The 228,058-nt window shown below is 37.3% G+C and overlaps 3 protein-coding genes, 2 non-coding genes and 1 pseudogene across 12 annotated transcripts; 4 read left to right on the forward strand and 2 right to left on the reverse strand.

Annotated features, from left to right (window-relative positions):
- Nucleotides 1-21,624: 21,624 nt before the first annotated feature.
- DPH5 (diphthamide biosynthesis 5) lies at nt 21,625-67,495 on the forward strand. Of its 5 annotated transcripts, none has more exons than XM_019956970.2 (8): nt 21,625-21,715; nt 22,021-22,178; nt 25,529-25,653; nt 30,106-30,214; nt 42,697-42,817; nt 56,759-56,798; nt 58,743-58,846; nt 60,480-67,495. In XM_019956970.2, exons 2-8 carry the CDS (start codon nt 22,044-22,046, stop codon nt 60,701-60,703), a joined length of 858 nt encoding a protein of 285 aa, XP_019812529.1. In that variant the 5' UTR covers nt 21,625-21,715; nt 22,021-22,043; the 3' UTR covers nt 60,704-67,495. The 5 variants fall into 5 exon arrangements, with proteins under 5 accessions (XP_019812529.1, XP_019812527.1, XP_019812528.1 ...); XM_019956968.2 differs by having other exon boundaries at nt 21,643-21,715; nt 21,963-22,178; XM_019956969.2 differs by having other exon boundaries at nt 21,691-21,806.
- Nucleotides 67,496-73,022: 5,527 nt separating this feature from the next.
- Nucleotides 73,023-172,736, reverse strand: SLC30A7 (solute carrier family 30 member 7). Of its 2 annotated transcripts, none has more exons than XM_019956971.2 (11): nt 172,462-172,735; nt 172,142-172,243; nt 157,872-157,985; nt 153,721-153,808; nt 152,943-153,069; nt 144,407-144,550; nt 139,682-139,732; nt 135,814-135,949; nt 94,104-94,194; nt 87,751-87,900; nt 73,023-79,539 (listed from the first exon to the last, which is right to left on the reverse strand). In XM_019956971.2, exons 1-11 carry the CDS (start codon nt 172,539-172,541, stop codon nt 79,492-79,494), a joined length of 1,131 nt encoding a protein of 376 aa, XP_019812530.1. In that variant the 5' UTR covers nt 172,542-172,735; the 3' UTR covers nt 73,023-79,491. The 2 variants fall into 2 exon arrangements, with proteins under 2 accessions (XP_019812530.1, XP_070642123.1); XM_070786022.1 differs by lacking the exon at nt 73,023-79,539 and adding an exon at nt 79,546-83,962 and having other exon boundaries at nt 172,462-172,736.
- Nucleotides 89,658-89,763, forward strand: LOC139182356 (U6 spliceosomal RNA). The gene has a single exon (XR_011566027.1). It is a non-coding gene; the product is annotated as a U6 spliceosomal RNA (small nuclear RNA).
- Nucleotides 117,701-117,771, forward strand: TRNAC-GCA (transfer RNA cysteine (anticodon GCA)). Its single transcript has one exon. It is a non-coding gene; the product is annotated as a tRNA-Cys (tRNA).
- Nucleotides 172,737-173,312: 576 nt separating the features above from the next.
- Nucleotides 173,313-191,545, forward strand: EXTL2 (exostosin like glycosyltransferase 2). Of its 3 annotated transcripts, XM_070786023.1 has the most exons (7): nt 173,313-173,590; nt 173,803-173,971; nt 174,626-174,770; nt 176,205-176,283; nt 185,514-185,941; nt 186,587-186,657; nt 189,406-191,545. In XM_070786023.1, the coding sequence occupies exons 4-7, from the start codon at nt 176,279-176,281 to the stop codon at nt 189,892-189,894; spliced, it is 993 nt and encodes a 330-aa protein (XP_070642124.1). In that variant the 5' UTR covers nt 173,313-173,590; nt 173,803-173,971; nt 174,626-174,770; nt 176,205-176,278; the 3' UTR covers nt 189,895-191,545. The 3 variants fall into 3 exon arrangements, with proteins under 3 accessions (XP_070642124.1, XP_019812532.1, XP_019812533.1); XM_019956973.2 differs by lacking the exon at nt 174,626-174,770; XM_019956974.2 differs by lacking the exons at nt 173,313-173,590; nt 174,626-174,770 and having other exon boundaries at nt 173,620-173,971.
- An 8,669-nt stretch (nt 191,546-200,214) lies between these two features.
- Nucleotides 200,215-201,584, reverse strand: LOC109556010 (large ribosomal subunit protein uL6 pseudogene; annotated as a pseudogene).
- Between the last annotated feature and the right edge of the window lie 26,474 nt (nt 201,585-228,058).

Consider the following 228,058-nt stretch of genomic DNA (forward strand, 5'->3'; position numbering starts at 1 on the left):
TACCAGCCTCAAATATACAAACACTGTCATAAATAAGCTGTCCCTTATTCTTATTTCCCATTTAAAAGTAAAAGATACAATATTAAATGAAATAAAACTACTTTAAAAAAGGAAGAGAAAGATTTTTTTTTTAAAGCAATAAGAAGAACAAACACTATCTAGGAGCACAGCTCAGTTCAGTAAAGTCACTCAGTTGTGTCCGACTCTTTGCGACCCCATGAATCGCAGCACGCCAGGCCTCCCTGTCCATCACCAACTCCCGGAGTTCACCCAGACTCATGTCCATCGAGTCAGTGACGCCATCCAGCCATCTCATCCTCTGTCGTCCCCTTCTCCTCCTGCCCCCAATCCCTCCCCAATCAGAGGCTTTTCCAATGAGTCAACTCTTCACATGAGGTGGCCAAAGTACTGGAGTTTCAGCTTTAGCATCATTTCTTCCAAAGAAATCCCAGGGTTGAGCTCCTTCAGAATGGACTGGTTGGATCTCTTGTAGTCCAAGGGACTCTCAAGAGTCTTCTCCAACACCACAGTTCAAAAGCATCAATTCTTCAGCACTCAGTTTTCTTCACAGTCCAACTCTCACATCCATACATGACCACAGGAAAAACCATGGCCTTGACTAGCTGCACCTTTGTTGGCAAAGTAATGTCTCTGCTTTTGAATATGCTATCTAGGTTGGTCATAACTTTCCTTCCAAGGAGTAAGCGTCTTTTAATTTCATGGCTGCAGTCACCATCTGCAGTGATTTTGGAGCCCCAAAAAATCAAGTCTGACACTGTTTCCACTGTTTCCCCATCTATTTCCCATGAAGTGATGGGACCAGATGCCATGATCTTCATTTTCTGAATGTTGAGGGCAAATGCCCCTGTAATAAAGAACAACATGTCACCTTATCAAGTGGAAAGTTGGAGGAATAATGCAGGAAGAGTTTGTAAATCACAGACAAAAGTTTCTGAAGTTTTCACCAACAGAAAAACTAAGACTTGGCCTTTGAAGGACTTATATGGGAATTGTTACTCCCGGTCCCCAGTGCTCATTCCCGCTTGCCGGGTGCCCTGGTAGGCAGCATCAACTGTCCTTCCTTTCTTCATCCATTGTCATCAGCACCAGCTGCAGACCCCTGGGCTCTGAAAGGTCACTCTTCATTTTTTTTTTTTTTCTTTTTGGCTGCGGCACGTGGCTTCTAGGACCTTAGTTCCCCAATCAGGGATCAAACCCCAGGGCCCATAGCAATGAAACCCCCGAGTCCTAACCACTGAACCCCCAGGGAATTCCCTGAAAGTTCACTCTTAACCTCAGACTTTAATTATTATCAGTTCCTCTATGTTAAACAGATGGGTTTACATAAAAGCTTTGAGTATAGGGTTTTTGTTTTTTTTTTACCAAGCAGAATTGATCATTGTTGAGCCTTTTCTCCCCATAGTGACTCAAAAGTTACGGAATATGTATCATGCAGAATACTGTGCTAAATACAGTAAAAAGAGGTGACATGATCAGCAAAGTGGAAAAAATAGAATATAAGCCCTTTCCTTAAGAAGATTATTCATTTGTTTTGTTTCTTTGCTTGAATTAAGTCAGGTCTAAAATGTGCTGGGATTGGAGATAAAGAGAAAACTAAGAGACTAATCAAGTCCTCTGGTTTCCAAGGATTCACAGCTAACTCAACATCTGTTTACTGATCTGACTAGGAATAGAATATAGTAAGGCAGATTAAAGCTGAAGGACCACAGACAGGTTGGGTAACATAGTGGTTAAAATCTTTGAGCCAAATGGAGTCAAGGTACAACTTCAGACCTAAACACTCTTTTTTCAGTTTCCTCATTTAAAAGACAGGGACTATCACATGAATCTCATAAGGCTGTTGTGCCAATTAAATGAGAAAACTGATTTCAAAGCAACTAGCATGGTACCTAGCCTATGACAGAATATTTTTAAAAGTTAGTGATTATTATTAAACATCTAAATTTCTCATTTAGTAGATGAAACTGCTGGAACTCAAAAAGAATATCTAAGGCAAGTGAACATACAAGTTAGATGTAAAGCTAAAGCTAGTGATCAGACAAGTTAGGAGTAAAATCCAGAATTATTTCACAGAGGGGACCAAGCTTCACTCTGAGAACAAAGCCAGAAATCCTACTAAACCTTATTTTGTAATAGTAATGTAAAAGCATTCAAAATTTTTAATCAGATAATTCTTTTGCTAAAACAAGGCACAATTTTCTTTACTATCTTTTCAGGACCTGCACAAATATCAATTATTTCCTTCAATGCCAGGAACTAACAAAATTCTTTCCTATATTTTCACTAGAATATAGTTTTTTTAAAATCTAAACATACCTGTTTCAGTATACTTACAATTGCCTTTGAGTTCTTTTTTTTCTCCTCTGCTATTCTTTACAATATAGGGACACAGTCCTTTGTCCTGCTTCTGAAGAATATACGGCACTACCTTTCATTCATTCTTCTCTTTGGTGCTTCTCTATTTTTAATATTGATGAATTGCATTGGTAGAAATGTAACTGAACTACTGATCAGTCTGTGACTTACGTAGTATGTAAGGACACAGACGAACTGTAGAGATTACTTGGGGGCCTGGGTCAGGGAGTGGAAGAGACTTCTGAAGCAGTAGCCAAGAAGTCAGGATGCTTAGGCCTCACTGGAATGATAAAGCCACTGGACCCTACTGTATTCCAGCCTGCAAATCTTAACTGTGCTGCTTCTTCCATCCTTTCCTTTCTGAAATCTGGAACAGTGGGTAAAATGAAAAGAGTTTAAGTTTTGGAGTCAGTTGAATTAAGCTCAAATCTGGGTTCCAAGACTTACTAGCTTTGTATCTTTTAGCTATTCAGTCTTCCTAAATCTTAACATACTTATCTGTGAAATGGACTTTAGACTTCTTTACCAGGATTATAGTAAAGGTAACTGAAATAATGAACTTGCTACATCTAACTTGTAGCAAGAGTTTAGCAAGACTCCTCCTGCAATCCTGATTTTGATTTGAAGTCTGATACTGTAGTCTTTGTTTTTTATAACTCATTTAAAGATAGGCTTTTAATTTAGCATGAAGGAACCGACATGTGGCTTTCCATTTGGAAAAGAAATGATTTTAGATTTTATCAAATATTACAAAATAAAATATCATTTTGAAAAATACTGTAGTATGTTCAATGGTTTACAGAGGTACTAGTAAGTAGTGTTGCAAGAGATTTGCTTGGATTGGCTTCAGAAATGTTTTCACTGCAAGTTATACGTGTGCTTATATTTTGTTTTTTTTTCCTAGTACATTTATATACAGTGAAATACACAATCTTAAGTGTAAAATAAGGTCTTGACAAATGTATAAATTCGTGTAACCAACAACCAGTTAATATATCACCTCAGAAAGTTCTATAGAGCACCTTTCCAGGCAAGTGCCACTCCCCATAGGCACCATGGATGAGTTTTGCCCAGTTTTTAGTTTCACTTAAATGAGAGCAATATGTATTCCTTTATGTCTAACTTCTTTTGATCAATATGTTTCTGATATTCACCCATCTTGCTGTGTGATCAGTAGTTCATTTTTAGTTGCTTATGGTATAGTATTCCATTGTATGACTGTATCACAATTTTTAAAAATCCATTTGACTTTTGATGGACATTTGGATTGTTTCCAATTTGTTGCAGATACAAATAAAACTGCTACAAAAACTTGTACAAGTCATTTTTGTGAGCATTTGTATTCATTTCCCTTGGATAAATACTGGGAGTTAAGTGGGTTATGTCATAGAATAGTTGCCTGCTTAATTGAAAAACAGGTCTCCAAAGTCCTTTTACCATTTTACATTCTACTAGAGAATTACAGTGCTCCACATTCTTGCAAACATTTCTTGGTGTTAGTTTTTAATGTTTTAGCCATTCTAATGGGTGTAAAGTGTTTCATTGTTAATATTAATATGCATTTCCCTAATAACTAATTATGCTGAGTACTTTTTCCTATGCATAACAGCTATCAATAAATCTTCTGATGATATGTCATTCATGTCATTTTTAAAAACTAGATAATCTTGTATTTGAACGTTAGCATGAAATAATAAGAAAATACATAAATATTTGTGTCTGCTCCTAGTTCTTGACACAGAACTCTTAAAATCCTTGTAAATAGGGGTGCTAGGAGAATTTTTTTCTAATAGTCTTTGACCAGAGTTCCTGATGCAGAGATGCTAAGAACTTGGTAATTTCCTGAGTGATATTGAGTGTCTTTTGTTCTAACAAGATGACTCTTGATGGCTTCCAGATGGGACTGGTCACCAAAGATTGTCATAATCTTGGAACCTTCAGCTTCTCTCCACTCCCTCCTCTTGAATGTAATCATCAGTCATGCCTATATAGAGCCTCTGTAAATATCCAAATGGAGATTTGGAGAGGCTCTAAAAATGGAGTTAATAATCAATCATTCCTTTAAGTTGAAGCCTCCATAAAAACCCCAACAGTATAAGCTTCAGAGAGTTTCTGAGTAAGTGAACACACCTCTGTGCCATGAGGGTGGCTCACCCCAGTTCCACGGGGACAGAAGCTCCTGTGCTTGGGACACTGCCAGGTGATGCTCTATGCATCACTTCATCTGGCTATTCATGTGTATCCTTTAACATATCCTTTATTGTACAATAAGCTGGTAAACATGTGTTCCTGTGTCCTGTAGTTGTTCTAGATGATCCAATGCAAGGAGGGGGTCATGGGAACATCTGATTTGCAGCCAAGCCAGACAGAAGTTGTGGGAAATGCTGTGATACTGGGCTTTATAGTAAGAAATACATTAATTGATCTCTGCCCACTGTTCCTTGCACATAGCTTATAAAACCTTGCAATTCCTTTTATAAGACCTGTAGAGGCATCTTTTGCTATATTTGGCCTTCTGTCATTGATTCCTGAAATAGCTCCAGAGCCATAAAGGTGAAAGGAATGCCTAGTTATTCACAAGCCCCTTTCAACTATACCTGAATTTATGTTAATGAGATGACTTTTGAAAATCTTCTAAGGATTGGGGCTAATTTTCAGGGAAACTAACCATGATTAAGCAATTGGAACTTTCAGTCCTACCACCTGAGCACTGGAGAAGGGAGAGGGGCTTGTGGTTGGATCAATCACCAATGGCCAATGATTTAATTAATCGTGCCTCTTTAATGGAGCCTCTGCTGAACTGCTGCTTAGTCACTTCAGTAGTGTTCAACTCTGTGCGACCCCACAGACTGTTATCCACCAGGCTTCTGTGTCCATGGGATTCACCAGGCAAGAATACTGTAGTGGGTTGCCATGCATTCCTCCAAGGGATCTTCCTGACCCAGAGATGGAACCTGGGTCTCCAGCATTGCAGGAGGATTCTTTACCGCTTGGTCACCAGGGAAGCCCAATGGAGCATCTACGGAAACTCAAAAGGAGGGGACTTGGAGAGCCTCTGGGTTTGTGAACAAGTGGCAATGGTGGGAGAATAGTGAGCCGAGAACATGGAAGCTCAGTACCCTTTCCACATGTCTTGCCCTCTGCATCTCTTCCATCTGGCTGTTACTGAGTTATTTTTGTAATAAACCAGTGATGTGTTTGGAGAAGGAGATGGCATTCCACTCCAGTACTCTTGCCTGGAAAACCCCATGGACGGAGGCGCCTGGTGGGTTGCAGTCCATGGGGTCGCTAAGAGTCCAACACGACTGAGCGACTTCACTTTCACTTTTCACTTTCATGTATTGGAGAAGGAAATGGCAACCCATTCCAGTGTTCTTACCTGGAAAATCCCAGGGACGGGGGAGCCTGGTAAGCTGCATCTATGGGGTCACACAGAGTCAGACATGACTGAAGTGACTTAGCAGCATCAGCAGCAGTGATGTGGTAGTTCTATGAGCTACTATATCAAATTGATCAAGCCCAAAGAGAAGGTGGTGATACTCTCCAACCTATAGTCACTTGGTCAGCAGCACATGTAACACTGGAATTATGACTGGCACCTGAAGTGGGGGCAGTCTTGTGGGATTGAGCTCTTAACCTATGGGATCTTACACTATCTCCAGGTAGATAAAGCCAGAACTGAGTTAAATTTGTGGGACCAAGTAAGAGAAATAGAAAATTGTTTGGTGTTGGAAAAAAAAAAAAAGTTATACCTGGGCATCTACTACTTGTGATTGGCATCTGAAGTTGGGGGGCAGTCTTGTGAGACTGAGCCCTTAACCTGTGGAGTGTGTACTAACTCTGGTTAGTTTCAGAATTGAATTAAATTGTAAGCACTGAGCTGGTGCTGTGGGAAACCCCCTACATCTGGTGTCAGAAGTAGTATTGTAACAGTACAGTAGAAACAAAGAGTTCTATCTCTTTGTAGGACTTATTTATCCAGATATATATAGATAGATATCTATATATAGAGAGAGAATATCTTCTCTCAATCTGTGGCATCACTTTTTATTTTCTTAATGATGTCTCTGGATGAGCAGAATAATTTTGAATTTTCAGTTTATCAATTGCTTTTAGGTTAGAGTTAGCACTTTGGGGGCCTTTTATAAGGAAATATAATCACAAGTCATTTTTATTCACACTATCTAAAACCAATGTGCTGTTTTATCCTCTGTAAATTTTTCAGAGTTTTGGAGGTTAAAGTCATAGAGAGATTTTCAGATTTCTTCCTATGAGTTATACTTCAGTCCAGCCTAACAGCTCTTAAGAAAGACTGCCAATATTGGTAAAATAGATTTAACATTGTCTGGTTACTTAAGGTAAATTTAATGCAGGTGGAAATCTTAATCAAGATTTAATTTGTTTATAAATAAAATTTTGATATATTATAAATGGTAAAAATATTAAATCAGTAAGAAATACCAAATTGAGGAAATAAATCTTTTCTAGGGAAGATAACTTTATCTATTCAATTTAATTTGTTTAATGCAGGACCTAACAAGATTTCATAGGTCATCAGCTTTATAAGAAGGAATATCCAAGTTTTATTCTCTTTAAATGCTCTTAATATTTGCATTAGCACAATTTCTGAAACATATTCTCTAAGTGAAGTTGGTATAACCTAACTCAGAAGTAGTTCTTAATTCTGATAAATTTTTCTCCTCTGGACAGCCTCTAACAGACTTTGCCAAATGGAAATTTATGCTATCAATTCAGTTTTTTAAGTGCCATTAAGACTTTTAAACTGTACATGAATGTCAAATTCCTTGCCCCACCCCATTTAAGAACATTTAAAGTCCACTGTCTTAGCAAATTTCAATTATACAATACAGTGTCATACACTATAGTCACCATGTTATATATCAAATCCTCAGACTTCATCGTTTCATAGCTGAAGTTTGTAACCTTTTATAACTTCTCCATATTTCCCACCACCCCCAGACCCTGGAAACCACTTTTTAACAACTTTTTAAAAGATTATACATATAAGTGATACCATGCAGAATTTGTTTGTGTCTGGCTTATTTCACTTTGTTTATTATCTTCAAGGTCCATCCATGTTGTTCAAATGGCAGGATTTCCTTCCTTGTCATGCCTGAATATTCCACTATGTATGTGCACATATACATGTATATGTGTGTGTACACACACACACACTCTGCATCTTCTTTATCTCTTCATTTGTTGATGGACACTTAGGTTGCTTCCATATCTTGGCTAATGTGAATGCTGTTACAATAAACACAAAAGTGCAAATCTCTCTTTGATATTGTTTTCATTTCCTTTAGACCACGGTCCTTTTTGGCATGATTAAAAAAGACAAATGAAGACAAATTCTAGGCTACCAATATAATTTAGGCTTTACCTAAGTTTCAATTCTGGTGGCCAGACTGTTTTAATTGTAGATGGTCTACTACTGGCTAGAGAATATAGCTGGTTTCTGTCCCCAGTTCCTGTGAGGTAGCCTTCTAAAGCCTTGGGCTTTTGCCAGTGATAGGAGTGGCTCTATTATTCACGGTGGGCTTCTAGAGTTTATACTAGTGAGATTCAGAATGGGGGAGAGACATGCTAGAAAGAGCAATCACGAGATTATAAGACAGGGACCTTAAGCACACAATATCAGTACAACCTTTGTGGAGGGGAGGGAGGATGGAGATTGAGTTCAACCTATGGCCAGTGATTTCTGGGGTTTCCCAGGTAGTTCAGTGGTGAAGAATCCTCCTTCCAGTGCAGGAGATGTGGGTTCAATCCCTGGATGGGGAAGATCCCCTGGAGGAGGGCATGGCTACCCATTCCAGTATTCTTGCCTGGAGAATTCCAGGGATGGAAGAACCTAGCAGGCTACAGTCCATAGGATTGCAAAGAGCTGGACACGACTGAGCAACTAAGCTCACATGCATGCATGAACAGTTATTTGTCAGTCAAACTTACATAATGAATCCCAATAAAAACTCTGGACACTGAAGCTCAGATCTGCTTCCCTGGTTCAGTTCATTTCAGTCACTCAGTGATGTCTCTTTGCAACCCCATGAATTGCAGCACACCAGGCCTCCCTGTCCATCATCAACTCCTGGAGTTTAACCAAACCCATGTCCATTGAGTCAGTGATGCCATCCAACCATCTCATCCTCTGTCGTCCCCTTCTCCTCCTGCCCTCAATCTTTCCCAGCATCAGGGTCTTTTCCAATGAGTCAATTCTTCACACGAGGTGGCCAAAGTACTGGAGTTTCAGCTTCAGTATCAGTCCTTCCAATGAACACCCAGGACTGATCTCCTTTAGGATAGACTGGTTGGATCTCCTTGCAGTCCAAGGGACTCTCAAGAGTCTTCTCCAACACCACAGTTCAAAAGCATCAATTCTTCGGTGCTCAGCTTTCCTCACAGTCCAACTCTCACATCCATGACCACTGGAAAAACCATAGCCTTGACTAGATGGACCTTTGTTGGCAAAGTCATGTCTCTGCTTTTCAATATGCTATCTAGGTTAGTGATACACTAATTATTGTCACACGTCAAATGTGAAGCAGGTAGCTGACTCCATGAGGAAAGGACACAGAAACTTCACACACCGGGCCCTTCCAGACATCACCCTATAAGTCTCTTCTTTTGACTGGTTCCGACTTGAATCTTCTGTGCCTAATAAAACTGTAATTTATATTTAGTGCTTTCCTGAATTCTGTGAATTCTTCTAGTGAATAATCAAACCTGAGTGGGTCAAGGAAACCTCCCAAACTTATAAGCAGCTGGTCAGAAGTGAGGGTAGCTCTGGGAAATCATAAGCTTGTAGCTGGTGAATGAAATGTAGCTGGTGAACTGCCCTCAGGCAGTCTTGTGGAAGACCGTGCCCTTAACCTATGAAATTCGGCCCATGGGTAGACTCAGAATGGCATTGCAAAGGCTCTACATATTTACTGCCACCTGTATTCCTGAGCTACCTTCTTTAACCTCTAAGTTCTTTGGTTCAGAGAGGAATTTTGACCATTTTTAAAGAATAAGCTTGTTATACATTATATAATTTAATTGCAAGTGTAACAGTAGTGATTATTTCTGATGTAAATCAGACTCAGAGATTTTTTTCCCCAACAAACTTTTATTAAGGATATCCCATAGGTACGTTCTAGATGGCATGATACAGAGATAATACACAATTCCTGCTGCCAGGGAGTTTTGGTCTAGGAAAGACTCAGATAAACCATTACAGCAGAATTAATTAGTGTGATAAAAGAAACATGACATAGGAAACATGGCAATGCCAAATGAGTAAGTGAGAAAGAAAAGCAGAGGCCTGGAAGAAATGCTGTTAGAAGTAGGCGAGATGGGCAGGATAAGAAGGAGAAAGAGGACAGTGTGGAAGGTGAAGAATGGAGTGCCCTCTGGGACCTGATACAAAGTTGACTTGTACATAGGAGAGGTAAGAGGTGCAGCAAGAGAGAAACATTGGGCCCAGAACATAAAATATCTTACAGACACTATGCTAAGAAGTGGGAGTGTACCTTGAATGTAGTTGGGAAGCACAGAAGGATTTCAAGCAGGAGAATAAAGTAAAAGATGTGTTTCAGAAAAAAAAAACAAAATAGAACAGTGTTATAAATAGATTAAATATCAGATGAGATTGGAATCAGTCTTAAGAAGTGACGAGGTAATTCCAGACAAAAACAGTAAGCTTTGGAATTGGAAAGATGGAGTCAGAAACAAGAGATATAAAGAGGTAAAATGGGAATGTACTTTTTTGATTTTGAAGGGGTCGGCACTTAGGGATGCATCAGGGTTTGGTCTGGATGGTGCTTCTTGTCACTAAATGGAATCCAGGAAGAAAAGCATCCATGGTGGGAAGAGTAGAGTTCAGTCCTGTATGTACTGAGATGCTGTGAAACAACTAAGTATAGCAGACATATGGCTGAACATGTGAGATGGCAGTTCGTGTAAGTTATTGCAAGTGAAAATGCAGACACGAGGCTCATAACTTTAACAATGATTCTGGAATTATAGGAATGAATAAGGTATCAAATTGGAGTTTGTAGAGCAAGGAAAGAATGAATAAGACCAAGAAAAGAATCCCCCCAAACGCCAACGTTTGAAAAGTAGAGGGAATGAGAACATAGAAATTGAAGAGAAATGGTGTCACAAACCAAGGAAGAATCTGCAAAGCTGCAAAGATCCAGCAGCAGAATTTAACGCAGGTCATTAGAGACCATGGTTTCACTGTAGAAGGGATGAAAATCAGATTAAAGAACAGCAGGATTAACAAAATAGCAGGAAGGAGGAATTTGAGATGACCTCTGGTTTTTGTTCAAAACATGATATGTGAGGGGAAGAAGTATCGGGTAATAGCTAGGTGGGGTAACAATTAGAGGAAGGTTGTTCGATTATTTCTAAGATGGGTACACTCTAATATGCTGAAGGTAAAAAGCCAGCAGTGAGGGAGTAAGTGAAATTAGGGAAGAGGATAATGGTCTTCCCTGGTAGCTCAGTCAGTAAAGAAACTGCCTCAGTGCAGGAGACCTGGGTTCAATTCCTGGGTCAGGAAGATCCCCTGGAAAAGGAAATGGCAACCCACTGCAGTATTCTTGCCTGGGGAATCCCATGGACAGAGGAGCCTGGCAGGCTACAAGGGGGTCCATGGGGTTGCAAGACTCAGACACAACCTAGTGACTAAATCACCACCATAATGGATGAAGCGACGGCTCTGTGAACATGGGAGAACAGAGTAACAGAATGGGTAGAGAGATACATGTTCAACAAACAATCTGAGGAATACCTTGCGGTGAGCAGAAAAGAAAAAACAATGGTAGGGATGCCACTACGAAGAGAAAACTTAAATTACAACTCAAACTACTTACAAGGACAGGGCATTCCTTTACAATGGAAATCCTATTGAGCCTGCTGTTCTTTGAAAATGATACAAAATAGGCAATGACTTATATACGTCCTCTATAGAGGAATGCCATACATAATATCAGGCCCAAATATCCCTTCCACACCATGGTTTCCTTTTCCTGAAGAAGCCAGGAATTAACTACTGAAGTAGATACATAAGTGGACACTCTGTTTCTGCTGAGTAGGCAGAAGGCATGACTATATTGTGGAGGTATATTTATAACATTTTAAACTAGCAATCACTAGTACTCATTTTTCTATGAAAACAGTTTCATAAAAATAGACCACAAAAACTTCATTCATCCTATAACAAATTTTTCAATATGACTTCAGCAGTTTTCATGGAAAAAACAAAACACTCTGAAATGATGGTGTACTTAGCTGTCTGGAATCCTTAAAAGGTGAGTCACTCATTTATGAATACCAACCCCACAGGGCAACCAATTCAAATTTATGTCCAGGAAACAGACTTCTGAAGGGGAACTTATAAAAATGGGGCTCTCAAGAATCCCATTAGCCTGCATGCTGTGTGGAAGACTGATATTTCCTTATGTTTTCCCAGAATCTAGGTAATAATATTCACTTTCCTGTAAGATTGTATGGTCATCAAGTAACCTTCAAGTTGGTATCTGAAAGAAGGAATGTCTAAATTAGGAATACACACCCCCTACCTCTCCCCAAACACTAATAAAGTTGACAAAATGATGCCCAGATTTTTGTATGGCAGAAACAGGAAAATATAGTTAGTATTAGTCCATTGCTACGACACTGGTATTCTGGGTAACCTGGAAAATCTAGTTAACATGTTTGTAAGGCTGAAGTTTATCTGCAACTAAGTAGTTCATCTGCAATATAGTTCCCCCCTCCAAACTGTGACATAAACAAACTGGTTATCTGGTGATCAGTCGAATATCCAGTTTCCTTGTGTTACCTAGATATTATAAAAAGAACAGAATTAGATCAAGCTATTAGAGCATTATCCAGTTTAATTAATCCCCTTTTCACTCTCTTCTCCCACTATACACTGCCTGTACCTTTATTATTGCATGTATTGCTGCCTATTATCATATTATCAGTATGGAACACAGCTACTGATGCTGTTTTTCCCACCTGAATATAATTTCTAGAGGGCATAGATAGTAATTTATGCTTTTCTTTTTCCCTAAAAATACAGGGCACATAGCATTACATACAAGACACTCGATAAATATTTATTGTGTTGAACCAGGGACAATTAAGGTCAATAGGTATTATAGGGCTTCAAATTAGTTGTGAAAGGAATTAAGTTAAATCTCTACATGTGATGGACACTCACAGATATGCAAGAATATGTCAAAAATGCGGTGTTCCAGAAATTTGTATGTCTAGCTCTCAGGGCTTTTGGGGAGAAAGGCATAAAAAAGTATTCCAAGTAATTTGCAGAAATGAGTAATAGTCTCAACTCTCACTCTATTTATTCCTGTATCGAGCTGGTTACAAGAGTGGGGGGGAGAAATCCCATAGCTCACTCTAGTTTTGTTGAATTTCACAAAAAAAACTGGATTTCATGTTTAAAATAATCAAATGTCATGACACCCTGGAAAGACTGAGAGTTTTTTAATGCTACATTTCTTTGTGGTTTTAAACATTACTAAAGTGAATGAAGAATATCATTAACTTAGGTCTGAATTTACTTTTATTCTCCTGACATTTGATATAAACTTCTAAAAGTAAGTTTAGAAATTTGTATTGAAACAGGTTCCAGTTTGGATTCACATCAGATTTTAATCAATCCTTGTCTTCCCTTCCTCCATTTAATTATGTTTCTGATCATCCACACTGATTTATATAATTAATGCATCTCAACTTATTTTGCCCAGTAGATTCAAGATTGATTATTACTTCAAACACAAGTCACTCTAATAGTTTATCAAATTACTTCCCTCTGTTTAGTCTCTCCCTTCTCAGTTCAGCATATCTACTTGATAGCTCTTGTTAAGCAGCAGTCTCACCAAGTCACTCTACAAATATTGAGCATCTATTACGAGCAAAGCACTGATACAGACATTACAGAGAAGATAAAAACAGGTAAAACACTGCCCTTGTCCTTCAAATCCACAGTATAACTAAAGAAATAACAGGCAATAGTAATAAAACATTAAAGGAAATGAGAAGTGGAAGAAAGGAAAGAGATTGAAGCTCAGGTGAGATACTATAGTATACATTTAAAATATACTATATTTTAAACTAGAGTTTAAAATTTAAGATGCCTATGGAATAGAGGTGTATTCCAGGTGGATGTAACAATACTAAGCAATGAGTGGCTGTGAAAGTTAAAATAACTGGAAGTAATATACAAAGCTTAGCCTCTCAGTCATGTCCAACTCTTTGCCACCCCATGGACTATAGCCCGCCAGGCTCCTCTGTCCATAGGGATTCTCCAGGCAAGAATACTGGAGTGGGTTTCTGTGCCTTCCTCCAGGGGATCTTCCCAACCCAGGCATCAAACCCAGGTCTCCTGCATTGCAGGCAGATTCTTTACCGTCTGATCCACCAGTGAATCCCAATATACAAAGAAGATGAGATAAAATAATTTGGGCTCAGCTAGTAAAGAACCCACCTACAATGTGGGAGACCTGCGTTCGATCCCTGGGTTGGGAAGATCCCCTGGAGAAGAAAACGGCTACCCACTCCAGTATTCTGGCCTGGAGAACTCCATGGGCTGTGTAGTCCATAAGGTCACAAAGAGTCAGACACAACTGAGCTACTTTCATTTTCACAAACCTGAGCAGCAATCTTATTACATGCTGTCTAATGAAGACTACTCTTTAAAAGTGCTACTCTAGTACACAATGATACAGCACATAATATTACCTTAAAATAAAAACAAACAAAAATCAAGTAACACAAGATCCAGGGTATGTACTCAAGAAAGAGCATAGCAGGTGAACAAGTTTAAGAAACTGAAAACTGGTCATTGGGCCGGCAGGTGCAGCTGGGCAGGCTGTGTGCAGTCTATGTGAATGGCACTTTTGGTGCACTACCTGTTCAAAGGTACTCAGTAACCCTCAGGGTTTCAGACAGGTGAGTATTTAACTTTGTGGGGTCTCGCTTTGCAAAAGGGAGCTCACTCAGGGGGAGATGCATTTGAAGGCAAGAAATGGAAGTCAAAAGACTGAAATCGGTTGTATGGTTCGGTCTCTTGAAACAACAGGACAGAGATGCTGGTCCTTAGGAACTAGGCATAAGCAAGGAATCAAGATTAGTATGACTTCTGAGTGTAATTTCTATGTAAGATTATTACAGCTTCTTTAAGAAAAGGACTGGCCCCAGACAACACAATGCCATAATCCCCTCAAATATCCCCAACTTACTGATGGAGTTTAATTGGTCATAGACCAAAATTATTAGGACAGGAAATAATTGGAAGGAAATGTCATTGTATCATTATTAAAGGAAAAACATGTCTTTTTTTAATAGTGATTAATACCACATTTGCTTCCTTTCATTATAAATAACATTTCAGCTACATTATAATTTTTAAAAGCTTTGTGCTTTAGCTTAGAAATCTGTACATTTTCTGAGTATAAATATACTAATGGCAAGTTCACTTTTTGGGTGAGGGGAGAAGAGAGAATGGTCCCAAAGTACAGCTTTAGTTAGACACAGAGAAATCTTGTAGAAACCAACTGATCAAAAAAAATCTTTGTTTGGTAATATATCAACTAATGTTAATTGTGTAGCACACTGAAGGCCTTTTGATACACACTTTACATACATTACTACATTTAATCCTCAGAAAACATCTAAAGGTAGTAATATTTATAATGGCAGCTAAGAACTGAATGATTACTTAGTACAAGACACTGTTCAGAGCAATTCCTATGCAGTATTACTGCCTGTAATCCACAAGACAGTCCTATGAGGCAAATACCTTTATTATTTGCATTTTACAGATAATATATCTAAGGATTCAGGAATGTTCCTAAGGTCACACTTTTAGCACGGAGGGCCAGAATTCAAGTCTATTAGTCTGACTTCAAAGCCCAGGTCCTTAATCACAGCTTTCTACTGCTTCTGCAATTGGTATTCATGGCATAAACATTATCTTTGAGACTCAGACCCCTGCAGACCCCGGCGTCGTTAGTCCCCGCCCTATCGACGTCGCGCATGTGTCCTGGGTCGGTCCGATAGCTCTGAGGCGGAGCGAAAGGACAGATTTTCTTCTTATTCCCGCCCCTCTTCGTTCCCCACCTGCCACGTACTGGGCCCGAGCTCTCGCTAGGCTTGGTGGGTCAGTGCGATTGGTCGGGGCCCGCGCGAGTCTGCCAAATTTATTAAAAAAAATAATAATAATAAACAGTATCTTTGATACTACTGTTGCATTTTATCAAGTGCCTATTTAACGAATTAAATATTATTATTTATTTAATAATAATATTATTATTTAATGAATGTTCAAAGAGAAGCAATAATCAGAAGTGAAGATAAGATTAAAATAGATTCTATTAGAGTCTGGATACCAATAAGCCATTATTTTCATAAAATGTAATGAACTTGGAAAGTGAGGTGCTGAAAATTGCTGGAAAGAAATAATGCTACTCAGTTACAGCAGAAAACTTTACTGTAAATCAAGCAAAAAAAATCAAATCAAATAAAATAAAGTGCAAGGAAATAAGGTTAAGATGAATCATGCCCTATGCCTGCCTGGCATTTAGAAAATGAAAACCAAATCCACTCCAGGAAAATTAAGTTTGTGGAAATTCTGCAACTTGATATAGACAGGGGTTTAATTTTGGTTAAAAGGGTTTCTAGATTTACCACAGGAAAAAAACTGGCCTCTAAGTAACATAAGTGACCATATTATCTGAATAACTCAATGTCTACAGAGTTTATTAGTGTACATATTTAATAATGACAAGAACTTACATGGTTTAAAAAAAAATTTATATTCTGGTTATGCTAAAAAAAAGTACTCTTTTAGTCATCCATATTGAGATTCTGAGATTCATCCAGGCTGTTTTATGTAGCAGTAGTTCACCTTTTTAATTGCTATATAGTATTGTATTGTAGAATGGACTACAATTTTCTTTTTAATTGTTGCTGAGCACCTAAAATTCTAAAAAATTAATTGTTTACAACCCAAGTGAACATTTTCTCTGCTCGTCGGATTTTGTTTAGTAGAATACAAACAAAGTTCACCTGCATGCTAGCTTTCTTCTACTTTGAATATTAACATATTGGTAGGCAACACATATTTGGTGCCAATCAAGTCTACAGTGTAAAAGTCAATGACAGAATGATAGAAGCAAAGTTTTTCTCAGAAAAAGTACCTCAGAGTATAATAATAATGTTTGCTTAAGATGACTCTTGTGAATCAATAACATAGTCCACCTAGAGGTCTAATTGAATGATGTCAAGATTTCAGAGAACTATAGTGAATGAGGAAAAGAATGAGAACTAATCTTGGTGGAAGATGAGTCTGATTCTCATAATCTGATAGACATTGTAGATTACCATAAAATTAATTTCAAACCCCATATCTGCCATTATTGATTGAGTCTTTACTAAATGCCTAATACTGTACTAAGCCCTTAATATGTATTCTTTCATTTAACCTCATAATAATCCTATGAAGGATGGTATTATTACCTCTATTTCACAGATGAGACAACTGAAGTTTAGAAAGGGAATGCGCTACTGAAACCATATACAAGTCCCTTTGTCCCTGTCTTTTGAAATAAAACACTTCCCTCGTGGCTCAGATGGTAAAGAACCTGCCTGAAATGAGGGAGATCTGGGTTTGATCCCTGGGTCAGGAAGATCCCTGGAGAAGGGAATGGCAAACCACTCCAGTATTTGTGCCTGGAGAATTGCATGGACAGAGGAGCCTGGTGGGCTAGTCTATGGGGTTGCAAAGAGTAGGACACAACTGAGTGACTAACACACAACCAGTTTCCACTGAGTCTCCAAAGACTCGCTCAGTAGTTAATGATTAGGAAACGTGAAGGTACAGAAACAAAGAATAGACATTGGCTTGGGAAACTGGTAACAATTTAGACTACAGATTGTTATCAGTAATCAGTTACTATAGATTCTTTCACATGGCAGAATCACTGATCTCACAGTTCCCTAAAAGATATAAAGGCCTGACACACATTCTTAAGCTGTCTTTAGAGGATGCAGACCCCCACCAGATGAAAACAATGCCCACAAGCACACAGACCCTAGACCTGTTGAGACCCAAAGGTTGATGAAGCTTGAAACTTCACCTTGATGTCAACCAATCTGAGAACTATGCATAAACTGATCATGTCTCCTCCCTTACAATGCCTTTAAAACCCCCTTTCCTAAGCACCTATATAAATGCCAATAAAAATTAATTAAAAACAACAACAAACACTCACCTGAAAGCCACTGGGGAGTCTGGGTCTTTTGAATATGAGCTACCCACTCCCCTTGCTTGGTGCCCTGCAATAAATGCTGTACTTTCCTTCACCACAACTCAGTGTCAGTAGATTGGCTTTACTGTGCACAGGCAAGCAGACCCAAGTTTGGTTCATTAACACTACTGGGCAGAAACGCCTAAATTTAAACCAAGCTCTGAATGCTATCAAAATCTGAGTTTTTAATCATCATCCAAACTTCTCTCTGCATAATTCTTCCCTTACACATAATATATTTATAATACATTACTATATGTAGATGTGTACTCATTCATTCAACATATATCTACTGAGCATACATGCCAAACACTGTTCTAGTTTCTTTCACATTAGTAAACCAAATGGAACAACAAATTCTTGACTTTCTTGTGCTTATATTCTAGGATGGCACAGACAATAAACAATAAATTAGTAAATTAAACAGTTATGTTAGAACGTAAATATGTGCTCTGGGGGAAACAGCAGATGAAGTGACTGAAACTGTCAGTTTTATACAGGTTAGGCCTCACAGAGGAGGTAAAACTGGGGCAAAGACTTCAAGGAAGTGCAGCCAGGAACAAACAGATATCTGTGGGGTGGTGGTGTGGAGAACACCAGGAGGTGAGGCCAGAGAAACAGAAGAGCAGTAAAATGCAATCACATATGTACTTATGTAACTCCGGTAGAAATGCAACAAAATAATAACATAAGTTGACAGCTGAGTGGATGGATAAATATGTGATTGAACACATATAGTGAAATGTTAAAACTGTAAAACCTAGGAGGTAGCTATCTGGATATTTATTGTAAAACTGTTTTAACTTTTCTATATGTTTGAAACTTTTAATGATAAATTGTTGATGGAAATGCAGTCATACTTGAAACCTGTTTTAAATGGCAAGACAGAAATCAAACACACAGAAACATTCTGCAAAAGAAAAATAACACCAATTTTTTTCTGCTTATATTTGCTGAGGTGGGGAAGAAAAAAGACTGCCATAACATGTTTACTTTATCTACCTCCAGAAAAGTCCTCCAAATCCACACTCCTTTTGAGAAATGAAGGCAGGCAGAAAGGTGTGTTTAAGAATTCTATAGTGAAAGTAAGTTCCTTTGACTGAATTTTGAAAACTAAAACATGAATTACTTCTGTATTTAAAAATACAGTATTTCTTTACCAACTCAGAATAACTTCACTTTCAATATAAATCTCCTGAAAATAGATAAAGTATACCTTCCTTTGGATTACAAATTATTCTTTATGGCAATGTTCTTTCCCTGTGAAGCTACCTTAAATCACTCAAGGAAAATCTGAAAACTGAAACATGCTAGAAATGATCAGTACATTGGAAAATTTACCTACTCAATAGTGAGCATATAAAGTATACATGATATGTCAGGAGCCTTTCAACATAAATGACTTCCTAAAGTATCATAAGCAAGGCATGTTTATGTTTGATAATTTCACCAATGATTTTTGACCGTCATCAAAATATCACTCTCTGCATTTCATAAAGACTGAAAAAGAAATCATTGTAACAAAGAAATTGCTCAGCTAGTAGTGAATAATGACCTATTTAACAAACATTTATTGAATACCTACCATGTACCAGACACTGTGATATGCCTTAGGGATGAGAATATAAATAAAATATGGCCCCTGATTTAATGAAATTTATGGTTTGATAAAGAAGATACACAACTACAAAACACCTAAATTGACCAGTAAGTATGTGTAAGGAGTGTTATTGTAACAAAAAGGAGATACCTAACCTAGTTTCAGGATCTCTGGGACTACTTCTTTGATTTAGTCTTAAAGAATGAGTAGCAGGGATTTAGGCAGGAGAAAATGGCCAAGGGTATTCCATGCTGAGGTGGCTGCCTGACTAAAGACAGAAAGGCACAGAGCAGCATGTTTTGGGCACAGAACTAGACAGCTAGAGAAAAAGCTCATGGTAAGTAGTGGAGGCTATAGAGGTAGAGACTATGGAGGCTATAGAGGTAGACAACTGTCACATCATGGTTGATCTTGTGGGACATGTTAAGGAGACTGGACTTTCTCTTGGCCTCAAAAGCATTTAGAAGGGGAGTGACACTGTCAGATTGTATCTTAGCTCAATCTCCTTGGCTCTTGAGAGAAGGATGAATGTGAAGGAGACGTGGTGACCAGCTGCAGGAGTGGCATAATGAGGACCTGAATCAAGATTGTGATGGTAGCCATGGTTTCTATTGAGAAAGACCAGCAGATTGTCAGATTAAAATGTGAGGTGACTTCCAGGTGTCTGGCTTCGATAAGAGTCTATAGATGGCAATGTCTTCCAATCAAAGCAGACAATACAGAAGGAAAAACTAAGTTGAAAGCTGATGGGTTCAGCTTTGGATGTGTTAGATTTGACATGCCTCTGGGTCACTCAGATGATTTCCAGAAAAAAGTTAAATACAGGATGCTGAGGAAGAGGTCTGAATGAGAGGTGAAAATTTGAGTCTGCAAAACATAAGAGATAACCTGAAATCATGGTAATGAATATTACGGATTTTGTTTCTTAATGTAGCCATTCTAATAGGTGTGCAACAGTAGGAATGGTTTTTAATAATTTCCCTAATGTCTAATGATGTTTGGCATCTTTTCAAATGTGTATTTGCTACTCAGGTAACTTCTTTGGGGATGTGTCCATATTTAATTTTTTCCTATTTTTAAAATTGTTTTCTTACTATTGTGTTTTGACAGTTCTTTGTATATTCTCAATATAAGTCCTATATTGGATATATGCTTTGCAAATATTTCCTCCCAATGTGTGACTTCAATGTTTTCTGAAGACCATCGTTTTTATTTTGCTGAAATACAATTTTTTTTTCTTTTCTCTATCATACTTCATGTGTTGCACCTAAGAAATCTTTGCCTAAATAAGTCACAAACCTTTTTCTCCAGTTTTCCCTCGGAAACTTGAAGTTTTCCACTTACATCTATGAGTGAATTTATTTTTGTTTATTATATGAGGAATGAATCTAACAGTGACAGTGGATAGAACCAATCATTAAGAGTGTACAGAATGAGAAGGCCAAAGCCTGGATGAAATTCAGAGTGAAAAGATAGTCAAGGCTAAAGGAAGCAGAATTGAGCAAAAAAGCACTGTCAGAGAAGCATAATGAAAATTCTGAATAATCAACATTGCCTGCTGAGATGTGCAATGGAAATTGTCTTTTTAACTTGGATGAGGTCATTAGTGACCTTAGGAAGAACATATTCAGTCATAACAAATCATCTCGGCATTGGAACTACATTTAACCAACTTTAAGAATTCCCCCTGTGGAAGCGTTGTGGCGAGGTCTGAAATCCGTGAGCATTCTTAAAGGTCACTTCTCGGGGCACAGGAGGGTTTTGGGCTTCCCGACACTGACGATGACTGAGGCAGATTCCAGTCACACACTCCTTGGGGCACTCCAGAATAAGGTTTCAGGGACAAACCCGAGGAATCACGGCCCCGCTAGGAAATCAGAACCAACATTCATCACCAGTTTTGCCAAAATGACAGCTCGACAGGAAAGCAGCTGGTTAAATTACAGCCGAAAGAAAAGGCGAGGATGGGAAATGTGTGCATTAGGGCTATCTGGGGCAGACTAGGGAAACCCCTTCCACTCGCCACCCTCTGGTCTTTCTGGGGGAAAGAAGGAAGGCGTGGAGCTCCTTGGTCCAACCTCGCGGCTGGCTTTCCTCGCTGGCGAAAAGCTCTTGCACTTACCTGGTTCCAGGCTGGGATGTTTATAAAATTAGGGGATCGTGGGCAGGCCTCGTCCCTTCCCAAAGGCCATGCTGGGGAACTGGTCGGACTCCCCTGAACGGGTGAACTTTCGCCTCCCAGCCCCAGCACCCCGTGGGTCAACCTTAGTGGCGGTGGGACCCGGGTGCCCCAGCCCGGAGCCTGCAGAAGCCACCCCTTTCAGCTAGTCGTGAAATGCCGTAAAGCGGAGGCGCTTTGCGGCATCGTAGGTGAGGCCGGCGGCGTGGATCCTTTCTCCGGGTAAATCCTCCGCTTGGGCAACTACTTCTGGGGAACGGCGGCAGATAGGAATTTGGGGAGAACAGGGATTCAACTGTCGTTTTCTCAGCGGGTAATTGTCTACTCCTAGCGTTGTGTAATAAGAGAGAAAGCGGGTAGAGCTATTTAAAAACACTCCAGTCCTTATTTAAAAGGCGGGAAGTTCTTAAATCTCCCGCTGACATGCCGTCCCTCCTCGTGTTATTTTGGTTTTCGTTTTCATTACTAGATTTTAGGTATCCCCGGTGTAGCTGACACTTGATTTTCATATCCATTTCGTCGTGCAGTCACCCTCCCCCTGTTATTTGAGATGCTTTACATGATTGGTTTGGGCCTGGGAGATGCCAAGGACATCACAGTCAAGGGCCTGGAAGTTGTCAGACGCTGCAGTCGAGTGTATCTGGAAACCTATACGTCAGTTCTGACTGTAGGGAAAGAAGTTCTGGTAAGTGCTTAAGGCTTTCCAGCCTCCTGGGAAGACGGATATTTAACAGCTGATTCTTTTTACACTAAGCTGAATCGAATTTTTCAGGTCTCCTGGTTCAAACCCTTTAAAATACATCCCTTTCTCATGAAGAATCTGAGGAGTACAAGAATGGCAATCATACACTAACCATGTGACTTGGAAAATGAAAGCGTGCTTTTTCTTACAAGTCTAATTGTGTAGCTTTCTCCATTAAATAGGAAAGGAAAGTTATTTTACACTCCTGGGGATAGTCATCAGAATCCCTTATTTCGTGAGATAGCCAAGAAATCCTTTCTGAGTTGGGTGCTAATGAGGTGCTAACACAGCCTTAATGAGTTGGTTATGTATTCAGGGACCAAACTGAAGGCTTCGCCCTTTGAAGTATTTCCATAGGGAATGGTAATCACCTTTCTGTCTGTGTCATATCCAGAGAGATCTAACCTTTAAATAGGCTGTTCCCAGTCAAGCTTATACCCATACACTTGAATGGGTTAAGTGAGCCAGGAACTTGGTAACCATAGAATTTGCTAGCATATCATGCATTTAGCTGGGTTTGGTTAAAGGCTCAGTAAATTTTGAAAGAGGGGTCAGATTCAGGTTCATCGTCAAGTTTCAAATGGAATGTAGATTAAGATGCAAAAACTGATGGCTATATTACAGGAGGAGGGAGAAGATTTTAGGATTGTCTGGTCTATCAAGTCATCCAAAGAAAAAGGTGACCTAGAGAATTTCCAGTCTTCTGGCCTCTCAGATTAACAGCCCAGGGAATTCTGAAGGTCTCACAGTTACTTTAAAACCTGAAGAAGGACTGCTAACTTGAATTAGCCATACTTTGAAATGAAAGGTGTGTCTAATGACCAGCTTTGATTTGTTGGCTTCAATTTAATAGGATGGAGCCACAGTCTCCAGCTCAAGATGATAGAAATATTCCTTTCTAATTAGTTATCAGGGGCATTTAGAATGAACTTAAAATCTTCTTAGAGAATATAGACAAATAACAAGTCAGTAGTTTTAAAGAACTGGGCCTGGTTTTATGTTCTGTCACATGTTAACATGTGACCTTAGACAAGCCCTTTAACTTTTGTTTCTTACTTTGTAAAAAGAGGATAGAAATGCCTGCCTTACAGGATTTTAGCATAGTGGACGGCACATTTCCAAACATCTCCACATGTCAATTCCTTCATTTGTCAAATGGAGATAATAACCAGTTGGAAGGCTGTTAAGATTCTATCATTTATTAGTGTATTTGAAACTGCTTTGCAAATTTAAGTGCTAGCTAAATGTTAATTTTAGTTGCTATGATTTTTAGAGTTTTTCCCACAAAAACATTTGAACAAGTATTACTTATAGGGTGAAGATCTGGGCCTGGAAGGGGGATGGAAAGTGAGGGAAGCATGGATTAAGAGTTTGGGATAGAGAATGGATAAACAATAAGGTCTTACTCCACAGCAGTAAGTGAACTATAGTCAATATCCTTTGATAAACCACGATGGAAAAGAACATGACACTAGATATTATGCTTCTTAGAGCAGAGGTTGGGTATGTCCACACTGTTTGCAACATCATGCATAGAGCTTGGCATGGAGGTTGTACACAAATATTTTTCAAATGAGTGAATGAACAAATTCATAAATGGTTATGTTAAAAATAATGTAGTATCTGTCTATTTCTGCTTTAGCGGTTTCTTCCCTTTTTTAAGTATTCTTTTTAAAGAGGATCAACCATTTGATTATATTGAGGTATTAATGTGTATTTCTCTTTGAGGATTTTTTTTTAATATTCTGTTGTCTCAATTAGATAATGAAATATATCTTGAGTTAGGATAAGTGATAAATATGGAGTAAACATGATAGAAGTCTTAAGGAGAGAATGGGTTTTCTGTTGTTAAGTCATTTATAAAAGATTGTATCAGATTACTGCCAGCATTAAGCTAGTAACATGTGATTCCTTGATCTTTAAGGAATCTTAGAAGCTCAGAAAAGAACATCATTTCTTTCAGCTTTCATTAATCATATGTGTGTTCTCTTACATATGTGACTATAAATGTTCTGCAACTATTAAGTTTACTGGGCTCACAAAATTAAAATAAGGTATATAAAGTGAGTGATTAAGAAAAGGTACGTGGTAAGAGGGAAAATAAAACACTTTTCATCCATGAAAACGTTGTCATTGGGAACTTCTGGAACATTATCTCTAAGAAGATGTGCAATGAAAAGGAAAGGATCTTTTTTCACAATTGAGAAACTGATTGTAGTTAAGTATTAGGAAATAATTATCACTTGGAACTATTTAGCCTTTATCTTCAAATGCTTAATGATTTGTTCATTTGCTTGACAAATATTACTGAGTAGCTGACACTTTTCCATTATAGCAATCTTATAACTTTTGACATATGATATAATCCTTAATGACTAAAATAAATTTATTAGCATGTAAGAAATAGTATTTATCTATGCATCCACTTTTACTGTATTTGAGTTATATATTACTCCACAGGAAATCAGTTATAAGATTTGTGATCTTGCGTAATAGGTTGTAACCACTACCCCATGACCCCTAGCTCAGTCTTACATGCTGCCATTCCAGTTAAGGTCAGCCTCTTAGGTTTATGCATTGGGGTTGAACTTCTGGGGATTTGTTCACAAGCAGTTGGTATGGAGATTTCCTATATATTTAGAATTCTTTTTTTTCTCCTGCAACTCTGCCTTTTTTTTTTTTTTTTTACCAGAAACTAGGAAGTACAGTTTTAAATTAGTCTTTCCTGCAATTATGTAGGAATGATTGCTGGTTTTGTAAACAACTAAATCATAATTTTTTACTATTTCTCATTGAAATTATCTTTTATTTTCATCAGGGTCTCATAGATTTTCCCAAGGAAATTTTAATAAAACCCAACTACCATATATGTATGGTAAACATATGTTAAATAAACATATATTATTGTTTAATATATTTATTCTGTAGTATTGTGTTTCTGAAGCAAGTAAGGCTCATGCATACATATTTTCTATTTAAAGTACAATGTTTGGCCTGGTCTATTAGACCCAAATTTAGAGGTTAATTTAAAATGCAAAAAGCCTCAGATGTTAGGAAGTCTACCTCCTCTTGGGATATTAAGATAGCCCCAAAGACAGAATTTAATTGCAACATGATACAGGGTACTAGTTCATTGATGAGTTGTATTCAGGGATCAGTGTTTGGATGGTTGCCAGGATTTGCACCAGCCACAGACAAAGATTGTTTTGTGTGTGTGAGAGTGTGTATGTGTGTTTGTATGTGTTGAAATGGTCACCTGCTATCTCATTTTTATATTGAATTTAAATCTATAGGAAGAGTTTTATGAGAGAAAATTGATTCTTGCTGATAGAGAAGAAGTGGAACAGGAGGCAGATAATATTTTAAAGGATGCTGATATCAGTGATGTTGCATTCCTTGTAGTTGGTGATCCATTTGGGTAAGTCAAAGCAGATACTTTGACTTTTAATTTATTTACTTTTTTCATCACTAAGAATTATTATATTTAGAACTTTGTCTTCCAGGTGCTGATAGGAGACTCTGTTTACATAGGCTCTGTCTAAAATTTTATAGTTTAAACTTTGGTTATCTTTGAGATTAATGAAGAAAATTTACTTGGGAAAGATGGCATCATGTATCACTTACACTGGTTATCAGGTGTCAAGTTTATGTTGTTGCTTCTGCTTTCGTTTAGAAAGTCACTTAGGACATCAAGTAACAAAGTAGTATATTGTTATTAAATAAGTATATTGCATTATCAAGAGTCATACATGCCATTTATTTTGCAGGTAAGTGCAAGTGTCTTCTGCTTGCTTTGTCTTAGACTCCCCCCATTCCCGCCCCATTTTAATCATCTGCTATTTAGTGGTACTGCTATCACTTTACTTGCCTTGAATTTATCATTTATGAAGCCTCAGCTTTCAATTTCTTATATCCACTGGAAGCTCTGTTCTTGCCCACATTACTGCAAAGATGGGCTTGTACTTGTCTAGTCAAGCATCATCAATCTCTAATGTCAAGCCAAATAGAACAATTCTTTTTCTCCAGCTGGTGACCCAAAATTTATGTCACAGATTTAAGGAGCATAAGGACAATTAAATCACTTTGAGCCCACCACCAAGGATAGTTTTCAAAACAATGGAGTTATATGTACATGTGTCTGTCAAAAAGAAAATAATTTATATCAATATGAGGTTTCAGAGATTATGTATCATTATTATATTTGGTTGCAAATGGTATCCAGTCACTGACAAAGTCCAGGAAACCAATGCTACTTGAAGTAAGATTTGCAGACTGTTACCAGCCTATAAACTTACCAGTCCATGATGAGATAAGTACAGAAATTGAAGGTAAGCATTTAGATACTTTTATAGCAGTTTCACAAAATAATTTTATCTCTGCTGAAACTAATAATAAAGTAATAAAAATAAGCAGCAAATAATCACAATCTCATTGATATTCTTAAAAGATCACTAAATGTGTGGGTGAATGGACTTTAGGGAAGCAAAGTAGCCCTGGTGCAAGAGAGAAAAAAGACAAATTGGGGAAAATTTAGAAGGAAAAAATGCTCAGATGTATGTAATAGATGAGGAAAGGAAAGAAGTAAGTAAGTATTCTGGCTTTAGTAACTGAGTAGTTGATGCTGCCATTTTTTGAAATGATGAAAACCAGCAAGGAAGAGGGCTGGGGGAAACAGGAATTGGTCCTGGAAACGTTTTCACTTTCATGATACCTGCTAATGGAGCTCAGGGGAGAATCTATCCTGGTTATATGACTTTTAAAACCATCCATATCTAGATATTTAAAACCAGAGGAATGGGTGGAATTACTCTAGGCAAGAATAAGAGCAAGAAAAGAAGACCTAGGATGGGTCAGTCCCTAGGATGCTGGCATTTCATGGTCTCTCAAGAGCAGAGGAAGATGAAAACCATTAGAGTTGTGCTAAAGCAGAAGCCAAGGAAAGAGAATGTTTTAGAAAAGAAAGAGTGGTCAACTTTGATGTACTGCTGAAATGTTGAGTAGAAGACAAGGATAGAAAAGTCTGTGTAATTTAAAGACTTCATGGAGGAGTTGGTGCTGGGGGAAGGTCTGGTTTAACAGTTGAAGATTGTGAGGTAGGATGGTGGGGAGTTGGGGAGAAAGGGAAATTTCAGTATAAATGAAAAAACCTGAAGTCCAGAGAAAGTACTGCCGTGCTACTCAGAATCCTTCAGTGACTTCATGGCCTTAAGTCTTTTAACAGTTTATCTACTTTTTCCAAAAAGAGGCTGCTCCTCTTTTTGACTGTGGTAGAACCAAGCTATTTTGTAAATGTTTCAAGTATTCATTTTCTGTTTCTTTGCTCATACTGTTTCCTTAAAACATACTGTTCTTCCCAGTTTCTATTTAGTAAAATAATAGATTCTTTGAGACCCAGCTTAGATGCCACCTCTTCTAAGAATCTTCCCATATTTTATTCAGGAGTAAATGCTTTTTTTTTTTTTAACTTCTAGCGAATTAATTTTCCTTATGTCAGTGACTAGTCATATCTAACATTGTTTTCATATTTATGTGGTATTTACTGTACTGTAGTTGTTTTTCATTTACCCACTGGATTACTATTCAGATATATTAGTCATTGGAGATAAGATGATAAGGAAGGTATAAATTTTAATTGGGCCGTGAAAAATTTGAATTTAAATTAATTAAATGGATAAACCAGGAGTGGAATACAAAATGTAACAACGCACTGAAATGCTTCCTTATATGTGACCAAAAAATGTACTGTGTTTAAGTTTAAGCCCCTTTCTACTTTTTGAATAAAAAATTCAAAAAGAAGGGAAAATTGTTTACTCAATCTTAAATTATTTTTTGTAATTTTTTAAAAATTTCAAATATTTATAAATTTATAAAATTTATCATTTTAACCATTTTTGAGTGTACAGTTCAGTAGCATTAAGAACATTCATATCACTGTGCATCTATCGGCACCATCCATCTCCAGCAATCTTAAATTCATGAAGAAGGTACTTGAAAGTCAGTTAAGTCAGTTGGCGTAGTTCTCATCTTTGCCCTTTTATCTAGGTTGTTTAAAGGAATGTGGAAGTTAATCACATAACGAATGTAAATGACTTTAAAATATACTGCATCAGTAGATCTAAGTCATGTGAGAGATGACAGTGCTAAACTTTCTATCCCCGTAAAGAGCAGTTGAACAAGGTTGTCATTAAACGGATTCTTTCTAAAGATAGTTCTGTTTTTATTCCATTCTGTATTTTAATGTGCTCTGTAACTATATGTATTTTCTAATAAATGAACACGTAATTTTTTATCTTTATGTTGTGTGCCATTTCCTTCGTGGCATGCACGTGTATGCACGGACACACACACACACACACACACACACACACACACACACACACAAATCTACCTTTCTTTGCCTGTCTCCTGTGTACCTTAATGTGAGTCATTTGATTGTTTCCATTCTGCAAATTAATGTTATTATAAAGTAAAATGTAAAATAAACATACTAAGCCTTATATATTCAAATTGATTTTGGTTAGAGCCACACATGCCCAGAAATAGTAATAAATTTGTCTTTACACACAGCAGTGCACATATGCATGTACACACCCACTCACACACACACACACACAGCCTTTCTCAGTCTACTATAGTGAAATATTTTCATGAGCCACAGACTGAGGAATGCCTGGTATGAAGGTGTTAAACATGCAGTTCATTCCAGTTTTTTTCTTTTTTTTTTTAATGAAGCAATATAATCTAGGTAATTGTAATAAAATAACAGTTTTACCACAGTTTTTCATAGCAGAAATCTGAGAAGCTCATTTAATCACATTTATAGCAGTTTCACAAAATCAAATCACTTTGCCAGGTCATTAAATCTTCATAGTATACCAACCACATCTGGTCATTTTAAATGAACTTGTGAAAAGGAGAATAATTCCAAACCAGTTTTTCTTTCTGCTCATCTATTTAAATAACTCACCAAGTAACTAATTTCATTTTCCCATATCTTAGTGTTAACTAGTGAAATTCTGTTTGAAAGGGATATTAAAAACATTCTTTACAATGGGCATTTGTATTTTTTTAAAAAGCTTATTCTAAGTCAAATTAATGATTATTTTTATAGTAGCTGTTGTTTCATTTTATGTGTGTGATTAAAAACAGACTTCCCTGGTGGGCATTTGTTAATCTGTTTCTGACTGCCTCCTGGGGTAAAAGCCCTTGATCTTGCTACTTGGTATGCGCTGACCAGTTGACAGGTTCTGCTTGTTTGTGTGTAGTTTCTCAAACATGCTAATGTTGCTTTCCCCAGTTGGGCCTGGAGTTTTCATCAAGGGGGAAACAAGCTGTTAATAATGCAGTTCTAAATTGATTTGGGGTTAAGTTTCACAGTATCCATATTTATGTTTACATGTATTCTCCCTTTACCCTGAGAAACAAAGCCTTCAAAATAGAGCAGAAATTAAGAAGTAGTCTGGTTGTGCTATAATTTGAACCTTTGTCACAGAAATTATAAGAGATTAGAGGTCAAAATATTTGAGAATTGCTTCTCAAGTTCAGTTGCTGAGTAATATTCACAGATGTCTTTTGTAGGTATTAACAGAATAAAAAGAGCAAGTTAAAAGTTCCCTTTTTTCTGTAGCTGCCAAGGCTGCTTTAAGAGTGTTAAAGGCATAATTTAACATTGTACAGGGTCTGTGTAAACTTATACACTTGCCAGAATTCCCGGATGACAGCTTAAGCAGGTGCTTTGAAATATTTGAGGGAGAACAGTGTCCTTGACTGATTCTTCTTGACGATTTGGGCTCATGAAATGTTGTAGATTTACTGTCTTAAAAAGTCAGTTTTTGTTAGTTTAACCCAACCTGATCTTTTCTCACTACAGGGCTACAACACACAGTGATCTTATTCTGAGAGCAACAAAACTGGGGATCCCTTATAGAGTTATTCACAATGCATCCATAATGAATGCTGTAGGCTGCTGCGGTTTGCAGGTAATACTACAAAAGAACGGTTTTCTTAGTGGTATTTAGCAAAAATGTTTTTGTTTTCTGCAAATTCCCATAGATTTTATTATATTTCATGAGTTATAAGACAATATTATTTTATATAAGACTGTGTATTAAGTTTTTTAATACTAGATATTTTATACTAATTTTCCTCTATCTTAGATTTTCCCCCCTCCCCCTTAGAATAGATCATTGAAATTTATCTAAAGAAAGATTTTAATTCTGTATCCAATTGGTACATACAAAAAAGGGACTATAACTCAATTGGTTAAGTATTCCTAAAACCTTTTTACATTATTCCAAATGACTTACTCTGCATTGCTGAGGGCCATGTTTTTCCACACTGGTATTGTTTTCTGTGTGGTCAAGAGCACTATGATGGAGCACTTCTTAAAATAATACATAAAAGAGCTAAATGCCAGTGATACTAGGCTTTTAAGCCAACTTTGCAGTTACTGATATGCAAAGTTAGTTGTTTTTAACCCAGAAATCTTGGTTCTGAGGAGTTAAAGGAGTGTTCTGTAGCTGCGTTTAAGATTTTCTATTTCAAAGTTGGAACACGAATGCCAGGAACATTCATGTTCCAAGTTTGAAATTTGTGTTCTGATGTTCACATGTATGTAATCCATGACAGTTGTGACTGCTTATGGCCAATAGTAGTCTTAAGACTCCATTGATTGTTAAGACATAGTCCTATTTCAGATATAATAGGAAAGAGAATTTGCACCTTACAACCTGTGAAATAAATTATGTATTCTTCCTGGAATACATAATTTAAAATAACTTTGCAAAGTAAGGGACAACATGAGCTGAGAACTGTTGGCCTGTATTACTTGGTTTCCTCTCTGTGAATATGAAATAGACATTTTATTTTCATGAAATCTTAAATATTTCGTTTATATATGTGGAATATTCTCAAAATCAAATAAAAGAAAAAATAGTTATTCTTTGGGGAATCATTTATGTATTTCCAGTATCTTGGGAGGTATAAAGATAGCTTGATCCTTTCTGCACATTTATTTTAAAGGAAATATAATCATATAAAACTTAATTAATACTTGTATGCTTTAGTGAAGCCCATGGGTAAAAGCTGCTGTTAGTTATGAAGTAGTGGCATGATTATTCTGATAAATGCAGTTTAAAATTTTCTACACACTAGTTAGATGTCCCAGATGCATTACCACATAGAATAAGAGCTACTAATTATTAGGCACAAAGAGACGACTCACAGCCAGTGGATCACCTAGCTTCTGAATTCAGTGCTAGCTGTATATATGGGAAATCTCAGAAAACACTTTTTCTTTTATTCTGAGGGTCAATAAAATTCTATCTAATAATTCATCTGTTAAAAAAAAAAAATAGCTGTTTACAGCAAGAAGCTACATTACCCTTGGAACTCGGTGCTGTCTCTGGGGCTTTAGAGGGACCTATATTTTTTGTATTACCTAGGAAGAGTAGTTCACTTTAATTGACTAGTCCTGGCCAGTCATCCCAGAAATACTGCTTTTGGTTCTGAAGAACCAGAGAAAAAGTATAAATTATTTACCTTTCAGTATTCATTACTTGCTCTTGGTTATAATTATGTCCAAATTGGTAAAGAACTTTGCTGTCTGTTTTGTCTCCTAACAAAATGCATACTTAAAAAAGCCTTGCCAACTCAAGTCTTTTTTTTTTTACACTTAAAATTCTTTCTGAACATTTCTGTGTTGGAGTAAATTGAATTCTTGATGCTCAGATTCTTGAGTGATTCTCAGTCTAATATGCTTTCCTCTGGATAATGCTGCCTTTCAATCACTTAAGAGTGATTGCCAGGAGAAAGGAAAAAAGAGAGGGCAAAATTTTTCATGTGTTAGACAAAAATATGTGAATCTTAAGCTAATTGACTATATGTATGTTTTCATATTGGTTTTGTTTTTATATCTGAAGAAGGTTAGTTAGTCCCTTTCCATCATATTTTGCTCTAAATTATCTCATGATAATCTATTATTTAGAGTTTTTAAGCCTAAATTTTTAAAAAGATCCTTGTCTTTATTACATAAATCTGTTATCCAGACTGGTTAAAGTTAGACTTGTCCCTCTGATCCTCTGCATTGATAAAGAAGTGCAGAGTTATTTTTCTTATGTTTAAAATGAATGAAGGTATTTGAGAAGGTATTTACTAAGAGAATTGAAGTTTCTATACATATAAGCCCTCAAGATCATATCCACATTTACATATATTATTATTATTTTTAAGTGTAACTTTCAGTTTTACGTGAGATTTCCCTAAGCAGCCACAAAGTATTGTTTCCTCATCTTAGTTCTGTTCTCTAATCTGGATATGAAATGACTTACTGCTTGTGTGAAAAACAGAAGATAGCTTTCTGTTTTCTGGTTTACATATTTATGAAATCTCTATGAAAGTATAATTCTTGTTCCATGCAAGGTATTCATATGCCAGGAGAAGGAGGGATTGATGCCTTAAGTATTGATGCCTTTGTATAGTTTTCTAAGATAAAAAACATGGAAAAATAATTGTATGCATGGCATGCTTAAATTTTAAAATAAACATCTATCAGTATCCTGCATAATGTAAAAATTCTGGCAAAGTCTCCTTCCTTATATTAGCTGGTCTTTTTCTCTTTACTATTTTGACTAGCATTTATGGAAAAGACAGTAACCTGTACCAGTGGTCCTCTGTCTTTAGTGTTCATCAGAATTACCTAGAGGGACTATTAAAGAGTTTGCTGGGCCTTTCCTTAAGATTTTCTGATACAGTATATATCTGGGGTAAGGGTCTGAAAATTTGCATTTCTAACAAATTCTCAGGTGATACTGAAGCTGCTGGTTATAGGCACCACACCTTGAGAATCACCAACATAGATAAAACATTTCTTAGAAAGTTAAAAACTGTACTGTCATTCTTTTAGTATGATAGAGTTGGAAAAGTCGATCTTAGTTCCCAGAAATATGTTTGCTAAATGTAGAATGTTACCTTGCTGTGCTCTCTTGCTCAATTTCCTAAAAGGGAAGTGGGCACCACTTTCGAAAGGCATTCTGTCATCTCTGTGAAAGAGCTTTCCTATGAATTCAAAAACAGCCATCAAGTTATGGAAGAGAAGTGCTACTCTGGGTAAGGGGACAGGCCTGGACCACATGTACTTTCCAACACCTTTCCCTTAGGTTAAGGAAGAGTGGTATGAAATTCCTTACCTGAAAATGGGTGCAGTATTTTTCAGCTATCACTTATTATCCTTCCAAACTGTCTTTTTTGTTGTTTTTAAAAGCAGCATAGAGAGCTCAGAATCAACCATCGAGTATTTTTTAATTAACTTTGTAGTTTATTAACCAACAGGAGACTCTTAATTATTAGTATCAGTGAAGGTAAATAGTTGCATAGGCTAACACTTCTACTCACACACACAGACAGTTGCTATGTGTTTTATTACAGTATGCCATAAATACAGTTCTTTACCACAAATCACATATACCTAATGAAATTTTTGTTGTTGTTAAATGGAAAGTATATTAGAGGTTGCCAAGTTAGACATCATTAAGAGGAATAGTTATCTGTTTATTCAGCAAATACCGTTTGCCTTCTTATTGGGTTTTCAGATGGTGAAGAATTGGCCTGCAATGCAGGAGACCTGGGTTCAATCCCTGTGTTGGGAAGATCCCGTGGAGGATAAATGACAACCTATGCCAGTATTCTTGCCTAGAGAATTCCAGGGACAGAGGAGCCTGGTGGGTTATAGTCCATGGGGTCATAAACAGTCAGACTTGACTGGATGACTTTTACTTTCTTATCGTTTGCCTATTGAGTTTCTTTCAATATGGTAATAAACCTGACCAAGAAGGTCTCTGCTCTCAAAGAGCTTACATTCTAGTAGGACAGAGAAGCGATAACAAAATAAATGTCAGGTAGTGGTAAGTATAAGAAATTCAAGAAGTCTGCTAGGTTAGAGAGTGACTAGATCACTCCTGTTGTTGGGTGGTCAGGAGAGGTCTCTCAGGGTGCTAACATTTAAGATTAGATAGGAATCAGGAAGGGACAACCATATCCCAAAGTTTGGACAAAGACTCTAAAGTGGAAATGAGCTTGGCTTCTTAAAAGAAACAAAGGAAGGCTTGCTGGAGAGTTAGCAGGCACAGGGGAGAGTGATCTGAGGCTGGATAGGTGGGTGGACTTGGATCACTAGGCTGTCTAATACACTATCAGGAGTTTGGATTGTATTCTAAGTGATATAGACTAACTGCCTTTAGAGGGCTTTAAGCAGAGCAAATACTTGATCTGATAAGTGTGTTAAAAAGATATCTCTAGTTGGTATGTGGAGATAGAATTGGTACCAGGCAAGACTAGAAGTGAGGAAATCAGTTAGTAAGTTTATTGTATTCCTTTAGAGGAGAGATGATGGGGGCTTAGATCGCATGGAGAGGGTGGGGTATAATAGATGATAAGTTCTAATATCCTATATATTGGAAGCTAAAAAGTTGGCCTGTTTTCCAACTTATTTTTTTATTTATTTATAAAATATTTATTTGGCTGTGGTATCATGCGGGATCTTTCTTTGCATCATGCAGGCTTCCCTCTAGTTGTAGTGTGCAGGCTTAGTTGCTCCTTAGTATGTGGGATCTTAGTTCCCCTACCAGGAATTGAACTTGAGTCTCATGCATTGTACGGCAGGCTCTTAACCCCTGGACCACCAGTGAAGTCCGTTTGCCAACTTTAGGCAAAGGTTCCCTAGATTTTCACTGAGTTAACTTTGAGATTTTTCATAATTAAAATGTTAGTTACAAACATGTACTTTAAAATCATGTTGTTTTAAATACCTAGGCAACAGGTAACACATTATTTGTATTCTGAGGATTTTTCTAGTCAAAGAAAAATCTATTTATTTATCAAGAGCCAGACATATTTATACTTAAATTTATATTTAAACTTTCCTGGTAATGAAAAATCAAGGATTTTTCTAAGTATACAAAAGACAAGAGGAACAAGTCCTCTTTTTCTTGAAATCTTCAAGTTAAACATTTAGCAGTGTAATCATGCTCTGCTTTTGAAGAGTCATTTTGTGATTTTTTTCTTGATAATAAATGACATATATACTCAAAAAATTGGAAAAATACAGTAAGTATAAAGAAAATAAAAGCATCTATTGTCTCACCTCCTAAAGGTAAACACAGTTATCATTTTGGTATATTTTCTTTCAGTCTTTTTACTTAGCACTTACTGTGTGTACATTCTCCTGAATCTCACAAACTAAAGAACTATGTAATAATGAAATGCGCTTTTTTTGGCCTAGTATTTATTTATAAATAATAAGTTTATTTATTATAAATAACAAATTTATTTAGAATTTATTATTAGCAATTTGTGTGATAGAATGTATTAATTCCTGTAAAAGTTTGATGACTGAAATAATTTTGAGATATTTAAAGGAAATGTAAATAAAATGGTTTGATGAAACCAGGTAGCAATGATTTCTGCATAAAAACTTCCTTATCAGTTGTGGCTGACTTCAGGGAAAAAGGCTGTATAAAAGCATTTCATCATTATGAAATGCTTCCACTTTCTCTGACTGTTGCATGAGTGACCTTGATTATTGCCATATGTTCCCCTGTTTATATAATACCTTTCTACTTTGGGAAAAATATATATTACTTTCAAAAAGTAAGAACTCATTTCCTTCCTTTTGTAAAATAACATTCATTGTGATAGTCAACATTTTTGACCTTGTCCTAGTTCTTACTGTTAGTTTTCAGAAGCATTAAATTGGTTTCATTGTTGTCCAGGCACTATTGTAGAAATGATAAAACCTAATGAGTACAAAGAACACCAGATTAGGTAATAAGGGTATCAGAGCTCTGCATTACTATTGTAACCTTAGAAAATCTTAGAAAAACTCATCCAGTAAGTTCTCTTTTCTTTTAGAAACTTCAGAATTATTTTTGACCACCTGTTAAATCATGAGTACATTAAATTTTTTCCCCTTCCTTTTCATTTCCTTTTTTTTAGTCACTGTTTTAATAGCCATCTTACCATCATTCTCTTACAGTTTATAGTTTTCTGCTTAAATTGTAGGTCTGATTATGCCATTCTTCTATTCAAACAGTCCTGGTAAATCTCCATCCTAAAAGAGAGTTCAGTTACTTGTGTATGTTTATGTGCTCATCGTATTACAAACTCCTTAATTTACTCATCTTCACATCTTCCTTGCTACTTTATTGCAGTGTCATGCATGTAATCAATGTGCAACAAATATTTGCTGAGTTGCATTGCTTATTTATTTATCCCCCCCTGCTTGCCCCCTACCCCAAGTGAATCTTGTCTTTGGAATTGTATGCTTTAAATTGTGATTCTTTCACTTAATTTGTATGTGGGCTCTCTTATTTATATGTGAAAATATAAATCTTAAAGCTCTTCTGTCTACATAGTCATTCAACTTTATCTGTGTATCTACTTCTGTTTGGACTAAGGTTCATGACATTGTACAGGAGACAGGGATCAAGACCATCCCCATGGAAAAGAAATGCAAAAAAGCAAAATGGCTGTCTGGGGAGGCCTTACAAATAGCTGTGAAAAGAAGAAAAGCGAAAAGCAAAGGAGAAAAGGAAAGATATAAGCATCTGAATGCAGAGTTCCAAAGAATAGCAAGGAGAGATAAGAAAGCCTTCCTCAGCGATCAGTGCAAAGAAATAGAGGAAAACAACAGAATGGGAAAGACTAGAGATCTCTTCAAGAAAATGAGAGATACCAAGGGAACGTTTCATGCAAAGATGGGCTCAATAAAGGACAGAAATGATATGGACCTAACAGAAGCAGAAGATGTTAAGAAGAGGTGGCAAGAATACACAGAAGAACTGTACAAAAAAGATATTCACGGCCAAGATGATCACAATGGTGTGATCACTCACCTAGATCCAGACATCCTGGAATGTGAAGTCAAGTGGGCCTTAGAAAGCATCACTACGATCAAAGCCAGTGGAGGTGATGGAATTTCAGTTGAGCTATTTCAAATCCTGAAAGATGATGCTGTGAAAGTGCTACACTCAATATGCCAGCACATTTGGAAAACTCAGCAGTGGCCACAGGAATGGAAAAGGTCAGTTTTCATTCCAATCCCAAAGAAAGGCAATGCCAAAGAATGTTCAAACTACTGCACAGTTGCACTCATCTCACACGCTAGTAAAGTAATGCTCAAAATTCTCCAAGCCAAGCTTCAGCAATACGTGAACCATGAACTTCCAGATGTTCAAGCTGGTTTTAGAAAAGGCAGAGGAACCAGAGAGATCAAATTGCCAACATCCACTGGATCATCGAAAAAGCAAGAGAGTTCCAGAAAAACATCTATTTCTGCTTTATTGACTATGCCAAAGCCTTTGACTGTGTGGATCACAATAAACTGTGGAAAATTCTTCAGGAGATGGGAATACCAGACCACCTGACCTGCCTCTTGAGAAACCTATATGCAGGTCAGGAAGCAACAGTTAGAACTGGACATGGAACAACAGACTGGTTCCAAATAGGAAAAGGAGTATGTCAAGGGTGTGTACTGTCACCCTGCTTATTTAACTTCTATGCAGAGTACATAATGAGAATTGCTGGGCTGGAAGAAGCACAAGCTGGAATCAAGATTGCCGGGAGAAATATCAATAACCTCAGATATGCAGATGACACCACCCTTACGGCAGAAAGTGAAGAGGAACTCAAAAGCCTCTTGATGAAAGTGAAAGAGGAGAGTGAAAAAGTGGACTTAAAGCTCAACCTTCAGAAAATGAAGATCATGGCATCTGGGCCCATCACTTCATGGGAAATAGATGGGGAAACAGTGGAAACAGTATCAGACTTTATTTTTGGGAACTCCAAAATCACTGCAGATGGTGACTGCAGCCATGAAATTAAAAGACCCTTACTCCTTGGAAGAAAAGTTATGACCAACCTAGATAGCATATTCAAAAGCAGAGACGTTACTTTGCCAACAAAGGTCTGGCTAGTCAAGGCTATGGTTTTTCCACTGGTCATGTATGGATGTGAGAGTTGGACTGTGAAGAAAGCTGAGCACTGAAGAATTGATGCTTTTGAACTGTGCTGTTGGAGAAGACTCTTGATAGTCCCTTGGACTGCAAGGAGATCCAACCAGTCCATTCTAAAGGAGATCAGTCCTGGGTGTTCTTTGGAAGGAATGATACTAAAACTGAAACTCCAGTACTTTGGCCACCTCATGTGAAGAGTTGACTCATTGGAAAAGAGTCTGATGCTGGGAGGGATTGGGGGCAGGAGGAGAAGGGGACGACAGAGGATGAGATGGCTGGATGGTATCACTGACTCGATGGACATGAGTCTGAGTGAACTCCGGGAATTGGTGCTGGACAGGGAGGCCTGGCGTGCTGCGATTCATGGGGTCTCAAAGAGTCGGACGCAACTGAGCGACTGAACTGAACTGAACTGAACTTCTGTGTATAATCTTTCTTACTGTTAGCAAAAATCAGTGTGGTATCAGTGTTAAGCAAAATGCATGTGAAGATTAAAAACAAAAACAAGTATTCTATATAAAAAAGAAAACTAGTAACTCTTGATTAAATGGTTTTGTGGTACATTTTTGGACAGCCCTGCTGGCTCAGCTTTCTTTTACATCACAAATTTAAGTGATCTGGTTAGGATATACATACATAAAATGATATATGTAGGGCTCGCTAAAGTTCTTAGCAAGTTAAATTTTCTAATTTTTCCATATCCAAAAAAGATACTTTTTAACTTAAAAATCACAAAATATTTTCATTTGAATATAAAATGTGTGTGCATTCTCAGTTATGTCTAACTCTTTGTGACCCCATGGATGGTAGCCCTCCAGGCTCCTCTGTCCATGGGATTTTCCAGGCACGAACACTGGAATGGGCTGCCATTTCCTTCTCCAGGGGTTCTTCCCAACCCACGGGACTGACCGCGGGTCTCCTGCAATGCAAGCAGATTCTTTACCATCTGAGCCACCAGGGAAGCCCTTGAATATAAAATACCAAAGCATTAAAATCTAATTATAAAATGGAGTTTACAAAGCATCTGTGCTTCTGAAAGAAAGGAAATATCAGCAGTGAGATGAACAATAAGACTATTAAGGTCATTCAGGCAAGTGGTATTGAGAATTCAAACTAAGGTAGAGAGAAAAGAAATGAATAGTCTCTGGGTAAACTATAGAGCAAGAATTGACAGGAATTGGTGCATAATAAGATGTCAGGAATTAGACATGTTAGAGGCAAGTCAGGCAGTACTTACTTCTAGATAGTTGCTTAATGTCACTCTCAGTATTGCCCAAGATTTCCTGCCTCTGATCCTTTGTTTACATCATCTCGTTCTGCATGTTCAGCTTCCCTAGGCTAAATCTTACCCATCCTCTAAGGTCCAGCTTGTATTCTGTCTATTCAAAAGTTACCTTCAGGTGCTCTCTAGGTGGGGGAAACGCTAAACTCATAATCTATATCAAATTTTTTATTATTGTTTATTACCTCATATTTGTCTTATGCATTTTTTCACTCTTAACTAGTGCCTTATATATGATTAAATATTTCATTTTGAATTGAGTTTTTATCTTCAATAGATTAAAAAAAATCATTATTCAGTATCAAGTTAGATAAACTGCTTTCCCTATAACTTACTCTCGGTTAAAATAAAAAAAGCCTGTATTTACCTCATGTTTTTGAAAACTGCTCTTTTTATAATCTTTAAATGTAGACCTGCATCAGTAATGGTTTGAAGGGAAATGATCATAAGAACAAATGCTTACATTTTTAGAATAGTAGGTACACAGGCCTCGGCAACCTCAGTTCTCGTCAACTGTATGATTTTGTTCCAGTTTCCTTTTGTACTTTACTGGTAAGTCCTTGAATTGTGAAACACAAAGGGACTGGTCCTTCTGTTCTTTGAGGTACTGACATCTAAATGGTGAAACTGTTTGCATAATGTTCCAGAATTCATTGAAGAAGTTTGTACCACAGCCATGGAAATGGTTACAGTCTATAAATCAGGGTCCTAGAAAGCAGTGCTTATGTGAGGTTTTCTTTAATCGCCCAAATTAGACAGTTCAGAGAAGCTTTTACACAAAGTGTTTCAGCTAGTGTTTACATGTGACTAGCATCTCAATGCTTTTTTAAATGAACTGTTCCTTGCTTTTTGAATGAAGAATTTATGTCCATGACTATATTTCTGTGACTCTTAAAATATTGAAAACTTGTTTATTTATTTATGGTGACATATGTAATTTTCTTTAATGGTTTTACCTTAAGGTTTTTTTAAGTAGAGTAATGTTAATATTCCAAAATCTGATCAGAGATGCCAAAAATCCTTTTCAAAATGTAAACGATTGAACTTGTCAGATTAAGTCATAAGCATAGTTTCAAATATTTGGTAATATTTGAGCTCATTCCAATAAGGAAAGCAGTTGGATTATAGTGTAACACAGCATTTTAGAGCATCTTCATTATAAACATTATCATTGTTAGATTATCACATCCCTAACATTTATTAAGTCTTTACTATAGCACTGGGCGCTACATACAGTATATCAGTTAATCCTTAACAAAACAGATTGTTAGGTTTATAATTATTGTATCGAATTGGCAGGGGAGTTCCTCCTGGAAGTCACCCAGCTAGTCACCATGATCATCCAGGTAGTAGGAACCAGAGCAATGCTTGCTCCACAGCGTTTGCTTGCTCCACAGCGTTTGCTTGCTGTGTGAGGTATTAGTAAGACTGCATATTTCCTGAGAGCTGGAGCTCTGTTTGCTTCTCACTTTATACCCATGCATAATGTAATGCCTGGCACATTGTGGATGATTCATAGTAAATATTTGTTAGATACGTTTGCCTCTCATAGAACAATAGCAGTGACAGAAACCCCCAACAGAGCAAGGCTTATTCCTTGTAGCCTACCTGAATGAATTCCAAAGATCTCACATTGAAACTCTACAGTTTTTTTACAGAGAAATCATATTAGGTATGGCTGGAAGGTTTATGATTTCATTCTGAGAGTTATATAGGTCTTTGTAAACTAATCTGTGAGTTTGACTGCCCTTGAATAGCATGGCTTCAATGCCTCTTTAGACAATTTTCAAATGGACTTTGGGAATAAAGCCTACTGGTAAGTAGGTTGGAGGTTGTGACCATGTGAGGAATATGATGAAATGAACCTTCTCTTGGTAGCTCAGAGTCATCATTATGAGTGTGAGTGATAGATTTTAAGCCCTCCATGTATAAACATCCAGAAGGGTCGAGCTTCTTTAGGCATGTAGAGATGGGGGACTCTGAACATGCCTCTTGCAGCAGCATTGTTCAAATGAAGAACTTTAGGCTTAGAAAAGTTAGGTGATCTCGTGAAGTCATACAGCTGTTTCAACCGAACAGCTAATTTGTGGCAGAGGACTAGGTGTGATTTTCAGCATTTAGTGCTTTCCAGCTGTATTAAACATTATTTTAGGCACTCTTTAAATTGAATAGTTAAGATCTTTATGTAACAGCTTTAGTATTAGGTTTTACAATATATTAAGTCTTTGAAAATAAAGTCCATTGTGCAATACCTAGATAAGAATTAATATAAGAATATCATTCACAGTTTAAATAACTTTTTACGTGTTATTTGGTTCACACAACTCTGTGGGTAGGAAGGGCATGTGTTATCACTGTTCCTATTATAGAGATTAAGACTTGGAAAGAAAGAGTAATGTCACCCAGCTAACAAGTTGCAGAACCAAAGCTCAAAACTAGATTTTCTCAACATAAGATTTGGAGTTGGATTCATTTAAGTGAGATGTGTGGCTAGCCTGGAAGCAAGTTGGAACAAAGACGCTTCTTGGTTGTGTGATGATCATATGGAGTAGATGGGCCACCGTAGGGGGAAAGAAGGAGGTTTGGGAAAAGGCCCTTATCATTGAACTCTAGAGTCAGGGAATAAAGAGTGGGGAAAGTAAGGGCGTAGGTTTTGAGATGTGACGACAGTGAGTATGCAGTGTATGAATTTTACTGAGCTGGCATGGTGGAAAGGAGCTCTCCCTCAGACCCAGGTTTGAGTTTCTTCTTACTAAGTAGCTGTGTGACCTTAGGCAAGCCAGTTCATCTTTCTGAGCCTTGGTGGACTCCTCCATAAAATGAGGGTAATAGGAACCTTGTGAATACTGCTCTGACTGCTCACATGTCTTTTTTTTTGGCTTCCTTCTGGGTTCTCTATATTTCAGTATTTTTAGCAGCTACCTAGCTAAATCATGAACTAGTTACATGTGTTCCTGTACTGAATACAGAAATACTAGAAGCCTCCTACCGAAAGGGCATCAGAATGACACCAGCTGCTATGGAGCAAAGGGAATTTTTATTACTTTTTTTGATGACAGAGTTGATCCCCAGTCCATCTCAAGTTTGGGTCTCACTTTTTATTTTGGTTGTTATCTATGAGACAGTAGTTAGTGAATTGTTACATCATTAACTAATGTTTTATTTCTTCTAGTTGTATAAGTTTGGAGAGACAGTGTCTATTGTTTTCTGGACAGACACTTGGAGACCAGAAAGCTTCTTTGACAAAGTGAAGAAGAACAGACAAAATGGCATGCACACATTATGCCTACTAGGTAAGTGCTCTGCAGTTTCTCTAGGGTCACAGTATGGAGTTGTCATATTGTTCTTGTTTTGATTTTGTATGAAGTTAAAACCGTTCTGTGTGATGTGGTCTAGCTACTCTGTGCATGGTGTGCCCTCCCCCATATTCTTGTGGAGAAGTGAATTTTCATTCCAAATAAGAATTAAGAGCCTGTCCTCATCAATTTACAGCAACTCAGAAGACTTATACTGAACATTTACTCTTACCAAGTTCCATCCTATCTTTCTTGAGGTGTCCTTTGAATACTGCAGTCGTGATGCTATCAGAATCACAGAATTGTAGATCTGAGAGAGACTCTGGAGATCATCTTCAGTGAAATTGAGGCCCAGAGACATTGGATCATTTTCCCACTTATTGGTTGCAGAATTGGTAGAATCTACAGAGCTTGTAATTCACAGCTCTTTTCACAGTATTATGCTGCCAAATTGTATTTCCTACCTAGTGTGGAAAGAGTTGGGGTGGCTGTCTTTGTGTACAAAGATGATGGCACTGATAGAGCTTCAGGAGTTTCAGCTACTGCATTTGCCAGCAGAGGTACTGGAATTATAATGATTCACATTCATTTTCAGTTCCTTTTCTACAGTATGTGTTGTAAAAATACTGTAATCAGAGCTTTAATCTGTGGCTGGTCAACAGAAGAGAAATAACTGTCGTCTTTGATAACTTGGAAGTGACACTTGTACTTGACATCAGAAGACAAAATCTGAGTGCTACTCTGTACTAGCTAGAGAGTATTTTGAACAGTCCATACCTTTGCCTTCTTTTTTATCAAATAGTAATAACCTTTTTCTTGTCTTTTGGAAGTGTTTAGATCAGTATATATGTGTGTGTGTGTATGCACATTCACATATATAAAATAAATACATAAAAATAAATGCATTTTATTTATTTACTTTAAAGTTTCTAGTCTTTTGTGTTGAAGTCAGATTACTATAACACTGTAATACTGTAAACACTGATTCACACTCTTGTAGTTTTTTTTTTTTTTTTTTTTTTTTATCATTTGTTGGGAACAAAATGCTCACATATTGGCATCAGTCCCTGGATCATACACTGAATTGCACTGTTTTGATTCTACTGTGTGTGAAGTTATCCAGTAGAAGGATGTCTGCCATGGAGCACAGAATCAGGGCAAAGAAAGAACCCATAATTTTGACCTCTGTAGTAAGTATAGATATTCAGAACATTAGAAGAGATTCCTATTTGCCAAAGACATTTAGGTTGTCTTGAGGGGCGGTCCTAAGATGGCGGAAGAATAGGATGGGGAGACCACTTTCTCCCCCACAAATCATCAAAAGAACATTTAAATGCTGAGTAAATTCCACAAAACAACTTCTGAATGCTGGCAGAGGACATCAAGCACCCAGAAAAGCAGCCCATTGTCTTTGGAGATAGGAAAAAATATAAAAGGTAAAAAGAGAGACAAAAGAGGTAGGGTTGGAGATCCGTCTCGGGAAGGGAGTCTTTAAAAAGAGAGAAGTTTCCAAACACCAGGAAACACTCTCACTGGCGAGTCTGTGGCGAGCCTTGGAACCTCAGAGGGCAACATAACCAGGAGAAAAAATAAATAAATAATTAAACCCCACAGATTACATGCCCAATGGTAGCTGTCAGTGGAGAAGCAGCGTAGATGCTCGCATCCACTACTAGCAAGTGAGGGATGGGCAGGGAGGTGCGGGCTGCATTGCTTAGGGTAAGGACCAGGCCTGAATGCCCTGAGGGCAATCTGAGGGAACTAACTTGAGATAGCAAACCAGACTGTGGGATAGCTATCCCACCAAAAGCCCTAACCTAAGACACCACCAGGCCCACTCACAGAACAAAGGACTGAGCAGAGCTAGCCAGCTGTGGATCAGCCCATCCCCTGCTGGAGACAGGCAGGCGAAGGGAGCCAGAGACGGAAGGGCGCAATCACGGCCCCAAAGAGGCACCATCTACCAAACTGCGAGCAGGCTTCATTGCTAACCAAGACTTCTTGGGATTCTGGACAATCAACGTCCGCCAGGAGGGTCGCAGCCAGAGATCAGCTCCGCAGAAGAGACACATGGCACACCTGAGAAGATGTGCTGGTTGTACACCCAGAAAACTGAGTGGCAGGGATGGGGGAGGTGATAAGTTGCAGCCTTCAACTGGGGGCAACCGCGCTCACCAAGCACCCGGTCACCTGAGCTGCTAGGACCTCGGAAGGGCACAAAACACAGGCCCAACTGAGTCTGTGCCTTTGTGGAGTACTCGAGTACCTGAACCTGTGTGGCTTAGACCTGGAAAGTGCATACAACCCAGGGCTGGCCTCAGACAGTTCCCGGCAGAGGAACCCAGAGCCTAAGCAGTGTAGACTGGGAAAGCACACACACTGTGAGTGGGGGCAAACCCAGTGTGGCTGAGACACTGCAAGCACACACCAGTGTTATTTGTTTGCAGTGTTCCTCCCTCCCCACAGCATGACTGAACAAGTGAGGCCTAAAAAAGTGACTACCGCCCCCTGGCATCAGGGCGGAAATTAGACACTGAAGAGACCAGCAAACAGAAGAAGCTAAAACAGAGGGAACCACCTTGGAAGTGACAGGTGCAATAGATTAAAACCCTGTAGTTAGCACCAGGAGAAGGCAATGGCAACCCACTCCAGTACTCTTGCCTGGAAAATCCCATAGATGGAGGAGCCTGGTGGGCTGCAGTCCATGGGGTCGCTAAGAGTCGGGCATGACTGAGTGACTTTACTTTCACTTTTCACTTTCATGCATTGGAGAAGGAAATGGCAACCTACTCCAGTATTCTTGCCTGGAGAATCCCAGGGACAGAGGAGCCTAGTGGGCTGCCATCTATGGGGTCGCACAGAGTCGGACACGACTGAAGTGACTTAGCAGCAGCAGTTAGCACCAACTACATAAGAAGGGGCCTACAGATCTTGAGAAGTGTAAGCCAGATCAAGGAACTATCTGAAAATGAACTGACCCCACACTGTTCACAACAACATCAGAGAAAGTCCTAGATATATTTTTACTATTATCATTTTTTAAATTAAAAAAAAAAATTTAAGTCCTCTATTACTCCTTTAATTTTCATTTTTATAACCTACTATTACTTTGCAAAAAAGAGACCCTATTTTTTAAAGCAAACTTCATATATTTATATTTAATAATTTTTGTGACTTTGTTTTTTTCTTTAATATTGTATTTTTGAGAATCCAACCTCTACTCTAGATTTTTAATCTTTGCTTTTTGGTATTTGTTATTAATTTTGTACCTTTAAGAACCCAATCTTCAGTACCTATTTTTACTTGGGAACGAGATTACTGGCTTGACTGCTCTCTCCCCCTTTGGACTCTCCTTTCTCTCCACTAGGTCACCTCTATCTCCTTCCTCCCTCTTCTCTTCTCTACCCAACACTGTGAATCTCTTTGTGTGTTCCGGACTGTGGAGAACACTTAAGGAACTGATTACTGGCTGGATCTGTCTTGCTCTTTTTGATTCCCCCTCTTTTCCTCCTGGTCACCTCTGTCTCCTTCCTCCCTCTTCTCTTCTCTGTATAACTCCGTGAATATCTGTGAGCGGTCCAGACTGTGGAGAGCACATAAGGAAGTGATTACTGGCTAGCTTGCTCTCTCCCCTTTTGATTCCCCATCTTATCCTCCTGGTCACCTCTATCTCCCTCTTCCCCCTTCTCTTCTCCCTGTAACTCTGTGAACTTCTCTGGGTGTCCCTCACTGTGGAGAAATTTTTCATCTTTAACCTAGATGTTTTATCATCAGTGCTGTATAGATGGGGAAGTCTTGAGGCTACTGTAAGAATAAGATTGAAAACCAGAGGCAGGAGGCTTAAGTCCAAATCCTGAGGACACCAGAGAACTCCTGACTCCAGGGAGCATTAATCAATAGGGGCTCATCAAAGCCTCCATACCTACACTGAAACCAAGCACCCCAAGGGCCAAAAAGTTCCAGAGCAAGACATAGCATGCAAATTCTCCAGCAACACAGTAACATAGCCCTGAGCTTCAATATACAGGTTGCCCAAAGTCACACCAAACCCATTGACATCTCAAAACTCATTACTGGACACTTCATTGTACTCCAGAGAGAAGAAATCCAGCTCCACCCACCAGAATATGGACACAAGCTTCCCTAACCAGGAAACCTTGACAAGCCACCCATCCAACCCCACCCACAGTGAGCAAACTCCACAATGAAGAGAACTCCACAAACGACCAGAATACGGAAAGGCCACCCCAAACACAGCAATATAAACAAGATGAAAAGGCAGAGAAATACCCAGTAGGTAAAGGAACAGGATAAATGCCCACCAAACCAAACAAAAGAGGAAGAGATAGGGAATCTACCTGATAAAGAATTCTGAATAATGATAGTAAAAATGATCCAAAATCTTGAAAACAAAATGGAGTTACAGATAAATAGCTGGGAGACAAGGATTGAGAAGATGCAAGAAAGGTTTAACAAGGACCTAGAAGAAATAAAAAAGAGTCAATATATAATGAATAATGCAATAAATGAGATCAAAAACACTCTGGAGGGAACCAGCAGTAGAATAACAGAGGCAGAAGATAGGATAAGTGAGGTAGAAGATAGAATGGTAGAAATAAATGAAACAGAGAGGAAAAAAGAAAAATGAATTAAAGAAATGAGGACCTCAGAGATCTCTGGGACAATGTTAAACGCCCAACATGCGAATCATAGGTGTCCCAGAAGAAGACAAAAAGAAAGACCATGAGAAAATACTTGAGGAGATAATAGTTGAAAACTTCCCTAAAATGGGGAAGGAAGTAAGCACCCAAGTCCAAGAAACCCAGAAAGTCCCTAACAGGATAAACCCAAGGTGAAACACCCCAGGACACATATTAATCAAATTAGCAAAGATCAAAAACACAAAGAACAAATATTAAAAGCAGCAAGGGAAAAACAACAAATAACACACAAGGGGATTCCCATAAGGATAACAGCTGATCTTTCAATAAGAACTCTTCAGGCCAGGAGGGAATGACAGGACATACTTAAAGTGATGAAAGAAAATAACCTGCAGCCCAGATTACTATACCCAGCAAGGATCTCATTCAAATATGAAGGAGAAATCAAAAGCTTTACAGACAAGCAAAAGCTGAGAGAATTCAGCACCACCAAACCAGCTCTCCAACAGATGCTAAAGGATCTTCTCTAGACAGGAAACACAGAAAGGATGTATAAACTCAAACCCAAAACAATAAAGTAAATGGCAACGGGATCATCCTTATCAATAATTACCTTAAATGTAAATGGTTGAATGCCCCAACCAAAAGACAAAGACTGGCTGAATGGATACAAAAACAAGACCCCTATATATGTTCTCTACAGGAGACCCACCTCAAAACAAGGTACACATACAGACTAAAAGTGAAGGGCTGGAAAAAGATATTCCATGCAAATAGAGACCAAAAGAAAGCAGGAGTAGCAATACTCATATCAGATGACATAGAATTTAAAACAAAGGCTGTGAAAAGAGACAAAAAAGGACACTACATAATGATCAAAGGATCAATCCAAGAAGAAGAGATAACAATTATATATGCACCCAACGTAGGAACACCGCAATATGTAAGAGAAATGCTAACAAGTATGAAGCAACAGTTAGAACTGGACATGGAACAACAGACTGGTTCCAAATAGGAAAAGGGGTACGTCAAGGCTGTATATTGACCCCCTGCTTATTTAACTTATACACAGAGTACATCATGAGAAACGCTGGGCTGGGGAAGCACAAGCTGGAATCAAGATTGCCGCGAGAAATATCAATAACCTCAGATATGCAGATGACACCACCCTTATGGCAGAAAGTGAAGAGGAACTAAAAAGCCTCTTGATTAAAGTGAAACAGGAGAGTGAAAAAGTTGGCTTAAAGCTCAACATTCAGAAAACAAAGATCATGCCATCCGGTCCCATCACTTCATGGGAAATAGATGGGGAAACAGTGGAAACAGTGTCAGACTTTATTTTTTTGGGCTCCAAAATCACTGCAAGATGGTGATTGCAGCCATGAAATTAAAAGACGCTTACTCCTTGGAAGAAAAGTTATGACCAACCTAGATAGCATATTGAAAAGCAGAGACATTACTTTGCCAACAAAGGTCCGTCTAGTCAAGGCTATGGTTTTTCCTGTGGTCATGTTGGACTGTGAAGAAAGCTGAGCACTGAAGAATTGATGCTTTTGAACCGTGGTGTTGGAGAAGACTCTTGAGAGTCCCTTAGACTGCAAGGAGATCCAACCAGTCCATTCTGAAGGAGATCAGCCCTGGGATTTCTTTGGAGGGAATGATGCTAAAGCTGAAACTCCAGTACTTTGGCCACCTCATGTGACGAGTTGACTTATTGGAAAAGTCTCTGATGCTGGGAGGGATTGGGGGCAGGAGGAGAAGGGGACGACAGAGGATGAGATGGCTGGGTGGCATCACTGACTCGATGGACGTGAGTCTGAGTGAACTTCAGGAGTTGGTGATGGACAGGGAGGCCTGGCATGCTGCGATTCATGGGGTCGCAAAGAATTGGACACAACTGAGCGACTGAACTGAACTGAACAAGTATGTAAGGGGAAATTAACAATAACACAATAATAGTGGGAGACTTTAATACCCCACTCACACCTATGGATAGATCAACTAAACAGAAAATTAACAAGGAAACACAAACTTTAAATCATACGATAGACCAGTTAGACCTAATTGATATCTATAGGACATTTCACCCCAAAACAATGAATTTCACCTTTTTCTCAAGCGCACACACAACCTTCTCCAGGATAGATCACATCCTGGGCCATAAATCTAGCCTTGGTAAATTCAAAAAAATTGAAATCATTCCAAGCATCTTTTCTGATCACAATACAGTATGATTAGATCTCAATTACAGGAGAAAAACTTAAAAATTCCAACATATGGAGGCTGAACAACACGCTGCTGAATAACCAATGAATCACAGAATATATCAAAAAAGGAATCAAAATATGCATAGAAATGAATGAAAATGAAAACACAACAACTCAAAACCTGTGGGACACTGTAAAAGCAGTGCTAAGGGGAAGGTTCATAGCAATACAGGCATACCTCAAGAAACAAGAAAAAAAATCAAATAAATAACCTAACTCTACACCTAAAACAAGTAGAAAAGGAAGAAATGAAGAACACCAGGGTTAGTAGAAGGAAAGAAATCTTAAAAAATTAGGGCAGAAATAAATGCAAAAGAAACAAAAGAGACCATAGCAAAAATCAGCAAAGCCAAAAATTGGTTCTTTGAGAAGATAAATAAAATTGACAAACCATTAGCTAGATTCATCAAGAAACAAAGGGAGGAAAATCAAATCAATAAAATTAGAAAAGAAAACGGAGAGATCACAACAAACAACACAGAAATACAAAGGATTGTAAGAGACTACTGTCAGCAACTATATGCCAATAAACTGAACAACGTGGAAGAAGTGGACGAATTCTTAGAAAAGTACAACTTTCCAAAACTGAACCAGGAAGAAACAGAAAATCTTAATAGACCCATCACAAGCACAGAAATTGAAAGTGTAATCTGAAATCTTCCTGCAAACAAAAGCCCAGGACCAGATGGCTTCACAGCTGAATTCTACCAAAAATTTAGAGAAGAGCTAACACCTATCCTACTCAAACTCTTCCAGAAAATTGCAGAGGAAGGTAAACTTCCAAACTCATTCTATGAGGCCACCATCACCCTAATACCAAAACCTGACAAAGATGCCACAAAAAAAGAAAACTTCAGGCCAGTATCACTGATGAACATAGATGCAAAAATCCTTAACAAAATTCTAGCAAACAGACTCCAACAGCATATTAAAAAGATCATACATCATGACCAAGTGGGCTTTATCCCAGGGATGCAAGGATTCTTCAATATCGGCAAATCAATGTAATACACCACATTAGTAAATTGACAAATAAAAACCATATGATTATCTCAATAGATGCAGAGAAAGCCTTTGACAAAATTCAACATCCATTTATGATAAAAACCCTCCAGAAAGCAGACATAGAAGGAACATACCTCAACATAATAAAAGCTATTTATGACAAACCCTCAGCAAACATTATCCTCAATGGTGAAAAATTGAAAGCATCCCTAAAGTCAGGAACAAAACAAGGGTGCCCCCTCTCACCACTACTGTTCAACATAGTTTTGGAAGTTTTGGCCACAGCAATCAGAGCAGAAAAAGAAATAAAAGGAATCCAGATTGGAAAAGAAGAAGTAAAACTCTCACTGTTTGCAGATGACATGATCCTCTACATAGAAAACTGTAAAGACTCCACCAGAAAATTACTAGAGCTAATCAATGAATATAGTAAAGTTGCAGGATATAAAATCAACACACAGAAATCCCTTGCATTCCTATACACTAATAATGAGAAAATAGAGAAATTAAGGAAACAATTCCATTCACCACTGCAATGAAAAGAATAAAATACTTAGGAATATATCTACCTAAAGAAACAAAAGACCTATATATAGAAAACTATAAAACACTGGTGAAAGAAATCAAAGAGGACACTAATAGGTGGAGAAATATACCATGTTCATGGATTGGAAGAATCAATATAGTGAAAATGAGTATACTTCCCAAAGCAATCTATAGATTCAGTGCAATCCCTATCAAGCTACCAATGGTATTTTTCACGGAGCTAGAACAAATAATTTCACAATTTGTATAGAAATACAAAAAGCCTCAAATAGCCAAAGCAATCTTGAGAAAGAAGAATGGAACTGGAGGAATCAACCTGCCTGACTTCAGGCTCTACTGCAAAGCCACAGTCATCAAGACAGTATGGTACTGGCACAAAGACAGAAATATAGATCAATGGAACAAAATAGAAAGCCCAGAGATAAATCCACCCACCCATGGACACCTTATCTTTGACAAAGGAGGCAAGAATATATAATGGAAAAAAGACAATCTCTAACAAGTGGTGCTGGGAAAACTGGTCAACCACTTGTAAAAGAATGAAACTAGAACACTTTCTATCACCATACACAAAAATAAACTCAAAATGGATTAAAGATCTAAACGTAAGACCAGAAACTATAAAACTCCTAGAGGAGAACATAGGCAAAACACTCTCCGACATACATCACAGCAGGATCCTCTATGACCCACCTCCCAGAATATTGGAAATAAAAGCAAAAATAAACAAATAGGACCTAATTAAACTTAAAAGCTTCTGCACAACAAAGGAAACTATAAGCAAGGTGAAAAGACAACCTTCAGAATGGGAGAAAATAATTGCAAATGAAGCAGCTGACAAAGAAGTAATCTCAAAAATATACAAGCAACTCCTGCAGCTCAATTCCAGAAAAATAAATGACCCAATCAAAAGATGGGCCAAAGAACTAAACAGACATTTCCCCAAAGAAGACATACAGATGACACAAACACATGAAAAGGTGCTCAACATCACTCATTATCAGAGAAATGCAAATCAAAACCACAATGAGGTACCATTTCACGCCAGTCAGAATGGCTGCTATCCAAAAGTCTACAAGCAATAAATGCTGGAGAGGGTGTGGAGAAAAGGGAACCAACCCTCTTACACTGTTGGTGGGAATGCAAACTAGTACAGCTACTATCGAGAACAGTGTGGAAAAACTGGAAATAGAACTGCCATATGACCCATCAATCCCACTGCTGGGCATACACACCAAGGAAACCATAATTGAAAGAGACACATGTACCCCAATGTTCATCACAGCACTGTTTATAATAGCCAGGACATGGAAGCAACCTAGATGTCCATCAGCAGACGAATGGATAAGAAAGCTGTGGTACATATACACAATGGAGTATTACTCAGTCATTAAAAAGAATACATTTGAATCCATTCTAATGAGGTGGATGAAACTGGAGCCTATTATACAGAGTGAAGTGATCCAGAAAGAAAAACAGCAATACAGTATAATAACGCATATATATGGAATTTAGAAAGATGGTAATGATAACTCTATATGTGAAACAGCAAAAGAGACACAGATATGTAGAACAGTCTTTTGGACTCTGTGGGAGAGGGCGAGGGTGGGATGATTTGGGAGAATGGCATTGAAACACGTATATTATCATATGTGAAACGAATTGCCAGTCCAGGTTCAATGCATGATACAGGGTGCTCAGGGCTGGTGCACTGCGATGACCCAGAGGGATGGGATGGGTATGGAGGTAGGGAGGGGGGTTCAGGATGGGGAACACATGTACATCTGTGGCAGATTCATGTCAATGTATGGCAAAACCAATACAATATTGTAAAGTAAAAAAAAAAAAAAAAGACATTTAGGTTGTCTCATGTACAAAGTTCTCTATTATTCAATAATATATAAATTTGTACATTATCAGAACCCCAATCAATATGTCTCTTTAAAAGAGAAGACTGTAGAAAAGTTTTACTAATGGTTAGCATTTCTTATAGGGTAGAATTTGGAAATTATGTAGAGCAAAGGTTAGCAAACCACCTCTGCTGGATCAGATATAGGCTACCACCTGTTTCATAAAGTTTAATTGGAACACAGCCACGCTACTTCATTTATGTATTATCTATGTCTGTTTCATGCTACAATGGCAGCAATAAGTAGTTTTGACAGAGACCTTGTGGCCTTCAGAACCTAAAATATTTACTACCTGGTTCTTTACAGAAACATTTACTGACTCCTGATCTAAAGTAAAATTCTGCCTAATGTAATGTACACCCTGTATTCCCCAGTGATTTTCTTTCCCATTACCTTGTGTAACTTCTTGTATTACCATTCATGTGAATTGTTTTATTAACTCGTTGGTTTTCTTCTTTACTTTGTAAGAGCAGGGAGTTTGTTTTACTGATTCCTCTCTTTCTAATGTCTAGAAGTGTAGCACAGTGTAGCTGTCCAACAGATATGTAATAGAAGTTAATTGGTTAACATTTACTTTTAGTTTCAGACTTGATCTTATTACCCATTGTCACAGAAAATCTTTAATTCTTGCTAGTTCATTCAGTTCCAGCTAGATTACATTCCTTTTTTACTGCAGTAAGAGTGATACCTAATTAGTTCTAGATCTAGATCAGGCCATGCATGCTTCTCTGGTATTTTTTTTGGCTTATGCCTGAATCCCACAATTTACTGGTATGATAATGCTTTCTTATTTTAGTTAATTATCAGTGTAATTTAGTAATTCATTATTAGCTAATTAGCTTTATAGTTTTGTGTTTGGATTTTCCATGTGGAAAGATACTAGTCTCCCTCTTTAGTAGTTCTTATTGGCAGAACTTATTTTGTGGTTCTTGTTAATTCGTGTGGAATATGCCATTAAAGGTATCCATCATGTTATCTTAAACTTAGAGCCAATTAAGGCCAGCGCTATGTAGAAAGTCAAAGGAGAATGATGCAAGAGGTACAGGCATTTAAAAAAGCTTTTATTAAAGGCAGAGGTAGAAATATATGCAACTGAGGGATGACAAATAGGGATTCATTGGAGCTCCGATATGAAGTGTGTGTGTGTGTGTGTGTGTGTGTGTTTAAACAACAGAACTGAGTTTTTAAAACAGAATGAGGATAAAAGTAGTCTTAAGAGGCAAGCTACCTGTGATAACATCTTCATGTATCACGAAAAAAAAAATATAGGAAAGGGGGGAAAATTGGAATTATCTTTTGGAAGCTTTGAAAGGGCAGTTAGAAATTCAGCTCACAGTATTTATTAAGTATTTATGCCCACTGTGGAGTTAGGTTCTTCTGGAATACCAAGGAAGTATTAGACCTGGGTCCTGCTCTCAGGATTTTGAAATCTAGTTGGAACTAATGTGCTGTGTACCTGAAAGTTGAGAGAACAATTAAGTTCTATTGTATCGAGGCAGGAAGGACAAACCAGAACTTTGGCTCTTGAACTTTCTCTAAGAGCTGCTGCCTCTTTTCTTGGCTTTCCTGGGAAAAGACAAACAAGGTTAAACAATATATCTTCCTTGCTCCATTAACAAAAACAGGAACAAGGTGTGAAGTATAAGATATCATGATTCTGACTTCGCAAACCATAGATCTCATCATTTAATCACCTGGAGTTCTCATTATTTTTAATTAGTATGTATTTATTGAATGGCTGCTCTTATGGGCCATACCCTGTAAGGATTAGTGAGAATATGTCATGGTAAGAAACCATAGAGAATTTAAAATTTACTTGGAAAGGCAAGACTAATATATATGATGTAATTGGAGATTAACAAAATATAGCACTAATTGTATGTCTGTCTCAAAGGACAAAGAGCCTTTGGGAGGAAGTCTATAAAGGTTTCTGAAGGAGTTGGGACTTTTACTCTACTTAAGAGGTAGATAGTTTAAATTAGCTGTCATAGTAGAGCCACATGAACAAATTTATTCAGTAGAATTTATGGTGTATCTGCTAGGTACTCTACATTATGCTAGATGCTGGTACTAAAATGAATAAGAGAAGCTTACATTCTAGAAAGTAGAAAGGAATAAATATGGCCTGTGTAAATACAAGGTAAGATGAGTCTGGCTTGAATTTATTCACTAATACACACTTACATTAGTGAAGAAGCATTTGCCCATAAAAATTCTCCCCAGCCCTCTTCATTTTTAAAATAAAATTCTATAGAATGTATCATTTAAAAAGTGAAAAAATGGAAATATTAAAAACTTAACTATCACAAATAACATTTCAGAAGCTCAAGGTGAATGCATTAATAAATGTTTACTTTTTAAAAATGATTACAGCTATTAGGTAGAGGAGATCTAAGTTGATGTTTATATCATTAATTGTATTGCAGGCCATATTTCAATAACAGGTATACATATTTCCTATATGTGCCATACAATGAAAATGCCTAAATAATGAATTTCAAACCTGAAAAATATATTCATTGCTGGTTCTAAGAACATTTAGAATATATGTAAGGGATTATCTCTAGAGCATTTTCCAAGCAAATACTTAGTATTCTTTGTAAGAAAAACTTTTATAATCATTCGAGAAAGTTTATAATCACTAGAGAAAGTTGTCAAAGTCTATCAAAAAGACCACTCAGTTACACTCTATTTATTTTTGCAGTAACAAACTTTGGCCGAACCATTTGTTTTTAGCATGTAGAACAGGAAGCAGCTGTTGCTCTTGCTGTTGTGTACTGAGTTCCTGTGAGGATGTAGAGTGATTCTGCTCTTTTACCTTCTACCAGATTGTTTAGCTGAGCATCAGTGATTACAAAGCATAAAGAATCAAATCTTTGTGATGTTTGCATCATCAAGCTTTATGAGAGCAAGGGCTATATGTGTTTTGGCTGTTGTGGCTACCAGTCCATGCTTGGGAAATCCCCATTAAAGTATGAATATTTGGTATTAAAATGTTTCATAAGTTACTGGCATATCTTACCATTCACAGAAAAGCGAAAGTCTCTTCAATACGTGGTAAGAATTTTCTTTTATTTACATTACATGCATTTAAGCTTATATTCTAGTGCCTGAAAAATAGGTAAGAATAGGAACATGTTAACAAGAACTTTCCAGTTGGATCTGTGCAGTTACCAGCTAATAGAAATGAACACAAAGATTTTGATTAGCTGTTAGATAGTGTATATGCCAATATTTGTCTAACTCTTTCCTGTCTTCTTTTCCAAGAGGAAATTCAGTCCATTCAGGATGGTCTCAGGGCCAACCTCATGTTTGTTTTCTAACTAATGATCTTTATACAACCACAAGCTTCCATTCTTCTTTATATTTCCTTAAAAATGTGGCCAGATACAAGTGTGAGGGAAGATTGTCACAGACTCTCAAATTAGCATTTTAGAGACTTGAGAATAATATTTACCAAAAATTTAGGTGTTTCAGCTGAAGTTTACATGTAGGATTTTGGGTAAAGTACTTAATTAAAATAGAACTATCTGTTTTTGCTTCCTACAGACATCAAAGTAAAGGAGCAGTCTTTGGAAAATCTAATCAAGTAAGTTCGTATTCTGAGAATGCTTAATTCTATTTTAATTCCATGGACTATAAATTCTACTTAAATGACATAAGTTCTAAAGATTGTTGAAAATCAGTTTTCAGTAACAGTGCAAAATTTAACACTTTCAATCTTATGAAATGTTAAGCAGTATGATAGAATAGAAATAGCAGTAAATTTCATGGGTTCAGTATTGAGAACAGTGGTTGGCACCTAATAGGCACTCAGTAAATATATGTGGAATGAGTTAACTGAGAGTCAGAAAACATGGGTTTGAGTCATGAGTTGGACTCTGGTTATGTGCTCTTGGGAAAGTTACTTGCATTTCTGAGCCGTATTGTCTTCAATTGTATATTGGGGGAAATAACCCCTTTTTACTTATAGATGCAGTAGCTGCTACCCATATATAACTAACGAGAGCTTTAAATACATATGACTAATGTAACTGAGGAATGGAATTTATAATTTAGTTTTAATTAATTTAAAACTAATACTCAACTAAGTAACTAGATAACATTTAAGTATATTTAGAACAATTCAATATGTAAATCTACTTTTACAACCATGAATTTTATGATCTGAATACGGATCAAGTATTTCCAGTGAAAATTTAACATTTGAATTAAGATGTACTAAAATATAGAATACATTCCAGATTTCAAAGACTTAGTACAAAAATGATGTATAATAATTTGTATAGGAATAAATGTTGAAATATAACATTCTGGATATATTGGGCTAAATAAATACATTATTAAAATTAATTTTGTCTCTTTTTTTTACTTTTGTTATTGTAGATACTATTGAAAATTTTAAATTCTATTTGTGGCTTGCATTATATTTCTCTTAGACCTGAGTTACAGAATTGTTTTGAGAGTCAACAAAATAATCTATATGAATTTTTTTGTAAACTGCAAAAGCAATATTTTGACCATTGAGCACATTTGATAGGCTTTTGAGGCATATGGAAGTAAACATATCTTATCCTCTAAGACTTTGAGATTTTTATTGCTGTAGTTTACTTTTCTTAGAGGAAGATATGAAAAGAGGAATATGTGGTTTAAACATGGTAATAAAAATGAACCCTATAAAATCTGATTAGAGTATAGAACAAATTTCTACTGATTAGAGTATAGAACAAATTTCTACTTATTTTGAATTATTTTTGCCTAAAGAACCACTTTGAATAAGAGTAAGTAGAGACATTACTTTGCCAACAAAGGTCCGTCTAGTCAAGGCTATGGTTTTTCCTGTGGTCATGTATGGATGTGAGAGTTGGACTGTGAAGAAGGCTGAGCGCCGAAGAATTGATGCTTTTGAACTGTGGTGTTGGAGAAGACTCTTGAGAGTCCCTTGGACTGCAAGGAGATCCAACCAGTCCATTCTGAAGGAGATCAGCCCTGGGATTTCTTTGGAGGGAATGATGCTGAAGCTGAAACTCCAGTACTTTGGCCACCTCATGCGAAGAGTTGACTCATTGGAAAAGACTCTGATGCTGGGAGGGATTTGGGGCAGGAGGAGAAGGGGACGACAGAAGATGGGATGGCTGGATGGCATCACTGACTCGATGGACGAGAGTCTGAGTGAACTCTGGGAGTTGGTGATGGACAGGGAGGCCTGGCGTGCTGCGATTCATGGGGTCGCAAAGAGTCGGACACGACTGAGCGACTGAACTGAACTGAACTTTGATTTAAGCATTTATCTTTAAGTTGTTGCACTTATTTCTGCCAACATTTCAGTGAGATGAGAGAGCATTTGAAATAGGACAATGAAGAAAGCTTAAGAAACTAAAGGTAAATGATTTACTTAAAGTGAGTAACAAGTGGCAGCTTCAAACAGAACATAGAATGTGGTAATTGACTATACCTGGGGGAATAATTACATTAAAAATGTATTATGTAATTTCATGGCTAAGAACAGTGGCATCTACTTTTACACTTACAGGGGAAGAAAGATCTATGAACCTCCTCGGTATATGAGTGTCAACCAAGCAGCCCAGCAACTTCTGGAGATTGTTCAGAATCAGCGAATACGAGGAGAAGAACCAGGTACTCAGGAATCTTCAAAGGGCTCTCATATTCCCCTCATGCTGCATTGAGATGAGTATGTAACATCTGAAACACACACATGCATTACCAACACCACTAAAGTGAGTCAGTGTGTTTGCATTCATTTTTTTCTTATCATTTTTTTCATCTTTCCCTTAAATCTCATAGGCTGAAAGTTCTACTCAAAAGTAATGGATTTCTTTCTAGTAATGGAAATGGATTCTTTCTAGTAATATTAATATCATTCTAGAAAGTAAGGATTTTTTTTTCAAATTAAATATAAATCAGATTTTATGTAAATAGGTTAGTATAAATATTTTGGTGAAATACAGAACCTCCATTTTAGCCCAAGTCTATATTAAGCTCTATCCTGCAAAAGTATACTGAGACCAGGTATAGTTGTTTTTTCAGGATAAAGACCAGAGAATTTACCCTTGCATTCTTAATATCTAGACACAATAGATGTGCTATATAATAAAATGTTCATTGTCAATAGATTTTTATTGAGAGGTTCTTAAATAAATCTGTCATTATATTCTATTACAAGGTGCTGACTGGCATTGAACACATATTTCTTGATGGGAAAGATACACAAAAAGATTCTTTAATAACCATTGGCCTCAGTAGGCCTTGTTAAAACCATGAAACAAAGAACCTGCAGGGGTGCTGTATGCCCGTACCTTTGTACAGAGTTCCTTACTTTCCTGCTCGTCCTTGGAGAAGTCATTTGCCCCATTTTGGTCATTTGTCAATCAGGACAGCTTTTCCAACTAAAGAAAATCACAAGAGGGTCTGCTAAAGAGCAGACACACTGGAATGAATAATGAAGTTCACTAATGTATGTTATTTCGAACTTAAAAGCTTAAGTAATGTCATAATGTCTATTATTTCTTCAGGGCTGTGTAGTTTACTAAGTACTTTCATATCTATTATCTTAGTCCTTAAACCACCCTTTATGAAGGATAGTTTTCCCACAAAAAAGAAGAAACTGAAGGTTTGTCATATAGCGGAATGGTCAAGCACAGACTCAAATCTATGTATTTATCTCATAATCTTCTGCTTTTTCCAGTATATCTTGGTCAATGTGAAAATATCTCAAACATTTTATTTACAGTATAATCATGTAATAAACACTGTCCACTCAGAACCTAGTTAAAGACAAATGCTATGTGATAGAGTATGGATACAGGTAATTATTCATCAAGTCCTAAAATTTTAAACTAAAGTAAGTCTTTGGAATTCCGAAATGGTAAAGTTAGGAAGTACTACTTTACTTTAAATGTTAGGTAGTGCAAATGGAAATGGCAACCCACTCCAGTGTTCTTGCCTGGAGAATCCCAGGGACGGGATCCTGGTGGGCTGCCGTCTCTGGGGTTGCACACGACTGGGGTTGCACAGTCGGACACGACTGAAGCGACTTAGCAGCAGCAGCAGCAGTGCAAATAATTTAGAAAAGCCTTAGATAAATCAGCAGATAGTATGTCTATAATGAGTGACTAAAGGAGATTTAATATATTTGCGACTTATTTGGGACTTCTTTAAATGTATTTTTAGTACTAGTGTTAGTTTGAGTGGATTCAGGATAATGCATTTACTGAATTGAATGGTGGCATCTTTGTTTTTCTTTTAATAGCAGTCACCGAGGAGACACTCTGTGTTGGCTTAGCCAGGGTTGGCGCTGAGGACCAGAAAATTGCAGCAGGCACTTTGCAGCAGATGTCTACTGTGGACTTGGGAGGACCATTGCATTCCTTGATTATCACTGGAGGCAGCTTGCATCCACTGGAGATGGAGATGCTAAGTCTGTTTACCATACCAGAAAATAGCTCAGAAGCCCAAAGCATTGGTGGACTCTGAATACAGGCATCTTCTATTGTGAGATGTTAATTTCAGTCATATATACACATACATGTATTTGTGTAACAAATCCAATAGGTCTTTTGGTTTACCTAATAAGTATAAATTGAGTGACCAAGAAGAAAGATACTCCAACAGTGCTTGGTTTCCTGTGTCAATGAGTTTTTACCCTGTGATATCATCAGTTGTTGCTGCTAATTTGGCAGTTTTTCAGGATGAACATAAGTGGAACAGACCAAACTGGAGAACTTACAGCTAGATAGCCATAGACAGAATCATTTAAAGGCAATGTCTGTTTATGAAACCAGTTTATACAAGATAGAACTTTCTTCTCTCTTAAAAAGTCTGATGTCCTGACTGCAAGATACATTGTCCTGACAGCATGTGGTATTAATACATATAAACAGAGATGAGAAGAATATGTTACCAGCCAACAGTCCCACTTACTTAGGGCTCAGCTGAGCACACGCCACAGAATGACATCCTTTTGCATTGCTTTGTGTTGTTTAGCTGACGTCCTAATTATGTGCCTCGTATTCTGCTGTATTTTGGAGGTTATATAATTATTGAATTATAAATGTTCAGGCAGCCATGAACAGTTGCTGTTTGGTTTTAAATAGCATCTTTCACATCCATGCTGAAAAGTGGAAAATTTGCTGACTACAAAATAAAATTTTTAAAAATTTAAGCTTGAAGACAGCAATAGATTGGTCAAGATTTGTCATATCACTTAACAGTTAATATGCCTCCCTATGTATGCAAGTAGCCACATTCTTCTTCCTAGTTGTAAATCACACTCCATTTATTATGTTTCATGACTATGAAGTGTTACACTTTTTGTCAGTTCAAAATAGAAATAGCCTTGCTCCATGGCCTTGCTTCAGTTGGTCTAACTGATTTCAGTTGACCCTTGAACAACACAGGTTTGAACTGTGTAGGTCCACAAAATACATACTGAGTACTGCACAGTCCGGTCGGTTGAATCTGCAGTTGGTTGAATCCATGGACATGGAACCACAGATGTTTTCAACTGCATGGAAGGGTCAGTTCCCCTAACTCCTATATTGTTCAAGGTCAGTCAACTCTGTTTCCATGGCCTAATCAGTTTATCTGACCTCTTTGCTCAATAGATTCACTAAAGTTCATCAACTACTTCCCTCTTTTCTGGGAGCAACAATTAATAGGAGATTATTTTGAGTTACTTCATTTGAGATAAAAGATATTTTAATATATGTGAACCATTCTATTTTCAATCTGTCAGATGCAAAATAAGAGAGACCCAAGGACATTTAAGTAACAGTTCTGTATTTTTTTTCTAAAGCATTAAATTAAACAGTGAAGAATTATAAAATGAAGGACTTCTGATTTGGGTAGTGGTGGAATAGGTTGCAATGTACAAACTCTCCCAATGATAAACTCTGGGAAAATATAACAAATAACTGTCTAAAGGCACCAAGGAGTGACCAGAAGTAGTAAGAGAACTATACTTACATGATTTTTCCCTCAGGGAATTTACCAGTCAGTCTGGTGAGTGGGAGGCTAGAATGGAAGAGAAAGTTTAAGTCTTAATGACTTGAGTTGTTGGAATTGGCTGCTGCTGGAGGAGCTGTATACTGAAGGAGAAAATTCTAGAAATGAAGGTGGCACTGAGGGAGGAGACTTCTAATCTGCATGATCTCCTCTTAAATCTTTGGCTAACTCTGGCATTGTGCATGTGCAGGGAAGACTCCAGTGAACCTGATGGAAAGCTGTAGCTGGGAGACTGAAAAAGCTAAGCAGAGATTGTTGCTCTCTGTTGCAAGAGAACTCAAGAGTTTGAATCCCAACAAGTTAGAAAGCTTGTACCTTAGACTTTGCATCAAATCCCTAGAATGGTTGTTTATTAGCAGTAAAGGCTGTGCCTAGGGCTAAGGATTTGTGCTAAAACTAAAGACAGAATCTTTAACATAATGTGAAATCAAGCCTCCATAAAATCAAAGTGACTAGCCAATAATTACCTGCCTGCTAGAACAAAGCTTATCATTTCCAGAGCATAATAACAAAATGAATCAATCTATCAACAATGCCTCGAATGCTATAAAATATTATGAGGCATGCAATGAAATAGGAAAATATGACTTAAGGTCAAAAAGAGAAAAACACACAGTAAAAAGAGATCCTACCAACCCAGATATTGGAATTAGCCAACAAGGATTTCAAAGCAGCTCAGAACTGTGTTCAAGTATGAAAAGGAAAAGTGGTTGTAGTGAATTAATGTAACTGAGTACTCTTAGCAGAGTAATGGAAACAAAGAGAAAACCCCAAATGGTTGAAGTTAACAACAGAGTGCAGATGATGAACAGAAATTTTCTGAGGAAAAAAGGTTGGAGGGAAGAATAAAAGAGCACAGAACCTCAATGCCATGTGAGGCAGTATCAAGCAATTCAACATATATGTGATTGGGTCCCCAGAAGCAGAACAGAAAACAAATAGGACAGAAAAATACAAATTAAACAATCTTCATGAAAGCAGAATTAGTCACCAGCAGACGCACACTACAAGGAAAGCTGAGGGAAGTGTTTTGGGTTGAAGGTAAATGACAGCTGAAAGAAAGGAAATAATAAAATGTAAGTATAAATGACTATCAGATTTTCTTTGCTTTATGTTTTTAAAAGCTATTGGGCTTTCCTGATAGCTCAGTTGATAAAGAATCTGCCTGCAGTGCTGGAGATCCCAGTTCGATTCCTGGCTTGGGAAGAGCTAGTATTCTTGGGCTTCCCTGGTGGCTCAGCTGATAAAGAATCCGCCTGCAATGCGGGAGTCCTGGGTTCAATCCCTGGGTTGGGGAGATCCCCCGGAGAAGGGAATGGCTACCCACTCCAGTATCCTGGCTTGGAGAAGTCCATGGACTGTATAGTCCATGGGGTTGCAAAGAGTAGGACACAACTGAGCGACTTTCCCTTTTAAAAGACAACTGACAATTTAACATAGTATTGTGGCATGTATTTAGCTATAAAATATGTGCAAACAATAACACAAGTTGCAGGGGGAAAGGGAATTATACAGTTTCAGGATTATTACATTTTATTTGAAGTAGTAGAATAATAACTGTAGGTAGACTGTGTTAAGGATATATATTCTAATCCTTTGGCAACTACTACCAAAAAAAAAAAAAAAGCACACACACACACACACACACTTGGCAGAAGTTAAAAAAAATGAGAAGAATTAAATACTGAAAGACATATAATTAACCAAAAGAGGACAGGAAAGGAGGAAATAAACATTAAAAAACATAGGACAAAGAACAAGCAAATAGTGGAATGGAAGACTTAAATCCAGCCAAATCAATAATTGCTTATTGGTATCACAGTTGTAAATTAAGTAGTCCAACCAAAAGGAGTAGTTTTTTTTTCAAAGGCTCAACTATATGTTGTCTACAAGAGTTAAACTTTATATATAAAGACTCTGGATGAAAGTAGAAGAATAGGGAAAAAATAAACAATACAAACAGTAAGCATAAGAAAACAAGTGGCTGTATCAGCATAAGACAAAATAGACTTAAAAAGAAGGAGTATACTAGAGATATACTTTTCATAAAGAAAATGGGCAGTTCATCAAGAAGACAATCCTGCATGTGTATGCATTGAATACCAGCTTGAAAATACATAAGGCAAAAATTGGCAAAATTGAACGAAGATGCAGACAAATCCACAAAGTTGGGGATTTTAACAACCTTCTGTCAGCAACTGATAGAAGTAAACAATATCAGTAAAAGTATTGATTTGAACAAACCAACCATTTAGGTCAAATTGTTAGGTCACTACAGTCAACAGTGGTAGAATAGATATTTTCAAGCACACATGAAACACTTATGAAAGTAGACCGTAAGCTTGGCTATTGACCACACTGAAATTAAATAAAAATTGCTGGCAAAAAAAAAAAAATATCTCTAAAAGTCCCAAAATTTGGAGATAAAAGAATGTATTTCTGAGTAAAAACATAAACAAAATGTGAAAATTTGTGGGATTCAGATAAAGTAGTATTTAGAAATTTACTGCTTTAGAAAAGAAGAAAGTTTTAAAATCAGTGATCCAATTCTGGAAAAGCAGAGTGTATTAAATTTTAAGTAATTAGAAGGAAGCATCCTGGAATGCAAAATCAAGTGAGCCTTAGGAAACATCACTACGAACAAAGCTAGTGAAGGTGATGGGATTCCTGTTGAGCTATTTGAAATCCTAAAAGACGATGAGCTGAAAGTGCTGCACTCAGTATGCCAGCAAATTTGGAAAACTCAGCAGTGGCCACAGGACTGGAAAATGTCAGTTTTCATTCCAATCCCAAAGGCAATGCCAAAGAATGCTCAAACTACTGCACAATTGCACTCATCTCACACACTAGCAAAGTAATGCTCAAAATTCTCCAAGCCAGGCTTCAACAGTATGTGAACTGTGAACTTCCACATGTTCAAGCTGGATTTAGAAAAGACAGAGGAACCAGAGATCAAATTGCCAATATCTGCTGGATCATCGAAAAAGCATGAGAGTTCCAGGAAAACATCTGCTTTATTGAGTACACCAAAGCCTTTGTATGAATCACAACAAACTGTGGAATATTCTTAAAGAACTGGGAATACCAGACCCCTGACCTGCCTCCTGAGAAATCTGTATTCAGGTCAAGAAGCAACAGTTACAACTGGACATAGAACAGCAGACTGGTTCCAAATCGGGAAAGGAGTATGTCAAGGCTGTATATTGTCACCCTGCTTATTTAACTTACATGCAGAGTACATCATGTGAAATGCCAGGCTGGATGAAGCACAAGCTGGAATCAAGATTTCCGGGAGAAATATCAATAACCGCAGATACTCAGATGTCCCCACTCTTGTGGCAGAAAGCGAAGAAGAACTAAAGAGCTTCTTGATTAAAGTGAAAGAAGAGAGTGAAAAAGTTGGCTTAAAACTCAACATTAAGAAAACTAAGATCATGGCATCCAGTCCCATCACTTCATGGCAAATAGATAGGGAAACAGTGGAAACAGTGAGAGACTATATCTTTGGGCTTCAAAATCACTGCAGGTGATGACTGCAGCCATGAAATTAAAAGACACTTGTTCCTTGGAAGAAAAGCCATGACCAACTTAGACAGCATATTAAAAAGCAAAGACATCACTTTACCAACAAAGGTCCATCTAGTCAAAGCTATGGTTTTTCCAGTAGTCATGTATGGATATGAGAGTTGGACCATAAAGAAAGCTGAGTGCCGAAGAATTGATGCTTTTGCACTGTGGTGTTGGAGAAGACTCTTGAGAGTCCCTTGGACTGCAAGGAGATCCATCCTAAAGGAAGTCAGTCCTGAATATTCATTCGAAGGGCTGATGCTGCAGCTGAAACTCCAATACTTTGGCCACCTGATGTGAAGAACTGACTCACTGGAAAAGACCCTGATGCTGCGAAAGATTGAAGGCAGGAGGAGAAGGGAATGACAGAGGATGAGATGGTTGGGTGGCATCACCGACTCGATGGACATGAGTTTCAGTATGCTCCAGGAGTTGGTGATGGACAGGGAAGCCTGTCGTGCATGGGGTCACAAAGAGTCAGACACAACTGAGCAACTGAACTGACTGAGAAGGAAGCAAATACTTCACATAAGAGCAAAAACTGGTAAAATAGAAAATGGACAAATAGTAAAGAAAAGCCAATAGAATGTCAAAAATATTAAGTTGCCAGGGGATGTAATAACTGAAAATCTCATTACTGGTAGGTATATAAATTGGTACAACTACTTTGGAAACTAGCAGTTTCATATAAATTAAACATACAACTGCCCCATGAAGTTTCAAAGCCAGTCCTATGTATTTACTGAAAAGAAATGAAAACCTACTGACAAAAATAGTCCATGAATGTTTATAACTTTGTATCTTTATTCATTCATAGCCCCAAACTGGAACCAAGCCATGTGTCCTTTACAGGACAATGGACTTAAAAATTGTAGTATGTTTTGCAATGGAATATTACTTTACCGTAAAACAGAATGAACCACTGCTGACACAAAAAACCTGAGTGAATTTTAAAAACAGGTGAAAGAAACCAGACATAAAAGGGTACACTTCCATTTATATGAATTATAGCAACAGGCAAAACAGTGCTTGAAAACAGTTGTTACGGAGAGAGTAAGAGTGACTAGAAGAAGAGAGAGAGTGAGGAGTGACGAGTGACTAGGAGACAGAAAGGCACTGTGGTCATGGAAAGCTTCTGTATCTTGACCTGGTGTTGATTGTATGCGTATAAATATTTACCAAAATTCATTAAGTTGTATAAATTCAGGATCTGTGCATTTTTCTGTTATGTTTTCCAGATAAAATAGGCTTATGCATTTAAGCTGAATTTCAGGTCAACAACTTTTTAAAATACGTTTATGTTCCATTCAATATTTGGGACACTTAAGAAAATATTTATTTGAAATTGAATTGAGTGCCTGTGTTTTTATTTGCTCATTTTGCCAAATCTAATCTTTATGTAATCTAACCTCAATAAATGAAATTGTAAAATGAAAAATGTGCACTATTCATCAAATAGTTTAATGCTATTTTAAACTATTACACAGTGAAACTGCTTTCATAATCTAGACACAGACTAGTTCTCTCTCTCACAAACACACCTTCACCCTTTCCCTTTATGTTCGCCCCTTCTACCCACCTATAATGCCTGGCAACCATTGATCTGATTTCTCTGTAGTTCTGTCCTTTTGAGAATATCATGTAAATGAGACTGGCTTCTTTCAATAAAATGCTGTTTAAGATGCATCCAAGTTATTGTTATGTGTCAGAAGTTCATTTTTTTTAAATTGCTAAGTAGCAGTCTCATATAGACACAATATTCTTTATCCATTAACTATTTGAAAGAGATTTGGGTTTTTTTCAGTTTTTAGCAGTTATACATATAGTTGTTAAAATAGTCACATACTGTTATTTGTATGAATGTAGATTTTTATTTCTCTAGAATAGACACCCCACAGTGCAATTGCTGCATCATATGATAAATGTACATTTAAGCTTATAAAAAACTGCCAAAATGATTTCCAGAGTGCCTATGTCATTTTGCTTTCTTGCAAGCAATGTGAGAGTTCCCATTGCTGTGTATCTTTGTCAGCACTTCATATTGACAGTTTTTTTATTTTAGCTCTTCTAATAGGTGTGTTGTGGTATATCATCATAATTTTAATTTGCATTTTCCTGGTGGCTAATAATGTTGAACATCTTTTCATGTATTTATTTACCATTTTTATACCCTGCTTAATGAAACATCTGTTCATGCCTTCTGCCCGTTTTTAATTTGAATTTTCTTATGGTTAAATTTTGATTATTCTTTATCTATTTTGGATATAGAGCTTCCCAGGTGGCACTAGTGGTAAAGAACCTGCCTGCCATCGCAGGAAACCTAAGAGACACAGATTCGATCCCTGGGTCAGGAAGATCCCCTGGAGGAGGGCATGGTAACCCACGCTAGCATTCTTGCCTGGGAAATTTCATGGACAGAGGAACCTGGCAGTCTGCAGTCCATAGGGTCGCGAAGAATCGGACATGACTGAAGCGACTTAGCACACATACCTACTGGATATAAGTTCTTTGTCAGATTGTGATTTGTAAATATTTTCTCCTAATCTGTAGCTTGTCCTTTTATTTCCTTAACTATGTCTTTGCAAAGCACAAGTTTTTCATTTTGATGAAATCCAGTTTATTAACTTTTTCTTGATCATGTTTCTGTTACATTGTATAAGAACCAATAAGCAAACTCAAGGACATGTAGATTTTATCCTATGTTTTCTTCTAACATTTTTTACAGTTTTGTAGTTTACACTTACCTGTAGTATATTTTGTTAATTTTTATCTGAAGTGTGAGTTTTAGATGAAAGTTGTTTTTTTCTTTTTTTGCATGGAGATATTCAATTGCTTCAACACTGTTTGTTTAAAAAGACTATCATTATTGAACTGTTTCTGTGCTGTTGTCAAAATCCGTTTGCCATAATTATGTTGACCGTATTTGTGTGGATCTATTTCTGAACCCTTTGCTATTCTGTCGGTCTGTGTCTCTCTCCCTTCTGTAATAGCACACTGTCTTGATTTCTTTAGCTTTATGGTAAATCTTAAAAGCAGCTAGTATAATTCCTCTAGTTTTCTCTTTTTTCAAAATTGTATCTAGTTTAGTTCCTTTGCCTTTTTATATGAATGTCAGAATGAACTTAACATTTATGTAAAGCTTGTGAATTTTGATTGTAATTATCTGATCATGTTGCATTTCATGTGGATATTTTAGCATTTATCCTTTGGGCATTTGCTTAGCTTCCTGTATCTTAGCTTTATGTCACCAAATTTGGGAAGTTACCAGCCATTGTTTCTTCAAATATTTTTTTCAGCACTTCTGCTTCATCATTGTATGTAGAGTCCTCTCCTTCTGGGCATCTGATAACAAAAGTGTTAAGACATTTCTTATTGTCCCACAGGTCTCTGAGCTCTGTTTTGTTTTGTTTTGTTTTTCTTCCAATCTATTTTCTCTGTTATTTAGTATGGATCATTTTTATTGATATATTTTCAAGTTCACTGACTTCTCTGTCTTCATTCTGCTGTTGACTTGATTTTAATTTTGGATACTGTTTTAAAATTTCCATTTGGTTCTTTTTATATCTGCAGTTTTCTGTTTTAACTTTTGTTGCAAGATAAGTGATTGCTTGTTCAAGCATTTTTGTAATAGTTGCTTTAAAGTCTTTGTCCAATAATTCCAACTTTGGTATCATCTCAGCCATGGTATCTGTTGATTGTTTTTCATCTGGAAGTTGAAATTTTCGTGGCACTTTGCCAATTTGGATTGTAGCTTGAACATGTTGAATATTATGAGATTCTGGTTCTTGTTTAGATTCTGTGGTTTGTGTTTTAGCAGGCAATGAGCCTGGTTAGGTGCAGGATGCAATTACTAGTCCACCTTCTATGGATTGAGGTTCCAGTGTCAGTTGGGTTTTCAAGGACTGCAGTTCTTTTTTGATCTATCTCAAGTTTATGTGACCCAGGCTGGGACCTAGACAGTTGGATAATTTAGTCTTTTGGTATGCCAGGTAGGATCAGATACAAGCCTTACTGACTTGAGTGTGAAACTTGGGGTTGATCATTGACTCCTCCAAGTTGCTTTCCTGAGCTCCTCTTCATGATCTCGCTACTTCCCTGTTCCCTAGGTTTTTTTTTTTTTTTGGTGCTCTGTTCAGAAACTTGGAGTTCCGTTTATTCTGTTGCTCTGTGACTCTTTCATGATTGGGCTTACATTCTGACCCATGTGCAGAGGCGGACAGAGGAAGAAAGCAACAGGGAGATACACTACCCTTTTGAAATCATAACTCAAATAGAAAAATTCTTCTCTCAGTTGTTGTTCTTGTGGGTTTCCTTAGTTGGTGGCCACCACTACCAGATTGTCTTTGGAAGCCAACGGGAAGTCTTTGCTCTGATTTAACTACAAATGTAGTGACTTTGTCTTGTTTTGAAGCTCTGAGGAAATCAATATGAACTGTGTACAAATTATTGCTTAAAGGGAAGTAGTATGATGCACATACAAGACAGATAACCTCTGTGAACTTGAACAACAATCTGATCTAACAATGCTTAGAGTAGAAAAACACCGTAATGGCTAATCAGACAGACCTTATTATTATAGTTTTAGAAGCAGTTGCAATGTTTTCAAAAGTCCGGGTCAAATGGCAGGGTTCTAATTGCACTGAAACCGTACCTATGCTTTCCTGACTTACCTAAAGTCAGGAAATATTTTGGGGAATGCTTTTGTTTTCATATTATTTTGTTTTTCTTCTGGCTTTAGCAGTGACTCCCCTACAAAGAATACAGTTCACTTTGCCTATCCATATAGTACTATTTTTCAAAGAGGTGCTAAACTTTATATTAAAAGCAAAATTCACCCATTTTTTTCAATAAATTTTGATTGCTTAAACTGTGCCAGAGTATTGTTATACTATTATACCAACTGCTATTGGTTATAGGACTTTATTAAAGCCTGAACTTCATGGTAAATTATCTTTAAAGTGTAGAAGTAGAGCTGGATGAGCTGACAGAGTATTTGAATGAGCTAGAATCCTATTAAAATGGTGTTGTCTTTTTCTCTTTTTCATGCAGAATGAAAAATAGTAAATTACTGTCATTCTGTCTAATCTGTTAAACCTGCTTGCTTCTTCTCCCTTTCTTTCCTGTTTCTTTGGTCTAGAGTAATGCAAAGTTTGCTTATTCCATATCATGAGTAATGAGATTGAATAAGGAGGGAAAGAAAAGCATTACAAGTTGCTGAAATTATTCAGAGGAATTTGTATTTGATGAGCATTTAAGACAACCACTCAAGATTCTTGAGCTAAAGGAATTAAAAGTGGAAACTGGGTAGCTTACTTCATTAGTATAACACAAGTTGGCTTCTGGGGGAAGGAAGCAAAAACTCAAAGATTGGGTAATGAACTGTTATAGTAAATAATTTGCCTAAACATGTATGTAAACAGAAAGGGCTGCTCTAATGGGCTGTTGACAGACCACTGTAGACTTCCCTTAGGCCAGAGGCTGCTTCCAGAGAGCACAGGAAAAGCAGGGCAGGGCATCCCTGGCAGGTGCTTCAGCTCTAGGAGGTCAAAGTCCACTATGCAAAAGGGCCAGCAGAAGGTAGTCAGGAAACCAGGATAGGGGATATGTTTGAAAAGAACTTAGGCGTCTGATTCAGCAGAAATTCCGTGTACTTCCTGGCTAAGGCCAGAATTGTTTTTGTGGTGTGTTGAGGCTGTTTGTGCATGTGTGCTGAAATGGAGGTGGCTAGAGTCGGACACGGAGAAGGCAATGGCAACCCACTCCAGCACTCTTGCCTGGAAAATCCCATGGACGAAGGAGCCTGGTAGGCTGCAGTCCATGGGGTCGCTAAGAGTTGGACGTGACTGAGCAACTTCACTTTCTTTTCACTTTCATGCATTGGAGAAGGAAATGGCAACCCACTCCAGTGTTCTTGCCTGGAGAATCCCAGGGACGGGGGAGCCTGGTGGGCTGCCGTCTATGGGGTCGCACAGAGTCGGACATGACTGAAGTGACTCAGCAGCAGCAGCAGCAGAGTCGGACACTATTTGAATAGGAGAGAAATCAGACAATTCCACATTGTGACTCTGCACACAGCAATGAAGTACTAGACAGGGCAGTGGGAATGCAAAGGTGAGTTTAAAAGATTCCCAATCAATGAGGATTTTTTGATAGGGGATTCAGGATATGGAAGGTGGCAAAGGCAGTATTTAGATTTCTAAGAATTTTGGCAAAGGCAGTATTTAGATTTCTAAGAATTCTTTAAGGAATTCTGAACAGAAATGGTAGTTGAAGAGATTTGAGTGGGGAAAGTAAAATTAGAGATGCTGGTAGTCCTGCCAGGGCGTGACAAGAAGTAAGCCACTGATGGCTTCTGATTACCTCTACAAACTAGGAAGGAGTGAAGCCGTATTACTAAGCACCACAGAAATGGTTAGAGAGCAAGCAGAAGTGCATATAGACACGTGAGATACTTGACAACACACACACTGAGGATAAAGCCCTCACTGTATAGCATAGATTGATGGTAAGGAAGAGACTGCTTGGATAAGAGTATGTTTGAGAAGATGGGATGAGTGGGATCTGGGGTTTTGCGAAGTTAGTTTAAAAAAGAATTTCTTCTGATTAGAGGGAAAAATTTGGAAGGATAATGGTCAGATGTTTTTGGTCTTCATTTCCTGTACGCTGAGATGATAGAGAACAAGGTGAGAAAATAATTTGAGGTTAAATATCTGGAGATACTTTGAGATTTGTTTATGAGGTAAAATAATGAGTAGGAGGATTTACAGTGAGGAGCTTCAGTGTCGAGACATTTCCAAGTCTCCTGCTAGCTCCTCTCTCCTGATCAGTTTTGCTGTCCCTGGGCCCTGAGAATCATTCTTTCCCTTACATTCCCTAAGCCCTCCAGAATCTGTTCCGGTAACTTAAATTCACAGTGGTCTTTTCAGTTCATCAAACTAATAGACAACGCAGGTTGTTGTTGTTCACTCACTCAGTTGTGTCCAACTCTTTGCAACCCCTTGGACTGCAGCACACCAGGCTTCCCTGTCCTTCATCTCTCAGAATTTGCTCAAACTCATGTCCATTGAGTTGATGATGCCAAGCAACCATGTCATCCTCTGTTGCCCCCTTCTCCTCCTGCCCTCAATCTTTCCCAGCATCAGGGTCTTTTCCAATGAGGCAACTCCACATCAGGTGGCCAAAGTATTGGAGCTTCATCAAATGAATAGACAATCCAGGTAAAGACTTTTTAACAGAAATTTTATTGGAAGAATTTTGATAACAATCATTTATTATTATTTTTAAATATATCTGAGGTTAAACAAAATACATGAATGTCTTCAAGTAGAAAAAAGTGAAATACACATTTGGAATTTGTTGTTCTTAGGCAAATCAAAATTGCTCACTCTAGTATATTCAAACCAAATTACAATATAGTCTTTGACATTCCAACCTAGCCTTGTGCTCAAATGTTTATTTAGAAATGTTTTGATGATGTACTCTTCACCAAAGGAATCAAACCCAAATCAAACTTGGCCATATGTTTAAACCATTAAAGACAGGGAGGTAAAGTGTTGTAGGGGTATTTAAAATATACCAAGAAGGGATTTGGCAGCTTTTCATTCACAGTATTTCTGATATAGAAGACTCATTCTGTTTGTTGATCAGACTCACAAATGTTGGGGCAAAATATCACTTGGGCAGATATATCACTAAATTTGTTGCTGTTAGAGGAAGCGATGAGACTACACAACAAGCTCTTGACAGGATATGTTTAGTTCAAAACAGAATACTGAGTCTAACTGACATATGATACATAAAATTCATATACATTCAAAACAAAGATTTTTAAGAGAAGTTTTACATTGGCAGCAGTAATGAAAAGAGACAAAATAAGAAACAGAAGCTCTACTAAAATTTAGTATTTAGAGGGGCAAAAGAAGATATAAACTACCGTAGGAATATTTAAATCAGTTCATGAATACATGTAGTGTTGCTTTTATAGAAGCACTTTGAAGATAGACATTTGAAAGAGTTTTGGATGAAAATGCATCTGGGATAAATGAAATAGAATGTTATACACAGGCCCTTAAAGTGTTGGATAATAGGAATATGGCAATTTCCTATAAAAAGAGAGACTGTGGTTTCTCATTCAAAATACACAAAATACAAACTCAGGTGATCCAGGCTCCACTGTCCCAGTTCTACCAAATTGCTGTCCTAACACAGCTTGCAAAATGGAAAACATCTCTGTATTCCCACTGTTCCTGTATTAAAATGAAGGAGTAGCTTACAGGGTGACTTTAAAAAAAAAAAAAAAAGGCCATAGTGAATATAAAGTCACTTATCAGTGCAAAAATGCCAAAGAAAAGTTAAGATGTCTTCTGTAATAAACAGTAAATTACTGGTTTTACCTTACTTGTGTATCCACTGCTGCCTACAATAGTTACTCACTGGTTAACCAAACATTTAACTGAACATGTAAGTGTAAATTCATGCTAAATTTGGTGATAATAGGATGTATGAGACAAAGACATTCTTTTTTTTTACAGACTTTCCACCATGATCAAAGTTACAAATATTAAAATTTTCAAAGCCATGGGAAGAGTTCACAGTTAAATATTAAGTTTAAGCATAGATTAATACTAATTATGAAATATATTTCTTCCTTTTGAAGAGCTATAAAGTCTATAAAATGTAATGTAAATCAAATTGTACAAATCCCTCTCATGCAGTGCAAAATCATCTGTACTTCTTAGAAGACAACTTCCTACCAATTAATTTAATGTCTCTTGGCCAGGAGGTGTTCCTCTTCACTCACACTGGCACTGACACTTGAGTCAGTCCCTTTTAAGCAGTTAACTCTGTATCAAGAAAACATTTTACATTTTTCAAAAAAATGGTCTCAAAAGTGCTTAAAGGACCTCTGATTATTCATTTTAGTCTGCAGAGTTTAAGTTAAATGGCAAAGGTAGTAAGCGTAGGAGAGGATCCAAAGAAGGAATGAGTCTAAACAAACGCTTTGTGCTGTGCTTAGTCACTCAGTCGTGTCCAACTCTTTGCGGCCCCATGGACTGTGCGATTTCCCAGCAAAAATGCTGGAGTGGGTTGCCATTTCCTTCCCCAGGGATCAAACCTGCATCTCCTGCTTGACAGGCGGATTTTTTACCACTGAGCCAGCTGGGAAGCCTCATAATTGTATGGGAGAGTGTATTTAAGTCTGATATAACTTCCTGGATCTTTAAATCACTATAGAATGACATACAAAAAACAGAGTAGTTGTCACTAAAAAGTACTCGATCTAGAATCAGTACTCTACTACTGGCCATTCCCCAGTCAGTTCATTTACATTCTCTCAAAACAGCCTCCTCATCTGTAAAATGGAGTTATGAATTTCTTCCTCATAAGCATATTAGGAGAATCAGAAAATAAAATACATTTGAAAAAGATCTATCAATCAAAATCATGCAACATTTTTTTTTAATGAAAATATAAGGGTTTTACATGTGATAACATGAAAGAGGCCATACAGAGAGCCTGATACATAAATACTTAACAAAAGGGTGTTCTTTCTGTATAATCTGTAGTTAGGAAACGGTGAAACATAAACCAAAGATACCCTCGTCAAAGATACATTGATTTATAGTAAATAAAACTACGCTTATCTGCAAATACTTTTTTGCCATAATTTTTCATTGTCTTGATTCTGTGGTAGAGATTTTGGGGGATCATGTCTTCAAACAATCTTCTCTGAATAAAACTTACATTGAATGTTCTTCGACGAATAAAATAATTTCCTTTTTTTTGCCAAAGTTCTTGTGAATTGAAAAATAATTTGTTTTGAAGACAGTGACAAAAAGAAAAACAAAGTTTAACTTTCTCAAGGTAATGCTTTTAATGAAGAGTTGAACGTTGCAATTTAGCATTTGGGATTCTCTGTAAGACTTCAAAATTCTACCCTGTTAAAATTTTTGTTTTGTTCTATACAACATTTAATGCCCAATTTTGTGTGGCTCTGAGAATAATGTTAAGAATTCAAGATCCCTCCAGTGGCTGAAAATTTAAAGTAATATAAGAATGAAATGATATGACCTGTGAATTAGCCTGGTTTCTAAAAAGCATCAATTCACAGAACATAAACAAAATAAACTAAGCAGGCCTTAAATTGGATTTAGTCTTGAGCAATAAACAGAAAAATTTACTCACAAGTTAAAAGTATCCAATGGAGAGATGTCACTATTTAAAAAAAAAAAAAAAAATCAGGAACTGGTTACACAAGAGTAGAAAAGTAAAAAAGAGTAAAAAATTAATTATATCTTTCATACAGAATACTATGGAAATAATATTCTAAACCTCATAATTTGCTATGAAAAATAAGACAGTAAAACTCCATTTATAAAGTGCCTTAATGTACCAAAAATGGAGGTCAGATGTCTTTTATTTAAAAATGCTTCTTCATCACATTTACATGAAGGCAAATATTATTACACTGGAGACACAGCACAGAAGAGTAGAAAGAACTCTTGACTTGGAGTCAGAAAACCTGGATTCTGGTCTTGACTGTGCCACTATAATTATCTCTGTGACCTGGAGCAAATGACAGCATTTCTGGGCTTCAGTTTTCTCATCTGTAAAATGAGAGGTAGAACAAGACTGCTTCTACGGACAGTCTCCTTGGATGTAAAATTCTAAAATTCTATGTTCAGCGATGAATTATTTTTATTCTTAAGCCCCAGAATTATGTAAGAGGATGCTACCATATTAATAATATCTATTAAATTGATTATTCTGTAGGAGGTTAAAAAAATTATAGAACTCTGATCAACTGCATCTGGAGTCAGTGATTTGGCTGTTTAACAAAGGTGCACAAAAGTCACAGTATTTTGGCTACTGGTGTACACAAACAGGCTTTGAAGAATGCTGGAGCATTCCAGGTATACGGGAAATGCCAGTTCCATCTGTTTCCACTTCCTCGTGTCTCTGCGGAAGAGGCTGTGGGGATATGAGGAACACTGAGCTACAGATAAGCTAGACGCTGTCATTCAACAGAGCACATGAGGAGCCCACAAAAGAAAGGAGCTGTGAATAGGGTGAGCCCTTCATCTCGATCAATGTATTCTTAGATGCAAAAACACAAAACTAGTTTAGGTATATTTCTATTCAGGGAAGTTTACTTGGCAAGGTAAACATTCCCTGAACAATACAAATTTGTTCTCCAGAGTATATTTTGGTTCTTAAAATATTAGCAAAATTATATCTCAGATTTCCCCCCCCCAAATTAGCCCAACATTAGAATCTCCAATAGGGACATTCTAAATATATTTTATAAGAATAGTCAAGTAGTATTTCTCAGTGAAATTATCTACTTTAGCAATACATCTGTGCCAAGAAAACTGAGAAGACAAAAGTATTTCCTAAGAGTAAGAAAAAAAAAATTGTTTTCCTGTTGTACACACAGGTTTAAGAACATTTAATTAAATCATAAATGTTAATGCCAATCTGCTAAATGATATGAATTGGAGATCTCTTATAACAGGTGCAAAATAAAGAGTTTCATCTTGGTCAAATGTCCTAAAAACCACACTCACGCACTTGTGTACTGAGAGTGTAAAAGTTAAAGTGATGCATATTTTGACAGAAAACTTCACTTGGAACGGAGGACTCAGTGAAGGGCAGACGTGGATCTTCAGTGTGCGCTGGTAAATTTTATAGGCCAATGCAAATATTACCTCTGTATGCTAAGTAGCAGTACAGTTTCACATAATTAGTTTTTAAAGGCACACATCAAAGTCCCTCCCTTGATACAAACCCGTCACTCTCCACAATATGCCAAAACCTAAAGAATGTCTCAGGCTTGGCAGTGGATGCAAACTTCCAAGTGACTCCTTATACTTACAGTGAAAAAGCAGTACCGTTATCAGCACATTTCCTTTTATATTTCCCTCTTGAAACATCTTAACAACTGTTTAGTTAAAAGCATTCTGTTGACAGGAATTTTAAGCTTCAGAACTGCCTGGCAGTATGTAAAAATACTTTGAAAATACTACGCAATCTGCAGAAAAAGGAGACTATTGATAGTTCATGGCAATCTGCAGTGGTTTAGAAAAGCAAGAAGCAAGTAGTCTGTAGTTTACAGTGTATTTCATAAACTGTAGGTCAGAAGTAGGGCAATAGGTACTCTGAAACTTAAGACAAAACCAACAGTGATTTCTGCCACATTAGTGAAAAAGTGCTTATTACTTATCTTCACTCTAAACATTCATTTCCATCCTGCAGGGTTCCCCCTCCAAAAAATTAAAATATTAAAAAAATTTTTCCCTTTCAGTTAAAGGGGAATGTACATTATGAGAAAATGAAGTACAGTGGGAAAATATCTATGCAGATCAATTTCTTCGTAAAACACAGAAATATTTAAGTAGAGTGTTCAAGCACTTATCTCAAATTGCAATTTTATTTTTCAAATAAACAAGAACCTAGAAATCAACTTATTTATGAACTTCCAAGATACTTGTGTTAGGAGTTCTATATTACCACATTTACTCCATACCTTCAATACTTCAAACTCAGTAAAATGCCACTTTAGGATTCCTGAAAGCAACTGTATTTTTGCAATGCTTGCATAGGAAAACAAATTATAGGACTTGGCATTTGAAGAACGAAAAAGCAAATCAACATTGTCACAACCTTTTCTGCTTTCACTCTACATGCTTTTCCCTTTCACTAAGATAATCTTTAAAAACAGCAAAGAAATACAGGAAAGTTTATCATAGACACAGTAGCTTTTTAGAAATTTGAAATTTAGCAAATGTGATAATTCAAAACACCTGTCTGTATAACAGAAGCATCTGCAAAGTTCTGAAAACAGTCCATAAAATAATTTAATAACCAAATTTGATTTAAAAAGCAAAATAACACCTTTTATTTTTTGATGAGAGAGCAATAAAAGGCAAATTTTTCTGTATCTAAATCTATGCTTTAAGTACACAAAAAGACATCTGTATATGTTACTAACAAGAGTCTTATTTTGTACAGAATACCCATTAAAAAAAAAAAAAAAACATACATGACCTTTGATGGAACATTTCTATGCTGGCAAATACATTTTCTGATACAAAGGCACTTTGAAAACCCAATATGGTTTGGTTCATAAGTTTGCAAGGTACAAACAATTTCACAAACATATGATTATATTGAAAAACGTCAACAACTGTGACATTACATATAAAACAGATTTCCATTTCTTATTTTTTTTTTCTTTTTTAAAATAACACTGGTTTTGTGGGAATGAAAGCAGTGGTTTCCAGCAGCTTCAGTGAAGACATTCCAGATGATTAGAGACCCACAGTCTGAATTTCTTACTGGCTAGGATGAGGGGTGGGAGTGAGGGCATTTGAAATGAAAAAAAAAAAAAAAAGGAAACAACAATACCGAGGAAACAATACCCTGGAACAAAACTAGAAACCTCAGAAATCAAAATGGTTTGGTGAGAAGAGCACAAAGACAAGACCAGAAGTCCAGGAGAGATCCTCTTACTTCTGACCCCTTAGCTGTAAACTCCTGGCAGAGCACGAACGGTGGACTCTGCCTGGTCTACTTGGCGCTGGGGAGGTGTAGTGACGATTTCTCTTTTTAGAAAGCTAGGTACAATGTTTAGGATTGTACAGTACCAGAAAAATTAGGTCCCCCCAAAAAGCATGGTTTCTTTTCACTCATTACATGGCCGCAAAGTCAATCTGTACATAAAGCTGTCTCACTCCGGCCTGAAAAGTTAAAAAAAAAAAAAAAAAAAGAGAGAGAGAAAATTAAACAAATTATAACAGACTACATATTTCTGAAAAGTAGTAGGAAACATTTTTTTTCTTTCTTTTTGAAAAAGGGAAGAATTATTTTTCTCTTCTGTCTTTGGGAAAGAATTCTCCATTTTTTATCATAAAGTGCCAATAATTTTATTTTAGAAACAAGTATATTAATAAGTTACAAAAACAAACAAAAAGGTTCTGCATATAGCTCTACAAAAGAAAGCTGTGCTAATTAATTACATGCCTTGCCCAAGTGAATTTTGGAAAAATGAGGTTACCCATCTACCTGTATTCTCCTAGAGAGAACACCACAGTGATTGATAAGTTGGCTATTAAAATCAGAAGTTAATGCCATCTAAATCTTCCTATGATGAATGATTTGTAAACACTGAAATAAGTAAAACCATCTATTAGTTATTGATTCCTTGACACTCCAACTCCTCCCTTCAATTTTGGATATAAACTTGCTATTCAAGGACACTGCTCTCAAAATTGCCCCCATCTCTTCTGTATCAATTTTTCTATATTTGCTGTCTACAATTCCTTTACTCTCTTCCCTCTTGAACCCATTTCAACCAAACTTTTGCTGCCAACCACTTCCCCTAAATAGCTCAGACCAGTGCTCAATTCTCAGTCCTCATCTTAGTAACCAGTCTACACAGGGGATCAGTTCCTCCTGCTGAAACACTTTTCCCACTCTTAGCTTCCACAGAATACTCACTGGTTGCCCTTTACCTCACATATCAGTCTTTCTCAGTCTCCTTTGCAGGTTCTGCCTCCTGTCTTTGAACACTAAACACTCAAATACCCGAAGACTCAATCCTCAGATCCCTTCTTTTTTGGTACTTCCTTCTAGATGGTCTTACCCAATATTCAGACTTTGAGTACCGTCTACAGTCTCACACTTTTTGTAGGCTGAAACCTACCTATCACCTACTTGACACCGAAACACAGCTAAGCTGATCACTATCTCCTCCCCTCAAACCTGTTGATCAAGTATCTTCTCCATCTCAATTCCTCCCTCAATGTTGCAAACGCCTTTCTTTCTCTCACTCCCAACCCATTATTTGCAAAACCTGTTTGCCTCACCTCCAAAATAATGCAAATCCAGAGTCTGATCACTTTACCGCACCTCCACTGCTATCCCCTGGCCTGAGTCACTATCGTCTCTTACCTGTATTTTGTAACGGCCTACGATCTGGTTTTCACCCTTTTACCTTTGCACTCCTTTGGTCTGTTTCCAGCAGAGCAGCTATGGTCCTGTCGCTATCACTCAAACCCAACAACAGTTTAATCTCCCTTTAGTCCTTCAGTCTGAGTCCTTACAGTGGCCTTTAAAGCCCTCCCATGATCTGGTCCCTGATTCCCTCTCTTGTTTTATTTTGTACTCTTCTCCCTTTGGTCACTCTGTTCCAGCCACAACTGGCCCTTCTGCCTGGAACAATGGTCCTCAAGCCTGCCACGTGACATATTCCCTCTCTTGTCATATCTCTACTCATATGTCAGTAAGGCTTACCCTGACCATCCTATATCAAATGCAGTCAATTCATTCATCCAACAAATACATTTTGTGCATCTCTTAGATTCCTGGTACTGTTCTGTCCCCTGGGAATACAATAGCCAACAAAACAGGTATAAAATACCTTGTGCTCATGGAGTTTATAAGCTATTGGGAACTAGGAAGGAGAGGGAGATTATAAACAATCAAGTATATATAGTATGTCAGATGAGGTGATGAGATAGAGATCATCTATCTATACATCTATCCATCCATAAAGAAAAAAAAATACAAAGCTTGGTGCAAGAAATGGTAAATGCTTCAGCACCTCTGGTCTCCCTACTCTGCTCTTCTTATCTTTAACACTTATCACTTTCTAATATATCATAAAACTTCTTTGCTGTGATACTGTTTATTGTCACTCTCCATTGATAACAGACTCTCTCTGAAATAAAAAGATTGTCTATTTTTTCACTGCTGACTCCCAGGACCTCAAGTAGTGCCCACCACACAGTAAGTGATTAACAAACATTTGTTGGATGAAGTGAAATTGTACAAATTTCCTTCTTTCAAATAAACAACTTGAAAAACATTAAAGCATACAATCAGTTACAATAAGCACTCTGTCAGTAACACAGAATGAAAAGTAAATTAGAACATTTAAAACAAAGGAAAATCCAGAGTGGGGGGATAAAATAATGCTACCTTTTCATAGGAATTTCTGGGCTCCTCAAAGCATTGCTTCTAGCATGGCTTTCTTTCCCTCTAGCATTCAAGTTGGAGGGCTCTGCCCAACACTATAAATGCCCAAAGAGGCAGGAGCTGCTCAAATGAAATAAAAAGCCCGATAACACCCCAGTGCCTTTCCAGCACAGAAAACATGCTAGCTTTTTTTTTTGTCTCATTAAAAAGGAAAAAAAAAATCCTTGCTGTGGTAAAGTTAAAGTTCTCTGAAAATGCATTTAATAGCACGTACTCCTTAAAGAGGTCTGTGGCAGAAAAAAGATAGAACTTAGTATCTTATGACTTTAAGCTAAAAACTGAAACAGAATCTCAGTGTTTCTAATTTTAGAATTGTGGATAAATATCAATCCTACCTATCTCACAAAACTGTTGTGTATTCACCCAGTATTTGACATTTAATAACCCTTGTTACGTAACAGGCACTATTGTAAGGATCATGTGTGAATATATGAGAAAGATTTTACATGCTATAAAAAACTTATGATTGATTATATTTGATTTACTCAACCCAGATGGGCCCCAAAATAACTGTACTTAGGAAACCCTTTTGCAAATTTCTTGTATATCTAACCTCAAGTTGTTGTTCAGTGGTCAAGTCGTATCTAACTCTTTATTGCCCAAATAAACTGGCTTAATTTCTTTTCAACAAACTTGTTAATGAAAGTTAAATGGACAAAATAAGTTGGTCTCCCATTATTATTTCTGCCACTTTCCTAAATCCTGGCCCAAATACAGTGAAGACGGTAATAAGAAATGAGGTAGCCCAAGGCAATAAAAAAAAAAAGGAGAAAAACAAAGAGGCTAGGTAAATTGATCTTTGCATAATCATGAGTTAATTACTCAAGCTGGTCACTGTTTCATACAAAAGCTCTGTCTAACAGGAAAAGTGATGTGTTTCATCCATCTGGCTGGATGGGCACAGCTCTGTCTCCCAGGTTCCCATTTTCCTTTCTCAATTTCCTTCAAAGTAGAGAGAAAAAGCGAAATTTTCAAAGACTCCTTATAGTATGTCACCTACTTTCTGAACACAAACTAGGTTTCCTATACCGTTTATTCTCATGACAAATACTCCAGGAGATCAAAATGGTGCTTGGTTCCCTTAAATATTCTACTACAGGGATGACATTAGCACTCAGAGGCCTGCTGAGGGTTGTCCTTCAAAAAAGTGAAAACCATAGAATACTTGTATCTTATATCCTGAGAATCAGGTACAAACCATAAAAAAAATCAGTTAAAACTTTTTAAAATAGGAAAGACAGTTATTTTTAACACCTATGCTTCTAAGAAAATAACTGTTAACATTATGTCATAGACTTAGAATATTTGCCATAAATATTCATTGCTGTGGCAAGGAAAATAAATCAGCAATAAAAATTTAGAAAAATAAACAAGAATATGGCTATAGAAAATTACTGAGTGTTTGTATTTCTCTACCAATTCTCAAAAACTACAGAAACTTTCTACTTTAGTTTTTGACTGAATGTATTATATTAATCTTTACCCCATAAAAATGAATTTTTTAAAAACTGCCTTAGTCTTTCATGTGAAAACAAAATCATCTCAGAATTCATGAAATAGTGACTGAATATGATGAAATTACAAGTCATGAAGAATCAAGTGGGTCTGGGCTCCTTTTTCTATAAACTGGGGCTAATACCCCACCTGTCTTATAAGGATAGACTAACACATTAGGCACCCATCGCAGTGCTTGGCATGTGGGGGGCTCTCAATAAGGCTCGCTGCTGATGCTGTTGTTATTTCTACCACCATCAACAAATGAGCACTTAAACCCTGTGGATTAATGAAAAACAACCAATACTTACAAAAGATTAACAGCCCCCCACAAACAGGAAAGGGTGGAAAAAACAGCTCACCACCTGGAAGGCTGGATAGCTTTTTCCTCCTTTCTACTCTCACCTCCCAGGAGACACAACAAGGTGGGGTGATGTCTGCTGTCAGAAACACTGAAGGGATTATGCATGCAGGAGAGTGGTGGAGGTGGGAGGTTCTGAATCTTGGGGACCTCTCAACTGGGCTAGTGAAGAGGCTCTTCAGCTTCCTTCTGGGTATCAGTGTGAACTTCTCTTTTGAGCCTAGAGACTAGAGCATAGAAGGCTGAAGCAGGAAGCTGAGGAGTTAGGACTTAACAGGCAGAAACAGGCCAGAAGAGAAGAAAAAATGGAAAATATCAAGATACAGGTTCTGTTGAAGAGTAAATAACATGCATTAAGTTAAACTGTCTTTTCTGCTTTGTGGAGCTGAGGAGGGTTATGAGCCCAAGCATATTCTAGATTTTTCTTCTAACTTTATTTCTAAACAAAAGTGTGTCTAAAAAATTAACCGATGATGTCAGCCAGTTCAAAACGAGAAACATAAAATGATAACTGCCTTCCTCATCCAGTTCCCACGTCCACATCCTGTTCAGATACTAAATGTAAATAATGTTTTCTAGTTCATCAATTCCTTAAAAATACATCATTTTTAAAAAGTTAGTGCATGCAATGAGGAGAATGGACTTCTTCAATGTCAACAAAAATCTTGTAGTTTAAAACTGGATTATCACTTAACTAATAATCCCAAAGAAATATAAGAGACTTCTACCAGTTCACTTGTGTTATTCTACATTCGTGACAGCAACCCAGCTGCCTTAACCATTCATGATTAAATTATAACTATGGAAAATGAGAATAAAAAGACATGCTTAATGTACAGTTCCAAAAAGAGTCACAAAGCTTACAGATTTATAAACAAAACAAAAAGCTACAGTTCTCAAATTTAATGTTAACCTCAAAGTTATCTCCATACAAATTTTAACAAGAACAACTTAAAAAAAATTTTTTTAATCAATTTAAGATCAGCTCTAAGAAAAATATTTTAAAATATCATAGAAGCACCAGGTATTGAGAAAATTCTTCTTTTGGTCTTTTGGAACTAAGGCCACCAGTATTTAAAGTCTTTCTACAAGAAAACTACTTAAAGCATTAGTGTTATTTTTTTCTAAAAAATGAAGCAATCTGAGTTTTATTACTTTTGGTAAGTAAAATCTATGATTAAGATATAGTTTAAATATTTTAAAAATGTAAAAAAACTTAAATTTCAATTCACGAATTGAAAATGTTACTGCAAGCCCTAGGATATACTCATAGCATAATGAATATGTGTGATGAGGGCATAAGCAGAAAAGGAAAATAATTTAAAAAAAAAAACCCTTCAATTTCACATATTTCAAAACCAAAATAACTATCACACATCAACTTACAATTATTAAATGTGTGTAATGAAAGTTATGAGTAGGGTGACTTCACTCTCCCCACTGGGAAAAATGTGTTGAACCATTTTCACTGAAAGCCTAAGACAGTCTCTGGTCTTTGCAAGGAATGAAATCAAGCTGGTTTGACCTTAGCTGATAAAAAGACTTAAATATGTTTTAGAGCTGAAAATTTTCAAAACCCAAATACAGCTTCCAAAACCAAAGCAGCAGCTGAGTAAACTTTCAATTTCAGCCATTTTCAAAGCCAAGATTTCTACAGTTACCAGAAGAACCTCCCTCCACATACTTCAATTACAACTTCAGCAGTTCTTAGCATAGACACCACTGCTTGTGCATCTCTAAACCTGTAAATCACACTCCTTTCTCAGAGGGAGAACTGTGACTTAAGTGCCAAAGTTTTAGGACAGCATGAGGCATTCTAGAGCTGGACAGACGGCCATGCTGTGAGGGTGGAAGGTCATGGTACAACTAGGAGAAGATTGATAGACTGAAGGAAAGAATCATGATCTAGAAATGGCAGTGGAAAGCAAGGTTGTTGAAGGCTACTGAAGGCTAGCCACGCTCTCCTTTTTGCCTCTGAAAAAGGGAGGAAGTGTGAGAAGGATTCTGACTTACTGTGAAGGTGCATTATGAAACTCATAATAGTATAGATTTCTTACCGCATCTGCTAAGAAAAGACTTGGTTCTTCAAAGTCTAGGGTAAATAAATGGTACCAGTGTATTGTTTTGCAGTAGGTAAGTCTTGCTGTTGCCTTCGTTATAAGACCATTTCATTAATTATTCCAAAGGCACATAACCATACATCTCTCTTTTATTAGACAAGAGAGATCACTTAATTTAAGCTAAGGTCCTGAATTTAAACTGTCCATCTGTCCCTCTCTCTATTTCTCATTTGTATATGAGGCTTAGAAGGGTCTTTAAGGCTTTAGAGAGAAAGTAACAATTGAATTGGACCTTTACATTAGAGTAGGATTTTTGTCTCATACAGATAAGTAGATAGTCTAGTGAGGCTGGAGTATGAAGTACATGGCAGTGAATAATAGCAGTAGAGAAGCTGAAAAGTTAATTGGGTCATGCTAGAAAGTTTAGGCTTTATCCTGGTGGTAATGAGGAGCCACCGAAATTTTATTTTTTAACTTTTTATTTTGAAAAGACTTAAGACAAAAGAATAGCACAACAAATACCTATCTACCCATCACTTATATAAAACAATCACTAACATTTTGCCATATTTGCTTTTTTTTCTGTATGTGTATTTATTTGTAATCCTTTTCACTTTTGCTGAAGCACTGGAAAGTTAGACATCCTGATGCTCTGCCACTAAAGCTTTCGGCATGTATCTCCTAAGAACATGAGTATTCTTCTATAGCCACAATACTATATCATACCCAAGAAGTTTAACACCTACACAATTATGTGAACTATTATGTATCTATATTTCAATTTCCTGATTACCCAGCAGTTTCTTTTGTGATGTTTCTCCCCAGTTTAAGGTCCAATCAGGCACCACACACTGCATTTAATTGTGAAAGTGAGTGAAAGTGAAGTCACTCAGCCGTGTCCGACTCTTTGCGACCCCATGGACTGTAGCCTATCAGGCTCCTCCATCCATGGGATTTTCCAGGCAAGAGTGCTGGAGTGGATTGCCATTTCCTTCTCCACTTTAAAGTCTTCACTTTAATTGTGAAGTCTCCTCTAATTTAGAAAAAGCCCCTATAATTCCTTTTATTCCTTTCATGACACCTTTTAAGAATCCAGGGTGACAGGCCACAAGCTGGGTTTGTCTGGTTGTTTACTAGTGACTGGATTTACATTAACCGTTTCTGGCAAGAGTACCACACAGGTCATGTATACTTCCCACTGCATCACATCAGGAGGCTTGGGTCAGTTTTTAAGCACAGACTTTTATGGCATGGAATCAGTTTCCACATTAGATTTATGTTAGATAAATCTGGCAGCAGTGTCAACATCTACATTTTCTGACAAATATTTCCAGCAAACCAGACCCCCCTCCAAAAAAAAAAAATCTGTGGTCTCTCTCTCCTCAGATACTCTTGACATGATGTGCTTATTTTCCCAGTACGTTCAGAATAACCTAATAATCACTTTTAGTTTATCGGTCACTATGTCAACTCATGATGGCATAAACATTACCTCATATAATTTGGTTGCAGCCATGAACTAACTAATTCATGATTCCATATAAAGAATTAAGAAAAACTCAAGAGCATCTTAAGTTATTAAATCACAAAGAAGGAGCAGTGGCTTTGCTATTGACAAAAATGTTAAGAGAGTTTGCTTTAAGTTAAAGCGACTGACCAGGCATTATTCTTATTCCAAATACTATCTTAGAATTCCTAGCTTCAAACAGCATTTAACATGTCTTATAAGGAGTATACAGTAAGGGAGAATCTATTTTTTCATAAAGGACCTCAAATCAGCTCAATGATGAATAAACAGGACTATCTTCATTAAGAGTATTCACTAAAGCAAGGATCTCCCAAATTTAACTCTGTGATTGAAAAAATCTTTTATATGTACCTCACAGTGTAGAATATATATATATATATATTTAATATGTTAAATAGTAAATATTTTTAAAACTAGTAGATACAATAAATTCTTAGACCCTTAAAAGAGGTTAGTAAAAATATCATACCTGAGTAAAAATGTTATGTGTTTGGCTTAAAATCCACCTGGCATCAGCATCAGGCGCTACTACTAATTTCAAGGTCCCAACATAAACATCAGAACATAAGGTCCAGAAATGCTGTTCTTGTAAACTGTAAACTCCTTGCAACTGCTGCACCTAAAATATGAAGAGCAGATATTAACATGAAATCAAATATAAGTGGATGCAACTTAAATCATTACACATCAGTAAACATGGATTCTACCCTCTAAAGAAAAACGTGGGCTGGTGGGGTGGGTTTGAACTGATTAACAAATACCTATTGAATACTTACTATGTGCTGGTACTATGACACATAGTAAGGAAATATAAATGAACACCTACCAAAATTTGTAGGGCATAGGTGAGAGAGTGCCTAGGGGAAATTTACATTTTCAAATACAGCTGACGGGAGAACAGTGCAGGGGAAGGGACACCAGCCTGCCTCTCAGTCAAAAATCTGAGGATGCAACCAACCATGGATCATGTAGTACTGTGGTATTTACTACTGAAAAAAAAGAAAAAAAATTTCATGTGTAAGTAGATCGTGCAGTTCAAACCTGTGTTGTTCAAGAGTCAACCATACATCAATCAGAGGATAAACATAATTACAAATGAGCTAAGAAATTAGGAAAAGAACAACAAAGTCAACTTAAGAAATAAAAAGGAAAGAAATAAAGGATGGGAAGCAGAAATGTGGAAATGATGGAATTCTCAATGTCAAAACACTACTTCTTTGAAAAAAATCAGTGAGCTAGAGAGTCAGTGTTTTATACACAGTGGGGACATATTTTAGACAGGATGAGTCTTCATTGTGTACAACTGTCAGAAACTACAGGATCTTTGCACTCCCAGGACCCAGGAAACTAAATGCCAACATATACCCTTCCCCAACTCATGTGACAACCAAAAACTGGAGGGATGGCTCTAAGTCTTTCCAATGGCTCCTTAAGTGTTCCTCGCCCTGAGGTTGAGAACCAGTGACAAGACAAACTCTGATGGAGTTAAAAAAATAAAAATAAATATGTAATTAAACAAAGTACAAAATGAAAAAGAAAACTACCAATAACTGATTTAAAAAACCATAAAAGGGAATACTATATGAATGTATCAACATATGTGTATACAATATATTACAACTGAGCAGAATCCTAATCCTTCTCACCATCTCTAATGCTATCAGTCCAGTTAAAGCCACTCTAGTTTGATTAAGCGGTCTCCCTATTGCTAGCCTTGCATCTACCTCTTCATCTAGTCTCAAAGTAGGAGCCCAAGTGAGATTCTGTTGCTTTAAGTCAGATGCTTTCATTCTGCTCAAAATCCTCAGTAGAGTCCCATCTTACTCTGAACCAAAACCAATGCTTCCACAATAACTCACATGGACCCATGTGATGTGGCCGCTTGTTATTTACCACACTTACGTCATCTCCTCCTCCTCCTCCCCTCCTTGCTTCCTCTTCCCCTGCTATAGCAGCATTCTCACCACTCTTTGAAGAATCTGAAACACTCCTGTCTCGGGGTATTTGCTATTCCCTCTGCTTGGAGTGTCCTTCCTTCCACAATAATGACTGGTCTACTTTATGTGGGCCTTTACTCAAACGCCAAGGTCTCAGGAAGCCTTTCTACTGTTATCCTAGCTAAAACAACATTTTCATTTTTACATTTCTCTGCTTTGTTTTACTTTTCAGCAGCTAATGACACACGCCACATTACTCATGTTATTTATATTGTTTATTGCCTGTCTACTCTGACAGAACTCAAGCTCCATAAGAGCAGGGATTTATTTTTGAGTTTTATGTTTGTATCCTGAACACCTAAAATTATAAGCATCTAAGCTTGGCGTGCTCAGTAAACAGTATATGCATGTATATAAAATGAATAAACACTCAATTTTGGTGTTTGTTTTGGCAGCACATATACTAAAATTAGAATGACACAGAGAAGATGAACTTGGCCCTCGTCCAAGAATGACATGCAATTTGTGAAGTGTTCCCTATTTTTGTGGTGGTCATTTCACAATGTACATGTATATCAAAACATCAAATTGTACACTTTAAATATATATAATTTTAATTCATCAATTTTACCTCACTAAACCTGGAAAAAAAAATAAATAATAAAACCAGAAAAACAACAAAAAACACAATTTTAAGAAACTAGACAAAAATGAATAAATTTTGGGAAATCATTTCAGAAAATACAGAAAATCCCGTAATATAAGAAAAAAACCCCAGAAAATATGAATGGACCATTAAAAACTGAACAGGTAATAAAAGTTCTCTTTCATAAAGCCCCCTCAGCCCTGCCAAGTCCCAGAGGAAAAACTTTTAAGTAACCACTTAGTTTTGCCAGAAAATAAAAAAGAGGCACTACCTCATATAAGTAAAAATAATCTTGATCCCCAACCAGATAAAGACAGTAACATATAAGCTGAATTCTCTTATGAATTAAGTAAGCTAAATCCAACAGTATATTAAAAAAATAATGTATCATGACTAAGTTAGGTTTATCCCAAGAGGGAAACAATAAACATCAGAAATTCTATTACCGTTATTCTTTAATTAATGAAGCAAAGGAGAAAAATCACACAATCATTTTAATAAAAGAATTGCAATTACTTAATAAAATTCAACCCCTATTTATGCTTAGAAGGACACTTCCTTAACTTACTAAAAGCTATCTACCAAAAATGCATAGAAAACACTTAAGGAAAAAAACATTAGATATATTCCACTGAAGATCAGGAAAATCCTTACAAAGATGCCCAAACTACTGCTATTGTTCAATATCTCTGTAAATAATAGATCTGGAAGAGATGAACTAAGATCAGAACTCAGAAGTTAAAAGAGGCTCAATGTAAAAAGATCTTTATAACAATTAGATCAACTTAAAAGAGAAAGAGGTTACTCTGTGAAGAGATTAACCACTGGTTCCTGGAAATGGTCAAGAAGCTGGATGACCAACTAAATGTTGCAGAGGAGATCAAGTGAATAATAAGATCTTTTCAAATTCTGAGACTCTCTGATTCTTAAGTAATCTATTTGGGATGTTAACTAAGAAAAGGTTGAACTTTTTATCAAAATATTTATTTTTATCAGAATCTGATGCATATAGGATTACCTTCTATGAGCTCCAAGACTCCCGGTGGGAAACTGAGACAATACCCACTGTGCCCGTTAAAAAAAAACAAAACTGCTTTTACTGGTGGACTTTCTCTTCCTCTTTCAGGACTCCAATGACAGAGCAGTGTGAAGTTGATATCCTCTACATTTTTCTAAAGAGCATCCTCACAAATGGTGTGCTGCTGCTGCTGCTGCTAAGTCGCTTCAGTCGTGTCCGACTCTGTGTGACCCCATAGACAGCAGCCCACCAGGCTCCCCCGTCCCTGGGATTCTCCAGGCAAGAACACTGGAGTGGGTTGCCATTTCCTTCTCCAATGCATGAAGGTGAAAGTGAAGTTGCTCAGTCGTGTCCGACTCTTCGAGACCCCATGGACTGCAGCCTACCAGGCTCTCCTCTGTCCATGGGATTTTCTAGGCAAGAGGACTGGAGTGGGGTGCCATTGCCTTCTCCCACGAATGGTGTAGTGAAACACCAATGCTAGTGAAACAACACGTTGACTGAAGAGATTTCTTCTACCTCCATAGAAATAGCAGCACAAGTACATTCTTGCAAGTTATTCTAAAGCATAAGTTAAGAAATGACTCTTATAGAAATTGGCATTAACTTTCCTCAAATTAAAAATGTGCAAAAGTGTAGTTACAGATGAAAGTCTATGTTGCTCTTCTTGTTCTGACAGTGTGGTGTAACAAAAAGAGCAGGAGCTTCTAAAGCCAGAATTACATGGATTAGAATCCTGATTCAGCCGCTACCATCTGTGACCTTTGAGTTATTTAAATCTTCTGAGCCTCAATTTTACTCAATTTTCCTAGGGAAAGGAATAGGAAACTTAGCCTTCATGGTTAATTTGAAGAACAGAAACAATATATGTACATCACTTAGTATAGGGGCCAGCTTAGAGTAGGCATTCACTAAATTGCCCCTTTCTCTTCCACAATTATGCTGACTGGTCCTCCCTTAAAATCATAAAACCACAAAAGTCAAATGGGCAGCATTTCACTTTCCCTATTTCAAAAAGAACTATTCTACACCTTCTCTTTTTGCCTCTGGTCTTCTCATTTCTCTGTATGATTACACTGCCCTGTAAGTCAGAGAAAAAATAGAGGCATACAGAAAAGCTCTTCTGACCCTCCAAATCTACCAGTCAACCCTCATCTATTTCAGCATTCTCTGCCTTGCCTTGTGGGATACAGTACCTCTGGCTCCTAGCTACAATTAATTCCTCCCTAATGCTTTGGATCCTATCCCTTCTCATCTTCTCAAGAACTTGATTCCTTCATTAAATTAATTTGCTTCACTACCATATCATCAATTTCTTCCTCTCAGTTGGCATGTTCCCATTAGCAACACACATGCTCCCAAACTGAACTGTGCAATACAGAAGTCACTCGACACATGTGACTAAATACATGAAAATGTAATGAAATCTAAAAACTAGTTGCACTAGCTCAAAATTATTAAGCTTCAAATGCTCAACAGCCACAGATTCCTCGTGACTTCCATACTGGACAAGGTAATTATTGAACATCTCCATTACTGGGTAATGTTCTATGGGATGCTGTTTTAACTAATTCTCTTCCCCTTCTTACTATATCCATAGCCAAGCTTTCAGCTCATTTTTCTACTCCCTTTAACAACACTTCTTAAAAGAAATGACTGTAACCACTATCTCTACTTCCCCCATTCATTTCCACCCTAATCTACTATATCAAGCTTTCACCAAATCTACTGAAAATGTTTTTATCAAAACCATTAATGCTGTTCATGATGCCAATCAACGGTCACTTCTTTGTTTCTATTAGAATTGCCTCACAGAAACATCTGGCACAGTTGATTACTTCCTCCTTCTTCAACTTCTGGGTTTTCCAGCTTCCTTTCTATCTATGCTCTAAATCTGGAGTTGAAACTTTAGCTAAAGAATAGAGCTGAACCCTTCCATGGTAATCTCATACAATCCTAATGTTTTAAAGGCTATTTATATGTTGATGAATCAAAACTCCTAGTTCTAATCAGTCCTTAAAATTCCAGATTTGCCCATCCAAGCACTTCAGTGACATTTCACTTAGAAGTATAGTAGGCATTTCAGTCTTAACATATCCAGAATAGAACTCTTGATATGGGAGGATTTTCCACCCTCACACCTGTATCAACCTCAACAAATAGTATTAGGGTCCAGGCTAGTTGCAATTCAACACTTTTTCTCCCCACTGCTAATATAATCTATCTCTAAAAACTTATCCAAAATATCTACTTAGCTCCACTGTCATTGCTACCACTGTAGTCCAAGCCATAACTTTTCAAGTTAAATGATAATAGCTTCTTAATTGGTTTTCTTTGATTTCATTCTTCCTAGCATTTATTCTCTAATAGCAAGCAGAATAAGCTTTTAAAATTTAAGTTCTGTGACACTCTCCCTGCATAAAAGCTTTCTAATGCTTCCCACAAAATCAGAATTAAATCTAAACCTCTTAGTAGACCAACACTTCTGTATCATCTGTCCCCTGTCATTCTCTCCAGCCTTTCCAGCCACTCTTCCCTCTATCTATTATGCTTCAGCCACAGTGGCTTTTCCTCACTGTTTTTCAAATACACTAAATTAGTTCCAGCCATAGAACTTTTTGCATTAGCATTTTCCTTTGCTTGAAACACTCTTCTCCAAGATTTTCATATGTCTGGCTCCTTCTAATCAACAAGATTTCAGCTTCCTTGAATATGACATTCTCAATAAATTTGATGTCGCCATCCATGTCTACCACCTCACTTTGTTTCACTTCTATTATAGTAATCATCACTGATATTTCCTTATTTATTTCTTGTTTAGTGCCTGTGTTTCCCTGCCAGACCATAAATACTTGGATAGACCCTGTCTATCTTGTTTACCATTACACCCCTAGGACCTTAGAAGAATACATGGCATAAAAGATGGGGGGTTCACAAAATACATGTTGAAGAAATGCTTATACCATCTGCTATTCATATTTATATTTTAAAAGAGCTGCTGGATTTCTAGACTAGATGAGGACAATTTCTACCACATTTCTTTAGTGAAGCTCAATATTTTCCAATGATTTTATTCTGGTTTAAGTGGCATTCATGGTCAGCTTTTAATCTTGTAAGAAATATAAAATTATACACACATGCTACCCATATTTATAAAAGTTGAAACCCCCAACAATTTGGAAACAATTAAAACCCAATGGTTTGGAAGCACTGAAACTTACCCTCTGATAGCACTGAGGTAAAGTATTTTCCAAAAGCGGAGGAGTTCTTTGCATTAATATTCCAACAGACTCTCTTAAGAGAGGAATAACACTGTAGAAAAGGAAGACAACAAACTTATTAGAGCCACATTCTGACCATCCTATCCTGCAAGAAAGTAATAATATACCTCCTGACAGTAGAATATAACAAAGATTTATCAGAATAACATGAGGAAAAAAAATCCAGTCACTGTTCCAAATTTTTCATGGGACAAAAAAGTTATTATTTAAGGTAAAAGTAGAAGAGTTAAATGAAATATATCAGTGTATGAAAAAAGAGTTAAATGAAATACTTCAGTGTATGAAATATTAGTATAATACTAATATTATACTACTGAATAGTACTAGAGCATCTAAAAATCTAAACACAAGCAGTCATTCAACTGCCATTTAAAATATGACTTCAAAGGGCTAGACTCTTCCAAGATAATCTATAAAGCATATCATGGCTGACTGGTCCTTAACATTTATCAAACATCTACATGCATTTATCTGAACAGTTCTGTTAAGGAAAATACAAAAACAAAATTAACACAGTATATTAGTTTCATTCATCCAATGGTTTCCCAATCTGATTATGTATCAATCTTCTTTGATTATTAAAAAAAACAGAAGCCTGGATATCACCACAGATCTAGTGAAGAATCAGCACCTTTAGTGATAGGGCCCAAAAGACCGTATGAATTGATGTAATTAGTCTGTAACTGGTATTTGGAAATTAAAGCTTTAGGCTATTTAGATGGTTGAAAGTGAAAGTGAAGTCGCTCAGTCGTGTCTGACTCTTTGCAACCCCAAGGACTGTAGCCCACCAGGCTCCTCCGTCCATGGGATTCTCTAGGCAAGAATACTGGAGTGGGTTGCCATTTCCTTCTCCAAGGGATCTTCCCAACCCATGGATCGAACCCAGGTCTCCCACATTGTAGGTAGACGCTTTAACCTCTGAGCCACCAGGGAAGCTCTATTTAGATGGTTAAATGCACACAAAACAGTTAATGGTGAGGGTGACTCTACTGCAACAGTTTTCTAAACTAGCAACACATCAAATTTACCTTAAGAGTGTGGTTTCTTTTCATTCCTAACATACTGAATGAGAATCTATGAGGAAAAGGTGAAGTATAAATATTTTTAGAAAGCCCTCCAGGGGGAGTCCAGTAAGTTACTGGAGTGAGAAGACAGTCACTGCTCTAATGCTTGATGCTGATTGAAAGGCAAGGTCAGGAATAGCTTCATTACATTTAATAGCTGAAGCCAGTGCTTTGTTTTAAACTTATAGAATCTCAATGTTTCTAGAGTAAAACCCCTCCTGATTATAGCTAAAGGTTGTGTGCATGCTCAATGTTGCCCAACTCTTTGCAACTCCATGGACTGTGGCCCGCCAGGCTCCTCTGTCCATGGAATTCTTTAGGCAAGAATACTGGAGTGAGTAGCCATTTCCTACTCCAGGGGATCTTCCCGACCCAGGGATCAAACTCGTGTCTCCTGCATTGGCAGGTGGACTCTTTACAACTGAACCACTTGGGAAACCCCAGAAACCCCATAGCTATAGGAGATAAAGAGAAAACAAAACAAAACACACACCTTTTAAGGAAGGTAGAAGGTGAAGTGGATAACTTAAAAGATTAGTGTTATTTTTGACAGACAGAAAAGAAAGAGAGGATATTAATGATCAGAGGAATAGGGACAATGCTTGTCTTGCTGTTATATTCCCAAGGAGGCCCAGTAAAGTGCTGGTCACAAAGTGGGCCCACAATACTTGTTGGTTAAATGAAAGATAAATGTATGTAGCAATTAGATGTTTTAGAATCTAGATTAAAGAAAGGAAAGGCCTCAGAGAAGAAATTAAGAAATTGTTTCCACACTTTGTGTACAGAGATAAGTAGCTGGGTTAGGAGGGTAGAAGTAGGAACAGAGACAAATAGGAAAATTAAACAGACACTGAGAGATATTGAGATATTGAGAAACTGGAGTCCAGGGAAGCAACACCAAGGGCAAGTTTAAAAATCTAAAAAGTTTGGAGAGAATAGCAGTAATGCATATAAAAGCACAACATGGACAGGAGTTGAAGACACATTCAAGTGAAAATATTCTTCAGTCAGATAGTGATTTGCTAGCCAAGAACAATTAGATGCCACCTTTAATTGCTTCTTTTCCCTTAAAACCTTTATGCTCTAAATCACCAAGTTCTCATGACTTAACCTGCTAAGCATTTCTTGCCTCCATCCCCCTCCTTCATTCTATTACATACGTCTGCAATAATCTCCGTATCATTTCACCTGGATTATCAAATAGCCTCCTAAGTGGTCCCTTTGCCTCTAGTCTTATTTTCTTAAGTCCACTGTGACAGGCGGCTTCAAAGATGGATCCCAGAGACCCCTGCCTCCCTAGTGTGTGTGCTCTTGTGTCATCCCCTCCCCTTGATCCAGTGACTTGCTCCTAATGCATCAAGTATGGCAAAAGTGATGCTTCTAAGGTAAAAGACTCTGGCTTCTATCTTTTCCACCCTCCTCTCTTGCTCTCTTGCTTGTTCAAAGCTGCCACACTGTGAGCTGCCCTAGGCAGAGGCCCAAGGCAACGGGAACTAAGAGATGCTTCTGGAGAGGAAACGAGACCCTCAGTCCAAGAGCCCCAAAGAAACTCAATACTCAGTGAGACTGGAAGTAGATTCTCCCCGAGACGAGCATTAGAATGACTACAGCCCTGGCTGACACCTTGACTTCACCGTGTGAGGGAGCCTGAGCCAGGGAGCCCAGTTAGCCATGCTCAAGTTCCTGAACCAAGGCAAAGATAATAATGTGTGTCATTTTAGCTATGCTCTTTTTGTGTAAGTTGTTATCTTACCATCGACAACTAATAGAACCATTCTGTATAAAGCTATTAGACTAATCTAACTAAAATCAGAATCTGACTCTATATTTCCCTCAAAAAAAAGGAAAATCCATTAGCAGCTCCCTACTGACTGGTGTGTTGCAGTCCTTGGGGTTGCAAAGAGTCAGACACGACTGAGCGACTGAACTGAACTGCCTGGGGAATTAGATGTAAACTCTAGCTTCACTTCCTATCATTCTTGCTTCACATTTTACGCTCTCTAAAACGTAAACACACTGTACTTCACTTTCGGCTGTTTCTTCCTTTCACGCTTTGTCTCATGCTGTAACCTCTCTAAACGTCCCTAAACTGTCCTTTAATCTGGCTTCTAGTCCTTCTTTAAAATCTCAGTGTCACCCCTTGCAGGGGATATTCCCTGATCCCAAACTGTCCTCCAAACTCTATGAAGTTCTTCTCTGTGCTCTTACAAAAAATTTGTGATATCTATAGTAAGGCTGGAGGTTAAATGGGTGGATAACAACTAGAATTGGGGTTAAGGATCTTGACAGTGAAAGAACAGTGGTTATCCTTTCATTCAACCTGAACAGTAATGTCTGTTTCTATTCACTGTGCTGTTATTAAAAAGGTGAAGGTTCCCTGGATATACCAAAAAGGCAAAAAAAACCATCATAGTAGAATAACAAGGCATAATTCAATTATGACATTCTTCTTTCCTCTCTCCATCCTCATTTCTCAGGAAAAAGAAAGGATCCATAACTAAATGCTTTTATATATCTAACTTAAACAATTTTTGTTTTCCTACTTTCCTTATTGTACTTCTCAGGAGATGAGGTACAAAAGTAGTTCCCCCAGAACAACTGTTTGAGAATAGGAAAAAAGTATTTTTTTCACATGCCCACTAACTTTAGCTATTTTGATAACTTCTTCTTCAATCCTTATCTCAAGAAACTGCTAATAATGCCTGGAGATACCTGATGTGGAAAAAAATCACTCAAGTGTAAATCATACAACCTAGGTTCTAACTCTGCCATTAAACAGGTTTAGACAAGTAGTATAACCTTCCAAAACATCAGTTTTCTCATCTATAAAATAAAGGAATAGATTAAATTTCTTGGTAATTTCTTCCATCTTTATTTTCATTCAGTAAGAAAAAAAATGGTCAAAGTACAAGGAATACTAGAGAGAGAATATATTTGGAAATGAAATATAAGTTGCCTTTGTATACTAAAAAGCAACAACATGCCGGTATCATCAACTGAGGTATACTTTGCAAACCAATCTCATCCATTACTAATTAGGTAAGTCTGCAAATAGATTTTATTATGCAATCAATACAAATAAACAATAAGTACTACATGCTTTGCTTGGCATCAGATCTTCTAGAATCAGATGGAATCTTACTCTAGAGTTGTGGAAATGGAGACCTAGTGTACCAAAGTAACTTGCTTAAGGTTAAAGCTAGTGAATGGGACAGCTAGAATAATAACAGGTCTTCTGACTACAAAATCAATTTTGAACAGTTCAAGTCTACAAACATTTACTGCTTCTTTACCATGTGCCAGGCATGTGCTAGGCACCAGAAATAAAAAGATAAATAATTCACAATGCCTTACTTCAAAGGAACTCAACAGTATTGAAAAAGCCTGTAGAGATCAATGGAAACTACAAAACAAACATTTGTTGGATTGACTCACCATTTGGAAAAAGACACACATGAATAAAAAACAACTGTAGATTAAAAGCCTGTATCCGTTTTCACTTCCCAGGAACTTCTGGCAAATGGTTTTTTAATTAGTATGTTGATAACTTACTCTTAAACATACCTTTAAAAATAAAAACTACATCTTTCCGACTTCCCTGGTGGTGCAGTGGATAAGGATCTGCCTGCCAATGCAGGGAACAAGGGTTTGACCCCTGATCCAGGAAGATTCCACATGCTTCAGAGCAACTAAGCCCATGCGCCACAACGACTGAGCCCGTGTGCCACAACTACTGAAGCCCATGCACCTCGAGCCTGTGCTCCACAGCGAGAGAAGCCACTATAATGAAAGCCTGCCACAACTAGAGAGAGCCTGCAAAAAGGCAACAGAGACCAGGTGCAGCCAAAAATTAATTAAAAAACTATACCCTTTATAACAATGTGAGGAAGAAAGGAAGAGAAGAGAACATGGATTTTACTGTAATAAAAGGCATGCAATATGAGCAGTGATATTACTTAAGCAATAGTTATAAAATATAATCTTGCAAAAAACTTTTAAAATCTTTGTCTTAGTATACCTAAGGCTAGTTTAAGACTTTCCCCCAAAAGAGCTAAAGCACAATTAATACAAGAGAGTTAAGTCCAATCTAGATTAATCCTTAAGGAAATCAGTTTTAAAACAGCAAAGACATTTCTTTAATACAGTCTCCTAATAAGTCACCAAATACATGAAACAGTGACAGACTTGATTTTCTGGGGCTCCAAAATCACTGCAGATGGTGACTGCAGCCATGAAATTAAAAGACACTTACTCCTTGGAAGGAAAGTCATGACTAACCTAGATAGCATATTCAAAAGCAGAGACATTACTTTGCCAACAAAGGTCCGTCTAGTCAAGGATATGGTTTTTCCAGTGGTCATGTATGGATGTGAGAGTTGGACTGTGAAGAAAGCTGAGTGCCGAAGAATTGATGCTTTTGAACTGTGATGTTGGAGAAGACTCTTGAGAGTCCCTTGGACTGCAAGGAGATCCAACCAGTCCATCCTAAAGGAGATCAGTCCCGGGTGTTCTTTGGAAGGACTGATGCTAAAGCTGAAACTCCAATACTTTGGCCACCTCATGCGAAGAGCTGACTCACTGGAAAAGCCTCTGATGCTGGGAGGGATTGGGGGGAGGAGGAGAAGGGGACGACAGAGGATGAGATAGCTGGATGGCATCACCGACTCAATGGACATGAGTTTGGGTGAACTCCGGGAGTTGGTGATGGACAGGGAGGCCTGGTGTGCTGCAATTCATGGGGTCGGAAAGAGTCAGACACAACTGAGCGACTGAACTGAACTGAACTGTTGGAGAAGACTCTTGAGAGTCCCTTGGACTGCAAGGAGATCCAACCAGTCCATCCTAAAAGAGATCAGTCCTGAGTATTCAATGGAAGGACTGATGTTGAAGCTGAAACTCCAATACTTTAGCTACCTGATGTGAAGAACTGACTCGTTGGAAAAGACCCTGATGCTGGGAAAGATTGAAGGCAGGAGAAGAAGGGGACGACAGAGGATGAGATGTTTGGATGGCATCACCAGCTCAATGGACATGAGTTTGAGTAAACTCTGGGAGTTGGTGATGGACAGGGAGGCCTGGCGTGCTGCAGTCCACGGGGTCGCAAAGAGTTGGACATGATTGAGTGACTGAACTGAATTGAATAAGTCACCAAGAACAACCATCTACAAATTTATCCAAATCTTTGTTCAAATGTGTACGTGTATAATCCATGGTGTTGCCTCTCAAAGTCTGCTACTCTCTCTGTAAAAACAACAACAGTGAACAACAACTAGTACTTCTCTTTTTCTCCTAAAATTTACTTTCACATGTGGCCCTTAGTTTGAGGATTCTAGAACCGGTGAAGATCCATGATCACAGATAACACAGTATTAGAATTAACAGAATTTAGAGATCCCCCATTTTAACACAATTCAAAAACCATAATGCAAACACTTTAATAAAATTAATATTAGAAGCCAGCATCTATTTTAAAATAATTAAATGAAAGCTATAACTGATATAAGATAATAATATATAGAGAGTGTACCAATGAGGTTTTTACTGACTTTGCTACACTATAAAATTTCAAATGGTGGTCTACTTAGGTAGAATTTTAATAAAATGTTTACATTCAAGAGCAGCAAGCATTTCACCAAAGCACATGGAAACATCAGGCTAATTTTCTCCAATAATAATATTAAAATATTGTTAAGAATTTCAGCTGTAGGAGCTATAACTAGGTCATGAAACTGGGGTGGGGAGAAAAAAGTACTTGCTAAATCAAGTGTGGTGATAAGCAATTTAAAATCAAAGTCAATTTCTATAATAATCTCAAAGGTTATAAAAATGTAAAAGAAACCTGCAGAAACTCTATTTTTGTTTTTTAAAATTGTGTTTAGCTCAGGAGTTTGTGCCCATATTTTTCTGATTAACTACTGTAATAGGGAATCATAAAACAGATTTTAGCATGGATCTATCTAGCCATAATGAAAGGATATGGGGAAAAAGACAAACTTAGCAAATTCCTGACTGAGCTAAGACTTAGAGCTGCATCCAAACCCAAAAAGTAAGCATTTGGAAACAATTAGAGGTTCACTTCTGGTTGACTAACTCAATTCCAGCTTTAACAATGAAATACCATTTTCCTAGCATATATAAAAAGAATGACTCATTAGGTACATGAGTTTACCAGTAAAACATGCTAATATTTTTATTCCTCAAAAGCTAAGTCAAATTTACAGTCATATAATCAGAAATTTACAATTAATATGAAAGTTTACATGAGAGCAGATTAAATAAGCAACAGTTAGCTATTACTCTTTATTGCCAGTAACTCTGCAAATGAAAATTTTACTTCAAAAGCATTTAGTGAAAGTCTCACCATTTCAACAGTAAATAAAATTGTCTAGCAATAATTATAAATAAATCAAAGAAAAGGATATACATTATGAAAACTTGAAGAACAATCAGACTAGCAATAATCATAATCCTTAACAATAAAGAATTCTAGAGAGTTGAAACCATCACTTAAATCTGAGAACAAATACCTATTAATAATAATTAAAACATAATTACTGATTCAACTTTTTTGAACTGGCTAATGGACTAAGTCTTCCTGCATATTATCAGTGGTTTTTATAACCCACAAACATAAACATATAGGCTCATTTATAAAAGAGCCTATAAATTTGAAGTATTTTCTAGCATATGTCATATACTCAAAATGTTTAGTGGACAAAAGAAGCCAAAGAAAACTGGCCCTGAAAAGCAATGTATTCTACATTTAGGCATGGTGATCTTGTTGATAAGCTATAAATATACAGTCATATTTGCACAAACACAATTATTCCACTGTAAAAAACAATTATCTATAAACCCAGAATTTCATAAGCCTAATACAGAACAGAAAACCTAAAACCACAGGCATTGTGATTTACCTTATAATTATACTGAGCTTCTGAAATCTATTGTTTAAATCAGTGCATATTTACAGAGTACCTATTTTACTCAATAAGAGAGACAGTATGATATCCTAAAATACCCCTAGAACTTGGAGCCAACATCATGAAAAAGTTACTCTTTTCTCTAAAGTTCTTGAACTTAGTTATAACACTTAATGCATCTATCTGGTCTCTGGACCAAAAGCATTTGTAAATAATGTCAAATTAGCAGATAATAATGTCTTTGTTTAAACAAAACTTAATAGTTTCTTTAAGTACTATTAATAAAGTACTTTAAGTACTTTAATAAATTTTTTTCCAATTTGATCCTCACAATTTAAGTAGCTTTAAGAAAATGAATTTGTTTCCAATTGGATCCTCATAACAATTTAAGTAACGTTAAGAAAATGTTGGAATAAGAGATACACACAAGATCATAAGAGCTTATTTAGACCAAGTCCTTCATTTTATAGAAGAAAAAACCATCTCAGAGAGATTAAGACAACTCGCTCTTTGCTACATATTGGTAAGCAGCAGAACTGGAGGTAATAACTCCAACACTAAAGCTTTCTTCTCGACACTGCAGTGTCTCATGAAGACTGAGTGCTCTGGGGTCAGAGACCAGGTTGTGTTCTTTTTATTCCCAGTGCCATGCACAGTGCATGGAACATAGTAAGTGCTGGACACACGTCTGCTGAATGTACAGTCTATTGCAAAATTTCAAACACTAGTGGAAGATTATTAAAATGTCAAACAGCCCTTGTTTGATATGACTTTCAACACTTCACAATAACAGCTAAATAACAAAGCAGTAAAAAGGCCCTTAAAAGAATCATCCTCCCAAAAGAATCTCTAATAAATAGAAGCAGAAGTATCTTATCCTCTATTCAAGTATAGGTGACAAAGAATTAATTATACTTAGGCAGGATCAATCCGCATTCCCAACTCTTAACATGCAACTTGTTATCTTAATAAAGGCTTTTCATTCTCTTGAAAAAGAATATTCTCATGAATAAAAAACTAAAATCACACCAACAATATAAACAGAAAATAAAAGTGATAACATATGTATCCATGAAGCACAAAGGTGCAAATAAATATGAAAAATGAATGAGAACTCATGCTAATATCCTCTCAAGAGGGCAGGAAATGGGGAGAGACAATGGAATAGAAGTAAGAGGGCAAAAAACACCACAAGATACAGTTTTGAGAGAAGACTGGAATAAATCTTATTATTCGTATTAAATATGGTAACATTTGCATCTAAAAGCTAATGAGAACTGGAGGCACCTCTCTACTCCCTCTGTGACCCATTGAAAGCGGTGGCTACGCTAACATGGACAAAGGCAGGAGATGAAGCTCTTTAAGGAAATCTGCCATTTAAAAAATGGTGAAGAGACAGGACTTTATTTCAAAAACCAGATGAGACGGCAAGAAATATTTATATATTAATACTATCAAAACCGACTTATTATTAAATGGCTTCAGCAATTGCAAGTTTTAACTCAAAACAAAAAGGCCTTAAGATCAGTGAGAAAAATCTTAAAAGGAATGGGACCAGGGTGTTGATCAATACCTAGGTTCAATAAGGCTATTAGTAATCTGAGCTAAACTGTGTCTAGCTACTTCCAGGTTAAGCAGTTAACACTTACACAATGCCTGCCAAGTGGCAGGGCTGGTCTAGACTTAATGTATCTTAACTTAGTCCACATATAACAAGTTATGAGGTAAACGTTAACTGTCATTTCCACTTTCAAGATTAAAAACTGAGGTTAAGTGACTTGCCCAAGGTCACACAGACAAAAGGTCGAAACAGGATTTGAACCCAGGCAGCTATGCTCAGAAGTAAACACTCTCAACTGCTCGGTAAGACTTCTAATTAAGTCATCAAGGTGGCTCTGTTAGTGCTCCCAAGGCACCTCTACCTAAAGGAGAGCTCTGACTTTTGGAGAAGCTGGCCTTCAAAGTGTATTGAAGGCCTGGATCATAAAAAGAAATTTAAGCTCAGGAAAAGATGAATGGTAATAAAAATATGAAAGTCTTCTGCCATCTGAGAGGTGACTGGTACAGTCAAAAGCTGAACAGAAGCAAACCCTGACACCTACTTTCTGTTCTGTGCCCATACTCAATGATAACTTTCAAAGTCAGATGTCTGTGGGAAGCAAATCTAACATAGGAAATGAAAAGCAAAGGAAAAAGTACCTTTATTTGCTTATCCAAATTACACCTAAAATATCACCGTGGGAGTATATTAAATATCTCAAAGTAGATTTCTAATTGCTACACTGCTACACTGGAGGCTGACTACTTTAAAATATTTAGCTGCTGAGGTAGGAGTAGAAATCATGTTTTCAAAGGATAAATTAAGCGAGAGAACAGAGCAACTTAAGTGCAGGCCATACCTAGTGGTGGAGAATTTCAAAGTAATTACACGTAAATTAACAATGAACATTGAAAATGTATAATCAAAAGGGAGTAATATTTTTTCTTTTGGTAGGTATAAATTAAGAGTTAAAAAAACTCAACGTACTTTCAACCTTTTAAAATTTACTTTTTTAAAGGCTAAAAATGTCTATGATTCCAAAGTCAAAAGTATATTAAACATATAAGCCTCATTTCTAATCCCTTCCTCAGTCTAGAGGTAACTATATTTCTTATATTCGTTTTCAATTTGTTCTGTGAACATGCAGATTATATATGCATCTTTCCTTATGGAAAAGATAAAGTGCTACATTTAACCTGTCTTATGCTGTACTCTTATATATCAGGTGCTACATATCAAATGCTATTTTGTTTTCTTAACAGTATAGCTTGAAAACAATGCCTCATTACCAAAGCTAGTGGTGGTGATGGAATTCCTGTTGATCTATTTGAAATCCTAAAAGATGATGCTATGAAAGTGCTGCACTCAATATGCCAGCACATTTGGAAAACTCAGCAGTGGCCACAGGACTGGAAAGGTCAGTTTTCATTCTAATCCCAAAGAAAGGCAATGCCAAAGAATGCTCAAACTACCGCAAACTGCACTCATCTCACAGGCTACCAATGTAATGCTCAAAATTCTTCAAGCCAGACTTCAACAATATGTGAACTGTGAACTTCCAGATGTTCAAGCTGGATTTAGAAAAGGCAGAGGAACCAGAGATTAAATTGCCAACATTCACTGGATCATTGAAAAAGCAAGAGAATTCCAGAAAAACAACTACTTCTATTTTATTGACTACGCCAAAGCCTTTGACTGCGTGGATCACAACAAACTGTGGAAAATTCTTAAAGAAATGGGAATACCAGACCATCTGACCTGCCTCCTGAGAAATCTGTATGCAGGTCAAGAAGCAACAGTTAAAACTGGACATGGAACAACAGACTGGTTCCAAATAGGAAAGGAATATGTCAAGGCTGTATATTGTCACCCTGATTATTTAACTTATATGCAGAGTACATCATGCAAAATGCCAGGCTGGATGAAACACAAGCTGGAATCAAAATTATCAGGAGAAATATTAATAACCTCAGATAACGCAGATGACATGACCCTTATGGCAGAAAGCAAAGAAGAACTAAAGAGCCTCTTGATTGAAAGTGAAAGAGGAGACTGAAAAAGTTGCCTTAAAACTCAGCATTCAGAAAACTAAGATCATGACTTTCAGTCCAATCACTTCATGGCAAATAGATGGGGAAACTATGGGGGAAACAGTGAGAGACTTTATATCTTTGGGTTCTAAAATCACTGCAGATTGTGACTGCAGCCATGATATTAAAAGACGCTTGCTCCTTGGAAGCAAAGTTAAGACAAACCTAGACAGCGTATTAAAAAGCAGACATTACTTTACCAACAAAGGTTCATCTAGTCAAAGCTATGGTTTTTCCAGTAGTCGTGTATGGATGTGAGAATTGGACTATAAAGAAAGATGAGCACTGAAGAATTGATGCTTTTGAACTGTGGTATTGGAGAAGACTCGAGAGTCTCCTGGACTGCAAGGAGATCAAACCAATCCATCCTAAAGGAAATCAGCCATGAATATTCACTGGAAGGACTGATGTTGAAGCTGAAACTCTAATACTTTAGCCATCTGATGCAAAGAACTGTCTCATTGGAAAAGACCTTGATGCTGGGAAAGATTGAAGGCGGGAGGAGAAGGGTACAGCAGATGAGACGGTTGGATGGTATCATCTACTTGATGAACATGAGTTTGAACAAGCTCCAGGAGTTGGAGATGGACAGGGAAGCCTGGTGTGCTGCAGTCCATGGGGTCACAAAGAGTTGGACACAACTGAGAGACTGAACTGAACTGAATCATATAGAGATCTTCCTTATTCTTTTTTGTTATAGTGTCAAGTAACACTGTCGTACAAAAGATCTCTAGAACTTTTTTCATGTTGCAACACTAAAACTCTTTACCCATTAAACACTATATTTCCCATCCCTCCTGCTCCCAACCCTTGGCAACATCCTTCTACTCTGTTTCCATATTTCTGACTACTTTATATATGTCAATATAATTCGACTCATACAATATTTGCTCTTTGTGACTGGCTTATTTAGTTTAATGTCCTGAAGTTTCATGATGACGTGTATGACAGAATCTCCTTCTTTTTAAAGGCTTATAATATTATACTATATGTATATACCACATGTTCTTTATACATTCATCTGTTGATGGAGATGTGGGTTACTTCTACCTCTTATCTATTGTGAATAATGCTGCAATGAACACGGGCATGAGTATCTCTTTGCAATCCTCCTCTGAGTTCTTTTGGACATGTACCCAGAAATGGAATTGCTAGGTTATATGATAACTCTACTTTCAACTTTCTGAAGAACATGGATACTAATTTCTACAATGGCTGCACCATTTTACATTCCTTCCAAAAGTAAACAAAGGCTCCAAATTCTCCACATCCTTGCCTACAGGTATTATTTATTCTTTTGATAGGGGACAACCTGATGGGTGGGCTTCCATGGTAGCTCAACTGGTAAAGAATCCACCTGTAATGCAGGATTCCCCAGTTTGATTCCTGGGTCAGGAAAATCCCCTGGACAAGGGATAGGCTACCCACTCCAGTATTCATGGGTTTCCCTGGTGGCTCAGAAGGTAGAGAATCCACCTGCATTGTGGGAGACTTGGGTTGAATCCCTGGGTTGGGAAGATCCTCTAGAGGAGGGCATGGCAACTCACTCTAGTATTCTTGCTTGGAGAATCCCCATGGACTGTAGCCCAGCAGGGTCCTCTGTCCATGGGGTCACAAAGAGTCGGACAGGACTGAGCAACTAAGCACAGCATGGCATCCTGATGGGTGTAAGGTGATGTCTTGTCATTTGGATTTGCATTTCCCTATTTATTAGCAATATTGAGCATCTTTTCACGGGCTTATTGGCAGGTATAAATCTTTAGAGAAATGTCTATTAAAATCCTTTGCTTCTTTTTAAATTGGTTTACTTTGCTGTTCAGTTGTAGACCTTCTTATATAGTCTGAATATTAACATCTTACAAGATATATGATTTGCAATTGTTTGCTTCAATTCCATAAACTGACTTTGACAGTTCCAAAAATTACTCTGCCAAATGTTTCTTTTGAAGAGCAGAAGTTCTTAAGTTAGGTAAAGTCCAACTTGTCTATTTTTTATTTTGTTGCCTGTCTTCTTTGGTTTCCATCAAAAAAAAAAAAAAAAAATCACTCCAAACACCAATATCCTAAAACTTTTCTATGTTTTTGCCTAGAGTTTTAATAGTTTTAGATCATATGTTTGAAGTCTTTAATCCATTTTGAGTTTAATTTTTTATTGTGGTGTAAAGGTCCAATTTCATTTTTTGCGTGTTGATATCCAGTTTTTCCAAAACCATTTGTTGAAAAGACTGCTTTATCCCCATTGTGTAGTCTAGGCACTCTTAGCAAAAATCATTTGGCTATTTATATGCAAACATTTATTACTGGGCTCTCTATTCACCTTACTGCTCTCCATCTCTGTCTTTATGCCAGGCCACACCATCTCAATCACTGTTGCTTTGGTGTACATTTTGAAATCAGGGACTGGGAGGCCTCCAACTTTGTTCTTCTCTCTTGAGGTTGTTTTGGCTATTCACAGTCTCTCCTTATTCCACACAAGTTTTAGGATTTTAAAAAATCTAGTTCTGCAAAAAGATACCATAGATCTGATAGTCAGAGTGCCTGATGAACTATGGAATGAGGTTCGTGACACTGTACAGGAGCCAGGGATCAAGACTATCCCCATGGAAAAGAAATGCAAAAAAGCAAAATGGCTGTCTGAGGAGGCCTTACAAATAGCTGTGCAAAGAAGAGAAGCAAAAAGCAAAGGAGAAAAGGAAAGATATAAGTATCTGAATGCAGAGTTCCAAAGAATAGCAAGGAGAGAGAAGAAAGCCTTCCTCAGCAATCAATGCAAACAAATAGAAGAGAACAACAGAATGGGAAAGACTAGCGATCTCTTCAAGAAAATTAGAGATACCACGGGAACATTTCTTCAAAGATGGGCTTTTTAAAGGACAGAAAGGGTATGGTCCTAACAGAAGCAGAAGATATTAAGAAGAGGTGGCAAGAATACACAGAAGAACTGTACAAAAAAGATCTTCATGACCCAGATAATCACGATGGTGTGATCACTCACCTAGAGCCATACATCCTGGAATGTGAAGTCAAGTGGGCCTTAGAAAGCATCATTATGAACAAAGCTAGTGGAGGTGATGGAATTCCAGTTGAGCTATTTCAAATCCTAAAAGATGATGCTGTGAAAGTGCTGCCCTCAATATGCCAGCAAATTTGGAAAACTCAGCAGTGGCCACAGGACTGGAAAAGGTCAGTTTTCATTCTAATCCCAAAGAAAGGCAATGCCAAAGAATGCTCAAACTACTGCACAATTGCACTCATCTCACACGCTAGTAAAGTAATGCTCAAAATTCTCCAAGCCAGGCTTCAGCAATACGTGAACCATGAACTTCCAGATGTTTAAGCTGGTTTTAGAAAAGGCAGAGGAACCAGAGATCAAATTGCCAACATCCACTGGATCATGGAAAAAGCAAGAGAGTTCCAGAAAAACATCTATTTCTGCTTTACTGACTATGCCAAAGCCTTTGACTGTGTGGATCACAATAAACTGTGGAAAATTCTGAAAGAGATGGGAATACTAGAGCACCTGATCTGCTTCTTGAGAAATTTGTATGCAGGTCAGGAAGCAACAGTTAGAACTGGACATGGAACAACAGACTGGTTCCAAATAGGAAAAGGAGTACGTCAAGGCTGTATATTGTCACCCTGCTTATTTAACTTATATGCAGAGTACATCATGAGAAACGCTGGGCTGGAAGAAACACAAGCTGGAATCAAGATTGCCGGAAGAAATATCAATAACCTCAAATATGCAGATGACACCACCCTTATGGCAGAAAGTGAAGAGGAACTCAAAAGCCTCTTGATGAAAGTGAAAGTGGAGAGTGAAAAAGTTGGCTTAAAGCTCAACATTCAGAAAACAAAGATCATGGCATCCGGTCCCACCACTTCATGGGAAATAGATGGGGAAACAGTGTCAGACTTTATTTTGGGGGGCTCCAAAATCACGGTAGATGGTGACTGCAGCCATGAAATTAAAAGATGCTTACTCCTTGGAAGGAAAGTTAAGACCAACCTAGGTAGCATATTCAAAAGCAGAGACACTACTTTGCCAACAAAGGTCCATCTATCAAGGCTATGGTTTTTCCAGTGGTCATGTATGGATGTGAGAGTTGGACTGTGAAGAAAGCTGAGCGCCGAAGAATTGATGCTTTTGAACTGTGGTGTTGGAGAAGACTCTTGAGAATTCCTTGGACTGCAAGGAGATCCAACCAGTCCATCCTAAAGGAGATCAGTCCTGGGTGTTCTTTGGAAGGACAGATGCTAAAGCTGAAACTCCAATACTTTGGCCACCTGATGCAAAGAGTTGACTCATTGGAAAAGACCCTGATGCTGGGAGGGATTGGGGGCAGGAGGAGAAGGGATGATGGAGGATGACATGGCTGGATGGCATCACCGACTGAATGGACATGAGTTTGAGTAGACTCTGGGAGTTGGTGATGGACAGGGAGGCCTGGCGTGCTGCTATTCATGGGGTCGCAAAGAGTCAGGCACGACTGAGTGACTGAACCAACCAAGTGGGAAAATTGGGCATCCTTGCCTTGTTCGTGATCTTAGAGGAAAAGTGTTCAGTTTTCCCCAGGTTTAGTTTCTCCTATATGGCTGTTATTACGTTGAGGTAATTTCCTTCTATTCTTGGTTTGATGAGTGTTTTTAATCACGAAAAGGTGTTTACTTTTGTTGCTTTTCTGCATTGTTTCAAGATGAATACATCCTTTCTTCCTTCATTCTACTCTTGTGGTGTATTATACTGACTGATTTTCATGTGTTGAACCATCCTTATTTTCCAAGTATAAATCTCCCCTAGTTACAATGTATGATCCTTTTTATATGCTGTTGAATTTGATTTGCCTTCTGTTTTGCTTAGGATTTTTAAGTCAACACTCATCAAGGATACTGATCTATAGTTTTCTTGTTGTGTCTTTATCTGATATCAGTATCAGGTTAACACTGGCCTCATGAGTTTGGGAGCCTTCTCTTTGCTTCAAATCTTTGAAATAGTGTGAAAAAACCGGTGCTAATATTTCTTTAAATTTTTGGTAGAATTCACCAGTGAAACCATCTAATCATGGTCTTTTCTTTGTTGAAAGGTTTTTGATTACTGCTTTAATCTTCTCACTAATAATAGGTTTGTTCAGATTTTTAAAATTTCTTCATGATTCAGCCTTGGTAGGTTGCATGCTTCTAGAAATTTAGCAGTTTCTCATAGGTTATCCAATTTGTTGGCATATAATTATCCATAGCAATCTCTTACAATTCTTTCTATCTCTCTGATATCAGTTGTAATATTCCCTCTTTCTTATTTTAGATAACTGAGTCTCTTTCTTTTTCTTAGTTGGTTTAGGAAAGTTCTGTCAATTTTCTTGATCTTTTCAAAAAACTAACTCTAGGTGTTGTTGACTTTTTCCTATTATTTTTCTATTCTTATTGTATTTGTCTCTGCTCTAACCTTATTGTTTCCTTCCTTCTCCTGACTTTGAATTTAGTTTGTTGTTCTTTTTCTAGTTCCTTGAGTTGTAAGGTTTAAGGTTAGATTGTTGACTTGAGATCTTTTTATTTTTTAATGCATGCGTTTATAGCTATGAACTTCCCTCTTTGTACAGGTTTTGCTGAATTCCATACATTTTGATATGTTGTGTTTTTGTTTTCATTTGTCTCCATGTATTTTCTGAATTCTCTTGTGATTTGTTCTTTGACCCATTGGTTGTTATAGAGTGTGTTAATTTCCACATATTTTTTTAATGCTCTTGCTTTCCTTTTGCTATTGATTTCCAGTTTAATTCCACTGTGGTCAGAGAAGATATTTCATATAGTTTCAACGTTCTACACTGTTAGGACCTCTTTTGTGACATGATGTGTCATCTTTTTGGGAGAATGTTCCACATACACTTGAGAAGAATGTGTATTCTGCCATAGTTAGGTTAGGCCCAGCAACAACCTGTTAGTCCCAACTGGTCCATAGTGTTAAAGTCTTCTCTTTGCTTATTGATCCTCTAATGACTGATTGGTTTATTTCCTAGTTGCCCTAAGGTACTGAAGTTTCTTACTATATTTCTTCCCATCTCTTCATCAGTGTTTGATTTATATATTCATGAGATCTCATGTTAGCAGCATAGATACTTACAAATGTTGTATCTTCCTGGTGAACTGACCTTTTTATCCTTATAATTTTCTTCTTTCTCTCTTGTGACAGTTTTGGTTGTCTGTTCTGGCTAATATTAAGTATGGCTACCACTGCTCTCTTTAGACTCCTGTTTGTATAAAGTATCTTTTCCTACTTTTTCACTTTTAGTCTCTTTGAGTCCTTATATCTATAGTGAATCTCTTGTAGGCAGAATAAAGATGAATCTTGTTTTTAAAAAAAATCCATTCATTCAGCCAGTCAATTCAGCCTTTGAATTAATATGCTTACTCCCTTTACCTATAAAGTAATTACTGGCATGAAAGGACTTAATATTATCACTTTGTTCAGTTTTCTATCTTTAGCTTTTTCGTCTCTTTCCCCTCTTTTGCTGTCTTCCTTTGTGTTTTATTGATTTTTTTGTAGTGATATGTTTTGATTTCCTTCTCATTTCCCTTTGCATATATTCTATAAATATTTCCTTTGTGGTTATCATTGCATGTGACAAGCTGCTTTTCTCTTTCTCCTTTCAAGATCCTTACTTTATATATAACCTCTGACAGTTTGATTATGATGTGTCTCAGTGTGGGCTTCTATATTTTTATGTTTATCCTAGTTGAAGTTCTTTACATTTCTTGAGTTTCTATATTCACTTTTCTTCTCAGATGTGGGAAAGTTTCACCCACAGTTTCTTTGAATAGGTATTTTGCCCCCTTTTTTCTTTACTTTCTGGGACCCACAATCCACAATGCATATATATTATTCTGCTTATCTGTAAACCCTCCAGGATTCCCACCCCTACTTTTTTTTTTTTTTGCTTCTTTTTTATGTTCTTCTGCCTCAATAATTTTTTTAAGTCCTGCCTTCAAATTCACTGATTCTATCTTTTGCCTGGTCACATCTGCTGCTGAGGCCTCCAGTAAAATTTTTAATTTGTTTCTTCTTTTGTTTGGCTCTTGTCCATTTCTGTCTCTTTGATGATATTCCCATTTTGTTCATGCACCATTTTCCTGATTTTGTTTAGTGTCTACCTGTGCTTTTAAAAAATTAAATGAGCATCTTTATGACAGTAATTTTTAATTCTTTACCTGGCAATTCATATGTCTCCTTTTATTGAGTCTAGTTTCTGGATATCTAATTGTTTCCATGGTTGGCTGTTTCTTTATATGTCTTATTTTTCATTGTTGGGATTTCAGCATCTGAAGAATCAGTCAACTTTCCAGACTTTGTGGTCAGATTTCACACAGGGAGGACTTTCTCTGCATAACCTGGCTGGAGATTCTGAATTCTCAAGTGTTTTCTGGTATGTGCCCTCTCTGAGCTTGTGCATGTAATCTTCTGTTTGAAAAAGTAGCTGGCTCCTACTCGTGAGCTCCTCCTGGTGTCCATCTGTAATACTGCTGCCTCCTGGACCTGCAGTAAGTCACAGTCCTGGGGTTCCACCTAGTGTCTGTCTGTGGTACTGTATCCCCATCTTCCCAGGCAGCTCAGTGGTAAATGCTTACCCAGAAGATTGGGTTGGCTCCCTGGATAGGGAAGACCCCCTGGAGAAGGAAATAGCAACCCATTCCAGTATTCTTGCCTGGTAAATACCATAGACAGAGAGCCTGGTAGGCTACAGTCCATAGTGTCTGAGAGAGTCAGACATGATTTAACAACTGAACAGTATCAACAGCAACCTAAGCAGGCACCCATTTTGGTCAGTACTTGAATACAAGCAAGGCAAACCTCTCAGGCAACCCTGCTAAAAGTGAGTTTATATTAAACTCCTTTTCCTGCCCTGGAAGAATATGGGGATTGTGGGCTACTTCCCAAACAGTCTACCACGTGCAGGAAAGTAGGAAGTGCCATGAATTTCCAATCAAGCTTCCATGTGGTTAGATTTCATTAGCCTAGTGTGCAGAAACCTTTTAACTAGTTCCTGGATTTCTCACAGGGCTATTTTGTCAGTTTGCTCAGTTAAGTCTCCATGGAGGAAAGAGAATCTAGGGCTTCCTATTCTGCCATCTTGCTGATTTTACTTCCCTGGCCCCCCATTCTTGTGTGTGTGTGTGTGTGTGTGTGTGTGTGTGTGTGCTTAGTCACTTAGTCATGTCCAACTTTTTGTGACCCCATGGACTGTAGCCTGCCAGACTCCTCTATCCATGGGGATTCTTTAGGCAAGAATACTGGAGTGGGTTGCCATACCCTCCTCCAGGGGATGTCCCCAGCCAAGGTCTCCCGCATTTCAGACAGATTCTTTACTGTCTTGAGCCACCAGGGAAGACCCCCCACCCCTTTTTTAGGGGATGCAGAGAATTCCCTTACTAATGTACATTTGTATTCTTTCCAAAGCACATAAAGCCACAAAGAATGGCCTTAAAAATAAATCTTTATAGATTTTTGCCAATTTATCTTTAGGATACATTCCCAGAAGTAGGATTGGTTAATCAAAGGTAAACATACATTATGATAGATGTTTGTTAAAGTTCTCTCCACAAAGATAGTACCACTCTCACTTCTATCAGCAATGTATCAGAATACTTATTTTACCTATGCCCGTGACAAATATTATGCAAGTTTCTGAATAATTATTCATCTGATTGGAGAGAAGTAACATTACAATGAAGTTTTAGTTTACATTTCTTTTTTTATGAGTGAGGCTAAACTACTTTTACCCATTTAAAAGTCATTTGTATTTCTTTTCCTCTGAACTAAATGAATTTATACTTTTGCTCATTTTTCTTTCAAGCTTTTAATTTTTTAAATTTAATTTTAAGAGCTCTGTCTATATCAGGGGGATTAGTCCTTTATGATGTAAGTGGCAAATATGTATCCCAGTTTATTACCCTTTTTGACCTCCCTCATGGTGCTCTTTTTTCTTTTTAAATGCTACTCAATTCATCAATCTTTTCTCTCACTGATTCTAGGTTTTGAGTCATAGCTATTCCCCTAACAAACTCATGCTGTAAAAGTAATTCAGATGTTGAGTTTGTGTTTTACCTTTAGAACTCCAATCCATTTAGATTTATCTGGTATAGAGTATGAAGTACAATTCCAATTTGTCTTTTCCATATCATTATCCAGTTATTAAAAAAAAGCCCATCTTTTCCCCACTGACTCAAAATGCTGCCTTTATCCCTATTATCTGCAGATAAATCTACTTCTATAATTCTAACCTGCTCCATCTCACTATTTTAAGGACTTTATATCTTTTCCAAGGTTTTCTTGACTATTCCTCCTGCTTGTTTTTCCTTATAAACTTTAAGATCAACTTTTATCACCTCCTCTCTAAAAAATTTTTTTGACTCTTCAAAAACACCAAGTTGTTGTTGCTGTTGCTCAGTCACCTAAGTCGTGTCCAACCCTTTGTGACCCCATGGACTGCAGCAGGCCAGGCCTCCCTGTCCCTCACCACCTCCCAGAGTTTGCCCAAGTTTGTGTTCATTGCATTGGAAGTGCTGTCCAGCCATCTCATCTTCTGACACCCTCTTCTCCTTCTGCCCTCAATCTTTCCCAGCAACAGGGACTTTTCCAAGGAGTCATCTGTTCATATCAGATGACCAAAATACTGGAGCTTCAGCTTCAGCATCATTCCTTCCAGTGAATATTCTGGGTTGATGTCCCTTCAGATTGACTGGGTTGATCTCCTTGCTATCTGAGAGACTTTCAGGAGTCTTCTTCAGCACCACAATTCGAAGGCATCAATTTTTTGGCATTCTGCCTTCTTCACAGTCCAGCTCTCGCAACCACTGGAAAGACCATAGCCTTGACTATACGAACCTTTGTCGGCAGAGTAATGTTTCTCTGCTTTTTAATACACTGTCTAGGTTTGTCATCGCTTTCCTGCCAAGAAGCAATCATCTTCTGTTTTCATGGCTGCAGTCAGTGTCTGCAGTGATTTTGGAGCCCAAGAAGAGGAAATATCACTACTTCCACCTTTTCCCTTTCTATTTGCCATGCAATAATGCGGCCAGATGCCATGACCTTAGTTTTTTTTTAATATTTAGTCTTAAGCCAGCTCTTTCATTCTTCTCCTTCACCCTCATCAAGGGGCTCTTTAGTTCCTCTTAGCTTTCTGCCATTAGAGTGGTATTATCTGCATATCTGAGGTTGTTGATGATTCTCCTGCCTGTCTTGATTTCAGCTTATAAATCATCCAGCCTGGTATTTCTCATGATGTGGTCAGCATATAGGTTGAACAAACGGTGACAGCAGACAGCCCTGTCGTACTCCTTTCTTGATCTTGAAACAATCAGTTCCATACAGGAAACTGCTCTTCTTGACCCGCATACAGGTTTCTTAGGAGACAGGTAAGATGGTCTGTTATTCCCATCTCTCTAAGAGCTTTCCACAGTTTGTCATGATCCACTCAGTCAAATGCTTTAGCATAGTTGATGAAACAGAGATAGATGTTTTTCTGAAATTCCCTTGCTTTCTCTATAATCCAGCAAATGTTGGCAATTCGATCTCTGGTTCCTCTTCCTTTTCTAAACCCAGCTGGGACAACTGGAAGTTCTTGGTTCACATAATCCTGAAGCCTAGCATGCAAGATTTTAAGCATGACCTTACTAGCATGAGAGATCAATGCTATTGCCTGATGGTTAGCACATTCTTTGGTACTACCCTTCTTGGAAATTGGGATGAGGACCTTTTCCAGTCCTGTGGCCACTGCTGGGTCTTCCAGATTTGCTGACATAATGAATGCAAAATCTTAATAGCATCATCCTTTAGGGATCTGAATAGTTCTGCTGGAATTTTATCGCATCCACTAGCTTTATTAACAGCAGTGTTTCTTACAGCCCACCTACTCTGCACTCCAGAATGTCTGACTCAGGAAGACTAACCACACCATTGTAGCAATCTGGCTCATTAAGACCTTTTTTATACAGTTCTTCTGTGTATTCTTTCCATCTCTTCTTGATCTCGTCAGCTAGGTCTCTACCATCTTTATCCTTTATTTTGCCCATCTTTGGGTGGAATGTTCCCTTGATGTTTCCAATTTTCCTGAAGAGATCTCTAGTCTTTCTCCTTTTGTTGTTTTCTTCTATTATTAAGCACCATTCATTGAAGGCCTTCTTGTCTCTTCTGGTTATTTTTTGGAACTCTGCATTTAATCTGTTGGTATTTCTATTAGAATAGTTTAAAATTTATAAATAAAGTAAGAATTAATGTGTTTATAATGTTGACTCTTCAAAAACACCATAACTGAACAAAAAAAGATTCTGAAGGTCTACCTTGGTGTTTTTCAGAAGTGTTTAAACTTTTTCTCCTACAAGTTTTATACATTTTATCTCTAGATTGTCTTTGTTATTGCTACTGAAAAGGTGTCTTCTCTTTAATTGTATCATTCAACTGGATTTTGCTTATATATATAGATCCCTGTGTTGGAAAGATCTTCCACTACGGTATTCTCGCCTGGAAAATTCCATGGACAGAGGAGCCTGGTGGGCTACAGTCCATGGGGCCACAAAAAGTTACATATATGACTGAGCACACACCAAGTGTACTAACTTTGTATATTAATTTTGTATCTGTAACTTTACTAAACTGTCAGTTTTTCCACTGATTCTTAGGAGGTTTAAATAAATATATTTTACATAAAAGAATAATCTCTTCTTCCTAGTTTTTCAGGCTCAAATACTTTCTCTTCTCTAATGTTATTGGTTTATGATCATTAACACATTATCATAGTTGCTCTACTCCTTCTAGTATTTCTAAGACTGTCTACCAGCCTTTCTTAATTAGGATTTCTCCTCTGAACCACTGAACACACAAAATGATTTGAGTGACTATTCTCAATTCCATCAAGTGTAGTACAGGGCTTCCCTGGTGGCTCAGTGGTAAAGCATCTGCCTGCAATGCAGGAGACATAGGTTCAATCCCTGGTCAGGAAGATCCCCTAGAGAAGGAAATGGCAACTCACTCCAGTATTCTTGCCTGAGAAATCCCACAGACAGAGGCCTGGTGAGCTATAGTCTATGGGATCACCAAGAGTCCAACACAACTTAACAACTAATGACAACATACTTCATATCCAGTACTTTCCTAGATGTGTAGGTGAGAAGTTATTAATAATAATTACATACAAATGGATACTTCAGGGCATTAGGGAATTCTCTGCAAGAATGCTGCATGAGAAAAGCTGTTAGATCAATCAGTATTTACAAATGCTCTAATGGTTTTACATATAATTAAAAAATACAATTACTATGTGTTAATTCCCATCTGTTCAATTTTACAAAATGGGTACTTTTTCTTGGGGAACTGTTTACCTTTATCTTAGCCTTCAAAAGTACAGTTCACAAATTATAACCACTTGAAAGACAAACCGCAAAGGAAATTGTTAGGCAACACCCAAAACCATTCTTGAAAAAAAATCTGTAACTTCTCATATATATTAAACTATTTGAGAATATGGTAGATACTTGTTTTTAAAAAAATGTTTATTAAATTTAATATAGGCTACAAATAATTACCTATTTAACCACAAGATCAACAAGCTTTATCAAAATTAGTATCTGATCCAAATCCTGTATTCATGTACAATGATAATCATCTAGATAATCATTCAGAATTTGGAATTTATAAATTTAATTCATTATTGCACAATCTTTCCATTGCAGACCTCAATTTATGCCATTACTTGTCATTTCTAAGGCCTATAACTTCAGTTTGCTTCTAAAAGTTGGGCTATATTTTCTTCTATATGATAATAAACATATTATTTGAAATACTTTTACATCTAACAAAAAGACAATTTATTTTATTAAAGAAGCTTTTCTTTGTATTTATAAATGATTTCAGTGAAAGTCACAGAGCACCACGAGATAATAACTTTTGTTAGTTGCAGAAAACTGATTTTGAGGGAAAAAAAATAAAAAAAACAAAAAACTCCAGCAAGGCTTCAAAAATACCACACCAGTAACAAACCTTTTTTCTGCATCCTGTTTATATATTTTTTCCCATAATGCACAGGTGCCCCTTTTAGTTAAGCAAATCAAACATCAGGCTACAGATTTATGTAGCTTTTAAATTAACATGGTTCTCTTGGCTAATGGAACTATAATTTTTTTCTTATTCTTTTTTATATTTTTACCAAGTTTATCAACATAACTACTTTCAAAATTTTAGAAAACTACTTTTTTTTTTTTTGAAAACTACTTTTAAACATGCGATTTCCTTAAATAGTCAGTCTCTCCTCTGAAGAGCCATAGCATGTTGCGGCAATGGCACCCTACTCCAGTACTTTTGCCTGGAAAATCCCGTGGATGGAGGAGCTTTGGTGGGCTGCAGTCCATGGGGTCGCTAGAGTCAGACATGACTGAGCGACTTCACTTTCACTTTTCACTTTCATGCATTGGAGAAGGAAATGGCAACCCACTCCAGTGTTCTTGGTTGGAGAGTCCCAGGGACGGGGAAGCCTGGTGGGCTGCCGTCTATGGGGTCGCACAGAGTCGGACACGACTGAAGTGACTTAGCAGCAGCAGCAGCTCTACCTGAAAACTGGGTATCGCCTGAGGAAATCTTCCCCACAGCATTTTCTCTTCCATACTTCCTGCACTACCGAGGCTTGTCGGGAGGTAAATGTCCTCCTCACTTATCACTACAACTGTTCCTCCCACACCCCCCATCACAGCTCCTTTAAGGCCCACACCATCAGATTATTCCACGCTTTCTCTTTCTCTCTTAGTGTGTGTGCTCAGCTGTGTTCAACTCTTTGCAACCCTATACACTGTACCCCTCCAGGCTCCTCTGTCCATGGAATTTTCCAGGCAAGAATACTAGAGTGGGTAGCCATTCCCTTCTCCAGGGGATATTCCCAACCCAGAAATTGAACCCAGGTCTCCAGCACTTCAGGCAAATACTTTACCATCTGAGCCACCAGGGAACCCCCACCCTCTACCCATCCTAATTAACAGAGATACAATTCTTTATAGCTCTTCTTCAGACACTAAAGAGTTTAGCAACAGGATTATTCTCTTTCTACCTCTATCCTTTTCATTACTCTATTAAATATCCATGTGAACAATGCATTCCAACATTTAGCTTTGTATGATGATCCTTTGCTGAATCCACCCCTAAGATCAGACCTAGATCTTAAGATCTCAGTTTCAAGCATCTCACAAACCTTCCTACTTCTGGATTTCTTCCCCTAATCCATCCTACCTAACACTTCTCAGAACTCCAATCCAGTCCACTTCTATCACTTTTACCTTAAGAATCTATTATTACCTTTAAATCTTAAGTTTCCCACCCTGCCTTGCTCCTTTCTCACTCTGTCAGTACTCATCCAACAAAATCCAAAACCTTTTAAATCCAATTCTCTGCCTACTCTATACTTTTTACCAAGTAGCTAAACAAGAGTAGGGGGGAAAAAAAAACAACAACATACAACTGCTGGTTATTTTCACTTTAAATTCATGACCACAAATCTCACAGTGAGATTTAGTGATCTCACAGTGAGACTTCAGTGTTGCCAGAAGTCATGCTGCTCTGCTCCCCTTTACAGTAAAGAGCTTTGAAAAGCGGTTGACTACAGTTATCTCTGTTTCTTCTCTGCCAAGCTCTCTTAAAGCTACTCTGATCAGGCTTTCATTTTCATCACTCTTCTGGGCATCTTATCTAAGTTACCAATTATCAGCCCCACAGCATTTAACAGGGTTAATCATTCCTTCTTGTTTAAAACACTTTCTTTACATGGCTCCTAAAGCAAGGCATGCTTATGACTTTCTTCCCACCTCACTGGCCACTCCACTTTACTCTCCTCTGCTGGAGTTGCCTCCTGTTCCCCATCTCCCCTAGAGCTCAGTCCTCAGGCTTCTTCTGTCTATACTCATTCTCTGGGCAAACTCATCCAATCTCATGGCTTTAAATACCATACATAAATGGAGGACACCCAAATTTCTATCTTCTACCTCACCCCTTCTCCAAATTCTAGATATACCTACCCGCCACCCTGATGCTGGGAAAGACTGAAGGCAGGAGAAGGGGATGACAGAGGAAGAGATGGTAGGATGGCATGACCGACTCAATGGACATGAATTTGAGCAAACTCTGGGAGTTGGTGATGGATAGGGAAGCCTGGCATGCTGCAGTCCACGGGGTAACAAAGAGTCGGACACAACTGAGGACTGAACTGAACTGAACCTGCCGCTCTCTACCCTGCTCACTGCCCTCCCCTGTCATCGTTCCTCACATGCCAGGCATGCTCCCCTCTCAGTGTGTTTACTTCAAGTTCCCCCTATCTGGAATGTTCTTCTGACTAATCTCAAGTTCCCCTCCTGCAGTATTAAGGTCTCTGCTCAAATGTCACCTCATGCAGAAGACTTTCCAAATCCTTCTAAAATATAGCCCCTTCACCTACTTCATAGAATTTATCATCATGTGGCATTACATTATCTACCTGCGTGTTCATCTGTTTTATTGATCTACCCTCCTTAGAACATAAGCTCTACTAGGGTAGGTATCTACTACATTGTTTACCAACTAGCACAGAGTGGGCACTAAAACATTCGTCAAATGATTTAAAGATAGTAAAGTTGTCTGCCTTATCTCCAAGTGGTGGGATTAAGAGGATATTTCAATAGACAAGTTGTACATTTCAGTAACATTTGAGTTTTTTTACAATCAACATGTACTACTTTTGCTAACAGAAGAAAACAAGTAAAAGAATAACAAAATGAAAAAGAGTCAAATTATATGAATTTGAGACTATGTATTTTTGTAAACTACTGAGAAAAAGTTTTATAAACAGGTCGGTAAGACTTACACAAGGACACACAGGTTTTATAGCTTCCTCTGAAAGCCAATCTGTAGTTGATTGGTTGTGGCTGCCTGAAGCAGTACTCCCTGAAGCTAAACTGGGTTCAGGAGAAAAGACGGTGGCTTTCCAGGAAAATGGAAGTGGTATTCATGCCATATAAATGCTACTCCATGACTTTATATGTGAACTACTGGGTTGGCCAAAAAGTTCATTCGGGAAAGCCTCGAATGAACTTTTTGGCCAATCCAGTATTTCCAATCCTTTATATTCACCAGAGTGCTCCCAAGAATTCTGTACTTTTACTTGCACCACCTACTTGAGATCTCCATATAAATGTCTAACGAGAGATCTCAAATCTAGCAACAACCAAAACAGAACTTCTGATCAGCAATGCCTTTGAAACAGATAAACTCTTCCCCTAGTTTTCCCTCTTTCAGTAGAGGCACCTTCATTCACTCAGTTGCTCACATAAAACTCTAGGAAGCATCCTTAATTTCCCCTCTTTCACTCAACCCTTCACCTAAACATTTGTGTCGATGAGCAAATTTTATCAGCTCTAGGCCCAAAGCATTTTCTAACTTTAGCTAGTCTTTCCAACTCCTCAATTATTAGTACCTTAGACCAAGGAATCCAAGCCTCTTATTTGTTCCACTATAACAGCTTTCTAGCCAATCTGCCTATGTCCCCTCTTCCCCCCCCCACTTTAATCCTAATATCTTCACAGCAGCCAAAATCATTTTTTTTCAAAATCATTTTTAATGATACAAATCAAATAATGTCACCCCTTATGGTTTCCTCCTCCACCTGAAATAAAAATCCAAACTCTCAACCCTGGCTCATTTTCCCAGGTCTGTCTCCCCAACTTTATTTCAAAGCACTCTCCCCTTACTCCCTATACTTCTGCCATACTGACCTCCTTTCAGTGCCAACGTTCTTTTCACTACAGGGCTTTTACACTAGCTGTTCCTTAGGCTAGAGTGCCCTCTTAGACATTTTGACTCAAAACCCTCCCTCTTCAGAAGTCTTCCCTTATGACTCGATCTAAAGTGGTATCGCAAGGGGGCAGTCCTAAGATGGAGGAGAAACAGGACAGGGAGACCACCGTTGCCCCCAACAAATTCATCAAAAGACCATTTGAATGCTGAGCAACTTCCACAAAACAACTTCTGAATGCTGGCAGAGGACACCAGGCACCCAGAAAGGTGTCTTCAAAAGGAGGTAGCACAAAATATAAAAGACAAAAGGAGAGACAAAAGAGTTAGGGACAGAGATCCGTCCTGGGAAGGGAGTCGTGAAGGAGGAGAAGTTTCCAAACATCAGGAAACCCTCTCACCAGCAGATCTGTAGGGAGTTATGGAATCTCAGAGGGCATCATAACCAGGAGGGAAAAAAAAGCAGAATATGTGCCTAACTGCAACTCCCAGTGGAGAAGTAGCCCAGACACTCATGTTTGCCACCAGCAAGTGGGGCTGAACAGGGAGGCCAAGGGTTGCATGCTTAGGGTAAGGACTGGACCTGAATGCCCTGAGGACAATCTGAGGAAGCTAATGTGAGATGGCAACCCAAACGTGGGATAGTCAAAGAAAAAAAAAAAGAGAGAGAGCGAGAGAACTTTCCCGCAAAAAGCTCTAACCTAAGGCACAGGCTGACCCACTCACAGAACAAAGGACTGAGAGAATACCAAAGAAGAGCTAGCCGGCTGCAGACCAGCCCATCCTCCTGCTGGAGAGAGAGACGCAGGTGGGCGACAGCCAGAGCCAAAGGGCAAGGGACAATCTCGGCCCCAGAGATGGCATTCTCCACCAACTGTGAGCAGACTCCCAGTTGCTAACTAAGTCTTCCTGGGATCCTGGAGGGTTGACCTCTTCCAGGAGGGGCGCAGCCAGAGATCAGTGCCCCAGAGGAAACACACGGCACACCTGACATGGCCCTCTTGTGGCGAACCTGGGAAACCGAGCAGCCAGGACCCGGGGAGGTGATTAAGAAGCACACCCGACCTGGGACAGTGTGCTCGTCAAGCACCCGGTCGCCTGAGCTGCTCGGACCTGGGAAGGGTACAAAACGCACACCTAATCAACTTTGTGCCTTTGTGGAGTACCCAAGAATCTGAACCTGAGCAGCTTAGATCCAGGAAGTGCATGAAACCCAGGGCCAGCTTTGGACAGTTCCCCTGCAGAGCAACCTGGAGCCTGAGCAGTATAGACTGGGAAAGAACACACGACATGAGCTGGGGCAAACCAAATATGGTCCATACACTGCAAGCACTCCCCACACACACCAATGATATTTGTAGTGTTCCTCCATCCCCACAGAACAACTGAATAAATGAGCCTAAATAAAAGACTACCTTTGCCCCATTGTGTCAGGGCAGAAAGTAGACACTGAAGAGACTTGCAAACAGAGAAAGCCAAAATAAACAAAGAAGAGGGAACTGCTCTCGAAGTGACAGGTGCAACAGATTAAAAGCCTATAGTTAGCACTTACTAAGCATTGGAAGGGGCCTATAGACCTTGAGAAAAAATATAAGCTGGAACAAGGAACTATCTGAAACTGAACTGACCCCACACTGCCCACCAACAGCTCTAGAGAAATCCCTAGATATATTTTTACTACTATCATTTTTTAATTTTTAAAAAATTTTAAAGTTCTTTATTACTCCATTAATTTTCATTTTTAGAACCTACTATTTCCTTGCAAAAAAAAAAGACCCTATTTTTAAAGCAAATTTCATACATATATTTTTTATAATTTTTGTGATTTTCTTTTGTATTTTTAATATTGTATTTTTCATAGTGTAGCCTCTACTATATATTATTAATCTTTGCTTTTTGGTATTTGTTATCAATTTTGCACCTTTAAGAATTTAATCTTCAGTACCCATTTTTGCTTAGGGGGAGTGATTACTGGCTTCATTGTTCTCTCCCCTTTGGACTCTCCCTTTTCTCCCCCAGGTCACCTCTATGTTCTCCCTCCCGTTTCTCTTCTCTGTTTAACTCTGTGAATCTCTCTGGGTGTTCCAAGCTGTGGAGAACACATAGGGAACTGATTACTGGCTAGACTGGTCTGCCCCTTTTGACTCCCCCTCGTCTCCTCCTGGTCACCTCTATCTTCCTCCTCACTCTTTTCTTCTCTGTGTAACTCCATGAACCTCTCTGAATGTTCCAGACTGTGGAGAGCACATAGGGAATTGATTACTGGCTAGACTGCTCTCTCCCTTTTTGATTCCCCCTCTTCTCCTCCTGGTCACCTCTATCTCCCTCCTCTCTCTTCTCTTCTCCATGTAACTCTGCGAACTTCTCTGGGTATCCCTCACTATGGAGAATCCTTAGATGTTCTATCATCTGTGCTGTACAGATGGAGAAGTCTTGAGGCTACTGTTAGAATAAGAATGAAAGCCAGAAACAGGAGACTTAAATGCAAAACTTGAGAACACCAGAAAACTCCTGACCCAGGGAAGATTAATCAACAAGAGCTCATCCAAAAGCCATCAGTTCAGTTGAGTTCAGTCGCTCAGTCATGTCCGGAGTACACTCAAACCCATGTCCATCGAGTCGATGATGCCATCCAGCCATCTCATCCTGTCATCACCTTCTCCTCCTGCCCCCAATCCCTCCCAGCATCAGAGTCTTTTCCAGTGAATGAACTCTTCACATGAGGTGGCCAATGTATTGGAGTTTCAGCTTTAGCATCAGTCCTTCCAAAGAACACCCAGGACTGATCTCCTTTAGAATGGATTGGTTGGATCTCTTGCAGTCCAAGGGACTCTCAAGAGTCTTCTCCAACACCACAGTTCAAAAGCATCAATTCTTCAGAGCTCAGCTTTCTTCACAGTACAACTCTCACATCCATACATGACCACTGGAAAAACCATAGCCTTGACTGGACGGACCATTGTTGACAAAGTAATATCTCTGCTTTTTAATATGCTGTCTAGGTTGGTCATAACTTTCCTTCCAAGGAGTAAGCGTCTTTTAATTTCATGGCTGCAGTCACCATCTGTAGTGATTTTGGAGCCCCCCAAAATAAAATCTGACTCTGTTTCCACTGTTTCCCCATCTATTTCCCATGACGTGATGGGACCAAATGCCATGATCCTTATTTTCTGAATGTTGAGCTTTAAGGCAACTTTTTCACTCTCCTCTTTCACTTTCATCAAGAGGCTTTTGAGTTCCTTTTCACTTTCTGCCATAAGGGTGGTGTCATCTGCATATCTGAGGTTATTGATATTTCTCCAGGCAATCTTGATTCCAGCTTGTGCTTCTTCCAGCCCAGCGTTTCTCATGATGTACTCTGCATAGAAGTTAAATAAGCAGGGTGACAACATACAGCCTTGATAGACTCCTTTTCCTGTTTGGAACCAGTTTGTTGTTCCATGTCCATTTCTAACTGTTGCTTCCTGACCTGCATATAGGTTTCTCAAGAGGCAGGTCAGGTGCTCTGGTATTCCCATCTCTTTCAGAATTTTCCACAGTTTATTGTGATCCACTAAAGCAGAAATAGATGTTTTTCTGGAACTCTCTTGCTTTTTCCATGATCCAGCGGATGTTGGCAATTTGATCTCTGGTTCCTCTGCCTTTTCTAAAACCAGCTTAAACATCTGGAAGTTCATGGTTCACGTATTGCTGAAGCCTGGCTTGGAGAATTTTGAGCATTACTTTTCTAGTGCGTGAAATGAGTGCAATTGTGTGGTAGTTTGAGCATTCTTTGGCATTGCCTTTCTTTGGGATTGGAGTGAAAACTGACCTTTCCAGTCCTGTGGCCACTGCTGAGTTTTCCAAATGTGCTGGCATACTGAGTGCAGCAGTTTCACAGCATCATCTTCCAGGATTTGAAATAGCTCAACTGGAATTCCATCACCTCCACTAGCCATACCTGCACTGAAACCAAGCTCCACCCAAGAGCCAACAAGTCCCAGACTAAGACATACCATGCTACTTCTCCAGCAATGCAGGAACACAGCCCTGAGCATTAAAATACTAGCTGCCCAAAGTCACAACAAACCCAAAGACACCTCAAAATTCACTATTGCACACTTCATTGCACTCCAGAGAGAAGAGATCCAGCTCCACCAACCAGAACACCGACACAAGCTTCCCTAACCAGCAAACCTTGACAAGCTGCTAGTCCAACCCCACCTTCAGGAAGCAACCTCCACAATAAAGAGAAAGCACAAACCTCCAGCATACAGAAAGGCCACCCCAAACACAGCAATCTAAACAAGATGAAAAGGCAGAGAAATATTCAGCAGGTAAAGGAACATGATAAATGCCCACCAAACTAAACAAAAGAAGAGGAGATAGGGAGTCTACCTGAAAAAGAATTCAGAATAATGATAGTAAAGATGTTCCAAAATCTGAAAACAAAATGGAGTTACAGATAAATAGAGACAAGAATTGAGAAGATGCAAGAAATGTTTAACAAGAACCTATAAGAAATACAAAAGAGTCAATCAATAATGAATAATGCAATAACTGAGATCAAAGGCACCCTGGAGGGAACCAACAGTAGAATAACTGAGGCAGAAGACAGGATAAGTGAGGTGGAAGGTAGAATGGTGGAAATAAATGAAGCAGAGACGAAAAAAGAAAAAAGAATTAAAAGAAATGAGGACAACCTCAGAGATCTCTGGGACAATGTTAAAGGCCTCAACATCCAAATCACAGGTGTCCCAGAAGAAGACAAAAAGAAAGGCCACAGAAAATATTTGAGGAGATAATAGTTGAAAACTTCCCTAAAATAGGGAAGGAAAGAGCCACCCAAGTCCAAGAAACCGAGAGTCCCAAACAGGATAAACCCAAGGCAAAAGAGCCCAAAACACATATTAATCAAATTAATGAAGATCAAACACAAAGAGCAAATACTAAAAGCAGCAAGGGAAAAGCAACAAATAACACACAAGGGGATTCCCATAAGGATAACAGCTGATTTTTCAATAGAAACTCTTCAGGCCAAAAGGGAACGGCAGGATGTACTTAAAGTGATTAAAGAGAAAAACCTACAACAAATATGAAAGAGAAATCAAAAGCTTTACAGACAAGCAAAAGCTGAGATAATTCAGCACCACCAAACCAGCTCTTCAACAAATGCTAAAGGATAACCTCTAGATGGGAAAACACAGAAAAGGTTTATAAACTCGAATCCAAAACAACAAAGTAAATGGCAATAGGATCATACTTATCAATAATTACCTTAAATGTAAATGGGTGAATGCCCCAACCAAAGGACAAAGACTGGCTGAATGGGTACAAAAACAAGACCCCTATTTAAGCTGTCTACACAAGACCCACCTCAAAACAAGGGACATACAGACTGAAAGTGAAGGGCTTAAAAAAGATATTTCATGCAAATGGAGACCAAAAGAAAGCAGGAATAGCAATACTGATATCAGATAAAATAGACTTTGAAATAAAGGCTGTGAAAAGAGAGAAAGAAGGACACTATATAATGATCAAAGGATCAATCCAAGAAGATATAACAATTATAAATATATATGCACCCAACATAGGAGCACCACAATATGGAAGGCAAATGCTAACAAGCATGAAAAGGAAAATTAACAGTAACACAATAGTGGGAGACCTTAATACCCCACTCACACCTATGGATAGATCAACCAAACAGAAAATTAGCAAGGAAACACAAACTTTAAATGGTACAATGGACCAGTTAGACCTAATTGATATCTATACAGCATTTCACCCCAAAACAATCAATTTCACCTTTTTCTCAAGTGCACATGGAACATTCTCCAGGACAGATCACATCCTGGGCCATAAATCCAGCCTTGATAAATTCAAAAAAACTGAAATCATTTCAAGTATCTTTTCTGATCACAATGCGGTAAGATTAGATGTCAACTACAGGAAAAAAACAATTAAAAATACAAACATATGGAGGCTAAACAACACGCTTCTGAATAACCAACAAATCACAGAAGAAATCAAAAAAGAAATCAAAATATGCATAAAAACAAATGAAAATGAAAAGATGACAACCCAAAACGTACTGGATTCAGTAAAAGCAGTGCTAAGGGGAAGGTTCATAGCAATACAAGCTTATCTCAAGAAACAAGAGAAAAATCAAATAAACAACCTAACTTTACACCTAAAGCAACTAGAAAAAGAAGAAATGAAGAACCCCAGGTTTAGTAGAAGGAAAGAAATCATAAAAATTAGAGCAGAAATAAATGAAAAAGAAACAAAGGAGACTATAGCAAAAATCAACAAAACTAAAAGCTGGTTCTTTGAGAAGATAAATGAAATAGAAAAACCATTAGCCTGACTCATCAAGAAAAAAAGGGAGAAGAATCAAATCAACAAAATTAGAAATGAAAATGGAAAAATCACAACAGATAACACAGAAATACAAAGAATCATAAGAGACTACTATCAGCAACTATATGCCAATAAAATGGACAACTTGGAAGAAATGGACGAATTCTTAGAAAAGTATAACTTTCCAAAACTGAACCAGGAAGAAATAGAAAATCTTAACAAACCCATCACAAGCACAGAAATTGAAACTGTAATCAAAAATTTTCCAACAAACAAAAGCCCAGGACCAGATGGCTTCATAGGTGAATTCTACCAAAATTCAGAGAAGAGCTAACACCTATCCTACTCAAACTCTTCCAGAAAATTGAAGAGGAAGGTGGACTGCCAAACTCATTTTGTGAGGCCACCATCACCCTAATACCAAAACCAGATAAAGATGACACAAAAAAAGAAAACTACAGGCCAATATCACTGATGAACACAGATGAAAAAAATCCTCAACAAAATTCAAGCAAACAGAATCCAACAACATATTAAAAAGATCATACATCATGACCAAGTGGGCTTTATTCCAGGGATTCAAGGATTTTTCAATATTCACAAATCAATGAATGTGATACACTACATTAACAAACTGAAAGATAAAAACCATATGATTATATCAATAGATGCAGAGAAAGCCTTTGACAAAATTAAACATCCATTTATGATAAAAACCCTCCAGAAAGCAGACACAGAAGGAACATACCTCAACATAATAAAAGCCATATATGATAAACCCACAGGAAACATTATCCTCAATGGTGAAAAAATGAAAGCATTTCCCCTAAAGTCAGGAACAAGACAAGGGTGCCCACTCTCACCACTACTATTCAACACATTTTTGGAAGTTTTAGCCACAGCAATAAGAGAAGAAAAAGGAATGAAAGGAATCCAGATTGGAAAAGAAGTAAGACTCTCGCTGTTTGCAGATGACATGATCCTCTACATAGAAAACCCTAAAGACACCACCAGAAAATTACTAGAGCTAATCAATGAATACAGTAAAGTTGCAGGACATAAAATTAACACACAGAAATTCCTTGCATTCCTATACACTAACAATGAGAAAACAGAAAGAGAAATTAAGGAAACAATTCCATTCACCACTGCAATGAAAAAAATAAAACTTAGTAATAAATAAAATAAACAAAGACCTATATATAGAAAACTATAAAACACTGATGAAAGAAATCAAAGATGACAAAAATAGATGGAGAAATATACCATGTTCATGGATCAGAAGAATCAATATAGTGAAAATGAGTATACTACCCAAAGCAATCTATAGATTCAATGCAATCCCTATCAAGCTGCCAACGATATTTTTCAGAGAACTAGAACAAATAATTTCACAATTTGTATAGAAATACAAAAAGCCTCGAACAGCCAAAGCAATCTTGAGAAAGAAGAATGGAACTGGAGGAATCAACCTGCCTGACTTCAGATTATATACAAAGCTACAGTCATCAAGACAGTATGATGCTGGCACAAAGACAGAAATATAGATCAATGGGAAAAAAATAGAAAGCCCAGAGATAAATCCACGCACCTATGGACACCTTATCTTTGACAAAGGAGGCAAGAATGGAGAAAAGACAATCTCTAACAAGTGGTCTAGGAAAACTGGTCAACCACTTGTAAAAGAATGAAACTAGAACACTTTTTAACACCATACACAAAAACAAACTCAAAATGGATTAAAGATCTAAATGTAAAACCAGAAACTATAAAACTCCTAGAGGAAAACATAGGCAAAACACTCTCTGACATAAATCACAGCAGGATCCTCTATGACCCACCTCCCAGAGTAATGGAAATATAAGCAAAAATAAACAAATGGGACCTAATAAAAAGCTTTTGCACAATGAAGGAAACTATAAGCAAGGTGAAAAGACAACCTTCAGAATGGGAGAAAATAATAGCAAACGAAGCAACTGATAAAGAATTAATCTCAAAAATATACAAGCAGCTCATGCAGCTCAATTCCAAAAAATTAAAAGACCCAGTGAAAAAATGGGCCAAAGAACGAAACACACTTCTCCAAAGAAGACATACAGATGGCTAACAAACACATGAAAAGATGCTCAACATCACTCATTATCATAGAAATACAAATCAAAACCACAATGAGATACCATCTCACCCTGGTCAGAATGGCTGCTATCCAAAAGTCTACAAAGAATAAATGCTGGAGAGGGTGTGGACAAAAAGGAACCCTCTTACACTGTTGGTAGAAATGCAAACTAGTACAGCCACTATGGAGAACACTGTGGAGATTCCTTAAAAAAACTGGAAACAGAACTGCCATACAGCCCAGCAATCCCACTGCTGGGCATACACACCAAAGAAACCAGAACTGAAAGAGACATGTGTACCCAATGTTCACTGTTTACAACAGCTAGGACATGGAAGCAATCTAAATGTCCATCGGCAGACGAATGGATAAGAAAGCTGTGGTACATATACACAATGGAATATTACTCAGCTATTAAAAAGAATGCTTTTGAATCAGTTCTAATGAGGTGGAACTGGAGCCTATTATACAGAGTGAAGTAAGTCAGAAAGAAAAACACCAATACTGTATATTAAGGCATATTTATGGAATTTAGAAATATGGTAACGATGACCCCTATATGCGAGACAGCAAAAGAGATCCAGATGTAAAAAACAGATTTTTGGACTCTGTGGGAGAAGACAAGGGTGGGATGATTTGAGAGACAGCATTGAAACACGTATATTACCAAATGTGAAATAGATTGTCAGTCCAGGTTCGATGCATGAGACAGGGCACTCAGGGTCGGTGCACTGGGACGACCCTGAGGGATGGGATGGGGAGGGAGGTGGAAGCAGGGTTTAGGATGGGGGACACATGTACACCCACGGCTGATTCATGTCAATGCATGGCAAAACCACTACAATACTGTAAAGTAATTCAGTCAGTTCAGTCACTCAGTCGTGTCTGACTCTTTGCAACCCCATGAATTGCAGCATGCCAGGCCTCCCTATACATCACCAACTCCCAGAGTTCACTCAGACTGAAGTCCATCGAGTCAGTGATGCCATCCAGCCATCTCATCCTCTGTCGTCCCCTTCTCCTCCTGTCCCCAATCCCTCCCAGCATCAGAGGCTTTTCCAATGAGTCAGCTCTTCGCATGAGGTGGCCAAAGTACTGGAGTTTCAGCTTTAGCATCATTCCTTCCAAAGAAATCCCAGGGCTGAGCTCCTTCAGAATGGACTGGTTGGATCTCTTGTAGTCCAAGGGACTCTCAAGAGTCTTCTCCAACACCACAGTTCAAAAGCATCAGTCCTTAGGCACTCAGCTTTCTTCACAGTCCAACTCTCACATCCATACATGAGACCACTGGAAAAACCATAGCCTTGACTAGCTGGACCTTTGTTGGCAAAGTAATGTCTCTGCTTTTCAATATGCTCTCTAGGTTGGTCATAACTTTTCTTCCAAGGAGTAAGCGTCTTTTAATTTCATGGCTGCAGTCACCATCTGCAGTGATTTTGGAGCCCCCCAAAGTAAAGTCTGACACTGTTTCCACTGTTTCCCCATCTATTTCCCATGAAGTGATGGGACCAGATGCCATGATCTTCGTTTTCTGAGTGTAAAGTAATTAGCCTCCAAAAATCTTTGTTTTCTGAATTTAATTAGCCTCCAAAAATTAATTAATTTATAAAATAAAAAAAAGTGGTATCTCAGTCACTACAACCCCATATTAATTCTCTGCACATAACTACTTGATATTGGTTTATTGATTCATTTGTGTCTCTCTCTTCTGCTGTAATGTAAGATCAAAACAGTAAGTATCTTGTCCTTTCACTACCCTGGTAAGAGGTACTTAGTTAACAAATATTTGCTGAAAATAATTTGTATAGCTTTTCAACATGTTATATTTCAACAACAACAACAAAAAAGGTTTTCTTGTCTTGTGTTTGTTTGTTTATTTATTTATTTATTTATTCATATTTCTGGTAGAACAACTGAATGGGACTAGAACTAAGAATTCCCCATTTAGGATTAGAGAAAGCATTCTCTGAGACTGACAAAAAAATACAAATTTATTTTGATTCAAATAAAAAAATATATCAAGTTTTACATGGCACAGTTATGTGCTGACTTTACAACCATGAAAAAAGAGTCTGCCCTCATGGAGCTTAAAGGAGAAAATAAGAGGCTCTAAGTAAATGCTGCAAGAGGAGTAGCAGGTGGTGCTACAGGTTTACCTAACCCCTCCTGAGACACAGGAAATCAGGAAAGGCTTCTTCAAGGAAGTGCCATTTAAACTGAAAGATCTATGCATTTGTGAGGGTGAATGGAAAGTGAGAAGGGCACTCAATGTAAGGGTAGTTTATCTTGCAGAGAGGAAAGATGAGACAGCCCCAGAATCCAGGGAACTTCTAACATGTTTCCAGGGAACTGACAGTTACTTACTATGGCTGGAGAACAAATATAAATTGAGACGGGGTGAGAGAAAAGACTGAAGAGATAAATGAATCCCAACATGAAGGCTTACTAAAGAATTAAGACTTTATCTTGAGAGCAAGAAAGCCATGGAAAGATTCAAAGCAAGATAAATTTTACATGTACCATAATCTTTATTAAAGAAAGATCACTTTGGCCACACTGTAGAAAATAAATTAGGAGACAGAAAGGCCAACCTCTTCCAAGCAACAAATGATAGAATTAGGATATAAGATAGGAGACAAAGAAAAGTTGAGATTAAGATCCAACTGTAAGAAGTATTAGAAGCAACCAAGAATTATAACACAAAATAAAATGAACACTGAACATGCAAATACAGAGGAACAGATATAAGAAACCAAATCTATCAGAAGTTTCATAGAATATGTGGTATCTAAGCTGAAGAACTTTCAAGGACGTATAGTAAGATTTCCAAAGATGCAGAAAAGAGATTCGAAGCTTTATAAAAGATTTTTACACAGCAGAGATGCTTCCTAGTACAAATAATTTAAATAAAATTTAAAAATAAGCTTCACGTTTAAAATGTATATCCTATCTTTTATGAAAAAACTTAAAAATCTACATTTATGACTAATTTATAAGATTATAATTTCATTGTAATTTTTAAGTCTATTTTATTCAACTACAAGCTATAAAAATCATCAGAGTCTACCCACTAACAGTTCTTTGTTATCATTACAAAGACAGCTTTACTAACAGTAAAATCATATGGATAAACTAGACAAAATCAGTCCAATCAAGACATAGCTATGTAAATAAGCCAAGACTGGGAAATAAAGGCACAACTGTTCCATTTTTCTGATAAAAATTAAAATAATAAATTGACATAAATTTAAAAGACAGTAACTATCTTCTAGTTCAGATAATACTTATTGAGAATTTATACACAATCATACTTTTATATAAACACTGGTACCATGACAGGCAATAGAGATCCAAAGAGCTAAAAGACAGATCCTTCCTCAAAAATTTATAACCTCAATAGAGAGGAGGACATAAATATACTTCAGTAAGCATTTTTACAGACTGGTTCCAAATAGGAAAAGGAGTTTGTCAATGCTGTATATTGTCACTCTGTTTATTTAACTTACATGCAGAGTACATCATGAGAAACGCTGGACTGGAAGAAGCACAAGCTGGAATCAAGATTGCCGGGAGAAATATCAATAACCTCAGATATGCAGATGACACCACCCTTACGGCAGAAAGTGAAGAGGAACTCAAAAGCCTCTTGATGAAAGTGAAAGTGGAGAGTGAAAAAGTTGGCTTAAAGCTCAACATTCAGAAAACAAAGATCATGGCATCCGGTCCCACCACTTCATGGGAAATAGATGGGGAAACAGTGGAAACAGTGTCAGACTTTATTTTTCTGGGCTCCAAAATCACTACAGATGGTGACTGCAGCCATGAAATTAAAAGACACTTACTCCTTGGAAGGAAAGTTATGACCAACCTAGACAGCATATTCAAAAACAGAGATATTACTTTGCCAACAAAGGTCCAGCTAGTCAAGGCTATGGTTTTTCCAGTGGTCATGTATGGATGTGAGAGTTGGACTGTGAAGAAGGCTGAGCACTGAAGAATTGATGCTTTTGAACTGTGGTGTTGGAGAAGACTCTTGAGAGTCCCTTGGACTGCAAGGAGATCCAACCAGTCCATTCTGAAGGAGCTCAGCCCTGGGATTTCTTTGGAAGGAATGATGCTAAAGCTGAAACTCCAGTACTTTGGCCACCTCATGCGAAGAGCTGACTCATTGGAAAAGACTCTGATGCTGGGAGGGATTGGGGGCAGGAAAAGAAGGGGACGACAGAGGATGAGATGGCTGGATGGCATCACTGACTCGATGGACGAGAGTCTGAGTGAACTCTGGGAGTTGGTGATGGACAGTGAGGCCTGGCGTGCTGCGATTCATGGGGTCGCAAAGAGTCGACACAACTGAGCGACTAATCTGATCTGAAGCATTTTTATAAGACTTCTACAACTATAATGTGAATTTATAAATTAAAGCTAGTTCTAGAAGAGATTTTAGTATTCTTTTAGACTTGATAGTACAAAATGCAGATGTCAAAGGAATAATATTCTAACATTAATACATTTTATATTTCCAATGTTCTACTCAAAAATATAGTGCTGGATTAAAGAAAATTACTACTGATTTGATTTACGGAAGATCAATCACTAAATACAAAAATGAAATATCAAACCTGAGGTAACACAAAAAAAAGTAAGATGAAAAGAGAAACAATCTATGTAGAAATCTGTTGAAGACCAAAAAACCCCCAACATAATAATAATTTTGATCTGTAATTTAAATAAGATGTTTATCACCTCTCATTTTAATATCTGAAAGTAATATACCAACACTTACCTTATAACTATGAGCATGGCTATCAGGATTGAACAAATAGGATCTGCTATCATCAGACCAAAATTCTGCATCATGATGGCAGAGGCAATTACACCAATACTCCCTAGTGTATCTGCTAGAATGTGTAAAAATACACCTAGAAATAAAGCATAATGAGAATCAAAATCATATTTTCTGATAAACTAAAAATGTAAATTTTTCTTAAAACTATATTCTTGGTTTTATATATTAAAAAACTAAATACTAATTTGAAAATCAGTATGAATGCTGATCCACTGTTTAGTAAAGAAGTAATAGTACCTCTGGGAATTAAAATAATCTTTCTTTTTAAAAAACAGGAGGAGCTAAAATATTTGACTTCTAAGTTATACCTGGTCTTCATAATCCTTAATATTTTGCTATAATATAAATGAAGAAATACTTGATTAAAAAAATTTTTTGTGCACGTTCATTTCTGGTTGAGTCCAGAAGTTAACTAATAATTTGTTAGGAGAGAACTGCATTAGGCTGAAACAATCAGTCAAGAAAACACTGTTTATAACTACAAATATGTGTACACACAGAGCCCTCTGCTGGTAAGTAAAATTATTACCTTTTGAGATTAAGATTTTCTTATGGACCATAACTCTACTAATAAACTGGTAAACTAATTATCCTGAAGGTATTGTTAACTAAAGTTACATACTAAACTCAAACCTGATATGAAAGAAAGTAATGGTCTGAATATTTTAAAGAGGATATAAATATATTTTTAACTTATAATAATTAAATATTACATTGAAAGTGAAAGCATTGATCACTCAGTCGTGTCCAACGCTTTGCAACCCTATAGACTATAGCCCGCCAGGCTCCTCTATCCATGGGATTTTCCAGGCAAGAATACTGGAGTGGGTTGCCATTTCCTTCTTCGAAACTATTACAATGGTAAGATACTAATACTCTAACTGCCCATGAATCTATATGTATGAACATTTAATAACTGATACTTGACAGGAAAACAATTTAAAAAGTCAAAAAATTCAGTTTAGTATACATATTTAAGAAAATTTTAACTAGTGAACAATTAAATAGATTAAGAAATCTTGAGATCACTTTAAGTTTCAAAAATAAAACTTAAGGAAGATACACATGTAAGTGGATGAAGGTCCCTAACCTGCAAAACTCTGAAGTGATATGATAAAGACTTTATATATTCTTTAATCAATGTTCTGGTAGGATCCAAATTGAAAATAGCTCTAACCACTTAAAGGAAAAAGAAAAGAATCCTTTGCTCTTGATTTTCCTTTAAGTGGCAAGTCCCTCGCTACATCTTATTTGCTGACCTAAAAACCAGTTTTATTAGCAAATATCCTTAACTAGATATGCCCTTCTTACTTTCCAGTAATCTTTTCAAGAAGAAAGTTACTAAAGAAGAAACCTAAACTAATATGTTTGACTCATATAAAAGCCAGAAGTCATATTGAAAATGCAGCAAATAACTGAAAAATTCAGTAAACTTGGTTTTCACCTGTGAGTATCTATGTGGAAAAGTGTTAGTATCTGGCATTTATACTATGGGCTGCTTTAGCCACCATAAATGGACACTCAGAAAATATCAGTTAATTTTTACAACAGCTTATATAAAAGATAATTAGGAAGGCAAATCTGACCTCCCTTTCCTCAGTTTGTGATGATTTCCATAACTAAAACTTAACTCTTATTATCAAGGTTAAATGTACAGTATTACACATGCATGATTACAAGTTATTTCAACAAATGCTGCCCTAAAACAATTCTCTATATTTCACAAAAGGAAAATTAGTGACTAGAAGGCACATTTAAGCCTCCTGAAATGAGCTCCTCAGGATGAAGGAATACAGTCCCAGGGGAAAAATAAAAAGCAAGAGCTATATCAAAAAATAGTGGAGAAAATAAAAATAAGCACAGTAGAAACAGGATCACAAGCTAGTGAGAAAGTCGGACTGTGGTCAAAAGTTAACAAAGAGGACCTCCCTGGTAGTCCAGTGGTTAAGAAACTACCTTTCAAAGAAGAGGATGTGGGCTTGATCCCTGGTCTGGAACTAAGTTCCCACATGCCTCCGGGCAACTAAGCCCACACCCCTCAACTAGAGAGCCCAAGTGCCACAAGGAGAGATCCCGCATGCCACAACTAAGACCGGATGAAGCCAAAAATTAATAAATAAGTATTTTTAAAAATAAATAAAGGCAGGAAGATGGGCAGCTGGAAATTAGGAACTTTGACAATGAAACCTATATAGAAATCCAGAGCCAAAGATCAGTTCACATCCCCAAAAAGAAACTGCCATAGTTCAGGGACAAGACAGATTGTCTCTAGCTTATAAAATTTTGTAATGTATCATTTTACATAACCTGTAAGCTCCTGTTTACATTTTACCATTTGATGCTTATGTATATGCAAAAGATCTCCTTTGCATCACATTTTTTTGAAAATATGACATTACTTTTGAGAGCAGTTTTAGGTTCACAGCAAAATAAGTGGCAGATACAGAGATTTCACTTATACCCACTGTTCCAACTCAGGCACAGTCCCTCTCATTATCAACATCCCCCACCAGAATAGTGCATTTGTTACAAATGACATATCATTATGACCCAAAGTTCATAGTTCATATTTGGATTCACTCTTGGTGTTATACATTTTTTGAGTTTGGATGCATTACATTTTTAGCACTAAATTTTTCTACAACATAAATTCATACTGAATATTATTTTTAGAAAAATTATTTAACAATTCTACAAAGGCAAACATACTATTATGGTGTTCCTAGAGTCAGTGGCATGAGTATATATATTTAAGCAGTCTAGTTTCTGAATATTTTAATCTTCTTATTAAATGTTAAGAAAATAGCTCAGTGACAGTTAAAAGAACATCTGCTAACATACCTACTAGTACACATTGGGAGAAATATCAATAACCTCAGATATGCAGATGACACCACCCTTATGGCACAAAGTGAAGAGGAACTAAAAAGCCTCTTGATGAAAGTGAAAGAGGAGAGTGAAAAAGTTGGCTTAAGGCTCAACATTCAGAAAACGAAGATCATGGCATCCGGTCCCATCACTTCATGGGAAATAGACGGGGAAACAGTGTCAGACTTTCTTTTGGAGGGCTCCAAAATCACTGCAGATGGTGACTGCAGCCATGAAATTAAAAGACTGGCTTACTCCTTGGAAGAAAAGTTATGACCAACCTAGACAGCATATTGAAAAGCAGAGACATTACTCTGCCAACAAAGGTCCATCTAGTCAAGGTTATGGTTTTTCCAGTGGTCATGTATGGATGTGAGAGTTGGACTGTGAAGAAAGCTGAGTGCCGAAGAATTGATGCTTTTGAACTGTGGTGTTGGAGAAGACTCTTGAGAGTCCCTTGGACTACAAGAGATCCAACCAGTCCATTCTAAAGGAGATCAGTCCTGGGTGTTCTTTGGAAGGAATGATGCTAAAGCTGAAACTCCAGTACTTTGGCCACCTCACGTGAGGAGTTGATTCATTGGAAAAGACTCTGATGCTGGGAGGGATTGGGGGCAGGAGGAGAAGGGGACGACAGAGGATGAGATGGCTGGATGGCATCACTGACTCGATGGATGTGAGTTTGAGTGAACTCCAGGAGATGGTGATGGACAAGGAGGCCTGGCGTGCTGCGATTCATGAGGTCGCAAAGAGTCGGAGACGACTGAGTGACTTAACTGAACTGAACTGAAATACATACTAAAAAATCAACTAGGAAGGCTAACATTTTAAACACAAATACTATGTTATTCGTTTTTCTTAAAGGAAAACTACAGTTAGCTCAAAACTATGAAGCCAGTTGCATAAAACTGAGAAATATACAAATAGCTTGTCATACCTTGTAAAATCTGTCTACTGGGTCCTGTTGTTTCTTTTAAGGAGGGGCCATCTGTAGAGAGTTAAGTTAAATTATTTTAAAACATGTCTTCAATTCCTGATTCAATTTTTGCAATTCAGAGTACTTTTCATTCAAATGTATCGTGAAGGATGCATGATTACATAGCCACATCAGACCTACAAAATTATTTTTAAAATTTAATATGGTAATTAAATGAAGATAGACATAAAAAATTTCAAAATGCATCAACAGTACAGAGTATTTAGGAAATTATTATATTAGGCAATTTGGTTAAAAAAAACCCAGTAAATTAAAAACATTATGAATTTTCTAATATCCATAGCATATTTACAGAGTTTGCTACATCAATTTACAGTTGGAAAATTCAGAAAAAACAAAACTACCCCTTGATATTATAAGAAGACCAAGAAATGAAACCAGGACATTTTCCAGGAAAACTGGACTATGGCAAACAGTTTCCCAATAGCTTCTAGATGAATGCAGCAAGATTTTCATACAGAAGAGATAAAAATACTTTTTCATTTTGCCTTTTTGATGAAGAAATAAAAATATACTGCAATTTTTATACTAAATAGTGGGAAGATCACTAATCAACATTAACGTCGAAGCAAAAATACAGGTAAACAATGTAAATGATCAGCAGTATCTGTTGTAAGGGAGCATCAGGACGACTGATGAGCTTTCTGATTATGACTAACAGAGTCCTAGTTCTTGGCCCACAGTAATGAAGAGTGGACCTACCCTTGCCTACTCCAGCTTTGATGGAACACTGTGACAATGCCAGAAGAATTATAAAAGCATAAGGTTATGCAATGATTTTGGTCTAAATATGGTACTGCTGCATGGGGAGAAAGATGTAGTCATCTTAAAAATCCTGAGAGCTAAAAGTATAACTGTTCTAAATATCAGGCTCCTGATCAGGGCATGAGATTACTGTCTATACATAGTTAGTCCAGAAAAAGACAGTCATTTTTTTTCTTTTCTATTATGGTTTATTATAAAATATTCCTGTGCCATACAGTAGGACCTTATTTATTTTATATATAGTAGTTTGTATCTGCTAATCTGCTAGTATTTTAGATTTATAAGTGATAAATATCATATTGTATTTATCGTCCTCCTTCTCACTTCACTTATTATGATAATCCCTAAATCCATTCCTGTTGCTGCAAATGGCATTATTTCATTCTTTCTTATGGCCGAATAGTATTCCATTGTGCATATATACCATATCTTTTTTATCTATTCATCTACTGATAGACATTTAAGTTGCTTCCATGTCTTGGCTATTTGGCTATTGTGCTGTGAACACTGGGGTGCATCTTTTTGAACTAGTTACACTCCGGGAGATGGTAAGGGACAGGGATGCCTAGCATGTTGCAGTCCATGGGGTCAGAGTCGGACACAACTGCAGGACTGAACAACAACATTTTCCAGATATACGCCCAGGAGTGGGATTGCTAGATCACATGGCAACTCTATTTTAAACAGAACCTCCATACTCTTTTCCATAGTGGCTGCACCAATTCACATTCCTGCCAGAAATGTAGGAGGGTTCCCTTTTCGCCACATCCTCTCCAGCATTTGTTATTTGTATACTTTTCCATGATGATCATTCTGACTGGTGTTGGGTGGTACCTCATTGTAGTTTTGACTTGCATTTCTCTAATAATTAGAGATGTTAAGCATCTTTTCATGTGCCTATTAGTCATCTGTATATCTTCTTTGGAGAAATGTCTATTTAGATCTTTTGCCCATTTTTTGATTGGGTTGTTTGTTTCTATGTTATTGAGTTGTATGAGCTGTTCGTGTATTTTGGAAATTAAGCCGTTTTCGGTAGCATCATTTTCAAATACTTCCTTCCAGTCAGTAGGTTGTCTTTTCAGTTTGTTTATGGTTTCCTTTGCTGTGCAAAAGCTTGTAAGTTTCATTAGGTCCCACTTGTTTATTTTTGTCTTTATTTCTATTGCCTTGGGAGTCTGACCTAAGAAAACACTGGTACAATTTATGTCAGAGAATGCTTTGTCTGTGTTCTCTTCTAGGACTTTTATGGTGTCATGTTCTGTATTTAAGTCTTTAAGCCACTTCGAGTTTAGTTTTATGTATGGTGTGAGAGTGTCATCTAACTCACTGATCTACATGCAGCTGTCCAGTTTTCCCAATATCAGTCACTGAAGAGAGACAACAGTCATTTTTGACATAATTATTTTATAACGTATATTCAGCTATATTAATATAATAGTTGTATAAAATAACTCCCACCTATGTAAAATCTGAAAATCCTTTTGGATATAAAATTTGTTTTCTGTGGCAGACATTAGCTACCTCCTTACCAGACCCATTTCTTCTTCCTCTCTGATAAACAGCTTAACTAGATTTCCCAGGGTCCCTGAGTTAAGGATCACCTGACTTAGGTGGTATGTGACTGAGTCATAAACAAAAAAAATACAAGATGTAAATTATTTCCAGGCTCAGCTCACAGAATATCCTACATGATCTGCTATATATTCTATCTCCAGCTAGATGCAGAGAATCCAGTGGTGGGATACAAGAGTTAAGGATCCTAAAGATGGAAAGAGCCTGGATTCCTGAATGGCCATGAGGAACAAAGCCCCTACCCTCTACGCAATCAATCCAAGATATAAACTTTTACTGTTTAAGTCACTAAGATATGAGCACTTAAAACAAACAAAAACCCATCTAACTTCACTCACAGTGCAGCATTCCAATAAATACAAAGTTCACAGTACTGCATAGTGAGACTATAATGGTTCTTACAGGCAAAATGGAATAACGGCCCTATTACTTTTGCATTCTCAGACTGGCTTATAAAATACTGAACGCAGAATAACAGTTGACAGCAGATTTTGAAGTCAGATTCCCTGTTTGAGGCCTGGCATTTCTATTTACTAGTTACTATAATTTCTTTGGGTCTTAAAGTCATTTCCAAATCTTTTCTTTTCCCATAGAAGGGCTAATTCTCATCTATCTAAAAGCTTATCACAGTGTATTCCCCAGAGTATTAGAACAAGTCTAGGACAACAAACAAGGGGTCAATTGTAAATGTTGGTGGCAGTGACTCTAAAGATTGGCTAGCAAATCTTTTTGTAAGTAACACAGTTTCTAATTCTTTGCTTCTAATAAAAGGTAGGGATTAGCTAATAAAACTACCAATTAATAGATCATCAAAAATATTTGATGATACACTATGTAACTTTTGGAATATAATTCTGAAGGTAATCAAAGAAATGACAGAAACTGCTACAACAGAATTCCTTCTATTTAAGGTTTCTTAGAACTTACATTATAAAGATGGAAAACAGGAACAGAATTGATGTCAAAACCTATTTTATGCTAATAAGTTATTTATCTATAAACTAATTGAGAAAAAGAGTTTCAATCATCTCATTAAGATATGTATTTCAAATACAATGCTGCTTTTTAATGATTATATATGTATCAAAATCAAAACATAATTATTTTAATTGAATTTATACTAGTAAAAGCTACAATAATTCCATCTGAAAGAAACATTTAAATGTTGTCTTATGTTCCTAAAAGATAAAAGATTTTAATTAATATACCTATTTTATTGCCAAGAAATATTAACAGATGACCAATTAAAGCCTTAACACAAGTATATTCCACTTTATAAAATTCTGGAAAGGAGGTAGAATAGAAATAAAAATTCCAGGAGAAAGGAGGTTATAAAATTAACAACTGTTTAAATATTTTTAAATAGGTGACAGTGGGTCTCAAATCACTAAGGTAGTTAGAGTCCACTGACTATGTTCAATAAAATAATATGGAAGTTTCATTCTAAAATACAAAGTATCAAATTATATTCTCTGCAATTAAACAATAATTTTTTTTAGAAATCATCCTAAGAATGTGAATATACAGTTTTTATCAAAATTATTTTGCGATGCGTGTGAGCAAAAAGCTTAGAAAAGCAAGGTGTTCAAGCAGACCAGTGTAATAAATAGTTTCAAAAGTATAGCAAATATTAGAGACTGAAAATATTAGGGGCTTACTCAATCCCTAAGGCCCATTTCATCTTTTCAGATTGAAAGCTTTAGGATTCTGCCTTTGTGGCAAGCACAGACAATCTTTAAGCATATAACTTATTTAAAGATTAATCAAACTGTATCACCCAAGCAGCTTCTATTAGATTAGTAATATTCTAAAATTTTGTGAATAAACTAAATATAATTTTAAAATAAAATGTTAAGTAAGTTGATAAATACCTTATAACTTAGTATCCAATACTATATAAGTTAATATAGAAAGACTTCTAAGGGAACTGGAGGTAAATATCAGGTGATATCTGTTAAAATTACAATAAAAATGTGGAAAATTGAAAACTGTTATATTTTTATAAGCCTATATATGGCACAAAAGGCCTTATCATAATTAAAAAAAAAAAACTGCTGAAATGCAATGGTCCCCATTCACTGACACTTATTTAAAATAGTGGCATTTTATTATGATAAAATCACTGAAAAAACCTACACTCACTGCCTTATGCCAAGTTAATTTCATTTTATACTGAAAATAAACTAGTCTTAGAAACCATTTAGTCCAATTTATTAGAAAGGAACTTGACTGCAATATTTTTAAACAGATTATTTCAACTTGAAAAGTTAATCTATGCCATTTCTGTTTAAGAAACTGTCCATTTGAAAGTATTTTTGCTGTACTCACCATGAGAGTGAAAGTGTCCATGTCCATGAGCATGATCATGGCTATGTGCAGCACCATGTTTCAATTCATGACTATGGCAGTGATCTCCATGGCCATGTGTCTGATCCAGAGCACCATTAAAGAGAGAATGACTGTGTCCATGGCCTAAAAACAAAGTGTGTAAGAACAAAAGGTATGTAAAAATGTATTACTTAATGGTTACAATAATACTGACATTAGTGAAAAGAATTAGTGCTCAAACCATATTCAGTTCAAATATGAATATTCAATCAATATTCAATAAATAAACATTTCTTTGTAGAAAGTGCTAAAATGATGATGCTCAGTCGCTCAGTTGTGTCCAACTCTTTGCGACCCCATGGACTGTAGCCTGTGGGGCTCCTCTGTCCTTGGGATTTTCCAGGCAAGAACACTGGAGTGGGTTGCCATTTCCTATTCCAGGGGATGTTCCTGACCCAGGGATCAAACCCATGTCTCTGACATCTCCTGCATTGGCAGGCGGATTCTTTACCACTGAGCCACCTAGAAAGCCCCACAGATTCATTAAAACAATACTGAGTTCTTAGGATAGAGTTTAGGAAGGAAATAAAAGCACAGTAAGAAGTGGCAGACTCTACTGGAGATAAAAATAAGTGAGAAGTACACAGAAGGATTTAAAGAGATTAGATAACGTTGCTCATTCATTCAAGAAGTACTTAGTTGGAACACATTATGTTACAGTACCATCCAGGCATTGGGGATAAAACAGTGAACATGGACCAAAACTTTGTCAAGTACTATCATACATATTGAAGAAGGAAATGGCATTAATACTAACAAAGTTAAAATACTATGTGAATATGGTTACATTAAGGCAGAGACAGGGAAATGGCTGCATTTGGTAAAAGGACCAGTAAAATTAAATCAGGTAGAATCCTTAGGGGAAAAAAGGCACACAATAGTGAGGAATCATTTCTCCACAGCAAACCTAAAAACTACCGAACCATCATAGAAACATCTTCTACAAACTATTTCAAAATATAGAAAATGACTGAATGCTACCTAATTAAAAAATATCACTTATATTTACAAAAATCCTAAATACCCTAAAATCAAACTCAGTAGTACATTATATGAAAAATTATGAATAGGGAGATCAACTTCCAGAATGGTAGACAGAGGCTGTTGGCAAGCTAGTTCTCCTAAAACAACTAAAATATGGGAAACACAACTAAAAACTTTCAGAAGTCTGATAATTAACCAAAACCACAAAAGGAACTGAAAATTGTCTATCCAACAAACTACCAAATCTCAGTTAGACAGCAGAGTCTTGATGTTTTAACTTGGGGTTAGTTCCATTCCACTTCCTGCCTAAGCTCAATTGAAATTAGCCCAAAGTCAGCAGCTTTGCAGACACTGGAGAGATCTGATTTCTTCTGAGGCTCTGTTAAAAGCAATATGTACAGATCACAGTCACTATTTTGTCCAAACTTGGCAGTCCCTGGAAAAAAATCTTTATTCTCAATGTGATAACTATCAGATTCAGAGCTCAGCTTCAAGAATTCAATCGACATACACTGCAGGACATGAATCAACACAAGGAAATCATGCAATAGGATAAATAACTATAATAATATCAGGAACAACAAACTTTGAGAGAAGACGGTGAATTAATCTGATACCAATGTCATTGTCGAGAAGGGGATGACAGAGGATGGGATGGTTGGATGGCATCACTGACTCAATGGATATGAGTTTGAGTAAACTCCTGAAGTTGGTAATGGACAGGGAGGCCTGGCGTGCTGCAGTCCATGGGGTCGCCAAGAGTTGGACACGACTAAGCAACGGAACTGATACTGAATGTCATTTTAAAATTAAAGGTCCAGTTTTCAACAAACAATTAGTAAGATATTCAAAGAAAGAGAAAAATATGCCATATACACAGGAGAAAAACCAGCCAACAGAAAATGTTCCTGAAGGGGACTCAGATTTTTTACTTTATAGACAAAAACTTTGATCAGCTACTACAAATACGGTCAAAGAAGGAAATCACATCTAAAGAATCAAAGTACAATAATGATTACTCATCAAGAAGAGAATATTAATAAAGAGATAGAAGTTAATAAAGAACCAAACAGAAACTCTGGAATTAAAAAAACATTATAACTGAAATAAAACATCCACTTTAGAAGGGCTCAACCACAGATCTGGGCTGCAATAACAGTAAACTTGAAGATGGATCAATAGAGATTATATACTCTGAAAAACAGGTGGAAAAAAGAAAATCAAGAAAAATGAATCTTAGAGACCTATGAAAACATCAAGTCTACCAAATTAATTATAAAAAAAAGTCCCAAAGAGAAAAGAGGGAGAAAAAGAAATATAAAAAATACCTGAAGAAATTATAGATGGCAATTCCCCAAATTTGACAAAAAATATTATCTACACATTCAAGAAGTTCAGGAAACTCAAAGTAGAATAAACTCAGATAGAACTATATCTAAAGACATCATAGTCAAATCAATGAACATCGAAATCTTGAAAATTGTATAGCAAGGTGTATGTACAAGATGTATGTATGTACAAGGGATCTTGAATAAGATTAAATGCTGACTTCACAACAAAAATCAGAGAGGTCAAAAGACAATGGGATAACAAATTTAAAATAGAAGATGACTCAGTCAAGAATTCTAAATTCAACTAAAGTCTCCTTTAAATATAAAGGAAAAATCAGATACTTCCACATAAACAAAAGTATTTCCTACAAATGAAACAACACTAAATAGTAATTTAAATCCACATAAAGAAATAAAGAGCACCAGTAACAGTAATCTTGCAAGAGAAGATAAATGTATTTTTTAATTTGCAACTTGTTTCTTCTCCTGTATGTTTTAGAAGACAATTGCATAAAGCAATAATTACAAAACTGTACTGATGGGCTTATAACATAAAAACATGTAATTTGTCTGACAACAGTAGCATAAATAAGGGAGGTGTGAATAGAGGTATATCTGAGCAAAGTTTTTGCATATTATTAAATTATTATTAATCTGAATTATTAAATTACTATTAATCTGCTTTAAATTAAGATGATGTTTGTAATCCCCAGGGCAACAATTAAGAAAAGAACTAAAAAAATATACAGTAAAAGAAACAAGAGAATTAAAAAGGTATACTAGAAAATATCTATTTAATTTAAAAGACAAGCATCAAGGATCAGAGTAACAAAAAGGACAAAAGATTCAGACAACAAATATCAAAATGGCAGATGTAAATTCTACCTTAGTAGTAATTAAATGAAATGTAAATTTTTTTAAACCTCTAGTCAAAAGGCAGAGACTAAAAAATGGACTAAAAACAATGATTCAGCTATATTCTGTCTATAAGGGGCAAATTATAGATTCAAAGACATAAATAAGTTACAAGTAAAATGACAGAAAAATATACCAATGCCATGCAAGCAGTTAAAAAAGACAAAGACCGACAGAGCCAGAATGGCTATCATAATACTATAAGCCAGAAATTACTGTGAGAAAAAAAGAACATGCTATTAACAAGTTCTATGCCTCGGGAAGATATCCATGATTATAGAAATAAATGAACTGAACAACACAGCTCCAAAATACATGAAGCAAAAACTAAAAAAATTAACTGGAAAACTTACAACAATATTACTTGAAGACTTCAACACCCTACTTTCAGTAATGGATAGACAAGTAGGCAGAAGATCACAAAGCAACAGAAGACTGAATAACTATGAACAAACTATACCCAACAGACAGCTATAGAACATCCCACCCAACAGCAGCAGAATACACATTCTTCTCACATGCACATGGAAGAATCTCTAGGATAGACAAATGGTAGGTCATTAAAATATGAAATGAGACTCAATAAAAATTTTTAAAATTTGAAATAATAAAAGGTATGTCATCTTATCACAATGGAATTAAATCAGAAATCATAAACTGAAGAAAATTAGGGAAATTCACAAATATGAGAAAATAAAAAAAGATACCACTAAATAACTAATGGGTCAAAGAAGAAATCACAGGGGAAATTAAAAATACTTTGAGATAAACAAAACTGAAAACATGATATACCCAAACTTACATTATAGCAATGCTTAGACAAATATTTATAGCTATTAAGCCTCTGCTAAAAGGAAAAAAAAAATTCAAATCAATAACCTAATCTTCCACCTTAAAATATTAGAAAAAGAAAAAAACTAAATCCAAAAGCAAGGAAAAGAGTGTATAATAAACATTACAGCAGAAATGAAATAAAGATAAGAAAAGCAATAGAGAAAAACAAAAAGGTTAAAATAATTAGACTGACCACAAAAAAAAAGTAAAAATTACTAAAATCACTGCTGACCTTATGAGAAAAAGAAAAGACATACTTTTTAATACATATCTAAAATTATTAATAAGTCATTTAGATAAAACAAATTTCTAGAAACACACAAACTGCTGAAATGATTCATTAGAAAACAGAAATCAGATAGACCTATAACAAGCAAAAAAACTGAATTAATAATTTTAAAACTGTCAACAATGAAACGCTTGGTCTTCACAAGCAAATTCTGCCAAACATTTACAAAGAATCAAGACTTCACTAGATATCCCTCAACTATGCCCCCAAAAAAACAGAAGAGAAGGGAATACTTCCCAACTCATACAAGGACAATTTACCCTGATATCAGCACCAGCCAACGATACTAAAAGAAAACTGCAGACAAATATCCCTTAGGAATATAAACACAAGTGCAGAAAGTGTTAATCGCTCAGTTTTGTCTGACTCTTTGTGATCCCATGGACCGCCAGGCTTCTCTGTCCATGGGATTTTCCAGGAAAGAATACTGGAGTGGGTTGCCATTTCCTTCTCCAGGATATCTTCCCAACCCAGGAATCAAACCCGGGTCTCCTGCATTGCAGGCAGACTCTTTACCATCTGAACCACCAGGGTTCAAAAGTCTTTTATAAACACACAAGTCTTCAACAAAATACTAGCAAACCAAATCCAGTAATATGTCAAAAGGATTACAAACCATGGCCAAATGGGATTTATCCTAAGAATGCAAAGGTGGTTTATTATCCAAAAAACCAAGCAATATAACACACTATATGAATAGAATAAAAGAACCAACTGATTACCTTTAAAAATGAAGGGAAAAAAATCATTAAAAAAATCCAATACCCTTTCATGATGAAAACACCCAATGAACTAGGAATAAAAAGAAAACTTCCTCAATCTGATAAGGAGCATTTCTGAAAAGCCCATAGCTAGCACAGCTAAAATCATATTTAATAATGAAATATTGAATGCTTTCACCCTAAAATCAGGAAAAAGAAAAGAATGTCCACTCTCACTACTTCTATTTAACTGTAAGATCTAGCCAGGGCATTTAGATTTGTTTGATGCAAGGCTGCCACAAACCTCCAATTTGTAAAAAATGCAGAACCTTCATAGCTCAATAAAATAAGGTATGCTTGTATATAGAAAATTCTAAACACTCCACTAAAAGCCTGTTAGAATAATGAATACTTCAGCAATGTGGCAGGACACAATATCAATATACAAACATGAGCTATATTCCTATACTAGCAATGAGCAATCCAAATATGAAACTAAGAAAACAATCCTAAACTTATCAGACCAGATCAGTCACTCAGTCGTGTCCGACTCTTTGCGACCCCATGAATCGCAGCACGCCAGGCCTCCCTGTGGCAGCCAAAATAAAAAACCTCTACTGGTAAAGTTAACAAAAGAAGTGTGAGATAGTTACTCTAACAACTACAAAACACTGTTGCAAGAAACTAAAGAAGCTAAAAATAAATGGAAGGGCATCCCATGTTCATGGATCAGGAGCCTTAAGATGTTAAGATGACAATAATTCCCAAATTGATCTACAGATTCAATACAGTTTCTATCAAAGCCTCAGCTTCCCTTTTTGGGCAGAAACTGACAAACTGATCCTAAAGTTCATACGGAAATGCAAGAAGGGACCCAGGGTAGCTAAAGTAACCTTAAAAAAGAATAAAGTTGGACGATTCAAATGTTTTAATTTCAAAACATACCAAAAGCTACATTAATCAAAACTGCATACTAATGGCATAAGGACAGACATACAGATCCACGAAATAGAATTGAGAGTCCAGAACTAAACTCTCAATTGATTGTTGACAAGGGTGCCAAGACAATTCAATGGGGAAAAACAGTCCTTTAAAAAAATTCTGTTCAGACAGCCACACATTTATATACACGAAAATGACATTGGACTATACTTCATACCATATACAAAAATTGACATAAAATGGATCACAGACCTAAGTTTTAACTCTCAAATTAACAGATGGTTTCTCATGAGAAAAATCTTATCAACATAATTACCAACTTTAAATTAACGAAAGCAGGGGAAAAAAATGATTACTTCAATAGATGAAGGGGAAAAAAAATTTTTCTTAACTTGGTAAAACAGTTTTATCAGAAACAGACCACAAACATCAGACTCATTGGTAAAACTTCAGTAGCATTTTCTAAATAGCAATGGCTCTGAACCTTTATTGCACATTAAAGTTGACTGGAGAGCTTCAAAATATGCTGATGTTGGGGTCTCTTCTTCCAGAGATTCTGATGTAAATATTCTGGGATTAAATCTGGGCACCAACGTTTCTTTAAAAGTTACCCAGGTGATTATACAGGTTGACACAATGATATAAGCTATAACTATTTCTAAACACTGTGACAGAGATTCTGGCTATGTAATTAAGACAAACAGGAAAAATAGTTTTCATTCTTAATAGAAAAAACTTTTCAAATACCTAAAAATGAACCAAAGTGACTAAGACAATTTTAATAGAGGACTCAAAATTTAAGATGTTAATTCCCCAGAATTAAACATAAAGACGATGCATTCCCAATAAAATCACAAAAAGATTTTTCATAAAACCTGACAAGGTGATTAAAAATACCAAATGAACAAGACAGGCCTAAACAACTCTGGAGGAAAAAAAAGAGAGAAAGATGAGACTAGCCCTTCCAGATGTTAAAACATAAAGTTTATAGCAATTATTCCCATGTGATTCTGAAGAGGCCAAAAATAATCTGATATTTAAGGTAATTTAGGCTAAGTGTATCCTTTTATATCAGTGAGGTAATGAGCAAATTGATAAATGGTGCTTGGAAAACTGCTTATTCACACTGAGAAAAAAAAGTCCTAACTCTTCATTACAAAAATATATATAAATGAAGGACCACGTAGTTGGGACAAAAACCAAAATTTTTACAGTATTAAATAATAAGACTATTTTTAAGACTCAGGGATAGGAACTCCTTAAAAAAAAAAAAAAGCAGAAAACATACCACAAAGTATGTAAGACAAAAAAAAAAAAAGGAAACTAGACTATATCCAAATTAAAAACCCCTAAATAAAAGTTTAAACAGAGAAGCCACAGACTGGGAAGAGATAACTGCAACACATAAAACAAAGAATTATTATACAAAATACATAAACAAAAGCTTGTAAATGGATTAATAATAAAACAATAGAAAAATGGGGTGTTAAGGGGGAAGGGACAATTCCAGAAAAGGAAAAAATCTGAATGATGGCTGAAAAACATACAGAAAGATTTTCAACCTCACTACTAGTCAAAAAATACCAAATAAAATGAGATATCATTTTTATCAAAATATCAGCAAAATGGTTTTAAACCCATAATAGTAAGTTCTAATATGGGTGAAAGAATCCTAGTACTTACATTTTACGCTGGGGTAAATGTAAATGAGTCATTTGGAGGGCAAACTGCTAATGTCCACTGAAACTAAACATTATATATCCTGTGTTTCAGCAGTTCTATTCATATTCGAGAAACTCTCAATTCAAAGAACTTTCTTTGGTGATGGAAATTGTCTATATTTACTATCCAATATGGTAACCCTATGTGTCTACTGAGCACTTGAAATGTCATTAACTGAATTCTTAATTTTATTAAATTTCATTAACCACAATGTAAACTTAAATAGTCACATGTGACTTGGAACTACTGTATAGGACAGCACAGCTCTGGAGAAACGTTTGCATGTGTTCATAAAGATATGCTTCATATGGAAGTATGACAATCCATAGAAGACTGTTTAAATAAACCACAGTAACCCACACCATGCAGTTTTATGTGTCTGTGAACAAGAGAAGGTACACTGATGGACACCAGGTGGAAGGATCTCAAAGACAGATTGTATAAATTTCATACCCCCATACATGGATTTTTAATATCTAAATCTGTATTGTCATTTTGGTATTTGCTTTATATAAATGTTATCATACCAAACAGATGAGCTACAGAGGTCTTGAAGTAGCCACACCAAACTGATACTACAACTCTGAGAAGCCACAAAAGGAGAAGGTTCAGAAAGACATTAACATGAGTCAATTAATATATTGTTCTTGTTATTAAAAATCAATATAGAGTTAGACTTTAAAAATCATCAATTTTCAAAAGTGAATAATTATGACAGAAACCAGAAATGAAGAAACAAAGGGTTCTAACCATCATACCAGAGCCATGAGAATGTCCATGACCTCCATGCTTGAAAACAAATATTCCTACTAGGTTTACCACAAACCCAAGAATTGAAACAAGAAGCAGTCTCTCATGATGTACATCTGGAGGGGCTAATGCTCTCTAGAAAACACAGAATACAAACAAACTGTATTGATATATTTTCTGACTAATCAATTGATAAAAATAAAAAGCAATTAAAAAAAATTTTTATTTTCAGAATTAACACCACTCCAAAATTGTCTGCCAAAACAGTTAACAGAAATAAAACCATTGCTCACATATTTCAGAAAAAGTAACAATTATTATTTTTAAGTAAGTACCCTTAAAGGTATGAATATTTGGACTAAAACCATCCTTCTTTGGAATCTTAAAATATTGTAATTAATTTTAAGTTGATTAACTTTTAAATTTTTACTTGTCTTAAACATCAAAATATTGAAGATTCATTGGCAAAATCCTCAGATTCTATCTTAAGAACTATTTCCAACAGAACTCATCACCAGGATTGTTGTGTGTTTACCTTTCAGTGTCAGAACATCATTCACAGTTTATAAAGCACTACTATGTGTCTTCAAGTAGTTTCACATATAACTTTCCAAATATTTTATAAGTTCCTCTTGTATACACATAATACTTTATGCAACCCAAGACTGGCCTCAGTAAATACTCAATGACAGTGTGAAAAAACAGCTCTATTACATTTATCTTTAGTTCATAAACATTTTCATTACAGAAATGTAATTTACTGGCTCTAATTATTATCTACTATACCTCAACTCCTTCTGAGAAAATAAAAAAAGCAGTGAAGATCAAAAACAGGCCATTGACAAAGCCAGCCAGAACCTCCGCTCTAACATACCTAGAGAAGAGCAAAGTAAACAACTGAATTAAGTTATTTCTTTAAAAGAAAACCAAATCATAAATTTAATATATTCAGAGGTACTAAACCATACTACACAGTTATATGTACCCAACAAACTCCCAGTGTTTACAGTATAGCATTTCTATTGTACATGTCATAAAATTGAGAAAGTAAATTTAATTACTATGAGTTATATTTAAAGAAGAATGCCATAAAATACAGAGATATCTACAAGCCAACCAAAAGACCTTTTTAGAGTAAGCAGTTTTAGAGAGACTTTCCAGAGAAATGTAAATCTCAAGCTGCAACTGGAGAAGGAAGAATAGGACCAGATAACTGGGCAAAGAAGGAAGGATACAAAGATAAAAAGTTGAGGAAGAGAGCTTGAAAAAGGGTATTTGTAACTTATTAATTCCTTCTTTTCTAAGAACTCCTTATGCTTTTCGCTTTGTATCTTTCAGCTTTCAAATCTCTGGCAAGTAGAGCTTTGATTTGAGGAAAAATAAAATTAGTTCTGAATTATCCCAGAGACAACTTGAGATTTCTATTTCTATCACTCTTCTTCTAAAGATGAATACATTTAAGAAAAAATCTTCGATTACCTAAATTTTAGAATCAATTCTAGTTTCACATAATTTGAATTAAACTATTTTTAAAATACCTGTCTTTTGTTCCATGGACTTCTGAAGCTTTCTGCTTCCTACCTGTGTGAAGCATTGGGGAAAGATTTTATTTTTTCATGAGCTATATTTGGCTTAGTTAAAGTTATTAGAAACAACTTTAACTTGGCAGTTTAACATGTTCAGACATTATTCAAAGGGTGCTAACAGCAGTTAATCACTCTGGTCCTTAAACAATGTAATAGGAGCATCAAAAATATGATTTTTTTCAAGCTTTCTATGTTAATTTCTAGATAACACAATTTTTACTGCAAAAATATTTTTAAAGTAAATAGAACAAACTCTTTAAAATATATTCCATACCGTTATGCCAGAGTTTGCCCTGTAAAGCACATTTCAAAGTAGTATATAAAGCATATGTCTACCTTCTAATACATATAAGTGAATTAATATATTATTTGTCAAAGCATATACTTTTTTTTATTATTAAATTCAAAGAATCTACTGCCTGCTTTCCACAATCCACACTTAGGAATTTATCTGTATCAGCAGGGTTACTCCTCCAAAGTAAAAAAGCACTTTCTTTTAACCCACTCTTCTAATACCACAGCTAATGCATGATTGAAAGCCTTTTGTCCTTGAGTTCCACTAGATTTCAAGATCAAAGGCAAGATCAGTTTTCAGGTATCTCTTTGTCCCTAATGCTTAGTAGGTGTTCCATAAATTCTGATAAATAGTTGGGCTAAAGTGATTTAATTAGGTTTAATATATTTGCTAAACTTGATTGCTGGATTAAAATGAAAAACTTGTAAAGTCCAGACACACTTGCTTTTACAAATGACTGTGCTTACTTGAACAGACTGTCTGGGAATTGAAATGTATGATCCATTAATGTACTATTACCTATTTAAGAATGATCGCACCTGTATTCCTTAGCCAAAGCAAAAAATACACAAGTATATGTACATATGTATATTAGCATGTACATATGCATCCACCTATCCATCAGATGTGTATTACCTTTATTCTGGCTTTACTATTTCAAAATTAGGAGTGTGACAAGACACAATGGTGACATCACACAAAAAAATACTGAAAAGCTTTTGCTGCCTCTGAGATTCCTCCTATTGTTTCTTCTATTACACTCAGTCTGCTACTGTGATCATATTGAATTGGAAATTTGGGGATTCATCACTGGCTTAGCCTGTTCAGTGACATTTTGATATACTGGCAAAACAGCAGTATATTTCTACTGCTGCTACCTACTACTATAGCGATTACTAACAGTTTCAAATGTTACAGCAGCTTTTATTCCCTAATTGTGCCCTTCTCAAAAGAAAAAAAGAGCAAAGAGGAAGAAGACAGGATAAACAAATTAAAAGGTGGCAAGAATATTACTCTCATATATTTTAAAGTTGAATTAGTAAAACCTGCGATGGTACTCAAAGTATTCAAAGCCATTTCTAAAAACCATCTTATACCAGGAGATTATGCATTCTAAATAGAAAACAGGATACCCTAAGAATTAAGAATTTTTAGTTACTGTCTATCCAGAAATGTTGCTTAATAAGACATTCTAATTTGATTTTTTACATAAAATATGTATGAATTACTAATTTTCCAACACAAAATTATAATTTCACACACAACCTTTCTTTAGTAATTTAAAATATACTTAAGAATCTTTGATTATATAGTGACATGGAATAGGTTCTTTTCTGAGTTTTCAAGCTGTTTGGATTTGTAAACAGGACCTCTTGCTCTATACTATAAAAACAATATAACTTGTTTTTTGTCTCACTGTTTTTAACTTTATAAGGAACCACATCACCTGGGTTATACCCCAGATCAGAAAGTTCTGTCACAGAATTTCACATATCTCTCTTTTAGCACTTGTCACACAATGTATAGTTATTACAGTATTTTTACAGAACTGTTTCCCCATCAGACTACAAGTTCCTCTGAGGCAGAAGTCATACCTTATTCATTTTGATATCATTAGAAGTAACACAGTATTCAAATCATAGTGGATCCTCAATAAACATCTGAAGAGAACAAAAGCTCATGCAAGCAGTATGTGCTTACTCAAGAACAAAAAAGCTAGAAAGAAAGAGGAAGCAGTGGAGGACTACGAGTAGAAGAGATACAAGAGACAGTTCATGTAAGAAGGTGGATGTGAATGGGAGAGGGACAGAATGAGAGAAACTGAACAAGAAAGGGAGTTCTCAGGGAAGAGGAACCTGTGAAAGAAGGAAAGAGAGCCTGAAAAACAAAAAAAAAACTACAGCTGAAGAGGTTAAGGGATGGGAGAGAAAGAAAGAACCTGAGGGGTACAGTGGAATAGTACAGAGGGACAGAATAGAAGAAAGGAAAAAATAAGAGAAAAGATGGGAGGGAAGGACAAAGAATGAGAGTAGAAGGGAGAGGAAGAGAAAAAACCTGAACACAGACCCAGGTAACTAGAAAGAAAGAATAGAAAAGGAGAAAAGGGAATTTAGGAGAAACAAAGGGGAGAAAAATGAGTAGGAGGATGGGGACAAGAATGAGAGATGGAATGAAAACAGGAAAGACAGAAAAGAAAGGTGAGAATGTGAGACAGCACTCAAAAAAGAGAGGGGGAAAGACCTAGGGCAACTGAACAAACAAGCAGGTGAGAGGGAAGTAGGGACAAGGAAGCAGGTGGAAGAGAGACAAAGCGTGAGTGCTGCCAATGCATAAATGTAACTACACTGTAAAATACTCTGGGCTCAAAAAAAAGAAAGAAAGAAAACATTCAGGCAGAGTAAATCAAATAATGGAAACCCCATTGTTCCTCCCAATCAGAGGTGGCATAAAGAAAGCTCTGACTCTAAGGTTACTAAGGCTCAGAAGTGAGACCAGATGTTCAGAGCAAGTCCCTTCAGCATAAAAACACTTTCCTAATATTTGATTAATCATCTGAATTCAGCAAAAGTAAGAGAAATATTATACATAAAGGCAGAGCTGAAGACAATACATAAACAAAAACAAAATATCAACCAAAAATGAAAAATAAAGAAACATGATCACATTCATATTCTGAAACTTTTTCTTTTTCCTCCTCTTCTCTCAAACAAAAAAAAAAGAAAAGGTTAAGAGCTGGGAAATTCCCCTATCTAGTAAGTAACAATCTCACCTGAAATTCTCTGGTAAAATCAAGATGCAAAAGAACTTAGATGCAAAAAAAATTTACATATTATGGATTCTAATTATATATTGTCCAAAAACAGGCAAAACTAACCCATCAAATCAGGAAAGTAGAAGGTGAGTGTTAAAGAAACTAGAAGGAGACACGGGGGGCGGTTTCAAGGATTCAAGTTACATAAGTGTGTTCAACTGCGAAAATTAAGTGAGCTTGAGATTTATGTATTATTTTCTGTATTTCTTATACTTCAATAAAAATGTTTTTAAAAAGGTCTTACCCATAAGAGAAAGCATCATTATCTCTCCATTTTGAAATAACAGACGCTGCCAATCCAGCCAAAATGGCAGTGCTATCGAAAAACATGTGAAAAGAGTCGGAAATCAAACCTAAGCTGGAAAAGAACAAACACATTGGCATATTACAATAATAATCAAATAGCAGTCATCCTCTAAAAATCTAAGATTCAGCCTCTGCTTATCAGGAACTAATCTTATAAAAGGACAACACTGAAATATGATATATTGAAAAATATCTAAGATAATTTTTAAGTGTTTAAGAAGACACCCTCACACCCTCCTACCCAAGGAAGAGCCCAGCTGCTACTGAAAGAAAGGTAGGAATATGCTCACCCTCTGGTGACTAGCAAAGGTCGACTGGAAAGAGAAACAGAAAAAACAGCTATTTGTAACTGGGGAAGCCAGCTTGGGCTCAAGACCTTACACTGATACAAAGCAAAGGTCTGCTGTTAGAAGAGGAGCAAGGCCCTTTCTTCTTTTTTTGATACAACTCTGGCAAGAGGGATGAGAAATGGGGCAGAACATTAACAACACTCACTCCTACACTCAGGGGTTAAGGGCCTGCCCAATACTGAGGCTGCAAAAGGAGAACCAAATACCCATCCCCCCACTTCTCCGTCTATGGGGTCGCACAGAGTCGGACACGACTGAAGTGACTTAGCAGCAGCACCAGCACTTCTCCAACCAAAGCCTTGCCTAAAGCAAAAGACAACAGCAATCTACCTCTGAGAGCCAAGAAAGAGCAGAGAGACTCCTCCCTTATGGCGCAGGTATGCAGGGCTTGCTGAAACCTGAGAATGGTAACTAATAATACCAAAACACAATAGCCCAGCTCAACTATTGACTAGATAGGTACAAAACCCCCACACTAATGGCCTGACCAAAAAAAGAAAAAAAAAAGATGTGCACACCTCTGGTCATAAATACTACTAACCTCAGTCTCTACTGTTCTTTTACACATAACATACAGCACTCAATAAATATTTATAAGGCATATTAACAAGATCAAGGGGGAAAAAGTAATAAGACCTACTGTCAAAAGCTAAAACAGTCAAAAGAAGCAGAATCTGAAAAGTCCCAGAGATTATATTATAATAGGAACTATAAAATGTGATTAATATGTTAAAGGATGTGTTACAAAGCTGGGGAAAATTTATGATCAGAGATAGAAACTAGAAAATAATCAAATGGAAATGATAAAAAAAAATTTAAATATCATAATATTGAAGATTAAAAATAATATACATGGACTTCTGAGCAGACAGGACACAGAGAGAAAGAATCAGTGAGATCAAACTACATTATCCAGAGTAAAACACAAGAAAAGGAATGGAAAATCAAGAACAGAAAATTCAAAATCTGTCAAAGCATCAGACAGACACATGTATTTGGATTCTCAGTTATGGAGGGGGAAGAATATGGTAGAAAAAGTATTTAAAGAGAAAATGATTAGAGTTTTCCAAAATTAATGGAAAAAACAAACAAACCAACAACAACAACAAAAAAAAACCAAATTCCATATCCAAGAAGCTTAATGAGATCCTAGGAAGGCCAAACCCTACATAACTCACAAATTGCTGAATACCAAACAGAAAGAGAAAATTCTGAAAACAGTCAAAAAAAAAAAAAGAAAGAAAAACTGGAAATATAAAAGCAAAGCTAAAGATTAATAGCATATTTTGCATCAGAAACTACTCAAGGCAGAATGCAATGAAGGAATATCTTTAAAGTATTGAAAAACAAAAAATGTGTCAACTAAAATTCTATATTGTGTAAAACATCTTTCAAAAATGAAAGCAAAACAGACTTTTCAGACAACCGAAACTAAGAGAATTCACTGCTAGCAGGTCTGAACTACAATAAAAAGTTAATTTAAGTACAAATATGATACCACATGGAAACTTAGATTTGTATGATAAAGATCACTGAAAATGATAAACACGTGGGGAAATATTAAATATAATTTTTCTAACTTTTAGTACCTTTAAAAGATACTTTTAAAAGTAACTTTAAAACAGAAAAGGTACCTTTAAAACAGAAAAAAGGAGGATAAAACAATAAAGTTGGTTCTTTGAAAATAATAGTAAAATTCACAACCTTTAACTAAAGTGACCAACAATAAAGAGAAAGGGCTCATTATTACCAAAATCAGCAATGAAAGTGACACACTACTACTGACTTTAGGGAAAATAAAGATTATAAGAAATTACTATGAACAACTAAATATAAGCCAACAAATTAGGTAACTTATATGATATATACAAACTCCTAAACAATCTAGCAAAATTGAGTCAAAAAGAAGTCTAAACAGATTTATAGAAAGTAAGCAGAATACATTAATGCTTTTAAAACTTTCAACAACAAAAGAAGCCTAGGCCCAGATGGCTTCACTGGTAAATCCTACTAAACATTTACAGAACAATAAATATCAATTCCTAGAAGATGAAGGAATACTTCCCAATTTATTGTTTAAGTATTACTCTGATCCCCAAATCAGACAAAGACATCACAGGAAACTAGAGACCAGTAGTTTTTGCAAACACACACACACACAAGAATCTTCGACAAAACACTAGCAAATCAAATTCACCAAAAAAAAAAAAGAGAGTACAGACCACAACCCACAACCCACAACCCCAACAATGCAAGGTTGGTTAACTACATGAAAATCAATCAATAAAATACATCATGACGATGGAATGAGAAACAAAAACCACACTATCATCTTAATAGAGGTAGGAAAGTATTTGACAAAACCCAACATTTTTATGATGAAAACATTCAACAAACTTGCAGTAGAGGGAACTTCCTGAACTGATAAATAGCATCTACAAAAAACCCACAGCTAAGATCAGCATCATTATAATGGCCAAAGACTGAATGTGTGAGTGTGTGCTCAGTCATGTTTAACTATATGCAACCCTTTGGACTGTAACCTGTGAGGCTCCTCTGTCCGTGGATTTTTTCAGGGGGTGGGTTGCCATTTCTGCCTCCAGGGGATCTTCCTGACCCAGGGATCAAATCCACGGCTCCTGTGTCTCTTGCATTGCAGGCAGACTCTTTACCACTGAACCATCCAGGAAGCCCCAAAGAGTGAATGCTTTCCTCTCAGATTAGGTACAAGATGAAAATGTCCCCTCACCACTTCTATTTAACATTGTACTAGAGAGTATAACAAGGCAGGAAATGAAATAAAAAGCACCTAGACTGGAAGGGAAGGAGTAAAAACTATCTCTATTTGCAAGTGGCATGATCTTATATATGCAAAATCTTAAGGACAATTTAAAAAACTATTAGAACTAATAAATCAATTTGGCAAGGTTGAAGGCTACAAGATCAATATACAAAAATGAATTATATTTTATGCATTAGTGATGCACAAAATGCAATTTAAAAATTTTCCATTTATAATAGCATCAAAAAATACTAAAGAATAAATTTATCAAAAAAAAAAGTGCAAAAGCTACACTCTGGAAACTGTAAATATTGTTTTAAAAAAATAAAGAAGACCTAAATAAATGGAAAGATATCCATGTTTATGGATAAGACAATACTGTTAATATGTCAATACTTCCCCAATTGATCCACAGATTCAATTTATTCTCTATTAAAATCCCAGCTGACCTCTTTGGAGAAACTGACAAGTTGATCTTAAAATTCATATGCAAAAGCAGGAAATCTAGAACAGCCAAAACAATACTGAAAAAGAAAAGCAAAGTTGGAGAACTCACACTTCCCAATTTCAAAACTTATTATAAAGCTACAGTAATAAAAACAATATGGTACTAGGATAAGGATAAACACACAGATCAATGGAATAGAATTTAGATTGTCCAACAAATGATGCTGAAACAACTGGGTGTCCACATGCAAAAAAAATTATTTTTGACCCTTTCTTCATATTATACACAATAATTAACCTAAAATGGATCAAAGACCTAAACATAAAAGCTAAACTAGCAGTCTCAACCTTTTTGGCACCAGGGACTGGTTTCACAAAGACAACTTTTCCACAGATGGGAAAGGGGTAGGCATGGTTTAGGTGGTAATGAGAACAATGGGGCAGAAGATTCAGGCAGTAATGTGAGCGAAGAGGAGCACAGGGACCCACTCATCTCCTGCTCTGAGCCTGGTTTCTGACAGCCCATGGCCCAGAACAAGTCCAGTGGTTGGGGAACTCTGAGCTAAAGCATTCACAACGTCAGGTTAGGCAATGGTTTCTTAAATATGACATCAGAAGCATAAGCGATAAAAGAAAAAAAGAGGAACACAGACTGAACATCACTGAAATTTTAAAACTTTCATGCTTCAAAGGACAATATCAAGAAATGACAATGTACAAGTGGGAGAAAATATCTGCCAATCATATATCTGACAAAAGGCTTGTATCCAGAATATATGAAGAATTCTTAAAACTCTTCAAAGGCAGAAAATATCCATTTTTTAAAAATGAATAAAGGATCTGAATAGACATTTCTCCAAAGAAGACATGCAAATGGCCATCAGCACTACAAAAGTTACTCAACATCATTAAACCCAAATCAAAATGATGGTAAGTAACAACTTCACATCCACTATGATGACCAGAATAAAAAAGTCCTTGTATACCTATGGCTGATTGATGTGGCTGGATGGCAGAAATCAACACAATATTGTAATTATCCTTCAATTAAAAGTAAATAAATTAAGAAAAAGAAGTCCAATAACTACAAGTATTGATGGAGAAACTGAATTCTTTCATATTGCTGAAATATTATTTGGCAATAAAAATAAATGAAATACTGATACATGCAGAACATGGACTACCCTGGAAGCCATTATGCTAATGAAATAAACCATCACAAAGGATTATACGTAAATTATTCCATTTATATGAAATGTTCAGAACAGGCAAATATATAGAGACAGAAAGTAGATTAGTGATCACCTAAAATTGGGACAGATCAGGGGACAAGGGAATTGGAGGGTGATAGCTAGGGCTTTAAAGCTTCCTTCTGGAATAATACAAGTGTTCCAAAATGGATTGTTGTGATGATTTTACAACTCTATAAATACATTAAAAGCCATTCACCATACAACATAAATGCGAGAATTTTAGGTATTTGAATTGTATTTCAATAAAGCTATTTTTTAAAAAGATATCCGACAATCTAAGGCAAGGTCAGCAAGCTATAGGCCATGGGCTAAATCTGGACCACCATCTATTTTTGTAAATAAAGTTTTGCTGAAACACAGTTATGCTCATTTGTTTATATATCGTCTATGGCTATTTCTGTGCTATAACAGTAGAATCGAGAAACTGTGACAGAGATTTTATGACCCTTAAAGCCTAAAATATTTACTATCTGCTGTCAAGAGGAAAGGTTTTTTATTAACCTCAGGTATAAAGCGAAAAGAACACTATATTGTGGGGTTTACATAAAAGTGAAATGTATGACAGTTAAAGCACAAAAGACAAAATGAAATGGAACTGCATTATTATTAAGTTCTTATAAGATACATGAAGTCACATATTATTTGTGATGTTAAAGATTCATATTATACACGCTTTTAAGAAAGACACTGAAAGAGGAGGGTAGGGCAGGAAATCCTTTTGGGCAGAGGACTGTGTACCAACACAAAGCACATGTTCTGCTAGCAAGAAACTCACTTTTACCCAAGACTATCCTCATATATGTGACAGACTTTCACTGTCATGAAGGGAAGAGTAAAAATGTAAAAACAATCAAATGAAAAGCACACCCTCAAGGCCCAGGCTCAAAGGGCCTGCCTAAGACTGAGGCTTTGTCAAGATAATGAATGCCCCTCTGCCCTCACCCCAAACCTCACACAGAGTAAGGATCGATAATCATCTACAGCTTGGCAGGTGAAGGGCACCATGAGCACAAAGACAGAGCTTCTGTGACACACGCATACAAGAATACTGGAAGTAAAAGGCCTAACCAACTAATAGACTGGCAGAGGACACATACCTATTCCTAGTAATAAATACTATTACTTCAATATCTACTGTTCTTTACTCGTAACATCCAGCCTTTGATCAAAAATCTCAAGAAACACAAATAACAGGATGAAAAATAACTAGTAAAGAGATAATGCAGTTAACAGAACCAGACAAAAATATTGACCCAGATATAGGAACTATCAGAACTATAACTAATAAAGGATCTATGGGAAAGGTGGGGGAAAAAAATTCATGAATCAGTAAGAAATTTCAGCAAAATGGGAAGTACCAAAAAAAAAATTTAACAAAAAATAAGGTGTCAGAGATGAAGAATTCTTCCAACTGCCTTAACCACAGACTGGACAGAGCTGAGCATCATCAGGGAACTTTAAGATAGATCAACAGAAACATTCTGAAAGCAAGTGCATCAGCAGTTCAATCTTTAAAAATAAGAAGTATCAGAATGGTTAAGAGTACTACTTTTGAAGTCAAAGTATCTGGGTTCAAATTCCAGCTCTACCATTTACTAGTTCTGTGACTGTCAACTTGCTTAACTACTTTTGACCTCAATTTAGCACCATTTAAACAGGTAACAGTAAAAAGTGTTATAATTGTTATAACTGAATTATAGTTATGCAACATATTACAGTGCCTGTCACACTAAACCCACATCGATATTCCCATTATTTCTGTTACTATTAATATTAGTATTAATATCTAGTATTCCCAGCATGATCCATAGCTCTTAATATTTGGATATATGTCAGAGCTTTCTTCAGTTGTAACTGCTACAAACTGAAAATCAAAAACCTTCACTGAAGTAGAAAAAGCAGTTTTTAAATTTCCTTGTAATTTAGGATAATTATAAACTTAGAAACTGAAGTAAAGCATATTACTCACCCACACAGAAAAGAACAAAAATTTACAAGTTCCTCAAAAATCATTTTGAAAAATGTGTTAAATTTTATCATGAACCTTGTATATTTTATTCAAATATACAGAGATGCATAAAATAGTTTTAAGTACTGTCTATACTTACCTGAAACCCAACTCAAAGCAGAACAAGAATGAGTGAACAAATGAAAAGGCTGAATGAGAAAATCAATACCTGAGGAGGACAAAGTAAGGTTCTTGCCAATCAAGTAAGCCTCTCAGATTTATAGTTACTTTAAGATTTTTCCTTGAACAGATCACTTGAAACTACACACTTGACCCTTAACACTAAAAATAATAATTTAAATTTTGAGGTACGAAGACCCATTTGAAGAAAATCTTTGTAATGTGTTACAAAATCAATAAAGATTGTTTATGATTTTGCTTTCTATGTTCTGATATGATATAGTAAGTTATTTTTTAAATTTGGTTTCAAAAAACTCTCTCTCTATTCTGATAAAACAATACAGTTGACAATGAGAATTTTTACCCACTCTGCCTTGATTTCATGAGATTTTATAACTAAATTCAAAAGTCAGTTTCAGTAACAACAGTAGTCTACATATTTAACTTCCCTGGTGGCTCAGACAGTAAAGCGTCTGCCTACAATGCGGGAGACCCAGGTTCTATCCCTGGGTGGGGAAGATCCTCTGGAGAAGGAAATGGCAACTACTCCAGTACTCTTGCCTGGAAAATCCCATGGGAGGAGCCTGGTGGGCTACACAGTCCATGGGGTTGCAAAGAGTCAGACACGACTGAGCAACTTTACTTCACTTCACATATTTAACAGGTTTATTTTTCCTCTCTGTATATAGTTTTAAATGTTTTTATTTCTTAATTGGAGGGTTTTATTGTATATATGACTTTTATTCTAAATAACTGTAAATTAGTTATAGAAGAAGGCAAGGTATTTATGCTAAATAAATATAAACTTTAAAATTCACTGATTTATTGATCTACACACACACACACACACACACACACACATATATATATATATATATATATATATACACACACACACTAAAATCTTGTTATGGGTTGAACTGTATTCTCCCCCAAATTTCTAAGTTGAAGTTTTACATCTCCAGTAACTCAGAATGTGACTTTATTTGGAAATAGGGTCACTGCAGACATAATTTGTAGAGATTAAGTCAGTCAGGTGGGCCCAAATCCAATATGTCTGCTCTGCTTATAAAATGGGACATCTGCAGACAGACATGTACACAGGGAGACGGCCAAGTAGAGATAAGGCAGAGATCAGGTGATGCTTAGACAAGCCAAGGAACACAAAAGACTGCCAGCAAAGCAACCGACCTCATCGACCTCAGAAGGAACCAATCCTGACAATACCTTAATCTCTGACTTTTAGACTCCAGAACTATAAGACAACAAATTTTTGTTGTTTAAGTCACCCAGCCTGTGGTACTTTGTTACAGCTGCCCTAGAAAATTAATATACACCATCTCTTTTATAACAGATTTATTTATATTTGGTGTCAATAGACACCAAAGACTGCCTCAATAGTGGGAAAAAAATGATAAACCTCTTCTGTATAAAGGAGGAATACAGATTCCTTTAGATTCCTCTGATAGAGGAATCAGATTCCTTTCTAACAATTAAATGTAGTGTGGCAGTTTTAATACTCATCAAAATGATATAATTTTATTTAAATTTTAAATAAATTTGTCATTAAAATGGTTTTTTCCCCAACATTTCATAAAATATGATTCTACCTGAAAAAAATACTCCCTCTTTTGAGGTGGCAGAACATGATGTTCTCTTAAAGCATTGTGATTATGAGAGCGTGAACCCCAATCGTGAGAATTACTTAGTTGCATCTATGTAGGCAAACTCATGTGAAATAGTCTGCTTCTAGCTCTCTGCTCACTTATCATATATTAAACCAGTGTTCATGAGGAATGTCAATTTTACTGCTTATCTTCAATCAGCAAATGTTTCTGATTATGAATTATCACTTAAGCTACCTGGCACAAAATCCTTAGAAAATAAAGGTAGCATAGAGAATTCTTAAGGCTATATGATTTACACACAAAATGTAACTTGATTTAAAAAACTGGTTGCTAAAAGCAGCATACTTGTTTTTGGCTCTGATCTTTAAACACTAAATATTAAAGTGTATTTTTAAACTTTGTTTAAGTGACCACGTTCTACAGGTATTTTAATAAAGAAAACTTCTTAAGATATAAAAACGGAAACGTGATCACTAAAGCAAAATATAACAAATGTGAACAGAACATCTGGCCAAAGAGACTTATGAAAGGGATTTTATCTAAGGCTTATTGAAGGAAAAGACAAAGAAAGAAAGAACCGATAAACTGAGACTTAAGAGACATATCAATCAAATACCATGCTGCTGCTGCTGCTGCTAAGTCGCTTTAGTTGTGTTCAACTCTGTGCAACCCCATAGACCGCAGCCCACCAGGCTCCCCCATCCCTGGGATTCTCCAGGCAAGAACACTGGAGTGGGTTGCCATGTCCTTCTCCAATGCATGAACATGAAAAGTGAAAGTGAAGTTGCTCAGTCGTGTCCAACTCTTAGCGACCTCATGGACTGCAGCCCACCAGGCTCCTCTGTCCATGGGATTTTCCAGGCAAGAGTACTGGAGTGGGGTGCCATTGCCTTCTCCGTCAAATACCATAGATCTTGTTTAAATTCTGATTTGTAAAACCAACTTCAAACAGAATTTGAGACAATAAGGGACATATGAACACTCACTCACTAGACATTTGATATTAATAAATTATGTATTTTTATAGGTAAGAATAGCATTGAAGTGAAGTGAAAGTTGCTCAGTGTGTCCAAGTCTTTGTGAACCCATGGACTGTAGCCCAACAGGCTCCTCTGTCCATGAATTCTCCAGGCCAGAATACTGGAGTAGGTAGCCATTCCCTTCTCCAGGGAATCTTCCCTACCCAGAGATTGAATCCGGGTCTCCCGCAATGCAGCTGGATTCTTTACCATCTGAGCCACTAGGGAAGTCCAAGAATACTGGAGTGGGTAACCTATTTCTCCAGCGGATCTTCCAACCCAGGAATCAAACCGGGGTCTTCTACATGGCAGGTGGATTCTTTACCAGCTGAGCTACCAGGAAGTCCAAGAATAGCAATTGGATTATAGTAAAAATGGGGACTCTTATCTTTTAGACCCAATTGAAGTAGTTATTGATATGTAAGAAATCATACTGTAGCTGGTATCCACATTAAAACAATTCAATGGTGACAGATACAACAGATGAAACAAAACAGGCCACATATTAATAAACATTAAAGGTGGGTGACAGAGACATGAGGTCCACTGAACTCTCTTTTACATACATTTTCCATAATAAAAAATTTAAAGGTCTATAGGTAACTAAGCTAACAGCATATTTATAGTGGCTGTTAGAGATTAACTTGAAATTGAACACAGGGAATCATCAACTTGAGTTCCATGAGATGGAAAGGGGGAAACTATTTACTATCAATTAATTAGCAAGAAAATAGAAAATCCTTAGAATCCTGATATTTGTGTAAGTTGTTAAACTAATGAGAGTTATGGCAAAAAACTCACAACTCCACTACATTCCATATAACCCCTTCCTGTAAGGTAGAATTCTCAGCAAAATGGAAGAGGAATCTATGTTTTTAAAGTTTAAAAAAAAAAGACAGAAAAGCAAAAGAAGTCATCACTGTAACCTGGTAAGTAATGTCTTTTCAGAAGGTAAAAGTCAATAAAAATTCAAGATATTTAAAATCTTTAATGCCATAGAAAAAATGTTACTAGTGGAAGCATTTTACCAAGGAATTACTTTACAAACATATGCTGTGACCTATTACACAGAAGTAGGACAGAAACAGTGATTAGTAGGGCCTAAAACATTTCTTAAACAAGTAATTACTTTGCTAATACAAAGACATTTATCTTTAGAGTTAGATGAGTTTCCTCTATGCCTAAGAGGAAAATGGTTGTTAACAGCTTTGGTAGAAAATATCATTGAAAATTAAAAATTCAAACAGTGAGGTAAACATAAAATAGAAGAGCATTAAAACAACAACAAAAAAAGGCAAACTATATTAAGATACTAGGGGAAAAAAAATCACTGTATAGTAGAAAATACTTGGGTAACTGATGCTTCTAAGCTCTTCTACTACTCTGGAAAGTAGAAAACTCCTTGGGCCTTTTATACTATTCCACCTGTAGAAGAGTTCCCACTTTCTGAGCCTACATATTTCCTTTCATCATTGGTAAAAAAATTCATGACTTTCAGAATACCTGGTTGATTGGAAAAAAGATGACATTTGCAACTAGACATGAACAATGCGATAAAGGTTTAGCCACTGAAATACTGGTGAAGAGTGTTGTGTGCCAGTGTCCAAAAAGTCTCCTTAAAAGACACTGTACATACTTTTTATCTCTTTTTGTCTGCATTCTGGATATTCTGCTGCTAGGGATGGCTGGAACTGTAATAGCCATTTTGGAAATAAAATTTTATTTTCCTCAGGCAGTCACTAATTTGGGGTTTTCCTAAAACTGAAGAAAGAATTTAATCCTAGATAGTAGAAAACCACATTGTTATATATACTATACTACCTCAAGATTACTCAACAGTAAATAAGTAAATGAAAATAAAATGCTAGAAAGAAAAGAACCATAGAAGAAAAGATCACATATGGTATTCCTACCATTTTGCTACAAATAACAGAGAAAGAAGGGGCTTAATGTTCTTCCCCGCAACCCTGCCCCAAACAGCATAGTTAGCAGGGTTAGTATTGGTAGACTAAATCCATATATTCATTATCCCTTTGTTCTTTCATTCAGCAAACATGTATTAAACATATTATGTGCCATGTAGTAAGGTGCCTGAATAAGATAGAAAAGATTCCACTTTAATAACATTTACATTCTAGTGGAAAGGTAAAAAGTACTAGATATTTAATAAGGGAAAATATACAAAGAGCTTAGCTGTTCTCCACTGATGACACAGTCTCATTATCAAAAATACAAATCAACTAAAATTAAGTTCTTATTTAAAATGAAGGTGCTGAATCAGAACCAAAACTATTTAACATTCATTCCAATGAAGTCAAATGTTTCTATGAACCTTTATTCATGAAGAGAAAGTGTGTTTTATCTATTTTTTAATTCCATAATGGAAAAAACTTTTGACATCTCATAACATCTTGAAACTACTTTTACAGAACACAAAGGAACACAGAAATAACTATGACAAAAACAGAAAACAAGTTTTGGTAAGGAATTTACTCAAGGAACTTAAAATCTAATTGAACCTTCAGGAACAGAGATAATTTAGTCATGTAAAGAAACTGCTAATCAGTCTACAAAGGGGCTCCAAATTTGTGGTGTCTAAATAAGACAAAAAGTCAGATTATGAAAAGGCCCAAGCAACTTCTAGGTCCACTAAGGCTTCAACAGAAACACATTTGTACTCCCAATCAAGTGATAAAAATAAATGATTGTGGGCGTGGAGGTTAACATAGTAATGCATACCCTCTCATTAATCTAGGCATGACAGACAGTAGTTCAGAGCTAGATTGCAAAGATACAACACAAAGAAGGGAGTAAACTGAGAAGAGGCTTAAAGTCAAAAGAACAAGCCACCTAAAGGCAGAACAAGCCATGCACCATTGATGTTTTCTTTATATCCTGATGAATACTGACTAATCGCCTAGAAAACAATGGTCCTAGTGATTTCCTCAACAGATCTCTACAGATCAAAAGAATTACTATATACCTAACTTTCCATAGACAGGTGGTTTAGGTACTTCAAATATGAATCACTTGAATAAGACATCTCACTTAGTAATTTATGCAATGGAAGGCCACAGTGAAATGTACTGTAATATAACATAACTATAGCAAAACTGTACACAGGCAAACCAAGATAGACCCTTGACAATAGCCAGCACATACGCCACAATATGGCATAACTTAGGAAGAGGAAAATGTAAAACATAAATATTGCATATTTATATGTAATAGAACATATTTATTATATCATATATTATATGTAATATTACATATTTGTAATAAAGTACGGTTATTTCAATACAAACTAAGATGATACAATGCTTTTAACATGTACAACATATCAAAGGGTATTAATATTACAGGACACATATATCTGATCCCCAAATGATTAAAAAGGGGATTACATACATTGAGATTTTATTATGTTTCAATATGCCTTTTACATTTGAGTGGTGACTAAACCAGTAACTGGCATAATCTGCTGAGTAGTTCTGATAAAATTAAATTGACATTTGAATTTAAAAGTCTACTGTTTCATATAAAAGTATACATGTCACAAAAACTGGTGGTATCACCTAATGTCATTCATTGTTCAATCTCAATAAAGACCAAAAACACCAATTCTCTCTGAAAATGGACCTTAAAGGATAAGAGACTTAGTTTATTAAATTAATAGAAAATTAAGCATAGATGGCATAGGTTCTTAAATTTGGGGTCCAAGATCTATTTCAAGGAATCCAAGAAAAAACTGAAATTTTATATAAAATTTTGAAATGTTGGCTATTATAAGACAAGTATGATATTTAAAGAAGAATCAATACACCTAGAAGTGAGATGATCTTTTCCTTAGCCCAACAATTTTACTAGACCTTAAGCATTCAACTGCAAACACCTGGATAACATTACTGCATTTCCACAGAGTTACACTGGACAGACCTCTTCCCAAAGCAGTTAAAAACAAAAACAAAAAGAATCAAAGGTGACACCAAAAACCACCAACTCAAGAGATGAAAAGCTTTTAGAAAACTATGTGGGATCTTTAAGCACAGTCAAGACCAAAAGAAAACCTTGAGAGTTTCAGCATAAAAGTAAAGAGAATGAAGCATGTTTCTCCAGATATCTCCTTTATAAACCTCTCCCTCGTTTCAAGAACTAGTATTAAATTAAGTATAAGATGTCAGGTATTCTCTCCCACAATTTTAATGGTCAATTCCTAATACCACTACCCCACAGAACGGGAAGAAAAAGATTTCTCCCAATTCCAAGAAAGTGGGCAAAGCTCAGGTGTGCAAAAACAAAAGACTCTCTCCATCTGTCAAAATGAGGAGGGGACTTGTCACCCTGGTTTGAAGGAGTCGGGGGTGGGGGTGCTTGGCGAAAGAGGCGGGGACCTAAATCTTAACTGCTGCACGTGATGGCCTCGGCTCTTAAGAAATGTAACCGTGCCAGACTGGTGTGGATATGAAAAAGCAACTGAGTGGCATAGGTGGTGGCAAAGGCAAAACCTGAGCCTCCGGTGAAGAGCTACGTGGCACTAAGCAAACAGAGCTTCGTCTCCCCCACCCCCTGCTTCCGCCCCAACCCTTTTCCCCTTTGGTTACCAGTTGCTCCAGATGCCGTAGAGTAGTTCAACAAAAGCGAAAGAGAGGTTCAGGCACAGGAAGAAAAACAGGTTCCGAGACGTCTTGTCCGACAGGATAGACCTAGGCGTGATACAAGTGGGGATGAACGGGGAAAGTCAAAGGAGTGCCAGACCCGGACGCTGGGTACCCTTTTAAGACCCTCCCAGTCCACACGTTCCTTTCCTCACACGAACGAGTGTGTCCCAGACGCTCCCTCCCTGGACCTCGGGCCATCTTTAAATTTGGGCCTTCTCCCCTTGTGCCGGTCACCCACTTCCCGCAAACACAGTTCCCCGCACCTAAACCAGCCTGAGATCTTGCGGAACAGATTGAACTTGGGTGGTTTGTATTCATCGTCCTTGATGGACAGAGGCAACATCTTCTCTGCCCGGCGAAGGGCCGGGTCTACTCCCCTCTAGTAGTGGCTCCGTGGGAGATGGTAGTGATACAGGTGACGCTTCAGATGTGATTCCCACTGCCCGTCCCGGGCCGCGCGCCGCTTCCAGACACAGACTCAGACAGACACCCGGGAACCGGGCGACTTCCGGCCCGGGCCGCGCAACGCGTCCTGGGACGGGAAAGGGGGAAGGAGGGGCCGAGGGCGGGACTTGCGCGGTGGGGCGGGGCTTACGACGAGGGCGGAGTTGCGAGTTTTACAGAAGCCAAAGAGAGGTGGCATCCTGTAGGTGGTCTCAAGGGCCGACTTGGAGTCAAGTCCCGCCACCTGTACTCAGGAAGAAAATCCTGAGGTGGCAACCCACGAATTGGGCTGGCCGGAAGGTTGAGAGCCCGCTCACGTCCACTCCGACTACCTATCACTGCTGTTCTCAGATGTGCTGGCATCCTGCGCCTGCCCTTTAGCCATTGCCCTATCTATTAGCATCAAATCCCGGTTTGTTCGGTAGCAGTGCTTAAGAATCCAGTCTGCAGGAAGCGCAAATGATAGGAAGCGCAAATGATGATGGTTTTGCTGGGTGAACTCTATGAGTACCCAAATCCTAGTAATCCACCCAGCCCTGCGCCCCCAGACAGCGCCTGACATTTCTGTACTGTCACGCAGGAGGCAAATACCTTCCGAAAGAATGTTAAATGTATTTAAAAAGAGTTCTTTTTGAAAGGAGTGCTTACGAGATCGTGTTGAAATTGAGATTCGGTTAAGGCATTGACTGATTCCCCGACCATCTCAATCCTCTGTTAACCCCAAACTCGAGTTCGTACACGTCCCTTTTACTTCCAGGTCATCCCAGAGGCCGGAGCCGCGGCTCTGATTCTCGTGAGAACCCCATTGCCCATTTCAGGGAAGCTCAAGGAAAATTCACTCGCTGGTGGGACACGAGGGCTTGCGGAGCGTGGAGGGGCGAGCCTGCGGACCAGTCTTGGGCCCCACGGTCTCCGGAACTCCTCTTCTGTGTCTTTCCGGGAAATTGGGTAAGGTCAGGTGGTCCATCACCTGAATGATTAAAACTTGTTACGTTGAGGGAGCAATGGGGGAAAGACTGGCTTTTGGAAGTGAGCTAGAAACTACAAAACCGAGCTTCTTGGGAACAGCCTTTTAATCTAACAGGAAGTGGAGCATCACTGAAAGGGAGGGGCGGCCACCCGGTACTGTCCCCAGCTTTAGGCTCTCTCTTTGTGGGCAGCGTTTCATCCAGGTTATCAATCCAGCGAATGACGCCGAGTGAATGCAAACTGCTGGGTTTGGAGAAAAAGCAAAAAATGAGTAAGCGAGACGCCCCTTGCGTTTTATGATAACCAAGCTGCAAGCAAATAAATCGCCTAGGTCTCACTGCAGTCTTTTCTTCACGAGAGGTAAGGAAATAGCAAAATGCTCTCTGGTTAAAAAATTTTTTAACAATGAAGATATTTCTGTTTTGCTCTCTTTCTTGGAACTTTATGAGTTTGTGGGGTAGTGATTCTGTGTTTTTATTTTTGAAAATATAATGTATGTATTCTACAATTTTTAAAAAATGTTCATGTTAATTAAAACTGCTGTGTAAAAACAGCTAGATTCCAGAAATTAAGTTCTGGACTGAGTATTTTGTCTTTGCCTTTCTTGGCCTATATTTCTTTATTTTAATTTAAACAGAAAAACATAAAAATATTTTCAGTTAGTAGCATTTATTTATATTTTTAGGAAGCTTTTGTGTTAGCCAGAGACTAAATTTTGCTCAACTACACTGCTGGAGAAAGGTTAAATGGGTACAAATTAGGTTAATATTTAAATATTATAAATATTTCGACTGCAGTTGAGTTTTTCCTCCAAAGCTGCTTTATTTCAATATGATGTAACTGGGGACAGAGGTTGGTGGGGGAGGGTGGTTCAGATGTATATATGCAAATAACTAAATTTCAGCAACTCATTTCCAGCATTCTCTTAACTCATCCAGATCAGCTGCAATTTGACCTGTGTTTTTGTATTCTGCCTTTGAAAATAAATTCTTCATTTTGCCTATATTGCTACAGATGAGAAATTGTTCAGTTGGTTTATGGAGAAGTCTGCAACACCGTTTTTCAAATAGTTTTGAAATAAGTTGGAGAAACTGAAATTTAATTTCAGTTACATTGGTTCTGGAACTCCTAAATTGCTACACTGCTTACTCCCAAAAACGTAAGATAGCTATTCCTGCAAAGAACTTCTTTCAAAAAATGGCAGTGCTACTTCACATTCTTTGATGGCATAATTACCAACTTCAGTTGTAAATATTTTCTTAGAAATATAATGGTTTATATAAATTTCCAATTTAGAAATATAAATTGGACACTAAATCAGGAGTTCTATGAGTGGAAAATGACGTCTGGTTTGTTTTGTCATCTTGAAATGATGTTTGTCCCAAATATGTTAACATATGACAACAATATATGTTGTCATATCAAAGTTATAGTTACTTTCTTTCATTCATTCAACAATCATTTAATGCGTCTACTATGTGCTAGACTCTGAGCTAAGCAGAGAATTAAAGTTCCTGGAGGAATTTTTTGGGAAGAGGAAGCAGATGTGAGGACAGGGCAGATCAGTCTAGGATTTTAGAACTATGTGATGCTAAGATGTACATAAGGGGTGCTTTTGGTATAGAGAGGAGAAATAAGTGTCACCTGATGAGTCTAGATACAGGCTAAGCCACCCCTTTGTCCCTTCAGTAACTGTATCATGAAAGAATATGAGTTTGAAAAGTCAAAAATGATTCTTCAGCTCTGTTCACATGGTCACTATAGATGCAGTATCTTGCAAGTCTAATCAGCTCTGAATTCCTTCATATATTATGAGTTTATAAAATTTATAAAATAGGTAGATATATTCATGAACATTTTTAAACTAATGAATGAATTTCTGCTCTGAACTTTTATATAATTGTTTAGATCATTGACTAATTAATTGTATTAGGTTAACTGTGTGGACTGTATGGGAGGGAAAGCTCTAACTTCTTAGACATGTAATTGAGGACTGTGAGAAATGAAGGCCCAGAGGAGTAAGAGGCAGAAGGTCATCTCCAGTCAAAGTTCTGGCTCCCTTTGGGCAATAGTAAGGATTAGGAAGGATGCCATCTGTCATTCCTCAGTAATGTAATTAATCCTGACCTTTACCTGCAACTCTATTTTAAACCCTGTGTTTTTCTTTTACTACTTCAAATTGAATGCCATATGAACCTTAAGTGAAAAAAGAGTTTTGATGGTAGATAAAACTACAGACACTTAAAAGTCTAGAAATTGAATACAAGTGCAGGTTGCTGCGTCTGGAGGCCTTTCTGCATGGCATATATGTTCTGGTTTCAAATGAGTAAACATTAGATCATCAGGGTGATATGGATTTACTGTTTCTGGATACTTAAGGGAAAGATGAAAACAAAAATATAGCAATGTTAGCACAAACCTCAGGAAGATATCATCTACCTAGTCACCTACATATAATATTTAGAACACAGTATAGAAAATTTTAAGTTCTAAAAATAATTCAAAGTCTATGGACCATGGCATTAAAGCATTTTTTTTAATTCCTCCTGATTGACAAAAACATCACAGGAAATTCTTTTATTTCCCTTAATAGTGCCAAGAGAGCCTGTTCCTATCAATTACTGAAGCCATAAGGAAAAATTTTTCAAAAATTAGAACTTTACCATAATGAGGTAAGTACCAGGATTTTCTTTTTACTTTTTAAAACTTGTGGTAAAATACACAAATCTGCCATCTTAACCATTTTTAAGTGTGTAGCTCAGTAGTGTTCAGTGTATTGACTTTGTTGAGCAGTCAATCTCAAGAACTTTTTCATCCTACAAAACTGAAACTCTACAACCATTAAACAACTCTCCATTTCTCTGTTCCCCGGGTCCCAGCAGCCACCCTTCTACTTTTCTGTTTCTTTGAATTGGACTATTCTAGATTCCTCACGTAAGTGAAATCATATAGTATTTGTCCTTTTGTACTGGCTTATTTTACTGAGCATGATGTCCTCAAGGTTCATCCTGTAACATGTGTCAGAATCCCCTTCATTTTTAAAGGCTGAATAATATTTCATTGTATGTCTATACCACATTTGTTTATCCATTCATCTGTCAATGGACATTTGGGTTGCTTCCACCTTTTGGCTCTTGTGAATAATGCTACTATGAACACAGGTGAAGTACCAGTATTTTTATCTGAGAAAAAAATGTTTCCTATAGAGATACTTTTGTTTCCTTGGAAATAAAGAGTTTTTATTGGAGCCAGGATCTGTTAGAAAATACTGCATCACCTGTTTTAGATCTTATCCATTGAAATAGTATTCCAGACTATAACATAAAGTCAATAAAAAGTTTATTCCTGTAAACTAGAACAAAGCTGAAAACAGAGACGACACAGAAAACACTGAAAATACAAGGTGGGACACATGGGAGGTGGGAGTTTGTTCAGACCCTCTACTCTTTCTGTGGCTCAGGAAGCATCATTTAATATTCTCAGGCTCAGCTATCCTATCTACAAAATGGGGTGGATGCATTTTAATCCCCGTGTCTCTAAAGAGTTGAGATGTTAAGTAACACACAGAGGAAAGAGGTCTGACAACTTTTGTTACTACTGGTAAGCTCTGTGAGGGCAGGAATTGGAGGTCTTACTCATTATCAACCCTAGGGTCTGACAGTGCTGGGCTGGGTAAGCACCTAGGAATGTTTGTTTGTGGACTAACCATGGATATCCTGACCTTCATCTAATAAAGTTAGGAAGCTCACATGAATTCGGATTGCATTGATTTTAGGTCTGATATCTAAAGCCATTTGCAAATTATAATTCATACATATTAAATCTGTTTCTCTTCGAGAAATGATTTTGGAATGTGAGTTTATTGCTAAAAACCAGTATTGTGTAAAAAGTAAGAGGATTCTTTAGAACATTCCAAGGATCTGTCACCCAGCAATCTTGCCTCCCCTCCACTTTCCTGTGACTAAAACAGAGAGAAGTTCAAATGAAAAGCTTCAATATTCTGGAATGGTAAAAATAATGTATTTGCAGATAGACTTGGTTTCTTTTTGACCCATTTCTTGAACTAATTTTACATGACACTGTGCTGAGCTAAAAATGCTTTTCTATTTCTAGGCTTTCTTCTTAGGATGCATTGACTCCTTGGATCCTTATAAGTAGTGGATGTTCCTCATAGGAATAAGGCCATTCCTTCTCCTGCTCTGATATATGTCCATAAGTTTGATCATCTTCAAACATCATCATCATAATTATCATCATAATAGCTACAGTTAGTTAGCAATTCCAAGAGGAAGATGCAAGACTGAAAGAAACTTTCATCTAGCATAATTGAGACCTGTGCACTTTGAGGGCAGAGAAGGCCTCTGCCTCAGTAACAAATGGCTGGATTGACGGAGGCAGTGTTTTAAGAAGACTTTCTACATAATATTTATATGTTATTTCCTCTTTAATCAATGATGAGAAAGCAAATCTAGTTAATTGAGAGTAGCTGCCTGAAGAAGTATTGAGAAGCAATTTGATGATTTGTACAGGATGCCTTAGGAAGGGACAAAAATGCCAGGACTTGACAAGCAGACTTTGCTACTGATAATAGGGCAAGACTGGGGAGGAAAGTGGAGACACAGGTCCTTGGTTTCTGCTATCTGTGTTTTATGGGCTTCCCAGGTAGCTCAATGGTAAAGAATCCTCCTGCAATGTAGGAGACCCAGTTTCAATCGCTACAGGGATCAGGAAGATCCCCTGTAGGAGGAAATGGCAACCCACTCCAGTATTCTTGTCTTGGAAATCCCAGTACAGTCCATGGGATTGCAAAGAATCAGACACTGCCTAGCAAATGAACACACATGTGCCCCCCCCCACACACACACATACATGTTTTTTAGAGTTCATTTGAACCTGATATACCTGTAAGGGAATGGCTCACTCAACCTGGCTGCCAGGAGGAGGACTTGCTTTTTAGTGTGATCAATACAGAAATTCTTTCTTATAGCTTACAGTGAGAAATGACCTGTGGCCGCAACTTCTGTTTTTCAAATGTGATATTGTAGTAAATGCAGCTATTTACCAATATGTTTTAGCAATTTTGTTTCAGAACTGTAGTCTCAAAAGGGCAGGAAAGGTCAATCTTAAGCCTTCTAAATAACAGAACTTAGATTGGCTATCAGTGATCCTATATATGTTATAGTCAGTTATACTGTTGATAAAAAAAGATGAATCACTTTAACCCTAAGAGCCAGTTCATGACACAGTAGATCAAGATTGTAGGCATCTAAATCATCCGTTCAGATCACTGTACAGTTGGTTGTAAACACAGCAAACCACAAGGTAAATCTGTGATACTGTGTGGATCCTTTTATTATTTATTACTTTAAGTCTATTCATATTCCTGCCTTTCTTATTCCTATATAAATAAAATCATTAACACAAAATAACTTATTTTGATTATTTGGACTCGTGAAAAAAGTAATCAGAGTTAAGACTCCCTGATGGGAGTTAGGGACTTCTCTGCTGGTCCAGTGATTAAAATTTCATCTTCCAATACAGGGGACGCAGGTTTGATCCCTGGTCAGGGAGCTAAGATCCCACATGCCTCATGGCCAAAAACCCAAAACATAAAACAGAAGCAACATTTTAACAAATTCAATACAGACTTTAAAAAAATATAGCTTATGTATTAAGAAAGGTGTTTCTTAAAAAGAAGAAGAACCGTAAAAAAAAAAAAATAGATGGGTTCCTTAGAAGGAAAACTGAGGGAAAATCATTTAGGAAGGAGAGGATATCATTGATTGAAAATGAGAAAGCTGAATGGCATTTATAAAATACAATGAAAAGAATGAATTCCCTGAATGGGGGGAAATACAAAAGTAAAAGCTCTTCTTAGAATACTCTCTAGCACCTGGGATAACCCAGATCTTTTATAGAGGGAATGGTTTCTTAAGTCTTGACTCGATCTTAATTTGCATTTAATTTGAGTTTATTTTTTTAATTTCAGGCATTTTTGATTCATTGTGAAGTTTATTGTTGTTATTTAGTCATTGTGTCTGACTCTTTGTGACCCCATGGATTACAGACTACCAGGTTCCTCTGTCCGTGGGATTTCCCAGACAGGAACACTGGAGTGGGTTGCCATTTCCTTCTCCAGGGGATCTTTCCAACCCAGGGACCGAACCCACATCTTCTGCTTTAGCAGGTGGATTCTTTACCACCGAGCCACCAGGGAAGCCCATTGTGAAGTTTAAGACTGTTTAAATATAGATTCCCTCGCTTTTTTCAACCACAGAGCATTGTGAACCTTGCTCAAAAAATGGCCAGGCACTGTTCTGGATTGCAGAGCCTGACAGAAAGGGCCGTCAATACAGTCCCAGTCAAAAAGGAGGCTCAGCCAATAGTTGTAATACCTGGAAACAAAGTCCGGTAGCACTGTGTTCCCCATCCCCAGGATCACTGAGGATGGAGAGTGGTGAGAGAAGCACAGGGGAGGGGATGTTTGAAAGAGTCTTTCCCGTAGAAGGGCAGGGTGTAGGAGTCTGGTGGGTAGGGAGAAAGAGCATGTACAACATGTGGAGTCATGGCCAGCCTGCGGGCTCTAGGTACCGTAAGAGGAAAGTCCTTTTGGAATTGGGTGCCACATATGCCTTCGTCTCAGTTAGAACGATGTATGTCACCTGGCCAGAAGCTGCTCATCAGGTGTACGCTGATGTCTTCTGATTCTTCTTTCATGTTCACAGAAGGGAACCCCAGATTCTAAATTAGCCTCTGTGTTCCACCTTGGAATGTTTTTATCTCGTGGCAGTGAAGGGCCCCTTTTTGAGCATCTATATGCCGTAATCATCAGTTTTTTTGGCAAGTGCGTATTTTGGAGGATGAGCCAGAGGAGAAAACAATCTGTACAATATGAGACAAATCTCATAGTGAAATGGCAGAATAGTTACTATTCTTCTACCATCTGTGGCATTAGAATGAAAATGACAGCTTCTCGGTGTATGACGTGACGCTGCTCATTGCTTTTCTATCTTGTGAGTCAGAGGACATAACTAATCTTCATTCATGCCATGCTCTGGCTAAACTAGTCTTTGTTCATGCTGCTGCTGCTTCTGCTACTAAGTCGCTTCAGTCTGTCCGACTCTGTACGACCCCATAGACAGCAGCCCAGACTATTTGTTTTCAGCTTTTGTCTAGATAATTGTTGCTTTTAATCCCAAAGAACTAGCCTGGAGTAAAGAATTCGTCATTCAGTAGTGTTCTTCCTGAGGAACTCTGGTAGAAGATGTAGTAAATAACTGAATAGCAGGTCTTTGAAAATTCAGATTGCCTCATTCATTTAAAGACAAACACTAGAGAATTTGTAATTGTTGCTTCATTGCATTATTTGCTTTCCTACTCTGTCTTAGGTCCACATTTAAGAACAATTCTTAAAATTTCAAATAATGGTTTTCTAAAAGATACCTCACTTTTCAAATATTTAAAAATTCTGATATAATGACCCAGTCATTCCACTCCCAGGTACATGCCCAAAAGAAATGAAAACATATGTTCACAAAAAAACATGTACATGATTATTTGTAACAGCAATATTCATAATAGCAAAATGTGGAAGCAACCCAAATGTCCAGCAACTGTTAACACAAACAAAATGTGGTATATCTGTACAATAGAAGGTTATTTGGGAATAAAAAAAGAATTAAGTATGGTTATATACTATGACATGGGTGAACCTTGAAAACATTTATGCTAAGTGAAAAAAGCCAGACACATAGGCCATATATTGTATGATCTCTTTTTAGGAGATGTCCAGAATAGGCAAACTATGGAGATAGAAAGTGGATCAGTGTTAGCTTGGTGCTGGGGTGGAGAATGAGGGGAAATGGAGGTGAAGAGCGACTGCTAATGAGTAGGTTTAACACTCTTCTTCTTAGAGTGTTAAAAATGTTACAAAATTAGATTTGGTTGCATAATTCTGTGTAGATACTAAAAGCTACTGAATTGTGTACTTTATATGGGTGAAGCTTATGGTATGCGAAATAAATGTTAATAAAGTTGTAAAAACAATCAACATACCAATATTAATATTTATATTATCATACAGGTACCTTAGTGACAGTCTCGTAGACTACTTTATGACGCAGCCTTGCAGAATTTACCACAACACAATGGAAAGGGTCACGGACTGTGCTATCAGGGATCTCGGTCCTTTCTGGAATGAAGTGGGGTTTCAGAAGATACCGACAGATATCACTTTAAATTTTATTTCTGTATTATTTTTGGCTGCCCTGAGTCTTCACCGCTGTGCAGGGGCTGTGTCTAGTTGCAGTGAGTGGGGGCTTCTCTGGTTGTGGTGCACAGGCTTCTCATTGCCGTTGCTTCTCTGGTTGTGGAGCGCGGGCTCTAGGGCACTCGAGTTTCGGTAGTTGTGGCTCCTGGGCTCTACAGCACAGGCTCAGTTGTTGTGGTGAATGGGCTTAGTTGCTCCCCGGCATGTGAGATCTTCCCAGACCAGGGATCGAACCCATGTCACCTGCATTGGTAGGCAGATTCTTAACCACTGGACCAGCAAGGTTTACAGATATACTTTGAAATTAAATCATTTTAGTTCTTAATTCTTTCTAAGATGAAGGTTATCCAGGTGTATTCTTTCTCATATTCCCCATTCAAAACTCAAAGCTGTGAATTAGATGGTACAGTCTTCTCTAGACAGTGAACAGAAGAAAGCTATACACTGAAATCCAAATAGCTATATGAAGTCATCACTCTCCAATCTGTTCTAAGGCTGTTTCCAGTGCATCAACAATAAAGTCCCAGACTTCAGCTGTTCTCAAAGCACAGAGATGCCGCTTGCACTGCAATCTATATAGTTCTTACTTTTCTATACAGACTACACATGTTACATAACTTTATTGGTCTGTATAACTGCATGAAATATTTGCATTGTCTTTCCAAAGATATAAATTATTCATAACACTCAAAACATTTTTGATACAAGGAAAACAGGGGGTTAGAAGCTATCTGACAGAGGAAATTTCTATGATGGATATGGAGGAAAACTCCCACTTAAAAGTATATTATTGGTAAAAGCGAAACAGTCATTCATGAATTCTCCTTGACAATGTCTATTTATAGTAGGCTATAGAGATGAATCTTCATTACTCTTTCTCCACTAAACTGGCAGGTAGTTAACCAGAATCTGCTTTATTGACTAGGGACACTGCTATATAAATTCTAGAATATGTTATTCCTACTCTGCTGTAGAAAATGAACATTAAGATCTCAATCAGGGTATACTTTAATGTAGTTGTCAGATGAATCTTAACTCTGAGTGCTTGTAACCAGCCATTTTTATGCAGAACTGAAAATACGTTTTATGAGACTTGCTTTTGATTCAGTGTTAGAAGGATTATCAAGGTCTTTGAATCAAGGCTATTAATTTATAATGGTTTCTGTTTGGTTCATCACATTAACAGTATGTGTTGTTTTAGGGAGAGGTTATATACAGTGAAGACATTTGTACTCTCAAACCTTAAATTGCCCATCCTTGAAAAATAATCATAGTAAAGCTGAGGTTACCTAAGAAACAATCCATTTTATTCATTTCTTAGAGTGAGGCCAAGATGAAAGGGGAAACACAAAATTGCTTTTCTTAACAGAACAGGCTGCAGACAAAGTCCAGGAGAGATTATCCTTGAAAGCTTTCTGAAAAGATTACTACAAGGGAACATTGCTTTTCAAATCTAGACTTTTGAAAAGTGAGAGTCGCTGAGTGACATTGACCATTCCTTTGTCCTTATGAGTAAGTTCTTCCTTTGCTTGCACAGCGCTCAGTGCACTAGCACAGTATGGGGTATGTTCTCCTTCCATCTTTGGAATTCTCCAGTACCCACTCTTGTGAACTTTAAAAGATGTTAAAGGCGTGGTCTGTATGACCTCTCTACGTCCTTGTTGATCTATATGGAGAAAAACTATTTCTGCAGTGACACCACACACCTCACAACGTGAAACAACATCAGGGGAACTGTTGCCAAGTTTCCTTAATGAAAAACAGAAGAGTAGTTGCACATCATTTGAATAGTGAAGTGAGATTTTGTTTGGAATCTAATGCCTCCAGGATGATGGCCCAGCTACAAGTGCCCAACTGAAACCACAAGGTGTCCTTCTGATGTATTCTCTTCACTACCACTATCCTAAATTAGCTCTGAGTTTATTTACTTTATCTGTCTCTCCTTACTATTTCCTCTGCTATGAACAGCAGAGACATCATCTATCTTATTCATTGCTATACACACAGAACCTAAAATAGTGCTCAGTAATTATTTAATTTATTGAGAAAATAAGCAAATGCTATGGCATGCAAAGCACAGAGTACAGGATCTAATAAGTAATAAACCATTATAATTGTTTGCTGCTGCTGCTCCTACCACTGTTACCAGATTCATATATTAGGATTCTGCATATGATTTCATTTGGAAACAAGTTTGCTGCCAAAAGATAAGTTTAAATTTAGTATACTGAAATGTTTATATATATATATGTGTGTGTGTGTGTGTATCTATATATATATAAGAATAAGTTGTACACCTTAAATATATATAATTTTATGTGTCAATGATATCTCAGTCAGTACAGGTCAGTCACTCAGTCGTGTCCGACTCTTTGTGACCCCATGAATCGCAGCACGCCAGGCCTTCCTGTCCATCACCATCTCCTGGAGTTCACTCAAACTCATGTCCATCGAGTCAGTGATGCCATCCAGCCATCTCATCCTCTGTTGTCGCCTTCTCCTCCTGCCCCCAATCCCTCCCAGCATCAGAGTCTTTTCCAATGAGTCAACTCTTCACATGAGGTGGCCAAAGTACTGGAGTTTCAGCTTTAGCATCATTCCTTCCAAAGAAATCCCAGGGCTGATCTCCTTCAGAATGGACAGTTGTATCTCCTTGCAGTCCAAGGGACTCTCAAGAGTCTTCTCCAACACCACAGTTCAAAAGTATCAATTCTTCGGTGCTCAGCTTTCTTCACAATCTAACTCTCACATCCATACATGACCACTGGAAAAACCATAGCCTTGACTAGATGGACCTTTGTTGGCAAAGTAATGTCTCTGCTTTTGAATATGCTATCCAGGTTGGTCATAACTTTTCTTCCAAGGAGTAAGCATCTTTTAATTTCATGGCTGCAGTCATCATCTGCATCTGATTTTGGAGCCCAGAAAAATAAAGTCTGACACTGTTTCCACTGTTTCCCCATCTATTTCCCATGAAGTGATGGGACCAGATGCCATGATCTTCGTTTTCTGAATGTTGATATCTCAATAAAGCCATTTAAATAATTAGTATACTACTAAGAGAAATATATACTAATTATTTAAATAGTTACTAAGAGAAATATAGGGCTTCCCAGGTGGCTCAGTGGTAAAGAATCTGCCTGCCAATGTAGATGTGGGTTTGATCCCTGGGTTGGGAAGATCCCCTTGAGAAGGAAATGGCAATCCACTCCACTCCAGTATTCTTGCTTGGGAAATCCCATGGACAGAGGAGCCTGGTGGGCTACAGTCCATGGAATCACAAAAGAGTCAGATATGACTGAGTGACTAAACAACAACAACAAAAGAGAAATATAATCCAATTTGAAAATAATCTCATTTCCAAATTTTTAGTAGCAAAATAAGGGCAAATTTTAAAATGTGCTGCTTGATTCTTCCTGTGTATAGATGTTCTTTTGTCTGCAACTGCAAAGCAGTCAGGGAAGGGAAGGTTTATTCACTGCGCTTTTTGTCTTAGGCCAAATCAAAAAGGCAGGAGGAACTGAACTTGAATAACTAAAAGGTGTTTGACCTTTCCTTAAAAAAGCAGAGGCAAAACCATGGTAACTAGTGAGAATGCTAAGATTCTGCATTTTACTTCCATTTCTACTCCAGGTGTTGCCACATCTTCAAGCTCCCAGGAAGAGTGATGGGCATTCGTGTGCTTCGTCTCTCTTTGGTGGTCATCCTTGTGTTACTGCTGGTAGCTGGGGCTTTAACCACTTTACTCCCTAATATCAAAGAAGACAAGATGCTCACTTTGCGTAGGGAAATAAAATCTCAGGGCAAGCCCACCCAGGATTCCTTTACTCTCATAATGCAGACGTACAATAGAACAGATCTCTTATTGAGACTTTTAAATCATTATCAGGCAGTTCCATATCTGCATAAAGTGATTGTGATATGGAACAATGTTGGGGAGAAGGGACCAGAGGAGTTGTGGAACTCCCTAGGGCCTCACCCTGTCCCCGTGAACTTCAAAGCACAGACCACAAACAGAATGAGAAATCGACTCCAGGTCTTTCCTGAACTGGAAACCAAAGGTGAGTTGCAGCTGGGTTTTTAGTCTGACAGGGCTGCAGTTAACCAGAACTGGGGACTCCCGTGTGGCTTTAGGGCCTCCTGCTTACCTTAATTGTCTGGAGAAAATAGGGAAGTTTAATCATGAGAAAGCATTTTGAAAAACTTAAGAGGCAGTTTCCCAGATGTCAAGAAGCAGTCTCCTGGGGAGAAATCACATATATCTTGCAACAGTGATAAAGAGGTTAATTAATATTGTAAAAGAAGACATGCTATGATTACATCTTATTGCAGCACATAAGTTAGTAAAATGCTATTTAACTTATGCTTGATGTGTTTTGCCACCTTCTTTTCCTCCCACTCATAGCAGTTACATGAGCTTGTAATTTGCTTAAAAGAACCTTGGTTTTATTTATTTATAGGTTCATTAGTTTCTAGGATAATGGATGATAACTACTTGATAATCTCCCCCTTTGGAAATTATAAAATCAATTATAGTTCAAGTAAAAACTTCTTCTGCTAGAAAAATCTTTAAGAATACATTTTTTATTTACTGATTTCATTCAGAAAATACTTCATCTGAATGATCTATAAAGACACCACTATGTCTTACAACTTCTGTCTTCACTTCCAAACTGTTTGATTTAAATTTTTTTCTTTCATTTCAGCGGTGTTAATGGTAGATGATGACTTGCTGATTAGCGCCCAGGACCTTGTTTTTGCTTTTTCTGTGTGGCAGGTAATGTTGCTACATGCTTTATGAAATCATTAGTATAAAGTCTGATCTAGAGTTTAACCAGAGCAACATGGTTTAATGTGGAGGTTACCCAGACTAGTGTAGACAGTATTTATCTAAAAAGGAGATTACTTTGTCATAAAGTAATCAGATTTCCTGAGCTCAGTTAAGCTAACTGACAGTTACGGTATCTTTTATCTATACTTGATTTATATTTGGCATACTGGGGAGAAGAGCTAGAATTGCCTTCCAAAGAACAATGAGGAAATTATCTAGTATAGGACAGAGCAAAGACTAAAATCCTGAGACACTTTCCACAAGGCCACAGACCTGTATCTCAAATGAGAAGTATATTTCTGTATTACTGCTGCATAGAGCTTCCTTTGAAAGAAATAATTATATCCACAAAATTTAATTCTGAGATCATTGTTTAAAAATTAATATTAATAATAATTCTACATGCACCATTGTGGTGGTAGACTTTTCCCCCCTTAAATCCCAGCTGGTATAAATAGGCATTAATTGCCTGGTATTCTATAAAAACACCTTTTTTCTGTTGAATATTTGTTCATAGTAGCCAGCTTTTTACAAGTTTCACTACAAGTACCTGAAAGCAGAATTACATACTAATACTCTGAAGCGTGTCCAGTAATTAAACACTGTACTACCCAATAAATGGTTTAATTTGCACTGTAGTAACTCTCCTTGATTAGCAACTTGAGATGTGACAACATTAGGTATTAATGGTAAGCGGTCACAGTACTCTACAGATACCAGAATATTCAAAACTTCAGTTTTCAGCTTCATGCCTAGCATACTAATCAACACATTTTTTCCATATCAGCAATTTTTCCAGCCCTATAAATAAAAGCTTCCCAGGAAAAAATTTCTAATGTAGTACTCCAGCTGTGAGATTTCTATTTCAGGTGAAAAACTCAATTTTCTGAAAATGTCAGGTTAGAACAATCCAAGTAAACCATGATTAAAGATGGATAAATATGATTTTAAGTTTCATCCATAAAACTGTCAAGAACAGTTTCAATCCATTGCCCAAGATAATCTGACTCCTAAAGTTTGGTCCCATTCGTGCCCTATGGAGTATAGAGATTTGGGGCATGGAGACAAGCAGGATCAGAACAGACACATGTCTGTGCCTTTGCACTTAACCATGACCTCTGTTTGCAGTCCTTCTCCTTTTCCTGCTCTAGCCATCTGTGAAATCTCTGTCGTCCTCCTAGGTTATGTAAGTGGTGCCTCGTCTCTGAGGCCTCCCAGCGTTTATCCCCCAACCCCTGACGTTCCCCTGTACCTCCCTGCGTCCTCAGTGCTGTCCTGAGAATCCCTCAGCTGCTTTACAGCGTCCTCAACAATGTGCTAATTCCTAGTCCACCTATCTGTATCACACTCTCCCTAGACTATGCATTCTTTGACATGGGATTAAATCCAGACTGATTTGTGTGTGTGTGTCCCTAGTTTAGCATCTGTTGGTAAATGAATGAAACTCAAGATATTTATGAGATTGAACTGAACCTTTTTCAGTTCATATTTCTTTTCCATGACTCACTGCTTTTCTTTGTTGACTTTTGTTTTATTTTTAGTCATTCTCATCCTACTATTATTGCTTTAATACCATCCTTTCTTCATAGATACTGACACATCTCTTCATACATATATATATATATATATATATATATATATATATATATATATACGAGCACATATATCTATGACTTCCCCCGTAGCGAAGCGGCAAAGAATCCACCTGCAGTATAGAAGATGCAGAAAACACCGATTTGGTCCCTGGGTCAGGAAGATCCCTTGGAGGAGGAAATAGCAACCCACTCCAGTATTCTTCTGGGAAAATCCCATGGGCAAAAGAGCAAGCCGGCTGTGGTCCATGGGGTTGCAAAGAGTCAGACACAACTGAAGTGACTATATACATATACATATTGACCTTTGAGCAACACAAGCTTGAAGCATACAGGTCCACTTACACTCAGATATTTGCAATAAATACATACCATATTACTACATGATGCGTAGTTGGTTGAATCTGTAGATGCAGAACCATGTATATTGAAGGCTGACTGTAAAGTTATACATGGATTTTCCATTATACTGTCAGTTGGCACCCTTAACTCCTGCATTGTTTAAGGGTCAACTGTATATATGTATGTATATATATATATATATATATTTGCGTGTGTGTATGTATATTTTTTTAAGGAAAAAGAAAAGGAATAAAAATAAAACATTGTTTAAAACCAACAGTGACTTTCAAAAACATTGAAATCAACATGGAAAAGCAGTAAAATGATACATGTACATCCATAATTTTATTTACTCCTATGAGATTAAAACAGTTTTCCAAAATAATCACGTATCTTCTTAATCTCCTATAATAAGCATTGTTCATATAGTCAACTTCTTTTACAGTAAACTCTGAAAAACCAGACTCATTGGTGACTAGAATTTATTAATATCAGATAATGTGTGTATTGGGAGACTATTTGAGAGGTCAGAAATTTTTTAAAGAGATTTGGGTTATGATGGAATTTGAACTTTAAACTTACCAGGACATAGATTTATGAAGTTGCCTGGAGTTAAAGGAAATTGAGGTGTAGAAGCCAGGAGTAAAATAACACTGACAAATCAGTTTAATTCTTTCTGTAATAAATCATTGCCTTTTTCACCATGTTAGGTCTAAAGAAATGCCACACTGAGTTATTACTATTTTTTTTATCTTTTCAGCAATTTCCTGATCAAATTGTAGGATTTGTTCCCAGAAAGCATGTGTCTACTTCCTCTGGTATCTACAGCTATGGAGGTTTTGAACTGCAGACACCAGGGTTTGGAAATGGTGATCATTACTCGCTGGTCCTGATTGGAGCCTCCTTCTTCCACAGCAAATACCTGGAACTCTTTGAGAGGCAGCCTGCAGCCGTCCATGCTTTGTTAGATGAGACGCAGAACTGTGATGACATTGCCATGAATTTTATCATCGCCAAGCACACTGGGAAGACTTCAGGGGTATTTGTGAAACCTGTAAACATAGCCAATTTAGAAAAAGAAACTACCGGTGGCTATTCTGGAATGTGGCATCGAGCTGAGCACTTTCTGCAGAGGTCTTATTGTATAAATAAGCTTGTTAACATCTATGACAGCATGCCCTTAAAATACTCCAACATTATGATTTCTCAGTTTGGTTTTCCATATGCCAATCACAAAAGTAAAATGTGAGAGTGAAACAGGCAAACAAAAACAAACCTCAGAACTGCTTGTTATTTGAGTAGCTGCTTCGTGCTCTGGTTGGTCTTTTTATTTATTTATTTTTAAGCACCATCACGGACTTTTTTTCTACTCCAGAAGTCTCTACAAAAGGGAAGAATGCATGGGGCTTCTAGGATGTACAGTTTACATGTGCTTCAAAACCCAAGAAGCTGATATTATCCGGATAGGTCTTGTGATAAGTCTTCATTCATGGATATAATTCCTTGGTCAACAATTTTATTGTTTACATGCTCAGACTGTTCGACAATTTTTTAAAATTCAAGTATAGTTGATTTACAGTGTCATGATAATGCCCTAATATTTTGTTTTTTGACTCCTGGCACTTGCCTTAAGGACCTTTAGCAAGCCGTTTCCAGGATCAAAATCTCCAGAGAAGTATTTCTCAGCTTTTTCATTCAAGGATGATTATTTTCATGTGAAGCCTGAAATGCCTCTTTCTCAAAAGACTGTGGTGTAGGGAAAAGCCATGTGAGGAGATAACAGTCTCAATCCCATATAGAAACAAGTGGAGATTTTGTGACAATCAGGGTTTCCTTTCTGGTTCTTCCAACCAGCCCTTTCTAGGACTAGCTCGTCCCAGCATGGTTTTGATGCAACCATCAGCACTTTCTGTGGTTAAGTCTGTTGTGACTGGTTGGGTTAATTTTAGTAGCTGAATGATGTCTAGTTGTTTGCTTGACTTTTGTGAACATTTACTGCATGGATCACAAAAAAGTGCAGCCTGTATTTTTTATAAGCAACTTCTATGCAGCAAGGAGTTAATGTGTTACTAGATTCAGGTCCTGCATTTTGGCACTTAATCTGGCTTTTAGATTGTACATTAATTTTTAGATTTTATATAAAAGATGTATTATTTAAGAAACATGCGTAAAATAACTCTTCTGACAGAGTGATTCAGTAAGACCAGGCAGAAATTAAAACCCTTACTATCAGATGATCTTTATTGCTATAAAAGCATAAATTATCTCATGGATACTAAAATGTTGGTGTGTGTTACACACAAAGTCAGTCTCTTGGATTCTGAATTCCCCCTCCGAGCCCCTGCTGCCAAACGATTCAGAGATCATGATTAAATTTGAATTACATAGATGTAGAAAAAAAAAAAAGACCTGAGTCATAGCAGAGAAATTCCACAGGGAGCCTGCATCAGTTCATTGTTAAGTTGCCCACTTTCATGAATGTGTGAATGAATGTTACATGAATTAGTGTCTGTTCACACTGTCTGTGTTTGGTCCTTAATTCACTAAAGGAATACTTAATTAAGCCTCTTTCCACCACATTCTCCTCTTCCTATTCCCCCTCCTTCTCCCATATTCCATAATGATCTCAAAATGGCACAGCTATGAAAATAATCATGGTTAATGTTCCAACAATGAGATCTCTTGTGCAGTTAGCTCAGTGTATATTGTTCCTTCACATGGGCATGTGTATGTGTCTTAATGCCATCTGAGAAAACCAGTAGAACTTGAAGCCTCACTAAAAATCTGTAGTGTTAATTATCTGCTTTGTCAAACCTTGGTAGTGATTTTTTTTTTTTTTTTGCCTCTTGAGATTGACAGATAAATAAAATAAACTTTTACCATCCAGATGTTTTTGTTAATTAAGCAGACTCATGCTTTTCTTGTCCGGATTCACACAAATTTTCAAATATTCTCATATTGCTTAGAGTAAGGTAGGGATATCTGCTACATTCCCCATGAGAAAATTTTCCAGTGGGAAAATATTCTCAGATTTTTTCATCTTCTATTCTTAAACATCTATTCTTCAGCATCACTTAATTTGCTCATATATTTTTCAGACGTTGTAGAGCAAATATGAAAACAAAGTGAAGTTCAATCTGTATTACAAAGACTCTTGCATTGTTTGGGACTAAACTTCTACACAGGTGGCACTAATGGTAAAGAACCTGCCTGCCGACGCAGGAGACGTAAGAGACACAGATTCTATTCCTGTGTCAGGAAGATCCCCCGGAGGAGGGCACGGCAACCCACTCCAGTATTCTTGCCTGGAGAATCCCATGGACAGAGGAGCCTGACAGGCTACAGTCTATAGGATCACAAAGAGTCAGACATGACTGAAGCCACTTAGCACACATGTATAATTTTCCCTTCATGCCTCTTATTCTTACTCCAGATGATCTGGAGCAAAGATGATGCTCAGGCTTAAAACTACATAGGAAAAGCAACATAGTTTAGAGGTTAAGTGTTCCAGTAGAGTACTTGGGCACAAATCCTTCCTGTATCTTACACTTACTTAACCTCTTGGAGCTTCAGTTTCCTCATCGGCAAAGGTGAGAATAATATCTACATAGGGGTTTGTTTTAAGGAATAAAGGAGATAGCATGTATAAATATAAGCACAGAGACTTGCCCACTTTAAAATGGTCAATAAAGGAAAGCTGTTGAGATGTGTATGGACAATGAGTGTACACTTAGTCATGTCTGACCTTTGGGACCTCATGGACTGTAGCCTGCCAGGCTTCTCTGTGGGATTATACCGGCAGAAATACCACAGCAGGTTGCTATTTTCTCCTGCAGGGAATCTTCCCAACCCAGAGACTGAACCCGCATCTCCTGCATTGCAGGTGGATTATTGACCACTGAGCCACCAGGGAAGCCCATCATTGACAATAAGGGCAGTTAATTCTGTTATCAGAAAAGCCCTGAATCCACCAGGTGAGATATTTGGGAAATTGTTTCTACATAACAGTATTTCTACATAACAGTGTTCTACATAACCATGACAGTTTTCATCTCATTTTCTTTATCTCAAATGCCTCTCGTCTTAGTAAGACAGTACATACTCATTCCAGCAATTTTGGGATATTCAGAATGGTATAAAGAAGAAATTAAAAGCCTACGACGTTAACAATCACTAAACATTTTTGTGTCTATTCCTTCTGACTTTTCTAGGCATACGTTTTAATAGCATGATTTGTTTGGTATTTAATTGGATGGATAAACCATAGTTTATATAATCAATCATATTGCTATTCTGTTAGATAATATCTTATTATTCTAACATTTGGGCAAGCATCCTTGCCTTGAACAAATACTTTTGAGCATACCTATAATGATTTCTTCAAAATCAAGTCTAAAAAGTCCAATGCCTGGATCCATTTAGTAGTTGTATTTTAGGGTTTTTAATACATATTTATGCCCCCAGAAGCATTCCCATAGCTACAGTATTTCTGCATCTGAAAGCACCCGTTTCTCATCAGACTTTCCAACATTGCATATTATTTAAAATATTCTTAATTTCATTTTCCATCCACAAAATACTCAAATGTTGCAGAATTTGGAAAGACTTGGGCTATGTTAAGAACTCGATGTTGAGAAGGCTGAAAAACAGGCAATCAACTGTCAGATGAAATATTCCAGGACAGTATAAACTTTGGGAATCTTCTGAAGTGCTTCCAAAAGTTCTTTGCTCCCAGGATAGAGTATAGGCAATGAATTGTTGGCTCTTTGCTGGTCCCAGGAATCAAAAACTTGGAAGCAGCAACAACAACAAAAAATACACTGGTTCCTCTTAAAAAGACCTAGGGCTTTGACCACAAAGTCAGGAGTGGATAAGGGAGTATGTGTATGCATGTGTGTGTGTGTGTGCTGTGTGTGTGTGTACATGTTCACATGCACACAGGCCTACACACACACACCTGCATGCACACGTGTGGTGGCAGAGGGCAGGGTAGGAGGCAGGAGTGGCAAGGAGTGGGGATGGAGTAGAGGACAATGCTGTCATGGACGAGGAAGAGAGAGGTGCCAAATCCCATTGGTCCCCAGGAGGACATGATGGTGAGATCTGATCATCCTCTTTCCCATGCTATTTCTTAAGCCAGTTTTTGTTTTTCTGCTAGGGTTCCCCCAACTTTCTCCCCTTCCACCTCTTCTTTCATGAAGGTTCTGTCAATATAAAACCCAATTTTTTTTTTGTTTCTTACTTTTATTATTCTTTCGTGCTTTCTCTCTGGGAGTAAAAATAATAAGCCTACACCTCTGCACATTTCAAGCCTATACCTTCTTTTTTTAAAATTTTTTATTGGAGTATAGTTGCATAACAGTGTTGTATTAATTTCTATTGTACAACAAAGTCAATCAGCTATACATATACATATATCCCCTCTTTTGAGGGGTTTCCTTTCCATTTAGGTCTCCAGAGTATCAAATAGAGTTCCCTGTGCTTTACACTAGGTTCTCATTAGCCATCCACTTTATACACAGTAGTGTATATACGTCAATCCCAATCTCCCAATTCATCCCACCCACCTTCTTTCCTCTTGGTGGCCACACATTAGTTCTCTTTGCCCATGTCTCTGTTTCTGCTTTGCAAATAAGTTCATCTCTATCATTTTTATAGATTCCACATATATGCATTTATATAAGATACGTGTTTTTCTCTTTCTGACTTCACTCTGCAATATTTAAAAAATATACCTATTGTGGATGAAACACAAAGAACATTTAATTCATTGGAAACTGAGTGCACTGAGTCCTGGACCCACTAAATTTCCTCATCTGCTGAATGAGGCTGAAAATACCTGCCCTAAAATCTCACCAATGGCTTTTTGTTTCAAAGAGCACAGTGTGTAGGAAGAACTTTAAAGTATCAAGAAAATGAAAGAATTTTTTAAAAATCATTACAGATAAAGAGCAGCTCAACAGAGAATGAAAGAAACTTGTTTGGGAATTACGAACAGTGTCAAAATTATACCTTAGACCATAAAAAAGCAAAATAAATATGCAAGCATCAAAAACAATTTAAGGAACCTTTTTTATTAGCTCTGGTTCAGAATAAAGTATTTAAATGAAGTATTTAAACTAGAGATGACATGAGGCTCTTTTGTATTTCACATGTCAACATTTCTTTTATTTGGAAATAAAAAGGATCATATTTTTGACTGGAATGCTTTTAAGTAGTTTAAAAAAATAAATCTGAAGGAAACAGCTTTAATTTACAGCAGTGGTTCTTCACTTTGGCTCATTTCCCCCCTGGGGTCATTAGCAGTATCTGAAGACACATTTGGTTGTTACAAATGGGAGCAGCCTACTGGGATATAAGAAGGATGATGCAGCCCTCCCTCCACAAGAATTAGCCATCCCCAAATGTCAGTAGTGTTGAAGTTGAGGGAAAAATGTACATGGCCTCATATTATAGAATATTTGGTGATTTTTGTATATGACACTTTTAAGACAATGGAAGTTGCATTGCTAAAATTTTATATAACAGTGCCTATTAGAACAAAATTAAGGGGGGAAACATGTTTATATTAGAGAGTTCCAGAAAAACATCTACTTCTGCTTTATTGACTATGCCAAAGCCTTTGACTGTGTGGGTCACAACAAACTGTGGAAAATTCTTAAAGAGATAGGAATACCAAACCACCTGACCTGCCTCCTGAGAAATCTGTATACAGGTCAGGAAGCAACAGTTAGAACTGGACATGGAACAACAGACTGGTTCCAAATAGGGAAGGGAGTACGTTAAGGCTGTATATTGTCACTTGCTTATTTAACTTAATGCAGAGTACATCATGAGAAATGCTGGGCTGGATGAAGCACAAGCTGGAATCAAGATTGCCGGGAGAAATATCAATAACCTCAGATATGCAGATTATACCACCCTTATGGCAGAAACTGAAGAAGAACTAAAGAGCATCTTGAAATTGAAAGAGGAAAGTAAAAAAGTTGGCTTAAAACTCAACATTCAGAAAACTATGATCATGGCATCACTTCATGGAAAATAGATGGAGAAGCAATGGAAACAGTGACAGACTTTATTTTTTGGAGCTCCAAAATCACTGCATATGGTGACTGCAACCATGAAACTAAAAGACGCTTGCTCCTTGGAAAAAAAGTTATGACCAACCTAGACAGCATATTAAAAAGCAGAGACATTACTTTGACAGCAAAGGTCCACATAGTCAAAGCTATGGTTTTTCCAGTGATCAAGTATGGATGTGAGGGTTGGACTCTAAAGAAAGCTGAGCGCCAAAGAATTGATGCTTTTGAACTGTGGTGTTGGAGAAGACTCTTGAGAGTCCCTTGGACTGCAAGGAGATCCAACCAGTCCATCCTAAAGGAAATCAGTCCTGAATATTCATTGGAAGGACTGATGCTGAAGCTGAAACTCCAATACTTTGGCCACCTGATGGGAAGAAATGACTCTTTGGAAAAGACCCTGATGCTGGGAAAGATTGAAGGTGGGAGGAGAAGGGGATGAGAGAGGATGAGATGGTTGATGGCATCACTGCTTCAAAGGACATGAGTTTTAGTAAGCTCTGGGAGTTGGTGATGGACAGGGAGACCTGGCGTGCTGCAGTCCATGGGGTGCAAAAAGTTGGACACAACTGAGCACCTGAACTGAACAGAATTGAAGACATGTGCTGCATAGTTGTGTGATCCCAAATATGATCAAAGAGCCAGAAGTTTCCATGATTAAGGTTTATTTTTGATTCTTTTTTTTTTTTTTTTTGATCCACTTGCCTTTTTCTTTTTTCACATCTGAAGAAATAGACAGTGGAGTTTCAGTTTCTAGGAAGAAGTTATGAATACATATACATTTGTGAAGAACTACAAAACAATATTACATAATACAGTATGTATTTTCAAAATACATGTCTAGTTAGAGAAAATAAACTAAGTACAAATTTTCAAATAATCATATTTGTGTATGTTCAAGCATTTTTGGTTTCAACAAACAATAAACAACTAGTCAAGACAATTTATATAGGAAAGAACCCTGGAATGAGAGAATTAAGAAACATTTTTCTCATATAGCTAGGTAATGAATTACGTAAATTTATCTGGGGCTCAGTTTCCACATCTACAAAAGACATGGGTGAATTAAGTGATTAGGAAATTTCTTTCCATTTATAAAATTATGTGACCCTGAATCATTGTTGAATTGGTATGTTTTAAAGGATTTATGTTATACTAATCCCCTAAAGTTTAGCTCTGCTGTAGCTTACAACCTTCCCTACACCATAAGCCTATTTTCCTAGGAATTCTTCCTCGAAGCGAAAACTAACTTAATAAACATCACTACTGTTGTACTGATTTCAGATCAAAAGAAATCATCATGATGATGGGATGAAAAAGAAGTTGATGATGTAATTGTTCAGTGGTAAACACTGGAAGAATTTATGACTTAAAAGATATTTTACTTCATAACTAAGCATCTGTTGCTACGTCCTTTAGGAAGATTCCCTCAAAATTTACAACAGGTCGACAAATCACTTGAATCAAATTGAAGTATGAATCAGATATACAGCCGTTAACCTATTAAACCCAGAATGCAAATATAAATTTTAAAGACTAAACTATCTGATTCCTTTGAAATTAATGAAACATGATTTTAATGAAATTTTCTGTTTTACCAGCAGATGTCAGTGCAACCTAATTAACTGAGTAACTTTTTTTTTTTTTTTTTTAGCAGATTAAATACTTGCCAGTGAAAACAGTCTTAAAATAGCAGTTTAAAAAACCTACTGTCAATGTGTTTGATTAAGAATATCTTCCTAGGTGGAGCTATAGAGAAAAAACCAATCCTTAAAAAGATATGAAGTTAAAATGGGCCCTTGCCTAGGTAAATTGTATTATGTAAGTTATAACACATTGTTATTATCATCATAATTTATGTGACATTAACATTTCTCAGTGACATACAAAAGACATAATCTTAATTAAGTACAAAATGCTAATCTGCAAAGCATAAGAATGTATATGTGTTAGTCTCTCAGTCGTGTTCAACTCTTTGTGACCCCGTGGACTGTAGCTTGCCAGGTTCCTCTGTCCATGGGATTCTCCAAGCAAGAATACTAGAGTGAGTAGCCATTCCTTTCTCCAGGGATTTTCCCAACTCAGGGGTCAAACCCCAGGTCTCCCACAGTGCAGGCAAACTCTTTACCATCTGAGCCACCAGGGAAGCTCCAAAACATAAGAATAACAGTATTTTAAAACTCACATGCCACAGACACTAGAGCCGAAGGAAACTCATTTGTCTCTGGGTGACATTTTTATAGCTCCGGAAGAAACACATTAATTCCTAATGAAACCTGAAATATATATTGTGTGATACCATCTGTTTTCTAGAATGTAACTTGTAGCAAAAGTTGTTCATCTAATGGCAGTAACAGCAATGTCTACGATGCATGTATGCATCTTTGTGACAGCCTGCAACTATATACCTGTATCACTCACCTTTCAGGATGTTCTGGAAGGTTAGTTAATTTGCCTAATAAAGAAAAGTTATGCAGAAAGTCAAGGTGACAGACCTCAGATGATTCAAAGTCTATATTCTTTCCTTTATGCAATTCTCCACTCTTCTAAAAATGCTATTTCGTGACACTGTGTAAAAAGAGGCTTCTTGTTGCATATTTGTCACACATGGAACTCAAGCTATATTTTGTACAAAAGATTTCTACAACAAATCTACAACAAAGTTGTGTCGTTTGGGACACAACTAGAATAAAGCTAAAATAAGGATAAAGTAAAGAAATACATGTAAAACCACTTTTATAAAGCAAAAGTCAGGTGTTTTTTTTTTTTTTTTTAAATAAAGTAAATGTGCAGTTACCATGTAACCTAGCAATTCCATGCCTGAGTATTTACCCAATAAATATGAAAATATGTATTTACACAAAGACATGCATAAAACTGTTTATCACAATTTAATCATAATCATTAAAAGCAGGAAACAACTCATTTCCATCAGGTAGTTAAAGGATAAATATACTGTGGTTTACCCATGAGACAGAATGCTGCTGCTGCTGCTGCTGCTGCTAAGTCACGTCAGTGGTATCCGACTCTTAGCAACCCCAGGGGCTGTAGCCTACCAGGCTCCTCCGTCCATGGGATTCTCCAGGCAAGAGTGCTGGAGTGGGCTGCCATTGCCCCATTGCCTTCTCCAAAGACAGAATGCTACTTAGCAATAAAGAGGAACCAAAGACTGATACATGCAACAACATGGTAGAATATCAAATCACTAAGCCAAGTGAAGGAAGACTGACACAAAGCTACTCACTATATGATTTCGTGTATATGAAAACACACAGACCTTCTGGAAGAGGCAAAACTGTAGAGATAGAATACCGATCACTGGGTGCCAGAGCCTGGGAGTAGCGAAGAGGTTGACTATAAAAGAACATGAGGACAATTTAGGGGATGATAAAAATATTCTAGATCTTGATGGTGACGGTGTTAATGGTACTATGTACACTTATCAAAACTCACAAAACTACAAACTTAAAATTGGTGAATTTTATGTAAATTTTACCTCAATAAACCAGACTTTTTAAAAAGTTAAAAGACATTGGGCACATACAATAATAATTGTATGTGTCTTAATAATTTCATAAATAGTAAACTTTATGAGGAGTTGAGTCAAATAACAAGAGACAGAGAAGTTAACAACCTGAACCTCGCCTTGGAATAGTTTGCCTAGTCTGGGAATGTAGAACAGAAACCCGGTGCTAGTGTTAGCTGGCCAGGCCACCTGTGTGTGATCTCAAGTGCGGACCGCTGCTGCTTAGTCGCTAAGTCCTGTCCGACTCTTTGTGACCCCATGGACTGTAGTCTGCCAGGCTCCTCTGTCCATGAGATTTCCGAGGCAAGAATACTGGAGTGGGTTGCCGTTTGCTCCTCCAGGGGATCTTCCTGACCCCAGGATCACACTTACATCTCCTGCTTGGAAGGAGGATTCTTTACCTCTGAGCCACCTGGAAAGCCCTGAGTAGGATTACTTTTCTCCAAATTTCATTTAACTTACAGTGAAAGACACTGAATTAAATAAAAATTTTAAACCTTCTTGAGCTCAAGACAAAAACAAAACAAAACAAAAAAAGGACTCGATTCACCATTCCAAAAAAATCTTACTTGCTGATTAAGGATGATTAGAGAAAATCTAATATATGAACCCTAAGCAGGGAAGCAGTGTTAATTAACTTTATTACTCTCTATTCCTTTGGAGAGGGAAATTATATAATTTGGCCAGCAGGTGTCATGCACTCATCTATGAAAAACTGACAACTCTTCATATCAAAATGCTTTCTTAATATTTTCCTGCTGCTTTCATTTGTAATGGTTATGAACATTTTTTCCTCTCTCTCTCTCTCTATATATATATACACATATCCTTAAAAGGAGGAGGAGGTTTGAAATATTCAATCTTTTCCTCCTTTTTTTATCAGCTCTAATCAAGTATGATAATTAAATGTACATATTAAAATCGAAAAGAAATCACTCTTATTTCATTATGTTTAATGTTTCAAAGATTTTTGGAAAATGGAGCAACAGCTTCACAAACATTATTTGCATAGTTTTGGCAAACTCAGTCTTTTAATAGCATTCTCTTTATTGTCAATGTCATTTCTTGCATGAAGCCTTCCTCTGGGATCTCATATACCATAAAATGTTCCATGATCTACATAAAGCAATCGCCATGTTGTCTTATAACTGTTTATGTAAAAGATCTATCTTTCTTCTCTTTTGACCACTCCCCAAACTAGGAGTGTCTAGCGCTGCATCTCTAAGTATGTAACATAGTACCTTGTACTCAAAAATGTTTGTTGGTGGTAAGCAAGTAAGTGATTAAACCCTTGAATCAATTTTGCCATTTCCAACACAGTGGTTTTTCAATAACCAGGTGAAAAGTTAAAGGACCAATAGTTAGTTGAGTCAATAGGAAAGTGCATAGAGGCAAATGGCTATTTTCCCTGGAGGAACATTTAGGACAATTGTGGCGTGCTGAAAAAAGGGCAGCAGCATACAGAATCCAAAAACAGGATAATGGAGCAGTAGATGGCTTCCGTGATGGACTAGCAGGAAGGCTTAACTTTTTTAAAAAAAATCGAAGATGTTTTATTGCCTCATTAAAATACCACAGTGGAGTCCATAGAACCATCTGGCATCTTGCTGTTTCTGCAGCCGGACCACTCAGATCTTATTAGTCAGCCTGCTGAATTGTTCCTTTTTAAGAAACATAGATGCCATCCAAAAATTTTCTGAAATCGTTGTTTTTAACTGTGGTGGCTTGCTGAATCAAAGCACCTGAATTTGACACAAGTTCAATGACATTTCTTTCAAGAATCAACTCATCTTCCTGAACTTGAGATACTGAACAAGCTACCCCTGGCCTCATTCGAATCCTACGGGTGTATTTTTCATCCCCAAAATAGCATCTCAACAAGAAAACCATTCTCCTGAATAACAAAGTTGATGGGGAAGTGGGCATACACAGACCTCATCTTGTAATGGAAACCCAGTGTAACACCCTTGATCATGCTCTGTACATGACTACAGATCATGTGAACAGTTGCCAGTTCCTTTCTGTTTCCGAACCATTTGTCAACCCAGAGCCTCTTTTTTTTCTTTCCAAAGAGACTCAGCTCTACATTGATGTGATTGAAGTCCCTCTACAGGGTGCCTCTGGGGTCCTTCACAATAACTGTCCGTCCCTTCAGAGTAACATCGACATTTTTCTGGAATGTGGACAGTCTGATTGCTGAGAAAAGGCTTCATTCTCACAGTAGATGCGGCAAAGAGCAGTCTTAACTTTTTAGTACCAAAAATTCTTTGACACCTGGGGAAGACTACAGATCCCTTCTTGGAAAAATGTTTTTAAAGAACATAAAACAAAACATGTAAGATTACAAAGGAAACTAATTACATATAAATACAGTTTTCAAAATAGGCTTAAACAATTTATTAATAATAGCAGTAGGTTTGATGACTACCATAATTTCTTAAAAGTAGTAAGTATAAATGATATTTTAAGAAATCTGTGACAACTGTAATATGATATGAAAATATATTTTTGACAGTCACAGGCACTGCTAATCTTTTGTGGTTTTTGCCTACATTCATAGTTGATGAAAATGCTAAATTTCAGGCTAGTAGAATTAAAGTCATAATTTTTTTTTCCTTTTAAAATATACAGGCCCCTTAAATTCTATTCATAAACCACCTGAAGGGGTCTATGGACCCAAGGTTAAGAACCTCTGGAAGGTTAAGCTTCCCTGGTGGTTGAGTGATAAAGAATCCACCTGCCAATGCAGGAGACATGGGTTCAATCCCTGACCTGGGAAGATCCCACATGCTGCAGAGAAATTAAGCCTGTGTGCCACAACTATTGAGCCTATGCCCTTCCCAGCATAGATAAAATAAATAAATAAAATTATATTAAATAAGAATCTCTGGATGAAAGGGAAGTTAGGGTGATGGAAAATAGGGAATTATGAGGGAAGAGGAAGCAAAAGGAGTTTCCTTCTGCAAGTAGTCATCTCTATTTTCCTTCAGAAGGCTCACGGTATTCGCTTCCTAGCTCTCATTTGTTCTCCGCTCCACTACAGTGAGGTTTGTACCCCATGCTTCCACAAAACCATCCTTTCCCAAGTCATGTCTGGTGTCCAGGCAGGACGCTGACCAGAGTGTGTCTCGGTCCTTACTTCATTTAATTTCTCTTTGGCTTTTGTACTGTTGGCTACTCTCTTTTTAAAGCTTCTTTTCCCCTTTGGCCTCTTTCTTTTTCTCATGTCTTTGTGGTTCCTTTTCAGCCTCCTATCCTACTTCATCTCATGTCTCTGGATGGGTCCCTGGAGTTCTAACTACCCTATATACCTGCTCTCATTCTGCGTTCTTTCTCTGGATTGTCTTGTCAATCTAATCTACATCTTTAGCTGAAGGCTCTTTCCTGATCCTAAGTCCCTATGTTCAGCTATCCACAACTCTTCTTAAATATACCAGGGATCCCTCAGACTCAGCGTATCCCCCAATTAAATTTATTCTCTTCCCCTCTGCTTCTTCTCTTATGTTCCCCATTTGGGTGAACGACACTGCAATCCAAATCTCCCCAAATTAAAGCTCCCAAATATAAAAATAACTGCCAAATTTTCCAGAGTAACTATCTTGAAGACTGCTCGAGTTTGTCCCTTTTTTTCCATTTTACTATGATTGCCTTAGATATTTTAGCAACTAGTAACAATTCATGTTTACACTTGGTATTCTGCCAAGTGTTTTGTATAAACTGTTTATTTAATCCTCATATCACCCCACCGGATGAAAATGATTATGCCTTAAATTACACATGAGGAAATAAAAAAAAGGAAGAGAAGGAATTTCCCAAGTTTACAAGGCTTTTAAACGGCAGAGCCAGGATCGGCACATTGGTCTGTTGGGTTCCAGGGCCATATGCCTGGCTGTTGTTCTTAGGGTCTCCAGGATTGCTCTAGTAAATTTTATTTATTATGGCACCACCTAAGTTCTCTCTCTTAGAGGCAAATCTTATTTGGCTGCCTAGGCTTTTCAGTGTTCCCAAGACCCTCCCCCATGCTGCTCAATTCCTCAGCTAGGCTCCAAGAACTCACCCTGCTTATGTCTCTAGCCTCTTCTCTTGCAGCCACCTAGCTTCCATTCCACACCCACATGCTTTTCTTCCCAGGGGCTTTTCTTCCTGAGCCCCACAGCCCCACAGGATCAGTTTGCTAAGGTAGTCATAATAAAGTACTATGGACTGGGTAACTTGAACAATGGGAATACATTTTATCACAGTTTCAGAGGCTGAAATTGTCACGATCACGGTGTGGGAAGGGCTGTTTCTTTTGAAGTCTCTCTCCTTGACTTGCAGATAGCCGTCTTCTCATTGTGTTCTCACATAATCTTCCCTCTGTGCTCATGCATCCCTGGTGTCTTTTTGGGTGTCCATGTTTTCTCTTCTTTCTTAGAAGGACATCTGTAAGATTGGATTAATGGCTCTACCTAATGGCCTTATTTTGACTTAATTATCCCATTAAAAGTCCTAACTCTAAATACAATCACATGCAGAGCTCCAAGGGGAATGGCATTACCAAATAAAATCCTGGGAGGACACTATTCAGTCCACAACACCCGCTCACATAGCTCATTTTGACTCATCCTTTTCAACTCATTCTTTCATGCCACCCACTCTGGGAAGTCTTCTCTGGCTGCCTCAGGTCTGAGTTAAATGCTTCTGACATTAATTCTGTTATAATCCTTGAACTTCTTCCTGTTATACTATTCTGTATTGCAATTATTTTATTTCTCTGACACCCCCATTGCACCAAGCTCCTTGAAGGCAAGAACTGTGACTCATTTTTCATTTTTCTAACCAAAGCCCAAAACCCAGTACCTGCATCATATGTGTATTTAATCAGTCAATTAGTTAACAATTTGATAGTTAATATTTTCCAAAAGCTTATTTTAGTCAGATACTTTTCAAGAAATTAAGGACACAGCGGTGAGCAAGACCAAAGAAAGTTCTTCCTCTCATGGAACTGACATTTAGCTAGCAGTCAATAAATAGGTGAAAATAAATGAACAGTATAATTCTGGTACTGAAAAAGAAAATAAAATGGAGTAATTTGGTGGAAAGCAGCTTTTGTTGTTGTTTAGTTGCTAAGTCATCTCCAACTTTTTACAACTCCCATGGACTGTAGCCACCTCTGCTGTCAAAGGTCTACATAGTCAAAGCTATGGTTTTTCCAGTAGTCGTGTATGGATTGTGAGAGTTAGACCATAAGAAAGCTGAGCACTGAATAATTGATGCTTTTGAACTGTAGTGTTGGAGAAAACTCTTGAGAGTCGTTTGGACTGCAAGGAGATCAAACCAGTCAATCCTAAAGGAAACAAGTCCTGAATATTCATTAGAAGACTGATGCTGAAGCTGAAACTCCAATACTTTGGGCACCTGATGTGAAGAACTGACTCACTGGCAAAGACCCTGATGCTGGGAAAGATTGAAGGCAGGAGGAGAAGGGGATGACAGAGGATGAGATGGTTGGCTGGCATCACCAACTCAATGGACATGAGTTTGAGCAAGCTCTGGGAGTTCGTGATGGACAGAGAAGCCTGGCGTGGTGCAGTCCATGGGGTTGCAAAGAGTTGAAAACAACTGAGCGACTGAACTGACTGACTGACTGGACTGTAACTCACCAGGCTCCTCTGTCCATGAAATTTCCCAGGCAAGAATACTGGAGTGGGTTGCCATTTCCTTCTCCAGGGGATCTTCCTGACCCGAGGATCAAACTTGCATTTCTTTCACTGTGGGTAGATTCTTTACCTCTGAGCCACCAGGGAAGCCCTAAAAGGCAGTGTTAGGGGACTTCTTTCATCGGGGGTTCAGGGAAAGCTGGAGAAGACATTTGAGATGTGGCTTGAATGATGAGATGTAACCATGCATGATCTATAAGAAGAGAGTTTCAAGCAGGAAACATCACAGGCAAAGACCCTGAGATGGGAATTAACTTGGCAAGTTTGAGGGACAGTAAGAAGTCCAAAGTGACTTTAGATCAGTGACTGATGGTGAGAGCAGAAGATGATGTCAGAAGCTCGAGCTGATTTCTAAGTACAGAGGAAGCCACTGAACTGTGTTGAACCAGGGCTGGATATGATATGATTTGTGACCTTAATAGTATTCCTCTGGCTGCTGTGTGCAGTGTAGATTTTAGAAGGACAATGGTGGAGCTGGGAGTCTAGTGAAGAGAGTGCTGTCAATAATAGGACAATGGTCTCAGTTGGGAGTGATCTTGTACCCCCAAGCTCTCAAAGGGCATTTGGCAATGCTGGAGGGATTTTTGGTTTTCACAGCTGCGGGGCTGGAGTGCTACAGCAGTATAGTAGGTAGAGGCCAAGGATGCTGCTAAACAGCCTCCAATGCACAGGACAGCCCCCAAGACAAAGAATTATTTGATCAAAATATTAGTAGTGCTGAGTCTGAAAAACTCTGATTTAGAGAGAAATGATGGTGGTTTGACCCCAGTGGTAGCAATGGAGGTTGTAAGAAGGTCTTAGACTAAGATATATTTGGAGGTAGCTGGTAAACTGTACGGGACTTGTAGACAGATCAGATGTAGGCTCTTAGGTTTGGGGCCTGAGAAACTAGGTGGGTGTTGGTAATGTTTACTGAGATGAGGAACACTGTGGGTTAGTCATTAGAGCATAGATGATATATAAACCATGAGACTAGATGAACTCATTCAGGTAGATAATGTAAAGAAGGAAAGAGGCCTCAGACACTTCAGCACTGGAAATCCTCTTAGAGGAAGTATAGCCAATGCAGGAGACAAGAATGAGGTCCTCAGAAGGCCAGAGAGGATGGGCTCCAAACTCAGGAAAGGTCACCCGAGAAGCAGGAACATTTCTTCCACTAAAAATGGGAGGAAGGTAAAGTTCATGAATGCCTTCTCAGATGTCTCAGTGGTAAAGAATTGCCGGCCAACACAGGAGTCATAGGAGATGTGAGTTTAATCCCTGGGTCAGGAAGATCCCTTGGAAGAGGAAGTGGCAAGCCCCTCCAGTATTCTTGCCTGGGAAATCCCATGGACAGTGGAGCCTGGCTGGCTATAGTCCATGGGGTCACAAAGACTCAGACATGACCTAATGACTAAGCATGCACAAAGTTCATGAATAGGTGTATAGGCAGGTGAGTGGATTTGGTAACAACAAGGAGGGTAGCTTTAATTGCATTTATTGTTTTTATTAGACTGAGTGACTTTGGAGAAGGCAATGGCACCCCACTCCAGTACTCTTGCCTGGAAAATCCCATGGACGGAGGAGTCTAGTAGGCTGCAGTCCAGGGGGTCTCAAAGAGTCGGACACGACTGAGCGACTTCACTTTCACTTTTCACTTTCATGCATTGGAGAAGGAAATGGCAACCCCCTCCAGTGTTCTTGCCTGGAGAATCCCAGGGATGGGGAAACCTGGTGGGCTGCCATCTATGGGGCGCACAGAGTCGGACACGACAGAAGCGACTTAGCAGCAGCAGCAGCAGCAGACTGAGTGACTAAGCACGTACATATTGTCTTATGAACTTAGGTCTGAGTGTGAGTATCAGTTGAGTGTGAGTGTGACTGTGTGTGTAGCAAGGGGAGATGTTTGAGATTTGAGAAGGGAGAATGTTATTTGATAGCAAAATTGGAGAGAGAGAGAATGAAATAACCACGGAAATGAGATAGAATTCTCAGAATTTTGAGCCATTTGAGCTTTGTAGTCAAAATTTAAAACGAGTCCAGTCAGTATAATTTCTGAATTAATAATTAATTAATAATTTGTATTGAATAAATAAAATGTCATAGTAACAATAATATGAACACCTACCATTTCTTGACCGTTTGTAATGTAGCACGCTTCAATCTTTACAGAATACTCTTATTTAATACTCTCAAATAACCCCCATGAGATAGGCAACATTATACTGAACTAACTTCTAAGGAAACTAGAGCTCAGAGATATTAAGTGATTTGTTCAAGGCCACACAGTAAAGAAGAGAATCCAAAACTGGTTCCATCAAACCAGAGCTCATATTCTTCACTAACATTTTATATCCTCCTCAGGCTGTGGTTGTTATTGCTGTTCAGTGGCTAAGCTGTGTGCAACTCTTTGTGACCCCATAGACTGTAGCCCGCCAGGCTCCTCTGTTCATGGAATTTTCCAGGTAGGAATACTGGAGTGGATACCCACTCCCTTCTCGAGGGGATCTTCCCAACCCAGGGATCAAACCCATGTCTCCTGCATTGCAGGCAGATTCTTTATCATCTGAGCCACCAGGGAAGCCTTCCTCAGGCTATGCTTAATGACAATCACTGCCCTGAGCAGGGCTTTGTCATTTCCCTACCTTTCTAAAGGCCAAAAATGCTAATACTCCAAGAGAAGGGGTGGGAGTAAAGGGAGGCAGTGCTAAAAAAAATCACCAGTTTTCTTAAAAATGCGTATAATTGATACTATGATTTATTTTGTTGTAATGTGTCTCTCTCAAGATTCTTCTTGAGATTTAACGTAAACCCAAGTGTCCTGTTTATCCACATGGGTTCAGGAAGGCCTGTGGAGAGGGAACAAGACACCAGAGAGGGAACAGGCACAGGCTGTGATTTGCCCTCAGTCTCTAACCTCCCACGGGATAGTCTTGAGTACAGAAGAGCGACTAAGATGACTTCTACCAAGGAAACAATCCACTTTCCCCCACGCCTCCACCTTCGGGTGGAAGAAGATGTGAGAGTTGAGAAAGAGATTATCTAAAACCTCAAGAGATTCTCTGAAGAGAATGGAGATTTTCCTTTGTAATTTGACTTCTACTGCACACCCAGCTCACCCCACATTCTTGACAGTGATGTGGTTCACTTAGAGATTTAATGCAAAATATGACATGTCCTTTCATTCAAAACCATGAAAGCAAAATGATGCATTGAGTTTCCCTCATTTTAAATCGCTGTCAGCCATACTCTTTATTTCCCTCCCTTTAACAATTAAAATGTTTTAGGGCTCTTATTTTTTTCTGCCAGAGGAGATGAGGACAGAAGGGGACAACTGCTAAATCTGATGAATTTCCATATAGTATTACTGATATACATGTATATCCCATTAAATTTGGATTTATTCTTTCTGTTCCTGTTATATTTACCTACTGCTTGCCATTAACTATGCCAATGTGGCCCTATTATTAAAAAGTTGTTTCTAAAAGACCAACTTTTTTGATACCTTTGTTTAAATACTTATGAAAGTTAAAACTCAACATTTGTTTACTTATAGAGCTATTTATTTTTTTCTCTGAACATTGTTTCAACAATTTGTATATTTTGACTACATACTTTCTCACCTTGTCAGTCATGATGAAACATATTGGCTAAGATGGGGCACCCTACATGACACTGGGAGAGTTAATATCTCTCACATGTGTGTTAGGTTAAGCCCTGATGTATCTGGTTCTTCCTGTCCAGGAAAAAGTTTAAGCGATCATTTAGCATTCCACAAATATTGATTATACACCTACTGCCTAGCACCCTGTTAGGTGCTTGAGATACAAAGAAGGGTAAGACCTGGTCATTGTTTTCAAGGAACAGAAAGAGACAAGTACATCAAGTGTTACTGAGAGTATAATAGCTTCATCTGAAGGACAGAGTGGAAGGAAAGAAAGCAACACACAACCTGCAGAATGTTCTGGCGTTTCTATCCTAAGATGAAGACATTGACCTTCTCTCACTCTCCAGCTCCCTCATGGCTAAGAGAGCTCTGTGAAGGAAAGTGAAGTGAAAGTCGCTCAGTCATGTCTGACTTTTTGTGACCCCATGGACTATACAGTCCATGGAATTCTCCAGGCCAGAATATCGGAGTGGGTAGCCAGGGATTGAACCCAGGTCTCCCACATTGCAGGCGGATTCTTTAGCAACAGAGCCACAAGGGAAGCCCGAGAGAGCTCTGGAGAGAGATTATCAGCTGGTACCACCCACCACCAGAAGACTGGGCTTAGGAGTCAGATAGACCTCATTCAAATTACATATCCATCCATCACTTAAGAAGATGTGAATTTGGCAACTTTTTTAACCTCATTGAGCCCAAATTTCTTTATCCACAAAGTCAGGCTTATTGTAAGGTATGCAATGTTGTGAAGTGCCTAAGAGGTAAAGGTTTGCAGCCAGGCTCCCCCGACTGAGCCAGGGGACCTCAGACAATTAATTGAATCTCTCAGATTTACAAGGAAATGATTATCCTAACCTTTTGTGAACTCTTTGTGGCTTTCATTTGTAAAATGAGGACAATAATGCCATGTATCTCTTTGGTTTGGGGGTGGATTAAATGATTAAAGTGCATAGAATAGTGCATAGTACATTGTAACTGGTCAATAAATGTTAACTGTTATTATTATTAGATCTGCCTTACAAAGCAGTTGAAAATTAAATGAAACAGTGTGTCACAATAGCTAGCACAGTTCCAAACCCTAATACTCCCTTACTAAATTCAACAGATGAACCTAAGTGAACTAAATGTGGCTTTCTCACTTTTCTTTCATCAAGTCTCTGACCATGACTTCAACAGAGGGAGCTTTTAAAACCTTAAATCAGTCCTATCACAGTTCTCGCAGTTCTCCAGGGGTTTCCTGGCTGACTCAAAATAAAAGGCAAAGTCCTTAGTTCAGTTCAGTTCAGTCGCTCAGTTGTGTCCGATTCTTTGCGACCCCATGAATCGCAGCACGCCAGGCCTCCCTGTCCATCACCAACTCCTGGAGTTCACTCAAACTCGAGTGTCCATCGAGTTGGTGATGCCATCCAGCCATCTCATCTTCTGTCGTCCTCTTTTCCTCCTGCCCCCAATCCCTCCCAGCATCAGAGTCTTTTCAAATGAGTCAGCTCTTCGCATCAGGTGGCCAAAGTACTGGAGTTTCAGCCTTCCAATGAACACCCAGGGCTGACCTCCTTTAGAATGGACTGGTGGGATCTCCTTGCAGTCCAAGGGACTCTCAAGAGTCTTCTCCAACACCACAGTTCAAAAGCATCAATTCTTTGGTGCTCAGCTTTCTTCACAGTCCAACTCTCACATCTATACATGACCACTGGAAAAACCATAACCTTAACTAGACAGACCTTTGTTGGCAAAGTAACGTCTCTGCTTTTGAATATGCTATCTAGGTTGGTCATAACTTTCCTTCCAAGGAGTTCAGTGCAGTTCAGTTCTCACTCAGTCGTGTCCAAGGAGTAAGCGTCTTTTAATTTCATGGCTGCAGTCAGCATCTGCAGTGATTTTGGAGCCCAGAAAAATAAAGTCTGACACTGTTTCCACTGTTTCCCCATCTATTTCCCATGAAGTGATGGGACCAGATGCCATGATCTTCGTTTTCTGAATGTTGAGCTTTAAGCCAACTTTTTCGCTCTCCTCTTTCACTTTCATCAAGAGGCTTTTTTAGTTCTTCTTCACTTTCTGCCATAAGGGTGGTGTCATCTGCATATCTGAGGTTATTGATATTTCTCCTGGCAATCTTGATTCCAGCTTGTGCTTCTTCCAGCCCAGAGTTTCTCGTGTGTACTCTGTATATAAGTTAAATAAGCAGGGTGACAATATACAGCCTTGATGTAAAGTCCTTAGAGCAACCTACAAATCCAAAAACAACTGGTCCCACCCTGCCTCCCTAACCTCCCAGCCTCTCCGTCCAGGCCTCACTCACGCTGCCTTAGCCACAGGGGATCTGGGTTGTTCTTTGTACATGCCAAGCAGATTCTTATCTCCCATCCTGGCTGTTTCCTCTCCCTGAAAGGCCCTTCTTCCCTCAGAAACTGGCACAGCTGGCATCCTCTCATTCCTCAGGTTGTCTCCCCAGTGAGGCTATCCTTTACCCTGCTATTCCCTTGCGTATGTGCATGCTCAGTCACTTCTGTCGAGTCCGACTTTCCACAGCCCTGTGGACTGTAGCCTTCCAGGCTTCTCTGTCCGTGGAATTCTCCGGGCAAGAACACTGGAGTCGGTTGGCATTTCCTTCTCTAGGGGACCTTCGGGACCCAGGGATGGAAACTTTGTCTCTTATGTCTCCTGCACTGGCAGGCAGGTTCTTTACCACTAACGCCGCGTGGTAAGACTTCCAGCTTTGTATTTCTGCTTAGGACACTGTTATCTGCTGTACCACATATCTCACTGTCTATTTATCCAGTTCTGTCTTCCTTCACTAGAAGGTAAAGTATTCTTAACTTTAATATAAAAAGTTAAATTGGCTAGACATATCTGTTTAAATACTTATCAGTGCTTATTTACAAAAACTGACTACAATCTGGGTCTTGTGGCAAAGCTTGACAAATTTCAAATTGTTCTCATGCAAAGCATGTTCTCTAAACATAACTTAAAATAAAAAGTAAACAATGAAAGACATGCAAAAAAAATTTCATATACTTGGAAAGGAGAAGTTAAATTGTATACTACAAAGATTTATAACTAAAAATATTAAAATTATTACATATTAAAATATGAGCAAACCAGCAAGAGTAGTTTTTAGTAAAAAATATGTAGCCTTAAATGTTTATATTAGGAAAGAATAAATGAGCTGTACTTGCGAGCTTAGAAAAAAATATTTAAGGAGGAATAAAAGTTAAAAGCAAATTTAAGTTTTAGAAAATATAAAATATAATAAGATTTACAAAGTCTTTGGTTCTTTGAAAAGACTACTAAAATACACAAACTGCTAGCAAGCTTGATAAAGATTAAAGATGGCACAAATAAACAATGTTATCAATGGAAAAATAAAATGATTTCATATTCATGAAAATTTATAAAACATAATTTTGATTAATTTTATGCCAGTAAGTTTGAAAATTTAGAAAAAAAATATACAAACTTTAGAAGTAGTTCAACAACCTATTAAGAACACTGACAAAGAAATTTTCCCATAAAGGAAACATCAAATCTCAGATAGTTTTATTGATGCATTCTACAAAATTTGCAAAGAAAAGTTTATTCTAATCTTTTGAAATCTCTTCCAGAAAATAGAAAAAAGGGAATATCCCTTACCATACTCTGTGGGTTTAATATAATCATGATAGCAACCAGACAAGGATTGTATAAGAAAAAAAATTGCAGGCCAACTTTACTTATGAATATAAATTTAAGAATTCTAAATAAATATTAGATACATCACGATCAAGTTGGATTATCTCAAGAATTCAAGACATATAACTTTAGAAAATTCTAGAATGCTATTCATCAGAAGAATAGATTAAAGGAGGTATAACTTATACATTTTTTCTCAAATGTTTGGTGTTATTCCAAGGAATATTTGAAAAAAAACAATGAGTTGTATGGATTTAAAACCGAAGTTTCTAAGTTTCCCTGGCTCTGACTTAACTGTTCTTTTATCACCTGGCAGAATGAAGGAGTTAAAAAAAGAAAGAAAATTAGACTTTCCTATCTGAGTTTTGTCCTTAAAATATCCTATTCAATAAGCCTTCCACTGGAATGGCTTTATTTTCTTATATTGTGAATTTTCCCATCCAAATTCATGCAAAGTATACAAGAAAACTCTTATGAGGAACTATCTTATTACTAAGTTTGCTGAGCAGCATCTCCTCCATTCTTTTGTAATTCATAATTTTAAAATTACAAAATTGTTAATTGTGTAGCATGACTTGTGATTGATTTTTTAACGACTAGAATAGTTTGTAATCAAATTTCTTTTGCCAGATTAAAATAGGAATAACGTAACATATTTACTGAACTTAACTTGCTCTATAGACATTGACTTGTAAACTCCTATGAGGTTACTGATGCTTGAAAAAATGAAGAAACTGGCCAACATTCCCTGTTTCTAGCATAGAGTATTATTGGAACTTAAGCAGAGTTTATTTGACTTTAGAGATCAGCCTCCATCTGCCAGACTTGGGAGGAAAAATGACATACTAAGACAGTTTTCTTGATAATTAGAGAAAATTTTCACTTTCTTTCACATTTTTTGTTTTGTTTTGTTTTCTTTTTTACTTTGGTGCTTTTGATATGGGAATGTTAACCAAATCATTTCTGCAATTTTGCTGGATTCTCTATTTATATATCAAAGTTTTTATTGAGTTTTATATAGATTCCCATTTTGATAAGCTCATTACAAACTGTAGTAAAGGTAGTAGGAATTTAGTTTGATATCCAAAGGCACTGGTAAGTTTTTGTACTAGAGGAAATGTATTTGACTTCTATGTTTGACCTGGGAAAAGACTAAAAGGTAAGAGAATTTTTGTTTGACTTCATAGCATCTTCCAGGTTTCTATGGCTCCCCTCATTGTATTGCATTCTACTCTATTTCTCTTCACTTTTCACACTCTATCATTAATCATTTAAAATAGACTCAATAGCTCATGCAACTCCTCTGCCTCTTTACCATGAACCCACCCTATCTGAGGATGGACAAGGAAATAGCAGCCCATCCAGAATTCTTGCCTGGAAAATTCAACGGACAAAGGAGCCTGGAGGGCTGCACAGCATGGGGTAGTAAAGAGTCGGACACGACTGAGCACAATACCACCTGACTTCTGCCCCAAGCCTGGAAACCCTAAAAAAATCCTACTGCTGCTATTCTGTTCTGGCAGCTAAATTCTAAAAAAGTTTCCCAACCATACAGTCGTTCACACTGTAAATTTATGTTCTGTAAATTTGCTGAGCACTCAATATTGCTTACCAAGTTATTTCTTATTAAAGCTACAATTAGCTATCTTAGTCTTCTTGCACAAGGCCTGGTAACTTCATTTTTCTATCCAAGACTTCAGTGTATTTCTTCTCCACCCAGTAACAGAAAAGAATTTCCCTTTCTCTTTTTTTTGGAAAATATTGAGGCTATTAGGTTATCATTAGACCCATGGTTTTAAAGATCTAGTTTGTTCATGCTTCCATCCTGGTTAGCTGCTTATATTTACTTTTGTTTTCAAAGACGTTGCCCAGATACAACACCATCCATGGAAGAATGTAACTTAGTTACTACCAAAGATGTTTTCTTTTTTTTTTTTCCTGGAAGCTGTGCTATTGTTTCTAATAATTCGCATTAATTCCAATTCTCAGTGATTCTTCAAAACTCATTTTAAATGAATTAGTTAATATGTACACAAAGCCCTTAAGTATATTATAATTACAAGCAGGTAGATTGATGGATCTGGCTATATCCTCATTGTTTTATTTACTATTTTTTTATACTGTTTAGAAAATATTATTTTTTAAGTGTTTATTCACTAATATGTTTGCTTGTAAGTATAGGCAAATGTTTAACCGTTTATTATAATTGACATGATTCTTTTTATAAAATCATATTGAATAGGTCCAAAATAAATAATTCAGTGAATCTCTGTTGCTGTAACTCTTCTATTCAGCTTTATATTGGGACCTACATGAGTTTTATCTCATGAACATCATTAAAATGCCTCAGGTAATCACAACAATGGAAATTTCAGACATCAGAATGATTACATGCAAACACACACACACACGTCTTGTAAAGGTAAACTAAATCTATAATGTAGTTTAAATTGTGAGCTGAAGTAGAGAATATATCTTGTGCTTTACTGTATGATTAGAGGGCCTAATGTAGGCCTGTGAACAGAGTACATACTCAGTACTTGGATGAATGAGTGAAAGGACCTGTGGTCATCAGTAATGCATCTAGACACGGAAGCCAGTTGCTTACACACATATCCTAGCTCCGTTGCTCCACAACTGTGTGATGCTAAGCAAATGACATGCATACTCTGAATCCCAGTTTCTCAGTCGTTAACTGTGGATAATCAATATATTCACCTCAAAAAATTTTCTTGAGCATTAAATGAATTAATAATACCCTACAGATAATAAGCATTCAGTTAGTATTAGCTATTACTGTTTGGTACAGTTACACTAAAATGGAGCCTTGTCTTTATATTTTGTATGTAGATATGCTTTTTTTTTATTCAAGAACTTAAAAAATGTTTTAAATTTTATATCTGGGTATAACCGATTAACAATGCTGTGATAGTTTTGGGTGGACAGCAAAGGGACTCAGCTATACAAATGCATCATATGTAGATATTTTCTAAAAGTATTACCCCAACAAGATCTGCACAGAATAATTGTTCAACGACGTTCTTGCTGCTATGTGGGTTCAGTTCAGTTCAGTAGCTCAGTCATGTCTGACTCTTTGCCACCCCATGGACTGCAGCACGCCAGGCCTCCCTGTCCATCACCATCTTCCAAAGTTTACTCAAACTCATGTTCATTGAGTCAGTGATACCATCCAACCACCTCATCCTCTGTCGTCCCCTTCTTCTCCCACCTTCTCTCAATCTTTCCCAGCATCGGGATCTTTTCAAATGAGTCAGTTCTTTGCATCAAGTGGCCAAATTATTGGAGTTTCAGCTTCAAAATCAATCCTTCCAATGAATATTCAGGACTGATTTCCTTTAGGACGGACTGGTTGGATCTCCTTACAGTCCATGGGACTCTCAAGAGTCCCAACACCACAGTTCAAAAGCATCAATTCTTCAGTGCTCAGCTTTCTTTATAGTCCAACTCTCACGTCCATACAAGTCTATGGGAAAAACCATAGCCTTGACTAGATGGATCTTTGTTGACAAAGTAATGTCTCTGCTTTTTAACATGTTGTCTAGATTGGTCATAACTTTCCTTCCAAGGAGCAAGTGTCTTTTAATTTCATGGCTGTAGTCACCATCTGCAGTGATTTTGGAGCCCCAAAAAATAAAGTCTGACACTGTTTCCACCGTTTCCCCATCAATTTGCCATGAAGCGACAGGACCAGATGCCATGATCTTAGTTTTCTGAATGTTGAGGTTTAAGCTAGTTTTTTCACTCTCCTCTTTCACTTTCATCAAGAGGCCGTTTAGTTCTTTGGTTTCTGCCATAAGGGTGGTATAATCTGCATATCTGAGGTTATTGATATTTCTCCCAGCAATCTTGATTCCAGTTGTGCTTCATCCAGCCTGGCACTTGGCATGATTTATTCTGCATATAAGTTAAATAAGCAGGGTGACAATATATAGCCTTGACATACTCCTTTTCCTATTTGGAACCAGTCTGTTGTTCCATGTCCAGTTCTAACTGTTGCTTCCTGATGTGCATACGGATTTCTCAAGAGGCAGGTCAGGTGGTCTGGTATTCCCACCTCTTGAAGAATTTTCCACAGTTTATTGTGATCTACACAGTCAAAGGCTTTGGCATAGTCAATAAAGCAGATGTAGATGATTTTCTGGAACTCTCTTGCTTTTTCGATGATCCAGCAGATGTTGGCAATTTGATCTCTGGTTCCTCTGCCTTTTCTAAAACCAGTTTGAATACCTGGAAGTTCATGGTTCATGTACTGTAGAAGCCTGGCTTGGAGAATTTTGAGCATTACTTTACTAGCATGTGAGATGAGTGCAATTGTGCGGTAGTTTGAGCATTCTTTGGCATTGCCTTTCTTTGGGATTAGAATGAAAACTGACCTTTTCCAGTCCTGTGGACACTGCTGAGTTTTCCAAATTTGCTGGCATATTGAGTGCAGCACTTTCACAGCATCATCTTTCAGAATTTGAAATAGCTCAACTGAAATTCCATCACCTCCACTTGCTTTGTTTGTAGTGATGCTTCCTAAGGCCCACTTGAGTTCGCATTCCAGGATGTCTGGCTCTAGGTGAGTGGTCACACCATCATGATTATCTGGTTTGTGAAGATCTTTTCTGTATAGTTCTTCTGTGTATTCTTGCCACCTCTTCTTAATATCTTCTGCTTCTGTTAGGTCCATACCATTTCTGTCCTTTATGGAGCCCATCTTTGCATGAAATGTTCCCTTGGTATCTCTAATTTTCTTGAAGAGATCTCTAGTCTTTCCCACTCTATTATTTTCCTCTGTTTTTTTGCAGTGATCACTGAGGAAGGCTTTCTTATCTCTCCTTGCTAGTCTTTGGAACTTTGCATTCAGATGGGTATATCTTTCCTTTTCTCCTTTGCTTTTGGCTTCTCTTCTTTTCACAGCTATTTGTAAGGCCTCCTCAGACAGCCATTTTGATTTTTTGCATTTCCTTTTCGTGGGAATGGTCTTGATCCCTGTTTCTGTACAATGTCATGAACCTTGTTCATAGTTCTTCAGGCATTCTATCAGATCTAGTCCCTTAAATGGGTTAAATAAATGTTACATGGGTTAAATGAATGTTAAAGCCTAGTTAAGCTCCTGACACATGTTAGATATCAAGAATACTAGTTTTTCTCCTCCCTTTTTCTCCCCTGACTTACCATGTCCTTAACCTCATATTTCTTTCTGACCACTGCTATTCTTATGACTGTATTATAAATAACATTTTGGCACTGCTAATCCCACAACTTTGATCTCCAGACATCTATTATTCTCTGGGTCTTTATGTTCATTTACAAGAAAACTTTGATTCTATAATCAGGTAAACCAGAATTTAAACCTTGGTATTACCACCTGATCTCCTCAGGCTCTACACACTCATCTGCAAAAAGGTCCTTAATCTACTTTACAGAGTTGCTGAAAGGATTAGGGCAGTTATATGCTCTGTTCCCATTATAATGCCTGGCACACAGTAAATTATCAAAATATATTACTCTAGTTCCTTCTCTCCTTGAACTGCTGCTACTGCTGCTGTTAAATCGCTTCAGTCGTGTCCGACTCTGTGCGACCCCATAGATGGCAGCCCACCAGGCTCCCCCATCCCTGGGATTCTCCAGGCAATAATACTGGAGTGGGTTGCCATTTCCTTCTCCAATGCATGAAAATGAAAATTGAAAGGTAAGTCGCTCAGTCGTGTCCAACTCAGCGACCCCATGGACTGCAGCCTACCAGGCTCCTCCATCCATGGGATTTTCCACGCAAGAGTACTGGAGTGGGGTGCCATTGCCTTCTCTGCTCCTTGAATTGACTTCCCTCATTTTGCATTTTTCTGCTGTACTTTATTTCTTTAAAGGATTCAAAGGAAACTATTGACTCTGACCCATCTGTTTTCTGGCTTCCCTGGTGGCTCAAATGGTAAAGAATCTCCCTGCAATGCAGGAGACCCAGGTTTGATTCCTGGGTCGGAAAGATCCCCTGGAGAAGGGAATGACAACCCACTCCAGTACTATTGCCTGGAGAATTCCATGGACTAGAGGAACCTGGCATCATACAGTCCATGGGGTAACAAAGAGTCAGACATGACTGAGAGACTAACACTTTCATCTTTTCTCACAGCATTTTGCATTTTGTTTTCCAAAAGAACTTGAACAGTTTTAGATTCTCCTGCCTCCTTTAAGAACTGTGCGAGGGCCTATAGAGAATACAAAAAAATTTCCCAGTGGAAAATTTCCCTGGTGGCTCAGTGGTAAAGAATCTGCCTGCAATGCAAGACACAGGTTCCATCCTTTTGTTGGAAAGATCCCCTGGAGTAGGAAATGGCAACCCACTCCAGTATTCTTGCCTGGAAAATCCCATGAACTGTAGCCTGCTAGCTGCTACATGTCACAAAAGTGTCGGACACAACTTAGCGACTAAATAACAAGAGGAAGTGGGGTCTGGGAAATGTTCCTGGAGATTTTGAACAATATCTTAATAATCTTGTTTCCCATCTCCATTCAAACACTTTCATTAATCCAGAAAAATTTTAAACTGTCTTCTCTGGGGAGAGAAAATGCCTAGGAAATAATTAATCCTTGTATATTATAACTGGTCATTTGCAATTGAAAAGCCAAGAACTTGATATCTTTAATTTTTGGTTTGCGCTGCAACTATGTCCCCTGCCCTTCTTTCTCATCCTGCTTCTTGGGAGAATGGAACAATCCAGTCTAGTGGCCGGGACAGGAAAGGTTCAGGTGGAGGAAATACTTCACTGTCTCCACGACACAGGGATTTTATTTATAGTTTAAAATACTTCAGTCTTAATCAGATTTGGGATTTCTGGAAACTCAAGTACATTTCTGAGACAATATTTCATGCTGTCACATTGAAATTTGTTCCTCTAGGCTTTATTTTCTGACAATAGGCTTTACAGTAGAATTATTGTGTTTAAACAGTGAATATTGGGCAAGTAGTTGGCGTTAGTAGTAAAGAACCTGTCTGTCAATGCAGGAGACATAAGAGATGTGGATTCGATCTCTGGGTTGGGAAGATCCCCTGGAGAAGGGAATGGCAACTCACTCCAGTATTCTTGCCTGGAAAATCCCATGGACAGAGGAGCCTGGTGGGCTAAAGTCCATGGAGTTGCAAAGAGTCAGACTCGACTGAAGCAACTTAGCATGCAGACTCATGGAAGTAACTTAAACCTCTTCTGTCTTCAATAATCTGGCTTGATATAATATGTGATGTTTCAAATAATATGTTCTTTACTCCACAAAGTCTTCTTTGATCTCTGAGGATTAGTTCTGTATTTCCAGAATTCCAGGTATTTACTTCTATGATAACCTTTAGCACTCTGTTCACTATACTATACTACTATACTAGTAGTCTTATTAGACTACTAGACTACAAGCTCACTGAGGTCAGGGCCAGTGTCTATTTCACTGTTCATCCCCAGTGCCGGGCACAGCATCTGGCTCACAGGACAACTACAAACACTGCTTGGAATATAAATGAACAAATTCACTGATATTATCCAAACCATTCCTCACCTACCCTCAATATATTAGAAGAAGAAAATAAGTAATAAAGTGTTGTGGATGTCTTTTAGTCCAATCACTGACTCAAAGTAAAAATCCTTTATATAAAATTGCTACAGAGAGTCAAGCTTTTGCTAAAATATTTCCCGAAGACAGAATATATTTAGCATTTTTCCATTTATGGGTAGTTTATATTTTTAGAAAGTGCTTTTAATAATTGAATCAAAATATGCCTCCTTGGTTCTGTCTGCCTTTTGGAGTTTTATATATTTGCATTTTCTGTACTAGAATTCTCCAAATTTGTTAAAAAGACATAAAATCAAAAAGAACTAAAAAGTGATAAGGACTATTATTTTGCACAGAAATCACCATCAACCAGAATGTCTGCTTTTTCCTCTAATAAAATACACAGGTCTTGCTTTCAAACTAAGGTAGTCACAGTCATGTCAGGGCATGTAATAGGGCAGGAATACTGAAAGATTTGGCTACTATATTCCAAGAGGGGAAACTGTCATGACTTTAAGCCTTGTCTTTGTTGTGAGAGAAGCATTGTTTAGGTACTTTATAATATATGTCATACAACACAAGATGAGGATTCATTTCTGCTCATCAATATTTCTCTATGTGCTTTTGCTCTGTCCCCATTTTGCTACGGAGAAGGAAATGTCAACCCACTCCAGTATTCTTGCCTAGAGAATCCCGTGGACAGAGGAGCTTGGTGGGCTGATGTCCATGGGGTTGCACAGAGTCAGACACGACTGAAGCAAAATGCATGCATGCATTGGAGAAGGAAATGGCAACCCATCCAGTGTTCTTGCCTGGAGAATCCCAGGGACAGAGGAGCCTGGTGGGCTGCTGTCTGTGGGGTCGCACAGAGTCCGACACGACTGAAGCGACTTAGCAGCAGCAGCAGCAGCATATTGCTACTGCCTACTTGTCATTGTCACCTCAATTCCTACATCTAAAAGGCCCAAAGTGCCTTCTTGTCTTAATCAATTTCTTCAGCCAGTTGTTCTATCGTTGACATCATTATTCCGACAGGCTTATAAAATATGGGATTAATTTGTCCTGCTCATTCCCCTACCCTGTCAGTTACCCAGTCATTCACATTTCTCCTCTGTAGTATTTCTCACATCTACTTCTTTCTCTGCAGTGAGGCTGACAAATGGCCTTCATCAGGCACATGCTTTGATTTCTGCGGCCCTTCCTCATTCCAGCTTCTATCCCATTTTAATGCAGAAGGCATACCACAGCCATACTAATTTCCCTTAAAATCCTCTGTTATCAGTATGTCACCTAGTTTAAAATCTGTAATGTATTGATGTTCTACTGCATTGGATGCCAAACTCCTCTGCCTCCATTTCAAGGTCCTTCTTCAACCCCTAACCCCTCAAACTGTCCAGGTTTATTTTAGCTACTGCACCTCCCAACCTACCCCCCCTCCCTTCACACTCCAGGTCCACTCCTGTCACCCACTTTTCTCACTGCAACCCACCTGCTCCCCCACCCTCTCACAACCCTGCTACATCTGATTTGTATCATCTGCGGTCTCCTCTGGGCCAGTTCTGAAGCCCACCTTTAGTCCTATTTTCTCCACAGGTTTTTGTCTCAATTTTTCCAGGATTTATCCAGCTCCTTTCTTCTCTCTCCTCTATTATTTTTATTGTGAATTATACACAAAAGTAAATAAAACTTATGTGTACAGTTTAACAAGTAGTTGTAAAAAGAACACAATTCAGAAGGGAAACACAACATGCTGGAACTCCGGGAACCCATCCCAGCTCCCTTCCCAATTAATGTTCAGTTCAGTTCAGTTCAGGCGCTCAGTCGTGTCCGACTCTTTGCGACCCCATGAATCGCAGCACACCAGGCCTCCCTGTCCATCACCAACTCCCGGAGTTCACTCAGACTCACGTCCATTGAGTCAGCGATGCCATCCAGCCATCTCATCCTCTGTCGTCCCCTTCTCCTCTTGCCCCCAATCCCTCCCAGCATCAGAGTGTTTTCCAATGAGTCAACTCTTCGCATGAGGTATTCAAAGTACTGGAGTTTCAGCTTTAGCATCATTCCTTCCAAAGAAATCCCAGGGCTGATCTCCTTCAGAATGGACTGGTTGGATCTGCTTGCAGTCCAAGGGACTCTCAATTAATGTATCCCTTCCCAATTAATTTTACAGTACTAACAGTCTGTACCTCATCATTTAACACTTACAGTAAAAGTACCAACTTGCTTTGCCTTGTGGCTTAACTGTGTTAATTTTATTCCTCCTCCTTGACTGTAGGCTCCTAAAGGGCAGGGTCTGTATAGATTATTCTTCACAAACCCTGCAATATCCCAAGCAGTGCTAAGCATATATGGGTATTCAATAGATACTTGCTCATTGATTATAGACTAAGAAAAACCAACTCTGAGGGCACACAATGGTGTTTGTGTCCCATCTGTATTTTTGTGTCCAAGAGTGAACGCTATGATATCTCTTAAACGCATGCTAATGTTTAGAAAATGGCACAGTTCTACTTCATTGAGTCCTTGCCCCATATATTATGCTCTGTGGTTTCAGTTTTCTTTTCCTTTATATTGCACTCAGCTTCCTTGGAAATTCCTCAGGGAATTTCCAGTTTTGTCAGGCAGAATGTAGAGGAATGCCTTGTTAAGGAATGTTGTCCATGGCAACATTGCAGAAACGCTAGCAATTTTCTATTTCAAAGACCTGCTGTAATCACAAAACAACCTTCTCTCTTCCACTGCACAACTCTTCCTCTCATGAAAGAACTTTGCATCGCATCTAAATGTCTTTAGGACTAAATGTTTTAAGGAATGTTAGTAACATTTCCTATTTTGGAGGTTTAATCACACAGGACTTCTAAAGAAGATTCCATGCCAGGAATAGAGAAGAAAAGATATATATATATAATAAACAAATAAGGTAATAATAAACAAAACACACATAATCAAAAAATAAATAGTAATTTCTGAAGAAGCTCTCTGTGTAAGTAAAATATTTGATTCAAGGAAATGATACAGTGTAAACATAAAAAATACATACAGTATGCCAATGATGGTACTGAGAAAAATGGCATATATATCACAAAACCATAACAATTCTAGTCACTAGTGAGAAAATAATGCAAAATAAGCATTCTTGCAAGAAGAACCTGGGATTTAGCAGCAAAAGGAAGGAAATCCACCTTTTGTCTTATCCTAGAACTTTTATGACTGGGGAAAAACTCATTGTATTGCAGAATTATTTCTGTCTTGGGATAATTATAATGAGGCAGTGGAGATAAGAAGGAAGGAAACCAACACTTATTGAAATGGGTTTTTTGTTTTTTTACAATAGCTTAGCTCATGCTCGGCCAGTGAAATGTCTATGTCAGGTGGGATAGAAAGCTACAAAGAATAGCACCTGACAATCACCACTCTATTAGTTAAGCAGCTACACTTAACCACCAAACTTCAGATGTGAGGAGGACAAGCACTATTGAGAAGTCCCAGATTTTCATTCACTCAGTTTACTAATGAAGGAGCTCCTCCCATGTGCCAGATCCACTTTGGATACATCGTGGAACAAATAGGTGAAATTTTGCTCTTGCGGCGCCCACATTCTAGCAAAGTTATGCTGATCGTGATTCATACAGTGTGATACGAATCTGTGAATAAGAATCAACTTTTAGTTCTTCGGCCCATTTTTTGATTGGGTCATTTATTTTTCTGGAGTTGAGCTGTAGGAGTTGCTTGTATATTTTTGAGATTAGTTGTTTGTCAGTTGCTTCATTTGCTATTATTTTCTCCCATTCTGAAGGCTGCCTTTTCACATTGCTAATAGTTTCCTTTGTTGTGCAGAAGCTTTTAAGTTTAATTAGGTCCCATTTGTTTATTTTTGCTTTTATTTCCAATATTCTGGGAGGTGGGTCATAGAGGATCCTGCTGTGATGTATGTCGGAGAGTGTTTTGCCTATGTTCTCCTCTAGGAGTTTTATAGTTTCTGGTCTTACGTTGAGATCTTTAATCCATTTTGAGTTTATTTTTGTGTATAGTGTTAGAAAGTGTTTTAGTTTCATTCTTTTACAAGTGGTTGACCAGTTTTCCCAGCACCACTTGTTAAAGAGATTGTCTTTAATCCGTTGTATATTCTTGCCTCCTTTGTCAAAGATAAGGTGTCCTTTCTTCAAAGAAGACATACAGATGGCTAACAAACACATGAAAAGATGCTCAACATCACTCATTATCAGAGAAATGCAAATCAAAACCACTATGAGGTACCATTTCACACCAGTCAGAATGGCTGCGATCCAAAAGTCTACAAGCAATAAATGCTAGAAAGGGTGTGGAGAAAAGGGAACCCTCTTACACTGTTGGTGGGAATGCAAACTAGTACAGCCACTATCGAGAACAGTGTGGAGACTCCTTAAAAAACTGGAAATAGAACTGCCTTATGATCCAGCAATCCCACTGCTGGGCATACACACTGAGGAAACCAGAAGGGAAAGAAACACATGTACCCCAATGTTCATCGCAACACTGTTTATAATAGCCAGGACATGGAAGCAACCTAGATGCCTATCAGCAGATGAATGGATAAGAAAGCTGTGGTACATATACACAATGGAGTATTACTCAGCCATTAAAAAGAATACATTTGAATCAGTTCTAATGAGATGGATAAAACTGGAACCTATTATACAGAGTGAAGTAAGCCAGAAAGAAAAACACCAATACAGTATACTAACGCATATATATGGAATTTAGAAAGATGGTAACAATAACCCTGTATATGAGACAGCAAAAGAGACACTGATGTATAGATCAGCCTTATGGACTCTGTGGGAGAGGGAGAGGGTGGGGAGATTTGGGAGAATGGCATTGAAACATGTATAATATCATGTATGAAACCAGATGCCAGTCCAGGTTCGATGCACGATACTGGATGCTTGGGGCTGGTGCACTGGGATGACCCAGAGGGAGGGTATGGGGAGGGAGGAGGGAGGAGGATTCAGGATGGGGAACACAGGTATACCTGTGGCGGATTCATTTCAATATTTGGCAAAACTAATACAATATTGTAAAGTTTAAAAATAAAATTAAATTAAAAAAAAAAGAATCAACTTTTACGGATTTCAAAAGCAAAAATATATATTGTTTACTTCGTGGAGAAACCATAGAAAGCTTATAAGTAAACAGAAGCCTTAGATAGTGGTTGAGTAGGTAAGGATGAGTGAAAGCAATAGGATCAGAAAGGAACAAACAGGTAACTTCAATAACATCTGTGATGTTAAAGTTCTGAGCTTGGGTAATGGAATGATAGGTGCATGTTTTATTATTTGGCTTTACAAGCTAAGTAAGAGTTACATAATATCCTTTGTACATATAGGATATTATATCATAAAGTTTTGTTTGTTTGTATGTTTTTAATGAAAGGGGAGAGAAGATGGCAGTGATTTTTTACAAAGGAGCAAGAGGGTAGGGCATGAAATTTATTTTCTCACACTTTTGGAGTCTGGAAGTCCAAGATCAGGATGACAGTATGTCAGCTTCTGATGAGAGCTCTCTTCCTGGCTTGCAGATGGCCATCTTCTAACCATGACTTTGCATGATAGAGAGAGAGAGCAAGCTCTCTAGTGCCTCCTCTTAAAAAGACACTAATCCCATCATGAGGGCACTACCTTCATGAACTTACCTAAATCTAATTATCTCCCAAAGTCCCTATCTGCAAATACTACCTCACTGGGGGTTATGGTTTCAACATATGAATTTGGAGGACAAACATTCTATCTATAACAGACTCTGCAGAGGATTTACTGAGGAGTGTTTTCAGTAGACATAAGAAAGTGAAAAGTCAGAACTGGACAGAAGTAGAAACGACCAGGAATGAGATTGCAACTGAAGCCTCAATCTATTTTACGAGGAGTTGTGGAGCTGGGACAGACCTTCAGAAATATAGTGAATTAAAGGCAAGGGGATAGTCATTGGCTGTTGGTTGCTCCCTAAAGGGCATAACCTGAGCAAGACAGTATCTAGGAGAGATGCAGTTTTGAGCCATCAATGGCTGATGTTTCCAGCAGCTAGAAGACTGGTGTTTAAGCCGTGAAGAAGTGATCTGGGAAAAACATGACTGTAATCACCAGAGTTTAAAGAGCTAGAATATCATGGTGATTAAAACAGACTGAACCTAAAATCAGAACTCTGTGTGGTCTATGAAATTTCACTGAAATCTATCAAAATTTTTTTCTCATCTGTAAAAAATGGTTATAATACTATAATCATATAAAATAGTGTAATATATTTTACATTATAGTTATTATATATGCATTATTCTAACAATTGTTATAAGGATTACATAAACTTAAAAATATACAAAGAAATTTATTGTAGTACCTGACTTGTACGTTCAATAAATGGTAGCAATTATTACTATATTAATATCATATACTTTCTGAAACAAGATTGAGTATATACAAATAAACAGTCAGATGCCTCAATTAGTTCATAGGATAAAAATTTTATTTGAGAAATTTTCAGTACTTATTGATATCAGTGCCTTGGGATGTTCTGAATTGTAGTGTCAGATTTCACACAGGGGTCTGAGATGGCAAATGGATTTAATCCCAAATTCCGGCAAAGAGTAATCTGTAGTAGCTGCTGGGAGGGTAGTGTTAGGAAACTTTCTAAGGAGATTTCCACTTCCAGTTAGATTGTAGTTAGATGGGAAAGAACTTTGAACCTAGTAACAACTAGGAAAAACACCCAAGTAAAATTTTAAAAATCACACTTTTTTATGGAGCTAGACATAGAGTTTGAGCAAACTCAGGGAGATAGTGAAGGACAGGGAAGCCTGGCGTGTTGCAGTTCATGGGGTCAAGGAGAGTCAGACACGACTTGGCAACTAAACAACAACAAGCAAGAGAGAGGGACATAAGGAAGCCCATAAGAACTAAATTACAGGGACTTCCCTGGTGGTTCAGTGGCTAAGACTTTACCTTCCATTGCAGGGGGTATGGGTTTGATCCCCGGTTGGGGAGTTAAGATCCCACAGGCTTCTCAGCAAAAAACCAAAACAACATAAAACAGAAACAACAGTGCAACAAATTCAATAAAGACTTTAAAAATGGCCCACATTAAAAAAAAAAAAATCTTTAAAAAAAGAACTAAATTACAGAGCAATATGTGCCACATCTATTTGATCTGGGAGCTGTGGTTGCCTGTATACCTGGGTGGAGAGGAGGTGCCTGTTCTATGTCCAAATGAATGGTGGAACTGGCCTGTCATGGTTAGAGAAACAGAACAAATAAGGATAAATCAGCTAAGCCTTTTCCTTAAATAACAGAATGCATTAATGAAACAGGATGACGTCTAGAAAAGTCCCATATACAAAGCAAATTGCTAGGTCTGATAATTCTCTATAACCTAACTCTGAATTTGTGCTGAGAACACAGTGGGTGTTGTGGGGGTGAAAGCGTAGTCCTTAGCATTCTTGAGCATTCTTGTGATAATTAGAGTTCAGGGATCTGCCCAATTAAGTCCAAAAAGTGAACCAAGTATATCTTAAAATTCAGCACAATTGACTGCCAGATCAACTATCAGTGGAAAAAAAAAAAGAAGACAGAAAGAGAGGCATATAAGTTGGACTAATCACAAATGAACTTTAAAACAAAACCAAGAACTATTTCTAGAATTGTTAGAATTTCTAGAACTGAAAAGTGTAATGTTTGAAGTTAAAATTTCATTGGACGTGTTTAACAGCAGATAGATCACTGCAGAAAAAAACCAGTAAATTCTTTTAAAAGTTAATAAAAATTATCTAAAGAAGAGAGATAAAGTGATTTTAGAAAACAAAGTATCAGGAATTGTGGGATAATGTCAGATGGTCTTACATACATGTAATTGGGGTCCTGGAAATGGAGGAGAGAGACAAGGGGACACAAAAGATATATGGTGAAAGAGAAGCCTAAAATTTTCCAAATTCACTGGGAAGGGTGACATATAGGTATTTGCTTTATCAATAGATATATATTTTAGTTTAATTTCTTAAACTTTTAATATTAGAAAAGATAAATATTTAAGTAAAGAAGTTTTGAAATTAGACTGCTTGTGTTTGAATCTCTGATCCATAATTATTAGTGTGTTACCTTAGAAAACTTTCTTTAGCATTCCAGGCTCTTCGTCCCTCATCTGTAAACTGAGTATAATAGCATATTAACCTCATAGAGAACATTATGAAATAATACATGTTAAGCTTTTAGCATGGTTCCTGGCACCTAGAA

Source organism: Bos indicus, chromosome 3, assembly GCF_029378745.1.
Source record: "Bos indicus isolate NIAB-ARS_2022 breed Sahiwal x Tharparkar chromosome 3, NIAB-ARS_B.indTharparkar_mat_pri_1.0, whole genome shotgun sequence".
Lineage (NCBI taxonomy): Eukaryota > Metazoa > Chordata > Mammalia > Artiodactyla > Bovidae > Bos > Bos indicus.

What these genes read in the sequence shown, in the direction of transcription:
- DPH5 (XM_019956970.2), top strand. Translation starts at nt 22,044, where the DNA reads ATGCTTTACATGATTGGTTTGGGCCTGGGAGATGCCAAGGACATCACA. An exon ending in GTAGTTGGTGATCCATTTGG is followed by an intron (nt 25,654 to 30,105) that starts GTAAGTCAAAGC and finishes TTCTCACTACAG; the next exon opens with GGCTACAACACACAGTGATC. An exon ending in TCTTTGGAAAATCTAATCAA is followed by an intron (nt 56,799 to 58,742) that starts GTAAGTTCGTAT and finishes TTACACTTACAG; the next exon opens with GGGAAGAAAGATCTATGAAC.
- SLC30A7 (XM_019956971.2), bottom strand. Translation starts at nt 172,541, where the DNA reads ATGTTGCCTCTGTCCATCAAGGACGATGAATACAAACCACCCAAGTTC. An exon ending in TACGGCATCTGGAGCAACTG is followed by an intron (nt 157,986 to 172,141) that starts GTAACCAAAGGG and finishes GTTCTTTTCCAG; the next exon opens with CTTAGGTTTGATTTCCGACT. An exon ending in CACATAACATTTTTACTCAG is followed by an intron (nt 79,540 to 87,750) that starts GTATGATATTTT and finishes TTAACTTTTCAG; the next exon opens with GCCGGAGTGAGACAGCTTTA.
- EXTL2 (XM_070786023.1), top strand. An exon ending in TCCTGAACTGGAAACCAAAG is followed by an intron (nt 185,942 to 186,586) that starts GTGAGTTGCAGC and finishes CTTTCATTTCAG; the next exon opens with CGGTGTTAATGGTAGATGAT. An exon ending in TTGCTTTTTCTGTGTGGCAG is followed by an intron (nt 186,658 to 189,405) that starts GTAATGTTGCTA and finishes TTATCTTTTCAG; the next exon opens with CAATTTCCTGATCAAATTGT.